The sequence below is a fragment of the Pezoporus flaviventris genome, unplaced genomic scaffold (assembly GCF_033815535.1).
Source record: "Pezoporus flaviventris isolate CSIRO_AGI_PZ_B2104156 unplaced genomic scaffold, CSIRO_AGI_Pfla_v1 ptg000009l, whole genome shotgun sequence".
Classification (NCBI taxonomy): domain Eukaryota; kingdom Metazoa; phylum Chordata; class Aves; order Psittaciformes; family Psittacidae; genus Pezoporus; species Pezoporus flaviventris.
In genome coordinates, this window is record NW_026892557.1 from 5,647,175 (window position 1) to 5,860,768 (window position 213,594).

The 213,594-nt window shown below is 40.8% G+C and overlaps 5 protein-coding genes and 2 long non-coding RNA genes across 26 annotated transcripts; 4 read left to right on the forward strand and 3 right to left on the reverse strand.

The window, feature by feature from the left end:
• Positions 1–207: 207 nt before the first annotated feature.
• On the reverse strand, positions 208–43,714 carry PRKCZ (protein kinase C zeta). 3 transcript variants are annotated; one of them, XM_061450438.1, is made up of 19 exons: positions 43,520–43,714; positions 42,569–42,771; positions 38,840–38,961; positions 36,310–36,399; positions 35,853–35,903; positions 21,760–21,845; positions 18,702–18,833; positions 17,466–17,547; positions 16,735–16,787; positions 14,583–14,771; positions 13,136–13,233; positions 9,407–9,493; positions 8,568–8,703; positions 7,723–7,810; positions 7,457–7,576; positions 6,729–6,808; positions 6,109–6,198; positions 3,598–3,713; positions 208–2,736 (listed from the first exon to the last, which is right to left on the reverse strand). In XM_061450438.1, the coding sequence occupies exons 2-19, from the start codon at positions 42,637–42,639 to the stop codon at positions 2,649–2,651; spliced, it is 1,779 nt and encodes a 592-aa protein (XP_061306422.1). In that variant the 5' UTR covers positions 42,640–42,771; positions 43,520–43,714; the 3' UTR covers positions 208–2,648. The 3 variants fall into 3 exon arrangements, with proteins under 3 accessions (XP_061306422.1, XP_061306424.1, XP_061306423.1); XM_061450440.1 differs by lacking the exons at positions 35,853–35,903; positions 36,310–36,399; positions 38,840–38,961; positions 42,569–42,771; positions 43,520–43,714 and adding an exon at positions 32,557–32,952; XM_061450439.1 differs by lacking the exons at positions 35,853–35,903; positions 36,310–36,399; positions 38,840–38,961; positions 42,569–42,771; positions 43,520–43,714 and adding an exon at positions 32,190–32,395.
• An 8,540-nt stretch (positions 43,715–52,254) lies between these two features.
• Positions 52,255–69,298, reverse strand: GABRD (gamma-aminobutyric acid type A receptor subunit delta). 3 transcript variants are annotated; one of them, XM_061450453.1, is made up of 9 exons: positions 68,641–69,298; positions 62,122–62,234; positions 61,950–62,017; positions 60,817–61,037; positions 60,084–60,166; positions 57,686–57,823; positions 56,650–56,802; positions 55,854–56,065; positions 52,255–54,972 (listed from the first exon to the last, which is right to left on the reverse strand). In XM_061450453.1, the coding sequence occupies exons 1-9, from the start codon at positions 68,706–68,708 to the stop codon at positions 54,676–54,678; spliced, it is 1,353 nt and encodes a 450-aa protein (XP_061306437.1). In that variant the 5' UTR covers positions 68,709–69,298; the 3' UTR covers positions 52,255–54,675. The 3 variants fall into 3 exon arrangements, with proteins under 3 accessions (XP_061306437.1, XP_061306436.1, XP_061306438.1); XM_061450452.1 differs by having other exon boundaries at positions 56,650–56,805; XM_061450454.1 differs by lacking the exon at positions 62,122–62,234 and having other exon boundaries at positions 56,650–56,805.
• Positions 55,066–57,292, forward strand: LOC133267819 (uncharacterized). Its single transcript, XR_009742876.1, has 2 exons — positions 55,066–55,753; positions 56,266–57,292. It is a non-coding gene; the product is annotated as an uncharacterized LOC133267819 (long non-coding RNA).
• Positions 65,249–117,368, forward strand: CFAP74 (cilia and flagella associated protein 74). Of its 9 annotated transcripts, XM_061450443.1 has the most exons (38): positions 69,333–69,617; positions 77,659–77,809; positions 77,890–77,980; positions 79,284–79,430; positions 80,177–80,275; positions 82,731–82,835; positions 83,992–84,165; positions 84,725–84,835; positions 85,639–85,741; positions 86,481–86,638; positions 87,762–88,131; positions 88,561–88,734; positions 90,231–90,349; positions 91,332–91,398; positions 91,822–91,911; positions 92,669–92,842; positions 94,084–94,258; positions 95,567–95,679; positions 96,048–96,170; positions 97,258–97,379; positions 100,782–100,910; positions 103,508–103,595; positions 104,206–104,379; positions 105,463–105,596; positions 106,243–106,519; positions 106,996–107,103; positions 107,793–107,947; positions 109,150–109,284; positions 109,668–109,777; positions 110,159–110,214; positions 110,684–110,803; positions 111,070–111,222; positions 112,140–112,269; positions 112,802–112,956; positions 114,024–114,162; positions 114,925–115,052; positions 115,532–115,666; positions 116,830–117,368. In XM_061450443.1, exons 2-38 carry the CDS (start codon positions 77,686–77,688, stop codon positions 116,941–116,943), a joined length of 5,079 nt encoding a protein of 1,692 aa, XP_061306427.1. In that variant the 5' UTR covers positions 69,333–69,617; positions 77,659–77,685; the 3' UTR covers positions 116,944–117,368. The 9 variants fall into 9 exon arrangements, 8 of the variants coding, with proteins under 8 accessions (XP_061306426.1, XP_061306427.1, XP_061306425.1 ...); XM_061450442.1 differs by lacking the exons at positions 69,333–69,617; positions 116,830–117,368 and adding an exon at positions 65,249–65,270 and having other exon boundaries at positions 115,532–116,179; XR_009742868.1 differs by lacking the exon at positions 114,925–115,052 and having other exon boundaries at positions 116,830–116,971.
• LOC133267820 (uncharacterized) lies at positions 77,463–95,101 on the reverse strand. 3 transcript variants are annotated; one of them, XR_009742878.1, is made up of 2 exons: positions 94,996–95,101; positions 77,463–77,745 (listed from the first exon to the last, which is right to left on the reverse strand). It is a non-coding gene; the product is annotated as an uncharacterized LOC133267820 (long non-coding RNA). The 3 variants fall into 3 exon arrangements; XR_009742879.1 differs by lacking the exon at positions 94,996–95,101 and adding an exon at positions 93,100–93,191; XR_009742877.1 differs by lacking the exon at positions 94,996–95,101 and adding an exon at positions 86,679–86,790.
• Positions 117,369–119,242: 1,874 nt separating the features above from the next.
• On the forward strand, positions 119,243–122,881 carry TMEM52 (transmembrane protein 52). Its single transcript, XM_061450455.1, has 3 exons — positions 119,243–120,104; positions 121,463–121,632; positions 122,267–122,881. Exons 1-3 carry the CDS (start codon positions 120,073–120,075, stop codon positions 122,626–122,628), a joined length of 564 nt encoding a protein of 187 aa, XP_061306439.1. The 5' UTR covers positions 119,243–120,072; the 3' UTR covers positions 122,629–122,881.
• Positions 122,882–140,444: 17,563 nt separating this feature from the next.
• GNB1 (G protein subunit beta 1) lies at positions 140,445–182,101 on the forward strand. Of its 6 annotated transcripts, none has more exons than XM_061450459.1 (12): positions 140,486–140,586; positions 158,822–158,873; positions 165,543–165,650; positions 166,851–166,889; positions 167,578–167,684; positions 168,222–168,285; positions 170,021–170,183; positions 171,865–171,931; positions 176,146–176,347; positions 177,088–177,304; positions 179,883–179,994; positions 180,373–182,101. In XM_061450459.1, exons 3-11 carry the CDS (start codon positions 165,594–165,596, stop codon positions 179,987–179,989), a joined length of 1,023 nt encoding a protein of 340 aa, XP_061306443.1. In that variant the 5' UTR covers positions 140,486–140,586; positions 158,822–158,873; positions 165,543–165,593; the 3' UTR covers positions 179,990–179,994; positions 180,373–182,101. The 6 variants fall into 6 exon arrangements, with proteins under 6 accessions (XP_061306446.1, XP_061306441.1, XP_061306443.1 ...); XM_061450460.1 differs by lacking the exon at positions 158,822–158,873 and adding an exon at positions 141,200–141,377 and having other exon boundaries at positions 140,571–140,586; XM_061450461.1 differs by lacking the exon at positions 140,486–140,586 and adding an exon at positions 141,115–141,377.
• The last annotated feature ends 31,493 nt before the right edge of the window (positions 182,102–213,594 follow it).

Here is a 213,594-nt window from a genome sequence, read left to right on the forward strand (position 1 = left end):
AGTCTTTAATAGATGTGCAAGAATATAAATGATCTTAGCTTTTAGGGATTAGTATACCATCTTCTGCACAATTAAAACTGGTCAGCAAAGATCCCAACTAATTAATTATACAAAACTACAAGAACATATTTACTGGTTTACAATCATTAAATTAGCTAGAATTTTCATTTACTATTTCAAATAAGACAACTATATATCATTATCAGATCCATTTGTAATATATTAGGATTTATTTTTCCAAACCACACATTTAATTACATCCTTCATTTTCTTTATTTATAAAACAAGTACTTTATATAAAAAATTTCCCCTTCATCAGGAACAGAACATTATTCAAACACTTGCACATGAGCAACCAAACTTGGATCCAGCAAACTATTTGGCAACACAGCAACATTGTAAATGCCTGTAAATCTTTGAAATAAAATCAAGTAGTCTTTACAATGTTTGTTTAGCAAATGTGTCTTCGTGTTCTTCCTTCCCTCCCTCCCCAAATGTTCCAAAACCTAGAAAAAAAAGTTAAAAAACCACCCAACCCACGTTCTTAATATTTCCATTTTGATGTTCTCTGCCCTGTTTGTGTCACAGGACAGCTGATCTGTCATGGTCCCAGGCAGGAGCTGCCTGCAGTCACTCCAGTAACTACTGGTTCATTTTATTACCAGGGGAATTGAAAACACCCAAAAAATTATTCAGGATAAATAAATTACCAGCAAGAAATGGGGGAGGTGGAGGAGGGGGAGAGGAGTGATTATAAACTGTCAGATTACATTTAAAACGTAAATGTTTCCTTTAGTAGATAAAGTATCTCAAGTCCAGGCATTTGAGGCAAGTACTTCTTACCAGTTAAATTATTTAGTGCTGATTAAAACACATTTTTCTGAATATGAAAAGGTACAGTCCAACAGAGAAACCCACAGCTGAAACCTGAATGGGATCAACACAACCAGCACGGGCTGTGTACTCCTGGGGAAGGAGGGGATACAAGCACAGATTGTTAATCGGCAATTCATTGACAATTTGAAACAATGTTTTGGCAGTCTTGTCCTAGCACCTCATGACCTGGATGTGAATCCAAAAGATGTCATGTTCAGCACCTAATGCAATGCTGTACCCTGAGAAAACCAGATGTGAATGGAAAGCAAGCCGAAGTGTTGCAAGTCATGCTGCAGCTTACACCACATCAGGTGAGATGAGCACAGGGGCTTAGGGTTTCTTTTTTCCTTCCCACATAATTCCCCCCCCATCTCTACAGCCCATACCCTCAGAGCTAGCAAGAAGCAACTGGTGCTCCCAGAGGCAGGTACATCTTCACAGCTCCCGAAGCTCCAGATAGCAACATACACTCCCTAATCTCAAACATAGTGAGGTGAGCTTCTCCAAGCTGATAGACTTTGATGTAAACCAGCCCTTCCTTGCCCCCAACGCCCCCCAACTTCCCATGAGAAGGGATTTGATAGAGCTTTTGCTTTATCCAATTTCTTACAATATTCATTTTCCATCCATAAAAAAAAATTACTACTTTAATGCAAATCATTTTACCAAACCTTCCCATTTTCTGAATTAGAACGATTACTTATTAATAAACACTGAGTAACTGGAAGCAGACATTTTATCAGAAGTAGGAGGTGTGCTTTATCAGGAAAGTGTATTCTAGATTCTGGTTATTCTAGATTTACTACTTAGACTTTAAGGCTATGCTTTAGTTACACTTTTGTTCTATTTCTGAATATCTGTATGGCTGATAAAAATACTTTTCAAAAATCTAATATACAACTGTAGGTGTAGGCACTGCTTAAGTCTTTTCCTAACTCCTTTGTGTGCAAATTTAGTTTTCTTCAATTGAAACATTTTGGTAAATTTGGAGTTCTAAGACGACAGATTCAGAAATCTGCAAATTCTAATTTGGAATTAATATAGCTGAGTCACTCTGCATTTCAAATCCAATAAAGGTGCCAACAAACACCTGCTCAGCTGCAGCTGAGAATTGTTCTGTTCACACATTAATAGTCACTTAATATTAATGAGCAGAACTTACCAGGTTTAAGAATGTTCCAGATACATAATAATTCTTCAATGCCATTTACCCATTTAGGCACTTAAATCTTGTACCCAAATTTATGTTTTGATTGCTAATAAAACACAACTCCTTTTAAATATATCTAAGATGTTTAGACAGGTACCACTTGTGAAAAAAGGCATCAAAAATAAGCTTCAACACCACTGTAATGTATTTTATTCTTCAGGATGTTACACTGTAATACTCTTCAATCGGTAGCTCATTGCATCAAGCATTTGTAGGAAGTGTGTGGGTCTCAAAGTTTTGCAGAATCTCCTTTTCCAGGGATGCAATGAACGTCTCAATCCTTCATGAAACAGGCACAAAATGCAAATTCCTTCATTAATGAGGCCAGTTGTGTCAGTGCCCAGAACTTAAGAATCATCAAGTGGCAGAAGACACCCACCAAAATCATTGTTCTCTTCTTTGATTTTCAGCAGCAATTTGTTGGGTTTTTTTTTTGTTTGTTTGTTTTTAAATCATTCGTCTCCATCCAAAATGTACAGTTCTCCAGCCTCGCATGCATATACTGTGGTTAAGGGTAAATTTAAAGTTCATTCACACTGTTCACAACGAAGATGTTGTTCCTTCATACCGTTTCTTCTGTTGACAGCAACAACGGATTAATGTATTCAAATCCTTCAAACTCTGACTGATCTATTCGCTTTATTATATCTCTGAAAAAAAAACCAAGAGCATTGATTTAGTTTTATCAAGTACAAATGCTGGTTTTGTTCTCCAAATAACAAAATGCATTTCTGTGAAGTATGTATGCAAAGTTGTACAGAAACAACACTAAATGGGGAGAAATATATTTTTTATTACTACTACCACTACTATTATTCTTCAACATTATTATATGCCCCATCCCTGCCACTGTTCAAGGCCAGGTTGGACAGGGATTAGAGCAACCTGCTCTAGAGGAGGGTGTCCCTGCCCATTGCAGGGATTGGAACTGGATGAGCTTTAAGGTCCCTTACAACCAAACCAGTCTGTGATGATGATGATGATCTGATAGAAAGTTTCTTCTGCCCTTCCAGTTCAGTTACTAACACTTACTAAGTAGCACTTATAAGGCCCTGAAAGCAGCAAGTAATAGATGACTGTTGTTCTGTAATAACCAATTTAAAAATAAGAAACACATTTTACTGTCAGCATAGGCTTCTCATGTTATATTAAAGATAAATACTATTAAAGAGTCAAGCACAAAGCTAATACTTTTTGATTACAAAAATGCAGCTGGTTGGGTCAGGAATTGAACTTGTGTCCTCTCTCAGTGCCCAGCACACACTCAGCAGCAAATCAACGCTGTACTCCCATCTTGTGTTAGAATACCAGGCAGTCTTCTATACACAGTAAGTATGAGAAGTTATGCAAGATAGGTAGGATAAAAAGGATATCAAATTTACTTCAACTTGGCTATGTTCTAATGCTAACTACAGAGTCTCCTCCTAGTAGTTTTCAAGTAATTTATAAATTGATTTCTCAATATGCAATTACATTGGGGAAAAAAAAAAAAAAACACAGACAACCCGTACTCATCATCTGGGGTTAGCTGCACAGGCTCGCTGGTGAACTGTGTGTCAAAGTTATCCAGACCGTAATCATCTGTGATCTGAGGCTGGAACGGGGGGGTGGTTTGCTTCTTCTCCAGCTAAGATACAAACACAAATGGGGGAGAGGGAAAATAAAGTCCTGCATATTCACAAGGTTTCCACAGAACATCCACACATGCTGGCTCTAAAGCACATGCACAGAGCAGTCACTGTAGTGGACTCAAACATCACTGGAAGACAGAAACGTGTTAAATATCATCTGACATTAAGGTTTAGACCATTTCGACACTAAGTGGTGTATGCTCATCCTTTTTATCCTGTTGCTGTATTTTTAAATACAAGACCTTCAAAAATCACTAAAGTGTGAAAACATATAGAAAAGCATGAGAACAGACTTCATGTATGAAATAACCAAAATTTCATTTGGGTGGCATGGTTTAGTGTGAGGAGTCTCTGCCCATGGCAGGGGGGTTGGAACTGGATGATCTTAAGATCCTTTCCAACCCTAACTATTCTATTCTATGATTCTATGAAAAAATGTGGTCTTGGCACTTCCCTGAATGCTGTTCAGCCATCCTATATGCAGAGTGAGGAATCTAAAATGTTCTGGGCTGTGCCACACACAGCTCTGATGATTAACATGAGGGGAAAGAAAAAAAAAAGTGTTCACCTCTATTAAATTTTTCCATGTAACTTGAGCTTAACACAGAAATGATTTTTAGTCAGTGTTAGACTCTTGTTTCAACTTGAAAAGATCTGGAAAAGCTTTTAAGTCAAAATCTTTTCTCCTCATCATCTGCATTTCAAAGGAAAGTCTAATACCTAAAAAAGCTTCCAAATATTTTTTCATTTTGCTCTGAATGTACTTCCCAATGCTCTTCATTATAAGTTCAGCTGAACTTCTCATGCTCAGGACATGAGATCCTCCTGAGTAGCACTGTCCTAATCAGATCACAAAACAGAACCTCTGCAGAAGAAAACACAACCCTGCAGCACACAATGCTCATTCTCCTACAGAATCTCAAGCAAGCTGCACTGTAGCACCACAAGGTTGTTAACCCTAATATTCAGGCTTGAGAGAGAACGCAAAACAAGGGATGTCTGACAAAATTAAAGACAGGGTTTGTTATAGGAATAATTGTATAAGCACGAGGTATTTTAAACTACTGGCTCCTTACACAGTGCATTTCTTCTCCTAAGAATGCTAACAGGGATGGTCTGAACATCAGGCTTCCGAGGCAAAATGTAATAAGAGTTTTATCTTCTCCCCTAATCCTCTAGTATTACTACAGGCATGTTCCCACACTCCTGTAGACTTCCTAGGACTGTCAAAACATTAAAGACATATTCTATCTCTGTTCAACTAAGTATTAAAAAAAAAAGTGCTGATAAGGCAGTGGTTCCTGACTCGTTTTATTGCTCAAGTGGCAATAAACGTAACAGTGCCATTTCTGTGATGGTTTTCTACCATGAAGGCAGAAGTAGATACAATTGCCAAGTGAAGGTTAAAAAATTAAAACCAATTTAAGCAAAACTTTATGCTTGCCAAACCACTAAAGTCCAAGCCATCTATTCCCCCATGAACTAAAAACTTCCCTCACATCAGGAGCAATAAAGAAAACCTGAAAGTAATAATCAAAGAATCTTTTTGAATAACCACACTGCTCTCAAGCCATATCCTTAAATAAGGACCTGATCCTGCTCACGCCTATCCACATAACTAAACCCTGTTTCCCACCTGAATAATCCCACTGATTTAAAAAACTATCATTTGTGATTTCAGTCTTTTTTATTTTCAAAATAGTACAAGCAGATTACAAATGCTTCATGTACCTGAAGCACCTTATCTTCCATGGTTGTATCTAAACTGGTTTCACAACACTTTACCCATCCTGCTGGCCATGTAAATCAAGCACTACCTGTCCTGCCAAGGCAGAAAAGGTTTCTAATCACCAAGAGAAATGCCCTACTACGACAGCATTCCAACAGGCTGGCTTTGCTAGTCCACACTTCCATGTTCAGTGAAACATTTACTAATAGGACTATATGAAATGCCCACCGAGAACTGAACTATGACTCTAGGGATCTATGGAGTCCTTCCCACAACTGCAGGCACCTTGTGTGTACGCTGGGGATATTCTACAGCAGCAGAGCCCAGTGCATGACTTGGCTGAATCTACAAATAGGAACTAAGGAATAAATGGTTCCTACAATGCTTCTTAAAATTCATCATTTATTTTAAAATCAATACCCCCAAGTTGTAACCATTCCTAGAATTCAGAAGGAAGCCTGATTTTTGGTAGAAAAACAAAGCTTGTTTCCATTATGGTCATGGAAGAAACCTTGTTCCTCCATCACCTGGAGAAAGAAAAATAGTTTTTACTCTTATAGAACTGAATTTCCCTGTTTTTAAGGGGGCTTTTACATGTGCATACAATTAATGAACTAGAGAATCTATTCCTTTTGGACAGATATAAACAGAATAATTTTTACCATATCCCAGTCTATGCTGCGGAAAAACGTATGAGACTTGATATCAGAAAATCCTGTCTGTGGCTGGCAACCAAGCCTTTCTTTGGGATCCTGTGGAAACAAACTCACATTACACACTCAAAGCCAGTTATGGTCCCCATTTGTCCCACTTACAGCCCATGTACATGACTCCAGCACTCCCCACGACTGCAAACTACTGCTAAGATAGTAGGGCTGTCAAGGAATTTTTGTTCTTTTTCCTTTCTTTTTTTTAAAGTAAAATTAGGTTTTACAATTTCTTAAAATAAAAACCACTTATTTAGTAATGTATAATTCATATCCTCATAAAATTTTGGGATTTCAATCAGCTTGATAAGTAATAAAGTATTACAGAAAAAAAGCTTGGAAACAAACCTATAGGTTTTTTTTTTCAACTAGGTTCAGGCTTTCAAATCGAGTCTGTGCTGTGGAATTCACTTGGTAAATTAGCAGCTAAGAAGCGGCTTCTTTTAACATACAGCACACAAAGGTTTGATAGGTTTTCTTAACAGTAAGCAGATTAACCTCTTAACTGTACTGCTTTCAACAGGAAGCTCTGACTTCCAGATCTTAGATGCTAAAAATAAGAGAATATTATTTACCTTGTTTAAAAACCCTTTTAACACGTGGGAAGCCTTGACAGAAAGAAACCTTGGAATCCGGATTGGCTTCTCGAGAATAACTGTTACAGGTTTAAAAACAGCAATATTGGCTTTTGGTATGTGACATTACCATGATCTCAACAGAAACACTGTATTATTTAATTATGTGACCATTTGGAAAATGGGAAGACAGACTAATTAGGTAAAATAATGCAAACTAAAGGAACTACAGTAATTCAAGGCACCGTTACAGCGACAGTTCAAGATTTCCTAAAAGAAGTATTAGCTGCACTAGCTTTTTCTACTGTCTGTAGTGTAAGCAGGGAATAAAACTTTTCCACTGTCCTCACTACATGGAAAGGTACAATTTTAAACAGTAACTGATTTAACATTACGCTCATATGAAGAACATTGCAGATTGTGCTAAATAACTGCAGTAACTACTTTCAAGAATGGCTTTGCATATGCATGCAACTTCTCAATTCCCCAAATTGTTACAGAGTTTCTGTAGTAATAAATATGGTATTACTATTTCCAGACCATTTTATCTGAGTTCAACAAAGTAAATTTCTGGGATGAAGAGCTGGAAATATTTGAGGTTTTTTATCTACAGTAGATTTACAGACAGCTACAGGGTAACAATGGCAACGGGAACACAAACTGTCCTGCAGGAACTGGAATTTTCACTATTTCTCCCCCAGGAAATACAAAAATCCAAATGACTATACCTTGGAAGAGGTAATCTTCAGTGTTCATGTCTGGATTGTCAGTAATAATATCAAACGGAGACCTTCCTGCCATCATTTCAAACATCAACACGCCGAGAGCCCACCAGTCCACGCTGAACCCTGGAAACATTTGCAGAGCAGATTTTCAGCCAGGACTCAATGAAATTCAGTGTTTTCTCTCATAGAGGTGAAGATCAACAGCCTGGTTCAACTAGAACTTTGCTTTGTGATTTATTATAACTGCAAATTGTTTAGTCACAGCTTACCATATTCTTCTCCTCTGAGGATCTCTGGTGCAATGTAATTTGGTGTCCCACAGAAAGTGCTTGTAGTGTCACCAGGGCCCAAACCTTCCTATATGCATAAATCATGTAGAAATTAAAAGCTGACCTCCTTTTCTGCAAATTTCCCTTAATTAGACTTATAAAGCCAAGTGACTGAGGAATTCTAAAGACCTTCCTTTCAAAAAAAAAAAAAATGCAAGAGCAAAACAAATGCTCATAGTGCTCAAAGCTGGATAGTGACTTCACAGCTTACCTTAGCAAATTAATTGATTAAAACTGAGTCACAGCACACTTCTAACAACATTTTGCTTACTGTTTACAGACACAATTAAAACCAAATCCAGATAAACAATTTGGAAATCATTCTCTAACACATGTTGGGAAAAAGCATCACATTAAGAACATGCTACGCTTTGCCAGATGCTTTGAAAATGATGCTCTTTCAATTGCCTCTCAATGCCCAAGATTACAGCCCCTGAGAGCTGAGGTAACAGACAGCCCCTTTGGTTACTAATCTGCACAGTCCAACCTCAGAGAACGACAAATTCAGACTCACAGGAGCAGTTAACAGATGGAAAAGACCCTTTTAAAAACATATTTACTTAAACATAATTTTTCTAACTTGAGTCATTTAGCAAACAAATAGAAAAAGAAATTGACTTGCCCAAAGGGCCAAACTACTTTTGTCCCACAAAATGACCCACATAACTTGAAATGTAAAAGGAAAAAAATTACAAATCACTGGATGCTGTATTTGACCTAAAAGCATAACCAGAGAGATGCTGCTGAATGACAAAGGGACAAAAGAAAGGTAAGAAAAATCCTACCTTGCACATGCCATAATCTGTTAATTTGATGTGACCCTCTGCATCTAGAAGAACATTATCTAGTTTTAAATCTCTGTAGATTATGCCTCTTTCATGGAGGAAGTTTAGAGCAATACAAATTTCAGCAGCATAAAACCTGAAATTAAAAAGGAGAAAATTCCCATTAGCATTAAGATTGTACAAAACCTGGTACAATTACAAAGAAAAAAATAATCTTTCCTTAAAGCATCACTTTGCAGTCAGCTTTTATCTACCAGCAGCATGCCAAAACCAAGCTACACTTATCCATAACGACACTGACCTTGCATATTGTAAAGCCATTCCTTTAAATATGAGAAATTACTTTAATTCTACTAATTAAGAAAATATTTATTCTTTATGCTAATTTTTTGCTGAAAATTCCAACTATGAAAGAGGTCTGTCTTTTCCACTTATTCAGAGTTAGAATAGAACTTTGTGTAGTACAAAGCCATGCAAAACAGATTTTTCCTCTTCTCCTGCCAACACTATATTAATTCAATGTAGGACCAAAGCAAATAGAATAATTACATCTTCCATCAACAGATTAAACAAGTATTACCTAAATACGAATCAATAAACAAAATAAATAGGAGGAACTGTTACTACAAATTCTTGCTTGCTTGAAAAAATATATATATTCTTCAGAAAAGCAAAATTCACATTTCTTTCCAGGGCAGTACATTCTAAACTTGAGAATGAACTTTTTGTTCTTTCTTTGTCATTCATATACTTCTATGGAATAAACTTGAGGAAGTATTTCCTAAAACATTAAAAAAATACAACACAGGAAACCCACTACAACTGTGTTAGTGAAATACCTTGCGTGTTCTTCAGGAAGCTTCCTTTGCCGTTGCATATGAAACATAAGATCTCCCCCGTTTACATACTCTATGACAAGAAACAATCTGAAAGTATATAATACAATTAATGGATTCCAAGGAAACTGAAGAAAAACTGTTCTTATCCTTCCAAATTAAACCATTTTCACTTCCACTCTTGAATCGACTTCTAGACTTCTTACAGTTACAGAAACTATCTAAGAGGAAAAAAAGAGTACTTATTTGATCCATGTAGGATCACATCCTTTATTTAAATGACAGACTGCATATAAAGGAGAGGCAGCTACATACAACAGGCTATTGTATGGTATAAAACCTGCAGAAACTTATTTAAATAGCACATAAGACAAAAACATTTGCCCAATGAGGTACTCACTCAGCAACAGAAGAAACACCCAAAGCATATAATGAGATACAGACTTCTTTAAAAATTACAGCACAATCATGGAAGTGTGCTAGAAGATGGTGCATGGCAAAAATGAAGGTTTATCACAAAAAGGTAGAATTATCATTCATTTGAAAAATGTCATTAGTAACAACAACAATGCCGATCATTTAAAATAAAGGGCTTAGTATTTAAAAATACTTTAAAAGATGCATCAATTGTAATTCAAACCTTTGAGTAAACCTGACAGATTCACCCTGACGTAACAACTATTAAATTGTTACTCTGCTTGACTAGATATTGTTCATTTTTAGTAGCCAAGCTGCAGCATCACATCTGGAGAGCTCTGTAAATGAAATGTAGTTTACATACACAGAAGTCAACAAGGTTTCTGCATAGGCAAACCCTGAAAATTATCATCACTATTTGATGTAGTTTTCCTACTAAAAGGTCACCATGTTTAATAAATAACAATATTTGCTCAATTAATGAGCATCTGGCAACACTACAGATCAGTATGTTTTGTAGGATTTGTAATATTAATACATAACTACAAAGTTTGCTGTTTGTGCTGGTTCAGTTCTTGAAAAGCTCTAACAGATGTACTGAAAGCAAGCTGACAAATTCAGTTAGAGCAGTGCAACCTGAATTTACTTTCAAAAAACCACACGTTTTAGCTGAATAGTAGATGACAATATTCTTTCAATTTAAGTAACAAAATCTAGCATATTATTAAAAAAAACACATACAAGATTATTTCTACGAAATCATATGGTCATCACTGAGCTCTTCCCAATGCAGTGTTAAGAAACATACTGTCATTCCTAAAAGGAAAACCCACAATGTTCTGTTGTATTTGAAGAACAGACTGAGACTAAAGAACGTGAGAATTGACAGACTCAGCTCATACACCCCCATTATTTATCAGTGATGAAAACTGAATAGGTGAGCCAGCAGGGCAGACAATGAAATCCCACCCTCCCTTGACTTTGCCACAACCTTTATCTGTAGAAAACGGTGAATTAAAAGACAGTATGATGGACCCTTTTCTGTCACACCCTACATGGCATGGTGGCTAAAGGAAAGATCTGGGCACAGATCTGAGCTTACTAGCTCCTCTGCAGAACAGCTTTTGAAACAACCTTCTCAAAACAAACAAGGGAAAAGTCAGGAGGGGAAAGAAAACAAATACAGGTGGAATGAGCTGTATAAAGAGACTTCTATTACAGTTTGCAGGAAAGATTTCATCCTTGGGAAAATACAATCTAGGCAATGCTGCTAAGGTCAGAGAAACCAGCAGGATAGAAACATGTTGAGTAAGGGCTCCTTATGAAAGCTGCAGCTCTCCCACGAGGTATTGTTTCTTTATACATCTAATTTTCCATGAGCTGAAAACTCCCTTCCATATATCCACACACTGGAAAACATTCCATTTGGAAAAGACATTCTCCAGTCTTACCTCAGCCCATTCTAACTGGTAATAATAAAGATGACTTTCTTCCCTTTGAAAAGAAGTCTTCATTTGAAACACTTAAAGTGTTAAAAACTTCAAAGGTAAAACAGGAAAAATTATTGGACACAACCCAGCTTGCACATCTTTCAGTGGCCTCCCCACAAGAGTATAAAGACTTATATAAAAACTTATAAAAACTAAAAATAAATCACAAATAAAATAGATAATGCCATGAACATTTTTTTTTACAGCATTCCTGATATTTTTTGCTTCCAAATTTCCTACCCAATTTGGAAGCTTTCAATGTTTTATCACCATCCAGAGCCTGCAATTTAAAGTTCCTTGTATCAAGTCATGTTTTAGCACGTGTGAATGCTGATAGCCCTTGCTAGTTTTAGAAGGATTTACTCAAACATCAGTGATTGTGCAGGATGGAGGTTTCAGATTGTTGCCATCCTTGGAAGACACTTATCTGACAAGTCTGTGCAAGCCCAAGGTACATATTTTGACAATAATAAAACAAGCATTGCTAGTATCTGGAACAATGCAAACAACTACATTTTTTCCCTCCTCCTATTAGCACCCTTACACATAAACTGTTCTCATATTACAACTCGTTTTCTTTGGGTCAGTTAACACAAGCTAATGTTGATGAGCTAATTCACTTGAAGTCAGTTTTGTGCTTCTCTGATCCTGTAATGAGGTTATGATCGTGATTTTTTTTAACATTACAGCTATAACCAAATTTTGAATTCATGACATTGCAGCTCTATCAATGGCAAAAGGCTGAAGTCAAGCAAAACACTACAGTTTCATTGCAAGTAGAAGCCAGGCTGGAAAAAGGACTCCAGAAGACACAGCAGGAATACAGAAAGTTTTAATTACATTCAGCTACTTGTCAATATTTCTGCTCCCCCAAGTATGCCAGTGTAAGTACCAAAGTGTCATGAAAAAGGATCTTTTATTGCTGACCTCAGCCTTTTCATTGTTCCCAATATTTCTAAGTAACCTCATCCTCAATACCTCACCCTGCCTGATCACTTGAACTACTACATTAGATGTTCAGTACTATTTAGTACTTGGTAAAAATACTGGTTTAGCTTAAAAGGCCTTTCACTTATGGAAGTGTAACAGCAAGTAGGTGCCTCTGGAAACAAAATCACCCCAACAAACCACAACCCTCAAACATACAAATTCCACAGTGACACAGAAAAGCATGGGCATGAAAGTTCTTCTTGATTTTCTTCATATTCCAGTTGCAAAATAAGAAGCAAGTAACCCATTCTGGATTGGGCACACAAGGACAAAAAAAATAGTATTTCAAAGTAGCTAAGAGTTTATTAAGTACTATTTCAAATAAAATCACATACTTCATCAATAGGTGCTAAGCTTTGTAGGTAAAAAAATACTTCATACACACATAGTTTTTAAGTTATTAAAAATTATTACTGCTGAGCAGCCCGACTCTTATGCCAATTTGAAGAACAGAGAACTACAGCCTGGTCCTCTGAAAATGGCCCTGTTCAATACCACCAGGCATTATAAACTCTCTCCTACAACCCTGTGTTTAACCCTACTACCAATCTTCCTCTTCCCAAAGCCACACACCCTGTGCTCAGGAAGATAGCACACAGTTCCTCCTCCTCCTCATTCATGTTCTCCCTTTAGGTCTGGACCTGAGATACCAGCCTTTTCCTCCACACCACACTGGCTAAGCTTCCCCACTGGAACTGGTTTTGCTGTAGCAATACTAATGCTTCCTTCTGAACACTCCTGACAGTGGGACGGCGCTGGTTACATTTGGTTTATGAGAAGCAGTTAGGACTATGAGCAAGAGTTTCAAAACAAAATAATTTCAGATCTTTCTTACCGACTTGTTGTTTGAAAGCATGAATGTAAACCAACTAGGAATGGGTTACTGGATGCCTGTTCAAACACATGTTTCTCTGTCTGTACCCAATCAATATCCTGAAATAGAGTAATTGAACAATCAGAACTCCTGCTGGGTAATCACTGGGGGTATTCCCAGAAAACTGTGAACATCTATACTCCCTTGCACATACACCATCATTGTTATATATGTTCTTCAGAAAGACAAACCCCCCTAAAATCTGGAGGAAGTTATAAAACATTTTAATTCCATTATATATTCAGAAATTAACCATTTAGAAAGGTCTGCACAAAATTTAAGCCATTTTAAAGCATCATAACATCTGCAATATTTGACACACTGCTCACATGGCTTCATAGAAATAAGTTCAACCAGCTTGGATAAATGATCCTGAAGCTGCTGAGGCAACTCATGCCAGTAACACAAGCAATGTGAATCTCCAGGTTTTACAATGCTCAAAATAAACTGAAATTCAGTTTCTCATCTGAAACTCAAAATTGATTCAATGAAACTACCAAAACCTGCTTAGTTTGTCCAGCCAAAATCATTCTTAAAAGCATCATAGACTACCTTTAGTATTTCAATGGGGAGAAGTCCTGAGCACCCAGAGCAATACCATATAATAAAACCCTATAAAAATTTGAAAGATATGTGCACAGTACTGCAAGATTCAGACCCCCAATAACGAAGCATTCAGTAATTTTTCATACAACTATCCAAAATTTAAACTTTATGGACATTTGGTTTTAACAGTAGATAATCACTCTTGATGTAATACACTGATCATGTTCCACCCTGCAAACACTCAATACTCTGCTAATAAACTAGAAATGTAATTGTGCTAAAAAATCTCCCTTTCCAACAAATACTTCCAGCTTTCCAACTAATCTGAAGACAACAAAGACTGGCACTGAGAGACCAGGCCTTCTTGTCAAGGATAGTTAGTGAAACTAGAGTCTCAAAGGAAATAAAGAAACATCACCATCAAATTAATCTGTTAGGCTTTGTGTTCAGACACTCCTGAAGACCTTGGAAAGGTAAACTTGGATCCAAACATGAGCCACAATCCAGTTTTGAGTAAAATCTTGACTCAGAACAGTTTGAGCTCCTATTCTGAAACACAGACAGTAATCTGCAGCTACATTCATTTGCCTTCAAAGTTAAGTACCTAAATTCCACCCTATTTATCTCACCACTTGCAGCATATCCAGGTTGGAATATTTTTCATGTGCATTCTACTAAGACTATTAATAGCTGGTAATTGTTATTAACATAAGGGACATTTCTCTCAGATTTAATCTCGTTGCTTCATGCAGCCACTTCATGACAAATGAGTTCATAATTAGCTGCTTTCTTAGTTGAAAGTTTCTTGTTAAAGCACAGTAAGTTTTTACAGTAACAGAATGCAATTAACACAGACTTTTACCTCATCATCATGGACCAATTCTTTTTTCACTACTTTCATAGCATAAATTTGATCATTCTTTTTTAACCGAACTAAAAGAACTTTGGCATAACTTCCGCGTCCAATAACTCTGATTAAATCAAAGTCCTGTAGTCCAAGTCCCTGAGAAATCTTAATTCCATCCATTCCATCAATGACTGGTTTGATTTCCTGTATAAAAAGAAGCAGATGCTAGAAACGGAAGACATTTTCAAAACAAGCGATTACTAAAGCAAAGAGGTCTTTGACCACTGGACAGAATGTGCTGAGTTTGCTTCCCATTGTCAGTGGCACACAGATCTGAATGGCTGATAAGAGCACATTTGTTTGGCAATGTTCACTTAGTATTGCTTTTGCTCTTGCTAAAAGTCACTACGGTTTTCAAGGCAGTAGTTTGTTCAATTAATTATTTAAACTTCCCTACTGGAAAACAGAAGGCAATGTCCTGAGAAATGAAGTTTTACTCAAACTCTTGGACCACATAGAATTATCCTTTGTATTAAGTGAAGACAATATTTCACATTCTGACAGATATTGCAGTACAAATTAATAAAGGCTCTTAAAAAAGGAGGAGAATAAAGAAACAATCATTTGCTAATGAATATACTTGTCTTGGTTTCAGTTTAGGTAACAACTGCTTGTATTAAGTTAAGTACAGTTTCTAATAGGTGCCTGGGAACATATAGAAGCACATGCATGTTTCTCAAATGTGAGAATTTGCAGCAAATATACCACTATGAAGAATTTTATTTTAAAAATCATTATTTTAAAAGATAAACTTTATCTTGAGTTTTTGCTGAAGTTAAATGCGAACATGTGAGACTGAAGCACAAGCCGCTGAAGTAGGCAAATGCAGCAGGTACTTTGATATTTCATGTTTTACCAATATAGACAATGCTTTGACATACTTCTGTGGCCTATTTTTATCTGACCTCATACTACTGTACTTGTAGAGAGATCAACATTCTGCTGAACTATGGAAAGTACTTATATAAAGAATCTTGATCTAGGATTGACTGCTCTTAGAAGAGATTGCTCTGAGCTTAAAGATTCTCAAAGCAGCTCCCAGAATGCCACTTCCTGTCTGTAGGATAACTTAAATTATTTTATTAAAGCTTGAAAGTAAGGTGAGAAAAATCAGAGCAGCATAATTGAGAACACTTGAGCTTGAGCAAATAGCACCTATAGAAATCTAAGTACAAAAAGTATTTACCTGAACACTAACCATGGTAAAAGTCAGCAACACCAGATCACAATTCTGACATGTTTTAAACTTATACCTTTCCATCTCCGAATCCAAGACAAAAATCTGAAGATGTGACTGAAATTCACTACCCATGAGCAGGAAGTACTCAAGTGTGAAATAATGGTAGTGACAAGTATTGTAGTGGAGGTAAAGGAAAAAAAAGTGCAGGCCAGCTAAAAGTGGGGTATTGATCCAACTGCTAGTGTTCTGCAGAGTGCATCCTATTTATTTTAAATATGCCAGAAGCACTTCTTTTAAAGAAGTGCCTTGGAGCCCTTTAGAATTAAAGGGTATTGGGATTGTTCTAACTGCTTTAAGGGAATAACATTCTTGGTACACAAAGATTGTATCAGATCATCTACAAAAGATCTGAAAACCAGAGTTTAAGCGTATGTTATTGTATTCATATTTCCACAGGGGCTGTCTATAAATTATTAGGTATTATTTATGTGAAACCTCTCAGACAGCTGGATAGCTAATGTATTATCAGACTGAACCAACTTTCATAATCATATACTGCAAGGATAGCCTGAGGGTGATGGAAGGGGGTACATCCATTAGAGAGAGCAGACAAGATAATGTCAAAGCCTCCATTTGTTGCTAGGACCAATAAAGTCAAACCCTCTGCTAAATCACTGTTGTTCCAACATGAATGGAAAGGATAAAAAAAAAAAATAAAAAATATTGGGATAACAAGAGCTGGATACAAAAGAAACCTGAAAACATTCAGCAATAATTCTTTAAAAACTAATCCATTTTCAAAAAGAAACACCAGACTTTTTTTTTAAGGTAGCAGAAAAAAATAAGACAAATAATTTGGCATATTTATAGAAAGTATATGATTCAGAGCGTGTAAATGTGACCTACAGAGATATTTTAAAAACATACCTCAGAGTCATCTTTAATGTTGTCATGTTTCCGGTTTGAAGGAATGTAGGGAACTGAAAAAAGAAATCAAATAGTGTTGTTAAGGTCTTCATTAGAAATCATTCTTAAAATTGATAAATGGAAAGACTGAGTAGCTTAGGGTCAGCAGTCTGCTTTAAATACTATGGGACAGTTGACCAAACTTTCCTACTTTTCTTGTAATTCTGACAGCAGGGTGCAGCAGAAACTACTCTGAGACAGCAAGAAATTCATCAATGGACTTTTGAGCTCATAGCAGCATCTGACAAAAGACAGTCATTTCCAAGAACGGGCATGGTAAATGGCCCCTGAAAACAAGACAGGTTAAATCATCAAAATGCTAGCCCAGAAAGAATACTATAAACCACACTAAATTATGAAATACTTAAAGGCTGAGGGTGCATTTATTAGCATCCCAGTTTAGATCAGAAGTACAGGGGTTTGTTTTAGAAAATACATCTATTGTTCCAAATTGCTCCATGCTTAACTTTCCATTGTGGTTTGGTTTCAGAGCTTATGAATTTAGGATGAAACCAAACCAGATGACATGTTTCAGAAGTATGTTTACTGTAATTGAGTCCCTAATGAGTCCATGGGACTAAACAAGAGCTAATCTAACATAAACTTTATTAAAAAGTAAACCTAAACAGGTAGGGTGGAAACTGGGCCTCCAAATGGAGGAACATGGAATTTTGACTTAAGACAGTACTCACTTCCATCAGTTTCTTCTGAAGGGAGGCCAACATCATCATTTTTATCATCTAACTGAGGTTCCTGGGAAGGCATGACCGAATCCTTGCAGAACAGACAAGTTACATAGGAAAAAAATATGCAGTAACTTTAAATGAGTATGTCTTGCACTGAGCTATAATGCAACGAGAACCTAATATCTGTATCGTCCACAATGAAAATTGTCTTTTGTAAAAGTATTTCTGACTACTAACACTTTGTGATGCGTTATAAAACCAGCCTACAAAATGCCTAAATGCTACGTTGACCATTGTCTTTAACTACAAGAGATGCTTAGCCGTCTTCTAAAAGCAAGGTTAATATATTTTGTTGCAAAGTTCTAAATTTTATTTTATTTAAGACTTCTGAGTCTGCTTCACATGGAACAGCAACAAAGTAAACACTTGGAACATGATGTTACACACTCTATTTAGAGCACTGGCATATTCCTTTCCTGTTTAGAAACAGGAATTGTTCCTCACTGTGCAAGGGTGTAACATAAATTGGTAAAGATCATAATACCAAATAGTCTTATAGTACATTTAGACACTGGTTATCAACCACAACTCATTGAGAGACATGTAAGACTATGCCAGTAGGTGTAGCAGCATGCACAAATAAATTGGCAAAGAACCTAGCAGTGCAAGCTGACGTGAAAGAACATTAAAGCCTATTTGCATGCAGTAGTGCAAAAACCACACAAGTGCCTTAGTTCTTAAAATACTCCCATAGGCTAAAAGGAAGAAATCTAGGATTTGTCCAGAGAAGCTGTGGCTGCCCCATCCCTGGCAGTGTTCAAGGTCAGGTTGGAGGGGGCTTGGAGCAACCTGCTGTAGTGGAAGGTGTCCCTACCCATAGCTGGGTGCTGGGACTGGATCAGCTTTAAGGTCCCTTCCAACTCTAATCAGTCTGTGATTCTATGATTGTCAATGACAACTCTTTATCTCTCTGTAAAATAGGGTGTGTCTACTGGAAGAGGGAAACTCAAGCTTGCACACAATTCATATCACAAGTTTTCTTTCCTCACTTTGTTTCTATTGCTCACAATCCAAAGGCTTGTCCTCCAGAAACCTTCTCAGTTCAGAAAGTGAAAAGCAACCACCACCAAGTGTTACAGCTCCACTACTACACACAGCACTTAATTACTGAAGAGGCACATCCACAGCCAGCCACTCAGGACACAATGAAACATCTTAGCTTCATACAAAACACAAACTTACCATATGCCTTTTGCAGGTCAGTGGAACAAGTATATGGCAACGCTTATGGACCAACAACTTGCAGTTGATACACTTGTAGCCTTGCCTTCCCAGACCCCATATCCTTTCACTGCACTGGCCACAGTACGCTCTCTAAAAGGCAGAATGCATATTATCAATTCAGTTATCAATTCCTTTCTGTAAATAAGTAGTTATCAAGCAGCAAGAATTCACCTAAAAAATGAGTCACTTCCTAATAGATATACAAAATTAGTCACTTCCTAATAGATGTACAATAATATTTCTCTTAGAATATCCAGGGGTTTCCCAATAACTGAAGGTTCTACTTCATGCTTAGAATTCAATTAAATGCAGTCCTTTTTTAGTGAATGTTAAGAAAACATCCCAAGCCTATGGAACGCATTACAGCTTAATATTAGCAAATTATGCCTACAGAATATTTTGAATTTCAGGTTCTGACAGAGGTCACCCAAACAAAGCTGGCAGAAATCTGTACTACACCATTATGCATAAAACCCATGTGGACTGACTGCTTTGGAGAACACAAAATATTACAAAATACAAGTTAAAGAATGAAGCATGTTCTATATCTGCACATATATATTTTAACAGAGGTAGAAACTTCGCATAATTAAACCTCAGGTATCAAGTCTCATGTAAAACCTCTGTATCTTGCACCATTTAATGGCAAAAATATATGGTCTTTTTTTCCCCTACATGCAGGGACATAGCATCTAACTAAATTAAACCAAAAGGAGGACAAATCAAGAAGCCAGACATCCTACTGTTGACTTCAACAGGGCAGGTCTCGAAATATTTTTTCCAGGTTGTGTGTGCTGTGGTCATCTCATCCACTCTACCCAAAGTGCCAAATTGTAATATGAGCTTCTTAACATGCCAAGAAGTCACCCAGCATCAGGTCATCCCTCTGCACAGTGCACAGGTCGCCAGCACAGGACTTAATCATTATTCCCTATCTACACATTTTCTGCAGCAAGTCCTGTAACAGTCTAAGGCATTGTCCATCACTCTGCAAGCGGCACATGAAGCCCTGCTCTCATCCCCAGGCTCAGGCAGAGCTCTGCAACTGTCCCAAAGCCGCAGAACAGAACAGAGCAGGTCTGTTCCTCTCAGCAAACTGCCAGTTAGAGCATGGTTATTCACATCCTCAGACTAATGAATCACAGTGTCCTGCTCAAAAGCATTAAGCTACTATAAATCCTTACAAATAATATTAGAAAAAATATATTAAGGAGAAAAGAATTAATGATTAAAGAATTAATAATTAAAAAAAAAAAACTTCTATATTGCCCTTCTCATAGTTTGATAGATGCAGAAAGCAAAACTTAATGACATCCCACTCATCTGCACAGCCAGTTGCCCTTGATCAGGAGAAACCCAAACTGCATTGCCCAGGGGAAAAAAAACAAAACACAACCATACTGCCTCATAAGAGAAGCAACCTCGGACATCTATAGCCACTTCTTCCACAATTCCTGGTCCATCAGACTTCCTTCAGTATCCCTGTCTAGGTTTGGCAGCAGTAGTATTAAGACTAAATAAAGTATCTTAGGCCCTGGAAATGACATAGAAGAAAATAGTTTCATTGACTTCAGACAGATGCAGGGAAACAAAGGGGGGGGGGGGGGGGAGATGTAGAGGCATAGGGGTGGCTCCCAAATTCCTTCCATTAATGCCGGTATTCCTCTCCTAGCACTCCAACACACATACAAAGAGTTTCATACGCGTTAACCTTTATGTTAAGCAAGATTAAAGTTTAGATTCTGGCATCTGTTCATTTTCCTGAATTATCTGAGAGTTCCAAAAGGTTATTTTGAAAAAGGAATTAATTCTTAAGGTCATACTTCAGTCTTAAAAATTCAGGCAACATTAAAACTTGGTATTTAATTTGGTAATACATGCATGACCATGACTTATTATAAATTTATACATTCTTACAGCACATTTTGCAGTTCATGTCCACTTTATTTCTAACTGCAGCTAGATATGGCTTGTGTTCTGACTTTGTATGATTCCATTTGTATAGACAGTTACAAAGTAGTCTAATGAGGTGTTAAAACCTTTATGTGCATATTCAATATCTGCCTAATTTCAATTAAAACTGTAACATTATGGATTATTAACGTGGCAGGTATGCACTCACAATGTTTCAAAGAAACATGTTTGGACTATAGAGCAAATAAGCACAAAAACTATGTGCTTCACACCGTAAATTAAAAAACCTGAGTTGGCACACCCCACTACACAAATGCATGTTGTAACTTGGATATGTGACATATTTTCCACATATCTAGGGATAATATACAGAGTTTGAAGGGGCTTTTCCTTCTTTCAATACAGTTTTGGGGTGGGGAGCAAGAGAGAAAAAGCTGATTTTAAAAAACAGTTACTACTGAATCAAACAGTTCACTTGCCCCCTGCACTCAGGTCTGTACAGAATTCCCTGAAGTGTTTATGTACTACATTTGTACATATGCTGCAAAACTTAGGCGTAACGGGATAAGTGAAGGAGGTGTCTCAGTCTTAAAGCTACATTCACTTCCTTACGTGGATTAAGTCAGATTCTTAAAATAGTTGTATTTTAGCTCAATAAACCAGATTTGTTTCTTAATGAGGTGATGTAATACCTCAGATTCAACACATTTAAAGCAAAAAAATCAAGAGCTCTTTAAGAGCTGTAAGAATGACAAAAAGTACCAAAAGTAAAAGATCATGCTAACAAGCAATCAAAATCACATAGAGTCAGGAGGAGAAAAGCTGCTCTAAGGCAAGCATCAGTTTAAGTAGGGACAAACCCAGCTTTTTAGAGACATTAAAAATAATTCCCACCAATTACATATTAACTCCATCCCAGGTTCAAAGACTTTCAAGTTTTTCTGATTATTATGACCTGAATAACACTGCATAGACTGAGAAGTCACATGAATAAGTATCTTGCTTTTCTTTTCAATACTCAAATACAGAAAAAGCGCAGGCTGAGAAAAACAATTAACACAGAACATTACCAAAACCCAACATTTTATGCAACAGTACTCACTCTGTTAAAACGTTTGGCTTGAAACAAATGCCCATTCACTCGGTACAGCTTCCTCCATCTTCTGGCTCCACGGCGGTAGATTGACTCTAAGAAAGAAATTAAAAAGGTGTAAAGCAGCAGCATGGTGGCACAGGAATACCAGACACACTACATTAGGCAAGTTGTGACTTAAACCAATCTTGCTTTTCCAAAAATCAACGCACAGCTAAAATCTCTGCTGCCTTGTTTTTAACACGTAAAGGCAGCCGTAACTGACAGCTCCTGCAGGATGCGCCTTCCCCTCTGCCTCTCCCTTTTCTCCTATCAGTGTCTCTTTTCCATCACATGATCATAATCTTGTTACCATTTCTTGGCTGCTCACTCTGCAAGCTCAGGTGAGAGGGACACAGAAGTGCTAAATAAACAGCCTCCTCTGGTACAACCACAATACTGATCTCACCTTCACGTGTGAGCACATAAAGGTCTGGTGCTAATATTGCTTTAGATGTGTAATATTAAGAGACGTTACAAGCTTTGAGAGTTACATTATTTGACCTCATTTTTAAGTTGCAATTAAATATTGTCCAAAATCTTTCTCTGGTTAGGGAAAGAGTTCAAATGCAGGTCTGCAATTATTTCTAATCTATTCTAAACATAACAATAAGAAATCATTTAATCTGTTTAAGACAGACTTTTCAAGAGGCCCCAATGTGACAGTACCTGGCACCTACTCTGAATTACTTTGTTTTCATATCCATATGTGCAATTTTTGTGCAAATGGCTAATTAGAGAATTTGATACTTAATACTGAGGGTTGTAAAATGTGTTGTGTGACACCAGTTCTATTCAGAGCTGGTATAATGGTTACACAGCCAACCCCTGACACATAAGCAGGACCATGAGCCTTCCACAGCTGGTGGTATGAGTGGGCACTGGGTGGACTGGGGAGTCGAGGGGGAAAGAGGGGTGAGAGTTTAGCAGGAAATTCAGCAGTGTTAAAACTGAGAACATATTCCCATTATAAAGAGGCTAAAAACCAGTTTTTAAAATGTCAGATTTTCATTACCTAATAATCAGTTCTAGCTACACCTATAAGGAGATTCCATTTTAGGGGTTCTCCCAGTTTACTGTAATATTTAAAGTTAAGAAGCATATTTCACACAGTCTGACACATCCCCATAAACATTTCCAGGAAAATTATTCTACTGTGTTTTTATGGGTGCTAAATATGCTCTTACTTACTTGAAAAAAGAAATTTGAAAGTCTAGAACCCTCATTTTGATACCATTATTTTAAAGTAATATGATGAATAAGATTATCCAGTACAAAGCTTTAACTGCATGCCTTTTTAAAAACAGATTCTTTACGCAAGTTATAACACAACACAGTTGGCAGCTTGTACAAAACATATTTCATCAACTTTCAATGGAAAAATTGGTAAGTATAGCCATTTTACAGGGAGAACTAAACGGCATAGGAAGTATAAATAACCAAGAAGACAACATTAAACTACAATTATGATACCTAACAACTTCTTAAAGACTGCAGGCCATAGGAGGAGCAAAGGCAGTCACTAGAATAGAGATATATGGCTTAATATCCTTGATGCAAATAGTTCCCCAAAACCTCCAAATACAAACTTTAAAGCAAAAATCACTCTCCTTATTTCCCTAAGCACAAAGACAATTTAAATGAGAATCCAGAGAAACTATTGCAAAGTTTCTGCCTAAAACTATGCTCAAACACAAACATCAGTGAAAGACTGTTCCACTATTTGTAGGATGAATTTTCATCAAGGAGGGAAAAAAAACTTCACAAGGATTTTCTCCAAAATAGCTAATTGATTCATTAGACAAAGCACCATATGGAGGCAACCTACTACATCTGTGTGCTGAACATGAGCTTATCACTGAGATGAGGAATATTAAGTGAACGGTAAGTTACCGAGCAGCTTGTGCTGATGAAGTCTGTAAATAAAGGAGCAAGTCACTTCCCTAATTAATAATAAATAAAAAAAAAAAAAAAAAAAAATCAAAGTCAGGGTTTATATCATATATTTGTGAGGCAACAACCTAACAAAACCTGAACGGAGCATAGCTTCAAAAAGTTGGAAGAAATTTACAATTTATTGCTGTAACTGCCACTGCCACAGTGCAGGGTTTAAGTGAAGTCAGTTCCTATTCCCTGACTCTAAAAGTGGACAAGGTAAAAAAAAAAAAGAGAAAACAGTGATCACTGTAAGGCACACCTGTACATCACAAGTCCTACTGGTATTATTACACGCAAAGATTAAATTTATATGACAACAATATGTTCTTGGTATCACAAAAGCTTGAGTATTTAATTACTGTGTTTAATGAAAGGGCTACTTTTTCATTTATTTTACAGTGCACATCTGTTAACTCTTTAAGGACTCGAAATCAGCTGCTTGGAAGCTGCAGGAGATAACATAGCCTTAATCGAAATAAGGCTATTCTCTCTCTGACATTAAATCAAGTGTTTGGGATGAAAAAAGATGTCTTTTCTTTGAATATTCATTTTCCTTGTGACCAAGCTTAGGGGAAAATTCAAACAATATTTTAAGCTGCTAACAAGGATAACAAATTTTTATCAAGTAACACAGATACGTATTCTAATTAAAATGAATGCACTGAACTTCACCTGCTTCCAGGACTGGAATATTGGAGGGAAATAAGGAGACTGTTTTTAGTTATGACTACAAGGTAAATAAAAATACTCAAAGCAAAACAAAATTAACCAGCTGTCACCATGTAAAAAGCCGTGTGAAACAACTGACTCTTCTGCTGCGCAATTCTTCCTTCTATTGTCAAGCTGTGCATCTACATGACTAACAGTAATGCACAATAAACCTTGTAAATATACTTTTTTTTTTCAGATACATTCCCTAGGGTTGGGTTTTTTTCCCATCTTTAAAAAAATACTGTAGAAAAAAACCTTACGGGAAAATTACACAAAAATCTTTAAGTGAGGCTACAAATGGATGAGCAATTTGTCCACTGTTCTGCGTTCATTCCAAATTAACTCATCTACAGAAGATACTCCCCCAATTCAATCGTGACCTCTGCAGAACTTCACAGGAAGGATATGAACTTTGCCTTTGAAAACGTAACTTAAAGCAGGCAGAAACAGAAGAAGGCACAGACATTCTTCAACTGACAATGTCCTTCCCCAGCACTGGAGAAGAGAAATAATTTAGACCAGCCCAACCTGCCCCCAAGCCCAAAATACTTTTTTCCATCTGTAAGTTTATAAATGCTTGTATCTCCCAGAATATGTAACAGAAATAATCTGTCATGTGAAGACTGTGGTTCACACCAATGAATGGCAGCAAGATACCCACCAAAAAATTATGTCCTCTGCATTTGAATTTACAAATGCCGAAGTCTGCTTTTACGTGATCAAACTATAATGAAATCTTTTACTATACTAAGTGCAGCTATTAATTGCTATTGTTGCACATCACTTCTCAGAGACTAATGCAACTTGTTTACAGGCCAATTCCATTGCCTGCCAGCTGCATAGCATGAGAATGCCCAGGTTTTGTTTTGTTCTTTTAATGTTTTGCTGAGCATACAAGTGAGCATTCTTTCAAAACCAACTCATGAATTACAAGTAAGACATTGATATCAGTATTTTAGATAGAATCTGAATTAGATGAAAATATAACATAAAAATAGTTACAAATAAAGACAGAATAAATTTTGTGCAAGTCAATTCAAAAGAACTTCAATAGTATGTTCTTTCACAGAGTTGCTATTTAATATGTTCCAAATAGTTAACTATTAAATTGAAATAATAAAAGCACTGTTTTCTGAAGCATCTAACATACAGATCTTGTACGGGATCTTAATCTGTCCTCTTCATTATGAAATAGCTGCTATGTACCATTGCCATTCCTTTTCAGATGTTAGGAAAGCATATCCTTAACAATACATATATTAACCGCTTTCACCTCACTTCAGTTATTAAAAGGGTCAAAAGGTAGCTTTTATTTTTAAATTGAATTTAAAACCGATTAGCAATTGGTAAACCGTATCTCCATTCTTCTTTTCTTTTGCAAGACACTAAATTTAACTACCAAGTCAGATCAACATTTATGAAAACTAGATCAAGCACAATTAAAACAGCAATAATAACAAAGGAAGTTCACTACATATAGCATCAGCAGGTAACTAACAAGGAAATAAAGCTGTATGTCATAGAACTGTAATATCCACCCAGCATTTATTGTGACACAGCTAAAACACTGTTTAAATATCCTATTTCCCCACTGACTTTGAAGGGGGTCAACCAACTTCCACTTCAGGACTACAAAGTGGAAAACCTGTCCTCCATACACACAGTTTTCTCATACATAATCTCTTGGTTGCTCATATTCATATCCTTCTGTTCAAATGGCTCCATGCCACTGCAAGGTGATGAAGGCAATGTTACCAAGACAGATAAAATCTGGTACTAAACTAGGATATTAATAGGAATCTCCCAGTCACCTGGTGGAGAAATTGCAGCAAGTCCGGTTGATCCACTTCCACACTGAATTCTAGAACATGAACTGTGAAGTCTTAAAACAGTTCATAGAATCATAGAATAGTTAGGGTTGGAAAGGACCTTAAGATCATCTAGTTCCAAACCCCTGCTGTGGGCAGGGACACCTTACGCTAAATCATATCACCCAAGGCCTCGTCCAACCTGGTCTTGAACACTGCCAGGGATGGACCATTCACAACTTCCCTGGGCAACCTATTTCAGTGCCTCACCACCCTAACAGGAAAGAATTTCCTTCTTATAACCAATCTAAACTTCCCCTGTTTTAAGTTTTAACCTATTACCCCTTGTCCTATCACCACAGCCTCTAATGAACAGTCCCTCCCCAGCGTCCCTATAGGTCTCCTTTAGATACTGGAAGGCTGCTATGAGGTCTCCACGCAGCCTTCTCTTCTCCAGGCTGAACAGCCCCAACTTCCTCAGCCTGTCTTCATACAGGAGGTGCTCCAGTCCCCTGATCACCCTTGTGGCCCTTCTCTGGACTTGTTCCAACAGTTCCATGTCCTTTTTATGTTGAGGACACCAGAACCGCACACAATACTCCAGGTGAGGTCTCACAAGAGCAGAGTAGAGGGGCAGGATCACCTCCTTCAACCTGCTGGTCACGCTTCTTTTGATGCGGCCCAGGATACGGTTGGCTTTCTGGGCTGCAAGCGCACACTGCTGGCTCATGTTCATTTTCTCATCAACCAACACCCCCAAGTCCTTCTCCACAGGGCTGCTCTGAATCTCTTCTCTGCCCAACCTGTAGCTGTGCCTGGGATTGCTCCGACCCAGGTGTAGGACCTTGCACTTGGCATGGTTAAACTTCATGAGGTTGGCATCAGCCCACAGGTTAGGAGGGACCTTAAAGATCATCTAGTTACCAACCCCAAGCCAAGACAATCACAGGATTTTTTTTTTTTTACTTGCGAGACTAAACATTTAACTAATCATTAAAAACTGTTAAGCACACAAATCAGTGACTAACAGCCCAGAGTTTACTCAGATTATTACCTAGTCAAAGCAAAACCATTTGTCAATTAGTTGATAGTTGTTTGCCCAAGGGTTTATTTGTCTTAAGTCCAAAAGCTACAACAATCCGCTGACCTGTATCAGGGTCTACAGAAGTTTGTAGCATACACTTTGGAACTTAAATTTTCTTTGGAAAGAGGGTAATTATTTTGGAATAATCACCAAAGCATTATAGAATTACAGGACAAATTAAGAGAATTGAGTATTATTTTACTACCATTATTTAAAAATCCTTCTTAATCAAACCCCCCAAGAATCTAAGATGGCAGATATATAGGAAAAAAGTATAGTTCCAAATATTTTCAAGTGGCTGAAGGTATTGACATGGATTAGTGGTGGGGCTGGCAGTCCTGGGCTACCAGTTGACTTCAGGGTCTTTTCCAAGCTAGTTGATTCTGATTCTATAGTGCTCACAACACATTTCATTACTTCACAAGCTTTTTTCTTACTACTTGCTAAAGAAAGAACTCAACATATTTTCTGTGCAAGGGTCATGGCTTTTCTATAAAGATCCTAATTTTGCAGCTCAGATCATAACTCTTTTGGATTTTTTTTCTTTTACCTGAAATTTACCAGACATATTTGAAAATAAGATCACAAAGAACAGTGTTACTCGAGAAATCCTAGCTAAATCCAGTTACTGGATGCTATTCCAGAAGTGATGTTTCAAGAGGATCCTTGTGCATGTCAGTGCTCTCAACCTGCTGTACATCCTCGACTGCATCTCTTGTGTGCATTCTTGCAAGGCTGTCCCAACTACAGGATAAAATGATGCCGTGTTTGTTGCTCTAATTTGAAAGAAAATGTTGTAAAAAGGGACTGTAGACAATTGGTGGTGGATCCATACACTTCTGAAAGTGACAAACATTTTTGTTTAGGAACGAAAAGAGTTCATATTTTCCCCTTCTCTAACTACACAATATTAAGCTTTACAGCCTTTCATGATGTGTGGCTGGCTCCTCTTTACGAAACCACAGTGCAATACAAACCCAAGCTTGTATTGCTTTGTTAACAGAAATCCAAACATCTTTTGATGACTGCATTATATATTCTCCCAAAATAAAAATAACTTTCATTAAAAGATTTACTACAATGAAAAAATCATTTAACGTTCTATTAGTATGAATTAAGATCTGCACTAAGAAGTTTTTAATCAAGCTGAAAGAGTACTGAACCAGTACTTATTTAAATAATTTCATTCTTTAATTTACCTTAGTATTGAAGTAGATTGAAATGAAGTTCTGAATATTTAAACAATCTGTAGCAAAATACCTTCAGCAGGAGATGAAACATTTCTTTAGTATTAAACTCCATTTAGGCAGCAGAGACCCTGCAGCAGCGCTAACTCTCCAGATCTGTCACACTCCAGTTTTAACACATCTGTATCTCATTCTGCTTTGTTTTAGAAGGAAAGTAAACTGAAATGAAATGCAATATTCATTCTTATTATGTCCCAATTTGAGTTCTACAAGTTGTGCTCTATTTTCTATCATTCAATAAAACTAATTGAGGGAGTGTCCCACTTGTGCTTTTACTCCTTTCAAGCTTTCTCATATGCTATATATAGTAATTATACATTTCACAAGTATAACGTAAGAAGTAGAGTTTGCAGCAATATAAAGTATTACTAAACTGGACATTATTTAGTGAGAGTAGTTAAGTTAAAAAATATCTTATTTGTTTCAGGAGTTACTCAAACCTATTATATTCTGGATTTAATGATTATACACTAATTCTGATAGCAAACTGCATAAATCTTCCAGTTTAGTTAATTCTTTAATGATGGAGAGAATTTTTGTTTCCCAAGAGAGCAACCTTCCATCTTAGAGCCTCATCTGTTTATGATACAGACTTGTACCTGCCCTTTCATCTGGTCTGTTGATAGAAAGCTATAGTGCTTAATGAGTTAAAGAAAGCATGGTTAAATCTTTCAAATCAACAATGGTATCTGCCTTTTAGCTTTTGGAAGGGGGCTTTCAAATCACTCTAGAGGGAAGGAAGATAATTGTAGCAGAACTGCAAAGTTTACACACTGCTTCCCACCTAACCCCTTCAGATTTCCACCATGCTCTCCACCGTTTATGAGATCTGCCATGTAAAATTATTTGACAATAGCTATTTCTTCAAAGAAGTTGAAAGTTACACTGAGATAGCTTGTCTCACTGTTGTTAGAAATAACAACTGCACCTTAAAATTAATGGATCAGTTCCAATCCCAGATCTACTGTTTCAGGCCCTACAATATCAATTTTATCACTGCTTGCCTGAGGTTTTCCTTTCCTTGCAACCCCCGTGGGTAAGAACAGTTTTAATCAAAGTTGGAAATCTATAGAATAGAGTTCTGTGCCAGTCACAAGGCACCTGTGCCTGCTTTACCTAAATTATTGGAAGAAGCATATAGCAGCACTATTATTACAAGAAGCATGTTATTGTAAAAGTAAAGAGGACCAAACTAAAGTTTTGCCTTCAAATAGTTTCTGGTTTCCTTTTAAATACCTCCCCAGCTAATAATTCAAGGACAAGCAGTTAGAGATGCAGAAGTATTAGTAATGAAACTTCAGAATTACAGATGAGGCGCTTCCTGGTCAACATTGAGAATATCAGGTTTTGGTTTTCCCACTACCGAAATCACTACCTTCCCCCTGTGGTTTAAGGGCAGAACTGCACAGTCTGCTCAACACAACTCTTGCACTGACAGTGATGACTGGGACTCTCACATGCCTCTTCTGAAAACCTCCCTTTCAGCACGCCTGAAGTTAGCTGCTTTTTGCCTTTTCACTTCAGGAGATCTATTTACCAGCAAGTCATCAGTGGCTAGCCAGCTGCTATCACTAGTTAGCCTTACAAGACTTCATTCACTTCTGAAGCTCTCTCCATTTCAAATTAGCAGCACCTGAAATCTCCCACAAAATCTGGTTTCTCACACAGCAACTCAAAAATCCAGGAGATAAATGCTGAAGACCCATTTTCTGCCCTGCAGGCCTCTATTGCTATTTTTGTGCCTCAGTTAAATATTAAAAACCGTAACTTGCATAAAGCAACTCAGATTAAAAAGTATTATATGGAAACCCAAGTATCATATATAATTAACCTTGAACATATAATTTAAGAGGTTACACATTAAATAGCTCTTCCAAGCTACTGAAACAGGCAGACATTTAACAGGCTCACAGATTGTCCACTAATTCCAACCAATAACACAAAAAAGCTTCAGCACTTTCTTGCAAATTTAAGTTATCCCAAAAGCTTGTGCATCAAAAGAGGATTTACCAACTTATGAGATGTATGTGGAGAGGAAGTACAACAGATAGCACAGGAGGATGGAGCTAGACACTGCATTCAAGAGAAGTTTTCTAAACCTAGGTGGCATCTTTTCTGCATGATCATACTACATTCTGACCAACAGCTAATGGAGGGGTGTGGAAAAACCACCTCCAAACAACACAGGCTATTTTGTTATGAAACCTTAAAAACTCATCCAACCATTCCTTATTCCACTGTATTTTTTAGTTTATAGTTTACAAATTGTTACACAAATATCTACTAGGACATCCAGTATCCTAAAATAAGAGCAGATACCAAACCCCACAGCCAGATGCGTGCTTTGTAATTTCATGCCTCAATTATCAAAAAAGAAGCCCAGCACTTTATTCTTCATTGAATGTTTCGTAGCTAAGAAAAATGTTGACATTATTGCAGAATTTAAAAAAAATAATTATAAACAGAACAGACCTTTAGCTACAATTCTGGTGTCAGTAACTTGCACTGTCTCATAATCTGTATGTCTGTTTTTCAAATATGCCACATGTGAAGAAACATGATCCACAGTTAAGACAGAGGAAGGTATTTCAGGTACTCTTAAGAAACTATGACACAGCTATTTTCAATTTCTGAGCAACAATATATCTTAAACAGAAGAATTTTCCCCCTCTGTCAGTTCAATTACTAGAAACCAGGAGAGGGTTACTACCAGTTTCAAAATTGCCTAATTATCCAGTGCAATCCAATCTATGTCTGCAGAATAGTTTCTATGGTCGCAATAGTTCGTTTCTTCATTGGGGGATGAAATTGGTTCACGTGCTCTGAATAACCTAATCACTGCTGCCAGTACAGTAACAAATTAAGGGGGGGAAAAAACCTGCCCTATGAGCTAGAAAAATATTTACAGACCACACTGTTGTAGCAAGAAGCCTTCTGGAGCTATTTTAGAGAATCAGGCAGAACATAAAGCAAAATCAAGTATCCATACCTAGAGTAAAACTGCTCACAACAATAATTAGGTTAGTAAGATACCTTTACTCAACCCTATGATGACTTTTTAAGAAAGATGGCTTGCGGAAAAATGAAGCCTCAAACACCTAATGCTGAAACACTGGACAGATAAACAAAGAGTATAAGAGACATTAACAACACAGTGTAATCATTACCAAAAAATAAGGCAGCAAATCAGTCAGAAATATTAGATAAGAAAAAAACATTACTGTCATACTAATGCCATAAGTACTTATACATTAAAAACATTCGGTGAAATTAAAGGTTTCCTAGTCTTCATTTTTTTATTTAATGAAGGAGATAGCAAAAACAACCCTAAAATTTCTTAGCACTAGCTACCCAAATGCAAGACAAAATTTAACATTAAATACACACACCTATTTGTTCTGATATAAAAATGAAGTGTACTAGCACAGTTCCTAGTACTGTCAGAATAAACTAAGTAAACACTAATTCAAAACAAGTATTTCAGAATTAACACACCTCTATCTCAGACAATCCACTAAACACAATTCAACAAAAAGGCCCTGGAAAATGATGCTGCTAAAACGTTAATCTTTACATCAGCGATCTTACAATAAACAGGCCCTGCACACATACCGTCAGGGGTTTTTGGATACATTTCTTCCCTTAATTTCCAATATTAGCAGCAGCAGCAGCATCACTCACTCTTCTGCTCTTTTCCTCCTAAAATATATCCCCCAAGAGTCCTTTCAATGCAATTTTATCAGCATTTCTGAGAGGTCTCTCAGCCACATCCCTACACACGAGGAGCAGGAATCTCTGCATTTGTAACAATCTATGGCTGCAAAGGAGGGTGGTTGGCAAAGCAACTGTATCATAACCAGAATGCTGAGTTCTATTATCTACTGCACCACACGTACACACACACTGCATCAACGGCCTCGATTCATAGCAGCAATCACGATGATACATAAAATCTATAGAAAAAGCATGCATTACTCACTGGGGTTTATTCTTTAGCTTCTTCAGCATGTAATTCTTTATGCTTTACAACGTAGTAGGTATGAAATGAAACACTTTCCCCCTTTATTTCACGGATGCCTCTGTTTGAATGCCATTAGATACCAAGGACAATAGGCAGGATCAGCTCCAACATTAAGAGCAAATATTTAATGGAAGACTGGTTACCCCCGTCTCTCCCTTTCACATCTCTGCCTCATGTATCCAGGCACGGGTGGTACTGGCTCCCTTGAGAGGCTGTAGCTAGCAGCTGAGGCACAAACTAAAACATGGCATGGATGTCAAGGAGCTGATGTCACAAAACCAAGTATTTCTCTGCGAAAACCAGCAATTTCATTAAGGAAGTCTTCCAAATCAATTGGAATTGTTCAGCTGAACATGCTTCACTATACAATGCACTGAAGCAGCAGGAGTGATAAATCAGAGCAAGATCTGTCAGTGTAAGTAAGCTGAGACTACAATAACTTCTGAACTGCCAATCAGATCCCATGCTTTGTATCAGGCTATCAGGAAGGCATCGCTTATGAGCATGGAAAGGAAATAAAAACCTAAACAATTCCAAAAGCCTTAGTATCAATCCCAAAAGAATAGCTAATCTACTAAAAAAGTTAAAATATTTTTAAATGCAGAAGACTGGCCTAGAACTCTGCCATCTTTATCAGGACACACTGTGATCAACTACCACCTCCAGTCCAGCAGATGCTAGAAATACCCGGGAGAGGTCACAGTGTCTGGGGAGATACGCAAGATAGTTAAGAAACCCTGCCACCTCATCCACTGCCACCTGCGCCTGCAGGGATGGGTTAAGTGGCTGGCTGAAGGGAAAAGGGAAAGACATCATACCTTTAGACTGGAAGCTAGGTCTGGCATGAAAAAATAAAAGGTGCCAAAATTCAGGAGCAAAAGAACACAGAGACAACATGGATTCATATACTGGAGACTCCAAATTCAATCTTGCAAACAGCATCACATCAATATGAGTTCTTCAAGCACAAAAAGAACTTTTCTTAAGGCATTCAAATAGAATTGCAATATTAGTCACATGGATTAATTCTGTTAACAGATTACTTGCATTTATTTCAAGTTTTGCTGGCTGGTACAATCTCAAACCCACATCCATTTCACAAAAGCCCAGGCCAGCTAGCAACTGTATAATTAGATTTCAACATATATGTGGAACAGTCTGTATGTATTTCTGCACTCTGCTTCCAAAGCATCGTTGTTCTGAAGGAACTGGAAAGAAAACCCCACAATTCTCCAGAAGTTCACCACAAAAATATATTTGTAACTCAGAAGATCACATACTATTTGAAATAATCACTATGACCTAATAGAACAAGTGATATATTGCAAGCAAAATTGCTTATCAATTGAATACAGTTGTTGAAAAAATCCCATTTCAAACTGGCTGCAGTTCCATTATGAACCAGAAGTCCACACTTTGAGACTGCTAATTTAAGTAGAAGGCCATTTTGGGCAGAGCAACTACTTAATTGCATATCTGCCTCTGGAAATTACCCAAGGCAAATTCATCAGCTCTTTTATACGTAAACACAACGCTACAGAAAGGAACATATGGAACATTCTAATTTTTTAAGAGGATTTCCTATGAACTTAACTATGGCAATAAAGCCTCATTAAATAAATAAATAATTTGAAACATACCAAATATTTTCTGAACAAATGACAATATTTTAGACCTGTCAAAATAAATAATGCTTTAAATGAACTGTATCACCAATCTCAATAACACTTCCACACAGCCTGAAAGCAATGCAGATGTTTGTTGTACGCCTCTAGCTAACAAGCAACACCACTGCATGCATCAGTTTATGCTAAATTAGCATCAATACAATTTAATAGGCCTGTTGTAAACCAATTTGAAAATAGTTACAAGTAGGCCACACCACCAGATTTCCACACAGGCCCCTTGGATGCAGCAGCAATGTGCACTGAATTTATTCATTAAATTATGAGAAACCTGACCACAAATCATTCACCAAGCACATCCTACAAAACAGGCTTTTTAAGCCACCAAAGTATGATTCAACATGACCTGTAAAACCGCACAAGGAGAAATACCCCACAGACAGAAAAACCAGGTCACCCGAGCCACACTAATCTGTGTGGATCTGTAGTTCATCTTGTGGCTTTAAATACCTAACACGCCAACAAATTAACAAACTTTTGTACTAAAACATCTACACTTTTAATGAGATCATTAAATTGCAGTGAACTTTATTATGCCACATTACTTGCACAGATACCCTACTGAGCAACAGTCTTCTCTCTCCTCCACTTACATTTCTTGACAGTATTTCACATTAGTTTCTGTGTTGTCACAAATAAGCTTACTTGGGACTAGCACCAGTCTAGGTTTGTACAACACAAGCATTTCCTCCTTTGCCCCTTTCAACAGCTACAGGAATAGAAGCTAAGATAGAGGCAGCTGGTTCTTCCAAGTTCTTTGACTGGGAAAACACAGCCCAGATGAGCTCACTCCCTACAGTTTTCAGCCAACAAATCAGAAGAAAACAGAATAGGTTTTGGCATGCTGTGGAACAGCCCCAAATATTACAGCGATGGCAGACTTAGTTGCCCCATTCTTAGAAGCAGAATTAAGGAGTGGGGGCACCCCAAAGTTAGACACTGAAATAAATTCACTGTGAGACAGCTGTTTCACAGAAAACAGCCTGAAGACTTATGATGGGAGTATTAACACTTCCATTGAGCTTTGGCATCAAAATCTGCCTGGGAAGAGCACGACAAGCATTCTAAGGCTAGCTAATCCCTAAATTCAGCACTGTAATTCTCATAAAAGTCAAAAGCACACAAGACACTGAACTACCCAAGCATCCCAAAACATCATCACCAAAATGGGATTCGTATCAATCATGTACCCTTCCTTTGGAGATTTATCTACTTTTCACAGGGTTTTTTTAGAGATTAATAACCTTTTCATAAAAAAGGATGTATCTTTCTTCTCAATATACATTTATTTTCCCTACAAGAAATTAAAAGAAACACAAAAGAAAAGGACCACATTCTAATGTGCATCTAAATTCCTGATGTCTTTCCTCCCAATATACCAGCTACTGGAAACCAGTATTAAACATCAGAAACATTAAACCAGCACTATAATGCTGAGAAAACAAACATTTTACATTCTATTAAGAAACCACAAAAAAAAGTAACAGTAAATTACAAAAAACTTTGAAGACATTTCTTTGTATGACTGAAAAATATTAAACTAAAACTTGGTAACATTTTAGTACTCACTGTCTTCTCCTGGACAAGGCATGCCAGGTTTCTCTGGAATACTTGGGAAAACTGAAACAAAAAAAAATAGATTTTTAAGTTAACGTATTCTCAGTAATACTTATTCCTTGATTCTTAAATATATTTACACAAAGACAGTTTCAGGAAACCTTCAAACAATTCTGCATGAGAAATGACATAACCAAAATTTGGCTCCATAATGGCAAGATCTTGTGCTTGACTATAGCATTGCCAAACCTGTGCAGTTTAGAACCCCAGCCTGCCTCAAAGTCTACTGAACAGTTTCAGCTTGGGCTCCACACCCAAAAGAACACTTTCTTCTTACAGCATTAAATTCCAGTGCACCAGCTACATTAAGAATGTATTCAACAGGCAAAAGAGTTGTCCAATGTCATATTGAGAAGCATTTGTAATTACCAACAAATGCATACAGGTTCTTGAACTGTGGAATACTTGCCATGAATAATCAGCCCTTCATCTCTGTTCTGACAATACAAACGGAATGCTTCTTCTAGCTCCATCTGAGATGAGATGGTACATGGGTCACCTGAAAAAAAAGCAACACAGACAAACTTACGACTGAAGAATTAGAAAATTTCAGTTAGTAAGAAACACACCAGCCTCCAGGATTGCTCTTCTAGCAATCATTTGATATAAAACTGGTATTTTGATCAAAGCCAAAATATATCAACACTGGGTTTTTTTTTTCCTCTTCTACTTTTATGGAAACTGTGTAGCTAGAAATATACTGTGTTGACTTGCAAGGGGACAACAAAACAGAAAAGTGAATATACAGAGATTCTAGTTGAACCACTTGCCAGACTGACAGAAAGCAACCTACAATTAAGAAGTATCAAAAAAGATACAGGTGAAAGTTATGGATGGGACACAAATATGCCAACACACATAGAGACATAATTATTCTTAAATCACATATTACCAAATCCTATATGCCAGGAGATGACCTTTTCAAGGTATAAATCCTGATCAGTTTAAGTGAGGACATCTGAACTGAAAGATGATACCTCTTTGTAGGCACAAATACTGTTTTAACAGCCCATGATAGACTAGATCAGCATTCTCCAAACTTCTTTGGCAGCACACTCCATCACTAAATTTTTAGAGCACTGTCGTGGTTTAAACCCAGTCAGGTAATTCGTTCGCTCACTTCCCCCCCTTTCTTGCCCTCCCCCTGCTCTCGGAGGGACGGAGAGGAGAATCAAAAGAATGCAACTCCCACGGGTTGAGATAAGAACAGTTTAGTAACTAAGGTATAACACAAACCACTACTGCTACCACCAATGATAATAATGATAAAGGAAATAACAAGGGAAGAGAATACAACACCTCACCACCCGCTGACCGATAACTCGCCCCCCAAGCCCGACCAAGCTCCGACCGATACCTCCTCCAACCCTGCAGTCTCCCCAGCCCTTCCGGCTAACTCCCAGTTACATCCTGGGCATGACGTGCTGTGGTATGGAATAGCTCTTTGGTCAGTTTGGGTCAGGTGTCCTGTCTCTGCTTCCTCCTAGCTTCCCCTCCTCCCTGGCAGAGCATGAGGCTCACAAAGTCCTTGGCCAAACCAAAACATCGCTATTAGCTCTGTTCCCGAGCTGAAAGTCAAAACACTGCACTGCACCAGCTACCAAGGAGGAGAAACATGACTGCTACTGCTGAACCCAGGACAAGCACAAATCCTTACTATGCAAATTATGTGCATGATAAAAAAATACACAAATACAGAAATCTTTAAAGGAATAAATATTAAAAATTATTTTTCAATGGCACAAAGATGTACCTCAAAGTATTAAATATGAAAATATTTTAAAGAGCTATATGATTAAACTTGCTTCATAACTTTTGACAATCTAGGTTTAACATTGATATAATGAGTCAAAGGTCTAGTTCTAAGCTCAGTTTATTTCAATTTTAGTGGTGTCATAGCTAAAGAAAAAAAAAGATACCATAAAGATACACAGACCTGAACGGAAGAAGTGCATCCTTGGCTGTGCTTACCAGATCCTAATACTCATTACTGAATCCCAATCACCATTTATGCAAAGACTTAGTTGGCATTCAGTGAGCAAATTTTCACCTTCACTGACATCAATCAGGTGCTCTTGCATTACCTATTATCTCAACACATACTAGGGGTGAGGTTCATCATTAAAATAGTGGATGTAAACACATATTTCAAATACTTTTCTTGATAATTTTTAATCTTCTTGATTGACTTCTTGCCACACCCAATTCGATGGCCATTGCTTTCCATCTGTCCTGTGGCTGACAGGAGTTCATGCTTCCAAGTAGGAAGGAGAACTGTCAGCTCCATGATTTCCTTGTTGTCTGACTCTGCTCACATTATTAGTGCTACCTTGCAGGGTTATTTTGGTTAAAACTAGGTAATTAATCCACAAATCCACTTAAGCAGACACATGTAAACTCCTGTACATCACAATACACAGAAAGCGAGCAAATAAGCAAGGAGGTCACGCTACATCCCAGCAGCTTTGTGGAACACCCACCCTTCCTGCAGCATACCCTGCCCACCAAACGTGACTCATCAGCACCAAGTAAAGATTCATTTAATTATTTTTTTTTTTTTTTTAAGGCAAATTCTGACAGGGTAAAATCAAAGTGTTGTGGCCAAGAATTTGAAGTTAGGAATTTTGAGGGGTACAGCATTAGGCTCATGAAAATCTGAAATTAAAACTCTGTGTTCAGTACAGAAGTATGGTATAGTAAAATCAAAGTTTTACATAGCCTTTACTTCTACAGAAGTGAATTCAAGTGCTCCTGCCATCATTCATGTTTTGAGGCTCATTTCTCCAAACTCCCTGCTTTGTAAGACATACACTGGTATTTAGAAATGAAAAGTAACTCCACAGTATGAAACTTGTATAAACAAGTTTCCTCAATGCCCTTCTTAGTACCACAATGAAAAATAAACTCAAGAATGTTTAAGTAGTATTTCAATACAATACCTTCATCATCAATCCACTTGAGGGTAATTGGCTGTTCCTGCTGTAAATTACACATCTCATGTACTTCATCACAAAGTTCATCATAGCTCATTGATACATCCAAGTTTGTTATCAGGATGTCCCTGCACAAGATGAAAACATAAGCTTTTATCAGAAAATATCTGCATTAGCCTGCATATTCCAGTAATTCCACCTATGGATGCCAGGCTGCAAAATCATGCTACAGAACCAGCATTCCTCATATGAAATGACACACAGTACTGTTAAAGCAGGAGAAAGATTTAAAAAAATAAAATACAAAAAAAGATTTTGCAAAACAAAACCTGAGAATGCAAACTAAACCTTCTCCTATTTTCTATTTTACTATTTTAGAATATGTGCTATATTACATACTTTACCTACTTATATTTTTCAACCTGAAGCCTAAAGGTGCTACACTGAACTGAGGATCTTTGGCTCTACAGCTCACATTTTAAATTATACGCACAAAAACTTTTTATTTTGTCTTTGCTGAGAAAAATTATAAGAAACAAAGCTCTAACACAATCATTTAAGAACTATACTGAGGTTCAAATTCAGATTAAAAGCACTTCTACCTTTTCAAGTATATCTTTAATCTACAATTTGTAAACTTCTCAAAGAACAGCAACTTAATTCTGCATAATAATGGAAAAAGTAGTATGTATGCTAACTGCCAACTTGTATATCTTCATTACTGTACAATAGTGAGAGCCGTCAACTGAGGTTAAACTTAAGACTATATCCCCATCAAAAGAGTCATATTTTAAGCACTTATAAAAGTAAGAGATCAAACCAGTTCTCAAAGCAGTGTTTGAGACCTGGTGCAATGCCTTATGCCAAGAGAAGGCCACTAACAAATGCAGCTCAATTCATACGCTGCCACCTCAAACTAGTCACGAGACCGAGCAGCTATAGCTCTGTGGTAGCTCTGGACAATCATGCTTTTTCAAGTACATAAACACTACTCAAACACTAAAAATACGCAGTAAGACAATATTTTACTATGCACACTACAAATACCAATCAGCTTTTGCAAATGCAATCACTAATTATATTTATTCAAACTGTTATCTCCATGATGTCCATGTGCCTTTGAGATACACTGTGTTTAACCTTAATGCCTGTATAGTCACATTAGGCAATCGGGGCACAGATAAATCAAAGTCATTTGTCATTTAACACTATAGAATCTCACAGGACATTTTTTTTGTCAGGTATCTGAAACCAGATTCTACAGAGTAATCTGAAGAACTAATGACCATCAAGTTATGGACAAGCAGTTAAAGCAGGAGATTAATTGTATGAAACCAATTAAATGTGTCACCATTTAGAACCAAGGTAACAGAGCAAACCATACTGCATCACTACTCTATTTAAATAAAGTGATTTCAAGTAACCAGCTATAAATCAGATAAACTAAACTGAAATAATGAAATGAGAATTACGCAAGTTTACTGTCTTTTGCAATCTACTTAGGCAGTTATTTATACTATGCTATGTTAGGAACTCTGTCACACCCAGAAACATGAATACCTAAGATACTAGGACTCCAGACAGATTCAACATTCACATGGTTTAGAATTTCCTCATGCTTAAATTCTTAACCAGGATTTCAAAACGTATATTGTGCTATTACTTTAATATTTTAGCAGCTACCTGAATGAGCTTGTTCTTAATTCTGAAGTTGTCAAGCATCAATGATTTCCTGCAGTTCATCAAATTTGTTCAAGAGATGAGTACAGTAATTTAATGGAGATATTAAGATAATCTGTTATACAGGCTATAATACCAAAAATAATCAGCTCTTACTCGCAGAATTTGATCAGTAGAACAAACCCCAAAACTCAGTGACTTGGAACTCTTGTTTTGTAAATTGCCATATTACAGACTTCATAGCTAATGGAAATTACTAAGCATAGTGTTGGAGGAGAAACTACAGTAGTAGTAGTAGTTTCTCCTCTAGTAGTAGTAGTTTCTCCTCTACAATACTACAGTAGCAGTTTCTTGTAGAACATTATAATAATTACACATGAATTCTAATAGTGACACAAGTATTATCACCTACTCCAGTTCTGCACAGAAAAGTTCTACAAAATGATAGAATAGTTTGAGCTGGAAAAGACCTTAAGATCACCCGGTTCTAACCCCCCTGACATGGGCAGGGGCACTTCACACTACACCACGTTGTCCAAGGCTCTGTCCAGCCTGGCCTTGAACACTGCCAGGGATGAAGCATTTACCACTTCTTTGGACAGCCTGTGCCAGCACCTCACCACCCCCACAGTAAAGAACTTCTTCCTTATATCTAACCTGAATTTCCCTTGTTTCAGTTTGAACCCATTACCCCTTGTCCCTTTGCTAAAGTCCCTGATGAAGATTCCCTTGTCCAGCATCCCTGTAGCCCCCTTCAGACATTAGAAAGTGGCTCTGAGGTCTCTGCATAGCTTCTCTTCTCCAGGCTGAGAACCTGCCCCAACTTTCTCAGCCTGTTTTCATACAGGAGGTGCTTCAGCCCCCTATCATCCTCATGGCCTCCTCTGGACTTGCTCCAACAGCTCCATGTCCTTCTATGTTGAGGACACCAGAACTGCACACAGTGCTGCAAGTGGGGTCTCACAAGAGCAGAGTAGAGGGACAGGATCACCTCCTTTGACTTGCTAGTCACATTCATTTGATGCAGCACAGTATATAGTTGGCTTTCTGGGCTGCAACCTACTCTTTTCACTTTAGAGCAACACTACCTGCCAGCAAGCTACCCCAAATTGTTTACACAAAGTTCTACTTGTGTTTATAGCACCTTCCCTTACAGGGCTCAGCCCCTAATGCTGTTTCAGAGAAGCATGCATAACCATGCACCTCAGAGAAGTGCATCACTTAAAGCATTTAAAGTTCAGATGTTCTTTGCAACTGTATGACCTGATTCAGAGGTGTAGGATAAAACTACAGAGCAGAAAATTATTATTAGTAATGCAAATGTATGGTACGAGTCTTTCAGACAGAGTTCATAAGGCAGTTTACTTGTGATCTAAGCAAAATTCCCTCATCCCTCATACATAACTAAGTAATGCCAATAATAACTCCTTCTAAAATTTCTCCAAGACAAACAAAAAAGGACAAAACCAATGGCATCCACTTATGTCAAGACTTACATATCTCTCCATAAAGAAAAAACTAGTTTTCCACAACAGAAACTGCTGTAAGTTAAAATCATGTCAAAAATGCCCACTAGAAAAGGACTCATACTAATCATATTTCATCTCAATGAGTACAGTCAAACTGACAACTCTGAGTGGAAACCTATACTTCATTGTCTCCTGCTAATTTTGGCAGTGACTTTTAAGATCTATCATATGTTTATTATAAAGAAGATATGACAAAATATAATAACTGCATCTAAATGCAAGAAATGGGTCTAAACATGCCCATGATCATAAAACAGAAATCAATAATCCATAAACCCAGAATAACAATATGTCAGTTTCGCAGATCCTCTCCCCTCCTTTGACAGAAGGATAAATAACCAACTCTCTTCCACAGTCAGCACACTGCAGGAGGCTGCATGGTATTTTATTAGCCCAGAAGTTTACTCACCTGATATAACTACAAATCCACCAATGCCCTGGTTACTGTATCACTAGATCAGACTACAAACTTCATGCTTCAAAATTAGACAGGACACAATATAGAGGAGAGAGCATGATGACTTACCCGCTATAGTGTGTTTTCACTCTGATGAAGTCTTTGTTCAAATCCATTTTTGAGCCCATTCTGCTAGGCATGGTCTGTATTTAGTGGTCTAAATGAAATTATGTAGAAATGTGTTCACTCAAGACATAGAATTCATTTAATTCTGAAGCAAACAGCTTCACATGCAAAATGTGTGCTTCTTCTCCAGATGATTTTCAATCCATCTGCACAGAAAGAAAACCAGAAGAGATGAATATACAGACACTACTGAACAAATGAGTTGTCAAATTTTATAAACACAAATAACTCTACATAGAACAGTGAGAAACTGAAAGAGAAATATACAAGACCATTAACCTGCACAGAAATTAAATCAGTTAAAAATATTCTGTACAATTCAGTTTTACAGAAATAGCCCAAGCATTCAAGGATTTTTTTTTTTTTTAATAAAACACCCAGCAGTTCCCTCTTGGCTAAAAACACCCTGAAGAAATCTTTACTTATTCATCAACACAGCTTCTTGCTTTTTTCTTTCAAAGAGTAGAGCACGTTAACGCAGAATAGTTCTTATATAAATGGAAGACTGCTATCAATTGATGTTGGTTACAAATTCACCCAAGAAAATCAGAACTCCAAGGGACAATTTAAATTGCCTTTATGACTGAAGACTGACAAACGCTCTGTTTATTGAAAATTACCTCCACCTTCCCATGTACTCGTAGCACACACACACAGGGAGCGCCCCAGCCCCGCTGCCTGGGGAAGCAGAGCCACGGGTACCAGGAGACTGCAGAGTTCCGCTCCCAGCCCTCTCCTCTCCCGAAGGAATCGAAGGAACCCGCCAGTCCCCACCGCCCGACACCGGGGCCGCCTCAGCGCCCGCCGAGCCCGAGCCTGGAGGCGACAGGGACTGAACACAACGCGGGAAAGCGGCTTCAAGCCTACAGGGCCTCCGGGGCTGCCCCTCCCTACCTGCTCCGACCGGGAGAGGTGCCACGCCACAGCTCGGGCCCGCGCCTCAGCGGTGCCGGGCTGCACTTTCCGCGGTCTGAAGTTGCTCAAAGTCCCGCGAAGAAGTTTAGGAACGGACTCTGGCTCCCCGCCCGTGGGTCCCCGCCGAAGAACGGCGGCGGCGTGCGGCAAGGAGAGCGGTAACGTGGGCGCAGCCACCGGAGCCCCCTCAGCCGGGGCCCGCTTCAACGCCCCGCTCAGCCCGGTAATCCTAGCAACGGCGCCACCGCGCCGAACATGGCGGACTAAGAAGGCTAGCGCCCACAGCCAATAGAACCACTCCTACACTACCTGTCAGCCAATAGCAAGCTCCAACACACCTGGAGCCAATCCCCCAAAAGATCCCTCCTACTCACTACCAATCATAGGCCGGGAACTTTTACCTGCGGAGTAGAAGTATCTCAGCCAATTAAAAGCGTTCCAGGAAGTAGTAGAGGAACACCTGCAGCCAATCGGAGAAGCCAGCAGCAGGCATGGGGCTCCCGTGAGGGTGGCGGGTGAAGCGGGGGGCCGCGGCCGCCTCAGGCCTCCCCATCTGCTCTCCTCCTTCCCGTCTTCGCGGGGCTGCCGCCGGGGCGCCCCGGACCTCGCCGTGCCCGAGACGGCATCGCTGCGGGGGAAAGAGCGCCCGAGCCTGGGAGGCGGGTGCCGCCGTTACCGCTCTGTGGGGACAGGGGGCTCGCGCCTCCCCTCGCCCCGGAGCCTTCTGAGGTAGAGAGCTGTCTGGCCTGCTGCAGGCGGGAGGACTGGGGAGCTGGGCTGGGAACCGTGGGGCCGCCTCAGGGCTGGGGCGGTGCTGAGGCGAGGGGCAGAAGTGGCGGTCCCCGGCCGGGAGTGCTGAGGGAAGGCGGCCTTTCTGAGGTACTCCGCGGGCTCAGCTCCTTTTCTCACTCTAAAAAACCCCTTAACAACGAGAAGTCCCTTCTCCCCGCTGCCCTGCGAGGGGTGCCCTGCCGGCGCACACACTGAGCCGGCTGCCTCGTCCAAAGCTGCCTGGGAAAACCCGCTTCCGTAGGCGGGTGATCTCCCATGAGTGTAAGCAGAGCTCCCAGCCTGGAGAGGATTCATTCAGAACTGTTAGGTGAGCTAAAATAATAAAAATAAACCGTATTGGACGTCCGAGTGGTCAGACCAGAGGGGAAGGAGGAAGAACGACAGATTTGTATTAGTGTTTATGATTTAACCACCATTTCATGAGAGTAGTCTGTGAAATGATTAATGCCATTAGCTCTGTGAAGTTGAGTTGTTCTGTCTCCTGATGATACTTTGATCTTCGATTTCAATCTCTAAGTAAGCTGTGGCCAAGGCAAATCCTCTCCTGTGTAGAAGAGGTCATAGTTCTGCCTGCTCTTCAGCTGAAGGGTGGGATAGTTAACCCAGAGAGTCCTCTAGCGGAAATGATGCTTGTACTGACTGAACAGCTGTTTTCCTGGTGTGTCTTAAAATGATTTTCCACGCAAATAAGCTATCCTGGCAAAGGATTTGCTTTGGGGCTGTTAGTAAGCTATTTAAATCCACATTGGGCAACAGTAACCCACCGAACTTGAAAAATAAACCAAACCGAGCTGTCCAAACTGTAATATAGTTTTGGAGTAGAGCATTCATGCCCTGTATTTTGAAAATGGCAGAAAAACATATCAATCCTTGGTCTCTTGCTGCGACCTTGGTACACCTACATCAAACTCTTCTTAGGCACCATTTAGCACTTTCACAAGATCTTTATGGCTGTTTGGGGGGGGGTGTTGGTGAGTTTGCACCAACATAGCTCTGAACTTTCCTTTGGTGTTTCTACAATGTGTCAAAATACAAATAAATAATAGTTAACTCTAGTGTAAGTAAAGTGGCAAAACTTATTCCTGTTAGTCTAGAGGTTTTCTCTGACACCAAGGGAATGCACCGAATGGTTTCATTTATCAGTCTTTACTGATAAGTGAGAACTATCAATATGGTTTCAAAAAGGGCCCTTAAATCTTCATCTGTTCCAAATTTCCTCTGCTTAAAATGGAGAACATTATGTAATGTATGTCTATGAACATAATTCTTTCAGGGCAAGCTGGGCTTTGATGTCCTGTCACATCAGTCAGATGGCTTCAGCTTCTTGAATTGTTGAATTGGGAGATAAAAGGTAGCACAGTTCTTCAGAACTGTGATTTGGGGTGTTGTGTGGTTTACTGTTGCTGTTTTTTCCTAGCCAACCTACTGAAGCCAAAAGATTGGGTATATTTTCAATGCTTGTAGAAAAATCTCAACACTAATATTTTTACATCTTGCAGAGAGATTGTGTAGTTGATCACGTAGTACTAATGCTGTTATTTTAGGGACTTACTTTGAGTTAGTTTGTGTTTTCTTATATTACAAGACTGTTTAAACACTTCAGTTTCTTAGTAGATGCCTCCTACTTCTGGGCAGATGGCATTTTTTGGAGAGGATGTCAGCTTTGCTCTGTGCATTAGCTGACAAGGTTGCAGCTGGCTTGAAAATGCAACATATTGTATGATCATTGCTTCTGGCATATTGTTTTTGAAACACAATTGACTTATGTTGTCCTAGAGCTGTAAATCCTGAGTTATTCTTGAGCTTTTTTTCTTCCTTTTTTTTTTGTTTTTCCAGATGGCAGAGTATTGCACTTTTATCTCCTACTGAAACACCCTCAGCTTAATGAAAAGGTGAGATATTGCTGTCTACTACACCTACGTTTGACAGCTCCTACAGGTAATTTATTTTACTCCAGGCTTAAAGTGGGTATTTTTTGCATCTAAACTTTTAATTCTTTTTTGCATTATTGTCATCTCCTGATATCAGATCTTTTACTCTGAAGAGGAGATTGTGAACTGATCTGTTTGAGAAAGAAGGCTTCAAAAAAAGATTTTTCTCAAGTATTTCAGTTCTGTTTTGAAAATAAGTCCTACCACATCCAGCACAACAAAAAACAAGTTTCCTGTTCTTGCATTCCTTTCTTTATATGATGAGCTTTGGCAAATCATAAATCTCTGTCACATAATTTTTCTTAAGTGGTGGGATAATAGTTATTTTCTTACCAGTATTTGTAAGGGGGTTCTATAAGAAAGAAGAGCTCCCTCCTGCTGGAAACAGCCATATGGATTTTCTTTCCTATTTTGTTTTTTTTCCAAAATCACTGTGGCTGATTAGCAACCAGGATCAATAGCAACCCATACTGACCAGGAGCTACTGCAGTCTAGTGGAAGTTACCTTAAGGAGGACATACTTCATTTGCAGAGAGTTCTTAGTGAAACGTTCTATGTTAGCTTGCATTGTTACCCCATCACCTCCTCCACAGTAGAGCTACTCCTGTTTTATGCAGCTATGGCCATGATGATCATCTGGCTTCACACAGGTAATACTACATTCAACCTCAGCATTCAGTTGTGCCACAGATTTAGAGCAGCAGTGGAGCAAGAATACTGGTTTGCTGAGGAAGCTAATGTTGGTATTTCAACTGCTGCTGGTATTCTGATGTTACCTCTTTATTGAAGTAAAAGTTCTAAACATGCAGAGTATTGGCTTCCAGACTTAATGCCTCCTTCATTTTTCATGCTACCGTTGTCTCTGACAGTAACTTTGAAGCCTGTATGTATTAAAGGATGTATATCTGCACATTTCCAGCAGATGGCAAGATATTCCTAGGCAGCAATCTGGGAAACAAAGTTGTATATAAAATGCTTACAAGTGGTAGTGCTTTATTTTAATGCTACAGGCTGTTGAGAACTGTTCTTTAAAGATAAGTTTAAAAGGAAAGAAAAAAAAGTGCTATTGAATGGTTTGGAAGCTCTTTGACTAAACAGAACAACTGTTTTGGTGCTGATTGGGATGTGAGTGGGAGGCAAAGGCCTGAAACCGAAAACATAACATGAATTATCGATCTTAGCTATGAGGCTCTCAGCTCGCTGTCACTGCCAGTTGATCACTCTCATCTCCAGAGCACTCTCTCTGGCTTACAAAAGGCTTTCCTTTGAGAGAAATATATCTCTCTAGAAATAAAGATCAAAGGATGGGTATTTGTTATGGTTCATTTTATTTCACGGGCGAGGAATTAAGCAGAGATGAAGACTGTCATTGCAGTTTGGGAGCTGTTGTCACTATATGGATGTTTATCCTCTCCCCCTTCCACTGGTGTAAGAAACAGGGAGGAAAAGCTCTCTATTTTAAGTTTGGTGGTTCAACAAACATGAAGTTGTGTAATTAATTAGACTAATTAGCAAGTGGTTCAGCTAGGACCTTCACTGCTTAAATGACTAAAACTATTGGGAATGTTCCTGCTACTGAGAGAATTCTTGCACTATATGGACTCTTCACAGATACGGTTATGTACAAAGTTTTTCTCACAAATTTAGACAGAAAGAGAGTTGGAAGTTTTATGGGTACAAACTGGAACACAAGAGGTTCCACTTAAACTTGAGAAGAAACTTCTTCTCAGTGAGGGTGACAGAACAATGGAACAGGCTGCCCAGGGAGGTTGTGGAGTCTCCTTCCCTGGAGACATTCAAAACTCGCCTGGACACATTCCTGTGTAACATTATCTAGGTGTTCCTGCTCTGGCAGGGGGATTGGACTAGATGATCTTTTGAGGTCCCTTCCAATCTCTAGCATACTGTGATACTGTGATACACCTGGTGACTGGCTGGCAGGACTTGCAGCTGTTTTTACCTTTTCTTTGCTGAAATAACTTTTTTTTTTTCTTTAAACTGCTGTATCCACAAAATACTTGCATGTTTCTGACAAGATTGATCCAAAAAAATCTTTCTCCTTTTCTCCCTCCTAAACGCTTCAATTAAGACATCATTATGACAACTAGTTCTTAAAGACAATTGCTGAAATAAAAGGGGCAATCAGTACTAGTTGTACCTCAGTAGAAAAGGACAACTGGTATCTTATTGTTATTGCCTTGAATCTTCAGCTGTATTAAGACCTGTCAACTTCCCAAGGTTTTAAAGATTTAGTAGGCAAAATTAACATTTCAGACTGTTAACTAAACAACAGATAAATTGAGATAGCTAATATCTTCAAATGTATGTGAAATGTGAATAAGCAGTTCTGTGTTGCTCTGGAATGAAAATACATCCCCATAGAATGTCTTTTTTTAGATCAACCCAGCAATGTGTGCAGATATACAGGCTGCTCTTCAGCCTCCTTGCTCTTTTTTTGCCAAGAGATAGCTATCACTTCTGTTGAGATCAGTGGCAGTGAAATTATTGAGTCCAGTGGGAACAAATTTGAAAAAAATACTACTAAGTTTGGATAAAAATCATAAGGCAAACCGTTAATATATTGTAACAGGAACTGAAGTAATGCATATATCCTACATAACATCAGAAATCACCATGGTAATCCTGTGCAGATTTTTTTGCTGGACTGAATATTAGTGTTTTTCTAGCCCATGTTAAAATAGACAAAATGAATAATGTTTCAAGACTATTTTCAGTCAACACCTCCCTTACTTGTCTGTCTTATGTAAGATAGAAGCAACCAGAAGCAAACTCGCTTTTGTTGGCATATTAACCAGGAGGATAAAGAATTCTATGGGTAGCCCAAGCTACATATGTTTAAAAGCAAATAAAACCATCTTCTATGTTACTGTACTTATTTTCTCAGGATAATTAAATAACCTGCCTCTGCAGAAGCACAGGTTTTGCCCACTTTCCTTCTGTGTATATTCACTAGCACACAATACACTGTAAATCACAGGGGCTCCCTTCTTGCTTCAGAATCTAGTCCTAACTCTTTAGAAAGCAACCTTTTGCAGAACAGTGAACTCCCAGTAACATCTGATCAGCTCTGTTGGTGCTATATTTTCTGGCAGCCCAGGCATGACTGTCTTCTCAGATTTGTTTTTATTGGGCAAGTCTTGGTAAAAGGAATAGCTGTGACATAAAGCTGATACGAGGAGACAAGAGATCCCTAATGCATTGCATAACAATGGGCTTAGATCCTCAAATTCATTTTATTTAAGACACAAGCTGTCAAGGCAGAAAGAGACTGTGCCTTTCCCATTTCAGCTCTCACATCCATCCAAATAGACATGTTCATTGCCAAATCTGTATTCTGTTTTGATTAGGAATTAGTTATCTGTGTTTGTAACACATATTGCTCACAGTATTATTACAATATCAAGCAAGCTTTCAATCACTGCATGTGTTTTCAGCTGCTGTAATGAAGAGGGTATGAGAGAGTTGCTTCAGATTTTTCTGTAATGAAAATATTCTCAGAAACTTTCAATAAGATTTTTGTTATCTGTCCTGCTTCACAGACAGATATGCAGGGATGCTGTTTTCCTCCTCATATGAAGTGCTTTCTTAGGTTAATGACTGAGTATTTAAAATCAAAGCAATTGTATAAGTGTTTTGTCATACCAGCAGCAGAAGCCTCATTGAGTTAAACTGGTTTTGCTACATTATCTGTTGGATCAGCAAACCAGTGAAGAACTGATGTGAGAGCTTTAACTTGGATGAATGCTTTCATTTTTACCCAGAAACAGGACAGACATTTCTGTACATTAACCTCTTAATAGTGCTGCCACTGCCAGCATTACTTTCTAGCAAATCACACAGTATCTTTCTCCTCTTCATCTTGTGCTGATTCTTTTTGATCTCTTGAGACAGCAACAGCTATTTTTTAACATAAATACAGTAGTCTGCATAAATACCCCACAGAAAGCACTTATGAATACAGAATGGTGCTTCCTTTTCTGTTGCCAAAGCCAAAGTAGAGTTTTACAAGCCCTTGGGCACATAATAGGCAGGATTTCATTATGGGATGAAATCTCTGAGGTTATTTATGCTCCATCCCTGGTGGTGTTCAAGGCCAGCCTTGGGTGACATGGTTTAGTGTGAGGTGTCCCTGCCCGTGGCAGGGGCCTTGGAACTAGATGATCTTAAGGTCTTTTCCAACCCTAACTATTCTATGATTCTGTGATTTTGATTTTCCTTCTAATGCAATAGCTCAATGCAATTCCAGCTCAATAGTTGGAATGTCTATTTTGTCCATTTATAGAAACTCCCATTTCTGTATATCTACATTTTATCAACACTTCACATCTAGAATGATTACATTAACACATACCCCACTCCTTTTCTCACAGACATGCCAGTCCGTAGAGCAGTACTCTAAACTGCTGAAAGGAATATGAATGTTTTCAGGTACAGCACAGAAAAAGTGCCTTCTGATCTGTCACATACTGGTTTTGTTGGTTTTTTTTTTGCCTCTCCTTGATGCTAATACAGCCCATCCAAAGGCAACATTTAACTAACATCAAATTCAGTTTATTTCTGTTTATTATCATGAAATCAGAGTTGAATAAGGCATTGTCTTTGGATATTAAGACATCTGAAGTATTAACGTCTGATGATTTTTTTAAGGATGATTTTTTTTTCAATTTAAAATAAATCGAGTTAAGCATGCGCATAAGTGCAGAAGATTCAAATTTATGCAAAGCTCCAATTGTTACACCAGACTCCTGTACTGAAGTTTCTCCTTAAGAAGAGTTTGAATGGCATCTGACTTTATTTCTGGCTCTGGAAACAGATGTAAGAGAATCCCACTCTTGATGGTGGAAGTGTTTTGTCTTGTGTTACTCATGCAAGTGCAGTAAAAGTAGCTAAGACACCTCTTCTCCCCTCTGAGTCACCTTGTTTCTGGAATGGACACAACAGCCATATGTATGCTCATAGTGCACATTTCTGACTCCCTGCAGTGTTCTGAGGTGGTTGTTTTCCCTTTATTTATGCTTCTGTCTACAACACTGTGATAGTCTAGCATTCTGGCTTGAGTTTTTTTGAGGAATATATTGCTGCCACCTTTTACTTTGATCACTCAACAACTGGGATGTTCACCTTGAAGATCTGCAGTCAAACTATAGAAAACATTCATTGACTAAATCTTTTGAAGAAGTCAGCAGAGCATGCAGCCTATTACTGCCTCCCAGTCATAGGAGAAGCAACTGATTTTGTCCAGTAACCTCATGTGATTACTCAGTTGGCTTCAGTGTAAGGAGTTATGTCAGGTGCACAGTTACCAACTATTACTGCTGAAGTAATTAGATTAGACATTACCTGTGTAATATTTGCAGGTATGTTCTTGCTAATTATTTGAAATAATCAGCCATTGCACGCTAGAGAGACTAGGTCAGTGCTTTGTTCTCTGCTCTTCAGTAACTGCAATTCCAAAATAATTCCAGAATAATTGATTGTTTTCTTATGATTCACACTGCACAGGAACCTGCTGCGAGTATTTCAGCTGGATTTAGTCAATAATTTCACTCTTAGCAGCAGATACTGTTCCTGACAGGCAATGTAATAAACTACTAGAGAAACCAGCAGGATACAAAAAGGTTAGACTCTGCTTTCACAGCAGTAGTTAATCTACTGATTTTAAAACGAAGATTATTTCTATTTAGGCAAGTGTAACAGAGAAGAATAAGGCACTATGGTCTTTCTGGAGAGTGTAGTACTATTGTGGTGATAAATGTTCAAAGTTCTGAGCAGAATATTTCACACTTGCCTATGAAAGTGCATCATCTAAGAGTTACACTTAAAGTTAAGATGCTTCTGAGGCCAGACAAGATTTATATCAGATGTGAATTGAAACAGCTCACTTTAAGCTGTAAGGAGAAGTAGAAGGGATTTAAGACAGGACCTGACCCAGGATCATGGAAAAAGCAACAACTTAGTAAAGAAAAGGCATTGTAAAGTCATGCTGCTTGTGGTTTTATTCCACTCTGCACTTAATCATTATATAAAACAGTACAAATGATCTAGAAGACAGCAAGAAGGGTGAACTTCTTTGAGGGAGAAAGTGATTAAGACCAAAAGCATACTTTGGAAAAAAATGGTGTATTTCTGTAATGTAGCATTTCATCAACATCAGGAACAAATACCAAGAAAAATACAATCCGAAGAGGAGAAGGAGGAGGAAAAAAGAAGCCTGATTACCTGCATGTATTGAAGGACATGCAGAATTTCATTGGCTTTCTGGATAAGGTGAAAGTTGGGCAATACTTTGCTTTAAATCAGTATGTGTGAGTCTTCGATACTATGGTAAATAGCACCACGTAAGTACTAGTTGTATGCACTTACCTACTTGGAGGAGAAGAGTTGTCTCTCCTGAAGGGTTTTTCTTCTGTAAAACTCAAAGATATAGGAAAGAAATCAGTATCATTATAGTAGTTTTGGAGAGGATGTAGTGATATGACAGAACTGAGATTCCCCAACAAGTTAGTGGCAGGATCTGGGACCAGAATCCAGGTGTCTAAGTCCAGGGCTAGACTGGTGAGAATTCTGTGGAACAACTCCAGTTTGCCCTTGCCAGCACACTGTTGGCAAGTAGGTTTTCCATTAAAGCAGAAACTAAAGATTGAGCTGAACCTAAGCCTAACTTAGATGGGAGCATATTTTCTATTTTTGCTCACTTCAGGATCCCTAGTTTTTCTTCAAAGCATTCTCTTACTTCAGTGACATTGAACAAATCTTATTTTAGGTTATAATCTGTGTTTAAATGCTCTGTCTTTCAGTGCTGGTCATACAAAATCAAACCATGTGTCACAGATAAGGCAGGAGGAACACGGGCACACTCCACTGTGATCAAATGCTTGTTTCATCCTTATTGCAGTTATTAACCATCAGCCACTGCATTCGAGATTCCCATCTTCAAAACCCAGCATAACTCTTCTCTTATCTACACCTTTTGTCTTGTTTAACCTCACACCTCCCCATGCTCCCTTCCATCGTAGCTTTCAGCCACTTGCTCTGCTTCCTTCTTCCCCTTCCTCTCTCACTTCATATTTTCTTTTGTGTCAGTCTCTATAACAGAATCTCACTTTCAAGACAACAAAATCCTCAAAAAAGTTTCCCTTTTGAAGTGTCTTACATTGATTTCCTACACTAACAATATTTTACTTGTTAAAATTCATATCCCAAAATATTTACTGGGGAGTTTTTTGGCTGTTGTGAAGCTGGTGTTTGTTGTGAATACTGTATTCATTTGCTGAGTTCCCTGGAATTATTTACAGAACAAAGTGTTATTTTGCATGAATGGGGTGAGAGGCTCTAATCCTGATTTAAAGAGCGTGTGCATGAGTACCCACAAATTTCACTGTCAGATAGTGGAAGTGAAGAGGCCTAAAATGTTAGCTCAGCCTCTGAATAAAAATGGCAAAAATATCCAAAGCAACGCAGTAACTCATTAAGCCAGTTATGACTCTTTTTACTTCACTCAGCTATTTAGGGACAGATGCAAAAAGGATATTTTCAGAGGCACACATGGTAGACTCTCACTGAAAATTAGCAAAATGAATTCTAAAGCCCTTCCTGAAAATGGAGTCTGAGTTCCTTCATTATCAAGCTTCTTTAAAATTTTTCCCAATCCAACATAGGAAGCCTGAGTTTTCCCTGTGTTTCTAAATCACTTTTATTTATTTTGGGGCCTATTAAACTAATAAACTTCACTGTATTGAAGTATATATATTTTCATTAGCTTAGATCTGAAATGTAATGCAGTCATTATTAACAATTCAGTAGAATCTTATGCAGTATATTTTATTTCATGCTGTCACTAAGAGCATTGAAATGTTTTCAATACTCTATCCAAGACAAATAATAATTTAAGAAAAAGCCCCTGCTGCACTCTATTCCCTTTTACTTTGTTCGTGAGATTTTTATGATTAAAACCTCCACCACTGCTGTTCAACCTGGACCACTCCACAGAAGGCCGAATGCAGAAAACTACTCCTGTGTGGAAGTGAGGAGTTAGCTCTTCTATTACAAAAAAGGAAAGGACCTAAGTGTGAAAAGCCAAATCTTCATTACTGATCAACCCTTAAAGTTGAGGAAACCCATGGTAATTTAAGATTTAAGCTTTTGCTGCAAATATGTACATATGAAAAATTGTCTCATGGTAATCCAGGAAATTAGGAGATGGGATTGTTTGGCAGAGTACAGTAATTACTGTCTCAGCTCAGATGGGTAATAAATTGCTGGTTTTAGTAGGAATTGATAGCAGGACTTTCTTGACTTTAGAAGTACCTCAAGCTCTGTTGAGAACAGATAGATCCATACATTTTCTGCAAGGGCTGTTTAGTCCACAGGCATTGTTCAATTTGTAGCTCTTCACATTGTGTATGCAACCCAGTATATAACATTGACTGCTGCAAAGGCTGCTGGGAACACAGCTCTAGCATATATATCAATGGTATCGGCATCAATGGGCTTAAAGAGGGACTTCAGACCACCCTTCTTATCCAGTTTCATTATTTGCCGCTTTGTCTCTCCAGTTTCTATTTCTATTGTACCATAAGATCCAGGCAGGCTTCTGGGAATTCGGTGCTGCCTGTTGGAAATGGCCAGTTCCTGGCTGACACCAGCTATGGATAGGGAAAACAGAACAATGGCATTCTTCACGTTTATCTGCAAAGGAAAGAGAGGAACCTATAATAGCAATTTATAGGGCAAAGGTAGTTCATACAAGCTAGACATGACACTGAGATGGTGAAATGCTGAATGGTATTTATCACAAACCCCAGACTGGTTTTGGTTGGAATGAACTTTAAAGCTCATCCAGTTCCAGCCTCCTGCCAGAGGCAGGAACACCTTCCACTAGAGCAGGTTGCTCACTTGCTTTGGCAGAAGGATCACTGAAAGACTCTGAACTACAGCTTTTAAATTCTGGTTATAATTTTACATGCTCAAAATTATCAAGGCACCATTGAGACAACATGCTTAGGCCCTCCTGACTCAGAACAATTGACTGACTTCAAGGACATAGTTATCCGATTGTGTGGCCAAAGCCCACAGGCAGTTCTCAGGCTCTTGTCAAAGCTGAGAGAACATGGAGCTGGGACAGAAAATTAATAAGGGTCAGTCATATCTGCTACAGCTTAATAAAATGAAATAATAAGTAATTATAAATAATAGCCAAGGTGCCAGAGAGTTCAAAAATACGTAGGCCTGGACTTCAAATTGTGAATTGTTAAAAAATAAGTTCCTTAATCAGTTCCCCTGGGCTTCTTCACTAACAGTGCATGTATGTACATGAAGAAAGCAGCAAAGCACATCTGGAGCTCCTGGAAGCAATCTCATTCATCTCTACAGCCTCCTTTGTTCAGTTTCACTGGGCTTCACACCTACATGACTTGGATCCATGCTCATTACACCTGTATTTACCTTACACAGCTTGGGTGTAACAAATGTAATCTCCAGGGGATAATGGTGAAGACTAAAGTCTTTTGCTATTTTACTATTATTTTATTATTATGAGTAAAGTTACTCATAATATTACATTTACGGACCTCTGCACTCTGCCTTCTTGCCTTTAGCTTGTTCTTCTGCTTTTTCATGTAGTCAGCATTGAAATGTGCAAACGCATATTCAACTAGTGCAGCGAAGACAAATACATAGCAAATCCAGAAGTAAACATCAAGTGCCTTGATGGCAGATGCTCGTGGAAGTGAAGATCGGGCACTGACCATCAATGTAGTCATAGTGAGAACAGTAGTTATACCTGCAGTCAGTGTAAAAAAATTTACTTTAGGTTTCACAGTGTATATTAAGTGTATTTACTAGTCTGAAGCTGAGGAATATTTTCACAGGAGAAGCCCCTTAATATTGTGGCTTCTGATTTTCAAAACAGGGGAGCTCATAAAAAACTGCCTTGGTATGACTAAGGCAGCTTTGAACATGTTATTCTTGGTTTTATTCTAGATCAGGATGAACAAAACCAGAATTAACTCTCAAGAACCCCTGCATCTTAGAACCCTGACTCAGGCAAACAGATCCACAAGCTTTAAGAATATTATTTTGTCACTGTCCCAGTTCCTTCAAATCAATTCTTTCATACATGTGCCTCACAGTCACTGTTGATTTTAACCCTCTGTAGGTGGTTATCTTCTGTTCTTTACTGAGGCAGCTCCTCTGATAGCATGACAAAAATTAGAACATGAGGGAATTCTTTTAAAGGACCATCTCTTCTGCAGATGTAAACACAGTATTCATAAATGCACTTTCATGGAAAATTAAGATTGTTAGAGATAATTATAAGTTGAGCACACCCTTCCCTCCCTGTTAGTTCCCCCAACTCTGTTTTACCTAATGACACTCGGGCAGGCACAGCTGACTGACTGATCCAGAAGGACACCCACGACATGGCCACGAGTAAGATAGAAGGAACGTAAGATTGAATGATGTAAACTCCTCGATTTCGACGAAGGTGGAAGTGGAGACTGAGCCTGGGAAACTGACCTGCTGAAAAAAGGAGCACAGAGACACTGTGTGAACTACAGTTAGGCTGATACTCAAAATAACATCTCCTATAATGACACAGATCTACATTCTTAAACATCTTTTGGACAAAGATCACAAGAAGTTTTTTCAAATGCTGTTCAACGAGGTTTCATAAACCCTGCATGAGGTACTGCAGTTCTCATCAGCTAAGAACAGGTGAAATGGTTTGTCTCAGGTCATATCAATACCTGATCTGAAAATGAGTCTTCTCAACTAACAGTATAGTTCCAAAATGTTGTAGTGTCCTATCATCTGCTGTAGAAAGTCCTCCAGATGCTAAATTTAAATTTTTTAAAAGTCCAAGTTAATTTCAAACTCAGAAAATTGCTTAGAGATGTGCAGCATAAATGAGAATCTGAATACATGAAAGAGGATGAAGAATCAGCAGGAAAGAAATTACTCCAATCTTATACAAACATTGCAATAAACCCAGTGCTACGCATACACACCACTGACTTCTGCACGGAATTAGTGTGATCTGACTGGACATCGTAAGCTCCATAACATCAGGGCTTATGGAAAATTCTCTTTATCAGAAGTTGCAAATTAGGTCAAGAAAATGTGAGCCATACCTCGAGTGGTTTTATCTAGTGCTGTCTGGGTGCTCCAAGCAGGATTTTGTCAAACATATAGAGCTAAAGTACATAATATGCTACAGCGGGTACCTGAAGGATCAGCAAAGGTTGGCATTTTTTACAAGTGTTGAAGAAAACTCTTATCAAAACCCTGGCAGGTTCTTAAATTAGTAAAGTAAGAAGCAGGATTTTCTGTTATAGATACAGGTTTCCCTATCCAGGAAAAAGACAGGTACTGTCCCTGAACTGAAGACAGATCCTGTTACCAGATTTGAAGTTCATAATTTCTGTTGTGAACTGGTAGTTGGTAATTGTGAACTGAGCAAGCTGCAGCTTATCCAGCCCATGGATCTCCTCCTGGTTTTCTGACCAGTGGTAGACAATGTCCTCTGAAGAGTAGCCATCTGCAAAAAGAAAACTGAATAAATACTAAGTTTGAGGAAGAAATTTAAGCACTTGGAGGACTCATAGCAGAAGTCCTCTAATTCTTCTGCTGTGCCGATTTCCATTGGACCCATTGCAAACATGCTGTGATTCAGTCTGGATAATTCACTGTCCTGGCAGCATTGATGTTGCCACATTGGGGTATCTTTCCTGCAGGGAGAATAATCCAAGTTGATTCACACTGACTAGCAATATGTGGCATGGCACAAGGCAGTGCCATGAGAAATAGTCAAATTATCTCTCAAAAAGATTATTGCATACTCAGTCAAGTAACTGTTGCTGTTGTTACTCAGACTAGCTAACTTACCCCTGTACTGGGCTTGGATCTCAGAGGCACAGAAATTACTGATTGTAAAAGAAAATAACTATCAAATTTGATCTACCTATGCCTATCCTACTGAAACCAGATCAGGTTGTAATTCTGTATGGCAAATCTATCTCAAAAATCACACATTGGTTTAACAAGATAGGTACTCTGTACCAGTCAGGCAGCATTGGGGAAGCAGATTTCCTTTGTCAGTGATTCCCCAGTGTCCTTAAAAAGTATGTGTCCGGCTGGGTTTGTATCAACCCTTGCAAGCCCTGCAGTGCTTTTACAAACAGACACTCACAAGGTACATACTGAATTGTTTATATGAATCCCCACTCTTCAAAACAACTGTTAGGGCCTCCCCCAGGCTTAAAGTAGTTTAATAAGAGAACAATGTTTATGCCAACAGCCAATGTGTTGGTTTTCTGTCAGTTCTCCAAACGGCTTTTGAACTTCCTGTTTTCCCAACCAAAATGACAAAAAGGTAAAGGTATCAAATTATTGATCCTTCCTTGAAATTCTAGATTCTTAAAGTTTTGTAAGAGATAGTATGTGGAGAACGGAAAAGTTGTGCAGCCAGTTAGAGAACAGCTCAGCCCCATGCCTATTCTGAGATGCACCAGCTTGACATTCACCATGTAGATCATCAGGATCATCAGCCTGTTAATGACTGCAGCTGGGCATGGGTGGCAGCTGGAAGGTAATGACCAGGGAGAGGTGCAGGGCACCAGGGAGATGGGAGAAGGGGGAATATGTATGAGGAGATTTATGTGATATGCCAAACCACAGGAAATTGATCTTTGCTAGTTTCGCTGTTAATAGAAAACTTGCTACTAAAACATTAATTTGTTTAAGAGGCTTTATTTCTGCATGTTTGTTTCACTGAAATCAACCCCCCTAAATTCAATTTAAAAATGCAACTACCACCAAAACTCCCTGCAGAATGTGCTGGGAGAGGGAATCAGTTGCTGGTACAGTGTCTGCTGCCTCTGCATTTGGTGATTACATAAGTAAAACTGTAGATTGCTATTTTTGACAAGAAAAATGGTATTGTGGTTAATTGCCTAGAAAACAAAGTCAGTGTTCAAAAGGAAAAAGATGAACTTGCATCAGCAGGCCAGTGGATCTGCTCAGAAACTGCTATTCACAAATCTCTGGAACCCTCAAGACCTGGAGACTCCTTGATATAAAACCCAGCGAAAGGCCAGTTCATTGCTATTGATCAGGTGGGCCCTGCTTGTATCAGTAGTGAATTTCAGTCAAAAGCATTAATGCTCATGGGAATTACATGCTGATCACTGATAAAATACAGGTTGGACAAAACGTAAATTCATTCTTCACCTTCCTTTGTGAGCAGAAATAAATTTCAGCCAATCCATGCAGTATTCTGATTGATTTTGTGTAACAGATACAAGAATGCCTAAGCAAGCTAAACAGATATGTAAGGGTTGGTCAAAATGTTATTCATTGAAAGCAGGGAATTCTTTTACCTGTTTTCTCATAGAGAAAACATAGCACATCAGATTTTGCCTGTGGGCTCCTCTACTTATCCTTACTGGATTTGATGCAAACCTCAGTCATGCTAGTGACTGTCACAATTGTACTGGGTTTTACATCATGCACACAGATGCAGACATCCGTCAGGAGGCCTGTAGGTTGTTCATCTTCACTGAATTAAATCCTAGTTTTGAACTGGATCTGAGTCAACTGGTATTGAGAAGTCCACAATCTAATGCCCAACACAGAATCAAGGGATTCCTGTTTGTACCCATTACTTCTAAATCCTAAGGCACCCTTGACATTTTGTGGACTAAAGCACAATCATTCCAGCAAACTCCAGCAAGCCAAGTACCATATACACAGGCTTTACACAAAACAAGGTTATATGAAACACTGTACTCAGCCCTTACAGCTCTCCAAATCCAACATGCATTCTTGCTCATCCATCGGATACTTGGAAAGGTCCATGTCACAGGCCACTGTTGAGGTAATCCTGTTCCAAGCAACGTGAACACCAGTTAGATGCATTCAGATAGATGTGTCTAATGTCAAAGGACACTTCAGTTACTTCTGACAGTGAAAAGGACTTTTCTGAGTCAAATCTACTCCCACTGTCCCCAGGATCACTACAATTACTTTAAGGGTGACTTTGGACTTACAATTTCAAAACTGCACACTCATAATTTTTTAGAACATTACACAATCAACTTTAAATATAGTTATTGAATTCTAGGAAAAACACTCTTCCAAAGTGAGGAAATAATACTTTTTCTGTTTGAAAGATGAGGAAGCTGAGCCTAAATCAGGCTCCTAGTTCCATTGGAAAATAATGAGAGAGTGGAGAACATAATCTCTGCCCTGTTTTGAGCATATTGCCTACTGATCAAATAGTTATGAGGTGCTTATCTCCCATTAAGGACATTCTAAAAGTGATCAGTGATAATGCAATGTTGCCAAAGATACCTTCCTGGCAGTATAATCCTTGAAAATAAAGGGATCTCTGGTAGGGGTCACCAGTACTTTCTTCCATGTTACATTAATAATTATTTCAAGAAATCATCCTAGGAAAACTGAGTGATTACTTTAGAGTCTGTCCAAAAAGTTAATCCATGATAGGGTAAACTTGTACTCTTTCTTACTCACCTGATGCTGTATAAAATGACTCCATCTGGCTGGAGCCTGATAAGTTTGTTTTCTACTGTCACATCGTGGAACCAGGCAGACTTGGCATTTACTATGAAAGTATCTGGCAGCCAGAGTTTGTCCACAAACCGGCTGTCCAGGCCCAGTGTCTCATTCGTGTGGTTGTAGGACAGGCGGTCGTCTCGCCAGCTCTGGTGCAGGAATACTGTCATGGTATACTCCTGGGAGAAGAGAAATCCCAATCAAAAAAGTGATGCTAAGCAAACACAATTTTTTTTATGTCTTGAGACAGTGGTAATGTCTTGAGACTTGTATTAGCCTACAAATGTAGTAACTGCTTCCAGTGCAAATAAGTAATTTTATGCTGAGTCAACCACAGAGCTGCCCAAGTATTTGAATTTCTGTCACATGCTTCTACCACAGGTAAACCCAAGATATCAAAAAGTGATTTGATGTCAGTGTTACATACAACATGTTGCATGAGTTGCATATATCCTAATGAAGAAAATCTGTTTATGTATCTCCACAAGTGCAACTTTTGTTTTTGAGAGCAAAATTAAAAAAAAAACAGGTGAAGTTATGCATATCTAATGAAGGGAAAGGATGGAGAGAAAGCCAACGTTTTGATTTTAAAATTAGATCTATTGTGTTTCAGAAATGCAGCTAATCCATGCCAATGCCTTTTTATTTGATTTGTAAGCTGTTATACTCCACTGTGTTATTGAAAGGGCTTTACACAAAAATGTGTAAACCAATTGTAAAACGATTACAAAACCAATTGTTCCCTTAGCTTCTTTTTAGAAGTCTCTGTGCTGAAAAGGAATTTGAACAGAAGTTGGTGTTAATGCTTAAAATTAGGCTTTCTGTTAGTGTGTGCTGCACAGATCCAACCTTGTTAACTGTAGTAAGAAATCTCAGTGACTTACACACCGCTAGATTCTTGTATTTGCCAAGGTCTGCCAGAAGAGACTCTGCCTGTGTCTTACAATACAATGTTTGTTCCCTGTAGCATCTTCTTGTGGTAATTTCTCCACTCCAAACACGTTGGAGATCAACTTTCTGGTTAGTTTCGTCCGGTTTCTGTCACTGCAGTACATACATTCACAACTGGGTGGGTTTAACTGATAACTTACCATGTTCACTTCTGAGATGTGGTCGATGCTGGCTACTTCAATTGCTAGAGCAACATTAACAGGCGGACCTGAGAAAAAATGTTTGAATTTGTATCATCAAAGTACCTATAAAAATATAGGTAGGGCAGAAGGATTGTAAGAAACAAAAGAGATATTATTCCCGAAGTCTCACCTCCAATCCCAGGCCTGAAGTTACGTGCGTAACCTTTCATTAAGTCATCCAGGTTGGGTAACCAGGATATTTCGATGTTGGAACCTATGTAATCTCCAATGTCAGTCATAGCTCTAGGTAAAGAGAATAAGTATCTTTTAAAACTTGGCCATGCTCACAAACTGAAAACTAACAGAAAATGGGAGACATTGACTTCTCTTGTACCAGATATCACCTACAGTATGACCAGCTATACTGGTAGAAAAGTACTGTATATAGATAGGAAAACCATGTCAGACACTTCAAAGTAAAAAAAAAAAAAAAAAAAAAAGGAAAAAAAATAGATTTAGAAATGTAAAGAAAGCATGAGGGAAACCAATATACTTTGATTACTGTATAAAATGCATCTGTGGATAATGAACTGCATCTATCTGGGTAGCAGTTTATAGCAGCTGTGACAGCTTTTAGTACAGCTATGGAACAGCTGAGATCAAGAGGGCTGGTAATTTGTCAAATGTGATGGGTAAACAGTAAAAATTACACACCTGGAGTTTGGATTTAACACATTTGATTTTGTGAAAAGGACCACTGGGCCTCAGGAATGTGAAAAGCAGTGCTAATAGAAGGTGTACAAACACCTGAAAACTGAAAAAACATGGTCAAGAAGGAGAATTTTTTAAATGGAAACCTTGGCATATTAAGGAACATGAGACTACGTTGAAATTATTTTGTTCAAAAATGTAATTAATTGTAACCTGTAAGATTCAGCCATAGATGTGTAATGGTAATTCCTGTTCAGTAAAACATCTAAGCCCCTTTTCTAGGTAAAGAATGATACTTTGTGTCTTTTCCTAATTAGAATAGATAACTCCAATACACTTGAATGAATATAGCTGCCTAAAAATCTCTTTGTCTTTTCAGTAGAACATGGTGGTTTTCCACTCCTGTTGCTAAAGCTGCAGCCAAGTTTTATGAAGTGTTTTGAAAACAGTGCTTAAGTAGGAAGGTGAATCCTCTGTAGTGCCCTACTTCATGCACCTATGTACACATGTGTTTTAAGCAGATTACAATCTAGAGGGAGTTTACTTAAATATCCATGACACAATTAAAAAGAATCTTTCTCTATTATTAATAAAGCCTTAGGGTCAGATCATCAGTGTACAAATGTTTTGAATTCAGTGAAGCTATATGCACTTAATACCAGTGGGAATTAATAAAGTATTACAACTAAAATAATTTTATGGCTGAATTTACCTTGTTGATGTTTGTACTACTGGTTCATTTTAAACTGCCTTTGAAATGGGCAACAAAATGATTCTCAGTTACTGACACTCTCACACACTAGCACGGTGCTCACAAAATGGCTTCTAGATACTCAGAGTATGTGAGTCAGAGTAACCTACAGTTTCATTTACAAAGAGTTATCACCAAGTCACCAAAAGCTTTTGCTAATACTATGCTTTTTTCATGTAGATGATTAAGGGGCCAGAGCATCTGTCATATGAAGAAAAGCTGAGAAAGCTGGGACTGGAGAAGGCTCAGGGGGATCTTATCAGTGTATGTAAATACATGAAGGGAAGGTGTAAAGAAGGCAGAGCCAGGCTCCTTGCAGCGGTGCCCAGTGACAGGACCAGAGGCACAAACTGAAACACGGAGGTTCTGCTTGAACATCACGAAACACATTTTTTACTGTGAGGGTGCCTGATTACAGGGACAGGTTGCCCAGAGAGAATGTGGTTGCCCTCCTTGGTGATATTTAGAAACCATCTGAACATGATCCTGGGCAACTGATTCTGGGTGGCCCTGCTTGAGCAGGGGTTGGACCAGATGACCTCCAACAGTCCTTTCCAACCTCAACCGTCCTGTGAACCTGTGTTTTACCTTTAAGCTGCCCCACAGTCACATTAAACAGCCATATTCTTCAAATGGCATTGTTAGACTAACACAGAGCCTTGTAAAGCAAGGGAAATAATACAGACACAGGAACTAATGTTCTAGCAGGTCTCTGTGCTTGGGGGTGTGACACAGCATGGTGTAAATGAACCCAAGTTTTCCTTGTGTCAGTTTAGGTCTCAGGTCATCCCAGGTCTTCCAGCACAGTAGAAATCTCCTATTCCCCTCATTTTTTGTCCCTCAAGAGTATTGAAGGAGAAGAGAAATAGCAAACTCAAGAATATTATTCTACCTAAAATACTTTCATTTCTTTTTTATCTGGTGAAAACAGAAGTGTGGATGTTGGCAGACAGTATAGCAGTCCTCAGTCACAAACAATGGCTTTGGAAAGCAGAAGTTTATTTTTGTGGCACTTCACGGGCCAGTCTGTGATAACTCCTTTGGGCCATTCTTCTACATTATTCATTCCGTACATCAGGACCAGTGCTTTCAAGTTACACGAAGGATGGTGGGAGAATTTCATTCACCCTTGATAAGCAGTTGGGATTACATAGGGCCTAAAATATTATTTATTTATGGTACCTGAAAAAGGAAGACCAGCATAGAAAATATGCATTGGAAGGGATTAACTTTTCCAAGTGTAAGCAGTAAAGATGAAAAGAAAGGAAACTACTATTAGTTGATTCAGCAGCTTCACTTCATGACATAAGCTGCTATAAAGCTTGTTTTAGTAAGAAAAGGACTTCGTAAAATTAAGCTTTTGATTTGTAAAATTCAAGTGGCATAACAGCTCATCAAAAAAGCTTATCTTTATTTTGCACCAGGACAGAGAGGGGTGCTTGTCTGCCTGAATGGCAGCATAGTCATGTGCACTAATACTACTCTGAAAGTCATCCAGATCTAAAGCTGGATGTAAAACATCTTCTCTGTGAAAAGCATAGTTAGTTCTCTTGCACAGAAGCAAAGAGGAAAAAAAGATCACTAATAAAGTGGGCAAACTGTGGAGTTCTTTGGGAAGAAAGGGAAGTTCTCTTTTCATAGGGAAAGTGACTCCAAGCAATGAATCTCAAATGACAGAGCAAAGAAACTCATCTCTTTCAGAGCTAAGTACTATCAGTTCTAGAATAAAAAGCCTATCTAGCCCAAAATCCTTTTTGACTGAGCTGACATCTTTCTCCCAAACAACTTGGACAGCACATCTCTAAAAGGCTTGTCAGGCCAGAACACTGCTGGAAAACGGTTGCAAGAAATATATCAATACAACTAGAAAATCTCTGGTAAGTATTTAAATTACACCAGGGAAGGAGGCAATCTGTATGCTCTGTGTGAATGAGTGCACTGCAACTGATGAACCAGACTTAACATTAGCCATATTGGTTTTGCACAGCAGTGCCAAAAGCTCTGCAGCATCTTTAAGTCAGTGGCCAATGAGATACTGATTTTAGGTCACACTTCCAGAGGGAGTGTGCTAACCTCTTGACAAATACATACAGCAGTAAGATGTTGAAAATCACTTTTTGCATCATCTGTTTCTTCTTTAAGTCTGCTAACCTGATTCTTCTGGGGACTGTGACATAGTTGTTATTTATATGTATCTTTAAACCTGGTGGATGGAAATACCAGTTTGATACTGAGGATGGGATGGACTATTTTTAATTTTCTTTAGGTAATCTTTAGGGTGCAAATGTCCCAGATGTCATTGCCATGAAGGAAACTTTCTTGGGGAAAAAGATAAGGAATATCCTGCAAGGTCAGTGAGCAATCTGGCCTCTGCCAAAATCCAGAATTATCTAGAGCAGTATGTGTATCCCTCCCATCTGCCATTCCTGACTAAGTGAAGCTCAGTGTAAACCTTTTGTATTTTGAAATGTAATTGAAAAAGCATTAAGCTTAATTCATGGCAACCTTTTAAACATCAAAGTCCTATTTCCTCTCTGAGTTTTAACCTACAGAAAATGGACCATTGTTTTCATACATTTATGTGTTAAAGCTGCTCTGTTTCCATGAATATCAGTAAAAGACTGAGGGAGACACATCACAGAAGGACAATTGTATGCAAATGTATAGAAGTCATTTAACATAGTAGAATCATAACTATAAAAGATACACCTGTTTTTAATTAGAGAATTAAAATCTCTTTCCATGAGGAATTCCAAAGTACAGACATACACTCCAAAACTCCTATCAGTAGTACTCTTTCCCCACACAAATACAGCAATATTCCAAAGTGTATTTCAGCAGATGATCGCATTCACTGTGGCACATTTATTACTGCAGCATCCACACCAAACTGATAAAATAGGGGAAGCTCCAGTCTTTGCCCCAAAGAGCTGTTTCTTACCACTAACCACTGTCTCGAGCAGAACAGAAAATACCACTTTTTAAAGATGTTTACCTGATAACAGCACTGGCATAAGCAGGATGTGCTGACTTAGGTCAAATATGGCTCATTCACTTCAGTCAAACCGCACACATGACAGAGAAATTGCTTCAACAATGGCTCCTTAAAGCACCCCAAAAGGGTATTCAAAACCGCTCTAAGGAAGTAGCTTCATGTTCACCTCACTTTCCTCCTCTGCCAAACCAGAACATTATCTTAACAGCTCATTTTCCCTTTGGAAAGTCATATGTTGTACCACCGAGTTCAGTTCTTCCTTTTTTTCAGTATGTTTTTGCTTATGCCTATCAATATACAGTCCATAGAACTCACAAGCAGAGAATATGGTGAATTTGGAAGTCCTTTGTCATCCCAACCATGAGTCACATTACATTTAGAACACAAAAGCAGAGCAATAAAATGTAGCTATTGGCAAGTTTGCCCATTATTGTAAAACTACAGTGTTAATAAAATACTGCTTTTCATAAAAGCATCTCTTACCCAGAATAGTTACAGAACTAATTACAGAACTCCAAGGAAGAAGAATAACGAAGTTAATGTGTTTCTTGGGCCCTTCGAAGGGGAATTATTTCATAGGTCATCTGTGTGTGAGTAATTTTACTGATGCAAGGAATTTTGGTTTTGTTCTGTTTAACTCCTCAGAAGCACACATGCAGGTTACTCACTTCTTACAAGATTGAGCAGTGTTCTGCCATAGCCATGCTAAATCCAGAATCTTCAGAAAACTTGTACTGAACAGAGCAGCTCTCTTTGACCACTGAATCTCTCACAATTTGGCATACTTGGAAAACTACCACAAATGGAACAGTCAGAATTTCACAAAGTAGAATTTGCTTTGCCTTACTCTCTGCCACATGTGTATGCATTTCTAACAAATGGGTCATCACTGTTGTGTAACTGGAGGAAGAATGTCCAGTAACTAGGTAATTAATCCAACTGTAAAGTCATTTATCCAACAAATTACAGGCTGTACATATCCTGGCAGTTGCTGTGCCTAAGAACAAAGAGGCTGACTCTTCCTTAAAATTCCTTCTTCTCTTATACTCAAACACCACTTTTCAACCAAAATACATAATGCTAGTCCAAGCACAGATAGAGAGACAGGCTCGTTGACATTATGTGCAAGATCTTGATGCCCTTAGGTCACAAATAGTATGTCCTCTGCTTTTGCTATAACACTGGATTGCTTGAGAGCATGACAGTGTCAGGATCTGATCATGGGTAACAGCCTCAAGGTCACAGGATAAGTCATTATGTCAGTCCTAAATAAAAGCAGTTGACACTTCCTCTAATGCCAGATCCTTTTCCTTCCCAGGGAAAAAAATCAGATCTCACGAATTAATTCCAAAACCTATGACAGCAATGTTATGTCTTACTACAGTTATCACTTTGCTTCTTACAATCCTCTAAAGCTATCAGTAATGCCTGTGAAGTCGAAGCAGGAAGAGTGATGTAGACATGTATTTTTTACATACAGCAAGTTCTTTTTCACTCCCCCTTCTATTTTCATTACATAATCATGGCAAGCTTTCTCGAAATCCATCCTCCAGAGCTGGAGAGCATATAGAGAGCGCATAGCTGGTTGCCTAGCTAACACCTCCCGAAGAAATGTGACTCTGAATTGCAAACATAGATCTTTACAATTTGTTATTTTAAGAAATGGTTGGCGTTCTTCAGATGTTTTTTTCTAAGATCTCTGCCAGTCTCTTCCTCTCATCTCAAATTCAGGAGTCTTAATGAACCCATTAGAAAGGAATGTCTCTACTTGGGAGTTTTCATTGTACCTATGGAGGCCCCAGGCAAAGATGTTCAGTTCATACCCCATTGGCTGTGCTGGATTTATAGAAGAGTTTCTCATCCAAGCAGGCCCCCTACAGAGCTGTTATAAGGATGAGGCTGCGCTGGGATGTGCAATACCATTACAAAAAGAGATTGCCCCCAATTTAGAGCAAGTGTCCTTGGGAAAAGGCATCCTGTTAAAAACACACCCCTGGATTAACCCAAGAAATTGCTGCTCAGTTGGCAGAAGTGTGTCCTCTGCTAGAAAAAGGAGGGAAAAAAAAAAAAACAACCCAAACCAAACAACCACAAGATGGGTCACACTGAGGAAACTCTTCAGTCAAGCCCCTTTTCTCCTGAGCACCGTAGCTCCAGGAGATTGGGAGCCGCAGCCAGACCCGGCAGTACCAACCCCACCACAACAGCTCTCTAAGTCCAGTTTAGGACAGAATGATAAGGCATTTTCTTACCTGATACACCTGTGCTGCTGGGTGCACAGTAGGACCAGTGCAGGAAAAACCCAGGTAAGCAATTCCATTTTACTCCCATTTATTAGACAGTGGCAAACAAAACCCAGACTCCCCGGCTCTCTTGGCTGCTCAGCAGCGTTGCCATCCTCGTTGGCTGTGTAAGTTGAGGATGAGTTTAAAGCAGTGCTGTGATGCTCAGCAGAAGCAGCCTCCCCGCTCTCTCCATGGAGGCAGGCAGTAACGGGGCGCAGGGCAGCTCCACTCCTCTGCGGGCACCGGGCCGTGTCCCCGGTACCCCTCACCGCCCCGCTGCGGCACGGCGCGCCCGGCTCTGCCTCCGGCCCGTCTGCCCGCGGGCCAGGCTGAGCGCTGAAAATAACCTCTGGAATGATAGACAAATCCCGCCGAGCGCGGGCGGGAGAGAAGTAAAAGTGCTCCGGAGATACTAGCGTCCTGTGCTAATAATTGCGGAGAGGAGGAAGAGGCGGTTTGGCAGCAGCGAGCCGGCTACCCGGGGAGGGCTCGGGAGCCGGGACACCGCGAGTGCAAGCGACGGGAGGCGAGGCACGGCTCGGTTCGACACGATGCAAGTCCCAGCCGCAGAGCTCCGGGGCGACCGCAGCTGCAGCCCGCCCTCAAGCAGAGGGAATATAAAGGGGGGGGGAACGGACACGACGCTCCGCTGAGGGGGAGCTGCCGCCTCTTCCTGTTCCAAGAGCCGTCCCAGGCGGGTGCTACAGACGCAGCCCCGGGATTTCACAAAGTTCTGCCTCGCCGCTCGCGGGTCTCCGATGGGCTCCTCCGAAGTGAAACGCTCCAGGTTATTCCAGCGAGCCCGGAGCTGTGACTCTGCTTTCGCCACGCTCCATCCCGCGGTCGCCCCGTCCGCCCGCCCGGAACCCCCGCTCGTCCCGGCGGGACGCTGCCAGGCGAGGAGAGGGGAGGGAGCCCCGGGCAGGGTCCTTCTTGACTTGCAGGTCAGACTCGGGTTTCTCCTCCATATTCGCTCTTTTCTTCCCTCCTCCTCCGCCTCCTTTTTTTTTGGTGCTGTTCAATCTAGAATGACAATTTTAAAACCAAGGAAACACAAAGGAAACACTGGGAAGGAGACATTTTTAAAAAATATCATACAGCACAAATGAATGTATAGATTCCTTAAGCAAATGATAGGCTGCACCAGGGGTAAAGTGTTCCATTTATCTTTTCCTGTGCTTAATTTAGTATTATTATTCAATATCAGTATTTCAAATGACAACTAAAGGATGGTGGACGAGGAGAATAACAACTCAGTGGGATCCAGGAGAAGAGGCATACAGATATATACAGTACATACACAAGTGTACACAGCTTTACACCTTTCAGGGTATTTTCAGTTGACCTGCTTTCATATTTTTCCTACTTTTAAGACTGGTGTTCCAATGAACTATGTATCTATTCTGAGAATACTCCTTGGTATTGTTTTTCTCTGGCTAAACAGTCATCATCTAATTTACTACTAGCAAAAAAGTGTTTTCTGTCTTCAGCATACACCCGTAAAAATAGCAAAATTAGTCGAGGCAAATTGTACATATATAATAAATGTGTGTATCTTATACATGTGTAACATGTATGTGTGTCAGTATGTATACCTTTGTATTGTACACACATATAAAATGTATGTGTGTAGATATTTGCGTGTATTTTATGCACGTGTAACATATGTATGTGTGTGTGTGTGTTGTGTGTTGGTTTAAGTTCATTATGGCAGCATATGCTCTACAGGCATAGATCTTGCTACAGATTTGACCACAAAAGCAAGTTAAAATGAAATGGTGATCCTCTAAACAAATCACTGTGTTGAGAATTCTATTTTCTACAACAGCAACACTTCCAGCACTCACTTTATTTGGTCCCATGAGAAAGTTCTTTGCTGTCAGTGGTTCTGATATTCAAAAAAGAAAAAAAGAGGAAGAGGATCATTTACATGCTTTCTCTAAATTCAGCACACTAGTTCTCTTTCTTACTTCTACCATCACATGCCTTTTTCAGCAAAAAACAGCAAGGTGAATGTCCATAAAATACTTAATGCAATTGTGATGGGAGGATTGTAATAATTTTTCTAAAAGAACCCCTTGCAACCAAGATATATTACAAGGGTTCTGGTTATCCCTTGAAAATAAACTATCCATCCCTTTCATTGGACATTGCATAGGGATATTTATCCAATTGTGGAAAACATCTAGAATGATCAAGGTTTCATGCTGTAGATTTGGATTAACAATGTCATGATGAATGGAAGAATCACATACAGGGAGTTTTCCGTCATCGCGCCTGGATTTAACAAAGCCTCCTGTTATTTTCACAGGACTGATTTAGCTACCACTTTGTATCTGTACTTCAGAAACAGAGGTGTTCTAAGATCCATTCCCACACAATTCGAAAATAAATGTGCAGCTTCTCTCAGATAAATAAATTACATTTGATGTATATGGGCCTTAATCATATTCTCTATATTATATAGAAGAAGGACAAATGCTGTGTTGTTCAGGCTTGGGCTTAGTTGAATGTGCATACAAGTATGTATTTAGGCTAAATAGGCTGTTACATATACATGTGCACCCCCAATCAAAATTAATAATTCCTATTGGCCAAAGGGAATAGAGGGGGAAAAAATAATAATAATAATCAGTAATGTTTAATTTCCTACAATTGTAGCAGAATATCCCGAACTCTTTACAGTCAATGACAGATTAAATTTTCTCAAGAAATAGATTAAAAAAACCCAAACAATTAAAATGGCTACTAAAATATCAAAACAAAACAAAGAAGCTCCGTAAACCTTTCTCATCTAATCCTCTTGCAAATAATTAAAGCCTTCCTTTAGCTACTGCCTTGGAACTGTCAAATATTCCTAAAAAGATGGGCTGTGATACTATATGTTTCTTAAGCCTGTTTGCTACTCTGCTAAATGCTTGTGCTCATCTGTTTGGCTGCAGTCACTGGTGTTTGTGAAAATACCCATCCTACAATCGGCCCTCGTACATGGAGCTCCAATGGATCATCAGCATGGGATGAAGCCATGCTTCAGCATGACCAGACTGTCAGGTCAGGGTTACACAGTTTGGAACCTGTAGTAGAGTTGGCACAGCAATGTAATAATGACTAACATGATACCTAGGTCAGTATTTCTGGATTTTTTGGCCATGCCAGTCTATCAGAAGTTGATGGGCTCCTCACACATCTGCACATTTTTACAAGTAAGTATCACTTAAACATTATTAATTATTAAATCATTAGTTGCAATTATAATAATTATCTAGTTAATAAATACATAAGTATAATAATTATAATAATGATTCTCTGAATCAGTACTGTACTAACAATTCCTAATTGCTAGAGTATTTACTCATTACAGTGGTAAGTGAAAGTCACAACTTTGAAATAATGTTTTACTGTAATTAAGACCAGAAACCCACATTTCAAAACCTGTAAAGTATTTTTCTTCTGGAGCACTTAACAGATGGGAGTTTCCTGATCACAGTCATCCCTATTTTTGTAACTGCTACCATAAAATAATGCATTGGAGGGCACAATTTGATGACATTGAGGAGAAACAGACTCCTTGATTTGGGCCAGATAACAAGTTTACATACTTCTTTATTACCTCAGGATTTTGAGAGCATATCAAAAGGACATTATTTAATTTACAGTTGCACTGCACTACCTGATATATTTAATAGATCGTTTTCTAAACAGGACAAATGGTTTTACTGACAGAAGAGAAAGATTTCATATTGTTACATACAAATTTTAGAGGCAAAAGATGTACCACACAGTTAATTAAGTTTCACTCATGATTCCACCTAAATAGCTCATGCAAGACTGTTGTGGCAATGTCACATGTACCCCTATTTTTATAAATGGATTTGGAAATACCAGTAGCAATTACATGTTGGGAATACTTAGCTCACTTCAGAGGCTGTACTTTACTTGCACTGTATGAATGTCCCATGGCCCCAGCACGTGTGTGTCTGTATTTAATAAATATCAGTATAATCACAACATTAATTCTCTTTTCACTTAAAGTGCTGGCTGAGAAATGTACTTTTCATGCTTCCAAATGTTCTGTAGAACACCTGGTTCCTCCCTCAGTCTGCACACATTTGTCTGACAATTATGGAGTGCAATGCGACCAGGCACTTTGCCTTCTTTTTCTTTGTGCAACAGATTTGGGATGAAATTCCCCAATTTGCCCCTGTGCCAGGGCTCATTCCAGGACTGGAGGTGACTGTCTTACTCCAGTGGTGTTGCTCTCAGAGGTGTGCTCCCAGCAGATGCCATTGCAGGTCATTCCTCAGTGGAGTCCTCTGGTAGCAAGTGCCCCTCGTTCTTTCTTACTACATCTGTAAGGATGACCTGTTGGTAAGATGCTTGCCCATGTTTTTGCCATTGTTTACAGGCTGGTGTTGATCCATATCATAGAACAGGGCCAGAGAAATTGGTTTATGTAATTCAATATGAACCATACTGCAGAAGTTAAGATTCCATTATTGGCATGCCTTCCTGCCTAAAAGCTGGAAAGCTCCATATATGAGCTACTATCACCTTGGAAACAGTCAGAAAAGAAATACCAACTGCCTGCAGAAGCACAGTGCACAGACACAGAGCAAACTGAACTGTCCAGTTCTACTAAGTTTCAAATTGATCATGAAGTGGTACTAAAGGAATGGCACTGAAATGACTCTAAATTTAATTCACAGTAAGAAAAGAGTAGGATTTTGATTTATACCTGTTTGCTCTGTTACCCAGTTTCTCAGAGATGTATCACTGGTGGTCAGTGCCTACAAAATCCATAAGAGCAGCCAAAGTGTTTTTGTACATGTGGAGCTTAAAGCTGGAGTAGAGTCACTGACTTCAGTTGACAGCTGCAAGTTGTGGATTGGGAGATAAGAACTAATTTAGCATATTCAGAAGAACTGCAGATACTTTCTTCTCACATCTATATGGGAAATAAAAATCTAGATTGCCTTTCTCTAGTGACAAATTATTCACTCCCACAAAGTAATGGCCAGTGGCCAGGAGATCATGTAGTCAGATGTATCTGGTAGTGTGCACTCTGAAATGACTCCTGCTGATTGGGACTGTTGTAAAACTACAGTAACAAAACATGTGGTATACCTGAATTCAGTTGGATTAACAATTTGAACTTTGTTCCTCTTCAGAGTGACTACTACATCTACACTTCCTAAAGAACGGCAACTCAATTTCTAATCATCTCCCAAAGCTGTCTCTGGCAGTGCCCATAATCCATTGTGGTTTACAGCAAAGGTGCAAATCAGCTATTCTTTTTTGACTCGAGCACTGGTTAGTGTTTTAGAAACCTTAAAGGTTAAACTCATTTATTTATTGCTAAAACTAGTTATCATATTTTGTTGTTGTTATGAAAATCATCCAAACAGTTGTAAACTGGGATTGAATAAATACCATGAATAAAAATATCACAAGAAACTGAACATCAGTGATATTATCAGGTGTTCTTAACAAGTGTTTTCTTGAGGGGAAAAAGACATGTTTGGATCTTTTATGTTCTGACTATTGGAGTGTGAGAACTGGGAGGTCCAGAGTTAACTAGCATTATATCTGTTCTAGATCAGCAGAGAGAGCTATACAGCTAATCACTGCGTATTTTTAGCCTACATTTTGTAGCTTTAATCCTGCAAATGTCTGTATGTAATTTGTTTTATGTAATATGAATAGATTCCATAAAATCAAGATTCCACCATCCATAGACCTAAGAATGTCTAAGTATTTCTAAAGAATTAAGACCTATAGTATAAGTGTGGGACAATGAATTGGTCACTGTGAGTAATATATGCTCTATACTGTGGGTGCCAGTGGAAATAAATACTTAGGTTAGCAGCATGTGCATGGTACTGAAAAACCAGACTTTACTTCTCCGAGCATCTATAAAAAACTACAGAAACAATTCTTTACATTTAGGAGCATGTCCTGGGTTTAGCAGTAGTGGTCAGTTTTTCTCCTTCTTGGTAGCTGGTGCAGCACTGTGTTTTGACTTCAGCCTGGGAACAGTGCTGATAATACTGATGTTTTCAGTTGTTCCTAAGTAATGTTTACCCTAACCAAGGACTTTGTGAGGCTCATGCTCTGCCAGGGAGGAGGGGAAGCAGGGAGGGAGCAGAGACAGGACACCTGACCCAGGCTAGCCAAAGGGGTATTCCATACTACAACACGTCATGCCCGGGGGGGTGTTACCTGGAAGGACACGGGCTTCTGAGTCCCACTCATTTCTTGGCGGGTGGTATTGTATTCTCTTCCCTTGTTATTTTCTCTTATCATTGTTGTTGTTCTTGGTAGCGGTGGTGATTTGTGTTGTATATTGGTTGCTGGACTGTTCTTGTCTCAATCCGTGGGAGTTGCACTCTTTCGATCCTCCTCCCCATCCCTTCGGGAGTGGGGAAGGGGAGACCCCCTGGCGTGGATGGGTGGGTGGGTGGGGCTCGATTGCTTCCAGCCCAGCACCACTCACTGGGAGTGAGTGAACAAGCTGTCTGGCTAGGGTTTAAACGACGACAGAGCATTTTCAGTTAAATACATCTGAGGATGCCTTCTGTCTCTGTGTACAGACCAGTATGTATTTAGGTACAGAGCTTTGCTAAAAGACTGATGTCCCATTGGTTTAATGATAGAATTACTTTGAATCTTTGAACACCTGAATTTCTCTAGCATGCCATTTAGGCCTAGTGCCAGCAGTAAAGGGACAAGAATCTGCTTTGCTCTGAATTGAACTGCACTGTCCCTTAACTGTCAAGGTAATACAAGAAATAGAAAAGGAACCTAGTTATTACCAATGAAGAGCTAAAATCTGGTAACCAAACACACAGCAGTGAACAGAAGATTCTTCTGAGGAACAAAGTATTCCAACCGAGACACATGTTAAATATAGATATTTGGCTTTGTTGTGAAAAATACCAAAACATCATCTAAATAATTTAAAATTTAGTGATTTTATGTATACTTATAGTGTATTAAGATGTTACAAGGAACCTCAGACCCAGCAGTTTCTGCTGAAGCTAAAGGAAGCATTCAGAATGTGACATTACAAATGGGCACCATGATCAGTACATAGGCTTTTTGCTATAAACTTTAATTAGTAACTAATGGTGACATACTATTGTCAGAATAGTCCAGGCTTACTTCAGAGAAGACATTTGAGACAGCTTCATTCTGGATTGAAACTCGGAACTTTTCAGTATTCTAAAGTGTGTGTACTCCAACCTCAAATCTTTATAAAGTCAGGCAAATTCGCTAAAGATTATTTCTAATTATAATGCCACCAACTTGCTTAAAATTTATAAATGCATGTAGAATGAACACTAAGCTGAAAAAACCTCATTAAATTTACCTAACATCACCTGAACTGGTGCTCAAGACAGACTGGGCAGTGCCCCTGGCACAGTTGCTCACCTGTGTGGTAACTTGCATCAATGCCACCAGAAGCGTTAATGCTCTCGGATCTCTGAAGTGCCAGTCATCCTATGGGAGCACGTGTTAAAGCTCACAGAAATGTACGAGAACACTTGCCAGTCCAAACGGGAAAGATGCTGTGTGTTGCAGTGGCTCATATTTTAACTTACACTACTGAAAGTAAAATCATCGTCAAGCAAGAAACCCCTGACTAACTGTTCAGCTGTTTCAAATCTCTGTATTCATTGGTTTGATTAAACCCGTGCATTCCGCCCTGCGCTCTGCGGGTTTAGGAAAGGGCAATCTTAGAGGCGGGAACTCGCTGTGGGGAGCTGGTCTCGCGCTCTGTCAGGAGGGCCCCGCCGGCGCGCACCACCACCGCGAATGCCGAGGGGGTTCCAGGCAAGCAGCTCCGCCCTCCAGCAGCGGCTGCAGGAGACGCGCTCCCCCCGGCGCCCCTGCTACTGTCTGCGGTGGTTTGCTCCGTTGCCGTGGTAGCGGCGCTAACGGTCGTCAAGCGCGGCAGTGGAGCTGAGTGGCTGTGGGGACAAGATTTGAGGTTCTGAGGTGAGGGCGGGCGTTGCCACAGAAGGTGTGGGGTGTCCCTTGTGTGGGGTGCCGCTGCCTGACAGTGGGGATCCCGTGTCGGGATGGTGTCTTGGCATCTGTCGCTGGCCAGGGGTTTCCTTGCGGAAGGCCTTCGGGCCTCGCGCCATGCTGTACATTTTTAATTTACCCACAGCTCTGTTGTGTCGGTGTTGGACTCGTGCTACCTGACAGTGCAGTTCAGCAGAAAGTATTCTGGCTGCTGCTGGCGCATTGGCAGGTTGTTTTATGTTTGTGTTACTTTTTAGCGCCGCTGGCATGCTTAACTGTAGCCTGTTGCAGGAATTCTGTCTTGGCTTTAAGGTGGTTCTTACAATTTAGCCTACCCTGTACTTCAGAGTCCATGGAGTGTTTTCTCTGTGCCAAACAGGATAAAATAGATCCTCTCTTCTAGTTCATGTTTTGAATTCTGCAAAAGGATTCACAGAAATGCACTCAAAGCTGAGCCACCACCTTCATTAAAATCAATCAGATGTACAAGCCTCTGTATTAGTAAAAGATCTTAATGAAATGCTCAACGATGTGGTAATAACTCATTCTAGATGATATATAGAATTTGCTGAATTCTAATAAATTTTATCACTATTTGAGAATGGTTTACCTAACAGTGGATGGCTGCATAGGATACAAGAGCAATCGGAGTTGTTCCGTAACCATTCTGAGTAATGTGGTTGCTAAGTGGATAAAATACATTCAGGTTTGTTTTGTTATTGAACTGATAATTATAAAATCCAAGAACTAAAACAGCAGTGTCCTTGCTTCTCTATAAGAGATCTATTGAAGTGGATACTCATAATGTGGGACTGGTACAAAGGTTTGTGCTTGTATCCAGTTCTTTCACATGCATTAAGTAATTAATGCTATTAAATCATCTCAAGGGATAGTCACCACTACTATGAGTTCCTAGAGATTATATATCTATAAAGTATGAGTTCTTTTCTTTCTCAGCCTGGTTGATTTGAAAGGACTACCAGTATGGAAGATAATGAGAGCAGTTACAGTGAGGTAGAAGAGCAAAAATCTTCTCTACCATTTCTGGAAGAGGAAGCAAAAGAAGACAAAGCTGGTCAGCTCTATAATGTGGAAGAATGGTGGAAAGGTGAAAATGAGGAATTATTTTGCTAGCTCACCAAAATAAATTATTTTAATATTTTAAGTACTTGTTTTAATATCTATTAGAATCCAAGGTTGAAGAAGAGTTGACTGGTGATGGCAAGATGGGAAACAAGGACACCTCTGAACGAGTTGGAGACAAACCTGGTTCTAGCATGTAAATAACTTGTTACCGTTTCTAACAGAACTTCCTTTAAAGTGTTAACTTACCTGGTTAATTCAGCTGTACGTCTGTTGTTCGATTAGTCATAGGCTATACAGACCTCTCCACAAAAAAAAAAAGTTGATGATTGCTATTAAAACAATGAGCTGAGTAAGATTAAGACATTTATAATCTGAAGCTGTTGTAGGTATGTACATAGAACACAATGATTGCACCACGTTAATGTGAGCTAATTAGCTTTCCTCAAAGGAGTATTACACTAATCAGTGTTTACACTTTTAAAACCCATCCAGCTCTTTGCAGTGATGCATAGTGTTTGGTTTGTATTCCTCTGTGCTTTTGTAGAACATTAGGAGCTGCTGGAAGAAGACAAGCTGGGCTGCTGAAGTGCTGCATTGTCGTTTTTCTTAATTTTTCTCAGTGGTACAAAAAGTTTTGTACCACTGTGTAAAGTCAATTAGCACAGAATTGGCACGATGACAGATTAGTACTACACTGATTTTTATAAGTAGGTGATACAGAGGATTTATTCCTGAAGTAATAAACTGACATATAACAGAGGTTGTGAATGAACAGGAATTTAGTGGTTTGAACGTGGCCTTAAGTAGTTGCTTCTGTCCTCACAAATATGAGTCCATGTTTTGGCTTGCCTTGACAAGACTGTTAATTGCTGTTCTGGAATGACCTGGCATGATGAAAGTTTCCAATAATGGTTATTAATATGTGTATGTGGGAAGTTGTGTAGCACATATACCTACTGCCAGTAAATGTTGGTGGTCTTACCATTATCAACAGAGAAATTCAAATACATCAAAATGATGTAAAAATCCCCAAACCTTCAGACCTCTTCTTGGTATATGTTTAAGCAAACCGAAATGGTAAGAGAGATTAGCTCACCCCACAAACCCATCAGCTGTATATAATGTTTTAAAATAGTTTAGCATGTTCCCTCTAAAGTGTTAAAGTATTATTCAGGAAAAGTAGAATCTCTAAACCCCAGCTATAATCAAGAGGAGCCACAGGCATTTCAAAGCTGAGACATATAATTAATACATTAACTGTGGGTCTAAAATGTCCAACATTAGATACCCAAGTCTAAAAATCTCAGGTTAAGTGCATTTAGGTAAACTTGTACAGATTATGTTTGTTTTTTTCCTTATTTATACTGGTCATATTTGTGACTGTTCTGCTAGCACAAGAGTAAAACAGAAAACAACCCTCAAATATGTAAGTGGATGATGTACAAACTTCATGTAACTTTTCCATTTCTTATATTTTCATGTGCTTCAATTCAAAGGGAAAGCTTGAAACAAAATCTGGGTGACATTAATAATATTCAGGCCATGAAGCATAAAGATAGAATCTGCTTATTGCGCTTACAGAGGAACCTAAAAGAGCTCAATGACATAGCCAGAAAAAAGGAACTCGAGGTCCAAAAACACAGGTTAGTGTTTAAGTAAACATAATCCATCAGCATAAATCGCCATCCAGTACTGGGATACTGCATCTCTTAAAAATATTAGAGTTTATAGATTCTTTTCAGGACAGTAATGTGATGCAAACACTTGGTTAATATAATATATTCAATATATCCCAACCCCTTGTAATGAATTAAGGATCAAGGATAAAATTTAATTATGTACTTGAAAAAATTAAATACAGAAGTAAATGTTGAAGAGGAGGTGTTTGGTCTGGGAGAATTTGATGTGAATTAGATGTATGCACAATCGTGCTGGTTCAACAGTCGGCTGGAAACATCAAGTGGAAAATTAATTGTAAACATTTTCTTAATTGTGATGGAAATGATGCATTAGAATCAGTGAAGATACTTTAAGCACTCAAAAATGAGTGGTTTTCTCTGTTAAGGTCACAAAGATATTCTTTAGTAACAAATATACCTGAAGAAGGCTGATGTAAGAAGATGCTGTTTATGCTGTTGTCTTTTTTGGTAATATCTGAATATGGATGAAGTCAGAAAAAACTCTTGTTACATTTTTCGGGACTTTTGGAGAAAATGTTTGATGTTAACAAGGACTTCTGAAGAACCTCAGAGTAAGATCTTAAAAGAAAAATTGTGGGGAGTTGGGGACTTGAAGGAATCCTAGGTGTGAATCTTCTTCCACAATGAAGAGTTTCATCAGGAAGAGTAAAGAATTTGCAAAATACGAATAATCCATTTGTTTCTTGCAGAGACAAACTGAGTACCTGTCAACTGCGGATCAAGATGCTAGCAAAGCATCTGGATTATGTAGGCACTGAAATTGAGAAAGAGGAGGAGGCTGGCAACATGTAGGTAGAGAGTATTTCTGGATACCGAAGATTACAGGCATTCACTAGGCTTATCTGTATGTAGTTAATGAATAATGGTGCATTGGCTTGGGGATTGTTAATCTCTAAGCTTTCTGGGCTAGAGGTAATATTCTGTCAGGTAATTCAATGCAGAAAAAAATAAGAATGGATAGGAAAGAGGCATATATTTTAAAATATAAAAACAAGAGGTTATTTACCCACTCCTGTCAATTAACATTTATCAGGGTCACAATCACTTCTGTTCAATGTGATGAACCAACACCAATGCGCAATGGCAATTTCAGTGGTCATGGTTTTGCTTCTCGTAATTATTCCAATCAGGATTCATATATATATCTGCCATTTCTTTGGTTGGTTTGTGTGTCTGATGTTGTGAAATGCATGAATGCCTCTCAGGAGTAGTTCTGCATACAGGAGCTGTGCTGAGACACTTGTGCTGTAAAGTGGGAGGCGATTCACTGTGCTCTTCACATTTGGTTTAAATAGAAAGAAGTGGGTGGCTTGTGTACCAGGCACCAGTGTATTGTGAAAAAACTTCGCAGCTGCATTTCATGACCTGTGTTAATCTTCAAGTTAGTATATTGGTGAATGATAGAATTATAAAGGTGGGTTAGCTACCAAAATGGAATAGCTGCTTAAAGAAAAATGATTAGTTGAATGCTAATGAACTTCTTGATGGGTGCTGGTACTCCCTGTTCAGAGACAGTAACAACTACTAGCAAAGACAGATAAGCATTGTAGTTCTTATGCTATGCTTATGATGGGTCAAATTGTGAAGTCTAGACATGCAGAAAAATAACAGTTCTCACAATCTATTACATTTAGCAAGTGAATAGTTGAGTAAAAAGTCTTAATACGTTTCTAGCTTATGCAGCTCAAAGGCATCATGTTTTAGCAATAAAGAAAATACCAGCTACCATTAGCATTACTGATGCCCAGTACAAAAATTCTGAAGTTCGAGTAGTAAGTTCAGGTAGAAGATCAGTTTTCAATGTTAATTTAGAGGAAGGGAGTTTATGTTGAACATAGTTCACTGTTGATTATGTAGTACGCTGTCTACTGGTTTTCCTGGATAGAGACCACCAAGGATGATAAACAACTGTGTGACAATGCTGCCATTGTAAGTGGAATGCATGTAATATTGTAATACCTTTTTAAAAGCAAAATCATACAGAGTTTTCCAGGTTCACCTGAACTTATTTTCATTAATACTAGTACTTTTACTAGTGAGAAATTAATAGTCATATTAAGTTACAGGTCCGTGCTTTTGAAATCAGTCCTCCTCTGTACATTGAGCGCGGCCTCAGCAAGTTTGCCAATGACACCAAGCTGTGTGGTTTGGTTGATACGCTGGAGGGAAGGAATGCCATCCAAAGGGACCTTGACACGCTTGTGAGGTGGGCTGATGCCAACCTTATGAAGTTTACCATGCCAAGTGCAAGGTCCTACACGTGGGTCGGAGCAATCCCAGGCACAGCTACAGGTTGGGCAGAGAAGAGATTCAGAGCAGCCCTGTGGAGAAGGACTTGGGGGTGTTGGTTGATGAGAAAATGAACATGAGCCAGCAGTGTGCGCTTGCAGCCCAGAAAGCCAACCGTATCCTGAGCCGCATCAAAAGGAGCATGACCAGCAGGTCAAAGGAGGTGATGTGATCCTGCCCCTTTACTCTGCTCTTGTGAGACCTCACCTGGAGTATTGTGTGCAGTTCTGGTGTCCTCAACATAAAAAGGACATGGAACTGTTGGAGCAAGTCCAGAGAAGGGCCACGAGGATGATCAGGGGACTGGAGCACCTCCTGTATGAAGACAGGCTGAGGAAGTTGGGGCTGTTCAGCCTGGAGAAGAGAAGGCTGCGTGGAGACCTCATAGCAGCCTTCCAGTATCTGAATGGGGCCTATAGGGATCCTGGGGAGGTACTCTTCATTGGGGACTGTAGTGATAGGACAAGGGGTAACAGGTTAAAACTTAAACAGGGGAAGTTTAGGTTGGATATAAGTAGGAAATTCTTTCCTGTTAAGGTGGTGAGGCACTGGAATAGGTTGCCCAGAGAAGTTGTGAATGCTCCATCCCTGGCAGTGTTCAAGACCAGGTTGGACGAGGCCTTGGGTGACATGGTTTAGTGTGAGGTGTCCCTGCCCTTGGCAGGGGCCTTGGAACTAGATGATCTTAAGGTCCTTTCCAACCCTAACTATTTTATGATTCTATGATTCTATTTCAACCAACGTATAATGGTTTATAGAACGCTTCACTTTTGAATGAAGAACAGATGCTTGGAAGGCAAAATAAAAGACTGCATAAATTAGAGGAATTCTAATACATAAATCTCAGCCTTAAAGCTATTTTCCATTGTTGCTGATCTTGGGAGAGGGGTGTATTAATTTTTAACCTTTATTAGTTCCAGTTTCTTGCTGATCGTTTCTTTTTAATGTTAACAGTGCAGCCTTGTCCCGCCTTTGGGCAGTGCACAGGCGACTGTGCACTGAACTGGAGCAAGAGAAAGATTTGGAGTTGAAAATTGCTTTGACAATAAAGGATGACACGTAAGTGAGGGCATGAGGAGACAATGTGATGGGAGTTAATCTTTATTATGTTCTTCAGATGCTGTATTAAGCAGCATATTAAACAGTACTGTAGTGATTAACTTTTGAATCTATTAAAAATTCAAAAGTTAATCACTACAGGAGTTGTTTGTAAATGTTGAGCTACATCATTTGAGGTCATGTGAGTTTGGCTGCGAGACAAAGGACCTGGAGAGCAATTTGTAGCATGAAGAGTCCATTGCTTAGAAATTTGGTTGCTGTGGCTTAGTCCCTGAGTTGGTTTTGCACACATAAATGAAGTTTTCATTTTATTTAGGGTTATGCATAAAATGTGGACCTAAACCATTTTAAATGGAAACTAAGCTGGACTAAAGCAAACCTGCTTGTGGTACTGATTTCTGAGCATAAATACTTCCTTTATAGGGCATAAGGAAAAAGATTGAAATTGAGAATGATGGAGACATTGTAGTGGTCCTATGTATGTTTATGCTAAGCTAATATTCCCTTTTAGCTGCACATACTAAATTACTTATATAGAATAAGTTGCAGAAGGCAACAGGAGAGTGTGTTTATATTTCGACACCAGAGATGACACTACTAATGCCCCTACATCAAAGGAGGAACACAAGGACCAGCTTATAGATGTCCTTAACCAAGTGGTTAACCAGAATGCAGAGTGTTCTGCTGTAGCATTGTATTATAGCTTTAAAATGCTTGAGCTCTTTATTGTGTGATTAGGAATAACTCTATTAATCTGTTTATGTCTATCACTATCATATCTCAATTCCTTCAGTAAAGCATAGAATAAAAGCTATGGCCTGTCCCTGGAGTTGTTTACTGTTGGAGAAAAAGCTATTTTCCTAATTTTTCTAATTTTCTAATGTGAATTTGGAAAACAGAACCTTGAACTTTTTTTTTACCTCTTTTTTTTGACTGATATTTTTAGTGTCTTTAAATATAATATTAGATAGCAGCATTGGTCTGAAAGGTACAATACCTGTGTCAGTAACAGGGTATGATTTACAATATAATTGAAAAAGACAAAATAAAACATGGCTAGATTTTCATTCTCTCTGGCCTTTACTTACTCAGGAGCCTGAAGTAAGTGGAAAAAAGTCAGCATTTCAGTGGAAACAACTCACACTTTGTTTTAAAGGCTTGGAATGTGGCGCATAGAAACTGAGCAGGGAAAATATGAAACTCTCTATGAACGACTTAAAAAAGATGAGGAGGAGCTAGAGATGAAATACCAAGACCAAGCAGAAGTGCAGATTTGGGAGGCAAAAATAGCAGCACTGCAAGCAGAAAAAAATCAACAGTCTAGAGCGAAGTAAGTGCCTAGAAGACAGACTCTGCGTCCTTTCTCTGCATTATTTTTAGTCAATTCACTATTTCAGGTGTTGAGAAGATTAGTTAATTCAAATACTAGTGGTATTGTGTTTCTTAGCTGGGTGTTGCTTCAGGAACATTTTATGAGGAAATGGAATTAAATTAAGAATTGCCCACAGTCTTGCAGTTGTGCAGGTAAAGACTTCTGAGCTATGGAAATAAATGTGCTAAAGACAAACTATGAAAGCTTTTTGTTGAAGGAAATGAAGTTTATTAGATCAGACTGACTGTGTGCGTCTGCATTTCTGTTGGCTGCTGGGATCTTCTGAACTGATGATCAAGTTCACTGAGATTTCTTGAAAAGAAAGCAGGCACTGTGACACCCCTTATTAATTTGGCTGTGGGTTTTGTGAAAACAAGAAATTGTACAGGGGAAAGGCAGAGACTAATGTCCTCCAGCACATATTAATAAACTCCCCAACCTCACCCTTAGATGTCATTGTGTTAAAATCAAGGTTTACTTACTCCTGTGCAACTGTTGGTTTGCCTGTGTTTTGTAGAAAAGAGAAGGAAGCCCAGAAAGAATATGAAGAAAAGCGTAAAAAAATACTTGAAGATGCCAAAAGGAACCATGAAAAAGCATTTTGCTTCCTGAGAAAGAGCATGGCAAGGTTATTGTTCACTGCTTTTCTGTCATTGTACATCCTCTGGTGTACAATACTTTAGTCTTTGGAAAATATTCATTTTTCTGCTAGGTGTATCTTATGTTACACTTGGAAATCTGCCACAGTACCAGTGCTATGAAGCAGTCAAATCTTACATGGCAGGTAGAGACTTGGAAAGAAAAAAATCCACTCACTATCCTGAGACAAGCTTCAGATTCCTTGTAGCTGAAGGGACCGTCTCTTTGAGATGCAGAAGGGTCTGACTATTTATAGGCATTAATAATAATTTGAAACGTATATATATATGTGTATACACACACCCTCTTTCTAGTTTACCATTATATTAGCTGCAGTATCTCAGGCTTGATCTGTGGCCACATATTGCTATCTTTAAGAGTTCAGAGAGTTTCTAGGGTTTATTTTTACTGTGCGTACAAGTAATTGGCTTGTATAAAGTTCACTATGTAATTGTTTCAATATTGGCTATATGAGCAAAACCTGAGTTCTTACTTTATTTTAGTAACTAGACATATGTCATCATGTGGAACACATTCTTCGTATTCAAAATTTACAAAAAAAGTTGTTGAGCAAACTAGTTGAAAGCCTGTTGGCACTTGGAGCTTGAGCGGTACCGAATATAGAAGAGTCTTCCAACTGTTCCACTTTACCCACACCCAGCAGCATAGTAAACACAGAGGCTTACAGGAAGAATGTTTGGTGACATTGACAATTACTACTTGTCAGGTTAAACATTCTAATACTAAAAGCTTTCCAGGATATGAGCCTGAAAGATTTTACTTTGCTTACAGAATTCGTGAAAAAAATGCAAAGGAAGAAGTAAAAACTCGGGAGCATATGGAGAGAAGGATACAAGCTGTGCTTTCCCTGAAAACCAGCCTAACTTCCAATAGGGTACTGCTGCTGCCATGGCTTAGGGAATGAAGAGATTGACTTCTTAGACTGTTAGGGTTTAATGCAAGTAATTTCAGTATTCTTGTCAGAATTGTTGTGTGATGCTGTCAGATCACCAACCAAATCTCCTCCAAATGTGGAGAATTTAACTGTGGGAGTAATGGTGTTAGATTTGCATGGGCAGATTTTGACACTTGTACTTGGGGAGTTTATTCTGTCAACAGTATAATGGTTCTGGTAGGGTAGCTCCTTTGCAAATGATACATACTGCAAATAAGGTCTCTGAAAACTCAGCCAGAAGCATTTTCAGCTATTTGGATCCCAATGTGGAAATGCTTCATACAGAGAAAACATATGGAAGCAAAACAGTTACTTAAATTCAATAATGTGAATTAAGAATTTCTGAGCTATTCTGCTTTGCTTTTCTACTTATGTTCTGTAGAATCAGAGTGAATGATCTTAATTTAATACCATTTTGATTAGAACTGTATCTTTTCACATTGCTTCCTTGAGTAGCATTTCAAGGACAGGCTAGAAGGGTATGGAAGTAGCCCTGACCTCATTAGAGCTTTCTGCATCTCAGCACACCATGACTGCTGTGTATGTTAAAAACAGTAAGTTCTACTTCACAGAAATCTACCACAATTTATACTTGGGTAAGGGCACCAACACTAGATTCTCTGTTATATATTCTTTAGCATGCGACTCAACTATGTAACTGGTTTCTATGGCTTCATAGGAAAAACTCCAAGCTCTCCGGGCTTGGAACAAAGCAAAGGCCTTAGAGGCAGAGAAGCAGGAGATGAAAATGAGGGAAGCTATTCTAGCAGAAGAAGGCAATGTTGCCAAGGAAATTTTTCTTCGTAAACAACTGCTAAAACATGAAGAAGAGAAACAGTAAGTATTCATATCTGTATCAAAAGTTTCAGCTACTTACTGATGCTCATGCAGGAATATGTTGGAGCTCTTAGCCACATTCTGAAAACATGAACATCTAGGATGCTGTCTCAAGGGAGTGAACTCATGCGCTGTATGTGTGATATTTGCAGAGTCGGTTTTAAAGTGATTTAAACTTTGAGCTTAGGTGTATTATTCAGAAAACTATAGTTAGGAGCCAACATTCTGTGAGTAGTACAAAGAAGATAAACTACTCCAGGAGGGAAAATCAATGAACCTAAACTGGATGCCTGAAGTAACTGTACTCTCCTTTGTGCTTTTTCTGATTGAAATTACTCTTCTGCCTTTGTAGCAAAGTTGATAGGAATGTACCTGTATCTCACCTTAATTATTGTTTTTAACCACTTAAGATGAAGAATTTGAGCTAAAATACCAAACAGGGTGGCTGAAGTGTATGTTTCTGCATGCTGGATAGCCTACAAGTGCAGTAATCTGTAGCAAGTGATAGAAATTCAGTAAGTAAAGATTCAGTAAGTCTTAAGTTTTGATTAAATAAAGCTTAGCTCTTAATAGCTGCGTACCACCACTTCTGCCATCCCTAAATATGTTCTAAAATTCATGTTAATAAAAGAATCATATCAGTTTGTAGAGAGCTGCTGGAAATATCCAACTCTATGTTCAGTCCTTTCCACCTTGCTTCCTTTCTCCCCTTTCTTGATTCCCTTTGCAGGCCAGGGAAGATGACAGTTTGTTAGTTTTATTGTTAGTTGTGTCATGTTTCTCACAGCAGATCTTCTCTAATTTCATCTACTGTCCTGCTAATCTGCTGAGGAACTGCTTAGGTAGTTCTCCCAAGGCTCTGCCTTTCTCCCTTTCTGTGAAGGGATATTCTTAGTGTTCTCTATTTCAGCCTCAATATATATTTGTGAATTATATGCAAAAGGAAGTAACTTTTTAGTCCATAAAAATGTAAAAATAGCCTTCAAATTACCTTATGTCTTGACACAAATTGCCACTGCACCCAATTTAAAGACTTTCTAAAGGCTCAAAAGAAACTGGACTGTAGTTACTATTAGTAAACAACCACAGTTGGTTTAGTATTTCTTTCAACATTGGATTACAGAGCTTTTAGAGAACAGCAAAAATCAAGAAAAATTGAGATTGTTTCTCAAATTCTGCAAGAAAAAGCTTCTATTCACAAGCGGAGAAAGAGCCAGTCCTGCACTAAGGCAACAAAGGGTGGCTGTAAACCTGAGGACCCTTTCCCATGGAGAATGAAGACATGGCAGTACATCGAGAAGGCCTGCAAACATTCAGCTGGAGCATCAGCTACTTCCTTGGCTGGTGAGAGAAGTGCTTCTGTAGGAGAGATTTCTGCAGAAATACCCCACAGCATGTTCAGTGAAAGTGGTGAAGATGAGGAAGATAGGGACAAGATCCTAGTACAGCCAGAGTTCCCAGGACTTTGGAGTCAGGAATGTGACTTGCACAAGGTAAATACTATGATATTTCTTATAAGAAATAGAAAAGGGAAAAAAAGTGGATGAGATACTTTTGTAATTGACTCCTTGTGAACTTAGTCCTTACAAAATTTTGATGGTATACATAAAAGTATCCTGATAGATTAGAAAAGCTTCATTTGCCTCTCCAGCAGTTGAGGCCACCTGAATTAATGACACTGGCAAGTGCTGCTTTGGAACCTTACTTAAAACCAGTAATTATCTATTTCACAGTTAAAATGAAGACTTGAAATTAGCACATACATGCACAGATTCAGATATAATGACTATTGGATACTATTCTTATAGCATTTGTTCTCTTAAAGAGAGAACGATACTTCAGTTTTAGTTTGGAGGTATGTGAACACAAACTGATCACACTTCCTGACCATAATGGTGGTTTTTACGGATGTTCCTTATTAGATACCTCAAGAAGAAATGGATCTAAAGCAACTGGCTACAAGGGTAGTGAAAAAAGGAATTTCTCAGAAAAAAAAGGAGGAATTCCCAACTGGAATTTTTCACAAGCAAATAGCTTCTTGTCATGAACATAAAGGATGTGCTTTCTATAGCAAACCGAGCTGCATTCATTTCAAGGTTAGTGGTCATTCTGCACAGGATCTCTAAAGATGATATGTGTATCTACTGTATATATATATATATATACACCAATGTCTTTGTCCTGGGTTCAGCAGCAGCAGTCATTTTTCTCCTTCTTAGTAGCTGGTGCAGTGCTGTGTTTTTGACTTTCAGCCTGGCAACAGCGCTGATAACACCAATGTTTTTAGTTGCTGCTCAGTAATGTTTACTCTGACCAAGGACTTTCTGAGTCTCATGCTCTGCCACGGAGGAGGGGAAGCCGGGAGGGAGCAGAGACAGGACACCTGACCCAAACTAGCCAGAGAGGTATTCCATAGCACAGCATGTCATGCCCAGTATATAAACTGGGGACAGCTCCCAGAAGGGCTAGATCACTGCTGGGGTCGGAATGGGTATCGGTTGGTGAGTGGTGAGCAGTTGTGTTCTCTTCCCTTGTTATTTCCCTTATCATTATTATTATTGGTGGTAGCAATAGGGGTTTTGTGTTATACCTTAGTTACTGGACTGCTCTTATCTCAACCTGTGGGAGTTACATTCTTTCGATTCTCCTTCCCATCCCTCCAGGAGCAGGGGGAGGAAAGGGGAGGAGTGAGCAAGCGGCTGCATGGTTCTGGGCTGCTGGCTGGGCTTAAACCAGGACAATCTTGATCAAAATTCTGTTGCACTAGGAAGAAAAGAATAATTTCTTGTTGTCTTTCATAGGTCTTCAGTCAAACCTGAAACAGTACTTGCCTTTTTCTTTAGCAATCTCTTAGGTAAATCATAGCCAGATTAAATCATAGAATCATAGAACAGAGTTGGAAAGGACCTTAAGATCATCAAGTTACAACCCTCCTGCCATGGGCAGGGATGCCTCATGCTAAACCATGTCACCCAAGGCTCTGTCCAACCTGGCCTTGAACACTGCCAGGGATGGAGCATTCACAACTTCCTTGGGCAATTCCAGTGCTTCACCACCCTCACAGTAAAAAAACTGCCTGCTTATATCCAGTCTAAACTCCCCTGTTTAAGATTTAACCCGTTACCCCTTGTCCTATCACTACAGACCCTAATGAAGAGTCCCTCCCCAGCATCCTTATAGGCCCCCTTCAGATACTGGAAGGCTGTTGTGAGTTCTCCACGCAGCCTTCTCTTCTCCAGGCTGAGCAGCCCCAGCTTTCTCAGCCTGTCTTCATATGGGAGGTGCTTCCATCCCCTGATCATCCTCGTGGCCCTCCTCTGGGCTTGTTCCAATAGTTCCATGTCCTTTTTATACTGAGGACACCAGAACTGCACACAATACTCCAAGTGAGGTCTCATGAGAGCAGAGTAGAGGGGCAGGATCACCTCCTTCAACCTACTGGTCACACTCCTTTTGATGCAGCCCATAAACTACTTAGTTTTGCTATTTAGGTCTGTGAAGCACAACTATGGTAAAAGCAACTGCTTTTGTCATTACATGTGTAAATGCTACTTCTGTAATTCACACCAGTTGTTATGTTTGGTATTCCAAGGATTTTGATGTTGGTCAAGTCTACAAAAAGAAGATAGTCTTGATAAATGCATCCTACAGTGTTGATTGCTGCAGACTAGTGGGAATCAGTGAATGGCTCAAGGACTTCATCAGTGTTCAGTAAGTAAAATTAACTGTTGCTTGTTTTACCTTTGTACCACAGCAGGAGATGTAACCAAATTCTGTAGCAAGTGAAACATTTCAGTAAATACATCTAAATTGCTATATTCTTTTCCTGTGTGATGAGGAAAAGAACTGCGTCTCAGAGCTGAGAAGCAAGAGGTTTACAGAGCCTGGGCTGCAGGTCATTGGTGGTAGCAAGGGAACAGTCCCTGACCTGTGGAAAGCAGCGTACACCTGTGGTGGTTGCCAGCCTCAACAAGTAGAGAGCTGTTTTCACAAAAGTCAGACCATTTTAAAAAAGGGGAAAGGGCCTCAGTTGGCACAAAGAGGTAAAAGGGGACCCAAGTTTCTTTCTAGGGAAAAGCAAATCTTTCACAAGCCACCATCCTTCACAGCATGATTCTGACTCAATGTCCTGATAGACATTTTACTTGTATCACAGAGTCGATGGAATGAGGCACTGAAACGAATGTCAGTTTCCATTCAAGATGATCTTGATGCAGTTTGCAGCAAGCAGCACATTCTCTTAATCGTTTGCAGCTACCTGCTTGGGTTCCCCCCCCCCCCGCCTTCATGTTCTCTTTGGACAGGGGAGATGTTACAGAGCAACACGCAAAATGGGTAGTGGCAGAAGACTGCTTCCTAGTTGTTCAAATAGGTGTTGATGATATTACTGAGCCCCAGCTTCACCTGTTTAGCTAGAGTCTCTTCGTCTGTAGCAGGAAGGCAGTAATTTTTGCCTTTTAAAAGTACTTTAAGACTTTCCGAGTAGAATCCTCAGTGAAGAATCAGCCTTTGCAGTTTTACAGTTGCAGCAGGGTTCTGTAGTTCACCATTAATCTGTCACTCATTCTGACTTTTCTATGTAATTAATGCAAATGGGGGGAAAAAAATAATAATCTGCCATTGTTCCCAGAATAGGAGCCCAATGTTTCATACATAGCTCTAATTTGAAGTTTTATGTTAATTATCTCTATAGTTTTGACCCACCTGGAAAAATGTCTCCGGGAATGTCGTGTGAGGTAGTGGTAACATTCAAGCCAATGGTGAGTGCACCTAAGTGCTAAGTTACACAGCAATGAGAATCCTACTATAGTCCACTGGTCTGATTAAAAACATTGTTAATTTAACTGTTAACAAGGAAACAAAATGCCTTGCTAGAAAAGGTGGTCCTTGGACAACTGCATGCATGTTGGAGCTCTGTTGAATTGTTAATAAGGCATTTTCTAAGGGCATGTTTTAGAAAAGTGCCTTTCAGTTAAGTGTTCCTGGAGTATGTTTTGAAACTTGCTCAAGATCAAAAGATTTGTATCCCATGGCTAAAGCTACCGGAGACTTTAAAGTGGAAATGTAGAATCTGTACAGATACATTTAAAAATATTTAAGAATGAATAAAAATATTTTTCATCAGAATACACAGGCTAAATCTCTGCAAAATACTTGGTTGGGATTTTGTTGTTGTTTCCTAGATAAACGAAACTCTGGAAGGAGAAGTCCTGTTTATGGCACAGAAAGGTTCTTTCGCTGTCCCACTGAAATGTACAGCCAAAAGATGCATTGTAAGTGACTGTTGAAAATTGATAACACAATGTTATGTTGTGAATGGAGGGAAGAGAAATAGTGGCTGGAAATGAGAGGTTTTTTTCCTTGGATATTTTGGGAATTCCATCCCAGACCTGCAGTACTTTAACTTCAATATCCTATGTAGACAAAAATCACACAGTATCTTTCTATCTTTTCTAACATTTATAAAAAGCATATAAGACCTCCTTTCTTTCAGCATCTCAATCTTCTGAGAGTATGATAATGAATTTTAGGTAAAGAACATAATATTCTTACTGCTAAGAGATGGATCTACAGATAGCACTAACCTAACCTTTTTTAGCTACCTACCTTCTGGTACAAACTAATATGTAGTCACTGTATAATGTTAAATGCTGCTTGCATCCCAGCTTGGTACTAGTAGAACCATTTTTCTTTAACACAAGAGTAACAATGTTGAATTGGAATGTAAATATGACCTACTTCCAGAGTAACTACCTGAAGACTTAGGCAAGCTGCTACTATGAGCAGAATTTAACCTGTTTTTTCCATTGTCATACACTGGACTGAAATGGAAGTGGCTCAGTTTAACGGGATGTTGTAATGAACTGGCTTCTACAAAAAGGCAGGAGGATACCCACAATTCATGTTGTTGTTTGATACCCTCTTTGAAATAAGAACTTTGAAGTCTTATTCTTGAAAAGGTGGATGCTCATTTAATGGACATTGCTGACTATCTAGGCCAGTAGTAATTAATGGTTTATCTTACCACAGCTGGCACTAGATAAAGAGCTCATTGACTTTGGTAGCCATGTGGTGGGAGAGACAGTTTCACAGACCATCAGCCTGACAAACAGTGGAGCTTTGGGAACGAGATTCAGAGTTCGAACATCAGCAGGTGATAGACATACAGAAAGACCATCAGCAGAATCGGATCATGGAAGAATGGTAGGTTCAAAAGCATTTCCCTAAATTAATAGAAAAATTCCCCTCTCTATTGATGGCTGTTACCTGAAAACAATAACAATAAATAATGTTAAAAGAATTAAATTAAGAGTTCTCAAGCCAATAGTGGAATGAATGCAAATGACTGTAATATTGTGTCTTGTGGAACATCCTGTGTGGGGATGAAGCAGAGACTGTTGAAGAAACATACTAAAACTCAGGCATTTGGTGCACAGCTGACAAAATGTGTGGTATTAGACCTGCTATTTATTGTTCCTACAGCACATCAGTTCCAAACTTGACAAGAAACTGAGGAATCCTAAAGCTGTACTCCTCCATCTAGCAGATAATTTTAGGTGAAAAGCACCAAAAAGAAAAAAATCCAAACAAAGCCAACTACCCACACACTGTGGTAGGAGCTCATGCCTTGCAATTCCTGTGTTAATGACTATCATGGTCATGAATGTTCCTTTTTCCTCAAGTGTCTTATAGGTAGTACCCATTAATAGGTTTCACAGGCCCTTGACTGGAGACAAGATCACTACTAGGTTACATGTTGTTGTTATGAGGTGCTTATGTGTTCTTGTAAACGCAATGCACACACTTCATCTTTGTTCCATCAGTGCAGCCTAATTGCTTTGGTTTTTGAAGAGCAAGTGGTTCAGATAGTTTTCAAAATTCTCTGCTTGATAATCTAACCGATTTTTAAGTTCTAAGGAAAGAGTTGACCTCTGGAAGCACTATCTTGAATAGTATGTACAGTGAAACTGTGGAGTTGCTCACCATGGTGTTCGATTCTCATGCTACCCTTAAAAGCATGGCTCAAATAAAGAATTTGTGAAAGTAAATACTGTATCCATGGTTCTCCTTCTGTATTCTATCTCTTGCAGGTATGTAATAAACAGAAATATAGGTTTAGCAGTCTTAGTTTTGACATAGAGCTGCCTGTGTTTCAACAAGAAAAATCTTGATTCTGTTAATTGTGAATTAACCGACACCATATTATATGGTTCTCATTATATCATTTACATTTTTAGGGCAGCCAGCAAAAATTAAATCTGCTTATTGATAGAGGTCTAGCAGAATGTGCAGTTTTCAGGAAGTGCAACACATTTCTCCATTTATAATGTGGAACAGTTGCAAGAAAACACAAGTCTGATTTGCAGCTGCCTGATAAAATTGGGGCTGCGGCAAGCTAGGTGAGTAGTCACAGTAGAAAATATGTTTTCTGTATTTTCTAATAGGTTACTCAAAATCTCAGTGACTGTGTCCCTGAAAAGGAAGTCAGCAACAGTCCTGTGAATTCTGTGACTGAAGTGAAGGAACAAATTGGTTCTAACCATAGTGAAGAAATGTCCTACTGTGCAACCCAGGTGGAGTCACAGAGGACTGAGACCATCCTGAGCAGGAGCTCCACACGTAAGATCGCTGGTCTAGAAAGTTGGCAGTGCAGTTCCTCGGTAAAGCATTATCCCTTTGTAGAGTTTCCTGTAAAGAACTGTGGAATTCAGTTTGCAGAGTTACTCAGTAAATTAAGTAGTTCATCGTTCTAATAGTAATGTTATCTTTCTTTGTATGCTGCCTCACAAAAAAATGACTAAAAATAAAATACTGACACCATTATATCAAAAGCAGTAGTGACTCTCGCTTCTCATTAGTGATCTGTAATTCAGTCTTAGAAGAATACAGAAACCAACTAGCTTACAGAAAATGCAAAATTGTTATCATCATTCTTGTCTCAGCAACTGAATACTCACTGCTCAGAATAGAAATCCACATGACAGGTTTATTTTTATAGTCTGTAATTCTGGAAACAAGGAAGCAGAAAGATGAACCTCCGCAGACGTTTTCCATCTCATTCCTGATGTTTACTAGGGGCTTAATGAAATCCAGTGTGTAGAAGAGACTTTCCTAATTTCTTTGTATCTGTATTCTTTAACATTTCTTCTGGATATTGATCATTCCAACTTTAGGAAACTAAGAAGTTCCATGAAAAAGTTGCATGTGTTTTTTGATTTTTAAATCTGGGATCTGTATTGTGAAATGGAGTGATTCCATAAGTCATGGTGGCTGTCCCCGCAGAGCGCATACCTTTAGAGATGTTTTCAGACGTTAAAACCAAATGTATATTCCATGGCTGTGGCATGTGAACGTACCTCATGACACCTTGATCTTTTTCCTGGTTAATGTGAAGCAGGTGGTTGCCAGTTGGTTACAGCCATACAGTCCAGAATTAGCTTTGTCTCTCTCAAGATGCATCAGTTTAAGGCACTTTGAAGCTTCAGTGGGAGACTGTTTAATTAGAAGCAGTTATTATAGCAGCTGTTTTGAAGATCAAGTGAAGCAACACTTCCACCTGCTTTGCAGGTCCTCCTGTCTGCCTTGCCTCGTCCCACTGAAATTGTTCTCAAAGCCTAGTTCATGCTTTCAACTGAGTTTTCATTCCTTGATGTAACAATCTTCAGTATAAACTTCAGCCTACTGAAACATTAATCCTGTTACTCTGCAGTGGAAGGCTCAAGGGCCTAAGATAGGCCTTCTGGACTAGGGCAAAGAGGACCAAACAGATTTCCTTCTGGACACTTATTTCTCCATCACTAGTAAGCATTGTTGGATTTGCAGTATTGACCAAAATTGATGTACTTCTGCTGTGATATTTTCTAGTCAAAAAATTCACATATCCAGCATTGTGTTGGGTCTATATGTGGGTTGTTCTTTTTTCCCTAGAACATCTTGGTCAAGATATGTTGAATTCCAGATCAGATCTAGACACAGACACTGCACATAATTTAGTGGAATTTTCTCCTGAAGAAACACCAGTTGAAATTATGCTTGGAAAGGTAATGAATATCCTGAGCTACAGACAGGACTTTCACTAGTCTAAGTCTACGTCAAATAAATTGCTTTGGCTTTGGTGGGAAACGCTAAAGTGCAGAGAATCATAGAATCCATTTCTAGCCTGTTGGACTTCACTGTATCACAACTCTTGAAATGAAATCACGTGACACATTTGCTCTTTCATTTGATCTATAAAGACTTAATTTGAGTTGAAAGATTCTGTATACAGTAATAGTGTGTTGAGTCTTGTTACAAACTAGGTATAGTAGACTGTATAATGAGTATATATTGCTGCTTTATTTCAATACAAGTTATAGCCAGCTGCAGTAATGCAGCCATTTTCATTACAGACATATTACTTCTTGTTTAGGTTACTGAAGGTGAAATTGGGCCCTTCAGCTCAGTCAAACTTCAGATCCTATTTGTGCCAGCTATCCCTGGGGATGTGCGGACAGAGTTTGTGATTGTGTTTGACAACTCGGACTGCAAACCAGTGAGTGATTTTGTGCAAGACTTGCTTCAAAACACCATATAAAAGAGTTTTAAATTCTCCTACTTCTGCTTTCCCCAGGAATTAAAAGAGCTCAGAGTCCTACATTAGAAACAGGAGAAGGAGGGGGAGAGGACAGATCTATCTATGGGTATTATAAGAAATAACAAGGCAGCGCCATGTGATTCTGTATTATGTGGTTTGATGGGAAGTAACTTTGTAAATCATGGTCCTTCTTTCTGATGCAGTGTGGTTATTAAACCTGTGATTCTCTTAAATGTAAATAATCACACTATTCCTATTTTAGCAGACATCATACTAGGAAACATCTAATGCCTTGGAAACAGATACAAAAGTATTCTTCTCTACTCCCAGCCCACATAGTTTATTTTTTTTCTGAGCTATCAGAATTGGAATTATTTAGCATGCAGTAGTGAAACTGATGTGTGAAAGCTGGAAGAGATGACAACTTCAGTTACCACTTCAGCTATATTTTGATTTTACACTTTATTGGAAGCCAAATTCCGCCTGAGAACAGTTCACAGAAACTTTCCAAAAAAAACCCCAAAACCTCCCAAGCAGCTCAGTAAGCCAGTCTTGGCTCTGCAGGTGGAGTCATCTACAGAAGGAGCTGCAGACGTGTACTGAAGGATCATCTAATCCAAGCCTGAGCTCTGTAATCAGTGCTGTCAGACCTGAGGTGGTTGTAGGAAGTACAGCACTGTGCTGCCATCACTATGTTTCCTTGCTGGCTAAACAAGCTGCAGTCTCTTGAGTTTCTGCATTATGGCACGTTCACATAAGCTAGATGCATTTTAAATATTTCTTTTGGTATCATGGGCAGTGTGCTATTCCTTCATGTTCTCTGTCAAAGAGCCCAAACCAAAGTATAATTCTTTTTCTGCTGTGACACCATAACATCTAGGGTTTATCTTACAGATGATTTTCATAGCTTTGCTTAATTAAAGAACCTGTTGCAGTATGACTAATAAAATATTTTACTCTGCTGTAGTTTACAGCAGAAATTCTTGCTCGGTCTAGATCTGTAAGAATTTGAGACCAATAAAACTAATAATTTATGTATTAACAGCTGTGTTTCAGTGCCGTTGGAGTTTCTATGGATATGCCAGTTTGGGTGCCCAATCCCAACATTGATTTAAAAATCTGTATGTATGACCGAGTCTATCAGGATTGCATTGTCATTCAAAGCAGGTGAGTGACCCTTTTGTTATCAGCTGCCTGATATAGTAGCTGAGTAATGAGATCTTAAGTCTTAGGTGATGCCCTGAGGTTCCATTATGCCAGGCATGTCTTCTTGTCATAGGAAGCTAAAGAACAGTTTTGGTTTTCCATGGCATTTCAGGAGGACATCCTGATTGCAACCCCCTGCGTTCCACACTGCTGTGGAAATTGGACTTAGATATCTAACTATCCCAGATTCCCAGACCAGCAGTAGCTAGGAAGCATCTGAGTTAATATGTGCCTTTCCACTCCTACAAGACACCCTGTCTGTTCTGTGGAATAATTATAAGGCTCCCAGGGAATCGTCACCCCAGAGTATGATTGTGTGGAATTTGCACACTAAATATCAGGGAGATAAATGTGTCTGAACTTAAGTGCATATTGGGTATAATCAATTAAATCAAAGAACTTTATAAAGGATATTTTGTTATTTCTCATCTCTTTTAATTAAAATCCATAGAAGATTATGATCTGGAAAGCCAGGCTCATGCCAATTATTTATTGAGAAGGTCCATCACCAGTCTTTCCAGACTTGGGAAATGATGCCAGATAAATCATGTTAGTCCTTTTGCATCTGCTATAACATGGGCAGGGTAAAATTTCTCCTTACCCATATAGGCCTTAAGCACTGCACTGGAGTGACGCAAACCTTGGAAGTACACATAGAGTAGTCAAATGGCAATTTAAGGGGGAAGAAGTACCTGGGTGTTTCTGTAGTCCAAATCAGTAATGGCTGGAGACTTCTGTTTGCACTGTAACATAAAAAAGAATATTTTGGTTTATTGTCTCCAAGAGCTTTCCTGCTATGAGAGTGTGTTTAAATGAACTTTTATTTGTCTTCAGGTGCTTCAGGTTTCTTTTCTCTACCTAATGCAGTCACTACTGCATGCTTCTTTTAACAGTTTGCACTTCTTGGATTCTATTTAAATAGGATTAGGGTGAGTTTGTAGGAGGGTGGGGGAGAGAGTGGTTCTGTAGAAGGCATCCATTCTAAACCACTTAGCAGAATTACAGGCTGCAGAGATTCTTCACAGTTGGAAAGCATTGAGTAAAGCTGTTATCTCAGAAATTCAGCTTACAGATATGACAAGCTCAAGTTGTTATGCAAGTGATTTTATTTGGTCTAGATAACCCAGGCATAAAACTGGGAAGTATAGCAGCAGAATAACTCTTTTAATGAAAACTTAAGATTTCAAGGGATCCCAAAGATAGAAGCTGTCAAATTGCTCAGGGCAAAATTCTTAGCAGAGGAAAAAATCCTGCTAATCCTTTGCCAAGTTTCACTAATTTAAGAGCGCTTAATATGTGGTATGTGCCTTAGTACCTTAGCAAAATCAAGTCTTTGATTTATCTCCCAGTTCTCCATAGCTAGAAGAAATTGTCACTGTTATACACTTGTTTGGGCTGAAATTCAAAGTATTTCATGTGCCGGAATATCCTGTCTCAACTTTTTATTCTGCAAAAGTAGATAATATCCTCATTCAGATGTGGTACCTGAGAAGCTTCTTCCTCCAGTAGCTATTGACATTTTTCTGTAGCATGTACCAGAGGATTTCTCATTGTACATGGTACGTGTCAAACCACTTCTCAAACAGAATGAATTTCAGCTGTTGAAAATAGGTAGAAATTACTATCAGTCAAGAATAATTTCTTAGGTTGTACTAGTAAGTAGCTGTATTTTAATTGCAACAGTGAAAAACTGGGGAAGGTGGTCTGGGGAAGGTCTGTGACCTGGAACTGTGCTCAGACAAAGGATCCAGAGCCAAGGACAATAACCAGGCTAGCAAAGAAGCTGTCAGCATACCACCAAAGAGAATAATTTGTTACAACAGCTTTACATGTGAAAGGTGTATCCACTATAGAGTTACTACAGTGCTGTCTGTGCTAATGCTTGGAGCAACCATTCACTGAAGAAGAGCAAAGGTACCGCAGCCCAGCTGGAAAGGCAGCTTGTCTGACAACTGCTGGAAGCCTTAGCTAAGGAGTCTGAAGTTCAGATCCAGTAGATGTGAAATCTTATTTGCATAACTTCTAGAACAGACGTTCTTTAATTAAATGTTAATTACATACTTAAATACTCCTGCTATTCAGGAATATTCTTACAAATTTCTGCTCCAATCCCTAACCAGTTATAGCAATAAAAAGCCAAAACAAACCACTGAGAGAATTCTTTAGATAGTCAGGGCAAAATGTGACCCAGACCTGAGAAAGGTCATGTGTTTGAATAGTCTTTTGTTCACCACCAGCGCACACAAACCATCTGCCAAAAGCAGAGCAGAAAGAACTTGCCTGTATCTTCTTGCTGCTGAGATCTATAACACTGTAGTCTACAGCAGATGTAGAACAACAAGTTTTCAGGTTAGATAGCTCTGGCATGTAAGTGCCCAGCAAGACCTGTGAGATTGCAAAATGTAAGTTAATACTGGTTGTGTTTTAGGGGTTGGATTTTATTTTCTGGTCACATTGGTAACCAGGCAGTATAAAGGATGAAAAATCTCTTACCAGAATCCTGTCCAATACAAATCACTTTTCAAAGTATTTTCTTTGGCAGGTTATAATCTGCATTGCTTTAATGAAGTAGTATATACTTCATTATATACTTATGACAATCTTAAATTGTCAGCAGTCAGAAATCATTCCTGGCTTCCAGTACCACATGCTGTAGCTGTTGATTTAGAGCAGACCATCTGGACTGACAGCTTGTAAACCAGTCCAGGAGAAGGAAAATGACAAGCTGAAATATTTGTAAACTGCTTGGCAATTTTGCACTTGGCCATGAAATTCCAAAGCAGGGTATGGTCTGTGGCTATCACTGTGCTATAATATGGGCAGAATTCAGCAAAGAGGGAGATGTTTCCCAGCTTCTAGTGTGCCATTCAGAGGGCAAACTGATCACAGGTTTTAGCAGGTGAACTGGCAGTACCAGCTTATTCCCACTGTGACTTCTAGCCCTGTAGAATCTCTGCTGTTAGAGAAGTCATGGGAGAACTGTGAATTCACATCTATTTAAAAAATCACCACAGTTTGGGGGAGAAATGCCAAAAGCAGCAGTGCTCTCAGTGCATTTCAGGCATCAGGCAGCCCCCCACCTGAGCTTCAGTGTTTTTCTTGCCTGTGTAGGTTTAAGTTTTGGTACTGAAACTGTTGAGATAAATATGATGATAGTGAAGAGGACTGGAATTCACAAACTTGGTACTTGTTGATGGTTTCGGTGTATTATGCTCTCTCAGGATCATAGTTTTGATTTTTCTGAGTACAGGCTGGGACATTAAGTGCTTGTGATCTGCTGAAGCAAACTCCAAGAGCAAACGTTGCTGAGATGGCAGCACAGGTACCCTCAAAGCCACCTAAGAGTGTCTGATCTGTTTGCAGAGCAAAAGCCACGCTACATTTGAAGTTTGAAGTATGCAAAGAATTGAGTAAGCACATGGAGCTGCTTCCAAAAACAGGTTACATCCAAGCTCAGGCATCCTTCAGTGTGCAGCTGAAGTTTCTGCCCAGGTAACAACTTAAATCTTTTCAGTTTTTAAAATGGTGCGTGTAGGAGGCTGTCAGTGGAAAACCTGAGAAGAGTTTTTTCTGGATTTCACGCTGCTGGTGTCAATGCAGTCCTAGTCTCCCCCTTTCTCCCTCTTAAGTTGCCAGTTGCTCAAGGAGGAAATTAACTTGGATCACATACCTGTGAGGAAATGCTCTTCCTGTGGTGACAGCAGCAGTGTGAAAATCTTTGCAGTTGCATTCTTGGTAGGCTGTTCCTGTTTCTGTGGGAAGCTACTCTTATACAAGAGAGAGGTTATCTAGGCAGGTGGCTACTTCATGGATCACTGATTAAATAATTTCTGGACAAGAGCTCCTGTGCTTGCTAATTAAGGTAAGAACAGTTGGGCTTCCTGTTCATATCTTTCCTACCCATAGATACGTTTCTCCAAGATATGAATGTGTTGATCTTGAATTTCATGTGGTATTTTACATAACATCTTCTAAGGTGCTAAAAGCCTTATCCCAGCATTTCTTTTGTCTATTTCATGATACATCTACATATACAAATGGAACTCAGTTATAAGAAACAAATAATTCAATTTTTCTTTATAATTTGAATAAAGAGCTACTGCTGACCACTGTTTACTTACCTCATAATTGCCATCCTAAAGAATTTAGCTGGACATTTATTTTCAAATATCAATTAAATGATCTAGATCTTAGTTCTGATGTACAGCCAGATACTTTAGAAGCTTCTTTGTTGATTGCTGATGCAGACCTGCTGCTTCTGTCGTGTAGGTTATCGAGTCCTATCTATGTAAGTATATTTGGATTTTCCTTGATGCACTCAGCATCTCTGGATGCTAAATTGATATTGAAATTGTCACTAAGTTAGTATTCAAAGAACTAAGTATTTACAGTCCTTCCAACATCTCAAATCCTATCAGTGACCATTATGATGGCATTTTTCTGTTCTTAAACTTCAGATGCTGCAAAGCATGTTACACTTACTGAGTTGATAGAGGCATAGCCTGGATTTAGAATATTAATCTTCCTCAGAAAAAGGGGGAAGCTTCAGAAAGGAAATTCGATGAGATTATGGCATTTCTGGCATACAAAAAAAAGTATCTGGCTGTTTTGGCATACAAATCAGTTTTAAAAGCTCTAACACACGGGGGAAGGATGTGTATGACAGAGGATGAGCTCACTACAAGCTGATGTGAAGCACTGAGCTAGTGACACATTTCTGAAAATGCCTCCTCATTGACATGGTATTATAGGCTCTATTAATAAAACAGCTGTATTAGAAGTAACATGAAAGTAAAAAGAAACCCTCACTCAGCAATCCTTAGTGAGTAGTTAGATGGCTGAAGGCTTAGGAAGTTCTCCCAAGGACTCTGGGCACTGAAATGCTCACTCAGATGTGACCATACTCACATCTTTCTGGGTGTCAGAACCAGACTTTTTCTGTTTATTTGAAGGCAAATTCTCTAATGTGCTGACTTTCAGAATTCCCAGATACCACGTGTTTTAGTTTTTCTACATTTGGAACTAGTCCTGCAGATGCTGGCAATCTAAATCTGATTTGTCTTGTATGCTTCTTTTTAATTTCTTTAAAGCATGAAAAGGCTATTTTCAGAGAACTGTCTGAAGGATTTCAGTATCTTTCCCACAAGGCATAATAGCTAATTTAGAGTCCATCATTGTGTATGTACAGTTGTAATTATTTTCTTTCCCTCTGGATTATTTTGTAGTAGATTAATTTCTTCTGCTATTCTGATGTCCTGTGACAAAGTGAAAACTGATTCTTTATTCCTACCCTATATTTAACGCTTCCCATCTTTAAACAAGTTAGCAATTCCTTTGAAGATCACCTAAAGTCATAGTCCAGACTTGCAGAATAACCTCCAGCAAGATTTCAGATCACCATGGTGACTGAGTGGGTGGCATTTATTATTCATTAACTGTTCTTTAACAATACATTAAAAAAATTGCATGTAATTCCAGCAGTAGTAGTAGGAACATTATCACTGTGGGGACCTAAGAACAGGAAGCAATTTACCCTGATGCTGTAAGACACTATAAATAGACCAGCAGAGCTAAAAATTCTGCAGCTTTTGTGTTGTCTTGGCTTGAAGATCTAAAATAGAGCTAATGATAGCAAGATGCTGCAGCTACAGAGAACCTGTGTTTCTTATAAATCATTGCTCTGGTAGGTAATCAGACACTGTTGCTTTCCAAGTTTGTTTCACTTTATGACTCTGTGCTTTGTGGTGCAATTGGTTCTGTCTCAAAGTGGCTGATAATTAAGTGACACCAGTGTCAAAGGGTTGGGTATGTGCTGTGGTTGCAGGAGGTTTATATTCTGATTATAAAGTAAGCTTTACATTTTTCAGAATTTAAAATGAGTGGGTGACATTTTAAAAAAGCATAAATGGATGCAGACCTCTCTGAATTAACTCCCTTCTGCTCCTGCGTGTCAAAAATCCTATTTTTAGAACTAAAAAGGCCAACATGAACAAACAAGGTCAATTGTTCCAGGTTCATTTCATTATTCCCCTTAGTTAGAAAATAATCAAAGTATTTTTATGCAACTGAATGTAGTTTTTGATCTTTAGGCACTCTCTTCCTCAAGATGCAAGGAGCTATTTTAATGAAGAGACAAGAATTCTGGAGGTTCCAGTGACAATACTCATTGTGGATAAGGTTGGGGATTTTTCTTACACTGGTTATTGGGCTGATAATAGATGTAAATTATTTTAGAGAATGCTCACTTAATGATGCCTAATCCTAGATGAGTTCTTTGTAGGTCCTACAATAATAGTAAAAATGGTAACAGCTTAAGTGGTAATACAGATTTGAGAGTGTCTTCTTGCCAGCATGTTTACCAGATGGAAAGTTAAATCCTTCCTAGTCAGAGCTCATCCATTCGCTGGTAGTTTGTTTTGTACCAGAGAGTCATCAGGTACTGTGGGACAATCTTACTATTCTGATCTGTACTGCGGATGTAGCATGTTCTTAGAGTTGACGTTCCTTGGAGATGCAGGTATGATTCCATCCTAGCGTAGGGAATTTGAGATACAGGTATTATTGTTTTAATTTTGCTTATCGAAGAAACATTTTCTATTGCTTATTTTTGGAGAAAAGTGAGGCTGAAGTTCACAAGATAGGTATGTTACATTTATATATGTTACTGTCAAGGAATAGAGTAACTTTTTTGCAGTTATCTTTTTGGATGATATTTCACTTAAATCCTGCTCTTACAATGCTACAGATGGAGGGATTTATCCTGTGCTCTTTGTTGCATTTGTTTCAGGCTAAAAAAGTTAACATTACTGTCCATGCAATAGTTACTACTTCTGATTTGGAAATCAGTCCAGCACAAATCAATTTTGGATACTGCACAATCTATGAAGCTGTGCAGGCAAACGTTGTGCTAACAAACAAATCCATCTTGCCGCAAGAGTTTGGATTTGTGGGGCTTCCAGAGGTATGTAGCTATCCCACACACACCTCTTTTAGAATAAAAATAGATTTAATTATTATGAAAACATGTTTCAGTGTCAGTGTAAATAAATCATAACTAGTTCTTGCAAACCAACGGAAATGCTTCTGGCTGCAGCACTGTGGAAACACACGGGTTAGGGTAGTGAGCAATATCACTCAGTTTGCATCCCAAGGCCTAAACACTTTCAAGCAGAATAGCCGTTCCTAAACTGCTTATTGGGAATCATCCCTGATAATCCCTAGGTATTTCTGACTGACTGTAAGTTGGTGTGGCAGCAGAATTAATCACAGGAGCTGCTAGTTTTGTGGGGGCTATGTCTGCTGAATTAGGTTTTTTTTTTTGCAAAAAGTTAGCGGTTCCAGCTTCATAATAGCATGAGTGTGAAATGGCTTGGCATATTGGAATCAGAGCTAGAGGAATCTGACATTTAATTAGGCATTCTCTCTTTCTCTGCTGTTTTAGGTATTAAAGTCAAGGAGTTGGCTAAAAGAAACTGGTATTTTCAGCTTCCTAAAGCTTTACTTCACAGCATGTGTTTCCTGATTAGCTTAAGATTAAGTTTTAGATTAAAATGTGACATTCTTGAATCATCATCAACTCAAAACCAAACCAATGCCCGTTTGTAGATATTAAACTGGTTCTTGTCACTATGGTATCTGCACATCACAAGGGAATCAGCTCCTCAAAGATAGCGGGGGAACTTGAGATTTTTATCATATTTCATTCAGTTGTCTATAGAGACTAAATAAACATCATTAGAGAAGGGTGAATACTGTGGATAGTAGATCCACAGTGGGGAAGAGATTCCACTGAAGTCTGTGTTAATGGATTCAATGCCTTTCAAGTTACTTTGAGATGAGAAATCTGCACATCAGTCAGACACTAGTCACCGACTCGGATGAAAGCTTCTCACTAGAAGGTTTCTGTTTCCCTGATGTTTGTACATTTAATAACAAAATGTTCTTATCTTGCCTGTAATGGCTTATTTTAATTTATTAAGAATTTGATAATTTAACTTTTTTAATTATTTTAATAACAATAATTTCTTATCCTGCCATTTTTAAGTTTGTTGAAATTCAGCCCAATGATGGACTTGGAATTCTTCTTCCCCTTGAAAGCCTGACACTGGACATAATCTTTAAAGCTAACAAGGCAAAAGATTACAGCTTTGAACTAACCTGCAAGTCAGAGATTAATAGGTATGTTAAGAAACTGATTGAGTAGTAGGTTATGTAGAAGTCTAAATCACACTGGATTTCCACAGTTAAGCTAGTTCAGAAATTAAATCCCTGTTTACTCTGCAGAGGTAAGGCTAGGATGAGTATGTGGGGCAGGTAGGGATTCTCTAGTTCACTAGAACTGCTCAATGCCTGTTAGCTTCATCCTTCATTTAAGTATCTAACTTTAGTGAGGTCACTTTTCCTTTCCCATTTGAAGTTTATCCTTGTCACATATCCAAGCTGCGAGTTTGCCCCAGGTCATCCTAACCTGCAATGTTCTGCTTGCGTTTTTCAGCTGAATTGATGAAGGTTTATATTATTGTTATCATTATTATTATCAATATTTTAAATGCTTCATACTAAACTAGTGCTACCAAAATAATGATGGCATAAACTTTGATTTGGCTGGATATATTTCCCAAAGTACACAGAGGAAGAATTCAAACAGGGACTCTAGCCAATTGTGCATTAAAAATAGATAGTATTATTGTTCATCTTTAGGCAAAATTCCCATTGTAAGCTTGAAGTTTTGCTTAAATAGGGACTACAGGATTAGTTCCCTATTTTCTGGGCTGATTAAAAGACTATTTTATGCTGAGACAATTTATCATGTGCTTATTTTTAGACAATTCAAGCTGTCATGCAAAGCTGTTGGAGTCCACCCACCTCTTGAATTGTCTCATTCCTTGGTTCAGTTTGCTACAACAGCTTTAAATAGTGTGTCTACAGCAAAACTGTATGTGATGAATCCCCATGTCAGCATCAGCCACTTTACTCACACTGTCCCAAGGATTGGCAATGGGGAAGTTGCCCCTGTTGGACCCACTTCATTTGAATTCTGTGTGCCAGAAGACTGTCCAGTGACAATCGCACCTTCTGTTGGAACTGTGTTGCCTGGGAAGGTAAACTGACTTTAAACATGAGGTGTTCTGCCAGATCTTTTGATCAACCACCTCCGTGCAAATGCTGTCACTTTTAAACAGAGGTCAAAATGTAAATTACTGTTAGAACAGCTAGCATATTTTCTGTTCTTTGAAATAATGGTTTCAAGCAGACACAAGGGGTTGACCATTGAATCTGGCTAATGCTTACAGGAGTTTTCACCCTGGACGTTCTTTTCCCAATGTTGTCATTATGATTGATTTGAAGAATGCTGAGAGATCAAAAATATTGGCCATGTAAAACCAGCCTGCTGTAACACAGGGGACATCCAGAAAACTGCAAGCAGCCTTAACCTCAGTATCATTTTATTCACTGGAAAAAAACTGTATTTGTGAATTGTTTGCTGTGATGTCCATGCTCCTGTTGAGCTCTGTAGGTTAAACGGACTTTGAGGGCTGAATTTTGCCAACCTTCTTGTGTGCTCTCTCACTCCCAGAAAAGCTTGATTCAAGTGTCCTTCAGACCAACACTTTCGGATCAGCTCATCAGAGAAGAGGCAGTTCGGAGGCTGTGCAGAGCAGCTGCAGCAGGGGCAGAAATACAAGTAAGGGATGCAAAGAGCCAGCATGTGCTGTTGGGCTGCTACTTCCAGATATTTGTTTCTCTGGATGGTATTTTTATCATAAAATCATTTGCATATTAATGAAGCCCAAACTCATGATCCATCTAGGACTTGCTTATAAGGGACAGAAGTAGGACTGTACTGTTGCACTTAATGTGTATTTTGTTTGCTGAGCAATAATCTTTTTTCACATTAACAATTCCAAAAGCATTCCTAGAGGATTTGCTTGCAAACGCTTAGTACAAGTGCTCTTAAAACCCAAAAAGTCTCTACCCTTCTTGCAGATTGACAGCATACATGGACTTTATATGCAATGCTGTGGGTCACTGAGTTTAAGTGAGCCCCTATGGTTGTCTTTAATTATGAGATAAATAGGGAAAATTCCCGTGAGAGGCATAGTCTCTTACTCCTCTGCTTCAATACGGGAACTCTTTGTTTTAAGAAGGGGTAAATTATCTCTGTACCAATTTAATTTTATCTAATGAGAAATGTAACTACTGTGTCTATGGCTTCTTCCCATGATCCTGCTGCTGTTAGCATGCTTCATATACTTTATCACCTCTCTGATTCTGTATCCTTCGGCAAGGGGCCATGTATTTGTAAACTGATGTCTTAACTGGATTACTGGTGATCACCCTCAGTGTGTAATGTCTCTGTGTGTGGATTTGCAGAAAAAGAAGAAAGATGAAAAGAGAGGGGGAAAGAAATTAAGCGTTTTCATTACCAGACATCAGTCTTCCAGACAGCTGGTAAGGGATGGAGGCAGCAAATACCCGAGTTCTCCATGCAGTTCTGAGCAACCGAAACCTGAAGAGTTAATGCCTGAGTAAGTCAGCAACAGCATCTTGTATTACATAGACAATATTCTCCTTATAAGTAGTTTAATAAACCTACTAAAGCCAATAGGTAGACAGGAAAGCAAAATGTAGAGAGAAAAAATAGCTTTAGCTGTGTTGCAAAGGCTGTTTCCAAAATTAGCACTGCTTTTAAGCCACACAGCTGTACCCTCTCATGTTAGCACAGAATCCCTCTCTGCATTGGAGGGACTGAAAACTTCAAAGAATGTATTGGGAAGTGAAGGAATTTGGTTGAACCAATGAGGGTGGTGTTTTAAAGGACATTGAGAAAGCTGAACTTAGTTACCAAATGAAATTACTAACAAACAGCTCTAAGAGAGCTGCATAACTTCATCCCAGATGGAAACCATCCAAGGGCCTACATCCATGTGGTAATTTTACTTTTTGGAGGGCTTACCTAGTTCATCATATTATTCATGGTTATCTGTAGTCCTGAAAATGTCAGAATGCTGTAAAATGTGCATTTTAAATAGTCATTTTACAGTATGTGTATCTCAGTGAGGATTAGCATTGATAGCAGAGGCTATCTAAAACTTGGGTACCTAGATGCAAAACGGTAGTTGAGGTCCTTGTTTAGCATATAATTCACCTTTTCAGACCCACACTTCTGTTTAATCTGAGGAATTTAGCAGTGTTTGGAAGGAAATACATGCTTAAACACCAGGTGTTTGACTGTGCTTGATGTTAGGCATTTTTGTCTAAAATCCCATGTTCCTTGCAAACTATTCATTGTAATTCTTAAATACTTTCAGCACAAGTCATAAAAATAATATGTATATTGTAAAACTCCCATTATGAAGCATTCCTTGGCACACTGAATTAGAGAGATGTGATAATGTGTATTTACATATCACTGACGTGATGTATAAGTAGTGGAAGCCACTGGAATTCTTAAAGTATTCAACATAAGAATCATACTGAGAATTTGTAGTGTTTTGTATAACATCTGTTTTACATGGGGTTTTAATTTTTTTTTTTTTATAAGAAAAACAAACCACTTTGTAGGGTTGGGTCCATTACTGCATATCAAAAAAGTCTCTGAGATTCAGTTACCTTCAATTGTGAATGCATGGCTAAGAAACAGTAAACACAAATAGCTCAGTATATATTTGATTTGGGTTTTTTTTCCTTGCTCTCTCACTGAGATAATTCTTATTTCTGGATATTCTAGTTCTGAGGCCTATATGGCAGCCCAGGCTTTCCTGAGGAGGACTTTCAGTGGGAGGTTTGAAAAATACATCATACCGTGCTTTGTTGCAAGTGGACAAATCGATGAAAAGAAAGGCTCTGAAAACTTAAGTTACAGGTAGATATTTGCACTTCATGATAGTTCAGAAATTTGAGGGGAAGTGGTGGGCAAGTTAATTTACTCATTTGGGGGGGAAATAAGTTTTCTGATCTTAATTACTTCATAAGTCAGTGGTAGAAACTCATGCTTACAACCCAGTAGTTGGGTAAAAGTCAAACACATGGAATTAAAGCAGCTTAAAAGACTAAGCGTGTGGAAAACTTAAGCCAGATGTAGCTCATCTTTCTGCTTAGAAAGACAAAAACCAGCCATCCCAAATTATGTATTGTTCTGTAATACCAATTTAATGATATCCTGTGACATGAGCAGAATAAGAACAGATTTCTGACAATGTGTTTCTTTATCATCCAAAAGCAAGTAACCTTTTATTATTTCTCTAGTCCCTACAACACTTTGTATTTGGAGTTGCACTGTCCAGCTGTAGCCCCATCTGTTGTGGTCACTTCAAATAATGGAACGAATACTGTCGATTTTGGTGATGTTGCAGTAGGTATGAAATTTGATTTCAATTTTTGAGTTTTCTCTATCTGATGTTTTCTTCTGAGTGTGGTTTTGCATTTCCTTTTACATTGTTCAGTTGATTTTCAGAAGTCAAGATAGAAATTAGCCCCCTAGTAGGTACTTAGGTGGAAAATTAGGAGCCTGTCTGGCCAGCTGAGGCATGTGAAAAAGCAGATTCGATCCCAAAACATGGAAGTGGAAGCTCTGTAAGTGATTGTCGAAATCTGGAAGTGTTTTGGTGAGCTTTGATGAGTGGATTAGCCGTAGAAATTGAACAAATGTTTGGGCCAGGTAGAAGCATGAGTTAAAAGAGGAATGGTAGTGCATGAGTGAGCAGCATCACTTTCTCAAATGTTTTTATTCCTGTCAGGCCACAGAATGATGAAGCAACTTACAATACAAAATATCTCCCCAAAGAAGCTGGAAGTATCCTTGTTTGGAACACAGGAGTTAACCTGCTATTCAGCTCCTGTTTAAGTCGACTGTATTTGGAGGAGGAACTGTTTGACACTAAAGCAGTAGGAGGTAGCAGATTTCAGACTCAATGCATTCTTTCACAGGGAGACAGAAAGTAACATGAATAATATATTGGACAAGCCAAGGGAACCTACTGGAAAGTGAGTTCAATTCTACCCTTTTTAACAGGAAGTCATTCTGCATAGATAGAGGCAAACCTGAGAAACACTTAACCACCTTCCAGAGAGTGTATGGTACTGATGACTCAGCTGCTTTTGATGTAGTATTATGTTCTTCTTTTCTCTGAGTTACTGTTCTCTGTAAAAGCTTATAGATGTTACTTCATACATCTTCAGTCTGAGCAATACTTAAAATCTGTTCTTGTATCCTTTCCCCTAATCGTTGTTTATAAACTTTTCCTTGAGCTGCACAATTTCAGTTAGGATTCTCAGTTCTGAATCCTAGTGGTCCCTTCGTGTTGGTCAGAGCAGTTGGAATGCTTGAGCCAGCTGAAAATAAACCCCTCATCATCTCTTTTTGTCCCAACAAGAATAAATGGGTGAGTAAGAGATACAACAGTAATGGGGGGAAAAGAGGAAAGACAAAGAGGTGTAACTGGCTATGTGATGTACACATATTACTGACTGGGATGAGGCTGTATAATAGGAAAAACTTTGCTGCCTGTGCCTACCCACTCCTAACATTTAGATCTTTGTCTATGCACTAAATCCATGGGTAAGGGACCATTTGTGGGAGGGGGGCAGTTGGAAGGGTGAGGGATGTCTTCCTTTCAGCACCTGGGCTAACACAGACATCCTCTGGCAGTCCTTTGAAACGCTGGAAATCTGGGCAGCAGAGACCACCCTAACCCTGAGTGTCACTGGACGTGGAGTGACACCATCAGTTGTTTGCTCTGTGGAAGAAGTACTTGATATGGGCTGTGTCATAGCCAAAGAGAAGGTGACTTCCACATTCAAGGTAAATCCCTCTGTGCTGAGCTAAAAGCATGTCAGCAAGTTTTGCAAGGAGGAAGAGGAGTTCTGTAGTTTTTAGTCCAGCAGAACACAAGGCCAAGTGTCAAACTGTAGACAAGAACACACCTTTAAATGCAGTCTGGCAGACTGATCTGGTGCTGAGACAGTTTCAGGGTGAAGGTTACAAAGCTGTGCAGGGAGGATCTTCTTAGCTGCTGCTGTCCTGCCTGCAGCCTCTACACAGAAATAGAGCCATAAAAAACATATATTCTATGTATGTTAAAAAAATATATTTTGTTTTTCATTTTTATATATGTATATAAAAACATATTTTCTATAAAATAAAAAGAAATGATCTGTGGGAGCTCCATAGATCTAGTCAGCATGCAAAAGGAATTAAAACAGAAATGGCTCATCTTTTACCAGTGTTAGAAATATTTGCCCTCTTTCTCTATTCTGCCCATTACTGCTGTCCCAAATGAGGCTGTACTGAGGCCAAGCAAAGCAGTGGCAGGGGTACATGGGTGAAATGCAAAACTGGTCCTACAAAGAGCACACAAGGGTCTGCCACGGTGCAGTTGGGGGATGTTTAACCACTTCACTCACTCATATACTGCAAATTCCGCAGACTCAGAAACAAGCCAAGATCTTCTCCTCTCAGTTTCTGTCCCAGTACATCAATAACCAAAATATATTATTTGATGTAGGACTCTTAAGAGGAGCCTGGTCCCCGTTGTTGGGTGCAGGGCTGACATGACACATCATGGGTAGCAATAAAATGTGCTTTCAGTGGCACCTGAGCACACAGTAAAGCAGTAATACAATGAAATAAATTCAGCCAGTTCACTAACGGTGGATCCTATGGGCTTGAGAATTGATTTTTCTTAATGAAACTGGTCCTGTGTAATTTAATGTTGTCAGATACAGAACACTTCCATGCTGACCCTGAGATACTCCATCCAACTCGATTCACTTTCACCAACAAGGGACAAAGATCGGCAGAGGCTTCCATCCTTTATTACGTCCTCTTTGCAAAGAACAGAGCTTGTTGGTAAACTTGTATTTTAGTCTTGTACCTTTGTTAAAGGCTCTGAAGTACGAAGCAGCAATACTTTATCCTGTTGGATCTACACAACTGTCAAAATCAGGGGCATCACATCCCCAAAATTGAAAACAGTTTTGTTTCCCAATAGGAGCTGCACTAGATTTTTCAGTATGTGTGGCTGTAAATTTATGCAGCCTGAGCAAATATCCCTAAGTAAGGAGATACTAGTGATTGAATATAAATAAACACACACAGTAATTGCATGTTAAAGGTTATATTTAGGGGTGTCCATCTCTGTAGAAACATGTTAGAATATAGGAAGGGTTTGGTGACGCTGCTTCAGTTCCTCTAGAGATGAATGCATTAGACTTGTAGATGGCTTTACTGGGTGTTTCTAACATGCTGTTTTGCTGCAAAACCATGCATCAAGCTTATTTGTTTGTTGTTCCAAAAAATCAAATGGGTTTAAAATATATGAAAAAGTAAAATGAAGCTGTCCTGCTCTCCTCCTTATTCTGTCCTCATTTTTATTTACTAGGAACACAGAACTATAATGGCCTAAGTGTGTTCAGCGTCTTTCCAACAGAAGGAGAGATTGTTGCTGGGAAGAGTCAGGATTTTGTTGTTACTTTCAGTCCTGATCATGAAAGTCTGTACTATTCTGACTGTCTCAAGGTTGTACTCTTTGGCAAGGTGAGACAATCAAAATCCCTGGATTATGAAATCAAACTCTAAATATGACCTGCAGTGATTTTCATCAGTGTGGGTCTTAGTAGAAGTTTCAGATAGTTATATCTGGTGGACAGTATTCAACTCTATCTAGCAGACAGTATTCATAGGCAGAAATATCTTGATCAGATTGACTGATGTAGGTGTGAGATGGCAGCTTTGGGGCCCACTGACTTTTCAGGTTTTAAATATTCAGTTATTAATTGATGGCAGCAGTGAGCTGGGGTTCAGTCCTGTTTTCTGCCAGCTGTCCACGTGGTGTAAATGTGAGGTGATGGGAAGTGGGCTGCTGCCATGCTACTGAGCACAGCTCCAAGTGGGTTCTCTGCAAGTAGTGTTTAATGGCAGTGGAGAGCAGAGCTCCACATGCATGGTGCCACTGGCAGGTGCACCAAGCACCAGGGAGCTGCTTCTGCAGTCACACAGCGTGAAGAAGGAGGTTTCCATCTGTAGAGCAGTCACTGAGTTTAGATGGAGCCCAAGTCAGGATATACAGGCTGGCAACACAGCAAGGGGCTTTACTCCACATCCAAAGAGACTGAGCAAAAGTTAATAAAGAGTGCCAGCTAAGGACCATTGGCAGGCACTGCAGACATAGAGCACAAACTGTCTCCAAGCAAGTAAGTTCTGTTTCTCCCCTTACAAGGTTGGTATCTCCAGACGATCTTTGGAATTGAAGTTAAGAATGCAAATCAGAATAAGATGAAGATGAATGGAGACTGGTCCTAGTTTACAAACTCTAGCAAAGTTTGGCAGCAGATAAGCTTTGCCTCTTTTAGTGGCTTTAGTATAAACAGCTTGTCCAGTGCCCCCCTGAGGTTGCTTCCCAGAAATGAGGGGCTGTTTAAAACAGGAGTGGACAAGGCATGGAGGAGATTGGGGGTTGTTGCAGTAGAGAACTGGGCCCCTTGGCATCTGTGTAGTCAGGTGATGTAATAATTTCAATGCAACTGTTGCTGTTGTGTCAGTTTTCCTGCTATGTAGGTACTTTACACTGAAAGCTGCGTTTGACACATTCTTGTCCTGCACAGGAAATAGCCCGTGTGATCTGCCTAAAGGGTGCAGCCAGAGATCATCCAGTGTTTGTGGAAGGGGGAGTTCCACTGGGTGTGCCCATTGAATCCCTGGCTGTAGCACCACCCCTATCATCACAGGGAGCACCAAAAGAAGGTAACATCATACTGCTTCATTACAAAACAGGGAGTGACAAGACATGGGCATGATCCTCATCCTTTCAGAAATAGTAAATTAAAGATAAGTTTTGCAGAATCAGAACAAATAAGCATTATGGGATAGCAGGAAACTTGCATTTAAGGAAAGATTTTCTCTTCATTTTAATGCAGTTGTCTCTTTAATAACCATCTTCTATCTTTGCAAGTTACCTTGCAAAAGATTTTTATAATTTAATAGTACTACTATGAAGTATTAAGGTGTATTTGCTTTCTGCACTTCTGACTTGTATTAAATGTTTAGATAATAATTTCATACATTATAACATATCCTGGACTTTCCCAATTGTATAGGGAACATCCAAAACAGGCATACTTTCGGGAGGTTGAATTTATCCTTCCTTATTTTCTCTGGACAGGATCTGTGTTTAGAGACAGTGCATAAGCAAATCCTAGTTCCTGAGCTATGAATAAATCCAAGCATAAACAATATACAAGTAGGAATATCATACACACAGCATATGTGCTATGGGGCTAGAAAATGAGCAGGAAACTTGATAAATTTGCAACTGCAAATTATGCAAAACATTTTTGTGCATAATTCTTTACCAAGTCTGTAAGAAGGATCTCCCTATCTACACCAACTCATGAATTTACCACATCACTTCATTGCGAACCATCCTGGTGCAACCTATAGCTGTTCCAAATTGATACTTGCCCAGTTGTGTCTGTATCCAAGTTTACTTGAATTGACTATGTTTAGAGCTGCAAGAACCAGTGAAGTCCATTCTCCTTGCTCTGGAGTACATGGATGGAGAGAGTTCTCCAGCACCAGCAGTGACAGAGCTGCGGATTGGAGCCATTCAGACAGCTCGGTTTGCGTTCAAGAAGGTGAAGAAAATTAAAAATTAATTAAAAATGCTGTTTTATGTCAGGTGCTGTAAGGAATACCAACAGAGTACAGATAGCTGTTGGTCCTTTCTGTCAAAATATCTGTAAATTAAAAAGTACAGCTTTCAGGGTTTCTGATAAACTGTACATTATAAAAGCATCAGTGTTTGAAAAGGAAAGATAATTTTTCAGGGGCTAGTATGAGGGATTAGCAGTGTCGTATTAAGTCAGCAACAAAATTTAGCAGTTTGCTCTCCTAATTCTGAATATATAAATTTGAGCACAGAGGTGGATTACAGGTCCAGCCGTGTGTTTTTAGTGTAGTATTTTGTGGCAGCTTGAAATGTGAGCAAGACAGGTACTTGGGGTTTCAAAGGTGGTAATAGTATGGCAAGCAGCAGCATCTGGGCAACGTTTTCTTTAATGAGCAGTCTTGGTGCCGGCTGCAATGGGTCCTGTGTGTGTCCTGTCTACCGCAGCGCACAGAGTTCTCCTTCCTTGACCTGCCGCTCCTCCAGCAGAAGGGATTCGCTGTTGAACCTACGCAAGGAACAGTCGAGTGGGGTCAAGTCAAACGCATCCGTGTTTCTTGGGTGCCACCTGCTGACTTCTGCGTAAGTTACACTTGGTGTACGGCATGTGACGGCTGTTTTAACCGAGTTGTACGAGAAACACAAAAGGTGATCTTGAGGCCGTCAGAGGTACAGGCTGTTTTGACACATGTAGTTACCAAAGGGAGCATAGGCTGGTAGAAACACAGATAGGAGAATAAAAGTGGGAGCAACATGTTTGATTTGGAGGTTTGAAACCTCCCCATGGACTTGCATTTGATGGTGTGGTGAAAAGACAAGCATTAGTCACTTGCACCTTACACAACTTAGTGACCTGTGTGAAGTTATTCTGCCTTATATAGTGCCAAAATGCTGCTGCTGATAACTCAGACACAGCTCTGATCACACTGACGTGATCTGTGCAAGAAAACCTGCTGACACAGAACTAAGCTTACATGGATCATTGTGCCACAATGTTCATGTTTCTTTGGCTGTGGGCTGCCTTTTGCTGGTTGTGTTCCTAGAAGTCAGTGGGGCTTTTTTATTTTCCACTTCATGAATTGCTTTATGAACTCCGTTTCTCTGGCTGCTTTTGCCCTTTTGTGCTGCAGAGTCTGGGTGTGAGACCCAAACGTCTTTGCGGGGCTGTTTTTGTTCCTCCTGATTCATCTGCTTGGGCATTCCTGGAGACTGAGAGAATTTACTTCCCTGGCTGTTGTTGTGAGCTGTGTGGGAGGGCTAAATGAGTAGCTTGTTCCAAAATTAAAAGATTGCTGCTATCATGTGCAGAAAGAGCGATGTAAAATTCCTGGCAAGATGTATGAGGTTGACATTGTGCCTCTTGGTAACCACTGGCTGTTACACAAGATTTAACACTAACTCAGGTTTAACAGGACCCATTTCTTTCCCAGCCCTCAGTGCAGCATACTCTGTTGCTGCTGTGCCCAGCAGCCATGGTCGTAATGTGGTGGTGCTATCTGCAGCACTCTGGAGATGAAATGCTTGGTCATTGCCGCTTTACTTGCTGCACTATGGGCATTATGTGGGGATATGAAAGAGCCAACAGGGTGGGATGAGGGGTAATATGTATCTGTAACTGGTGCACCTTACCACTGAGATGCAAAATACATGGTTTAGACTGTGATAACTAATCTGTCCTATAAAAAAAAAAAAAGGCAAAAAAAAAAAAGCCTTGGTTTTATGGATGGATTTTTTTTTTTTTTTAGGACGATGACCCTCCACTTGTGACAGCCCTCCTGGCCTTAAAAGGTGACGTTAAAGAATCTTACCAAATCCTCTTCATGACAAAAATTGTGTCTGCGTGTGCTCCCACCAAGTGAGGGAACCAAGCCAAGTGAAAAGGAAGACAGAGGCCTATATTACTGGGAAATCACTGGATCTCAGTTGGTACATGGGAAGATTTTGAGACTGTTGCAAATGTAAGGGGAGCAGAGAGGTGGGAAGGAAGGTGACATTTCTTCTTAAACTTCTACTTAAACTCTGCTTCCACTAGTTTTGTTTTCAAGCTGACTCAGTGGCAATAATCTGGTTGTAGAAGAAAGAATTAATGAGGGCCCCAAGCAGAGGCTGCAGACAGGGTCTGCTGAAGGTGAGCATTTCCTCAGGAGCAATACCTCTTTTACATCTACATGCATGAGTTTCAAATGATGTATCTTTCCCCAATTTCAGATGCATTTTAATGGATTTGGAAAATCCTTGATTTTTCCTTTTTAAGACCAGAATAAAGCCTCAAGTCTCCTCTGCATTGTTTAGCCAGTCATTTTTACAATACACTGGAAAATCTTCCTGATAACACATGGTCAGGAAGCAGTGACTGTGCTGTTTGCTGAATTGCTGGGCATAGTTAGATGCTAGGTCATGACTCTCCAGGAATTTCCTATTTCTACATTTGATTTCCTCTGAATTCTGACTAAGAGCAGATCTCTCTGCCTTTTAGTGGGGAAGCTGGACTGTCCTGCAGGTGTAGCTTCTGTCAGGAAGCAGCAGCCAGTTCAGAGAAGTGAAAACTAGAGGTACAGTCCTGTGGGGAATGAAGGGACCAGGACATTAACAGACACCTAGAAATACAGATAATCTTTTAAACCTTGTATCACTCTTTCTTGAATCACAGTAAGCCTGTGGCAAAATTCCCTCAATGCCACTCAAAGGCATATTGCTGCTTGGCCCTGGGTACCAGCCCCTTTAGGTATTGAAAGACAGTTACAAGTTCTCCCCTGAGCCTTTTTGGCTCCATTCTGATCTGTTCTCATTTAATAATGGATCAAGTGGCTGTGAGGTTATTTAACTCTTCAGTCTGAAGATCTGCAAATGCTGAAGCAGTGACCATCACCACAGGAGGCAGCAGGACTGGGAGTGGGTGGCAGTGCCAGCCAGGGACAGCGCTGCCCTCACGAGCAGCAGAGGGTGTTCCTTCTGGCACAGTCGATCGGGCACATAATGAGGTTTATGTGCTGATTCTCTCAGAGTCCTTGCACCCTGGAAGGGAAATCAAATGCACACAACACAGAACTGTTCCAAATAGTGCTGCACAGCTGGCAGTTACAGAGCAGTAGGGAAGTTTTCAGAAAGCGAGGAAGGGCACTAACTTCATGTAGATTAACATAGTTACTTTTGCTACATTTTAAATTAGTGCTGAGCCTCTTTAGAATCTTCACAATGTGAACTTGCTCTGTCAGTCCACTGAGAATTCAGGAATTACTCTGAATATTATGATTTCACACTGAACTTTGCAACTGTCTTCACTCTTGGGCCACTGGACAAAAATTCCTGCACTTTCAGCTTTGGATCTAAATGCCAGTATATACTACTTGGCTCTGATGCAGTTCTAGTGCAATAAGAAAACAAATTCACATCTGTGTATGGTCTTTATAATTCTTAAAATCCCTTAACTAGCTCATTTCCAAACCAAAGGAAGTGAGAGAATACATCCTAGTGTCATATACTTCTTATTAATGCATGTTCTGCTTATCCAGGGTCTTTAGAGATTTCTTCACACTTACGAATGCAGCTTTTCCTAAGTGAGCAACTGTCCCATGACCCTGAGCAGTCTTCGAGTAACACACTGTAGTCACTGTGCCGCATGCCACCAACGAGCTCTGCCTGAAACACCGCTTTAGAGCCTTGCGGACAAGAATAGTGAACGTCTCCTGGAGAGCAGCCAGCTGCGGGGCTCAGATGGAAGAATCCGGGGGCTCTGTCCCGCCTCGCCCCCCTGCTCCCCGCCGCCCGCTGGGGCGGACGGGTCAGCGCCGGACCCTGGAAAGGGCCGGCCGCGCGCCGGTGCCGGGGAGGTCCTGCAGCCGCCCCAAGCCTCGGGCAGGGCCCAGGCAGCCCCTCCCGGCACTGGGTGAGGGTTATGGGGGACTGTCTGTCCAACCGACCCCGGGGGCGGCCCCAGCCGCGGCTCCCCGGGACGCTCCGCTTGTCCCTGAGGAAGCTCCGCCTGCCGCGCGGCCCCGCTTAACCGGCTGCTGCGGAGTCCGCGACCCGTGAGCGAGGTTCTTTTCGTCCGGCCGCCTGCTCCCCTGGTTGGGTTTTCCATTTGCCAGGCACTGCTGTGTCCTGAGAGTGGCTGCGACAGCTCTGGTCGGTGAGTAATGTTTTCTAATGTCTGTCACGTCACCAAACTGTCCCCTTCGCGTTGGAGTGCCAGATTAGAGCTGACTGACCGCCGTCCCTCACTGCCGCTTTTTCTCTAAGATTGTCAACAGTTTACAAATCTGGCTTGGCTGCCCTTGCTCTGTACCTAAGGTGAACGATCCTCTCTTTTAATATGACGTCGAGGTGTCATCTGCCGAAAATCAAATGTGCAGATCTTCTTGGGCAGATCCTCTTGTGCAGATCTCTTCTGTGCCAAGGGATTCAATTGCCTGAAACCTGTAGCATTCAATCCAGGAAGGCAGAGACCTGTGCTACTGTTGGGGCAGCCACACTTCTGAAATGGCATAGAAGCTGATCTCCTTTTCTTGTACCGTAAGTAGATCTGATCCCCACATTTCTGGCTGTATTCGAGCTATGAAAAAGTAATTTGAAAGTAACTGTGGGGAGCAGGCAGTTGTCTTAGGCTGGCATTTTCAGGCTGGCCTATGGCATTAGGTACATTGTCTCAGTGAACTTTAAATAACTTGAATTTGGTTTTGGAGACGCCAGCATTTGTAGTTCTCTCTCCTAAGCAACAGCAAAGTACCACTTTGTAAAAACATTTATCAACTCAGAAGCCAACCTTTACAATGGGATTATTTGCATGTCCTCAGCTGGAGTAGTTTTACAACTCTGAAGAACAGTCCTCTGAGAGGAAATCTAAAAGGTTTTGTCCCATGCTCTTGCTGATTCCTTTCCTTTTTTTCACCTCAGAAATCATGTGAAATTTATTCCCTGTTATAAATTTGCTGTTTGTAGATATTTAAATCAGTGAATCATCTGTCTTCCTTCACAGATGCCCTCAGAACATGTCTAACTGGACCAGTCTGTGGTACATCTGGTAAGTTTACTGTTAGTCTTATGAACCCTGAATAATTTGAAAGTTCTGATGAAATGTAATTGCAGTAAGGCAATGGAAATGCTCTGCTCTTGGGCAGGAAGGAGGAAAGGGCTTCTCCTCAGTGTTGTGAAAGCTGCCAGTGGAGTGTATTGCAGATGAGCCCACAGGGGAGATAAGGTGTCAGGCAGGCACGGCATTCATCCAAGGAGATGTCATCTGCCCTTTCTGGGTACTGCTTCGCTGCCAGGCCTATTTGACCTGTTGAACCAGAGAGCTCTGCAGAGCACTCAGCACTGTAGCCTCATGCGCTTTCCATGGCTATCTCCCTCTCACGGGACAAGAGGTTGTTCACTGGTTGTGAACTCCAGCCCTTACAAACCTTGTAAATGGGTAAACTTTTGGCACAAGCGATTCATCTCCTGCCTAAGACAGGCATTCTAGCTAGCAAAAAACTTTAACGTTGTTCTTACAGTTTGCATTCTGCCAGTGTGTTAACGTTTCTTACGTGTAAGTACTACCTTTGCTTTGGAAAAAAAGAACAGAATGCTACCAAGGCCATTTCTACACATATTTAGGGTGGAATATAACTCTTAACAAGGAATTCAGGAACATGGTGTCATCGTTTAAACTCAGACAGTAACTCACACTTAAGTTGAAAACACAGCACTGCGCCAACTACTAAGGAGAAAATAACTGTTACAGCTGAACCCAGGACACATGGTCTGCCACACAGTAATTCTTGTCAAGCCATTTCAACTTTGTCCTTGGGCTTGCTTCTTTACAGCACTGTGAAGCAGTTCTTATTACCTCGCCTTCTCATGACACATCTCGCTGCTCACCTGGCTCATGAGAGAGTGGATTCATTTGAGAAATTGAGGAGTGGGAAGGTTGAGTTTCAATTGAGAACCTGAAACATCAACACCTTGACCTGCATGCATTACAAAGTGTTAAATTTTGTTAAACAATAGGTAGATAGAAGATTGTGTTTTCAAGACATACTGCAAAATTTAATTTCTGTGCTCAATTATTAATACAGATCCTAGACTTGTAAAAGCTTGTACTGGCATTTCCCTCCAAGTACATACCATTCTTAGAGTTGAAAGCGGAGCCATTCTCACATACAAGTTGAAAATACAACCTAAGATAATTAACATTACTGCATCTGTGAGCCAGAAGGGATTGTACTGTTGGCCACAGCAGTACTTCAACTTGTGATTAAGTGTTTCTGATCCAACTTCCCAATTCAGGATCCAGAACCCATTCAGAACTAAACCTAGGAGGTCTGGCCTTTTGTATTCAGTTCTGGAAGAAGTAAAATATAAGCAATGAAGTTTTGGTGTTCTCCCTCCTTCTCTAAGGTTAATCTTGCTGCCTCTGTTCCTGCTTCTGCTCTGTGGGATTACAGCGAGCTGCATCAAATTCTGCTGCCGAAAGAAGAGGCTTCCAGTGGAAACCTTCTCTAGGCACCCTTATGATTTAACAGTTATTGCTATTGACAGTGACAGCACTGCCCATAGCACAGTGACCTGTAAGTATGTACTGGAAGTATCTGCTGGGATTCAGCAGTGCTTTGCTATTGAACATATGCCTGGAATTCTGTGTCCAGTCCTTGGGATAAGGGGGACTTTCTGATGTACTTCCCAAACAACTTTCAGCCCCAAAGGGTGGGCAAGAGAGATAAAGGTGGGTCATGAGGGCACCACAGTAAGTGGGTGCAGACAAGCAGAATTTAACTTGTCTGTGTTGAGTTACCCACTTACTTCCTGTCTCCCACATCTGTTCTTATTGCCATTCCCTCATTTTTTTTAACTTTTCTGCCCCTCTCTGTTTCTAACTATTCCAGCCACAGTTATCTAATGTGAGTTGTTCACAGTTGTTCATGTATGAACCCTCTGTTACAACATACATGTACTGTATTGAGTATTTCACAGTCATTACTGGATGTTGGTATGCAGGGATATTTTTAATTCTGACTGCTTTCTTTTGGAGAATGTACAAGTCCATCATAGGTAATTTTCTATACTGATAACTTTTAGTATATAGTGCATGACACCACAAAAATGAATCCATAATTTCTTGGAGAAAAGCAGGATTAGCCCTTTATATATCAGTGTTCCATGAAGGTGTTTAATGTTTGTTTTTTTTCATTCCCTTTTTCACAGCATACAGCTCATGGCAGTACCCTTTAAGTGCCCCTATTCCTTCGGTATTTGTGGATATGGATAAGAACACTGTGTCCCTTCCAGCTTACAGTCTCTATGCAATGGAGTTGCCACCTTCTTACGATGAAGCTGTCCTAATGGGTAAACAACACATTGAAGTACCACAGATAAGCCAGAAATGCAATGACATCCCTGGACAGGTGACATCTGGTGAGATGAATCCCATCCAGTATTCACCTGATACAAGCAACAGATATCCAGCAACACAGGCAAATTCAGGAAATTCAGAAGATGCAACACAAGAACAGCTGCAGCTCTGTGACTCATTTCAGATGGGGAGTAAAGGAAGGGAAGGAGAGTAAAAGTTAAAGAAGACATGAAGAGTTTGTTTTTCCAAGTAGGTTATGATGGAAAGATGTTTCCTTTCATGCCGTTGTAATGATCTGTCAGATAGAAGAAATGTTTTCTGTGACTGCTATTATCTCCTGGTAAAGCTTCTTCAAGGATATGAAATGAAGTAAAAGGGCAGCAGTTTAAAAATGCCTGTAAAAGTGGGACATGAATTGCTTGTTCACATTCTGATAAAAATAATAAAAATATTCTTTGTGTCCAGCATATGGCAATAAAAAAAGGCAGGGGAATTTTGCCATCTCGGGAACACACACGAAGAGTCAGAACAGTACAAACAGCAAGTTGTTGTTCCAGAACAGAAGCTTCCCAGACTGGAGTGGAAAGGGGAACCCTAGCAAGTCACACTGAATAGCCTCTGTAGTTTCTCTTATTTTGACAACATTAACTGCCCAGAAAATGACTGGAGTGCAAATTGCTGCATAATGGCCCATGCTCCTTAAACTGCCGGACAAACAAGGACAGGAAAGCCTGTGGAGGGAAATGTATTGTGCTATGTTTCACAGCTAGACACAAGGAATGAGGCAGATGAGAAAAGATACTTTCTTTGTCAGTCATGAAACCCAAAGGGATTGTTTTTGAGGTTTTTTTAAATCTTTAAAGTTGCATTTTCAAGGCCAGCTGGCTTGTGGGCTGGACCCTTTTCCTACTTAGTTTTGCCAGTTAAAGTACAAATTAGTCTCAAAGAGACAATTTCACACGTGGTTAAGCATTACTAATGTGTTTCAAATTTTCAACAAATATTTCAAAGATGACTTTATACCTTATTATCTTCTCAGGTGTCAGGGTCACAGTCAGTACAGAAAAGAAGAAATCAAAGATTCCTGACATCCGTGCCCTCTAGTGTAAGTTATAACTACAAAATACTGTCATACAGTCTGGGCAATAGTCCAAAGAAATTACTCTTTAGAGATGATTCTTTGTGAAGTACTGGTAGCAAGGATAACTGCTATGCATCATGTTAAAACTGGGAGCTTAGAGTTGATTACAGTGATCTCAGCCCAAGCAAAAATATGGGCTATGAGAGGCCTTATTTTTTTTTCTCAAAATGACAGCTCTTTTCCTTTTATTGCCCCTCCAGTATTCCAAACAGTATGAAATTTGTCCACTCACTCCTGAGTAGAGATTTTCTTTGAATCTACTTTAGCAAGGTGCTAATTTGTCTACCTTTAAAAACATGTGCAATCTGAAGACAACAATGGTTCATTGCTGTGGGATTATCTGTGGGATTATCTATGGGATACGAGCAGGAAAGAAAGTGTTAGGTCAGAGTTAATATTGACTGACCTTCTACTAACAAGAATATGACTGATAGTCTTAATTTTTGCTGAAGTTGCTTTGGTAGCTATGAAAAGGATCTGCCTCCTGCAAATAATAAGAAGTAGAAGTGGTGGGTACAAAGTCTTGCACAGCTTTTAGAAGACTATTCTGTGGCAAGCATTACTGCAAGAACTACCCTGGAAATGAGCACTAATGATTTAAAAATTAAGATCTCTGCCAGCCAACAGGACTGAGACTAGAATCTCTGCTACACATTCATGGTGTGTGAGCTGCTCATGAGTCCATCTCTCAACACAGAGAAGTGTTGGTTCTGTGTTTAACTTGCATATAGCTTACTGTGAGGGTTGCAGGGAGAGACTGGTTTAACAAATCTGCTTCTCTTCTGTCTTGTCTTTCTTAATTGTACTTCTCCTGTTCTGTCCTTTGCCTTCCTTTTCTGTGTTAAGATGGAGACTAGGCATAACCCAGTGTAACTACTTGGATGTCTCCAACTGGAAAAGCAATATATGCCCAGTCCTGGGTGTCTCTGAGTCACAAATATAGCAGATGTATTTTTATTTATAGAACTTTTCCATCAGGGCAGCACTCAGAAACAAATCCTATGCCTTTTGAAGAAGAAATATCTGTTGGAGGGGAATGGCCGAGTGCTCACTCACTAATAGAAACAGGAATATAAAACTGGGCAAATGAAAAAACAGTGACAGTCGCAGGAGGGCAGGCCTTCACTTTCCTGTATATTATGCTTATATCACTACTGGGAACAGCTTTGTAACCAACTAGCTATCAGTGCTGCAAAGAGGTGAAGGTGCTTCTAAGGCTCGGGTTTGCTCGGTTCTCCAGAGATCACTCAAGGACTGAGCTTGCTTGAGGAGGATGGGAGAATAATCACAACAATTTGACTTCTCTTTCCTTCATGCTTTTGCTTACACAGTAACACTGAAGGAAGTGAGTTTGTGTGTGTGTATGTAAGAAGCAAGTGTCATTTGACACAGCACAGTGAATGAACCATTTAGTTTTTTCCCTGACTTCCTAGGAAGAAGGGCTTAATCTCGGTGGGTTTTTTCTAACACCTAACTTTTGTCTTGCCCAGGCTCTTGCCTTGTAACATGGTTCATTAATTTAAACACAAACTACTTGTTAACATAAACTCCTGACCTAATCAGCCTGCAGGAACACAGAATTTTCTTTGCATGTCAAAAGCAGTTCAGTTGACTCCTCAATAGTGATGTCTCAGCCCTTTATCACAATCGACTGGCTCCTCACAGACAGCTGGTAAGCAAAGCTATCCCCAGGCCTTTGTCTTTGAGGAAGCAGATTCCACCCACAACTGTTCATTATTTACATCTCCACTTAACAGGTTTCTTCAGCTCAACAGCATTGCAGAAGTTATCATGACTAGGGGATTTACAGATTCCATTTAAACTCCTGCAGCAAAGAAAGAGCTCTCTTCCCATCTTGAGAACAGTTTCTATTTGTGCAGTAAATCCAGTTCATCAATTAGAATCATTAGTTGCATGTGGGAACACAGTGAGAGAAAATGACCCTTTAATGAACTAATGTCAGATAAAAGAATTAAAAGGGCTATCCCCTGAATGCTGGTCTAGACAAGCAACACCTTGAAAGTGTTGCTCTCACATGCCTTACATAGCACTAAATAGGAGGCAGTAGAATGTAAAAGAGTGTCTGTTGATCACCTGGGTCATTTCTGTTTGATTGGGTAAGTTGGAGAAAGACAGACTTTCTTGTTATTATCTATAAAAATAAGCTTAGTAGCCAGCTTTCACTCAATACGTATTTTTGCAGTACGATGGAAAGGGACACTGTGAGCTCCTAACCCTGCTGTATGGTTAGAATAAACTTGTTTGCTTTCACTGATGTTTTAAAGGTCAGTAAGCAAATCCAAAAATGTGGCATGGAGATTGATGCTCTGTCTTCATTGCTCTGTCTTCATTCTCACTGCTGTTTTGCATTAAAGTTTCTCTCTTGACTTTTGCTTTGTGTTCTGCAAAGCTTTGTTTACTTTCGGTGTGGGATCTGGCTTTGTAGTCCTTGAAAACTTGCGTTGTTGTTGATGCTCTTACTGAGGCTCAAAGAGTAAGTGGGATACTTTCAAAACCTAGACATTGTGTTCCTTTGTATTTATTCTACTGAGCATGTACAAGGGGAAGGACTACTCTTAAAATTTATTTGTTCTTACTGGGTATTGTGATTTGAATTTGCTCATTTGGCACTGCTCAGCATGCAATTTTTCTTCTCTTATTTATCCAAAATGATAATTTTGCCAGTTATTTTCTGTTGTTATCCTCTGGCTGTGTGAAAGAGCTTATGATGGGGAGATGTACTGCTGGAAAAGTTGGTGCTTACCTCACTGTTGGCAGCTTGCAGTCTTGCCTCTCCTCTCACACACACATGCACTCATCATGAGCACTTGCGCTCAAAAGGCAAATGCAGACTTGGAAGTAAATTGCCTCAATAATTCAAAGGCTTTATAGCCCAGAGCAAATTATGCCTTGGCTCTGTCATGAAATTCAGGTTGCAAATCCCTTTATAGCCAAGCTCATTAACAATCTAAGTAAAGTGGTACATCTATAATGGCTTTTATAATCGATGCATTATAATTTTTGGAGAGTATTAAGTGGTAGACCTGAAGCATCCAGACTGGAGCATCAATAAGGGTCTGGACACAGCAAGAGAAAAAAAAAAAACATTTTTTTTTTTCTGCCTTGTGGCTGCCTTTGTCTGCGTTGCTGCCCCCAAATAGCTGAAAAGGAGGTTTGGATTTTCTGTTTGCTGACTGCCATTCATCTTTACCAGATGCAGTTTTTGAGAGAAAAGAACCTCTGTCATTGCCAGTCTGGTGCATGGGGCACTCAGACGTGTCAAAAAAAAAAAAAACAAAATTAAAAAAAAATGAGAATTTTATTTCCCTGTTTACTTGGAGAATAAAATAGCTCTCAGGGAATCACTTTCCAAATCCTTGCTCTCAGCTGTCTCCTGGCTCTGATTCTAATTATCTTTACCTGTCGGAACTATTTTTACTCAAGAGCCATTTACTGATTTTGCTGCAATGAGAAGAGGTTCTTTCCTTTATCCACAGCTAAAATTCAAACTCTGAGAGAAGTCTTTGAATTCTGTTCAGGGCAGACTATGAAACCAAAGTATCACAGAGGAATTGGGCTCAATAAAAATAAAGATAACAAATGTTTTATGAAATATTATATCCTAAGGTTAAATTCAATGTACACACACACACACACACACACACACGTACATACACACACACACACAAGCTTAGGTGCAAACCCACATCACTGGGAAAGCATTTTGTTCTGGTCAGTCAAAATTTAGAATATAAAATGCCAGAGCTCTTTTAATCTTACTTGGGGCAGCGGGAAAGGAGGCTGTAGAAAAGAATGAACCACTTGCAAACATTTCACGTCATTTTGGAATTACAAAGCTCACCTTGGGCACTTGGAGAAAGGAGAAAATAATTTTCTATTTCTAATCTATAAATGTTTTAATTTGAATTAAAGTGTTTAATTTTTACTCCTTTATTTTTTTTTCCCCTGCTTTTCCAAGTAGCTCGAAAGGGAAACAAAAAAGTAAGAGCCTGATGTTTTACATTGTTTCTTTTCTTTCCATGCTAGCAGTTTATGACACAAGCTACTTCATTCCCACATGTAAGGAAGTATAGTCCTGAGGTATTGCCCTGGGAAACACAGCTCAGCTGCCTGCTCTGCCACAGACTTCCCAAATGATATTGGTCGGTAAAACAGGGATTGTCTTGTCTTACAAAGACTTGAGGATGAATACACTGAGCGTGGGCTGCACTGTCACAATGAAACACAGGTACAGTCAGAGCATGATGAACTTTGTGTGGGACATGAAGCTCAGAAAAAAACTTCCCTGCTCCCTCCCCCTCTTAAGGAGGGAATCTGGAGAAGAAGCTTGGGCAAAAGTGTGAGATTTAGGAATAGCGTCTGGACTTCAGGTGCCAAATCCAGCCACTATTACAACGTTTCTAACTAGAAGCAGCAGCTGGGGGGGGGGGGGGGGGCAAAAAATTTAAAAGATAGGCCCAGCATCTGTGTGAGATGCCTGATGAGGTGATAGTAGGAGTCTTGTAACAGCAGTTTACTTTACGAGATTGCTGATGGGATCAAATATCCTGAGAGATACCACCACAGACGTAAATGTGAAAAAGAATGCTACTTCTTTGTCACTTTGTACATGCACTTAATTCCTATAACTTCAATTTTTCTCTTGATGAAACTCAGCCTTTGTTCTGTAATCTATAATCTTTTGGTCTAGTTCAGAAGTCTCTGTAGTCTGCTTTCCACCCTCTCCACACTTATCAGATCAGATGTGGCAAGAAGCCTTGCTCAGCTCCATGGGGCAAGAGATGCTGTCCTTTTTAATCCTGAGCCGCTTGCCAAGTGGGTGCATCCCTTGCAAACAGGCAGTTGTTGGAGACACATCAGTGTTCCATGACGAAAGCTTCTACTTTCTATTTCCTTCTAGAAGTCTTTCTGCACTGCACATAAGGTCTCATCAGCTGTTTCTAGATTAGCTAACCAGCAGGCCATAAAATAACTACACCATGTGTATCTGGAGAACTTGTCCCTCCACCTGTTATTCTAGCGAACAGAATATTCTGCTTTCCTCCACGAGATGGCACAAGTGAGCTCCAGTGGCCTGTAGGGATGCCGGTTTTCAGGCGCGGCGCTGGCAGGCAACGCATAGGTCGACTAAATTGTGAGAAGATTATTTGGAGGAGAGTTACACACTTATATTCCTTACTTTAAAACTGCACATTTAGAGTGGACTTTTTCATCTTCGTAAAAGGTCCCTCATACCTGCTATAAAACACTGAAACTCAACTGACTTGGGCCACATGGGGAGCGAACAAGCTTATGTTGTTATTTTGTCACTGTAATAACTCAAGAAAATATCTGTGCTAATGGGTAGGGCAAGCTTTCAACTAGAACAGCTTGCTCAGGGCTTTGAGTTTTCCGAGGGTGGAGATGGCACTGCCTTTCTGAGCAACCAGTTCTATCTGACCACCCTTAGAGTAAAAGCAGTGTTCTGAATGTCTGAGTGGAATTTCCTGTATTTTGGGTTGTTCCCACTGCTTCTCATCCTGTCACTTGGTGCCCACTGAGAAAAGTCTGCTGTCTTCTTCCACCTTCCATCAGGTATTTACACACATTGCTAAGATCCGTCCTGAACCATCTCTTCTTGAAGCCAGAGAATCCAAAAAGCTTGCTCATCCTCTCCTCATGTTAGATGCCTCAATCCCTGTATCATCAACATATTTAATCTCATCTTTTGTCCAATTTGTCTAAGTTGCTCAAGAATTTTCACCTGAATTAAATTGCGATATTTCATATATTTCTCCTGAATGTGGGCCTAGGCTAAACAGTTCCATAAAGCAGACCATGGGAAATACCACACGGGACGGATACCTAATCATTCTGTTTACCTCCTCGTACCGTGCTGGCAAGCTGTAAGCTTTGCTGGTGCTACTATGCACTGTTTCTTATTGAACTATGTAGACAGACATTGTATCATCTCATACAGGGAGAGTTCAACACAAGCTTGTGATTATAGCAGACAGCTCGGGATGCTGCTGATCTGTGTTCCAATGGTAAGAAAATTGGCAAAATGAAATCAAAGAGCAGAGGAGAGGGATCAGGTTCATCTGCATGAACCATTTAATCAGAAATGGATAAGCTGCTTGAAAGCAGGAAAAAAAAATGCAGTCTTCCTATTGCTTTGCATGATGCTTTGGGGTGGAAGATGCTACATAAATACCCCTCCTGTGGGAGATTGTGCTTTGGAAGTACAGGAAATTGCCTGGATTAAAAAAAGAACGTAAGGAATAATGCTCTTTCAGGACAGAAAAGGAAGAGAGATTTCCTTTCCTTTCTCTAGTTTCTCTCACTGTCACTAGCAAGAGAAGCATAACTCATCAGAGCATGCCCTTGCCTCTCCCAGGTTTTAACTGAAATTACTCATTATTAACAAAAAAAAAATTTGCCCTTGATATTTTCATCTAATATAAAGAAGATAATACAAATATAAAATAATATAAATTTGCCCTAAATATTTTCTTCTGTGAATTGAGACTGGTGATGCTCTAAAACCACCACTCAGTGGTGTACTATCATAATAATACAGAAAAATCCAAAGCTTCTGATCAATTCCTACCTTTTTATTTCCTAACACATCCTAACATTTTGGGTATAAAACTTAATCCCCCAAATCTCTAAATTTTAATCCTTAATTGATGTGCAAGGTGCTAGGTAATACATGTTAACACTATAAAACAACAGACAAAAAAATCAGGATAAGGATAATTTGAGCACCTGTGGGATAAGTTTGGTGACTTCTTCATCCATTTATAATTATAAAACTCCAAGTGTTTATGTGTCTAATCAGTTGACAGTTCTGTTTTATGCAGCCCTTCTTACTTTTCTCTCTTGCTTAGGTCTGCTCCTTTCAGATGGCCATTTGATGCCTGTTTCTTTTGTCTGTTTGTGCAGTCACATACCCATGCACCCAGGGTTTATTCAGGTGCCCAAAGTGACTGCTTCACAAGTCTGAAACAACATTCAGAGAAATGAAACTAACAAGGAAAAAAAAAAAGGGCCGTTCCTTATCGGTCTGGAGATGGGGTGGGGGATGGAAGAGGCAACTGCCATGTCCAAAATTAGTCAAACTGTTATTTATGAATTCACAGGAACACATGCATCCCTAAGCACAGGTGTGGATGCAGAAGAGTCTTTCTTCAAACCCTGCATGTCTGCTTTTCTACTGATTCACATCTTAAGCTGTTGTTACACTGTCTTGAATTCAAGGAAGGCTCCAGCACAAATCTCAGGCACAGGAAGTTCAGCTTCCTCTCCAGACTTCCTTCCTCCACCTCCTTATATGCAGAATAACAGGGAACATATTTAAGCCTTGCCTGTGCTGACTGAGGACTTAAGACTAAGCAGGGCAGCTTGTGTTTTACCCAATAACTTCAGCTGACGTGTCCAAGATGGGCAGTGCACAAGACAGTGGTTCTTAATTTTGAGATTTAATCCCCAAATTATCCTGAACTGTTGAGTTGCATTTTGTAACTGCCCACAAAGCTGTGCCTAGTCCCTAAAGCAAGTATTGTCAAAATGGATCAATGGCATTCAATCCCACTTCCACAGTGAATTAGGCAAAACTCTTACTGATGACAGTGGAGAAGTTACCCGTAATGTAAATCTGCTACAATTGCAGAGTAAGAAAAACTATGGGAAACCAGGTCTGGATCAAGTTAATGCCTAGGCTCTTGCTACTTTTAATGAGCTAATTTCACTTCCTAGATTTTTATCTAGTCTTCAGAAAGCAACTTGTTAGATTCCAGGCTGAGGGACAGTCAGTCCAGACGTCCAGTTTGAGCCTCAAAACAACTTGAACTACATTTTAACTCAACACTGGAAGTGCCTGTTAAGTATACCAGGGAATTGATGATGTTCAAAATGTGACACAATGTTGAAGACCTCTGAGCCTGATCTGCAGAAACTGGCACTACTTTGCGATCCTTGCTCAGATTGCAGAAGTGATAGAGCCATGGTAGCAAATCATGGCAATACACTGATGTAGTTTATAGTGCTTTCAGCTCAACAGGTAAATTCCAGGACCATCTCTGGGATGTGTGGCTGTGCTACTAGTGTTTCAGTGTATGGTGAATATATTTGCTACAAGAATGTATTCTTTCTATAAAAAAAACCAGCATGCAGTGTTCGCAGAGCGTGTATGGCTAAGCTTTACCAGGCACAGTTTAGTCCATCACCAACCTACCTCCAGAACAGAACATGCTATACTGGGGAAAAGAACAGCAGCAGCACCTGCTTCAGTACCCATCACCATCAAAGCTGGAATAGGCACTATACAGCTGCAATACAGACAAGGGAAGACAGGCCTGCCCAGTTCATTGCTCATCATGGGATCCAGAGTGCAGACTACTCTGAGCAGTTTACAAGGAAGAGGACTGTCAGAGAGCTACAGCGCTTTTAGCCCACAAGATTGAATATTTCTGTTCCTAAGATTCCCCCTCACTTCTCTGGCATACATACGCTGGCAGAAGTTGAGTATGTAGATCTGGTTTCAGCTGTAGCACAGGCTGAGCAAGTGTATTACTGAAAACAAACTAATGCAGTCCATACAGATAGAGCAGAACACTGCCCTTGAATTGTACCTGACATCTTTCTTGTGAGACACATGTTACTAAAAGGCAGCCTTCCACAAGGCTGGCAGAAAGTCAAAATCTGAAAGCATAAAGGGGGAGTCACACCTGCCAAATGCTATTTCTTGCTTTGGGAAGCAGAGGGTGTTTAAAATCCATACCATGTCACCTGCCGATTCACACAGGAAAAAAAAAAGTACAGAAAGAATCACTGAGTTTCAGTCACTTTCAGGTGCTAAAAGTAATAGATTAATAAATAATAAACAGGAGTATTATCAGTAACAAATGCCAAAGGGTGATGCTGTATCTAGATGTATATCTGCTGACTAGTGCATTTTAGTAAACCACAGAATGCTTTTAGCTTTAATGTTAACTTTGGCAATGGAAAGAGGTTTTATTAAAGTACTAAATTGTCATTCCTCTTTATTTGTATTGCATTTGTCATGAGGATTAAAACCCCAACATAGAACTATGGAGAGATGCAAAAATTGAAATGATTAATCTGATCCTAAATAAATGAAACTCAGGCTTTAAATAGTAAGAAGTACATTCACTTCTCATATGGCCTTGTTTTTCAAGGTTTGGTTTTTCTCAAGGTGTTGTTCTTAAATCCCTTACAAACTCAGTTATTGGTAGGTACATTATGATTGTAGCCCGTAATCATTAGGTCTGAAAATTTAAGCGAAAAGGTAGGAATATAGATGAATGAAACTATTTGATAAATTTTTAAAACTATTAAATTCAAAGGAAACAAACTGCTGTTTTTGAGGTACTCTCCAGTAATCTAAGCTGTTCAAAATGCTGCAGTAAATTCACTTGCTTGAAATTGTCACCATACTTTTTTGTATCTTTTAAGTAAGGGCCGAATAGTATATTGAGACGTCAGTCTTGCATAATGCCAAATCTTTTCCAGGGTGTTCTAAAGCTTTTGGGAATCACTGAAGTTAGTGGAGAATTTTACCTACTTGCAGCTAGGATCCATAACCTCAAAACAGGAGACACCAACACTCCTCTAGAATGTTCTGCTGCTGTTATATTACCAATGCAAATCCCTCCTGGTACCACTGTGGGAGAAGTCACAAAAAATACAATGGTCTTTATGTTTTATTGGATTAGCATAATACACATCAGTAATATAACAGCATAACTTGGCCTAAACATACATAGGTAATATTACAGCTCTGTTGCTGAGCTTTTGTAGGTAGGAAAGTTGTCAGCATGTTGCTCACAGTATAATGTAAAACCTGGTTTCCAGCTGTTAGAATTCTCAAGTAAAAATGTCTTTAACCAAGCATCAAACCCCAACACACTATAATCGCCTACAAATGGAATTTATTATCAGTTTCAAAACTAGTTTGTTCAGTTAAATAAAAGTTAAAGGTTTTTGGACAACACTTTTTTTTTTTAATGTGTTTTCCTCCTAGTTTTGTGTTTGTTCATGGAGACCTGTTACCGCTGGGTAAAGCAGGCAGTTTATGTTACTTTGACTATCTACTTTTTGGATGTGTTCCTCGACCCTCTAGAACTTGTTAGTCCAAATCTGTTTGTGTTTTAAGGTTTATCAAAATATTTCCCTTGAAAATTATTTCTTCAATAAATATTTTGGCTTGACTAAGCAAACATATACATGTAGAGGGGCTTTATCCCCCCTCCCCCCGTAATTGTCTTTGTATAAAAAGTCAGTTTTGATTACTGTTTATTTACTAAAACATTAATTCTTCCCAAGAGAGAAACTTCCTACTGGCTCAGACACACACAGGTATTTCCACATGCAAATCTCTCAAAATACAAGAGAAGGGTTTAACTTTTCTCAGCCTGTATCCCTGACAATGGATTTTGAATCCTATTTCCAGAGCTGAGAAGCAGAACACAGTAACGGCAGCAACAATAGTCACAATTTCTTCATCTCTGCCAATCCAAGACCCTCCAAGAACTTTGAAAGTGTTACTAGATTAAGTTTTCCAATACCATTGTGTGTTACTATGTCCATTCCCCATTGGCACATATAAAGCAAAGAAGCTAAACACTTCATTCAGAACCAGCTTTCACAGCTAAGCCAAGAATAAAACTCAAAACATTAGAGTCCCACCTTGGAACTTCAAACATTTCTTCTTGGGGCAGCCATAACCCACCTATTTTCTGATGTATGGAAGAGCTATCAACAAGATCGCTCTGAAGGCAGGATAAACTCTAAATGGATTTTTCTTTAAACAGCATAACTGATTAAGATAGCAAACCACGTATTAACACTCCTGGAGAGAGTTGAAGACATATAAAGATAATGTAAGCATGGATAAGAAGAAAACCAAAGTCAGATTGCCTTTAAAGTAAACAACAACATTCATAAACAATGGTTATCACCAAGGAGATGCTAAGAAACAGTATGTGAAATGCACAACATGGAAACGTTTATGTTGCATATAAATGGCACAGCCAACATAGTTTTTAGTGTTATCAATGGGAGTTACTTCCCTAAGAAAAGCAAGCCACCACCTTCAAAACAAAAGGATACTTCATGGATTTCAACATGGAATTCTGTATCAAGCTGGTTTGTGGATATTGAGGAAACAGTGGAATGAAATAAGAGTTATGGCTCTGATTTTTTAAGTAAAGTTGTTAGAAACTATGCATCTTCCTTTTTATTCAGTGCTGAGTAACTGAAGCTGCCCAGCTCATAGGAAGTAAGGCTAGAGTGCTTTTCCACCTTTCTGTTCATGTTCATGACAGTATTTTCTCTTGCATTTCTTTTATAAGCAGCTTAAGCATTCAAACATGTGCAGTGAAATTCTGGCCATTAAGACAGGTGAAACTCGTGCATGTCATGTGTTCATGTAATTAAATTCTACTCTGAGCTCTCAGAATAGTACTGCTTGGTCTCTGATAATCAGGATATACTAACGAGGCAACTGTCTCTGTCAGTTCCCTTGAGTAGTGGCTTGAGAGATGTTTCACTTTGTGTGTTTTGTTTGGTTGCTTAGAACCATGAATTTTACAGGCACAGTTTTTCTAACAGGTGCTCACAAAAAACGGTTTTGCAGAATTGGGATTTTGCTGACAAGGGCGTTGAGATTTGGTTATTTACTGTAACAGAATCCCAGAGGTCACAAGAAAGTTCTCTCTCCTTGAATTAGAAGACACCTCACTCTTGTTCAAAGGACATCAGTTTTCAGCAATGCGGGAAGTGTAGGCCTTCGTGGCAGGTTCTTTCATTCTCAACAGCAACTGAACAGCAAGGTAGAGAGGGATCCTGAGCACTCACACTATGATTCCATTAGTTTGGGGTTTCACAGCTCAGTTCTCTAAAGAAATTTCCTCCCTTTGCTGCTCAAATGGTCTTCATTAATTTCTCAAGCTAATTCCTTCTGCTGTGGTGAGTAAGGAAATGTAATATGCAGGTCTTTCTCAGAATCACGGTATCATTTAGCCTGCCCAGGCTGGGTTTAATGCGCCATTAGAGTAAATTTTCTAGGTTTTCTGTGCAGTGCTTTCCTGTCCAAGACTAGCACAGCAGGGAACATGCTAAACTAAACACACACACAACTAAACCCACACAACAGACTGGTGATTCTTAATTGCTTCTCTCACAACTTTCATCCCCAGCCATGTCATTTAACCATTTTGTATCTTCAGTTCCTGAAGCTCTTAGGGCCACATGAACAGCAGCCTACATCATCATACAGTCTATGAATAACCCCTACACACCTTATATAACATTCACACAGATTTTTTTTGAGCTGCCTCTGAAATAATAAGATTAGCATGCATGTTTTATCCTTTGAGTTCCCTTCCACGGCAAGAACAGAGTGGTTGGGCTGAATTCAGTTGTCAGTTTTGCTTGATGTGGATGACAGAAGTCTACCCTTTTTTCAGTCTATCCTTTCATCACTCTATTTTGCTCAGTTTCAGTATAATTTCCCAAATAAATATTTACATCTTAAGTACAGGATGTAACCATTACTGAATTGACTAATTTTATTACCTATTGCAATTAAATTAATGACTACTCAAATTTCTAAGCATGCCTTATCCCTTTCCTGTATCACAAATAGGCTTTGTCTGACTACACATAGATTATCAAAGGATGGTGGTACAAGTCCCCCAACTCCAAGTATTTTTTTCTTTGTGAATGAGTTTTTTGTTTACTGGATTCTGGAATCTGCAGCAGCACTGAAGCTCTCCTTCAACTGCAGCAATGAAATGAAGTAAGGCTCTTTGAAAGAATCAGTATTTCCAATGTTTGGTAGCAGCTTCACCAGGATATACACCTGCGCCCTGCTTCCAAAACTGCCATGTCAAGGATGGAAGAACGTTCCACAGGAATCTGACATGTAGCTAGTTGAGCAAATCCTTGTATCTAGAGGTATTTCCTGCAGGCGAACTTCACTGCAGGTTAGATGTGTCTGACATCGTGGAAACTTTAGTAGCTAGGCTGAATTCTCAATGTGGGTTCTGAATTCTCAGCATCTCCAGGGTACCAGTTGTTTTTCTGTTAGTTGCTCAATGAGGCAATGATCCCCTTGAGGAAAGTTCTTTTAAATGGGAAAATATTAGGCATTAGGCTTTTACTTAACTTAGAGAAAAACCTACAGGTGTAAGGTTGGTTGTGTGCATGTGTGTGTGTATACATATGTGTTCACATGTTGTAGAATCTGATTTTCAAGATTATTATAACAACACCTTTTGTTGCTATTATAGCTGCAGAATAGGCTACATAACAGGAAAACTGAATTCCATTTATTTGCTTCTAAATATCTGTACACTTACTCCTTCAGTTCTACCTCAGCTCTGAATGACCTATACTCAGTACAAGGTATGAGATTTTCAAAAGTATGTTAATACCTTATTTTATATTCTCCCCTGTTCCTAGCAATGTTTGTTGTGATTCAAGCTATGCAAAGCCAGCTATGTTTGTTCCATGCCACATTCCATCATGCCCAAGTAGGGCAGCCTCTTTGCCAGGAGCACCAAAGGACTTAAAAAAACAATCTATGGCTTGCCAAGTTTAAAGGTACAGCAAAAAATGCGAACTAGTGACACACACTTGAAAATGAAGGAAAAAGAGAACAAGATCTTATACAATCCCAAGCGCATGGAAAAGAGCTCAAATACAATTCTGATTGTAGGAAAATGCACCAAACCCCTATTCTGGCTTTCCCAATGTGAGTTTGTATAAATAGAAGGAAAAAAAAAAGAAAAGAGTGCTTGATTTGGTAAGTGTACAAACAGACTTGGACCAACCTTAATACATGTTTCAAGGTTCAAATTACTCCCAGCACAGAAGATCTGTTATTTTGTTGAACAAGTATACATATAGATTACAGAATTACATACTTGTATTGCACCATAAGATTGCATCACAAATAAACTATGATACAATCCTGCAGAGGTGAGACAAAGTTTCAGAGATCTGACACATGTGTGAGAAGAGCAGTTATGTCAGAAACAGTCCAGGACTTTCACTCACTGGAAGCGCGGCCCTGCTCTTGAGCAACCTTGGCAGAAGAGGGAAGAAAAATGGCATTTTTGGTTCCCAAGATTCTTAAGCCTGTATTTCACAAATATTTTAAAGCTGCCATAGCCTTTATTTTTACCTGCTGACAGCAGTTACAGACATGTAACAGTGAAAGGGGAGCCTGAAAGCCAGGAAGCAACTTTTGATGTGTTTGCAACCATTGGCTCTGCTTAAGCAGATGCCCTATTAATCAGGAGTTGGTAAAAATATAAAACAATGCATGGCATAATTGTTCCCCATTTGGAAAAGTTTCACAGTAATACTGAAGCAGACATTTTTTGTCCTAACAACCAATTTCTTTGTATTCCACAAAAGCCTTGAACCAATAATTTTTCACAGCCTCACTACCAGTGTACTATAGTGGTACTGTAACACACAGGATTTGAATGGCAAAGCAGTCTGCAAAAACAGGTTTTCCAGAGGCATAGCAGGTATGACAGATTCCAGATAGTTTTGCCATTGTGTTTGAAATAGCTGAAGAAACACATCAACTAGTGAAATTGTCTAAAGATTCATCTAACTTGGTATGTTCTCTATAAAGAGGTTGGTAGCAACTGACTGAGAAGAAGGTCTAAGAAATTTTGCAACTGAGAACAATGGAGCAACCTGCATACATGAGAGGTTTTCTTTAGATCTAAAACAAGCTCCAGGAGAAAAATGTCTACTTTTTTCTTCAGCTGACCTAGCCCTAGGATATGTGGAAGCCTCACATTTGAGAAGTTTGATTATTTAGTGGAATTGTGTGAGCTACATTTCCCATCTTTTTCAGGTATTTTAATTTGCTTTGGCTACACTAGCTACTTCAAACTGTACTAACAAAAAAAAAAAACATAAAGATTCCGGTTTGTTAGTTATGTATATTAGGTCTTCAGCTATTAGCAGATATTTTCAGCTATTTTTTTTTTGTTACAAACTGTATTTTTGTAATATGCAGAAACAGATAAACTCATACATTGAATAAGTCCACTCATTTATGGTAATTTGCACATTCTTCCACTGAATACTGCAACCTAGGACAATTTATGTATCTATGGGCACACACACACAAGATTAATAATGAAAAATAAATTTAAAAAATAAAGATAATGCATATACAGTAGCTTCTAGCACAGGACTATGTGAAGACATCAGAATTAAGCATGGTGTTGTACACAGTTACATGACTTTTCTGACAGGTTTTATAATGCAGAAAACTGATTTGTCCAGTGAGGTTTTGAAAACAAAACTGAAAAGCTCCACCTGCCGCACGTGGAAGAGCTTTCTGCTATGCAAACCTCCTCTTCCAGTCTTCATAATTCCTCTTCACACTAGCGGTGTAACTACGTATCAAATTATTCACTGGATCAGAAATGGAACTACTGAGATGTTGTACTTTTACAAAAGAGTAGGTGTGGTGAAAGCATTGGTCTGTGTTTATGTGATTCTAATCAACATGTATAAACACATTTAGCTGGTTCAGTTTCCTTACCCAAATTCCATGGATTTTAAGATGTGTCAGAGTGCAGACTTATGGAGAGAGATTCCCTGTAGCTCTTGTAAAACAGAGGATGCATAAAAAATAGAATGTGAGAGATTCCTAGTAAAGGATAAGTTCTGAATTAGAGTATTTTTTTTGGGGGGGGGGATGGGGGGAGAGAGTTTAGGTACTATAATTATCCCACAACTAAAACCACATAAGAGAATTATAAGGAAGAAAAGCAGTAGGTATTTTTATGATAAGGCATGTCCAGTGGGAAAGAAGCATGCATTAATTTATTATGATATAGTTACTTTCTGTAATTTAGTTCTAATATCGCAGTGTGGGGGTGCTGGTCTGAAGTGATGCCATCTTGGTAACATGGGTCCTGCCTGGCTTATGTGAGGCCCAGGGTGTGAAACAGAAATGGCATCTATATAGTCCATTATTTTTTATGTGATTTTCTACTTTCTACAATCCCTTCCAGAGCCCTGACGGGTGCTCACCCTGTGAAAACGTGAGAGGCAGATGTGGAGATTCTGGCCATGCGAGCGCCCTTACAAGCAACGCTGGAGAAAAAGAGTTGTAAGTCCAAAGGATGGCCGCTCGCCGAGCTCCTGAGGTAACGGCGGTTGTATGAAGGCATGTCCCTCACTCGTGCTCGGCAGCTTTTTACGTGAAGCCCTGCCTACCTCAGGGAGCGGTGCCTGCTGCTCCTCCGGGCTCTCCTCTCCGGGGAGCCCTGCTCAGACAGCGCCGCTGCGGAGGCGCTGTTTCGGGTCTGCCCTTTGTTCTCGGCAGCCTGTACACTGCTGCGGCCTGGGCGCGCCGGGGCAGAGCGAAGCGAAAGCCCCTTCCGGCGGCCGCCTTTGTCCGCCCTGGGGCGGGACCGCCTCAGAGCGGGCGGGCAGCGGCGGGAAAGGGCCCGCGCTCCCCGCCCCTGACTGAAGGGCGGTGCCCGCCCGGGAGCGCGCGCCGGTCCGCGGGCCCTCCTCGGTGCAAGGCGCGGGGCCTCCCGCGCTCGCCGTCGACGGCAGGGTGGGGCGGTGCCGGGGGCGGGGCGAGGAGCCGAGCCGGGGTTTCCCGGGCGGCTTGGAGGGGGTTTAACCGCGCCCAGGCTGCCGCTTCCCCATGGCTGCGGGGAGCTGAGCGGGCGTTCGGCGTGCGAGGAGGAGCCGGGACCCAGCGACACCCACCCGCCCCCCCCCCCCCCAGCGGCGCTCCCCTTCCGACGCGACCCCGCGGCCGGCGCTGCTGCTGCCGCTGCTGCCTCCCGGGACCAGCCGGGTAGAGAGCGGGCGGCTCCCGTCCTCTTCCGCCCCCCCCTCTTCCTTCTCCTTCTCCGCCCCCACCCTTCCCCGCCCCAGTCCGGCGGGACGCGGGCAGGAGCCGCGGGCGACGGACGTACCGGCGCGGTTCATGAGCTGCGGCCGGAAGGGCAGGTAACCGTCTGAGGGGGCAGGAGGCGGCGGGTGGCGCGCGGGGACCCGTACCACAGCCTCGGCGCCTTCCCGCTGCCGCCCGGCTCGCCAGGCCCCCGGCCCCACCCTGAGGCCATCTTCCCTCCGGCGGCGACTCTGGCTCTTTCTTCTCTCTCTCCCCTCCCCCGCCCTTCCTCCCCGCTGCCGCACTTCTTCTTCTCCTCCGTCCTCCCCTTCCCCTCACGTCCTCCCCTTCCGCCGCTCCCTCGGCTCTCGCGTCGCCTGGGCACCGGGGTGCCCCACCCCCGTCTTCCCCGTTCCTCGGCGGTGCCCTCTTCTTCCTCCTTCTCTTCCTCGCCCACCCGTTCCTCACGGCCCCCGCAGCAGAGAAGGGCGGGCTTCATGGTTTGTCCAATTCTTGGCATAGTGGGGTTGGAAATAGCCCCCCTCCCCCGTGCTCCGCCACCTCCTCGGTGCTCCAGCCTCCCCTAAAAAAGAAGTGTGTTTGTAACTGGAGGAGGAGGGGGGAAAAAGGTGGGGGTGGGACCGGTTTTTCTCTTGAAGGCTTTAAAGCGAAAAGGGAGGAGACCTTGGATCTTGCCGGGTTCCATTTTTAATTATAATCGTTCTGTAGTGGTCTCTGTTAGAGGGTCTGAGGTGTGTTTTGGCACGCGTTGAGACACAAAAGGCGAGTTTCCCAAGAGATCCAGCCGACAGGGGGAATAATTTGGAGAGATTCAAGAGCGAGCTATGGTGTTGTCTCTGTAATGGTGGAAAACTGATTAAGAGGAGACGGGGGTGAGATAAACGGGGTAAGACTGCTTCCAGCAGCCCTGTCCCGGTGAGGGGCTTCTCAGGTCGGGCTCCTGCTGTGTGTGCTGTCGGTGGGAAGGGTGCAGGAGGTTTTGTTCTCCTTAAAATCCCAACCGAGGATGGATTTAAACCTCATATTTGTTGTTCTCCCATGTATCACGGTACTGCATATTTCTGTGTGCCCGTAGCAGCGATAACGAAGATCATGGAGGGTGCTTGCTACAATAGAAAAATGGAGCTTTCTCCTCGGAAACGTTATTGAAAATGTTATTTCGATTCCCAGCTCGTTACTGAAAGGCTATTTTTATTCTCTTTTTCCATACAAGGGATATTTAAGGTGTAGGATTTATAATTCTGCAGCTTTGCAGGAAATGAAGAGGTATAAAGTGTTATATGTAAATATGAGAGAAAATCTTCCCCAGAAGAAAATCGGAATAATGTCCGATTATAAGACCTCAATTATCATTCCTGGAGATGAACTGAAATTTAAACGAATGTGATATTTCCTTATTCTCCAACAAAGTCATGGTTTAGGCTTGTTGCTTTAAATAAGGCATCCTTTCTAGGATGCCGACTGCCACGTTATTATGTATTGTCTCCACAGCAGAAAATAGGAGGAAAGGCTGTAAATGTAAGACTTCAGTGATTATTGAAATAGCTTTTGGGGCCAGTTGGCTTAACTTACTTGGAGAGGTGATTTAAGACTGAAAAATTAGACGTTTTGCTGCTGTAAAATATCTGCTGTAAATTATCTGTAAAATAATCGTGAGAGATTTATCCCCTGTTCTAAGCTGATCTACTTAAAGCAAAGATGTGAATCAAGACAAAATGCTGTCGATGTGGATGTGAAATACATGTGAGAAAACGAAGACTACACATTAATGCCTAAATTTGTTCTAAATGTCATATATCAGAGTTTATTTTTTCCTGTGTGGGCTTTAGGAGAGGAGAAGGGGTGATAATAGTGTAGTTGTTTTGGTGGCTGTAGATTAGGCAGGGTGTGTGTTTGATTTTCTTTTTCGCTGTGAATGAATGGATCTTTCTGTGCCTGGGCCCAGTAGCTGCAACAAGATGGCGTTTGCAGCAAGGCAGCTCTCATTTTTCAACTCCTCCTCACCACAGCTTTGCCAAGCTAGTTCTTATTTCGTAATTGTATTTTACATTTACTTTCTCCTTCTCTTTACTTTCTTCTTTTTTTGAGGGGTGAGGGAAGGAGGAGTGTTTGGAACACTGCTGCAAGAAATATGTGGGGGGTTTTTGTTTGGTTTTTTTTTTGTTTGGTTGTTGTTTTTTTTTTTTTTAATTAATCAATTTTTGTGAGCTTCTCCAGATAGGAACTAGGTGGGAGGAGTAAAGTTTTATTGAGATGTTCATATAGGCTCTTACTGGATAAAGGGGTGACATGATTTTCTCTTTTACATTGCAGTGCCTGCTTAATACCGTCAAAATGTTTGTGGCTTTTATTAAGCCTCTTGCTGAAAAACTATTTTAAACCTAGAGCACAGGCATACAAAAACTCTGCTGGGGCTGTGTAGTGTTGCTGGTTCTCTATAGCCAGGTAATCCTCAGAGCCCCTGCAGACAGCTATCTTTCTGTAATACGGATGTCTCCCATCTGCTTCAGAATGTTAATAATTTGTGGAGGTTCTTAAAACTGCTTTTACCTGGAATTATTGTCATAGTCTAGGAAACTGTTCTTTTAATGGGAAAGAATGAGAGAGGTTTTGGGGATATCAGACCAGTTCTGTGCCTGTGAAGTACTGTGTTTTAAAATGATGTTACAAATGTCTAAAACCTTTCATGTGTGCTTTTTTAGTATCTCAAGAAAAATGGACTTTCAGTTTGTAAATTTTATGACATTTCACTATTACTCCAAACTTCTTAACTTTGGTAGCCTAAATAAAATAGCTTCAATAATACTTGATGTACTAGGCTCAGGATTAAAATAATACATTTGCCAGCCAGAAAAATAAGAAATGCTTGTTATGTCTCCTGTATTAGGATGACCTCCAAACCTTTGGTAATATCAACCTTTTTAGTACTTCTTATCTGTGACTTAATGTATAATCAACTGATTGTTATAGTAATGGCCCAGCTGTAGTTCATACAGAAGGAAGTGGGGTACCAGAACAGCCGATTTGCTTGTGTTGGGTTTTGGTTTTATTTATTTTTTTTAAAAGCTGAAATTAGCTGAATGCATTTTACTTCTCTTATGTCAAGAACAATTTTTTAATCAAGAGTCCAATAAACTATTAGTTCCACTTGATGGTACTTTTAATGAGTTGCTAAACTTGAAACTAGTTGTACAGGTTTTTTGGTAATACTGCTTTGGCCTGTCAGCACAGGATCAGAAAGGAGGATGGTGAAGAGGGGTTTCTTATTCGGTAAGATAAATAGGAGCTGCAAGGTTTGAACAAGGATAAATGCAAAGTCAGTGCGTAGCAAGCATCCTACCATGAAATCTTCAGCAACATATAAAGGTAGAATTCTACAGTAAATATTAGCAGAACGTCCATATCTCATGCATATCTGAAAATGTTGTATTTGGACTTAATGAGAATTCTTTTTGTGTAAGTAACCAGTAAAGTTTTGTATTATTAGGAAGTATGTAGAATTCTGTGTAGCATTATTCTTAATATAATTCAAGAATAAACACTTTACAGCTGTTAGAAATTTTAAACCTAGAACAATTAAACTAGTAGACTTAGAATAAGAAAGTTCTTCAATTAAAGGAGTTACTTTCAGGTCCCTTTTAAAATTATAGGGGAAATACCTGTTTGGTCCTTGTTGGGCTGTTGGGACTTCGTAGGTCTTAAGCAAGACCTTCCTGGCTACAGTGTGTAATAACTTCCTGGTGCTTTGGGGCTTGGATTTGGTCCTGTGGAAAACAACTGTAACTGTTTCTTCTCAAATAGTTACTTAGTTAGGATTTTTCAATCAGTGTGAAACCATGCCAATTCCAACTCGTGTGGCTTTCGCCGGTTCTTAGGGTGCCTAATGTTGTACCCAGGAATGTGAAAGAAGTATTAAATTCAGCTGGTTTTGTAGTTATTGTAATAAAAAATTGGGATGGCTTGCCTTCTGTGAAACCAGCAGTAGATTTGTCTTCTGTATGTCAAGCTCATGTCGCTGAATTGGATTAAATTCTTACTGTCCATGGATTTTGGCTCTCAGCATTAGTGGATTGGTAATTGATATCCTCAATTTTAATATCCAGTTTTAGCCATATGGCATACCGTATTGTTTCAAGAATGGCATTTAGTGCTAATTTGTTACTAGCAAGTTGAAATGACAAATGGTGCATTTAAGTGGTTAAATTATGCTTAGGTGAGTTGTCTTTGAAGGCTTTGATGCCTATGTTCATGCCAGTATTGGGAGTATTTTTGTTTTAGTGTTTATTTGGGGGGGCGGGGGGAATCTGTAACCTTGAAAGCAACTAGCTTGTTTTAATGAAATGTTTAAGCACGTGACTGAAGATAAAGTGGAATTTTTAAGAGAGGCTCTTCATTGCTCCAAATGAAAAGAACACATTCTATTCAAAATGTGGGGTTTTTTCCTTTTTTTTTTTCTACCCACTGATAACATTGGAATTAGTATTAGCCACAGTCATGATAAAAAGCAAAAACACCCCAAGCCCCTTACTTTCTATTTAATGTAGTATCTCAATTTATTATTTCTTCACAGGGTGTCTAGTATACTGGGGATTTTCTGTGCATGGATTTGTTTTTTACCAAACAGAAATGTAGGCAGAATCCATAGATACTTGAGCCAACTGGTAGCTCAGCAGAATGTTAAGAGGTTTTTAAAAGCTTTGAGGTGGCTATGAACACTATCTTTACTTTAGATGCCAAAATAATCAGTGTAAACTACTGTGGAAGGCTTCCTAGTACAGGAATATGAACACTTCAAAATAGGTTTTGAAGCAGAATACTGCATTTTTATTAAAGCACTACCAGAAAACTTCTCAGTAGAAAGAAAGGAGGTGGCTAGCCTTTGAATAAAAATGCATATTTAAAAGTGGTTTTGTGAACATAAAGATCAGATGTTCTTGGCCTGTTTGTTTTTGTTTGGTTGGGTTTCTTTTTTTTTATTTTTTCAATTTTGTATTTTTTAATTGGTGACCTATACAATGTTCTTTAAAATTAATATTCTAAGACTATGTCAATTTGTATTAAATCCTAGTGTCCATTGCATTTATTAGAGTGATATAAAATGTGTTATGATTTTTTTAAAAATATAATGAAATATTTCTGCTTGTATGGAAGACTGTACTTGGAACCTTGTGTGTACTAGTTATGTGTTTGTGCTGCCCAGTGTCTTCAGACATCCTAGAGTCTTTCTTGAACCCAGCTACAGCTATGACGTGACAATATTTATGCATGCCATCTGGAAACAGCTAAGATAGCGTGATGCTTGCTATATATATCTTACACTTGGTGTTACTGGGGATGCTGTAATTAGATGTCTACATGGTAGTTTGTGTAAGGAAAAAAAAATAAAATTTGGATGCATCATGGGAGTGTAATTTGTGGGGAGTCTTGGAAATCCCAACTTTAAATTCTGTCCAGGATTTTCACCAGTAGTCTGAACACTTAGTTGTTTGGTTATCAAAATTTTAAAGTGGTAGAAAATAAGGATCCTATCCAAAATGTTATATGTTGACCTGGTTATTGGTATTCTAGTTCACCAGGGATATGGGGGAGTGATGAGACAAGTGTTTGAGAAAGCAGTTATGAAGACAATACTTCAGTTACTTCATTAAAATACCTATTTTTGTTCATCAAATCAGTTTTGTTTGTCAAATCTCTGCAGTTTTGAAAGGTTTTATGTGTAGAGAAGAAATACTTTCTGTATGTTAAAAGGATTAATTGACTTGTAACTAAATCTGTGTTCCTACAGTGGTTTGAGGGAGGTTTGCCTAAAATTTCTTTCCAGTTATGTTTATCATGTTTTTCTCAGATGAGAATATTTTTGATGTTATCTTGAGCTTCAGTAATGCCTGCCAGTGCTTCCAAAAAAGATATTATCTGCAATTAGATTGATAGATGATTTTTGTAACTTTACGTAATGCAGTCCTATATTAAAAACTATGTAAAGATTTTTATGACTATTTTCAGCTCTTTCTCCCCCCTTCCCTCCCCCCCCCCCCAATAAAGAGAGCCGCTTAAAAAAAAAAAGCCACTAAACCCAAAATACTTCTCTGGAAACTCTGCATGCTGTCTATCACAGTAGTTGTAAATTTTTACCAGTTCAGGTATCAGTGATGATTTTGCTCATCTTTATTACAAAATCAAACTGTATTGATTATGGGGGCACTAAAATAAGAAATTTTATGAGGCTTTCTGTATGACTTTGAGAAAGACAAGCACCTACAAAATTGTCATCACTGACAGGAAGTCCATGCCTTACTGCTTGGTCTTTCTTCTGCTACAGTAGGCTCAGTTGCACAGCTTGGTGCCAGTTGTTTTCTTTCTTTGTAAGAAAGAAGGAGTTTCTGCTTAACTGCTATGGGTGAGCTGTTATACATCTTTATTTTCTTACTGCTTTTCTGGCCTTCTTGCCTACCTTGGGCTAGATTTAGGGAACCATTTTAAAAGCCTGTTCAGTAACATGTGCTTTGTGTTCATCCTGACATTTTAGGATTTATTGAAATCTGAAAATAAATAGAGGTCATCTAAAATTATTTGCAAACACATAAATTGAGAAGCTGAAGGGGTTTTGTTTTGGGGTCTTTTTATGAAATATTGAAACAAATTTCTGGTGCTGCTCTGACAGAAGAATTTCTAATTATGCACTACAAAATTGCAGTTTGACTTCCATGGAAACTGAAATGTATGTGCCTGGTATTAATGGGGTGTGTCTTACTGTACGCACTTTCTCAGTGGGACATCTGTGATAACACAAGGTATATTTAAGAGGCTTCTTTTGCTGAGGGTTACTGAGCAGGCTGTTGAGTTTAGAAATATTTTCAGAGATTATATAGTATGCTTGTATGTGTCCAGATGTGCCTTGCGAGCTGCTGCCTGAGGTGGTGTTGGCCTTTTGTAATTGATGTGGAATGTGGCTTTCTTTTGTGATTAGAGAAATTGAACCATCCTGGTATATTCTGTTTTAAAATCAGAGCACTTTGTAGTCAGCCCAACTGTTCACCAAAACAGTTGAGGGACAGGAGGTGGGTCAAAGCTCCAAGGCTAAAAGCAGACAGAAGATGGTATGAGCATGCCTTTTTATTGGTGCAGAGATATTAAAAGTTATCTTCAGCAGTGAAATTTGTGAGGCCAAGCAGGATTGTTCATGGCATAATGAGCGTTGACCAGAAGGCCCTAAACTTTATTTCTTATTTTAATATGTGTGTAGTACCAATATTTTCTAAGATCTGTGGTAAAAGCTAGTGCAGTAAGTCTGGTTTTTGCCATACATGTAGAGTCCTGTTCCGTTTAGGTTTATTTAAATTGTTGAGCTGATATATCTTGGTTAACAGCAAGTGGTTCAATGTGTCAAACATCACAATGCTTGAATCTTAAAATAAATAGAAAAAAAGAAAGAAACTTATGTTTCAGTGAATAAAAATACCGTAAGTTATAATTGCATAATACGAAACTTAGTATTATGTTTTTTTTTCCCAATAAATGAAATAACAGTGCTCAACAACGCAGGCCTGTACATGCTTCAGGATGCTGAGAAGAATTCCATTTGTGGTCCTCTTGGCCTTTTTCTGTTTAGTTTTCCAAACTCTTCAGATTACCACACCTTCCTCCAAATGCATTTGTTAGGTTATTTTTTCTGTTCGTCTAGAAAAACAAAGTAGATGTGATAGTCTGCTGAAACCTCTGGTACTGAAAATAGGATTATACTGTACTAATTAAAGAGTTCTCTTTGTTGGAACATATAGTTGATATTCCTGTTGCAAAATCTTCGTGAATTGGTGAAATGCTGAAGGTACACTGCTGTCTATTTAACAAAGGTGTGGTCTGTACAAAGATCAGGAATAGTTTGCTTGATACTTATGGCAATTTAATTGTGCTTCAGGTTACTATGTCCTGGCTTTCACTACAAGTTGTCAGATACTATCTGGCTAGTGCCTGAAAACTTAACTGTTAAAGTTAACAGTACTTTGGTTAAAAGATTGTATAATACTTGAAGAAAATTATATCATTCTGGACAGGAAGAATTAAAATTTTAAAACCTTTAAAATCTTGACAAAGTCGTGTCTTTAATAGATGCTTGAGAAGTTGGGGTAGTATTTTTTTCATGTATGAAAAGTCAAATATCATAAAAACTTCAGACATTGAAGTCAAATTAATTACTTTAGCTTACTTCATTTATTCTTGTGCCTGTAGATGATATGTGAAGTTTCAGCGTTTCAGGGAATATGTTCTTCTGGAAAAAGCTTCATTGCTGATAAATAGGGAAGCAGAACTTCTGCAGGACCTGTGTTTGGGGCTTTAGTATCTAGGCAAACTAGTCCACAGGTGGAAGTATTTAGGTATCTGATTATTCAAAGTCTCTCATTAGGCTTGAATTTGATGTACTTACAGATTCAGGATATTCAAGTTAAGTTATGCAATGATTTTGAAATTGGAAAACTGTATCCTAATCAAATGGAGTGAAGCATCTTGAAGAAAAGGGGGGAAAATCTTAAAACCAATATAAACTTTGAAAATCTGAATGTAGAATGAAGCTCTTTGAGACATTTTGGAAATCTTGGATGCGTCGTTAGGCATGAGAAGATGCCCAGTCATCTTCATGTTTGCTTCTAGCCTGACTCCTCTCTCTTCCCTTTAACTCGTACTAAAAGATGGAACTCATACTAAATCAGGCATCGGGAAATCCACTGTGTTTGCTACTATGGGGATCAAATATAAAGCATTTGGACAGATTTCCTTGGGGTAAGATGGGATGTTAAGCTGTGTCACCTAGCTAATTAATTCAGTTTTGATTTCTCAGTCTAATTTATCCTGTAGTCATGGTTTTGTTCCTTCTCCTTGCTGTTGTGAACTAAACTCAAAAGGACTCACTCTGGGGAAGCTGGTTATTGCTGCTTTCCATCAGGAAGGGTGGCACAGGCATCTTGTAAGCAGCTGCCTTGCCAATTCACAACTTTGCATGTTAAGGAAATCAAGATGGACAAATAGTTTATTGCCATGTGCTGTGCTGCAAAACTGTGATAGTTCAGCTTCTAGTTAATGAGCAGCTCTGCTCTTACAGAACATGAAGGAGCTTAGAAAAGCAAGCTGAGGTGGAAGCTGGAGTTGGAAACAACCATGTTTTTCCCAAGTCACAATCCTTAATATTCTGAATAAGGTCGAAGTGACCAGTCTTTAAAGCTCTCTCCCTTTCTGTTTTCAAAGGGAGTGAGTTGATATACTGTGTACTACAGCTAGTGTGTTTTCTGTCTTCTGATGTTTCAGGTTTTCTCTTTCTTAATGCCCACCGTGGCTCCTATCCCTAGTAGTACTTGTGTTCTTTTATTCATATTTTCCTCTTTATTTTGACCATCTAACCACATGCTTACTATCTAGAGGAATACAACTGCTACTTAAAGACTAATGCCTGACATTTTAAGAGAGTTAATACTGTATTATAGAAAAAAAGAACATCCAAGGGTGAAAGCAAGCATTTGCTTTCTTGTTGTGGTGCTGTCCCTGGGCTGTACTTTTTGTATCAGCATTAAGCATTGTAGCATTGTCTGCTCCTAAACAGTACTTCTGAGTCTAATGGCTTCAAGGTCTCCTATGTTACTCTACTTTTCAGTCTGGCAACCTTGCTTTACTTGTTCCTGTTCTTCTGTATCTTATTTTGTATCAAAGGTACACATCAAAATAGAGCAATTGCTGGGAGAAATTAATGAGCTACTGGAGGTGTATAAATCATTGCTATCAAAAATAATGGAACTGCTTGCACATTGATTAAAGATGGGTTACCTTGATTGCAGGGCTAGAGAACAAAGTATTACTTGGTCTGTTTGGAGTGAAAAGTTATGCCATATTTTAATCTCTTCGGAGTATTTTTTTTTTCTGCTATATGCTTGTAATACATTTTGTTGATTTTTTTTTTTTTTTAAGGTGGTCCACTGAAATACTTTTTATCTTCAGACTGCTGCTGGAAAGCAGTTATTTCATGGTGTAGCTTCCTTTTTTTTTAACTGTGAATCTTTGTTAATCTCTTACTGAAGATCAGCATGCTGTTTGGACACTTAAATTCTTATTTCAGTGAAGTAATTAGCTGAAGCTTGGCTAAGATCTTCAGCACTGTTGTAAAGAATTAATATTTTTCTTGTAGATGATCTCCTAGGCTGTTTTGTGTAGTCTGTGTAGCAGAGGCACAAAGAGAGCAGGTGGTTTGTTGTTCAAGTGTCTTAACTACTGCATTTTTGTTGGGGCAGGATGTGATAGTTATAGTCAGGCGGTAGTTATCAATCGAGTCTTGTCCAGCCTGTCCCTAAGGGTACCTTTGGGGTACCCTTGTCCAGCCTGTCCCAAAAGGGGTTGCTTCTGTTGGACTCTTGGTCTGCATGGTAAAGCACAGTTCAGATTTGATAGAGTATAAATTATCTTGCTGCTCTGGAAACATAATGTGGTTTTCATCAGTGTTTTGAGGGCCTTAGTGCAGTGAGGCATGTCAGCATCTGAAAGTTTTCATTTGAAGTCTGCCTACATGCATGGATGTGGGGGATGCTTTTTCAGAACCAAAATTGTCCAGAAAAGACCATGTTTTATATGTGATAAGTTGTATCAGGAACTGTCTCCCTTGGCTTGAGTAAAAGTATGTTGACTTGCTTGGCTACTTCTTCAAATTTTAATGATTTGACTTTTAAGGATGTAAAAAGTATTGCTAAATGTAGCATTCTGAAAGCTCTATTTTTTTTTTTTTTAAGGGTGTAAGTAGGAAGCAGCCGATTGCTCCTTTGACTCAGTTGACTCTTTACTGGCTGGCATATGTAGCATGAAATGGATGATTCAGCTTCTGTTGATAAAATAGTTGAACTGAAATTTGTGGAAATACAAAATAGCAATTTGTTAATTTTCTGTGCTTATGCATGTACACAGTCTTACTGATTTCTACTACTATTTTTCATATCTAATTTTGCTATTTTTGCTTCTGTTTTTTTGTATTATATATAAGTGATCATGTAGATCATTTCCTCCTCTAACGTAATAAATATTGTGGTGAATATTCTAATGTACCTACCGATGTCACTGTAATGGTAATATCTGAAGCAATACATTATTTTTAACAGAGTTGAAAAAATCATGCCAATACAGATGTGTTGGCAAGGAGGCCTGAGAGAAATATTATTCAGGCTTTTGGAAAATACTTGTTCTCTTTATGCTTTAATCCCCAGATAGTGGCAATTTATCAATTTGATGGATTTTATTATAATCTCTGGGATTTTGGTAGCAGGAGGTGGTGTGATCACCTGCCTATGTGCCAGTTTTTGCATACAGGTATTCATTTGCTTGTGAAAGCACAGTCCAGCCAAGCCTTGTTCTCCTCAGCATCTATGTGAAATATTTGGGGAGAACTTGAGCAGAACATGGTCATGTGATAGAGAAACACATCAGTCTTTGGGAGGACTTCCTGAATATATTAAAATCACAGAAAATGTCCTGAAGACCTACTGGAAAACTGGTATATCTGGAAGTGACTTTTAAATAAACCGTCTTTTGGCAGCTCCATGAGAATTGGCAAGAATTATTTTTCATAATGGGATTGCCTGTTCTTAAATTGTGGATTACAAACTTGTTTTGTTACCCGAGCAAGTGTGTTTCTAATGCAGACTTTTACTAAAAAAAAAAAAGAGAAAAAGGAAAAAAAAAAGCAAGTACACACATATTTAGGTGTGTAATGTGTCTTCCTCTGCTGTTTTATGATTCTGTCACTGATTGTCACACTGGGATGGTGTGCAAGCTGCTTCTACAACAGCATGCTTCCACTTTTAGCTTCTAGGAGACCATGTACTATGTGTAGCTTGCATTCTGAACTGCCCTAAGCCTGCTACCCAGAGATTCAGCTGATTTAGATGAGAGATTACACATTTTCTGATAAGATAATGAACTGGTACTGTGGCACCACTGCTTTAGGTCCCCTATGGAAAAAATAATGAATTTCTTGTTTCTGGGTTGTTTTTAGATTATTTTGCCATTATTTTGTTCAACCTCTCTGCAAACACCTTGCTGATAATGCTTCGCACCAGGCAGCCTTCCCATATCTGACTGATTTGTGCTATAGTTTTATCCTTGGGTTTTGGTGCCCCCCCCCCCTTTTTTTGCTTCCTTAACACTTTACACCCAAACTATGAATCCGTCCTCACTATTATCAGCTTTCTAGATAGCTCCTGCTGTGTGTGGCTCTTTTCCTCTTAAGTAAAGGCCTTGAGTGTACTTGACCCTAAAGGGCTTATGCAAAAAAGATGTATTTCCTAGACAGGGTAACTAAAACCTTTTTGATTTGTCTCTTGCAGTTAAAGTGCAAAGTGGTTTTGGTTTCTTTTAGTCTGTCAGACCTAGCATTTTGTTTCTTCAGCTCATGAATAGTTAGTTGTGTGTTACAGAGAAGGTGTTTGCATACAGCAATATTTGGTTACATAGTCTTACCCTTGTAGATACTCCTCTGTTCATGGAAATAATATTAATGCTAAATAGTGAAAAATATGGCGTGTCAGTGACATTACTGAAGTAGGACTGCGATATCCCTGTTGTGCGTGTGCTCTGCCCTGTTCAGTTAAACAGAGATTCTGGAGAATTTACAAATGAAGTAAAGATGCCAGTAAAAACTGGAGAGCCTGATAAAAGAGCTGAAGGAAGCAATGAAAGGTGATGGTTGAAGTGAGAAACAACTGTTCAGTTACTGTAAGGCTCTGCTTATAGAAGCATCTAGTAATAAATGCTTAGTCATTTCTGTGCTCGTTAATTGTGATATATGCTCCTTCGGTGCTGCCTGGGTTTTGGCTTTTGGTCTAAAGGGAGATACCTAGTAGTATGGGTCAACAAAAATGCTTGGGTTTGGGTAAGGGGATACTTTATTAAATGACAGTGTTCAGTAATTTCTTTTTCTGATAAATGTAGCTAGAAATTTATGCACAAGCAGGTTCTAAATTTTACCTGCTTAGTGGTTTGAAAACTTGCACTAAATATCATTAAATTTTGTTCTTAAAATAAGTTAGCTTGCTATGCCTGCCACTTATCAGGAAGTGTTAGAATGATCTTAAATGTGAATTTCTTTAAGAACAAGGCAGAAAAGATGTAGGTGAAAATATTTTTACTTCGCTAAGGTAGCAACAGTTACTAATATTCATTAACTACTTCAGAGATGTCCCAAGACCCCTCTTTTAAAAATAGTGTTATTTTAAGCATTTGGCTTTAGGCATCTATTAAACTTGTAATAATCAGTTCTTTTATTTTGTACACAAATTCTCTGTTGTTCCTAGAATTGAGATTATTTTTAAATGATACTCATAGCTTGCAAATGCATTTAGAAAAGATTAATGCAGTGACCTGTTATAGTCCAGATTTTTATGCTTAAATATTGCATTAGTATGATTTTTTTAAATGTAGGTTATGGGATTAGCATCAGGAAATATGAGTATTTTGGCAACATAGGGATGCTGTCTTCCATTAAAGCAGCTTGAATTTGCTTACCGTTGGTGGGAAAGGGAAAGGGTCCACTTTACTCTAGAGCTGTCTATTACAAGCATGTGTCCCTACCATCATCTTTAGCATTGTTGTCTGCTTATTAGTATTCTATTTAGAAAAAGTGGCAAACTGTCCAAAAGGTTTATTTTTAAATACTTATTTTTTAATGAGAAAATGAACGTGAGCCAGCTTCAGTGTGTGCCTGCAGCACAGAAAGCCAACTGTATCCTGGGCTGCATCAAAAGGAGCATGACCAGCAGGTCAAAGGAGGTGATCCTGCCCCTCTACTCTGCTCTCGTGAGACCTCACCTGGAGCATTGTGTGCAGTTCTGGTGTCCTCAACATAAAAAGGACATGGAACTGTTGGAACAAGTCCAGAGGAGGCCACGAGGATGATCAGGGGACTGAAGCACCTCCTGCATGAAGATAGGCTGAGAAAGTTGGGGCTGTTCAGCCTGGAGAAGAGAAGGCTGCGGGGAGACCTCATAGCAGCCTTCCAGTATCTGAAGGGGGCCTACAGGGATGCTGGGGATGGACTGTTCATTAGGGACTGTAGTGACAGGACAAGGGGTAATGGATTAAAACTGAAACAGGGGAAGTTTAGATTGGATATAAGGAAGAAATTCTTTCCTGTTAGGGTAGTGAGGCACTGGAATGGGTTGCCCAGGGAGGTTGTGAATGCTCCATCCCTGTCAGTGTTCAAGGCCAGGTTGGACAGAGCCTTGGGTGACATGGTTTAGTGTGAGGTGTCCCTGCCCATGGCAGGAGTGGGTTGGAACTAGATGATCTTAAGGTCCTTTCCAACCCTAACTATTCTATGATTCTATGAAAAATGGGGAGGGATGAGCCCTCAAGTCTTAGGCATGCCAGCAAAAGCTGATGGTCTATGCATAGATAGCTAGTGTTTGGTGATGTTCAGTAAAAGCTGGGTTGCTTTACTCCATGGCAGTAACTTCCTACATGTTGAGGAATGTGCGTATAGCAGTTGGCCTTTTTGTGAGTTATTCTGTAATGCTTTTGGAGGAGACAGAAATGCAGTGTTTTTCTGAGACAGCAATTCCAAGTTGGCACTTTGAATGTGAAACTCTCTTGAATTTGGGCTTTATAAGGTCTTAGAAGGTTTCTGGATATGTTAGTGTCTGGCTTCTCCCTTGAATTTTTGGAAATAAAAGCTTGATTTTTTTTTTTTTTTTTTTTCTTTTTTCTGAAACTGAAACTTCTGGCCTCACTGCTTAGGTGAAGGCAATTTGATGGAAGACCATGTTGACTGACCAGAAGATGTCTCTTGCAGATCTGTTATGCCTGGATGAAGAAATGCAGCCAGAACTTTGGAGGGATCCTAGAACTGATCTTTATTCTTTAGCTATCAATTTTCATGTGTTTTATGCAGCTGTGAGAAACTTTTTTTCTAATGCAGTCTTTTAGATGTACCAAGCAGAGTAGAAAAAGTAATGTAACTGCTAATGTAATAACTTGCATAATGACCATTAACACTTATCAACCTGATACTCGCTTGTTTTGTGTGTACTTCATTCACATTAACATATGGAAAAACGTCTCTTGAGCACAATGACTGCTTCAGAAGGAAACTTGGCAATTCTTCAATGCAAGAAGCAGCCAATACCTCCCACAGAAACAGTCCAGCCACACTAGCTTTTGACTGCAGAAGTGTTTGCAGTAAGTTTTTGAAGGAGTTGGACAATCTAGTATTGTCCCTGCTAGGATAATCTGCTTTGCAAACCTGTTAGTAAGGTATTGCTTGTTGTTCAAAGCTTATGTGCTTGGAAATTAGAGACTCAGCAGGTGATTCCCAGAAAGAAAACATCAAATAGAAGAGAAGGGGTTGTATCCATTCAGTTGAGCATACTTAGATTTGTGAATTTGTAATTATTATTTTATCCTTCCATTGGCTATCCTTCAAAGCTGCTCTTGCAGGAGGCGACAGCAGAGACTAGGCATTCTAGAATACAGATCTGTGCTAAACAAGAAAAGTCTGAATTGGAATTAGTGCTTGGAGGAGCACAGACACAGCTGCTTATGAAGACTGGCCAAACCCTGTCCTAAGGTCTGAGCCAAACCTTTGGTGGGCAGGTGTCTTGTCTGATGAGCCATCCCTGACCTCATATCAGGTTATGTACGAATTGATGGCATGTTTTAAGAAGCTGGAATGCTTTTGCTGCAGTTCAAATATTGGCCTTGGCATTTAGTCAAAGTATGTGTAAAGCAGTCTTAAGAAAGTGTGCTGGTGGAATTAACATCCAGAATATTTAGGGTTTAAGTCTGTCATTGAATCCATAGGTCAAGAAGAAAAATATGTTTGTACAGCTAATGGCTTTGGAGCGGGCTACAGTGAATGTATTTAAGAAGTTGCTTAATTTTGGAGAGTTGTTCAGATTTGCTATGTTGTTGCAGTAAAATACTTCTAAATGCTTTCCCTACTTTTCAAAGTCCCTTCCTTTCTTCTTTTCTTTCCTGTGTTCCTCAACCTCATGAAACTCTCCAGGAGAGCCTTCATGTGAAGGCTTGTTTTCTGATGGATTTTGGAGTTAAGTTTTTAGGCTGGGTTGTTACCTCAGTGTAACTACCTCAAGGAAAGTTGAAGGAAATCTTGAAGGAAAAAGGAATTTTAGGCTGTCAGCAGTTAGAGCTGTAGTAGGGAAGCTTTACCCAGAAGTGATGATGCTTTGCTTGGAACAGAAAACTGGGAATGTGGGCACACTGGGTACACCATCTATGTGTAGGGCTGGCCAACCTCCAGGTGCTTTGGTATAATGACTTAACCGCTTGAACCAAGCTTAGAGTATTCTGTGGTACTTTTTGTTCTCTCCAGTTTTAGAAACCCCAGTTGGTGATGTTGTGAAGCTCAAACTCTCAGCTAAGCAGGGCTCTAAGGGCTGATTAAGACAGTGTATAAAGCTTATTACAAGAACTCTATGCTGAACCAGGATTGTGGTGCGGTGAATGACTTGGCCTGTAATTTTCATGTTGCTTTTACCAGGCTACGTTTTAGCTAAAAATGGAAGCTTGTGACAATGCAGATTTTATTTCCCCTCCACACCTTCAGTTGCTTGTCTACTTTTGCTCTTAAAAAGAGTTCCATCTTTAATTGAAAATACCTCAGTTGCTAGGATTGTGTTCTGCAGCGTTACAGGTTGCTTTCAGCAAACCCAACTGGAAACTTAACCTGATTTTAAAAGCAAAACCAAGCTTTGTGGAGCAGTTTGCTGTTACGCTTCCTTACTCTTCTTGCAGGCTGGTTAAAGCAGCTTTTTTGTTTTGTTTTTCTTTTTTGCAGAAGGCATATGAAATCTGCAACACCTCTCCTGCATTAATGAGGGTACAGCACAGGATAATAATGGTGTGTGTTGTGGCCTTTGCTATGATGTATTCTGTGTGCTTTTAGCATTCCAGCATGATTTTACTTGTTTACATTTGAGAGAATACTTTCAGAATTTCATCAGTTTTCATCTCTGCAGTGTGGGCAAATTTTTCCTGTCAAGACTTCTGAAAGTTGAATAGAGTTGATATTTCTTCAGAACTTCAAATGGTCATGTCATGTGCTTGTGTCTTTGGGGGGTTAGAGTTTGGCCTCTAAGTGTGAGTTACTGTTTTATGTCTAAAAGTGTGGATTTTTTTCTGTCAGTAGCCAACAAAACTGCTTACACTGTGATTCCATAATCACAGTATTAAACTTTTTATTCTAAAAATAAGTTTGGATGAGGGTGATCCATATCCTAAGTAGTTTAACCTCCATACCAGGCGCTGAAGTGGTTTTGTAGGTTTTCCAGCTAATAGTGAACTGTAAAATCAGAAAGATGCGTTATCTGGAATCATTTCAGTTTAAAGTACATGAGATTGTAGACTGGCTTTCTGATTTAAGATCATTTCACTTCAGTATGTTCTTGCTTTGTGCTTAGAATAATCCTCTACTGTCCCAATGCACCGGCATTGAAGATGTACACTCAGCGTCCATTGACATCACCCACAGCCCTTGCCTTGCTGTGTGGTACAAGCAAATTGCAGATGTTTTGAATGTATAAGCGGTTGTTGATGTTTTGAATCTTGGGGTGAACTATAATTATGACTTTGTGCTGCTAGAGGAAAAAAAATTGCTTCAGAATTTCTTACAAGAAACTCTTCCAGCTTGCTAAAGAGCCACTTTGTGTGTTAAATCATTAGTCTTCCAGACTGCAAGTGTGTGAGGTTTTTTAATGTGTTAATACTTTACTTGTTAACATCTTTAGTGATTAGGAGTTATAACTCTTCTAGAAGAGTGTTATGCTCTGGCTTGAGCTCTTTAGTAGGAGGTTTATGTAACTTCTTTTGATAAAATAGGTACCTTGGTATTTCACTGCGCTTAGAAAGCTAGCATACCTCAGGATCAGTATTGAGCAGAAATAATTTCAGTGCTCTGAAGAGGCAGGCTGAGGAGAGGGGACACCTTGTAGTCCAGTAAAAACTAGTCTTGTATGAGAGAGAAAATGTTTTGCTACAATCCTAAGCTCTCTAATAGTATGGACTTCTGTATCAGCTAGGGGAGGAGACTTAATGATCTGAGAATTGCAAGAGTTTCTTCAGAGAAGAATGTTAAAAGTGATATGAGTCTTTTGGTCCTGTTGATATTAAAGCAATGCCCATTTCCTTCATGACGACAAGCTGGCTGTTTGTTAGCCAACAAAAAATAGTCTGTGCTTTGATAACATTTTAATTTCTGCTAGACTTGTTAAGAAATTGATGTTATTTCTTGACAATTGTACAAATTCTGGTTTTGTTTTTTTTTCTTTTTTTTTCCTTTTTTTTCCCCTCCAGAATTTACATGTTTGACAGCAGAAGCTGGCTCTCTACTGTAGTGAGAGAAAATGTAAGTAAAGAAATAAGGTAACTTCTTTTTTCTAGTGCTTGAGAAACTCATACTATTTTTTAAGTAGCTAACTTAATGTTTTTAGCTGTTAATATGTGCAAGCCTGAAGTACCTATTTTCTGCTTTAGCATGTGTATTCTTGTACCAACAGGAAGAATTTTAAAATGGGCAGAAAACTTGCTAAATAATAGATACTGGTGCCTGCCTTCATTCAGAAATGGAGCTGGCAAAGCAGAGGGGGACCATAGAAGAAACTGTTTCATCTCAGTGGGTCAGGGAATTGCAGTAAATAAAATGATTACAATAGTCATTCTCTCATGAATGAAAAATTATTTATCTGCCATGTTTGACAAAAAAGGCCAAATTTCTTTTGAGCAAAGTGGCTCTTGTCAGAATGTTCTTTTCAATGTGTCAGTATTATTTAAACAGAACCTAAAAGCTTCAAAGTTCATATTCTTTGCAATCATAATTACTACTAATATTTTTGGAACAGTGAAACCTTCATTATCTTCCAGGCTATAACTTCGAATGTTTCTGCCTCTTGTGAAACCTCTCGGTCTATTAGGAACATCACTAGTTAGCCATATGTTGTTTAGGAAGTACTTGCTCGGTTGTATTTGTTGCTTCCCATTACTAGATGTTTACCTGTTTCTCAAAAAGCAAACAGCAAGTGAGCCCCTGTCTCTTTCTCTAAACCTGTCTTCTGAGGTGCTCTCCGATTAGTTACTTTGGTCAGCCCTAGATACCTCCAGTGTTCTATTATTTGGAGGATCAGAAACTGGACACAGTGTTCCCAGTGTAGAAAAACCATTGCTTTTCCTCAATGGCATTATAGTATTTTTAGTATTTTTTTTTTTTCTGTGCTATTTTGTATTTAACCGTTCGTTTTAACCAGTGCTGGGTATTAACTCAATGTTTTTGAGCTATATTCAGTGCATATTCGAAAGGGTTGTGTTTTGTGCTTGTTTTTTTTTTTTTTTAATTTTTCCTTCAAATAAAGCTGTATCACAGAAGTTTCTGTGATTCTTTACATTTGTGTTGTGTTCCTGCATACATTTTCTATGATTTTTAACTTCTAGAATTCTCTACTTTTTTTGTGGTCACCCTATCTGGAGATGTGTGCTCTTCAGGATCAAAAGGCACCCCTGAATTTTTTTTGTCTTCTCTTGTGGACCATGTAAATGGGAGAGAGAACACCTCAAATTTGTTCCACAAGCAATTCTGATCTTACTGTATTTTCTATTGAATAAAAGTCAAATAGGACTCAATATATACTTCCAGTTAAATAACAAAACCCCCTCAGCTTTTCAAAGTCAATATGATGCCAAAACATTGGAACTAATAGTGGATTGTGTATAATTCCTTTGTCATTGTGAAAATGTACAAGCTGCTGTGCATGTTGCTAATAGGATTTATGATATCTAATAGATTAACACAGTTTCATTTAATCAGATGACCTGCTATGAGACTGTCTGATAGGCACAACACGAACTCATTAGGAAGGCTGTAAAGTTTTGGCTCTGTTCTTGCAAATGATGTGCTTTGCTTTTTCTCTGGCTGTTTTGTACAGCTGTACTGGGTACAGGGCCATGTATGTTAGCAGGGAAGATATTGAGAGAACAAGTATCAGTCAACCTGTTCATTTGGGAGAAAGGCGATTTGGCTAACCCTCTTAGGAAATTACTTTGCATGGGTAATACTCTAACAATATATGTTTAAAACCTCTGTTATCAGACTGCATCAGCAACGGCTTGGTGGGATTACTTTTGTTTTTGGTAGTTGTAGTGTATGCTAAAAATATCTTGTAAGAAAGAAAGTTTGGCCATGAAGGGATAGAAGTTCTAAATACTTAATGATAGCTGTGTTCCCTTCTTTTAATCTGTAGAGATTATTTATAGGATGGGCTATTCGGGAGATTTTTTTCCATTTGTAATAATGGAAATGACGTGAGAAGATTAAATAACGGTGTTTAGTGAACATTGCCTCATTGCTGTTACCAGGCAGCTGTAGAGAGGAATCATGTTTAACACAAGAATATATATTTAGATGAGTTGTATTCAACTCTTCCCACTTCTCTTGCAATGTAGACAAGCATAATGTAGTCTACATCTAAAAGTGTGACAGGATTAATGATACCTTGGTTTCAGTAACTGGACTTAATTGGATAAAGAGCTTGAGCTCTGGAAAGGACATTAGAGTTGTAACAATGAAATGAGTGAATTCTTTAGCCTTTGAGTTATAACTGTGTTCTGCATAGTGAGCTTTACCTTTAAAGTGAATTATTATACTGGGACCTTATGTCTATCTCCATTTGCAGGAAGCCTGTGGGAGTTATTTAGATTTCATATGGCTTTCTATTCAGTGCAAAGATTGTTCAATATAATTGAGTGTCTGGACATAGAAACTTTCCCCTTACATAGGAATATAGGTCATGTAGCTTAGAGAAGAACAGACCAAGAAGTTGTTAATTTGAGATGAGTAACCTGATAAATCTTTTTGAAATGGCCTAATTGTGAAGTTTGATCTTATATTGAAAGGTGAACTCAATACCTCTTGTTTCCTATGTGGAAAACAGAGGAACAAAGGGACTCTTCTATGGGTAACATCTAAGAGGAGATTAGAGACTTGAGTCATGTGGTGTAGTGAAGAACAGTGAACTACCTTGCAAGTATGCATCTTCTTGTCTCTAGTAAGAGCAGAATTATCTACAAGGTATACTTGTCAACAAGATTAGGAGGATTTAGGCTTAGAGCAGAGACACTTAAGCACTTCAGCCTCTGGAAAGGTCTTGAGTGGGTTCAGCAAAGTGAATGTGTTATTCTTGAGAAGCCTGCCTTCAAGAACACAGTAACGTACTGAAAAGAAAGTGAGGTAAGCATGAGTTTGACTGCTACCTATTTCTTCACAGCTGTGGTGATAGTTTGGATAAAGGGAGTGTGGAACTTGAATAGTGACTTTTTTTGCATGAGGTTTGTTTGATTTAGAAATTTAGTAATGTCTTTCAAAACTCCAGAAATAGAAGTATCATTGCTATCAAGCCTACAGTTTCTTCTAGAAATGTTCTTTTAAAATGGGGTTAAATGCCCTTAAACATTCCAAGAAACAAAAAATGTATTATTTCATGATACTCAATTGCATTAGTTTGCAATGAGCACAGATCATATATTGAACAGTCTCTTCTTGTTATTTCTAAGAATAAATCTGTATAAAAATTTCTCAAGTATTGAGAGAATAGATAAAAATATTTTGGTTTTCCTGACCTTACCTGTTGTTTTTTTCCCTTTTAAAGTTTTTTTGTTTGACTAGTAAACTCTGCTGATTTACAGTAATCAGTACACAAGAGGATGGAACCCTTTATTTCCCTATTCATTTCATATTTCTGACGTAAATTTAATTGCTTAAGACTTGGTGTAAAAGAAATAGAGGAATAGCCAAGTTGGTTACCCCATAAATTTTAGTCTGCTTCAGAGAACTCCTATATTTTAATGCCCTAGGCTTCATTAGGATTTTTGTTTCCTGAGTGCTAGTGAGTTCAGTCATGTAGGCAGGAATTGGATCTTCCTGTTGATGTTGAAACAACAAAGACTACACAGGGAACGTGGAAGTGTAGCTTAAACAATTACAATGGGTGCTGTCAGAAATGCAGTTTGGAGTTGCTTGGAATGCATAGGAGCTAACTTGTAACTCTAAAAGTACCTAACTTCCAGATGTGAATTTATGTGGATCTGTGGTGTTGCAGATGGGGAAGACATCAAGGGGTGTACGCATTCAGCTACTAATTGTCATGCAGTGAATATTAAAATGCGAGTCCTGCCTAGCAAGTGACTGAAGGTCAAGATCCATACGTGCTGCTTTTGACAACAGTAGTTAAGTTCCTGAAACTCCTCACTGCCTGTGATAATGGAGATGATATCTTGCATGTAGGTGTAAAGGTTTCTGTAGTGTTGATAAACCATTTTGAAGTTACTTATTACAAGGAAGCTTTCCTTAAAGCATTAGGGAGCGACTGTCTTGTTGTAGAGCTCACAAATAGAGCATTTTAGGAGCTTTTTTTGGCACACTATGTAGGGCCTAGGTCGTTTACAGTAGTACCCTTCAGTGCATGCTATATTAAGCAGTAAGGCCCAAACACAAAATAAGCTTGTATGATTTGTTTTGAACTTGGTGTGTGCAAATAATCCAGAATGAAACTACAGGGTTTGGGTTCTGTGAACTTAATATAACTTTTTCCTCTAGGATTAGTGTTCATCTCCTTAGGCCTCTCCTGTTCCATACAAAGAATTATTGTTTCATTTAAATGCAAGAGAATTCTGTTGCATAGCACATAAATTCTGGCAGAAATAAATTGGCACTATTTTAAGCAGTAATACAGGAGAACATGCCTGCTTTGACATTAGATTATTCATCCTATTATATTTTTAAATAAAGCTGCATGCAAATCTTCAGTGTAGTTACCTGTATCTCTTTGCAGCTGGAATTCTAGTGTCCTAAGTCTTGATCCTAATCCTGTCATTGAGTTGCTGTGACCTTGAACAGAATGCTTAAGTTTTGGATCATGATATCTTTCTCTGAAATAGAAATGATACCATCTCTGAATTCTTTGTACTCTGCTTGGAGAGGCTGGTATTTGCTTAGTGGTAAATGGGCTTATATATTAACTTGAAGAATGGCAGAAGCAGAAATGATTATCTAAAAACTAAAAGATCTGAAAATTTGCAGTTTATTTGTAAGGACTATCTTCAGAGTTTCTTAATTCATGACAAGACTAGCATATATTATTTCACAATGTGTGTGATCTACACAGGAGCTCTATACTGCGCTGACTGCGTGTTAAAAACTGTAGGGTAGACCCAGCCACAGTCTGTTTTGTCTTAGATGTAGAGTGAACAATACATCTTGAGAATTCAAAAGAAAAGAAGGTGGTTATAGGATAATAAAATACTCTTGATGGGTTTTGCCTTAACTGGATTTGACTAAGCTGAGCAAGGAATCTTAAAGGGGCTTAAAGATGACCCTGGCACCAGTAGAGAGAAGAGACCTCATTTTGCAATGAAGTGAAAGGGCTTTGAAGCTGTGTGGATGGAGGGTTTGAGCCAGGAGGGAACTAGAATTCCTTTTCAAAAACATTCCGTGTTTCAGAGAAGAGTATAAATTTATAAAATATGATATGGCAAGATTTGACATTCTTTCCTTTAGGTCTTTAGTTTGCAATACTAGCTACTGTGAAGAGACCTGAATAGTCTGGTTATGTGGGATAGCAATATTTAGGGAATGTTAAAGTCTTAGTAAGTCTTTGGAAAAGTCTTTTCTTTAGACAGCAGTGCTTGCTCTATTGCTTTAATTTGCCTTTACAATATGCTTCCTGTTACTGTGAGTGGATAAAAATGTGGAAGTTATCCTCCTCTTTCTCCTTGGGAAGGGCTTTAGGAAAAAAAACCAACAAAACCCTGCGTGCCTGCAAAGATAAATAAGCTGATTAAATCTTAACAGAGTAATATGTAAAGCTGCTGGCAAAGCATTTGCTTTAATAGTAAAGGGTCAATTCTGGCTAATAAAATGTTCTAAACACACTACCAGTGTTTGTTTATAAACTCCAGGTGCTCTGTGTAGCATTTGAAAATGGAGCCAATTATCTTGATCTGCAATAAAAGATGAACATCAGCATGTTATATATCAAGCTGCAGAGATTTTGAAACAGTTTAAGAGCAGCTGAGTTTTAAGTGTGCAGTACTAGTGAAAATGGCAACAACATCTTTCTGGAACAGTGATTTTTCAAAGGTAAGTTGTATGCTTAATGAAATCTGTATGCTGATTATATTGGAAAACAGTCCAATAGCTGAGGAACTCTACAGGCAGTAGAAGAGAGTGTTCACTGGTAGGTGTGTTTTATTGAGCTTCTATCTTGCTGGCTATGGAGTACAGCAGACAGAGGGATAGCATTAGTAATTTGGTCCTTATTGATGCTAGAAAAACAAGATTCTTAGAGGGGGAAGATGTCTGTTGGCAGCAGTTTCTCAAGCTTCTCAATTTAACATTGAAAAAAATACTAGTTTTATTCTGACAACATGCTACTATTGGAATAGTAAGTCTCAGGGAGACATTTTAGCAATTAATACAAAATCCTGAACAACATTTGTGAGTGATCCTTTTATCCAGATCTTGGAACAACATTTCTCACAACTGCTGTGTTACAGAAACCTCATAATGGCTCTTACAGCATTTTGCAAGTGATTGTGTCAGTCTGTAAATACTTAAGGAGCTTGCTCTTTGATAGGAGAATTTCTTACTGTGTTCTTAAGACCTACAGAGAAGTTCTGAATTTCATGTCTAACATTAGTGTTATCTGCTGGTTCACTCTAGGGAAATTTGAGTTTATACAAAACTGAATCAGAAAAACACTAATGAAAAAATGCAAATACAAGCCCTGGAGGGAAGGAGTAACTCCAAATTCTATTTTGTTTTCTGTGCTGGCAAAAAGCTGAACATATTCAAGTGTGGTAACACCTTATTCTGAAGAGATTTCAGAGAAATTTTTTTGCTTGTATTCTAATACTTATAAACCAGTCTGCCTTTTGTTCCCAAGAGCTGTTTGAGATGGGTGAAACGACTTAGTAATTTCAAGCTCTGACCTGTACTAATTATTATTATCACCACTTGTCTGTCTTTCAGATTTCTGATTGTTTCAGAGGTGGCAGTGAGGCACACCTTTAGCACAGGAAAATGAGTGAGCTTGACCAGTTACGCCAGGAGGCTGAACAACTGAAAAACCAAATCAGAGTATGTATGGTATCTGACCACAGTACCGATGAGTGGTTATTTGTGTGGCTTGCGAACAGAGATGGACAGATGTGATGCATTAAGTTACATGGATGCTGCTGAGGGACTCTTCATTAGGGACTGCAGTGATAGGACAAGGGGTAACGGGTTAAAACTTAAACAGGGGAAGTTTAGATTGGATATAAGGAAGAAATTCTTTTCTGTTAGGGTGGTGAGGCACTGGAATGGGTTTTCCAGGGAAATTGTGAGTGCTCCATCCCTGGTGGTGTTCAAGGCCAGATTGGACAGAGCCTTGGGTGACATGGTTTAGTGTGAGGTGTCCCTGCCCATGGCGTGGGGGTTGGAACTAGATGATCTTAAGGTCTTTTCCAACCCTAACTGTTCTATGATTCTATGTTTTCACAATGTCAAAGTTAATGCGGATTTTTAGAAAGGGCAAGCATATGTGACTGCTTTAGGAAATCACATTTTTGTCTTTTAATATTGCTTAGAAAAGAATAGTTACACAAATAATGCATGAAATGGATTGGATCAAAGTGAATATTTACTGAAGTGTTTCTGAGCCAGACCGTAACCAACATTAAGCAATCTCCTGCTTAAAATAAGGTATCGGCAATGAGATTTGTCAAGTCTCAAAACCCTCCAAGGATGGAGCCTATCTGGACACAGAGTTCCATTGCTTGACTGTCTTCATGGTGAAAATCGTTACCTTTTCCTCAAAAGAAGAATGTTTGGAAGTCAAATGCTCAATATGCTCTGTGTTTTAACAGCAGGCAGCATACTACATTCATGATGTAGTTAGCATGGGTCCTCTCTGATGGCAAGCAGAAATACTTTCTGAGCCTTGGTTTGAGGGTGCTGGATCATCTTGACAAAACACATAAGGGAAGGTAGAGAACTGTTGCAGAATGGCTCTAAGAGCAAGGACATGGAGCTTTAGAGGCCTTGTGCGAGCAAGGCAAGGGGTAGGCCTCACAGGTAACCGGATACCGGATGTGGGAGGAGAATGTGAAGGAAGCTGTGTAGAACCAGCCAATACTGTTGTGACTAGTAGGCGTGGCTAACACCACGGGGATATAAGCGAAGTGCGCCACAAATAAAGTAGAAGTTTGCTTATCACCCATACTGGGTTGGCGTGTCTTGCTTCTCCTCGCCGCTTACAGAGAACTTCTGATTTCTCTGTTTTTTCTCCTGCTGCAGGATGCTAGGAAAGCATGTGCGGATGCCACCCTGGCTCAGGTAAGTATTTAAGTTTAACATGAATTGTCCTTTATCATTTTGTTTTTAATTTTGCCTTTAGGTGGTTCCTTCCAGAGAGAAGTAAATTGTTTGTTTGTCCAGCTTGAGCAGTAGTTTCTGTAAGAAGTGTTCTGCTACAGAGATGGTAGTAGTACAGTCTTGTTACCATTACAGTCTGAACCATAATACCTGCTGAGATTAATTTAGTAATATCCACATAATGCTGCACTTCTGTTTGAACTGCTGCTGAACCTGAGCTGATGCCTTTGCCTCTTGCTGTACTGATACATTTTGATCCTATTGGCCAACATTAACTTGGGGAATGGGAATTCTGTACTCTGTAGAGCATCTCGTGGAGATACAGTGAGGGGTTTTCTAGAAATGTACACGGGAGTAGAAAACCCAGATCAAAGGTTTGAAATCCTGAAAGTCCAAGAAGATAAGACCTAAACAAGGTAATTTCTGAGTGTCTTTGTAAATGCAATAGAGGGCCTGCTTCTTTAATTTGATAAGGATGTACTACACAAAATGATGTAGCTTTAGATTAGGCAGTTTTTAAAAACTCAGTATTCAAAATGTGGGACTTGGGTCTGCATTGGAATGCTTCTTTAAAGGTATTCATGTGTGATGTGTTACTTTGGGAACTATGAAGTGAGAAATTCTGTCTATGACACCATTGCTGTTTCAGATCACAGCCAACATTGACCCAGTGGGGAGAATTCAAATGCGCACTAGAAGAACGCTCCGGGGACACCTGGCTAAAATTTATGCAATGCACTGGGGGACTGATTCCAGGTGGGTGCTGGTTATTCAAATCAGATCTCCTGGCATCACTTGTCAGAAAGTTGACTGTGCAGGACTGTTGTTTTTTTTTTCCTACCACTAGGAACCACTAGTTCCAAGAGAACTTGGACAGCCAAGAGAATTCAGAAACACTTAATATCTCTTTTTTTCCTATGTTAAGAATAGTAAAAATGAAACCATATTGACACTGTAGATTTCCAAAATCAGTGAATCTGAATCCTGTTTATAGAGCACATAAGCACTGATTTCATGCAAGTTTTCTCCCTCAATTGAGATGTTAGTTACGTGGTTTTTCTCAAGGCAGAAGGTGTTAACATGTAGGTGTTCCATCACACATTTCCATAATATTTAGCATTGTAATTGAGTACTTGCAAAATAATTTTGGTAGTGCTCATGACTGAATTGGGTAATGCTGCACTGTACTTGAGTTGTTTCAAGTACCTTGGCCTTGATAGTGGAGACAGATGCCATCACAAAGATCTTCCTTCTTCTTCCGGTGATTGTCTTTATCTCCTGTTTCCTCTCTAGGCTTCTAGTTAGTGCATCCCAGGATGGCAAACTTATAATTTGGGACAGCTATACTACAAACAAGGTAAGATAAACTGGTATATTGCTGTGTAATTAAATTTTGAAGACATGGGAAGGAAATGTTACCCGTCATGACTTTGGCTGCATTACTTGCATAGTCCTAAGACAAAATTTTGAATTCTACAAAACAATGAAGTTTGCATTTGAAGAATACAGCAGTGAATCCTTAGAAGCAGAAACAACTGCAACAACTTTAAAGCTGGAATTATTGTTGAATCCCAGCTGTGAAGCTAAGGAATCCATAACTTTACTAACAAGTAATAATAATAATGTTTGCAAAGTAAGAATAACCCCTTCCTTTTTTTTGCCTTCCTCCTGTAAACACAGCCTGCAGGCAAATCTGATCTAAATTACTGTAAGAACTGAAAGATAAGATGGAAAAATAATCTTTATATAACATGATTTCAATCTCAGTATCTTCAATTCTTAGATGAATGCTAGTTAATCCATGGTGTCATCAGGAGGCAGAGAGCAGCTTTCTTATCTTGGGGGGAATAAAATCAGAGGTTGTTGCTAGACTGGTGAAACATTTACTAGGATCAGAAATCGAACTCCTCAGCTGCAAAAACTTCCTCATGTACCTCTTGGAAGTATTGATTCGGTGACAAAGCAATTGAGTTAAAACCAGCCAAACTAAAAACCCCACCACCCCCCTGCTCCAACAGAAGTAATACACACACACCCCCCGACCAAACCACAAAGCCTCTGGAATTTGAGGTAGCAAACAGCTTGGTGTTGAAACAGTATTAAATTTGACTAGGTAGCACCCAGAAGCCACCAATTCAAAAATAGGTGACAGTCTGCAGATATTCTTTCGGCAGTTGCAGCACACATTGGAAGTAACACAGGTGCCATAAATATAATCTTTTCCTAATGATAAAATAAAATGGCTCAAGGTGAATATTCTGATTAGATCCCTGGTAGAAGACTTCCAAGAATGAGCTGATTGTGTTTTTAGTGGAAGGGATTGGATTTTCAACTGCTGATTGCTGCAAGATTGCAGATTAGCAGCAGAGGAACAGACAGTAATCTTCAATTGAGAAATGCAAGAAGATTGTTTGTATTGCATGAGGTCTCCATATGTGTAAGGATATGATCCCTTTCTAAAGGTGTTGTGAACAAATTTGAAGTTAATGAGTTAACAGGAAGCAATGAGTTAAGGAGAGAAAAGGTTTAGCTTCCATAATTTTTTAAGTGGCATTCTTTGCACACAGAATGATAAGGAAATGGGGTAGTTTTTTATATCATAAGGAATGATAAGGATGCGGTAGTTTTTTAAACATGAAGATTAATTGCCTGCAGTGGGTTTCCAAAGAAGGATTTAAATGGCAATGGAAGCAGTGATTTCAGTTCTTGTTCATTCATAGCATAGTGTCTAGGCCTGGAATTGGCAGTTTTACTGACTATACTTTGAAGTCAATATTTTTCTGAATCTATAATAAACCCATAGTCATCAGAGTACTGAAATAAAATAATTTAGTTTTTACTAAAATTGCTGATTAAACTGGATTTGGGAAAGGCAAGTTGAGATTGTCATCATGTCATTACTTGATCTGACGAGCTGTAATATAAGCAAGTTACCCTCAAAATACTTTGATAAAAAACCGAAGACTTTTTACTGTTTTTTTGTCCTTTTGACAAAAAGATGATGTATGTCTTAAGACAGGTGAAAATCTTCCTGGTGATAGCTAATGAATCTGTTGTTTCGCAGATGAAACACATTAATGTGTCTGTTTTAGGTGCATGCCATTCCTCTGCGTTCATCTTGGGTCATGACTTGTGCATATGCTCCTTCTGGTAATTATGTGGCTTGTGGTGGTCTTGATAACATCTGTTCCATTTATAACTTGAAAACTCGCGAAGGGAATGTACGTGTCAGCCGGGAACTAGCTGGTCACACAGGTGAGTGCCTCTTCAGAATAATCTCAATTATAATCATATGGTGAAGGTTTTCTTTTAATCGTTTAAATGTAATTTCCTAAATAAAAATATATACCTCACTGTGCACCTCTATTTTTTGGGCAGGACCTTAGCTACATACTACCTGTTGTTAAATAGCTTTTTCTCTTTCCTTTTAAAAACTTTTTTCCAAAGGCTTATAGTCTTTGAGCAGAAGTGGTGTAATGACGTTTTAACTTTTTGCGAGACAGCTGCTTTCTGATGGAGCTTCTATTTACTTGCAGAAGTTTGAGTTCTCATTGTTTCCTCTTGTTTCTCCTTTTCTCCCTTCTCCTCAAAATACAGTGAAAATAGAATTTTTGCCTTCTGTTTCTAGGGTGAACTGTATTATGATTGATGGGGAGAGACAGGTAGACTTGTAAGCATTACCTGGTAAATTAGGATGTAAACTGTAGCTGCAGAGTTATCTTAGTGACAGATGAAGCAAAATTCATCTTGTTAGGTAAGAAGTATTAGTTAGGTAAGAGTTTGTGAAGCAAGAAAGCCCCTCATGGTACTTGAAAGCTGGCTTCTTAAGTGTGGGGGGTGACTTGAGAATGTTTCTTTCTGAATAAACCAAGAGACTCAGTGTCACGAAGTACCTTTAAAAGCAAATTCAGGGCTGAAGGTATTCTCACTTCCTAAAGAATGTACAGTTAATGGAGATGAGTAGCTTACAAGCAGTAATGACCTGGAAACTGTGAACTGCTTTTGGGTATTTTCTGATAACGGTCAGATTGTATTTTTATTTCTTTGTGAATAGGATTGGAAATTTTTCAGAGGAAAGCTTGGGTGGGTGGTTTCCTGAACTCCACTGAAAATTAAAACACTGGCTATTTAGTAGGTACTCTGGTCTCTTGTATAGCTACATATCACCTTTATGGTCTCTTTGTTTCCACAAAAGGGTGTAAGACAAAGGTAAATGGCTCCAGAGAAAAACTCTTAACAGTTCCTAAAGGAAATTGTCTGGTGGTCTCTGTGTCTTGCTAGTTTTCTGCCTGTTGAGCCTCTATACAGAGAAAAAAAAAAGGTATAAAGACTGTAGAAGGAAAATAAGGTTACTCAGAAATAAATAGTTACACAGTAATAATTTGTGATATTTTTTTTAATACAGAAGAAGTTAAGTGTGAATTAAAGTACACTTAATACTATTTAATTCTTTCAGCTGTTTTTCTTCCAAAGCATGATTTAGGTAATCTAGAGGAATTGTATACCCTTTGGGTGCAGTTAAGGGTATGAGAATGTAGTGTTGATATGACCTTCCAGGTAGTGGTTGCGATGACACCAGTAAAATGACTTCTAAACAAGGTACTCTTCCTTCCTCCCCCCCCCCCCCCCCCCCGTCCACTGCCTGCCCACTCTTCAGAACACAGGGAAAACTATTTAGGTTTGCTGTGACAATACTGTGTCCACAGTGTACCACTGTGCTAGTGTAGCGGTTGGGTCTGGTCTGTAAAGAGACAAACTACATTTGATCCAAAACATTGGAGGCTCCTATATGTCAAACTTGTCTATGTTGTTTTAGGCTTACGTAGTAGCTCTTGTTCCATCTTCAGGAGAGGAGACAGCAACATGTAAGCAAGCCAGTATGCAATGTGAAGAGTAATCTCTGGTCTTATTCACCAGCTTGTTGTTTTGTTTTCAGGATACTTGTCATGCTGTCGCTTCTTGGATGATAACCAAATCGTCACCAGCTCTGGCGACACCACCTGGTAAGCACTAAAACTTTAACATGATAGTAATAACTTTTCACAGCTCTACGATGGAAGGAAGCTTTTTTCTTTGTAAACCTGATTGTCATCCAGAAGAGTAAATGTGATTTAATTATTGTTCATATGTCACGTTTTTAACCAGTAATGGAAAACTTGGACTTTCAAGTTTGTTAGCTTCGGCTGTTTAGTTATGCCCATATTCTGAAGAGCCTGACCTAATTCTGTCTGTTAAGCTTGTATGAGCATTTTTTTTTTTTCGGAAATGTATTAGACTAATGAATTTCTCAAACTTGCTTAGTATTTTCAGTATTTATTACTTAAAAAGTCATACTTAAATTTTTTTTTTAAATACAGAAATCAGTTTATGTTACTATTCGTCAGATTTCCTAGAAAATATTCTACAGTGACAGTAGATGGTTTTTTCTTGTCCTTTCTTTTTTAGGAGAATGTAGGTGTGTAACTCAATAAATACTAGCTACTGAACAAAAAAAGACCTCAATCTTTTTTTTCATAGATTTTGTCTCATATCTAATTCTTAAAAGCATTACAGCTCTTGCAAGCAGCAGTTCTTATAGCAAAGGTTGTCTAATCATAGAATCATAGAATAGTTAGGGTTGGAAAGGACCTTAAGATCATCTAGTTCCAAGGCCCCTGCCATGGGCAGGGACACCTCACACTAAACCATGTCACCCAAGGCTCTGTCCAACCTGGCCTTGAACACTGACAGGGATGGAGCATTCACAACCTCCCTGGGCAACCCATTCCAGTGCCTCACCACCCTAACAGGAAAGAATTTCTTCCTTATATCCAATCTAAACTTCCCCTGTTTAAGTTTTAACCCATTACCCTTTGTCCTGTCACTACAGTCCCTAATGAACAGTCCATCCCCAGCATCCCTATAGGCCCCCTTCAGATACTGGAAGGCTGCTATAAGGTCTCCATGCAGCCTTCTCCAGGCTGAGCAGCCCCAACTTTCTCAGCCTGTCTTCATACAGGAGGTGCTTCAGTCCCCTGATCATCCTCATGGCCCTTCTCTGGACTTGTTCCAACAGTTCCATGTCCTTTTTATGTTGAGGACACCAGAACTGCACACAATGCTCCAGGTGAGGTCTCACGAGAGCAGAGTAGAGGGGGCAGGATCACCTCCTTTGACCTGCTGGTCATGCTCCTTTTGATGCAGCCCAGGATACAGTTGGCTTTCTGTGCTGCAGGCACACACTGAAGCCGGCTCATGTTCATTTTCTTATCAACCAACACCCCCAAGTCCTCCACAGGGCTGCTCTGAATCTCTTCTCTGTCCAACCTGTAGCTGTGCCTGGGATTGCTCCGACCCAGGTGTAGGACCTTGCACTTGGCATGGTTAAACTTCATAAGGTTGGCATCAGCCCACCTCACAAGCATGTTGAGGTCCCTCTGGATGGCATTCCTTCCCTGCAGTGTATCAACCGAACCACACAGCTTGGTGTCATCAGCAAACTTGCTGAGGGCACACTCAATCCCACTGTCCATGTCAGTGACAAAGATGTTGAACAAGACCGGTCCCAACACGGATCCCTGAGGGACACCACTTGTTACTGGTCTCCAGGCGGACACTGAGCCATTGACCACAACTCTTTGTGTGTGGCCATCCAGCCAGTTCTTTATGCACTGAGTGGTCCATCCATCAAAGTGATGTCTCTTCAATTTAGTGACGAGGGTGTCATATGGGACAGTGTCAAAAGTTTTGCACGAGTCCAGGTAGGTGACATCAACTGCTCTACCGCTGTCCATCAGTTCTGTAGCCCCATCATAGAAGGCCACCAAATTGGTCAGGCAGGATTTCCCCTTAGTGAAGCCATGCTGGTTGTTGCCAAGTTGTTTTTCATGTGCCTTAGCATGCCTTCCAGGAGAATCTGCTCCAAGATTTGCCAGGCACAGAGGTGAGACTGACTGGTCTGTAGTTCCGTGGATCATCTATTTTCTCCTTGAAAACAGGGGTTATATTTCCCTTTTTCCAGTTATTGGAAACTTCACCTGACTGCCATGATTTTTCAAATATGATGGCCAGTGGCTTAGCAACTTCATTTGCCAGCTCCTTCGGGACCTGCGGATGGATTTCATCAGGTCCCATGGACTTGTGCACATTCAGGTTCTTAAGATGGTATCAAACCAGATCCTTTTCTACAGTGGGCCTAAGGCCTTCATTCCCACAGTCCCTGCATCTGCCTTCCAAGACTTGGGTGGTGTGGTCAGAGCATTTGCCGGTGAGGACTGAAGCAAAGAAGTCATTCAGAACCTCAGCCTTCTCCAAATCCTGTGTAGCCAGCTCTCCCGAGAGCTTCCAGAGGTGGCCTTCGTTGTCCCTAGTCTGTATTTTATTTGCTAGGTACCTGTAGAATCCCTTCCTGTTATCCTTAACAACCCTAGCCAAGTTTAATTCTAACTGGGCCTTAGTTTTCCTAACCTGGTCCCTAGCTTCCTGGACAACATCCCAGTATTCTTCCCAGGATGCCTGTCCTTGCTTCCACCTTTTATAAGCCACTTCTTTTCCTTTGAATTTTCTCAGCAGCTCCTTATCCATCCAAGGAGGTCTCCTGGCCCTCCTGCTGCACTTCCGTCTAGTTGGGATGCAACACTCCTGAGCTTGTAGCAGGTGATCCTTGAATATCAACCAACAGTCTTGGGCCCCCCTGCCCTCTAGGGCTATGTCCCATGGAACCTTCTGAAGCAGGTTCCTGAAGAGGCCGAAGTCAGCTCTTTTGAAGTCCAGGGCAGTGAGCTTGCTGCACGCTTTTCTCACTGTCCTGAGGATCTCATATTCTCGACCCATCTCATGATCGCTGCATCCAAGGCTGCCCTGGAGCGTCACATTTCCAACGAGCCCTTCCCTGTTGGTGAGCACGAGGGCAAGCATGGCACCTCTCCTTGTCGGCTCCTCTATTACTTGCAGAAGGAAGTTGTCCTCTACACAGTCGAGGAACCTCCTGTGTTGCTTGTGCCGGGCCGTTCCGTCGCTCCAACGGATACCAGGGTGGTTGAAGTCCCCCATGAGAACAAGGGCCTGTGAGCGTGAGGTTGTTCCTATCTGTCCATGGAGGGCTTCATCCACAGAGACCTCTTGATCAGGTGGTCTGTAACAGATCCCCACAGTAATGTCTCCCATAGCTGTTCTCCCTTTAACCCTGACCCACAAACTCTCTGTTGACTGCTCATCTGTCCCCAGACAGAGTTCCATACTCTCCAGCCTATCCCTAACATAAAGGGCAGCTCCCCTTCCCCGCTTGCCAGGCCTGTCTTTTCTAAAGAGCCTGTAACCTTCCATCCCAACTCCAGTCATAGGAGCCATCCCACCAGGTTTCTGTGATGCCTATCGTATCATATCCGTGTAGATGTGCACACATCTCTAATTCCTCTTGTTTGTTCCCCATACTACAGGTGTTTGTACCTGAGCTGATGTCCAAATGAAGTCAGCTCATAGGCTGTAGCAGCTGAAATATCTCTACATTGCTCTCAGCATTTATTATAAGCACTTCTACATAGTGTCAGTGTCTTTGAATGCCCATCTGTTCACTGATTCCGAGTAGCTATTGAATACATATGGGGTTTAATGCAAAAATGTTTCTAAATATGGGTTGGTGTTCTGTTTTGCTGCAGGGTTTGTTAAAATTATGCCCTTAAGAGAATTCAGCTACATTGAGTTACTGTAGCATCTCTACAGTTCTCTGGATAGCAGTTTGTCCTTGACACTTCAGTTCAGCCGAACTTCAAAGTACGGTTTCAAGTCATCTTTTACTTGCCTTGTGCGAATCTGCCCCTGATGGCTCTGCTTTACCTAGAAATTACAGAAATTGAAAAGTCTGCATCTTCCTTCAGTGTATAGACCTCTTGTTAGGGAGATAATAGTGTTATTTCATACTTTTATACTCTTTGATTATCACTGTACTGGTGATTTTGCTGTCTCAGAAAAGCTCAGAGATCACAGACATAACTTAAGGTTGCACATCCTCAGTGTCTTTTTAAAAATGGGAAATGCTGACTCAGCTTTTGCTGTAAACTTGCCATTGCCGCTTTAAATCATTTCACTTGGTTTTTCTACCACTGGTTTATTTTTTTATTAATACTTTAAGGAGTTTTACTTTTTAGCAATGATAATAAATTAACAGGTTTAGACAAGAATTGCTGTCTTCACCTTGGAACACTGCTGTGTTAATATCTGCCTTCTTAATTCTTTCAAGTGCTCTCTGGGACATAGAAACTGGCCAGCAGACAACTACATTTACTGGGCACACTGGAGATGTCATGAGTTTGTCTCTTGCTCCTGATGCCCGGTGTTTTGTTTCTGGTGCCTGTGATGCCTCTGCCAAACTGTGGGATGTTAGAGAAGGAATGTGTCGGCAAACCTTCACCGGCCATGAGTCGGACATCAACGCCATCTGTGTATGTATCGACTTGAGCAGAGACCCCATGGGATTTCAATTCGTATTTTTACATTTCAGTAGTCTCAGCTCTTAAGCATGTACTGTATGATGTGGTATTATGGCATGTTTTTCTAATTGATAATTTTTATGGCTGGGGAATGTACCTGAAACTTGTACAGCTTGAGTTCACTTGAGGTAAATGAAAACTGACTGTTCTTCACATGCTCTCTTACTTACTAGTAGTAGTGACCGCACTTTACGCATTTGGATAAATTATATTTTATGCTTCTGATACATTTAAATGTAATGGTTTAAAAGGGAAGCAAAACTGATGGACTTTGGCTAATGGAAATCGTTATTTAAGCTCAACATTTGGTTTACCCTAAAATTGTTAAAAATAATGAAAGTTCCTTAAAAGCTAAACATATAGAAAGGCCTCTCCTATTTTATCACTGGGTCTCCATCACACTTTGTTAAAAGCACATAAATGATTGGTATAGAATTGGAGATGGTGAGTTAAGATCAGCTCTGGTGTAGTCATTTGCAGGTAGGGGCAGGAATATGATGATGTTGCTTAAACAAATGAAACCAGTGTGGAGAAAAAGAAAAGAATAAGAGGAAAAATCCTGTTCTGGGGAGGTGTATGCTCTTCTTTGCAGCTTTAATTTTTTTTTTTTACTTGCTCTGCACAAAATGATGAGTTCAGTGAGACAGAGGAATCAAGTCTGAAATTGTGTCTCTTTTCCTCCCTCCTTGAAGTTCTTCCCAAATGGCAATGCGTTTGCCACAGGCTCAGATGATGCTACATGCAGGCTTTTTGATCTTCGGGCTGATCAGGAACTTATGGTTTATTCACATGATAACATCATTTGTGGCATCACCTCTGTAGCATTTTCCAAGAGTGGGCGTCTCCTCTTAGCTGGTTATGATGACTTCAACTGCAATGTCTGGGACACGCTGAAAGCTGATAGAGCAGGTAAATGTTTTTTTTTTTGGGGGTATGTTATAAACACAGTGGGACACTCTGAATGTGAGTTGTCATTGAGTGTTTCCTGCCTCAACTTTAAAATTCTGTGATAACCTGTTTCAGGATGACCAGTGATGAAAGTAGATTAATGATGATAACAAATAAAATGGAATACTGCTTAAGGATAGAAAGGAACAATGGATGGTTGCAAACAGGAATATTGCCACTAAAAACAAGGTTTTGGTGGCTATATTTGTAGGCTTTATGGCATTGTTTGTATTAACTGTTCAAAGCAATTCGACATTAGCATAGCTGTTCATAGAAAAGTTGGTTGTGTTTCTTTTTCCCCTGATAACTTGTAGCAGTAGCTGTAGAGACAACCAGCAAAACAGCATGCACTGTGGAGATCAACTTTTGAGGAAATGAGTATGAAATCTATTGTACGAAGATTTAGGTAATTTAACTTCAGCTCTTTAAAAGTGAAAATTGTTATCAGAAAAAAAAAGGAGAAAAGATATAAACTGAGTCTCAAATGTTTTGCTACTCTCATTAGAACAGGGGATAAGAACAAGAACCTATTGTGCTGCCCAAGGAAGGCTCTTAAAATTATCCTAGGTGGATTTTAAAAGCAAACAAAAAGCACCAGCCAAGTTACACCACAGGTGGGGGAGAGGGGGGAACCAAGCCAAACGTAAAGAAATGTATGATTTTACTGAAATAGTTTCCATTGGGTTTGTTAATTCCTTTCTCCAGCAACCAGAATTTATTCTTTGTTTCTCCTAAAATTTATGATAGTTTTTGTCAATGCTCAGAAGTTGAAGCTGTGGACTCTTGGTTTGTATATTCTAAAATAACTTCTGGTTCTATTTGCCAGATACAACTATTTCAGTACTGGAATGCATTTTATGAATCAGTTTGTGTGTTGAGATTTACAATTCCAGATTCTTATGCTTTGATTATTGAGACATAAATGTGTATACAAGTGGAAATGAATTGAGAAATTTCTCTTGGTTAATGTCTAGGTTAGTTTACAAATGACTGTGTTTAAGTACTGTAAGAACAATTATGTGGGTCTTCCTGTATTTCTGTTCTTTGAAAGACCTTCAGTAAGAAAAAGGAGGTGGTGATCTTGCTTGCCTATAGAAATGAGAAACAAGTCTTTTTCTACTGATCTGGGTTTACAGTCCATGTACGTGTCAAGTGCAATTCTTTATTACCAACTTTTAGAATTGATTTAAACTACTTTATTGATTATTTTGCATACTGAAATGTTCTGAGACTTCAAGTTGCTGGTCAGATTTGACACTTGGACACTTCTATCATACCTGGTTCTATATTAAGTGCCTTTGTGGTTATGTATTTAGCTCAAATGCATAAGACTTCTCAGCGCTGTCTTTGTTTTACAATATTGCAGTGCTTATTAATGTTGATGGTAGAGAGAATGTTGATATATTAATGCTTTTTCCAGAGTAAATTTTAGGTAACTCCTACATACTCATGTTAGCTCTGGCAGCAGGCTTCTGTATTGCACTGAATTTCCAAAGAATGTATAGTGTGCTTCAGCACTCAGGATTTGGCTTCTGATGTGGCAGAAGTGCACAATGCTGTCCTGAGGCTTAGACACTTGATGAATTTAATAGGATTTGGAGATTCATGGTGTTACTCACACAGCATTATTGCTTTTATCAAGTATATCACAAAAATTACTTCTTCAAACATCAAGCATCCTTGTCTATGAATTAGTCACTTGTACACTGCAATTAACAATAATACTAACTTTTAAACATGTTAGTTTAAAAACAACTGACTTAATTCATGTTTTGTACTGAAGATTGGTAAAAGAAAGGAGGAAGCCCAAAATATGAACGAGGAGAATTCGAAACACAATGTGATTGATGTATAAAGATTAATTTTAAGTGTACAAATACCTGAGTGCCGTGGACTGAAAAGCACTTGAATATAATTAGGTTTTCTTTTTACCTACTTGAAACTGTTAAATTGAGAGGATAGAGGAAAATGTTGCTTATTTAGTTTTTCTGCTTGGTTGTAATTTTTTTTTATAGTACTATAATTGTAACATATTTCAGTATTGACAAATACATTGTATGTAGGAGTTTGTGTTGCAAGTGCTTGTAAACATAGTAAGATAAAATTAGCTGAAAAAATGCTTTAGTGTTCATAGCATAATTCAGCTTAATTGACAATTTTGCACACTAAAAAAATTAAAATCTAACTGATCTTTATCACTGTGTAGAGGAAATACATAGAGCTATGCAATGCATGGTTATACTGTATTTATTGCTATGACATTGTCAGCAGAGTTTTTGGGGCTGTGATTTTACAACTCATGAGAAATCAGTACAGGTCATAATGTGGGGAATATACAAGGAAAAATTTGGAGTAATGCGTTTACTGAATTATTCTATTGTGGAGCCATCCAGTTGTATCCAAGTTTGTGCTTATTAAATCAAAAGCATTTAAAAATTCCAAGCCTGCCTGTTCAGGATTTTTTAATGTATTGGTTGAATAATCCAGTCACATGTGTCTCAAAGTAATATACGTATTTGTTACATATTCTTACTTACAGGTGTCCTTGCTGGTCACGATAACCGTGTCAGTTGCTTAGGTGTGACTGATGATGGTATGGCAGTGGCAACAGGATCATGGGACAGCTTCCTCAAGATCTGGAACTGAAGTAGGTAGGTATCCAATTAATTAAGGCTGTGCTCGATTGGGATTTCAGAGTGTTTATTTCCAGGCTAAACAATGCTGTTTTACTGATGCTACCAGCCTATAGTTCAGATTAGGAAAGTCACTAAGAAAAAAAGAAATCAACTTATTACAGAAGGCTATTTGTTTAATGTATGCAATGTCATTTTTGTGATAAGCTATTTTGGCATGTTTTATTTTCCTGATAGGGATGACTATACAGTCTTTTGAATCTGGGCTGGTAAATAAATAGCATTCTTGAAAATAGTGAGATAATGTCTAAATGTGTCAGTTTAGTGAGGGCAAAGCTTGACGCTTGCTTACACTTTATCAAAGCGCAACTCTTAATCAGTCTTTCTGTGTGTCAGAAGAGCGGTGGATTCCATGACTGGAAGAAGTTTCCAACAGTTGAAAATTAAAAATGATAGCATATCCAATCCAACCATACTAACTTGGACCCCCATCCTCCCAACTTCAAAGGGCAAGATCTTTTCCATCTCCTGTTGCTGAAATGAAGAGCACAATTACCTTTCCAAGAAGAATTTTTGTGTTGTAAGCAAAATGAAATTGTGCATTCCTTCTGGGACCATTTTTTCTTTTCTGTCTTGAGAATTAAAAAATGAAACACTATCATAAAAGCATGACCAGAAAATAAACTTGAGCATAATTGTGAAACAGTTAGCTTTCACTGTAGTTTCCAAGTTGAGGTTAAGGACTTTATCTTACACACTTGCAAATTTTAAAGTCATGTTTGTAGCAGGATTTTTTTTCAAGTTTCCTTTTTAAATACATTTCTTTAAGTATTTAATTGAGCAAACCAAGGAAGTCCTAGCCCAAAGCATCTGGGGGTTGTTAACACTGTAAATTTAGTCCCTATTTTTTTTTTTCTAGTGTCACAGATAATTGTTGCACAAAACTTGGCATATATAGGATAATGTTAAGCAGTAAGGTAACCAAGCACATGCTGTAAAAGGTAATGAATGCTTGTTTAAAGAATCCTTTCACCTTTTATGGATAACAAATGCAATCCTTGGTCCCTCCTGTCCCCCCCATCCCCCCCCTTTATTATTTCTTTTTTTATCTGTTTTGGATTTGTCCACTGGAAAGGGCAGTTTATATATCCTTAACACTATCCTATAAGTCTCATCAACCAGGAATCTCTGTTTTCAAAAGAGACCTGTCCTACACCTGGGTATTAAGTCAATTCTTTGTGTATGAAATGATGTACAAATCAATGTTTTGAAAATAATGATCTTGAACTTTCTAAGTTAAACAGGAAAAAAAAATTTTTTTGATTGTTTGCCATATTGGGTGGGTTTACTCTTAGAATCGCATGCTGTAGAAATGCTAAAAAGTGCATATTGGACTAAGTCCTTAGATGTTTTTTCTTTGAAGAAATAACCTGTTTAAAAACTGTAACCATTGTCGCTGTATTCATTTATTGTTGCTACTCTGTGCATAAGTCTCTGAAGAACTCCAGTACAAGCTATGCACGTTTTGGAGTAGCGTGGTAAGTCACTTTTTTCTTTTTTCTTTTTTTTTTCTTTTTATTTTAAGGAAACGGCCTGTTCAAACAATCGCTGTCAAAGATTCTGGGGTGTGGGAGGAGGGAACTTAGACCATCTTCTTTATAAATGAGATCCTCACAGCCAGTTCCTCTTGTAGGATGAGTCCTTTGCATCTGATCAGAGTCATTTTTGTAATGAGCAGGTTTTCCTGGCTTTCTTTTCAAATAAAATGTTAAAAGCAGCAGTGTTTGGACAGCAGATTGTTCTGTTAAACTTTCCTATCTTCTCACTGTATCCAGAAATGCTCCTTCTAGCAGCAGTAGTAGCTTTCTCCATTTTGTTTTTTCTGCAACATTCTGTACAAAAATGTGCTGTAATTGTGCGTTAGGCCTGGATTTGGCATAAAAGATGAATTCCCTCTTATTCTCTTTCATGAAACTACTCTGTAGAGCTTTCTCCACGCCCTGTATCCCTCTTCACCTTTTGTATTTAATTTTAAAGTCAGTGTACTTCAAGAAAGCTGGATGCAAGATAGATACTATATTAAAATGTAATGTTATTTAAGATGTAATAAAGCAGTTTGACATGAGTTTTGACTGATCTGTTCTGCAGCTTTTTGTTCAACCCACAAAATGACTTCTGGCAGGATTTGAGTTATGAAACAAGCATGAGAGAAAAGTGTGTGATGCCCAAAACCAAATTGTTAGGTATTTTCAGTTGGCTTTGATCTTTAATGGTTCGTGTGGTATACATAATATGAACATGAAAATGCTTTGTGGGATATAAGTGCAACACCTTAAGTAGGAAATTAGAGCAAAATGTTCAGTAACTTGTTTTAAAGTTTCTGTGCCCTTTTAATAAGGAAAGAATTGAGTGGAACATCTTGTGTTATTGCCATTTCAGGATGTTGTCATTGTTAGCTGTCCTTACTGTAGGTATTGAGAAGGGGAAGTAGCTGTCATTTTAATGCTCAGTAAGAACAAACTCTCCACAAGGCAGAATTATATCCAGAAGAAAAAAAAAAGGACTTTATACCAACAGAAGCAAATTCCTGCAACACGAGGTGTTGAAAGGCAGTTGGTTTAACAACTTGGTATTGGGCCACTCTAGGGTTTTATTTTGCATTTTTAGTAAGTAAAGTCTCTTCTCTTGTTCTGACCTAAACAAAAGTGAATTTTTTCCCTCATTTCACATCAGCCAAGAGAGATTCCAATGCCATGGCTTGGTTTCATACCAAACATGGTAATTCCTGGCCTTAATGGAGAAGTTTTTAAAAGCTGTGAGTATGGAAAATATGATGGTGATATAGTACTTAACTAGCAGCCTTTAACTGTGAGCTTAGGGTTTTTGGACAGCAGAATACTGGTCAGTAGTTCATGGATGGAAATGCTTAAATTTGGGAATTTCAAATTTCACCTTTTCCAATTCCAAATGGTATAGCTATTTTTTCCCTGCACGTGATATACTTTTATTCCAACAGATGTTTCATATGTGCCTTTGTCTAGTCTAGAATAAAATCAGTGCAGACATGATCTGTCTTACCTTCCTTAATCTCTATCCATATGTTAAATTGCTGTTTGCTTGTGCTGAGAATGCCTTTGCTGGTAATAAAATACCTGCCAAGATAGCAACTTTTTGTGTCAAGAGGCTAACGTGCAGTGTGATATATTTGAAATACAAACAGTTGCAAATGCATCTTGTTGCAGACAGTGCTTCTGTTAAATATGAAGCTTTAAGCTATATTATTTAAATATCTAAAATCTGCATGCTTAGTTATTCGGAGAGCTGTAGCTGAGGAAGAATGGGTATGCAAGGCAGGAAGCACTGAACTCTTGTGTCGTTGACTTTGGGGTTTTGACAGCCTTTAATTTTAGGGGGGCTTGGGTCAGTACCCAGTTCAAAATGGCTTCTGTAATCTTACCTATAGCAGTCATAGTAATATAGTAGCTCCTCCTGTGGGCTTCAGAAAGATTCTGACTTAAAGATAATTCTGAGATGTGATTCCAAAAGAGCAGCTTCACCTGGCTGCTAGGAAACTTGTAGAGCAAGGTATCCTAAACTGAGAACTTTGATATGTGAGAGAGATTTGTCTCTGCTTGGTCTTGGTGGCACTGCTTGCAGTTTGTTGCTTGTGGGCTCGTGAGTGTTTGATGTGTGAAGGGGTGAGGAGTGGAGTCTTTGCAAAGGAGGATGGAGTAAAATTTATGAGTTTAAGAAGCCTGTTAGATGATGCTGGACAGCACTGATGGAGCTGAGGTATTCAAGTAATAAGTGGGGGTGGGAAAAAGAGTTCCAGTTGTCTGGTCCTGGCTTGGGAAAGTGTGTCATGGTAATAGCATGGACTTCCATGGGATTGGAATCTTCTCATGGAGCTGGGGGGAAGGAGTCAAGTGAAGGAAGAGATAACAAATGTCTTAATTTCAGTACCTAGTGTTAAGACTTTTAATTATAATGTTTTTTGTGGCTTTCATGGCCTTTAATTTCCTTGTATATTAAATGTATTTTAAAAGATCTGAGGTTATACTGCTAGTGGAAGAAAAGATCTGAGCTGGGCATCCTAACTTCAAACCATTCAGTGCCTTGGGGTGTATGCTTAAAATCAGCTGTGAAACATACTTAAAATTACTGATAGAATCGTGGCCCACAACAGCTAAAAATAGAATTATCTGGTTTCTGGGAAGTGGCAAAGTAAATAAGAATAATAAAACCTGTCACCCTTGCTGTGTAACTTGGACTGAAACAAACCAGGATCTTGTGTGATATTATGATTAATACTGTTTTTAGTGTAGGTGTAATCAGGAATTCAGATTTTGAGGGGAAAGAATCAAAGAACTGACTAAATGAACAAGTTTTAACAGCAATTGGTTATTTTTGCGTAGTGATGCTCTGGGTTTTTTTTTTGTTGTTGTTGTTGGTTTTTGGTTTTTCATTTTCTCTTCATGTAATCTTTAAAAGTCTTGTTTCTGCTTTAAGCATCAGGCTCCTCAGTGGATCTGAGTTGATCACTTTATAACATTCTGATGTGTGAGAATTCTGAAGTATATGATCTGTCTGGTTTAGGGCTTTATGAGAAAGGGAGGAAGAAGAGCTGGAGAAAGTTTGGAGAGAATAAATAATACATTTCATTTCTAATGTTCTGGAACAGGGATTCTTAGCCTATTCCCTTGTCAACCCTGCTCGGAATGGCCCTGTCACATGAAAATTCCCAATATACTCAAAGATGGGAGCAGACATTTTGTATCCTGAATGGCAGCGGCTTGCATTGTGTCAGATATGCTGCTTTTTCTGGCAGTGTTATTTGTTGATTCAAATATTACTACTTTTGGTACCTGATGAGTTAAAAAATTCCTGCTCTCTTTCCAGACTTTTCTTAAACATAACTGGGTGCAGTCTTGTCTTCTCTTACTGTTCTTGTGAAACCAGATCTGCTGGTAAATCATTGCCTGTGGGTCTGGTCTATCATTTACTTTTACTGAGAAATTGAAGGCCTTGCTTCTGGCATGGCCGGATGTCGTTCCAGGCTTTACTGCTTGTGTTAAACCATTGCCCCAGGAAACACTGTTGAGACAATCTGAAGTTCTGTTTCCTGACAGGAGATGGGGTGTGACAGGCAGATTTATGGCCTTGTGACCATTAGCTGCCTGCTAGTTTGTAATGTCTGCTTATTTAAGAGTGTTGAAATGCAGACAAGGGAGCTGTTTCTTCATGTAGCAATTACTCTGTGGGTTAAATCACTTTAGTGGAAGCAGGAAAGCTTGAGCTCTTGCTTTCTGTGGTGATTCCTAGGCTCCTAGAATGGGTTGGGTTGGAAGGAACCTTAAAGCTCATCCAGCTCCAACCCCTGCCATGGGCAGGGACCCCTTCCACTAGAGCAGCTTGCTCCAAGCCCTGTCCAACCTGGCCTTGAACACTGCCAGGGATGGGGCAGCCACAGCTTCTCTGGGCACCCTGTGCCAGCGCCTCAGCACCCTCACAAGGGAGAATGTTTTCCTAATACCTAAATCTACTCTCTTTTAGCTTTCAGATTTTTAAATTCTTTTGTCAAATATAGAGAAATTGTGGAGTCCCAGATCAGGGGCTGGTGTTAGGGAGTGGTTCCTCTCTGACAATTGTGGCCCATTCAAATATGTTCATTAAAGGATGCCAAAATTGAATCATTCTGAAACTGTCTACTCAGCTTTTCCTTCAAATGTTCATACTAAAAAGTCTCTAAGGAGTATTTTGAATGTGTATGGGACAGTAACACAGATTGTATTTGTAAAATTATGCAGTATGTCGCTTCCATGGGGGAAATGGAAGCCACTGAAATGTGAATAAAAGCTGGGTGAGCTTCTCATTGCTTCGAGAGCTGGCTGCTTAAAGCTCACGCTTTAGAAACATGGGCCCTGCAAAATGCTCATTCAGGCTTAAACCAAGTCAATTTTGTCATGGAATAGAAAAAAGAGAATCTTTTTTCTTTTCCTCTTGTAATTATTCATAAACCATTTGTTCTAGATTAGTGCAGTGAGATGTGATTGACCCCAAAATGTAATCTGTGGAGCTGGAAGTGGAAAATGAAAAGTTTATTTGCTGTAACAGATTTTTAAATGACAAAATAGATAAGGGAGGAAAAAGTCTGTTAAAAAGGATGAACTATTCAAAAAGCTGTGTTCCTGTGAAAATTGCGTACAGAAGTACAAACAGTGCAGCTCCATCTGGTGGTATAAAACCTGAAGGTGGATGGTCAGTGGATGACGAAGCCTGTACTGAATTTGGCTGTATTATATGTTCCAGGTAACCCCCAGGTAATCCTTCCTTTGTAAATCTTCAGAGCCCATTGGAGATGTTTTGATTTTTCCATAAGCACTTAAAAATACCCCAAGCTTTCCCCAATGTTTCCTTTGATGTGGATTTTCTAATTTTGTTTATGTGAAAACTTGAGATGGCAGAGGTGATGAAGGGGTTGAACGTCAGCCAGTGTTACCTGGAGCAGGGTCTTTTAGACAATTTTAAATCCAAGTTTTGTTGAGAAAATAATGGATGGAGATCATGAAGAGCCTTGGTAATTCCCTGCCCTTCTCTCTCCTTGCTCACAGAATTTCTGAGCTCCCTCTCACCATTTTTGACACACCCTATTGCAGGTGTTTGCTCTTTTCAGCTTTCCTCCTCTGCTTTAAGTAGGAATTGGGATATCAAGTTTCTAATTAAGATAGTTTGATTGACAAGGTATTCATGCTGGGATTGGATTCTGATGACGTCCGCTTCTGTTCAGTGGTGTAGTGAAGTAACTTTCTGTGGTACAAATGAGTATTGCTATGCTATATGCTTGTATCTGATAGAACAATCACATAAATTCCAAGTCCCTGTTTACAAAAGCAAAAGTATTTTAAGGTCTGTAGAATTCTAATATTGAGTTTTTGTCTCCTTTGCAAAATAACGATTCATGTTGAGTGAAGAGCAAGTAGGCAGCAGCAGATCCTTTTCTACACTGGCTGGTGCTTGACAGGGTGAGTCATACTGTAATAATACATAGCTGCATATATTTATCTAAATTTTCATTGTTTTTTCACCATAGTTCCTTATCCTTTTTTAGTGATTTACTTTCTCTAATGATATAAACAACACTGAAACAAGGCCCAATGGGAATAACCACATTTGATTCTTACCTTCCTGAAGCTGGTGCTTAATTCCATGACAAGACAACATTTAGAGTGAGAGGCAGACAAAATCTGGCATTTAAAATTAGTCAAGCCATATAACTGCATGATATTTTTTTTTTCACTGTGTTCTCTCATCCACTGAAGGTGCTCAGAATACCGTGTCAGTTCCCAGAGGACATTAAATGGTGCCTGCGGCATTAACAGATCTATGCCTGCATTTACAAATAAACTCTTTCCTGTGGACCCTTCCCTGTGAAAGTGGATCTTGTGAACCTATTTAGATATTTCATTTTCATCACCTGGGCTATGACATATTACTTCTACCTCTCCAACTGCAACAGGAGGGGACAGGATCTCATTTGTGTATATAATTTGTTTTGTTGCTAAGTATGTTATGTAAGTTAAGTCTTACAGTTTGAGGCCAGAAATCATGAATGCATCAGCTCACATCATCAAACAAGGGGAAAAAAATAAAATCCTGGGAATATAAACCTTCTTCAAATAGTATCTTTTACCCGACTTTATTTTTTGCCTTCTTCACCGTCTCACCTTCCCTTATCTTCTTCAGAAGGGCTTGGGAGGACAAAATTCGTCACACCTTCTGGCAATAGAAAAGTGAAACTGGCAAGTGGGTGACCTTCAGCTCCAGCAAATACCATCACTCTCCTTGAGTCAATGAAAATTCAGCCTTACACTGATAAGTATTTTCCTGTGTTTAAGCATTTAACATTTACTTTCACCCTGGTGGCTTCTTTCTGAAAGCAACAAAAAAATAGGTGAAGGGAGGAGTCAGAAGGTGAGGTACTGAGCTCTCCTTAGGAGCACCATTTTTACCTTCCCTCTGGCTTCTCCAGCCCCCTCCAAGTTTTCTTGTAGAACATGAACTGTTTAACTGTTAAACAGCAGCTGTTCTTTCTGTAGTGGGGATCTGAGCTCTTGAATGAACAATAGGTATGATGTCTTGGGGAGTGATGGACACCAGTTTGCAGTAGTGAAAGAGCTGGGAGCTTTTCCAAGGATGACTGTATCATTTAATTGAACAATTCTGTATTTCATCTGCTGCTTGCATCAGATGTGTTCAATCTGAAAATCTTGTCAAATGTTGTCCCAGGTTCATGCTGTCAAGTAATGTGAAAGAATTTCCTAGCATATGAGGTATTACTGAATTACTTACAAAGGAAGGCTAAAGAGCTAAGAACATTGACTGTGGAAGAAAATGAATGAGGTGCATTGGCCAGGATGGTGTCAGTTGCAGTTCTAAAAAGTGATGTTGAAATTAAAAAATGAGGACTGCTCAACAGAATATCTTCCTCTTCCTGTGGCTTATTTCAATCAAGTGATGGTATCAGACACGGCGACAGGAAATGGAGCAATTATAGAAAGACTTCAAGGAACAGCTTATCAGAATTGAAGGTTAAACTTTCATAAGCAGAAGGATTATTCTTGTTCTTTGAAGCTTGTCACTGTTCTATACATCATGAGTAACTTAACCAGAAATACCAGCTGGGAGCCAGGCAGTCCTCTAACCTCAGCTCTCATCCTGGTAAAAGAGAATGTTCCTCACAAGTTGTGGAGCTTAAATTAACAGGGATAGCTTCTCATTCTCTTCTAAGACATAAATTAATACTGTTGGGCCTGTTTTACAGTGTGGCAGCTGTATCCTCCTTACCCTTAATTCCAAATTATTATGTCAGTTCTTTGTGCTTCAGCTATCAATCATCAGTTAGTATTTGTGGTGCACACTGAATGGAAAAGTGTGTAGCCTTAACTGCAGTTAAGGTTAGCAGTGCAACTGCCAAGAACTTCAAAACTTTTTTGTCCTCATGTTGGTTCTAAATAGTTTAACTTATTAATACACTATTTTTTATGCTTTGCTCCTTACATTTTGAATGGCAATCAGCATTGCTAGCAACAGCAGGCAGTTTAGCTTTCTTTTGCAACTGTATTGCAGTATGCAGTAGCATGATGTTTGTAAAGAAGCCTCTTTATCTGAACCACTTTCAACCTTTTTAAGGAATCAAACATGAAATCCCTTGCTAAATCTGCATGTGCTCCTTTGAGCAACCTTGTTGACTTGATAATGCAATGCTTGCTCATGTCTCTCCAGCTAAAAAGGCAAAAACCTCCCAGTAGAGTTCCTCACACTCCCATGAGGAAGGAGTTTTCTCCATTTTGTATGCAGGGAGTCTGTGGCATGGAAATGCCTGTGATTTACCCAGGTCACATAATGGCTGAGTTGGAATACAGGCGAGTTCTGTGTTCATATGAAGTGTATTCGTTTGCCTTAGCTCTTGCTGCTTAACATCCTCTTGCTCAGGCTGTTGACTCTTGGCAGTTGCCATCATTTCCTGTCATGCAGAATCACTCTATTGAGCAGCAGCAGATGATGGCAACAGGATCACAGTGGGATTAGCATGATGTTCTCATGTTGTTGGAGGCAATGTCAACTGTAATGCATTTGGGTGTAAACCAGGAAAAGCATAAATATTCTTTTAGTTTATTCTAGTGTAGAGAGATCATCTTAGGAGCTAGTTGTGTTTGACCGGGATTTATGAGCCTATTCCTCCTACTCAAATGATAGCCTTTTTTTTCTTGGTATTGTTTGAGAGGTTTTAATGCTTTGCAGTATGGAAATTCAACTCTGTGGAGGCAGACCGGACCATAAAATAATTGTCTGGGCTCTCTGAAAAGTTATGCAACTGGGCAGCTGCATCACATCTGGAAGTTGCTTGGATCTTTCTTCCCTCTCCCCCAACTTTTCCATGGCATAAAGCCAGCAACTTTCATTCAGTCCAGCACTGTTTAGGATCCATTGATGAAACAGAATGGCTCCCCGCACTATTGCCGACTGAAATCAAGAGACTCATGATCGTGATGGGAAGCATGTGCATTAAGAGCTCATTCACAGTTTACATGAGTGATCGGGTGCAGTCTCTTCAGATGCTGAGTGTTGAAGATCATGCCATATTTGAGCACTAAATAATGCTTTTCCTAGACTTGTATGACATTTGGGGTCTGGCTTCTGACCTTGTAAACGTAACTATGTAATTTGCTATCATGTTAACTCAGTAGTTTGATTTTTGGTCACATGTTGAAATTTGAAATTTTGGTTTCGATATGATGTGTGCATCATGACACAGTGTGCATGAATTTTCTGGTGTATTTTCTGAAAGGAAACAAATATGGGCACAACACCCTAAAATTTGTCAGAAGCTTTTTAGCTATGAATTTTGATTCCTACTAATTTGTAGGCAGAAGCCAGCACATATAACCATTGAACCCCCTGCAGCTTCACACTGCTAATGTAGCTGTGAAAGCAGGGAGCATTTATACATACTGTCTTGCTGTAGGTGAAGGTTAGTGGAAGTTACGTCTTAATTTTATGCCCATGTTAAAATACAGATAATCTTCTTTTTATAGAAAAGAGTTTATGCTCTTGTGTTTTCTTGATGGAAACATCCATTCAGAAGTCAGGATTCATGAAGTGGAGAAGCACTTGTCCCATTGCCTCTGAAGGCTCCACTCCCCTCTCCTGCTCCTTCCCTTCTGAATGCCCTTAGAATAGAGCCTTCCTCATGTTCTGGGCTGGGCTGAGCTAAATGGGACTGAATTGTGCTAAACTGGGCCTAATTGGGCTCAGCATGTCTGGGCTGGGCTGGGCTCTAAAGTGGGCTGAACTGGGTAAATTGGGCTGGGTTAAGCTGGACTAGGCTAAACTTGGCTGGACTAGGCTAAACTTGGCTGGACTAGGCTAAACTTGGCTGGACTAGGCTAAACTTGGCTGGACTAGGCTAAACTTGGCTGGACTAGGCTAAACTTGGCTGGACTAGGCTAAACTTGGCTGGACTAGGCTAAACTTGGCTGGACTAGGCTAAACTTGGCTGGACTAGGCTAAACTTGGCTGGACTAGGCTAAACTTGGCTGGACTAGGCTAAACTTGGCTGGACTAGGCTAAACTTGGCTGGACTAGGCTAAACTTGGCTGGACTAGGCTAAACTTGGCTGGACTAGGCTAAACTTGGCTGGACTGAGCTGGCCTAAAGTGTGCCACATTGGGCTATGAAGGGCTAAAGTGGGCTGAAGTCTACTGGGCTGGGCTATGTTGGGATAAACTGTGCTGGACTGGGCTAAACTGGGCTTAACAGTGATAAAGTGGTCTGAACAGATGTGACTTGGGTTAAACTAGGCTGAAGTGGGCTAAAGTGTGCTGGGCTGAACAGGGCTAAGGTGTGGTGGACTGTTCTGAATTGGGCTAAACCCTGCTGAACTGTGCTAAATGGGTCTGGACAGGTCTGAATTGGGGTGAACTAGGGTGAACTGGGCTGGACAGGGCTGAATTGGGCTACAGTGGGCTGGGCTGGGCTAAACTGAAATGGACTGTGCTGAAGTTGGCTGCGCTGGGCTAAAGAGGGCTAAATGGGCTGTTATGAGCTGGAATGGGCTGGACAGAGCTAAAGGGGGCTGGGCTGAACTGGGGTGAGTGTCTGAAGTGAGATAAACAGGGCTAGACTGGAGTATACTGGGCTAAACTGGTCTGAACTGTGCTGTGTTGGGCTATATTGGTCTGAACTGGGCTAAACTGGATGGAACTGTGCTAAACCTGCCTGAACTTGGCTAAACTGGTCTGAACTGAGGGAAGCCAGACTGGGCTGGGTTGGAGTGGTCTGAGCTGGGCTAAACTGGTTTGGGGTAGGCTAAATAGGTCTGAACTGTGCTAAACCGGATTTTCCCAGATGGCAGGAGAATAATCTCTGAAACTCCGATTTGCCAGAACAGAATTCCCTTGTTCAGCAATTCCAAAATTAAAGAGCCCCCCCATCATCCAAAGCCTGAATTCCATTAAATACAAAATCCTCTCCCAGGAATGCTCCTGCGATGGGTCTGGGAGCTGCGAAGAGGAGCGCCCGGCTCTGCTGGGTGCTGGTACACAGCAGCCAGGGCATGGGCTCCTCTCGCCGTTGGAGACCGGGACGCTGCGCGGCCGCGGGGAACACGAGTGCCTCCGGCGGGAGGGATGGCAAGGGGGACACGGTCACCGCTGCCTTCCGGGACAGCAGCCCGGCCGCGACTCCCTCCCTCCCGCTGCCGCGCTGCCCCAGACCCCCTCGGTGCCCCGGTTCCTCGGTTCTCCCCCGTGCGGAGCCGAGCCGTACAGTGCGGTAAAAATTCTGTCCCTGCCCATGGCAGGGGGCTTGAAAGTGCATGATCTTAAGGTTCTTTCCAACCCTGAGTATTCTGGTATTCTGTGATTCTATAGTTCTAATAGAGGGGAATGGGGGTTGAGGGGGTAATAGGGCTCAATGGGGGGGGGGGTAACTGGCGTTAATAGGGGGTTAGGGAGGGGAGTTTGGTAGGCAGTGGCTGGTAATAGGGGGGTAATGGGAGGCATCAGTTCGTCTCGGACCCCCTCGGAGCCGCTCGCTCCTCTACGGGCGGCTCCATCCCCTTCGGGTGCCTTGGGCTCCGCTGGGCACCCTTCGGGAGGCTTCGCCTTCTTCCGGCTGCGCTCGGATTCCTTCGGTCGGCTCCGCCCCCTTTGGGCGACTTCGGCTCCTCTCGGCTCCCTTCGGGCAAAAGCCGATGTTCCCTCACTTTTGTCTCAGAAAGTACTGGGAAGGAGGGAATTGACTGGAAAGAGTACTTCAAGGCTGCCAGAAGTGCTGAAGATTGTCGGAAGAAGTAAAGGACCCTCAGCGCCCCGCACTACGTTTTTGTATGCCTGTGGGAAAACGTTCTAAAAGAATGACGTAAGTATCCTCATGAATATGCATGTTTGTACGTAATGAATATGTATGCTTAGTGACTATATAAGGATGGCTTGTTTAGCAATTCGGAGACACAGGTTAGGAGGAGCTGTTAATAAAGCAGCGCCGTGTCTCCTGGCGCTGCAATAAAGACTACCTGCTTCAAACTTTGAAACCGTTGTTGGCGAGTTTGTTCCTCCAATTTTCTCTAAATCACTGTAGACCCCGTATCTCCCCTAATCCTCCCATAGACCCCCACAGACCCTATTATGCGTCTCCAGACCCCCAAATCCCCCCATATCCCACCCATAGACCTCATAGAATCCCATTTAGGAACTCCAGGCATCTATATCCCCACATAGACACCCTATCTTCCCCCATATCCCCCCACGGAATGCCAAGTAAGCACTCCTGTCCCCCATATCCCCCCGTATTTCCCCCTAGAACCCCTTGTAATGGACTCCAGACCCCCATATCCTCCCATATTCCCCCATAGCCCCCCCAGTGGTACTCCAGACCCCCAAATCCTGCTACAGAATCCCATGTAGGGCAATGGGGGTTAGGGGGGAGCAGGGGGTAATGGGAGCCAATGGGGAGGTAACAGGGAGTTAATAGATGGTAATGGGGGGTAATGGGGGGGGGAAGCCGCTTCCCTCCAACGCCATCGGAGCCTCTCGGGCTCCTTCGGCAGGCTTCGGCTCCCCGGGCTCCCTTCGGTCGGCTCCGCCCCTTTGCGCGGCTTCGGCTCCGCTCGGCTCCCTTCGTGACAGCAGCTCCTCCCCGCCGCGACTACCCCCCTCCCGCTGCCGGCCTGCCTCAGACCCCCTCGGTGCCCCGGTTCCTCGGCTCTCTCCCGAGCCGAACCGAGCCGTTCTGTGCCGAGCTGTGCCCAGTTTTAGGGGGTAATGGGAGGAAATGGAGGGTAATAGAGGGGCAACGGGAGGTGGCGGCTCCCCTGGGACCCCCTCGGGTGCCTCAGAGCGGCTCCGATCCCTTCGGGTGGCTTCGGCTCCGCTCGGTTCCCTTCGGGTGGCTCTGCCCCCTTCGGGTGGTTTCAGCTCCGCCCTGGTTCCCTTTGGGTGGCTCCGTGCCCTTTGGGCGGCTTCGGCTCGGGTCGGCTCCATTCCGGCAAAAGCCGGTATTCCCTCACTTGCCTTAGAAAGTGTCGGGAAAGAGGGACGTGCATCACTTTTACAGCATAAAGCGGTGGGAAGGGGGGGGCGATGGCGGCGCCATCTTCTGCTCTTTCTCTTCCTCCCTCCCTGCAGGTCTGGCGCTTCCAGCCTCGCACCGCCCGCAGCCCTAGGGCGGCCGTGGAAGAGGCGAAGAGGGAGGTGCGGGAGAAGGAGACGTGAGGGGAGGCGGCGGGAGGTGCCTTGGTGGGAGTACTTCATGGCCCGCGCCATCGGGAGTGCGGCTCTGCGCCGCCATGTTGGGAGTGGGAGACACGGGGCGGCTATATTGGTGGGGTGCCGTTGGCGCCACTGGGTAGGCGCCATCTTGAGTACGGCACGTGGCGGCAGCCATATTGGTAAGGCGCAATCTTGAGGTACGGCACCTGGGGCGGCCATGTTGGTGAGGCGCCATTGTGTACCCGCCATTCCTCCATTTGAGCCCGGCCCCTTCCTCCTGCCGGCTCATGCCCTCACCCATCATGGCGGCCGCGTTGCCGTGGTAACGGCCGCACCTCGCCAGAGCCGCTGCCATTTTTCGTCCCAAGATGGCGCTGGCGAGCGTGATGCGGGCGGAGGCTCCGCTCCCGTCCCCATCCCTCCTCCCGGGGCTCGCAGCGTCTCGGGACCCGGCCGGGCACCTCCCCCGGCATCGCCGCCCCCTCCTCCGGGAGCTGCCGCCGCTGCTGCCCGGGCCCGGCATCCAGCTCCTGCACGGCACCACCCCCCTGGCTTTCGACGTACGGACATTGTGGGGGGGGCTGCGACCCATGGAGAGCACATAGAAACTCCATAGGGACACACTGGGGAGGGGGGTAGGGACATAGAGACACATAGAGATACATTGGGGGGTGCTGGGACCCATGGGGAGCATACAGAAACTCCATACGGACACACTGGGGAGGGGGATATGGACATAGAGACACACACAGATACACTGGGGGGGCTGGGACCCATAGAGACCCTATAGAAACTCTATAGGGACACAGTTGGGGGGGCTATGCATGTAGAGGCACATAGGGACTCAGAGAGAGACGCTGGGGGTGCTGGGACCCATAGAGACCCCATAGAAACTCCATAGTGAGACAAGGGGGCACAAAATCACCAAATGAAATACATAAACCTTTCGAATCAGTTTTAAGTAATGTTAAGTTTGAAGCCTTTGTAAGAGTAGCAATGGAAAATGACTGAGGTGCACGATTCACAGAGGAAAAGTATAGAGTACAGCTAGAGAACATCCTGAGAGTCCTTGTATAAACCATTGTAGTCAACGTAGTTTTAGGCCCTTATGATCTTAGTACAAAATGAGTGTACGAATGTCCTGGGTTCAGCAGTAGCAGCCATGTTTCTCCTTTGTGGTAGCTGGTGCAGTGCTGTGTTTTGACTTCCAGCCTGGGAACAGTGTTGGTGAAACCGATGTTTTCGGTTGTTGCTAATGATGTTTACCCTGATCAAGGACTTTGTGAGGCTCATGCTCTGCCAGGGAGGAGGGGAAGCTGTGAGGAAGCAGAGACAGGACACCTGACCCAGGGTAGCCAAGGAGGTATTCCATACCACAGCACATCATGCCTGGGGTGGGGGGTAACTGGGAGTTAGCCAGGAGGGCTGGGAGACTGCAGGGTTGGAGGAGGTATCGGCCAGTGCTTGGTGGGGCTGGGGGGAAGGCGAGTTATAGGTCGGCTGGTGCTGAGGTGTTGTATTCTCTTCCCTTGTTATTTCCCTTATCATTATTGGTGGTAGCAGTAGTGATTTGTGTTATACCTTAGTTACTAAACTGTTCTTATCTCAACCCGTGAGAGTTGCATTCTTTTTGATTCTCCTCTCCGTCCCTCCGGGAGTAGGGGGAGAGAAAGAAGGGGGGAAGTGAGTGAACAAGTTACCTGACTGGGTTTAAACCACGACAAAGAAAAAGAGGATAGAAAAACAGGAGGTAAGGATAAGGAGTATCTGGGAATGGCAGGTGTCCAGGATGGGCTGCAGTTAAACTAACTGGTGAGCAGAAGGACAGGATGATTGCTGTGTCTGTGGTGTTAAGTAACCAATTAAGCTGGTATAAATGGCTACTGTGTGTGCTTCCAGGGCTGCTAGAAGTGCTGAAGATTGTTGGAAGAAGTAAAGGACCCTCAGCGCCCCGCACCACGTTTTTGTATGCCTGTGGGGAAATGTTCTAGAAGAATGATGTAAGTATCCTCATGAATATGCATGTCTGTATGTAATGAATATGTATGGTTAGTGACTATATAAGGATGGCTTGTTTAGCAATTCAGAGACACAGGTTAGGAGAGCTGTCTCCTGTGTCTCCTGGCACTGCAATAAAGAATACCTGCTTGAAACTTGAAACCTTTGTTGGCGAATTTGTTCGAGTTTTCTCTGAATCATCGTAGACCCCCGTATCTCCCCTAATCCCCCCCCCATAGACCCTGAAAGACCCCATTATGGGTCTGTAAACCCCTAAATCCCCCCATATCCCCAGCATTGACCTCACAGAATCCCATTTAGGGACTCCAGATATCCATATCCCCACATAGACAGCCCGTATCCCCCCCAGAATGCCATGTAGGCACTCCTGTCCCCCATATTCCCCCACAGCCCCCCCTAATAGGACTCCAGACCACCAAATTCCCCTCATAGTCCCCCACAGACCCCCCTAATGGGACTCCAGACCCCCAAATCTCCCCATAGAACCCCATGAAGGGTCTCTAGACAACTATAGGCCCCCATGTAGGGAATCCAGACGCCCATGTCCCCCTTAATCCCCCCCTAGACATACCGTATCTCCCCACAGACCCCCATAAAGGGTCTCCAAACCACCACAGAACCCAATGTAGTGACTCCAGATCGCTATATATACCCTAATCCCCCCACAGACCCCCATGTAGGGACTCCAGACCCCCAAATCCCCCCCATAGACCACCATAATGTGATTCCAGACCCCCATAGACCCCATGGAATCCCACAAAGGGTCTCCAGACCCCTATAGACCCCCATGTAGGGTCTCCAGACCCCCATAGACCCCCATGTAGGGTCTCCAGACCGCCAGATGCTCCCATATTCCCCCATAGACCCCCAAATTCCCCTCATATTCCCCCACAGACCCCCATAATGGGACTCCAGATCCCCAAATCCCCCCATATTCCCCCACAGAACCCCATGGAGCGACTCCAGAGCCCCAAATTCCCCCACAGAACCCCATGAAGGGTCTCTAGACCACTACAGGCCCCCATGTAGGGACTCCCAATGCCCATTTCCCCCTTAATCCCCCCCTAGTCACACCATATCACCCCACAGACCCCCATAAAGGGTCTCCAAACCACCACAGAACCCCATGTAGTGACTTCAAACCGCCATATACCCCCTAATCCCCCCATAGACCCCCATGTAGGGACTCCAGACCCCCAAATCTCCCCTATAGACCACCATAATGTGACTCCAGACCCCCATAGACAACCCATATTCCCCCATGGAGGAGCTCCAGACCCCTATAGACCTCCATGTAGGGTCTTCAGACACCCAAATCCCCCATATCCTCCCATATTTCCCCAAAGAACCCCATGGAGCAACTCCTGACCCCCGAATTCCCCCCATATCCTCCCACATTCCCCCATAGAACCCATCTTGGGTCTCTAGACCACTGTAGGCCCCCATGTAGGGACTCCAGATGCTCATGTCCCTCTTAATCACCTCATAGACACATCATATCACCCCACAAACCCCCATAAAGAGTATCTAAACCACCACAGAACCACATGTAGCGACTCCAGACAGCCATATGCCCCCTAATCACCCCATAGACCCCAATGTAGGTACTCCAGACGCCCATGTTACCCCCATGGACCCCCATAATGTGATTCCAGACCCCCCATATCCTCCCATGTTCCCTCATGGAACCCCATGAAGGGTCTCCAGACCACTATAGACCCCCATGTAGGGTCTCCAGACCCACAAATCCCCCCATAGACTCCCATATAGGGACTCCAGACCCCCATATTCTCCCTAATCTCCCCATAGACCTTCATAATGAGACTCCAGACCCCCAAAATGCCCACACAAAATTCCATATAGGGCAATGGGGGGAGGGGGGGGCTTAGGGGGGAGCGGGGGTAATGGAAGGCAATGGGGAATTTAGGGAGTTAATCAAGGATAATGGGGGGCAATGCTGGGGTAAGAAATGGGCAAAAATAAAATAGAAATGGTCATAAATTGTTTAGAAATAGCCAAAAAAGACTTAGACTGGGTTAACAATGGGCAAAAATGAAATAAAAATGGGCAAAAATAGGCTAAACAAGGATAGGAAAGGGAGTCTGTGTTAGCCTCAATGTATGATTTGTGTGGATGTGTGAGTCAGTGAATGCCAGGTTGAGCCTAAGTCTGAGCTGGAGTGTCTGTGCAGTTTAAATACATGAGACTGAACCAGCCTGTGTGGAAAGAAACCCATGTGAGTCTGAGCCCCAGAATCTGAGACAGAAAAACCCTATGTGCTGTGAAATGAAATATAATTCAAAATCTAACTGAATAAAAGTGAAGCTGTGTAGTCTGTGAATTTTGAATGCAAATCTAAAGCAAAAAAAGAAAGCCAAAAAGTTCAAGCCAGAAAGCAACCAAGAAACCAAACCCAGATAAAAAAGACCCAGCTGTACCTTGTCAGGCTGTTTTTATCCTAGCTGGTGATTTGCCCCACCCCTGAGCCAGGGAATTGAGGGAGGGGTTGTGGGTAGGGCCTGGGCTATATAAGGCAGAGCTTTGAAACAAAGGTGCTTCTTTAAAGTTTGGCTCTTTCCGTGGTAAGGTCTCTGGGGTGTTTTGTGTTTTTAATGTTTTCTGTTTTGTTTTTGTAATTTTTAAAAATGGTTTTTTTTTTAGGTCTAAGTTTTAAGTTGCCAGAATGTTTATGTGTCCATGTGCCACTGAAGTCTTTTGTGCTGTGATTTTCTTTGAGGTGTTATTGTTATTGCTGGTACTAAGCTAAGTGTTTTTTTTTTTTGTTGTTGCTTTCAGCCACAGAAGTAATGGCAGAAGTTGTTTTTGGTTTATGTTCTTGTTAATGGGATTTTGTTTCTGTTCTTTTTTGTGTATAGTGGTCATGGCTGTGGTTACTAAACAAACATACAGGTTATGTGGCTAAGAGCTTTTGTAAGAGTGCTTTTGGGTCTGTGGTATTACAAAATCTAAGTTTGATGCTTAGGTTTACAGAAGACTGAAAGGGAATATTATTATTGTTTTGGGATGAGGCTGTTAAAGCAATGGTGGTATTTGGCAGAGAAAGGTCTAAGAATGTTTTTTAGTTAGCTCATTTATTATGTTAAAAGTCTAAAGTATAGGAGACGCTGGTTCTTTACACTCTGCATGTAGTTAAGATTTCAGAGTATTTCTTTTTAATTGTTTGCCTTTAAAATGTTATATGGCTACTTTTTTGTTTGGTTTTTTTTTTCCTATTGTTATTGCAGATGAGAGAAATGAATTGGGTGGATGCTGTCAACACCCAGGTGTCTAGTATGGGACACCTGAGCAATAAGTACGATTTGAGACTTAAGTCACTATAAAAACAAAGCAGAAAGACTCTTTTTTTGGCAGAAGAGGGGTGGGGAACAGCATCAGAATAGCAGGAATAGGTCTGAAATGCGCTATAAAGATGACAAAACCAAAATGGGATGTTTTATAGCACCATCGCACAGTGGGCAAAGTAATACAGCTTGACAGTTTCAATGAGTGCATTTGATTGTGATCTGTGTTGGCGCTTCCACATCACTACTAAAACTAAAGGTGGTAAGCCTCTTGTTTGGACTCGTTCTTTCTATTCTGACTGATTACACTGGTTATTTAAAAGTGGGCTAAGTATTTGTTTTCAGTACTTGTAAGAGTTCAGGAAAGAACATACTTTGTTTCAGACACTTCAGCAATAGCCTTCTGGGGCACTGCTCCAGTTTCCTTTTCCAGTTGTGAAAAGGTGAGGGTTTATTTTGGAGCGTGTTGTCTCAGTGTTTAGAAGAACACAGCAAAGGGGTTCAGTTTTGTGTTTGGTATTGCAGGTCTGGCCCTGGACCTTTGGAGTCAGATGAGAGCTTGTGGTGAGTCACGGAAGTAAGGAGAAGGATTGTGGGCTTGGTCAGATTTGCAAGAACCGTGGTCGTTGGATTTTTTTGCTTTTCTAGGGCATGGAGAGCAGGAGACGCCTGGAATCAGACTGTGGAATGGCTTTGGGACAGGCAAGCGCAGTGTTGAGGAGCTTTCTAGGAGCCTGAGGGTTGGTAAGGAACAGGCCGGGCGGGACAGCTGGGGTGGTGGAGATGAGGGCCACCACAGGCTGTTCCCTGTTTTTGGTTTGTTTCTGCAGATGATGAAGAGGAACTTGTCAAGGTGTGCAACATGGCTGGCGTCTGCCGTGGGAGTTCTGAGCAGTGAGGTTGCCTCGAGACGCATGGAACTATGCAAGCTAAGTAGAGGGACTGCTTTAGGAGGCAAGGGGGTGGGAGACAGCGTCAGAATGGCAGGAAGGCGTTTGAGATGTATCATTCCAATGTAGTGTTTGATCCAGAATGTCTGAGAAGACGCTTGGAGGTGGCTGGGAGGGGAATGGTCAGTTTCAGCGTAGGTAGTGCCTGGGAGTTAAATGCCAGGATGAGAAGGTGCCATTTGTGGGGCTTATGTCTGGGGCGTCGTGTCAGGGACAATAGGTAATGGTCCTCGGTGAACCAGGCAAGGGTGGGAAAGTAGTGTTTGTTGCCTTTGGCTCCTCGCAGAGAGTTGTGCTGTGGCTGCTTCAGGCGAGGTCCAGCTTTGGTTCCTAGCCCGAGAGTTGTGCTTTAGAAGTGCCTGGAGAAGTCCTGACCCTGGGAGACCTTCCTAGATACGGTTGGGCACTTCTTGCGACGTGGGCTGGCCCCCTGCATAGCAACGAGCGTGCGTTTTTGTGAGTATGAAAGCCCGAGCCTCATGCTGTGTGAGGGAGGCAGAAGCTCATCCCAGGCAGGTGAATGTTGCCAGCACGGGGACGCCTGCTAAGGTTGAGCCTGCCACCTGGCACTGCCATGAGGACTGTTGGAGCTGGTTTGTTGATGGTCTTCCCAGGGTCCTTGGGGTTGGTAAGATAAGCAAACATGAGAAATGTCCTTTACTGTATCCTTTACTAGTTCCATCATTTCTGATATTATTAAGCTTGTGGAGAGTTCTATGTTTGTCTCTGGTTTTCTGTCACCTGGAATTTTTTAACTTTTGAACATCTGTGGTGGTTTTTTTATAATCACAGTGTAGTTTTCTACCTTGGATCATGTGTGTGACCGATAACATTTCTCATCGCTTATGTTTGAGCAACAGCCCATGCAGGGCCGTTGTTTTGGCAGCCAGGGTGTTTAGGATGTTCCTGGGAAGACGGTTCCTGGTGATTTATTCCAGGGAGGCAGAGGTAGGCTTGGCAGGGAGGAGCGGAGGCAGAGTTTGGGCCCGTGTGTAGGGCATCAGGGTGTTGCATTTGGCATGCGTCTGAGCATATGTAGATCAGTGGAAGCGTGTGTGGGCATTTCTAGGCTTAGGGCTTGTGTGTGTGCGTGGAATGTTGGATGTAGACTTGAAATATTTTTCCTTTCCAGGTCTTTAGATGTTTAGAAACTATAATGGCAGCCATGGGATTTTTTTTGTTTTCCTCCCCAAGTTGGGTTTTTTTACTGCTTCCAGCCAGTCTGCGAGGTGGTGTTCGTCACTGCCTACGGTTGAGCGGCGGTCGGTGCAGGTACGGGGTTTTCAGGCAGGGTAATTTTGAGGCTTCAGGTGATTTAGTTGCTGAGAATTCCTGACGCCAGGATGGGGTGTGTTTTGTATTAGGAAAGAAAATGTGAGAGTTGGTGTGGCAGCCCTTAAGTCGCTGTCTCATATAGGGGTGGAGGTGGTGGTTAAGTATGTTTCGGTGCAGTGAGTGTTGTCTGTTGGGTGCACATAGTTAGCTTTGCAGACATAGAGAAAAATAAAGCGAGGGGAGGATGTTTAGAGGTCATATTGTAATGATACTGAGAGAAATGTATTTTTGTCTGCAGGTTAGTGTGTAGAGGACCTGTAGATTGCTGAGGAGCTCCTTCTGTTTCTGGATGGCGATTGGCAGCGTGTAGAAGATTCCAGAGGCAGGAAAGCTGTCGGTGTCAAATGGAAGGCTGCATTGCCGTGTGTAAAGGACGTCTGATGATGGTTATGTGACAAAGCATGCTACCTGTCGAGCATCTTGTGTAAGTAGTAAAGCGTTGTTGGATTTCTGAGGATGCATTGTAAAATGTGAATGATGTCATTTATGTATGTAAATGCCTTTAAATGAAATGTATGATGTGACCTTACATGAACTTGGTTAATTAGTAAATGTTACTGGTATTGGCCTTGGAATGCTGGTGTTAGACTTCGAATGCCGGTGTTAGGCTTGGAAAGCTGGTGTTCACCTTAAAATGAATGTCTTAGTGCTAGAATGCTGGTGTTAGTCTTAAAATGGATGTCTTAGTCTCAGAATGTTGGTGTTCGTCTTAGAGTGCTGGTGTTAGTCTTAGGGTGCGTATCAGTCTTAGAATGCATGACTTAGCGTTAGAATGCTGGTCTTAGTCTCTGAATGGTGGTGGTAGTTTTAGAATGCATGTCAGTGTTAGTTTGTGGGTTGTTGTCTGTTTAGGGCTTGTGTGTATGGGTGGGACGTGGGTTGTCGATTTAAAATGTTTTCCCTTTTTGGATTTTGAGATATTTAGAAACAAAAGTCGCAGATGGGGGGTGTTGTTTTTCTCCCTCTACCGGCAGGGGATTTTTTCCCCGATCCTGGCTGGTCTGCGAGGCGACATTTGTCAACGCTTCTGTTTGAGCAATGTTGGGTGCAGGGACGGTGTTTTGGCAGGCAGGGTTTTCAGGATGTTCCCAGGAGCGCGGTGCCCGTGTATTTATTCTCAGCGAGGCAGGGGTAGGCATCGGAAGGGAAGAGCAGAGGTGGATTTTGGAGCCGTGAGGCCGGCGGCAGGGGAATGCGTTTGGTACGTGTGTGAGCGTATATAGATGCGTGCAAGCGTGTGTGGGCAGTTCTAGGCTTTGGGCTTTTGTCTTTGCGTCGAACGTGGGTTGTCAATTTAAAATGTTTTTAGAACTTGGATGCTTTTACAACTTAAAAGTTTTGAGAAATTAGTGTCTAATTGGAGAAAGTACTGTCTCAAAGGAGAACTTAGTGTCTAATTGGTGATCCTTGTGTCTAATTGGTGATCCTTGTGTCTAAGTGGAGATCCTTGTGTCTAACTGGTGATCCTTGTGTCTATTTGGTGATCCTTGTGTCTAATTGCAGAACCTTGTGTCTAACTGGAGAACTTTGTGTGTGCTTGGAGAAGGTAGCATTTCAATGGACAAGTTAGCATTTCAATGGACAAGTTATGGTTTCAATGGAGAACATAGCGTTTCAAAGCGGAACATAGCATTTAAATGCAGATTTTGGCATTTGAATGCCGAACTTAGTATTTCAGTGCAGAACTCAGCGTTTTGATGGATAATTTACCATTTCAATACAAAACTGAGTGTTTCAATAGAGAATTTCTTGTTTCATTTCTGAACTTAACGTTTCACTGAAGAACGTAGTGTTTCAATGGAGTATTTTAGTGTCTCAATGGAGAACTTAGTGTTTCACTGGAGAACTTGGTGTTTCAATGGAGAATGTAGGGTCTTAATGGAGAACGCTAAATTCAATGGCGTCTAACCCAGGATAATCTAAGGCCAGCTAAGCTAATCTGACCCGGGATAATCTGACCCGGGATAATCTGACCCGGGATAATCTGACCCGGGATAATCTGACCCGGGATAATCTGACCCGGGATAATCTGACCCGGGATAATCTGACCCGGGATAATCTGACCCGGGATAATCTGACCCGGGATAATCTGACCCGGGATAATCTGACCCGGGATAATCTGACCCTAAATTTTGCCCTAATATTAACCATAAACCTAATCCTAAACCTAACTTCCTAACACTACCCCAAACCAAAGAAGTCTCCCTAATCCTTATCCCTAAAATACACTAGGCTAATCTGCACCAGCCGGACTGGGTGAAACTTGGCTGGGCTGGATTAAACTGGGCTGGACTGGATTAAATTTAGCTGGACTGCATTAAACTGTGCTGGAGTGAACTGGGCTGGACAGTGTTAAACTGTGCTACAGTGAACTGAACTAGGCTGGGCTGGATCTAGCTGAGCTGGACTGGATTAAAACGGACTGGACTGGGTTAAACTGGCCTTGTCTGGATTAAACTGAGCTGGACTGGGTTAAACTGAGACGGACTGGATTAGAGTGGGCTTGAGTGAACTAAACTGGGCTGAATTAAACTGAGTTGGACTGGATTAAACTGGGTTGGACTGTGTTAAATTAGGCTGGACTCTGTTAAACTGGGCTGGACTGGGTTAAACTGTCTTGGGCTGGATTAAATTTATCTGCCCTGAATTAAACTGGGCTGCACTTGATTAAATTTAGCTGGACTGGATTAAATTGGGCTGGACTGCATCAAACTGAGCTGGAGTGGGTTAAAATGCGCTGGGCTGGACCTAACTGAGCTGGACTGGATTAAACCGGGCTGGAAGGCGTTGAAGTGGGCTGGACTAGTTTAAACTGGGCTGGCCTGGATCAAACTGAGCTGGACTGTGTTTAAAGTGGGCTTGACTGGGTTTAACTGGGCTGGGCTGGATTGAAGAGAGCTGGACTGGATTAAACTGGGGTGGACAGGGTTAAACTGTGCTAGAGTGAACTAAACTGGGCTGGGCTGGATCAAACTGAGCTGGACTGGGTTAAACTGGGCTTGGCTGGATCAAACTGAGCTGGACTGGGTTAAACTGGTCTGGACTGGGTTAAACTGGGGTGGATTAGATTATACTGAGCTGTTGTGTATTAAATATGGCTGGACTGGGTTAAACTGGGCTGGGCTGTAACAAACTGGGCTGGACTGGGTTAAAGTGGGCTGGGCTGGATTGATGTGAGCTGGACTGGATTAAAACGGGCTGGACTGGGTTAAATTGGGCTGGGCTGTATCAGACTGGGCTGGACTGGGTTAAAGTTGGCTGGACTGGGTTAAACTGGGCTGGGCTGGATTGAACTGAGCTGGACCGGACTAAACTGGGCTGGCCTGGATTAAACTGGGCTGGAGTAGATTATACTGAGCTGGAGTGTATTAAATATGGCTGGACTGGATTAAACTGGGCTGGGCTGCATCAGACTGGGCTGGATTGGGTTAAACTGGGCTGGGCTGGATTGGGTTAAATTGAGCCGGAGTAGATTAAACTGGACTGGACTGGGTTAAACTGGGCTGGAGGGGATTATACTGAGCTGGAGTGTATTAAATATGGCTGGACTGTGTTAAACTGGGCTGGGCTGTATCAAACTGGGCTGGACTGGGTTAAAGTGGGCTGGGCTGGATTGAAGTGAGCTGGACTTTGTTAATGTGGGCTGGACTGGGTTAAACTGGGCTGGACGGGATTAAACTGGGCTGGAATGTGTTGAACTGGGCTGGGCTTGATTAAAGTGAGCTGGACTGGGTTAAACTGGGCTGGACTGGATTAAACAGAGCTGGACTAGGTTAAACTGGGCTGGGCTGGATCAAACTGAGCTGGACTGTGCTTAAAGTGGGCTGGAATGGGTTAAAGTGGGCTGGATTGAACTGATCTTGACTGAATTAAACAGGGCTGGACAGGCTTAAACTGTGCTAGAGTGAACTGAACTGAGCTGGACTGGGTTAAACTGTGCTAGAGTAAACTGAACTGGGCTGGGCAGGATTAAAGTGAGCTGGACTGGGTTAAACTGGGCTGGACTGGATTATATTGAGTTGGAGTGTATTAAATATGGCTGGACTAGGTTAAACTGGGCTGTGCTGGATTGAACTGAGCTGGACTGAATTAAATTGGGCTGGACTGTGTTAAAAAGTGCTAGAGTGAACTGAAGTGGGCTGGGCTGCATTAAACTGAGCTGGATTGGGTTAAACTGGGCTGGATCAAAGTGAGCTGGACTAGGTTAAACTGGGCTGGACTGGGTTAAATTGAGCCAGACTGGCTTAAACTGGGCTGGACTGGGTTAACCTGTGCTAGAGTGAAGTGAAACTGGGCTGTGTTGGATCAAACTGAGCTGCGCTGGGTTAAACTGAGCTGGAGTGGATTATACTAAGCTGGAGTGTATTAAATATGGCTGGGCTGGGTTAAACTGGGGTGGACTGGAGTATATTGAGCTGGTGTCTATTAAATATGACTGGACTGGGTTTAACTGGGCTGGGCTGGGTTAAACTGGACTGGAGTGGATTATACTCAGCTGGAGTGTACTAAATATGGCTGGACTTGGTTAAACTGGGCTGGGCTGTATCAGACTGCTCTGGACTGGGTTAAACTGGGCTGGGATGGATTGAACTGATCTGGAGTGGATTAAACTGGGCTGGACAGGGTTAAACTGTGCTAGAGTGAGCTGAACTGTGCTGTGCTGGATTAAACTGAGCTGGACTGTGTTAAACTTGGCTGGGCTGGGTTAAACTGGGGTGGACTGGATTTATAATGAGCTTGTGTGTATTAAATATGGCTGGATTGGGTTAAACTGGGCTGGGCTGTGTCAGACTGGGCTGAACTGGGTTAAAGTTGGCTGTGTTGGATTGAACCGAGATGGACTGTATTAAACTGGTCTGGACTAAGTTAAACTAGGCTGTACTGGATTATACTGAGCTGGAGTGTATTAAATATTGCTGGACTGGGTTAAACTGGGCTGGGCTGTATCACACTGAGCTGGACTGTGTTAAACGGGGTTGGACTGGTTTAAACTGAGCTGGACTGGATTAAAGTGGGCTGGACTGGGTTAAATTGAGATGGACTGGATTAAACTGGGCTGGACAGGGTTAAACTGTGCTGGATTGAATTGAGCTGGACTGAATTAAATTGGGCTGGACAGGGTTAAACTGTGCTAGGGTGAACTGAACTGGGCGGGGCTGGATGAAACGGGGCTGGGCTGGAGTGGATTATACTGAGCTGCTGTGTATTAAATATGGCTGAACTGGTTTAAAATGGGTTGGACTGGGTTAAACTGGGCAGGGCTGGATGAAAACTGGGGTGGACTGGGGCTGCTAGGCGGCTCTAAGAGTGACTGACGGGCGCACTAGCAAATGAGCGCTGTGGGGGGGCGGAGGGAAAATAAGGCGGCGGCTAGGCGGGACTAAGAGTGACTGACGGGCGCTCTAGCCAATGAGCGCTGTGGGGGCGCGGTGTGAAAAGAACCCGGATGAAGGCGGGACTAAGAGTGACTGACGGGCGCGCTAGCCAATGAGCGCTGTGGGGGGGCGGTTTCAAAAATACCCGGATGAAGGCGGGACTAAGAGTGACTGACGGGCGCTCTAGCCAATGGGCGCTGTGGGGGGGCGGTGTGAAAAATACCCGGATGAAGGCGGGACTAAGAGTGACTGACGGGCGCTCTAGCCAATGAGCGCTGTGGGGGGGCGGTGGGAAAATAAAGCGGAAGCTAGGCGGGTCTAAGAGTGACTGACGGGCGCGCTAGCCAATGAGCGCTGTGGGGGGGCGGTGGGAAAATAAAGCGGAAGCTAGGCGGGTCTAAGAGTGACTGACGGGCGCTCTAGCCAATCAGCGCTGTGGGGTGGCGGTGGGAAAATAAAGCGGAAGCTAGGCGGGTCTAAGAGTGACTGACAGGCGCTCTAGCCAATGAGCGCTGTGGGGGGGCGGCGTGAAAAATACCCGGATGAAGGCGGGACTAAGAGTGACTGACGGAAGGTCTAGCCAATGGGCGCTGTGGGGGGGGCGGCGTGAAAAATACCCGGATGAAGGCGGGACTAAGAGTGACTGACGGGTGCTCTAGCCAATCAGCGCTGTGGGGGGGCGGAGGAAAAAAGAACCCGGATGAAGGCGGGACTAAGAGTGACTGACGGGCGCTCTAGCCAATGAGCGCTGTGGGGGGGCGGCGGGAAAAGAACCCGGATGAAGGCGGAACTAAGAGTGACTGACGGGCACTCTAGCCAATGAGCGCTGTGGGGGGGCGGCGTGAAAAATACCCGGATAAAGGCGGGACTAAGAGTGACTGACGGGCGCTCTAGCCAATGGGCGCTGTGGGGGAGCGGTGGGAAAATAAAGCGGAAGCTAGGCGGGTCTAAGAGTGACTGACGGGCGCTCTAGCCAATGAGCGCTGTGGGGGGGCGGTGGGTAAATAAAGCGGAAGCTAGGCGGGTCTAAGAGTGACTGACGGGCGCTCAAGCCAATGAGCGCTGTGGAGTGGCGGCGGGAAAAGAACCCGGATGAGGGCGGGACTAAGAGTGACTGACGGGCGCTCTAGCCAATGAGCGCTGTGGGGGGGCGGTTTGAAAAGAACCCGGATAAAGGCGGGACTAAGAGTGACTGACGGGGCGCTCTAGCCAATGAGCGGTGTGGGGGGGGCGGCGGGAAAAATACCCGGATGAAGGCGGGACTAAGAGTGACTGACGGGCGCTCTAGCCAATGAGAGCTGTGGGGGGGCGGTGGGAAAATAAAGCGGAAGCTAGGCGGGTCTAAGAGTGACTGGTGGGCGCTCTAGCCAAGCAGCGCTGTGGGGGGGCGGCGGGAAAAATACCCGGATGAAGGCGGGACTAAGAGTGACTGACGGGCGCTCTAGCCAATGAGCGCTGTGGGGGGGCGGCGTGAAAAATACCCGGATGAAGGCGGGACTAAGAGTGACTGACGTGCGCCACACCGCCCCCCCACAGCGCTCATTGGCTAGAGCGCCCGTCAGTCACTCTTAGTCCCGCCTTCATCCGGGTATTTTTCACGCCGCCCCCCCACAGCGCTCATTGGCTAGAGCGCCCGTCAGTCACTCTTAGTCCCGCCTTCATCCGGGTATTTTTCACGCCGCCCCCCCACAGCGCCCATTGGCTAGAGCGCCCGTCAGTCACTCTTAGTCCCGCCTTCATCCGGGTATTTTTCACGCCGCCCCCCCACAGCGCTGATTGGCTAGGGCGCCCGTCAGTCACTCTTAGTCCCGCCTTCATCCGGGTATTTTTCCCGCCGCCCCCCCACAGCGCCCATTGGCTAGAGCGCCCGTCAGTCACTCTTAGTCCCGCCTTCATCCGGGTATTTTTCACGCCGCCCCCCCACAGCGCCCATTGGCTAGAGCGCCCGTCAGTCACTCTTAGTCCCGCCTTCATCCGGGTATTTTTCACGCCGCCCCCCCACAACGCTCATTGGCTAGAGCGCCCGTCAGTCACTCTTAGTCCCGCCTTCATCCGGGTATTTTTCCCGCCGCCCCCCCACAGCGCCCATTGGCTAGAGCGCCCGTCAGTCACTCTTAGTCCCGCCTTCATCCGGGTATTTTTCACGCCGCCCCCCCACAACGCTCATTGGCTAGAGCGCCCGTCAGTCACTCTTAGTCCCGCCTTCATCCGGGTATTTTTCACGCCGCCCCCCCACAACGCTCATTGGCTAGAGCGCCCGTCAGTCACTCTTAGTCCCGCCTTCATCCGGGTATTTTTCCGCCGCCCCCCCACAGCGCCCATTGGCTAGAGCGCCCGTCAGTCACTCTTAGTCCCGCCTTCATCCGGGTATTCTTCCCGGCGCCCCCCCACAGCGCTGATTGGCTAGAGCGCCCGTCAGTCACTCTTAGACCTGCCTAGCTTCCGCTTTATTTTCCCACCCCCCCAGCTCTCATTGGCTACGGCGCCCGTCAGTCACTCTTAGTCCCGCCTTCATCGGGGTTCTTTTTAAACGCCCCCCCCCCCACAGCGCCCATTGGCTAGAGCGCCCGTCAGTCACTCTTAGTCCCGCCTTCATCCGGGTATTTTTCACGCCGCCCCCCCCCACTGCGCTGATTGGCTATAGCGCCCGTCAGTCACTGTTAGACCCACCTAGCTTCCGCTTTATTTTCCCACCGCCCCCCCACAGCGCTGATTGGCTTGAGCGCCCGTCAGTCACTCTTAGTCCCGCCTTCATCCGGGTATTTTTCACACCGCCCCCCCCACAACGCTCATTGGCTAGAGCGCCCGTCAGTCACTCTTAGTCCCGCCTTCATCCGGGTATTTTTCCCGCCGCCCCCCCACAGAGCCCATTGGCTAGGGCGCCCGTCAGTCACTCTTAGTCCCGCCTTCATCCGGGTATTTTTCACGCCGCCCCCCCACAGCGCCCATTGGCTGGAGCGCCCGTCAGTCACTCTTCGTCCCGCCTTCATCCGGGTATTTTTCACGGCGCCCCCCCACTGCGCTGATTGGCTAGGGCGCCCGTCAGTCACTGTTAGACCCGCCTAGCTTCCGCTTTATTTTCCCACCGCCCCCCTACAGCGCTGATTGGCTAGAGCGCCCGTCAGTCACTCTTAGTCCCGCCTTCATCCGGGTATTTTTCACACCGCCCCCCCACAACGCTCATTGGCTAGAGCGCCCGTCAGTCACTCTTAGTCCCGCCTTCATCCGGGTATTTTTCCCGCCGCCCCCCCACAGAGCCCATTGGCTAGAGCGCCCGTCAGTCACTCTTAGACCCGCCTAGCTTCCGCTTTATTTTCCCACCGCCCCCCCACAGCGCTGATTGGCTAGAGCGCCCGTCAGTCACTCTTAGTCCCGCCTTCATCCGGGTATTTTCACGCCGCCCCCCACAGCGCTGATTGGCTAGGGCGCCCGTCAGTCACTCTTAGTCCCGCCTTCATCCGGGTATTTTTCCCGCCGCCCCCCCACGCGCCCATTGGCTAGAGCGCCCGTCAGTCACTCTTAGTCCCGCCTTCATCCGGGTATTTTTCACGCCGCCCCCCCACAGCGCCCATTGGCTAGAGCGCCCGTCAGTCACTCTTAGTCCCGCCTTCATCCGGGTATTTTTCACGCCGCCCCCCACAACGCTCATTGGCTAGAGCGCCCGTCAGTCACTCTTAGTCCCGCCTTCATCCGGGTATTTTTCCCGCCGCCCCCCCACAGCGCCCATTGGCTAGAGCGCCCGTCAGTCACTCTTAGTCCCGCCTTCATCGGGTATTTTTCACGCCGCCCCCCCACAGCGCCCATTGGCTAGAGCGCCCGTCAGTCACTCTTAGTCCCGCCTTCATCCGGGTATTTTTCACGCCGCCCCCCACTGCGCTGATTGGCTAGGGCGCCCGTCAGTCACTCTTAGTCCCGCCTTTATCCGGGTATTTTTCACGCCGCCCCCCCACAGCGCCCATTGGCTAGAGCGCCCGTCAGTCACTCTTAGTCCCGCCTTCATCCGGGTATTTTTCACGCCGCCCCCCCACAGCGCCCATTGGCTAGAGCGCCCGTCAGTCACTCTTAGTCCCGCCTTCATCCGGGTATTTTTCACGCCGCCCCCCCACTGCGCTGATTGGCTAGAGCGCCCGTCAGTCACTCTTAGTCCCGCCTTCATCCGGGTATTTTCACGCCGCCCCCCCACAGCGCCCATTGGCTAGAGCGCCCGTCAGTCACTCTTAGTCCCGCCTTCATCCGGGTATTTTTCACGCCGCCCCCCCACTGCGCTGATTGGCTAGGGCGCCCGTCAGTCACTCTTAGTCCCGCCTTTATCCGGGTATTTTTCACGCCGCCCCCCCACAGCGCCCATTGGCTAGAGCGCCCGTCAGTCACTCTTAGTCCCGCCTTCATCCGGGTATTTTCACGCCGCCCCCCCACAGCGCCCATTGGCTAAGAGCGCCCGTCAGTCACTCTTAGTCCCGCCTTCATCCGGGTATTTTTCACGCCGCCCCCCCACAGCGCTGATTGGCTAGAGCGCCCGTCAGTCACTCTTAGACCCGCCTAGCTTCCGCTTTATTTTCCCACCGCCCCCCCACAGCGCTGATTGGGTGGAGCGCCCGTCAGTCACTCTTAGTCCCGCCTTCATCCGGGTATTTTTCCCCGCCGCCCCCCCACTGCGCTGATTGGCTAGGGCGCCCGTCAGTCACTGTTAGACCCGCCTAGCTTCCGCTTTATTTTCCCACCGCCCCCCCACAGCGCTGATTGGCTAGAGCGCCCGTCAGGTCACTCTTAGTCCCGCCTTCATCCGGGTATTTTACACACGCCCCCCCACAGCGCCCATTGGCTAGAGCGCCCGTCAGTCACTCTTAGTCCCGCCTTCATCCGGGTATTTTTCCCGCCGCCCCCCCACAGCGCTGATTGGCTAGAGCGCCCGTCAGTCACTCTTAGACCCGCCTAGCTTCCGCTTTATTTTCCCACCGCCCCCCCACAGCGCCCATTGGCTAGAGCGCCCGTCAGTCACTCTTAGTCCCGCCTTCATCCGGGTATTTTTTCCCGCCGCCCCCCCACAGCGCCCATTGGCTGGAGCGCCCGTCAGTCACTCTTAGTCCCGCCTTCATCCGGGTATTTTTCACGGCGCCCCCCCACTGCGCTGATTGGCTAGGGCGCCCGTCAGTCACTGTTAGACCCGCCTAGCTTCCGCTTTATTTTCCCACCGCCCCCCCACAGCGCTCATTGGCTAGAGCGCCCGTCAGTCACTCTTAGTCCCGCCTTCATCCGGGTATTTTTCCCGCCGCCCCCCCACTGCGCTGATTGGCTAGGGCGCCCGTCAGTCACTCTTAGTCCCCGCCTTCATCCGGGTATTTTTCCCGCCGCCCCCCCACAGCGCCCATTGGCTAGAGCGCCCGTCAGTCACTCTTAGTCCCGCCTTCATCCGGGTATTTTTCACGCCGCCCCCCCACAGCGCCCATTGGCTGGAGCGCCCGTCAGTCACTCTTAGTCCCGCCTTCATCCGGGTATTTTTCCCCACCGCCCCCCCACAGCGCTGATTGGCTAGAGCGCCCGTCAGTCACTCTTAGTCCCGCCTTCATCCGGGTATTTTTCACGCCCGCCCCCCCACAGCGCCCATTGGCTGGAGCGCCCGTCAGTCACTCTTAGTCCCGCCTTCATCCGGGTATTTTTCCCGGCGCCCCCCCACAGCGCTGATTGGCTAGAGCGGCCCGTCCAGTCACTCTTAGACCCGCCTAGCTTCCGTTATTTTCCCACCGCCCCCCCACAGCGCTGATTGGCTAGAGCGCCCGTCAGTCCTCTTAGTCCCAGCCTTCATCCGGGTATTTTTCCCGCCGCCCCCCCACAGCGCTGATTGGCTAGAGCGCCCGTCAGTCACTCTTAGTCCCGCCTTCATCCGGGTATTTTTCCCGCCGCCCCCCACAGCGCTGATGGCTAGAGCGCCCGTCAGTCACTCTTAGTCCCGCCTTCATCCGGGTTCTTTTTAAACCGCCCCCCCACAGCGCTGATTGGCCTAGAGCGCCCGTCAGCTCACTCTTAGTCCCGCCTTCATCCGGGTATTTTTCACGGCGCCCCCCCACTGCGCTGATTGGCTAGGGCGCCCGTCAGTCACTGTTAGACCCGCCTAGCTTCCGCTTTATTTTCCCACCGCCCCCCCACAGCGCTGATTGGCTAGAGCGCCCGTCAGTCACTCTTAGTCCCCCTTCATCCGGGTATTTTTCACGCCGCCCCCCCACTGCGCTGATTGGCTAGGGCGCCCGTCAGTCACTCTTAGTCCCGCCTTCATCCGGGTATTTTTCCCGCCGCCCCCCACAGCGCCCCATTGGCTAGAGCGCCCGTCAGTCACCTCTTAGTCCCGCCTTCATTCCGGGTATTTTTCACA

Bases quoted from the DNA above. Each gene is read 5' to 3' on its own strand.
- GABRD (XM_061450452.1), bottom strand. From the start codon at position 68,708: ATGGAATTGCTTACCTGGGTTTTTCCTGCACTGGTCCTACTGTGCACC. The intron at 61,038-61,949 runs GTAAGTTATCAG...CTCTTCTCCCAG, and splicing joins ACATCTCAGAAGTGAACATG to GAGTATACCATGACAGTATT. The intron at 57,824-60,083 runs GTAAGGGCTGAG...TTCTTTTTGCAG, and splicing joins CATGTTGGATTTGGAGAGCT to ATGGCTACTCTTCAGAGGAC.
- PRKCZ (XM_061450438.1), bottom strand. From the start codon at position 42,639: ATGCCTAGCAGAATGGGCTCAAAAATGGATTTGAACAAAGACTTCATC. The intron at 13,234-14,582 runs GTAAAAGTCTGT...ACTCTATTTCAG, and splicing joins AATTGGTCCATGATGATGAG to GATATTGATTGGGTACAGAC. The intron at 7,577-7,722 runs GTAAGCTGTGAC...AAATGTTTCCAG, and splicing joins CCTCAGAGGAGAAGAATATG to GGTTCAGCGTGGACTGGTGG.
- GNB1 (XM_061450462.1), top strand. From the start codon at position 165,594: ATGAGTGAGCTTGACCAGTTACGCCAGGAGGCTGAACAACTGAAAAAC. The intron at 170,184-171,864 runs GTGAGTGCCTCT...TTTTGTTTTCAG, and splicing joins GGAACTAGCTGGTCACACAG to GATACTTGTCATGCTGTCGC. The intron at 176,348-177,087 runs GTATGTATCGAC...CCCTCCTTGAAG, and splicing joins CGGACATCAACGCCATCTGT to TTCTTCCCAAATGGCAATGC.
- CFAP74 (XM_061450442.1), top strand. From the start codon at position 77,686: ATGGAAGATAATGAGAGCAGTTACAGTGAGGTAGAAGAGCAAAAATCT. The intron at 85,742-86,480 runs GTACTGCTGCTG...ATGGCTTCATAG, and splicing joins CCAGCCTAACTTCCAATAGG to GAAAAACTCCAAGCTCTCCG. The intron at 94,259-95,566 runs GTAAGATCGCTG...TTTTTTCCCTAG, and splicing joins CCTGAGCAGGAGCTCCACAC to AACATCTTGGTCAAGATATG.
- TMEM52 (XM_061450455.1), top strand. From the start codon at position 120,073: ATGTCTAACTGGACCAGTCTGTGGTACATCTG. The intron at 120,105-121,462 runs GTAAGTTTACTG...TCCTTCTCTAAG, and splicing joins ACCAGTCTGTGGTACATCTG to GTTAATCTTGCTGCCTCTGT. The intron at 121,633-122,266 runs GTAAGTATGTAC...CCTTTTTCACAG, and splicing joins TGCCCATAGCACAGTGACCT to CATACAGCTCATGGCAGTAC.